The sequence below is a fragment of the Odontesthes bonariensis genome, chromosome 18 (genome assembly GCF_027942865.1).
Source record: "Odontesthes bonariensis isolate fOdoBon6 chromosome 18, fOdoBon6.hap1, whole genome shotgun sequence".
Classification (NCBI taxonomy): Eukaryota; Metazoa; Chordata; class Actinopteri; order Atheriniformes; family Atherinopsidae; genus Odontesthes; species Odontesthes bonariensis.
This window is the reverse complement of record NC_134523.1, coordinates 22,375,897-22,664,254: the sequence shown is the minus strand read 5'-3', so window position 1 is coordinate 22,664,254 and position 288,358 is coordinate 22,375,897. Positions and strand designations below refer to the sequence as shown.

General features: G+C 40.5%; 8 protein-coding genes across 15 annotated transcripts in view; 5 read left to right on the top strand and 3 right to left on the bottom strand.

Annotated features, from left to right (window-relative positions):
• Positions 1 to 1,043: 1,043 nt before the first annotated feature.
• LOC142368103 (voltage-dependent calcium channel gamma-6 subunit-like) lies at positions 1,044 to 16,452 on the bottom strand. 2 transcript variants are annotated; one of them, XM_075450163.1, is made up of 7 exons: positions 16,378 to 16,452; positions 11,583 to 12,245; positions 10,235 to 10,345; positions 8,917 to 9,025; positions 2,968 to 3,042; positions 2,378 to 2,515; positions 1,044 to 2,252 (listed from the first exon to the last, which is right to left on the bottom strand). In XM_075450163.1, exons 2-7 carry the CDS (start codon positions 11,790 to 11,792, stop codon positions 2,032 to 2,034), a joined length of 864 nt encoding a protein of 287 aa, XP_075306278.1. In that variant the 5' UTR covers positions 11,793 to 12,245; positions 16,378 to 16,452; the 3' UTR covers positions 1,044 to 2,031. The 2 variants fall into 2 exon arrangements, with proteins under 2 accessions (XP_075306278.1, XP_075306279.1); XM_075450164.1 differs by lacking the exon at positions 16,378 to 16,452 and adding an exon at positions 15,944 to 16,170.
• Positions 16,453 to 80,132: 63,680 nt separating this feature from the next.
• On the top strand, positions 80,133 to 90,380 carry LOC142367615 (cytochrome c oxidase subunit 6B1-like). The gene is made up of 4 exons (XM_075449616.1): positions 80,133 to 80,179; positions 82,020 to 82,142; positions 89,454 to 89,554; positions 90,250 to 90,380. The coding sequence occupies exons 2-4, from the start codon at positions 82,037 to 82,039 to the stop codon at positions 90,301 to 90,303; spliced, it is 261 nt and encodes an 86-aa protein (XP_075305731.1). The 5' UTR covers positions 80,133 to 80,179; positions 82,020 to 82,036; the 3' UTR covers positions 90,304 to 90,380.
• Positions 90,381 to 91,945: 1,565 nt separating this feature from the next.
• LOC142367417 (solute carrier family 2, facilitated glucose transporter member 1-like) lies at positions 91,946 to 112,102 on the top strand. The gene is made up of 11 exons (XM_075449389.1): positions 91,946 to 92,040; positions 92,303 to 92,441; positions 99,928 to 100,029; positions 100,201 to 100,361; positions 101,580 to 101,820; positions 102,145 to 102,307; positions 103,319 to 103,506; positions 103,907 to 104,011; positions 104,100 to 104,198; positions 104,685 to 104,888; positions 105,114 to 112,102. The coding sequence occupies exons 2-11, from the start codon at positions 92,430 to 92,432 to the stop codon at positions 105,435 to 105,437; spliced, it is 1,599 nt and encodes a 532-aa protein (XP_075305504.1). The 5' UTR covers positions 91,946 to 92,040; positions 92,303 to 92,429; the 3' UTR covers positions 105,438 to 112,102.
• Positions 112,103 to 112,971: 869 nt separating this feature from the next.
• Positions 112,972 to 128,485, top strand: LOC142367677 (polyhomeotic-like protein 1). 3 transcript variants are annotated; one of them, XM_075449696.1, is made up of 15 exons: positions 112,972 to 113,188; positions 114,713 to 114,837; positions 116,428 to 116,544; positions 116,936 to 117,007; positions 117,282 to 117,410; positions 117,501 to 117,665; positions 117,740 to 117,821; positions 118,003 to 118,991; positions 119,186 to 119,321; positions 119,420 to 119,592; positions 119,685 to 119,775; positions 122,478 to 122,565; positions 123,421 to 123,640; positions 124,566 to 124,776; positions 125,554 to 128,485. In XM_075449696.1, the coding sequence occupies exons 2-15, from the start codon at positions 114,715 to 114,717 to the stop codon at positions 125,703 to 125,705; spliced, it is 2,748 nt and encodes a 915-aa protein (XP_075305811.1). In that variant the 5' UTR covers positions 112,972 to 113,188; positions 114,713 to 114,714; the 3' UTR covers positions 125,706 to 128,485. The 3 variants fall into 3 exon arrangements, with proteins under 3 accessions (XP_075305811.1, XP_075305812.1, XP_075305813.1); XM_075449697.1 differs by having other exon boundaries at positions 123,439 to 123,640; positions 125,554 to 128,484; XM_075449698.1 differs by lacking the exon at positions 116,936 to 117,007.
• Positions 128,213 to 139,352, bottom strand: styk1a (serine/threonine/tyrosine kinase 1a). Its single transcript, XM_075449703.1, has 10 exons — positions 139,058 to 139,352; positions 136,980 to 137,035; positions 132,889 to 133,083; positions 132,519 to 132,755; positions 131,964 to 132,145; positions 131,325 to 131,393; positions 130,726 to 130,940; positions 129,608 to 129,648; positions 129,390 to 129,486; positions 128,213 to 128,914 (listed from the first exon to the last, which is right to left on the bottom strand). The coding sequence occupies exons 2-10, from the start codon at positions 137,032 to 137,034 to the stop codon at positions 128,719 to 128,721; spliced, it is 1,287 nt and encodes a 428-aa protein (XP_075305818.1). The 5' UTR covers position 137,035; positions 139,058 to 139,352; the 3' UTR covers positions 128,213 to 128,718.
• Positions 139,353 to 141,772: 2,420 nt separating this feature from the next.
• LOC142367676 (chloride channel protein 1-like) lies at positions 141,773 to 193,989 on the top strand. Of its 2 annotated transcripts, XM_075449694.1 has the most exons (24): positions 141,777 to 141,938; positions 155,209 to 155,503; positions 155,593 to 155,724; positions 155,882 to 156,010; positions 156,452 to 156,585; positions 156,701 to 156,778; positions 156,922 to 157,000; positions 157,200 to 157,325; positions 157,720 to 157,804; positions 158,549 to 158,650; positions 158,815 to 158,899; positions 162,694 to 162,849; positions 176,288 to 176,357; positions 177,482 to 177,592; positions 178,728 to 178,941; positions 179,178 to 179,311; positions 179,944 to 180,035; positions 180,881 to 180,973; positions 181,268 to 181,355; positions 184,083 to 184,171; positions 185,398 to 185,442; positions 187,963 to 188,067; positions 190,255 to 190,341; positions 190,824 to 193,989. In XM_075449694.1, the coding sequence occupies exons 1-24, from the start codon at positions 141,888 to 141,890 to the stop codon at positions 191,346 to 191,348; spliced, it is 3,105 nt and encodes a 1,034-aa protein (XP_075305809.1). In that variant the 5' UTR covers positions 141,777 to 141,887; the 3' UTR covers positions 191,349 to 193,989. The 2 variants fall into 2 exon arrangements, with proteins under 2 accessions (XP_075305810.1, XP_075305809.1); XM_075449695.1 differs by lacking the exons at positions 187,963 to 188,067; positions 190,255 to 190,341; positions 190,824 to 193,989 and adding an exon at positions 187,462 to 187,954 and having other exon boundaries at positions 141,773 to 141,938.
• Positions 192,535 to 261,788, bottom strand: LOC142367678 (uncharacterized). Of its 4 annotated transcripts, none has more exons than XM_075449699.1 (11): positions 261,517 to 261,787; positions 230,491 to 230,528; positions 215,045 to 215,080; positions 207,628 to 207,733; positions 203,172 to 203,390; positions 202,205 to 202,345; positions 200,112 to 200,267; positions 199,842 to 200,023; positions 198,006 to 198,140; positions 196,999 to 197,136; positions 192,537 to 196,465 (listed from the first exon to the last, which is right to left on the bottom strand). In XM_075449699.1, exons 1-11 carry the CDS (start codon positions 261,542 to 261,544, stop codon positions 196,235 to 196,237), a joined length of 1,410 nt encoding a protein of 469 aa, XP_075305814.1. In that variant the 5' UTR covers positions 261,545 to 261,787; the 3' UTR covers positions 192,537 to 196,234. The 4 variants fall into 4 exon arrangements, with proteins under 4 accessions (XP_075305817.1, XP_075305814.1, XP_075305815.1 ...); XM_075449700.1 differs by having other exon boundaries at positions 207,637 to 207,733; XM_075449702.1 differs by lacking the exon at positions 198,006 to 198,140 and having other exon boundaries at positions 192,535 to 196,465; positions 261,517 to 261,788.
• Positions 261,789 to 281,562: 19,774 nt separating this feature from the next.
• LOC142368339 (glyceraldehyde-3-phosphate dehydrogenase-like) overlaps positions 281,563 to 288,358 on the top strand; it is a 7,177-nt gene continuing 381 nt past the window's right edge. The window contains exons 1-11 of the mRNA XM_075450490.1: positions 281,563 to 281,663; positions 281,947 to 281,989; positions 285,614 to 285,713; positions 286,027 to 286,136; positions 286,205 to 286,295; positions 286,523 to 286,638; positions 286,746 to 286,827; positions 287,205 to 287,356; positions 287,564 to 287,642; positions 287,822 to 287,905; positions 288,096 to 288,193. Of these exons, the coding sequence (XP_075306605.1) occupies positions 281,967 to 281,989; positions 285,614 to 285,713; positions 286,027 to 286,136; positions 286,205 to 286,295; positions 286,523 to 286,638; positions 286,746 to 286,827; positions 287,205 to 287,356; positions 287,564 to 287,642; positions 287,822 to 287,905; positions 288,096 to 288,193 (935 nt within the window). The 5' untranslated portion in view covers positions 281,563 to 281,663; positions 281,947 to 281,966. The remainder of the gene's footprint in view (positions 281,664 to 281,946; positions 281,990 to 285,613; positions 285,714 to 286,026; positions 286,137 to 286,204; positions 286,296 to 286,522; positions 286,639 to 286,745; positions 286,828 to 287,204; positions 287,357 to 287,563; positions 287,643 to 287,821; positions 287,906 to 288,095; positions 288,194 to 288,358) is intronic.

The following is a 288,358-nucleotide window of genomic DNA, read 5'->3' as shown; positions in this document are numbered from 1 at the left end:
AACTTTTTTTTTTCTTGTCAAAAAGCCATAATATGTCTCTTTTAAATACAAATACGTTTTTTAAATGAATGAAGCTCTACAAGTGAGCCACGCTAGGGTTTGATTGAACTATATAATTTTGCACATCAAACCAAACTAAATACAATCATAAGAAGTTGAATAAAACTTCATAGAATTAAGCCATTTTTGCACAAATCTTAAAAAGTTAATACAAAATTATATAGTTGTCCAGTTGTGTTTTGGACATAAAATCAATGTAATTTAATAAAGACAAAGTTAACCGATTATTTAAGTGACATATTTCTGACAAACCGAACTGTTCATCCACAACATAAAAACTGTCTTCCTAATTTTGTGTAGGTTTCACTCATGCCACCAAGAACGTCTAAGACCCGACGTTGGGTCAACTGTGCGCTTCTTGACATTTTCATGATCAGGTTTGGAGTTGTGAGACTGTGTATTTTCTAGCTGGGGCAGGTCACTGCTGGTGGACAGTTTAGTTATTATGGGAGCACATGTTTGCCCCACAGTTTAACTGGTTGGTACATGTCAAATTACCAAGGACCTACCAAGAGAAAACTGCACTGTAAAGAGATAATCAATGTTACTAACTTCACCTGCAGCGAATGTTGTGGTTGCTCAGTGTGCACTGATAATAAAATGTTCAGTATAGACAATCAGAAGTCAGCTATGTAGAGAGAAAGACATTGGAAAACAAACCAAAAAAAAGTTTGGTTTTTTTTGTTCACACATCAGAGGAAAAAAATGTTTTCTAAATGAGGTTCTTAAAAGGAGGTCAGTTTACTTTTCTGTTTAATGGGTCAGGTTTTTGCTGTTGTTACTGACAGCAGACAAGTCAAGAGTAAAGTTAACATGAAACTTTTGTACACATTGATTATTTTGCTCGTTATTTTATGCATCTAAAAACACGTCAGCTCAGTCTCACAAGCATTGATATAGGTCTGTTTGTCCACGTATCCAAAACAAAGTAGTGTCTCAGTCAGAGATGTTGACATAATTTAACTTTTTTATATATGTGTATATATATATATATATATATATATATATATATATATATATATATACGGCAGCATTCACACAAATGTATCATATTCTGTAACAATGGCTTTATTAATATAAAAGCCAAGCCATGTCAAACGAGAGCAAAGTAGAAATGTGGTACTTTGGATCAGAGGCTGGAACTTGGTGGGGCCTTCAAACATCTGGGTGCAAGCCACTGCCCATCTCCTCCTACCTTCTTTTAAGCATTTTCCAACATGTAAAAGTGAAATGCTTTTTTTTTTTTACCTTTCTTTAAAAAAAATGTTAGTATTCAGAATAGCTGAATACCAATATTCAATCAAGGATTCAAATAAATTGGTAGCCATTCAAACCAGGGAATTAAAATCACCTTGAAAACTTTAAGCTACATCCTTTTTAACAGTGTTAAGTATTGTATAACTTTCTTTATTCTAAAGTTTCTTCTGAAATGGGTATAATTGCAAAAGACTAAGCATTATACAAAGAACGCAATTGCATTATTTGTTTTTAAGTTATTGATCAAAACTAACAGTGAATTGCCCCCAAACCCTGTTGGTTAATTAGTAAGACAAAATAGTAATGTCCCCCAGACACATCTGAGCATTAAGATCACCAAATCATATGTACAACTAAATGTGTGTTTTAATTTCGTATGGCATTGGGACTTCTGGCACGAACTTGTTTATAATGTGACAGAATACTACGGTTAAAATTCTGTAACCCCAAATATAGATAAATTTAGCAAGTCATTCAGAATGACTCATTCAGCTATAATGATATAAGATGATTATACTGTAATGAAAATGGTGACGTTCGGTCTTTTCTAAATGTCACTTATTCCCGCAAGTCTTTGCTATGCTTACAATTACTCTGGATCAACAGAGAAAGTGATCTCTTTGCTAAGTCATGCCTGGGAAGCACCTTCACCTCTCAGCCTCTTTCCACCTCAAGGGAAAGGCAGATTCAGTGCATATCGTCGTTTTCCAGCTACTAACTGCTGCTATCCTTATGTGGGAGACACCTCTGCCAAGGGCTGCAGGGCAGTGCCAGCAGCAAGAAGAGGATGCCACCAATAATGAGGACGGCGCTTGCACAGCCGATACATGAAACCGACCAGGAGAGCTCATAGTGGAGAGGAACCGTTTGGTCACTGGCCATGAATGCCAGGACAGACTGGTGGAAAATCATGAGGGACAGGAGAACCAGAACACCTGCAGAGGAGACGGCAGCAACCGTTATCAGAGGTTAGCCATGCCGTGATCTGATTTATGATATGAATAATACTTTGCTTGAGATTTCACTTTAGCTTGACCATTCTGTTTCTACCTATACTGACCTGAGAGAATAAAGCAGATCGATGCTGGCTTCAGGAAGAACAGGATCTCTTTACTGAGAGACATGGTGATGCAGATGGCCCCCATCACCATCAGGAACAGGCTGAACATGGCTAACATTGCTGCTGCCACATTGAGATCTGATCAAAGGAAAAGTAACAGTAACAAATCACCTACTCGGACTAAATACATTAAATTCAGGCCCATAAAGTAAATTTTAATGTAAATGTGGGTCTTTCTTTATTCAGAATATGACACCGTGTGATCTTAATACATTATGAAGCTGCCAGAGAAATGAGAGGTTATACGGCAGCTCAGAGACATTTGAATGCAGTGTGGGCGGAATACATTTTAAACACTCACAGAGCAGACAATAGCCAACCTGAAAGAGCGTTGTGAGGAGGTGAAAGCGGAGAAAACGAAAGGAGAGATAAAGGGAGGGATGAAAAAGTGAAGCAAGATGAAGGCAAGAAGTGCAAAGAAGGGAAAGCGGGAGGCAATGAGAGGAATATGCGGAGAAGAAGGAGAGAGTGGGTGGATAAGGTGGGACAGCAGCTGGAGCCAAGAGAGCCAAAAGAGGTGCGTGACTCACTCTTCTGTGTTGTCTTCTGAAACATCACAGCATTTTCCCCTGTGGTGAAAAATTTGAAGTAGGTGCAGTTTGATTCTGCAGGAGGAAAAGGATGGAGGGAGAGGAACAGTTACTGTAATTGAGAGAGAATAAACACTGCCAGGTAATTTGTGTTCGCTGCTCACAATCTTGATGAACATCTTATTGAAATTCAAGGAGCCACATCCCTCTCGCATCCCAACCGTGTACCATTTAGTTTTAATTGTTCTCCATCGTACATAATCAACTGTGAACGTCAATGACAAGCTCAAGGTGACAATCCATAGCTTCCTGAACAATTTGTGTGCAGCCCCTCTGATGATGTGTTACAGTGATTAGAGTTCGACCGTCAAATAGATTGTGACACCTCTATCTGTTCCCTCGCACATTAGCAAGCACGAGCAAGCAAACATGCACACACATCACTCTTAATTAGGATGATGAAAGCCTCATCTTCAGTGTTTTTTTTTTCTCTCTTTCAACACAGCATCCAGTGTTACAGCAAAGACTACTACATACAACCCCATTCTACAATCCTTTGACAAGGGCCTAATAAATAATAAAAGGCCTGTCAGACAATAATTGGACATTTCGGTGACCACACAATATGTTTATACAATTGTCTCTGAGTAAAGCCTGTCTGACTCAGAAAATCTACCATGTCATGTTTCAAGTGGGTAGTATGTGGAATTTTCCATTAAAGGTGGGGTAGGGGATCTTTTTCTGGAACATTTTTTTACATATTGCTTGAAATACTCTTCACACCCCCATTGCAACCAATTAATTAAAAGTTTTGACACAAATATGAAAAGTTTTAGTGGCCTCTAGAACGTACAATCTAGGAAAAACACTATCCAATCATACTGAACGGACCGTTAACGATGATTGGATTCTGATGCCGTCTATCAAACTGCAATCTGCTCCTCCCTCCCCCTCCTTCCCCCTGTGAACGAATTACGCATCCAGAAGCTTGGCAGGAAGCTAAACCAGAGCCAGCTTGGCTAGCACCTAGCATTATTAAACGTATAGTTAGCATAAACTAAATACTAAATACGGCAACGATCGATGCTTGCTGTCAGAACAGCGCTCGTGCACGCTCATGCGTGTTCATGTACTCTAGAGGCGTGGCTTCGGGGGGAAAGTGAAGAAAAGGGTTGGGACTTTTTACCTGTGTATTTTCAAAATGCAGATTCGCTGGACTCAAAATCCAGGATCTCCTGTAAATTTACAGTCCCGCGCCCGCCCGCAATTTCCGCATGATTTGCGTTACTTCTCACGGAAGTTCTTGTCATTGGCTTGAGGAAAGAAACATGATCTTAGATGCGCACACCACTGTCCGATCCTTCACGTGGGGCACATAGTGCAGGAGCGCATCAGATGGCACAAGCAGCTGAGGCTTAACAGCAATAAGCCTACCCAACATACCTACCAAAATCTACCGTGAATATTAAGAATAATACATTGTACATATGTTATATGCCACTCCTCACATTTCCATTCTAGGAAGTAAAAGTATATATTTTTAGTTAATATGATTTTAAACACAGAGTGATGGAGCCCCACCCCCTACTTTGAGTGGATTTGAGCATACATATCTAAGCCTACAGCTCACGTTACATTGATTTAAATGCAAACAAGTGGAATGAAAACAATATGTGTTATTAATTACCCTACCTTTTCTAAACCCAGAATGTTGAAAATGTAACATGTAATCCAATTATTATTTAAGTAGGTTGCCCTGCCCCTCGTCTTTGTGCAATGCGCATCTCCTGAATAAAAGGAGAGATGGATCGCGCTTTTGAACTTCTTTTAGTTAGGCTATATTTCTTCTCAGTTTCTCAGTTTCCTCTCATGTTTTTAGTTAGCGGGACTGCAGCTTATCACCGCTCCCGCCTGCTCCCGCCTGCTCCCGCACTAGGCACTCCCCCTCCCGCCCGCGCCCGCAATGAGCTTTCAAAATGTGTCCCGCGCTGCACTGCTTTGCGTTGGGTCCCGCGAGTCCCTCGGGACTCCCGCGGGAGTGCAGGGTTCTATCTCCTACCCTAGCTTCAAGTGGGACACTACAGAGTAATATTTTAAAATAATAGATATCACCGTGAAACTTCCTCAGTTGATTACTTATATGAGTATGAAAAAAAAAAATGTATTACAACTTTTATAAATTTGTATGTTTAATTATGCAAATAAGGCATTATCTCATTAAATATGCACACATTTGCATATATTTCCGGAAGATAGATCTGAACATATGATAAAGCCAGGTGCAAAATTCTTTTTTCATTTTGTTTACACACAAAATGAAAAGAAAATTACTGAGGGATTTCAGGATATCTGCTTTCATTTCCTAGGAAATCAAAATAGCCTAAGAAACATCAATTTCTGGCATATGTTTTTATTATAATGTCACATAAATCAGACCAGGAATTATTTATCAACAAATCCTTCTGTAATTATCTTCAGAATACTGTTAAGTGTATAACTGGAAAGTTTGGTGTTAGTAGGTGCTCCATAGTCTGAGATATTAACACTGAAAAAAAAATATATATATATATTTTGAAAAAAACGGCATTTATAGATTTAAATAGGGGAATTCATTTTGGTAAATTTGAGCGAAACGTACCGCAGCGAGTAAACAAAATTTGATGAAATAAAATTTTAATTTATGTTTTCAACGTTTTTTTTTTTTTTAATAGCAGGTTGAAAGAACACATATTGAATTGGAGTGGACTGGCCCAAAATCTCAAAATTCACCACTGCATGAAAAATCACTGTTTTTGCCTGTCGTGACTCGCCTTAATAGAATAGTTTAGCTTCAACAGTTTATTTCTTTGCACACTATCATAATAACCGTTAACGGTTATGTTGTTTCAATGCATGCAAACATGTAGATGATGCCAGTAAACACCAGTGTGCCATTACATTAAATCAGGGGCAAATAGGTCTCCATTATTCCACCTAAACACCACTCAGCAAAATTGAGGCCCATCTAGCACCTACCATGACTTTTAAATTATTATTAATTTTTTTTTTGTGGAATGTGTAGTTAATATGTGTAGTTCCTTTTGTTGAGCATGTTTTGTCTGTTGAGCCACAACGAGCTAAACTCTGCAGCCAGTAATCCAGAAAAGGGATACTTTGATGTGATTCATTATTGCACTGTGTGTTTCATACAAACAGAAATCTCATATTCCACATCTAATCTAGAAGTGAAGTTTGTCAGATAGAAATGATACATGGCTCTCTGATAGACAGCAAGGGTTTTATTTTTTTACATCAGAAACAGAATACAAGGTTTACAGCTGGTGAGGGACTAATAGTTTCTGGATCCTCACCAAAATCAACGAGGACTGAAGTGATAGCAGTAACACCTGCTGGGTCAGACTCAGATTTTCTCAGTCCTCAGAAGAGATTATGCAGTTGGGCCTCTCCTCTTTCCTCCCCCAGTCTCCCCACTCAGTTACTGATCACTACCAAGAGTTTTTGTCAACGTGTCTGACACCACCCTCTCTTTGACTATAAATGAGTCACGAGTCACTGCCTTTCAGTTGCTCTCAGCACACTGCTCTCAACAATGCAAACAGAGAAGCACTGGAAGAGGAAATAGCCGAACCCACAAGAAAGGATGAAATAATCATGGTACCACAGTCGGGGGCAGATGATTCATTTTCCAGTGTATGGTATGTTGAAACTAATTGAATGGTATAGAAGTTTAAGTTAAAACTAATTACGTTTGTGTTGTGTTTATCCTAATGTGTACTCCCTCTGTGAGAATGTCAAAATTATTTCAAAATAAGCCAAAATTAAGTAACTTCTTAAAATATCTATATTTGTCATGTTGTTATCTTAGTTGTTTTAGTTCTTATCTATAATGAGCAGTCATAGTAAATGGGGGTGTGTGCGGTTTACAACAATGTTTAGGTCGGTCGTACATGCAAAGTAATTCCTATATGATGACTATTATACAGATCTTGGTATTGGGATAACATGATGAGACTGTCTTGTCGTTGGTTTTACGTCTTTCGTGATTTAACATTGCATTGCTACTTGAAAATGAATAGAAAGGTTTTAAATACATATACACTACATATTTTTGTAACATTTCAATTTGATCTCAAGGCAGCTATGTAATGGCCACAGTGATCCGCTGCTGAAAACAGCAGTTTTAGTATAAAGACAAAAAAAACTGGACATTTTTACAATATTTTTCTTCTCTTGTTCTCTACACAGATACAGCTTAATTTATTATTCATCAGCGCATTGCTGTACTACACCTCCATACATGTTGAGACGAGAGTTATGGTCATTTCTTGGCCGTAAATGTTTCTAAGGAGATTAAAGCGTTAATCATGGACCTTTGTGGATTAGGGATCACTGAGATCGTTGGCTCGAGACGTGTCTTGCACAGTGTTTCAAAAGTCTTTGTACTTCTCTCCTTCCCTCCTACTCACAATGCTTCACTTTTCCACTGCACTTTCACCCGTGAATAGTTAGGTTCGTCAATAAAAATGCATATTTATGATTAGAAATAATGTACATGGTTAGGTCTGCATGGAACAGGTTAGACAGTTGCAAATATCTACATTTATACGTGTTGTATTGCCACGTGCTGTAATTCCCATCATATCACCTGAAAGTCTGACACCCTGACCGCAGCATGTCACGTTCATTGGGTTTTCCCCATGTTTTTGGTTTTGTGTTTTTTATCATGCTTAGTCACGTCTTAGTTTAAGTCCATGTTTAGTTAAGTTTGCCATTGCTTTTTTTCTCACTTCCCATGCCAGGTCATTAGTTCACTCACTTCACCTGTCCATCGTTCCCCAGCTGCACTCATTTGTCAATCACTCAGTTCACCATTTAGTTTCCATGCTCCCCGTTCAATTTGTGAATTTGTTCTCCGTCTTCACCTTTCATGCCACGGCTAAGGGCCTTTTTTCATGTCATGTCAAGACTTTGTTTTTGTCACAGTATATTCCTGTTTTATTTTTCCCAGTTTAGTTTTGTCATCTGGCCCAGCCGTGCCTTTTATTAGCCTTTTTTGTGAATAAACCAAGTTTTGCTTTCTACCTCAGGAGTCCAGCCACAAAACTAAACAGAAAATATCAAGTGCAGAAGTGTACTTTGAAATCTGCTGTTTGTCTGCTTCATAATCTTCAAATATGGCTTCCTCACCTCTTTCTGTCAATTTATCTTCAAACATGCTGAAATCCAGCAACCCATTAAATTCACGAAGTTTAAAAATCAGATTTTTCACACAGGTGTTGGAGAAACATTCATAGATATTTATGCGGGCCTCTCATTCCTTTTTTGCTTTTTATTGGACTCTTTCATATAAAAGGGATTGGAGTTCAAAGAGGGTCATGGTAGAGAGTGATGCAGCAAAAGGTTTGAACGGTTTTGCCCGTATCACCACAGAAATTCTACATTTGTCATTTTGAAGTCCTGTCTTGTTTCACCTGTTTCCTCCGACACCTTCACTCAACAGCTCATTTAAAGTGTATGAAAGGCCATAAAAAAACCCCAGTGAAGTATCTATTTAGTAAATCCATTCAGTTATTCTGTCAGTTTCCTGTTGTTGAAATTCAACTGTATAGACACCCTGAACAGAGGCCCAGTTATTATTCTCCATGTATGCCTTCACTTGAACCAAAATCAAAATGAGCACCATTTCATTCAGACTGTTAGAATGACTCAGCCAGTTAGTCAGACAAACTATTCAGACAGCCCGCTATCACACAATGAGCCAAGCATCATTTGTCTGACCAGAAAGTCAGGTGGACCACTCAGTCATGCTCACTCTTTTCCTCTACCTTAGCTGTCCAAGCTCAACAGTTGCCCTGTTAGCCAGTTTATCTGCCAATCATCCACTCAGACTTATCTCCCTCAAAAAGACTTCAAATTTCCACCTAACGAGTCAGTAATTCTTTGAATCACCTCCGGGCATTTCAGCAGGTCCACAGCTCTCTCGTTCTGGGTCGATATCAGCTACCCAGAGGGTCTTGGTGCAGCCCTTCCACAGACCGTAGTGAGCTGTCAGACAAGTCTGCAAAACGGAGATGAAAGAGGACAATATCAGCAGTAACCATTTTACCTTTGAGTTATCACAGTTTTGAAAAAAACAGAAATTTAACTTCTGAAAGGAGGGAAACACCCCACTTCACACCGGTGAACATCCAGGGATTGGACATTGAGATTGGTGGAGAACTACAAACTCCTGGGTGTTCACCTCAACAATAAACTGGACTGGACCGACCACACACAAGCCCTCTACAAGAAGGGCCAGAGTCGCCTCCACCTGCTGAGGATACTGAGGTCCTTCGGTGTGTGGGACTCTCCTCAGGACTTTCTACGACTCTGTGGGAGCTTCAGCAATTTTCTGTGCAGTACGGACACAGAGGGGGCAGTACGGACACAGAGGGGGCAGTATGGACAGAGAGGGGGCAGTACGAACACAGAGGGGGGGCAGTACAGACACAGAGGGGGGAGGGGGGGGCAGTACGGACACAGAGGGGGCAGTACGGACAGAGAGGGGGCAGTACAGACACAGAGGGGGGAGGGGGGGGGCAGTACGGACAGAGAGGGGGCAGTACGGACACAGAGGGGGGGCAGTACAGACACAGAGGGGGCAGTACGGACAGAGGGAGACTGAACAAACTGATCAGGAGAGCGAGCTCTGTCCTGGACTGTCCCCTGGACTCCATTGAGGATGAGGGTGAGAGGAGGATGTTAGCTGAGCTGACATCCATCATGGACAACTCCTCTCACCCCCTCCATGACACTGTGGGGTCCCTGTACAGCCCCTTCAGCTGCAGACTTTTACAAGAAGGAGCGGTTCCGCAGGGCTTTCATCTTGGCAGCTGGCAGACTTTACAACACATGCACCCACTGATCATGTTGTTGCCTTTCCATGACAATCCACCACTCACATAAAGATTTTTCTTAATCCGTATTTCTTTATTTTTTATTAATTTCAAATTCATAATGTGCAATATTATTTATACTAGGTCACTTTACTTTTTGGTCACTTTACCTTTTAGTACTTGCTTTTTTTATATTTTATTTCTTGTTCATTTCTGTTGTTGCGTTTCTTGCTGTTTTTGCTGCTGTGGTAAGTGAATTTCCCCGTTATGGGATGAATAAAGTATAATCTAATCTAATCGAAAGGAAATTCTTGTTAAGCTTTTTTTTGCCCTGATGTCTTTTTGTGCTATTGGTTCATAATAGCACCTGAAAAGAACGTTCAAGCTTTCACCTGATTGTTGTAGAAAGTCTTCAGGGGTGCCAGCTCCACCCAGAACTCTGTCCCGACTCCGAGGACAGTCAGAACCACTCCCACAATGGCCACAAAGAATGCCAATTTGATCTAGTGAAAAGACACAAAGTGTGAAAGAGTGAATTAAAAAGCTTATTAAGTTTATGTTACAGAATAACGTAGTTTTCATCCTTCATTATCCAGAGCAGAATTAGCTAATAATTTTTTGGATTAAATTCATGCTATTTGAGGCATGATCACATTATCATTGTCCTTGCATCTCTAAAAGCTTTAGCAATTATATGTAACATAATTTGGCAGGATGACGTGGATATAAACCTTGTATGAGGAACAAGTACACGTACTGTGTTCCTACCACATGGACTGCTATTTGCATTGTCAATAAAGACTGGAAACAGCAGTAGAAATAGCCCTGTCCATCACTCCTACACAAGACATAACACAGAATTACCACAGTGCTTACTGCAGCCAGAGCAGCCTCACTGAGTTCAGGTACAAGCGCTTGAGTCTGTTTACAGACAATCCTGATATCATTCCGAAATACACTTCAAAATGTGTATTTAGGAATAATAAAAAACTTGACACAAACTGACTTTCATCGTTCTAGATTTCCTATTATGGTCACTTTCCGACGCACAGGGAAGAGATGCATGTGGCCGGTTATCCTGCTGCTGGGGTAAACGTCACACCAGCCGAGCCAATAGTAATTAACCACAGAAAAAAAACCAACATACAGGGCTCACTTATAAATGAGTAACACTGAGAAGAAGGGAATAGACACCCAAATCTCAAGAAGGGACTTGAGTTCCATATCAGTATTTGGACTGTTGTGTCTCTCTTCCTTCTTTTAATGCATTTTGATTTTATTTTGATTTCCCTCTCTTATATACTTTATTCTGCATTGAATAACTCATGGTAAGGCATCAAGGTGCACAATAAAATACCAATATTTCGGAAATCTTTGAATACATTTTCCACATTGCCGTGACAAAGTATACTAAAACTGTTTCATTACCAGTCAGGAAGAGGCCACACGACCAAAAACGATGCTTCGGTGCATCTAATGTGTTGAAAACCGATGAAGTCAGTACGTAACGAGTTTTAGAATAAGAGCATGTTGATTAGTAAACTTTGTGTGTTTGTGTGTGAGAATGTTTTATTTAGTCCTCCCTTCTTCAGAGGTATGGCTTGGTTTGGAGTGGAAGAATGTGGAAGTTACAGATTAAAATGTGTATTTGTGTCAGAAAAGGATCTTGTGTGCCCTGCCTTGCAGAGCAGTCTGATTCCAATTGGACAGGCAGGGAGAACAAAATATAAAAGCAGTCACCTTTCCCTCCTGGGCTTCACTCATGGTATGACCCGTTGACGTCGTCCTACGGCGCTTGTTCCCGCCAAATGTACTGCGTCCACTCATCAAGCCGGTCAGAGCCCCTGAACCCTGAGGGGGTCCTCCAGCTGCAAGCCCCCCAGCTGTTCCTGCTACTCCAGGGGCCACAGAGCGGCCCTCCTCGTCAGTCACAGAAAAGGTAGACCACATTTTGTACAAGGTAGAAAACAACCAAAGGGGTTCTTTTTCGTCTGACTGAGTTGGAATTGATAAGATCTTTTTAAAAAGTAAAAGTGAAGAAAGTTTATGAACAAAAAGAAAAAATCAAAAGCAGCTTGAGACAAACAAATGGACTTGTTCTACAAGTATTTCTTTCGGGAGCAAGTTTAAAATGCATAAGTTAGAAAAAACAAGAAAAATACAAGGAAGGGAAAAAAACTCCCCAATTCTTATTTATTGAACCAAACATTTGATGTCTCAGAGAAATTTAACAGAGGAAATTCCTGGCGGGGCTTCTTATGAGAAAGTGCTTGATCAAAAATGGACTCTCGGAAAGTGGATTCATAACTGGCAAATAAATCATCATAACAAAAGAGCCAGACAGTATAGGAGATGGATGCTGGCTTCAGAGCAGGTAGAGGTGATGAAGTAGTGATAAAACACCTGTAAAGGAAAAGGAGGAGAAAGTAAAGCAAGTTTTATCAGATGATGTCTCAGATCCAGGTCTCTATGGAGAACTGAAACCGTAATTATCTGAAATCAATTCAAAATGATATAAATGGTTGAATAAATAAGTTTATATGATCATAAACGCTACTAAAATTTAAATTTGAATTAAAAGCAAAGTAATCAATGCAAAAATAATTGAATAGAATGTGAAATGAATACATTTTTCTGCTTCAATTCCCCAAGCCCATTTATTTCCATGTTTTCTGCACATTACAGTATGCATTTTCTCCTTCATTATGCAAATTAGGGGGGTATAGATTTGGTACTAACATTTTTGGCCCTTTCGGTTTTAGGAACCATCTTCTGGAAAATCTGTTCAGCCAGATTATCGACCAATAGGTGAAAAGCTGAGCCCATGACAGACTTTGAGAGAAAGATTAATGGTCATATAAACTTATCTATTAAGCATTTTATATATATTTGTATTTATTTCATATTATGACAGTGACCTCCATAGGTGTCATTTAAACACCAAGGCGCATGCAAAAATCTTTAGTGAGATAAGATATTTGTTATTTAAGGGGTTGGAAAGCGGTTTCCAAATAATTGTCTAATTGCCGTGTAATTAATTGTATGAGGTGACAATTAAGCCTACACTCTTTGCATGGGAAAACCTAAAAGGATAATAAGCTGGTTCCAACAAGTCTAATGAATTTGCAAAATGCTTCCTCGAAACGCAATTGTTCACTTGCAATAATGAGGCCTGAACACAAACAAATCATTTCTGGAAGTATGCAACACTTCCAGAAATAAACCTAAATATTTTCTCAATTCAACAAGAGGTGAATGAAGGCTCATGAATGTGTATTAATTTTAAAAGAAAAGCTCCAAACTGGAAATAAACTTAGGAAATACTATAAGTAGAAATAAGTAGAAATCTCAATGAATTATCTGTGTTCTGTTCTGCATTTCCAATCAAAAAGGCAGCGTAAAAAAGGTTTAGCACTGTGGTATCATGATCAGTTATCTAGTTTGAGATGTTATGTGACAGCAAGCAGATAAAGAAAACAGTGGGCTTGCTGGAATCACAACCTGCCGTCTATTCTGAGACACTTTGTGGTACCTCTGCGGTACAACAACTCATCATGTTCTAGTCATGACCAATTATCTTTTTTCGAGAATCGCCATGATAGAGAGGTTACACAGACACACTGCTGGTGAATGGAATCTTAAACGCCTTTGTGTCCGCTGGGTGAATGAAACAGCCATCCTGCCGCCTTCCGCTCGGATGCAATGACAACAGACGCGACATTCAATCCTTCCTCTCGTTAGGAAAAATCAAACACATTCCCCGAGGAGACAACACAACTTTACTTTCACGAGAGTCTGTCTTGTTGACAAGAAAGTAAGCTATAGAGCACAAATTTTGACACGTTCATAAAATGGATATTTATCCAAAACAACATAGGACAAAACAGTCTCATTTCTAGTGCACATTTATCAGAATATTCAAAATCTTGCAAGTATCAAATAAGACATTTTTGCTTCAGTAGTGCACCACACTGTCAGCAATAACCAAGAGGCTTCATGCACTGTGAGCAACTGTGTAAGGAAAATGTTGCTATTTTCATACTTTTGCCCTAATATACCAGATACCAGTAAAAGGTTTTTCAAGTGTTGCATCTGGTCCAACATTGAGCAAGAACATTATGATCAGCAACTGTGAAAAGGCTGTCTGCTTGAAAAAGTGAAAGCGATTGCTTTTACTACAGACAGGCCCAGGCTGTAGAAGTCTCTGACAGCGCAACCCCTCCCCATTTCCAGAATGTCACATACAGTATTCAGTCAAAGCTGTTGCCGTTTCTAAAATAAGCACATAGGGTCAGTTAGCATTGGTGCCCTGATGTGCAAAGCTGCCTCATAAATGAGCAGCAAAATCCACATGATTTTATCATTACCTTGGAGGACTTTGGAGACCTGGTTTTGACTCACAACAAGTGAGACTGTTGCGTTTGTTTGTCACTTTTATGAAAACTCTCCAACAACAATGTCGTTTAACTTTCACTCTGACTTGCATCAGGCACCAAAACTAAAAAAAAATAAAAAATAGCTAAAAAATGTGTTCAATAGTTTAAGGTTAGGAAAAAGCAGAATGGTTTAAAATGCACCATTTGACAACACTAACCTTTAACACTAAAATATTATGCTAACTTATCCTGTGTTGCAGTCTTACACCAAAATAAGAACACCTGTAGAACATTAACAATGTGCTTCCTGTTTGGGTCAAACAAGTTTGAGAGGTCCTGATCAAGGGAAACTTTCACTCTAAAGTCCAGCACTGATGAGTAGTTGCAGAATGACAACAGTGTAAAAGTGACAGAGGATCACGTATAGAAAATATTGTTATCTAAATGGGGCGAGTTGCGGAATACAACTAGCTATCAAACTAACAATACCTTGCTCAAAAGCTTTTTTTGCAGGTACATGCATTTTATTTAGGTGCAAACTTGCCATTTTTCTCTTGACTGAAGTTGAAACTAAAGTAATAAATTACATTCTCTTATTATTCAATTGTTATTTTAGAATTTGTCCAACTGCCCTATTATAATAGCTCCTGTAATGAAACATCAGAAAAACATAAAAAGCAAGTATGCGTTACAATGTAGCTTGAATGAACACAATTTAAAAAATACTGAAAATTAGTGCTGACAAAAAAACAAACAAAAAAAAAAAACTTTTCACCAAATTTCATTTACTATGGCAATATCGTATACCAGCTGAGCACAAGCGTACTTCAGTAGTTTCCCTGATGACATGCTTGGTTGAAAACAATGCATCCGCCTCCAGTAAATCGACCATAATGTTTCAGGTCACTGATGGTGTTGAGTGCTGCTACATCTTTAGCTTCAACTTCAGCTTCTGGTCTGTTTTAACTTAATCCTGTCACGTAGCCTCGCTGCTAACCTGATCAACAGCAGCGATGGACAGAGTGACGATGTCTGATCTTTGCATCAGTCAGGGTTCATCTTTCACCTCTGAGATACTGAACGCACTTAACAATATTTAGATAACAGTCATGGAGGAGATTGGTAAGTTTTTTTTAAACTATGCACAATAAGGTCAATAGTGAATATTTGGCTTTTGATAGCACATTTCATTGAGGTGAATTTTCAACAGGTTACAAAATAAAATGTAATCTGTCATGATTAAATTAGATTATTACTTAACAGTCCTAGTAAAAGCAGGTTGCTATAGACACATTAATGATAAAAGATCCACAGTTGAATGGTGTTTAACCAAATATAGGCTCTACAAAGCACTTTACAAGGTGTATCACTCATAAAGGTTTTCTATATATTTGCATGCTTTTTGTCTCTACAATCACACAGATGAGCATATTTCGGGTGTTGTCAGGGTTGCATGTGTTGCCCAAGGACTCTTTAACATGTGGAGTAGCTGGGGATTAACCCAACTCATTGAAAGAGGACCATTCTATGACCTGAGTCAAGGCCACCCTCAACAGCACGGGCTGTCGAGAACTGAATGGGAACCAAGAACGAGCAAGTATAACAGCAAAAGGTATTCACACCTGCCATTACAAATTAGTATGACAAGCGGTAAAGAACATCAGAAATTGTTAACAAGAATATTTCAACAAGTTTAGAACGATAGATTAAATCTGCTGGTCTTACTCAACAAAACTGACCACGGAGTTCCTTTTAAGGTATCCACTTTGAAACACTGGAAAATCAACACTGAAGCAAAAGGGAGAAACTCGTGACCGCAGCACCGTGAAGCAAACCCTTAAAAAAGTTAACTCTCTACAAATACTTCTTTCTGTTTCCAAACTGGAATCAGGTCCAGGGAGGATATTTCCATGCTATATCATACAAACAGCCAACTCCATAAGCATACCATCCAAGCAACATTTGAAGAAGAAGTCAGTGCGGCTTTACTCCCCACCAGCCCAGCCCCCCCGAACAGTTCAGCAGCCCAAAAAACATCATGCTGAAATTAGACACATTAGTTTTATTTTTTCACTCTTTAACACGTGCTGCACTCGTGCCTCGCAGCGCTCGACGTCACCTCACAAATATCACAACAATGACATTAACAAGTTGCTGACCTGGTTTTTGTGTGTGTGGGTCTGCTCGGAGTGACGGAGGGCGAGGTGAGGCGAGGGAGCAAGAAAGGGAGAGACGAACGGATGAGGGGGGGAAAAGGGGTGGAGGTCAAAGTGGCTTGGTGTTACGTCTGAGGGGAGATGGGAGGGTGGGGGTTAAGCCGTGAACCGTGTGTGTGTGTGTGTGCTGGTTTTGTACTGTGTGGGTTCACCTGTGCATGTGCACATACAGCATTGCAGATTGTATATGTGTGTGTGTCCGTGTGTGTGTTCATTTATCCGGGATATCGCATGTGCAATCCTACATATTAGCTTAAAGGCCCCTGCGTGTATATATCTTTAGCCAGATGTCTAAAATGAGTGTGTGTCTGCATGCATGTGCATGTGTGAGGTATGCGGTCACACTGGAGCTTCTGTAAGTGAATCTGTTTGTTGACACTAACTTCAATGGCGCTAAATGAGTTTCCCTTCCTTTCTTTTTTTAAATGTACTTGTTTGAAAATGCATTAGACCACACGGACTCAACCCCATCTCCTTATCTGTGTGTATGTACGTGCATGTGCCTCCCCCATCTATTTTTACCCCCCACCTGTTAATGACATTAAAGTCGGCCAAGGGGAAAGGGCTGCTGCAGGGGGCTTGTGTCAGCTCAACCCTGGCAGTGAGTCTCATGTCTGCAGCTACCACTACTATCCCGTTGATTGAAGAGGCAATAGTAGATTCAACACCTTGAAAACAAGTAGTGCTGCTGGTTGGATGTCAATGGGCTCACATGGTCAAATGTCAGAGCCGTGAGATCAATTTCACCAGACAGTGAAAACCTGATATCGTTTCGCCTGCTGACACAAGCAGTGCAGCACTTAATCTGGTGAGCTGTACGGGAGGCACGTCTTGAGGTCTGCAAATGCTGGTATATATCTGAGGATAAATATATCTAAAAGGTTTATGGTATTGTTCCCTGGATACTGCAGGGATGCTCAGATCCAGGGATGGACTTTATGCCAATTCATAAAACAGGTTAAGAGCAGATGCCAGTGCCTGATATCTAGATGTATTTTCCACTCATATGCAGACACATCAATTCTATAACATTGAATGTCCACAGAGAAACAAAGTATGGCCACTCTTATGCGGGAAATTATTTGTAGAATTAAAGGAATGCGATTTGGTTTCTCTTCGCATTGGCCTCTCATGCAGTCACTGCAAGTTTGCTATTTACAAATGCGCTATTTCAAGACGCATAATTATTATCAGCAGCCAGCCAGCATTCATTAGCATCATGAGGTATATTGATGTCTTCAGCGACCCCAAATGTCTGAGACTGCCCTCTTCCCCAAAACATGCGTCCATGTGGCGTTTACGCCTGCAGACAGATAGGACCAGTGATATGGCCAAAGTCTACATGACCTCTAATGGTCATGGTAGCAACAGAACGCAAAGGCTAAAAATTAGCATCCATGACGTTTTTAGTTTGTTTGGGATTTTTTAACTATGGTTGACCCAAATCAAGAAGTTTTTATTTCTTACCCGAAGCATGTGATGTGAGTTTCTGAAGCCGACCAGAAAGCGACGTGGTTTTGTTGTAACACATGCAACCGGTTGTGTTGTAAAAAGAATGTATTTCAGACCTAGCCATGATCTTTTTTTAATTCTCACCAAGTATTTTGTTTTTTGCCTTTATTGAAGACACAAAAATGTTTTATTAAAGAGCTATCATTTCATTTACAGAACATTGTTGGTCTCAATTTCACATCCTACGAAGGCTCATGCTTGAACATGCAGCGCTTGGCACCACCATCCACCACCACTCTGTGCTCCTTATGATGATTTTGTGGAATGCTCATATGAGTTGTAGTACTCCTCTGCTGCTTATCAGGGCAGTTTGTCTTACAAAATCAATTTTCAAGTAATTTAAAGACAACATCTGTGAAGTGACTTTGCCTATATTTAAGTATAAAGGGATATCGCATAAATATGAGGTGGAAGTGGCAGACACTTTAATTTATATTTCCTCACAGCTTGGTTCATTTTCCTCTAACATAATTTCCAGCTGCAGAAATCTTGTTGTGATTTTCGATAATAACTAAACTTGTTCTGTCCTGCTTTATTCAGTTCCAAAAGAATTTTCAAGATCCAGCCCTTCCCATCTCACAGGGGGTCCGCGGAGGTACTGCAGGGGGGGTCGCGAAATCTTTGGTGGATTAGACGATTATTTTTTATTTTATTTTTTTTTCTCACAAATTGTGTGCAAATGTGTGCCATCCACAGATGGTTTGAGGATTCATTGTTCCATCTACATGCATGTTTAAAGTTAAAATCTGTGGATTATTTGAATAGCTCAGTGTTGTATGCAAGATGTTTGTTTCTAAATGGCAGTGGCACGGCCACCCTGTACCTTGCACATTTTTAAAATAAAAACATGAATATATTAACCTGTGTATTATTTGAATAGCTTTGTATTGAATGTACAATAACAGAGTAGCTATGTTTATACACGGCACTAGGCCCCCTTAAATATAAAACACAATTGTATGCCATATAAATAGTAGGGGGGTCCCTGCTCCAACTCTCCATCAGTTTGGGGGTCCCTGGCCTGAAAAACGTTGAAGACCCCTGATTTAAGGCATGTATGGGACTGGCTGCTGCAAAATGGAGAGCATACTGCTGCCAGATGCACCTGGCATTATAATCAGCGGTGTGTGTGCATGGAAGAAGGTAGAAGGAAAACACAGACATGATGGACGACTGAATGTGAGGGAAAGAAAAGGAAAAAGTTGTGAGGACAGAGAAGCACTAAAGATTAGTGGACAGGAAGACATGTTGAGCTTAATACAGTTCCACACCTATGAGCCCTAGCAGGCAAATTAAAATGCTCAGCATGCTGAGGTGCATGATGGAAGTTTACAGACACCAGCAGAGAGCTGATTACATGAGGCTATTCTCAGCCATTATTAAAACTCAGACCTGAAGCAGTCGGAAAATACAAGTTTTGCTCGCTCGCTTTTGATTGTTTATTTTTGGGACTTGATTTCAAATTAGTTTTTTTGGCTTTTATTACTGAAAGTTTTAACATGATTAAAGTAACTTTGGGGTCTCATCCTTCCACCATCTGTTTTGTCAAAACCATGCCCATCACCATTATCTAAAAAGTATAATAGTAATGGGAATGAAAAGCTTATTTTTTTCTTATTAATATAACCTTATTTTTCACCCACTGGCGTAGCCAGGAAAAAGACATTGGGTGTGCACCAGCAAATACTGGGTGTGCCAAATGTGGAGTGTTACACCTCCACAAACATTCAAAAGAATGAATACAACATTCTTAACACAAAACATATCCACACGTTGTGCGCGTTCTCATCAGTAATAGTCAACAGTAGTTCACAGCAGGTCTAAACATTCACATGTGACGTGCGCTCAAATAAATCAGTAACAAAGTAATACAAAAAGCACACTTTGTGGTCTCAAAAATCACCACAAAAACGTATCACACACAGAGAGTAATATAACACACTCATGCACTCTTCCAGAGCCATAACGTATCCACATTATGCATAATCAACAAAGCTATTTAACCGTCTGAACACAACTATTGGGCTTAGCAGCAGAGTAACACCTCATCCTGACCTGAGCGAGCGAAACTGACGCGATACGATGGCGAAATTTCACGAGGGTGTCCTAATATGCAGTGTGACGATTCTATTGGTTCAGAAAGTACTCATGTGAAACACCGAGTTCTCTGACGATTGCCGCCCATACGGCCTCCCTTCGGTTCAGATCTTTGTGGTACGGGTGTTTGGGGTCATAAACCATTGGGTGCTGTTCCACGGTAAAGATCAGCTTCTCCTCGTCCATTATTCCCTGAGTGATGCTGACCTGTTGCTAACTAGCTTGTCAACAGGAAGCAGCGTGTTCATTTCAACCAATAAGAACGGGACGCCGCCGCAAAGTGTCGTCCCAATAGAGACAGCGCGGGCGATTTTCGAAGGGGTCGGCGTCATCGCTGGACGGAGCGACATCGCTCGCGGCATGATTGAAAAGTACCCATTCTATCACTTTTTATCAATTGCTCACTCGCTCGCTCGCGTTCAGTCAGGATGAGGTGTAAAGGACACAACGATATTGCTGCTTACCAGCTCTCAATTTAAAGCAATACTATGTAACATTTCTACCTTAAAATAACAGCTTGAAAAAAATTGTGCGGCTAGAATGAGTTTTAATATTACGATTGGCCTGTCTCCTATGCCCTTCGGGGGTCTGAGTTGGAAAAACTGCGCTATGTAACTTTGCTGGACCGGCCCGGGAGCTGAGCGGAAGTACTTCGACTTGCTTTCTGGCACACCTACCGCAAAAACAAATAGACCCCTCTCACGCTCCCAGGTACATTTGATTACTCTTACCTTCTCGGTCGACAAAGCTTGCACCTTCTGAAAGCGAAAGGGTGTTGTATTTACGACAGTGTAACCGTACATTACCTCCAAGCCTGTAGGGGGAGCTCCATAATGGGCTTTTTGAGAAGTTACATTGTATTGCTTTAAAGGGCAAGATGGCGTGGCTTGACGATTGAATGCATTTATTATTTCAGCAGAAATAACGCTACGCCAGGTTTCCAGGTGCAGGTGTCGCAACGCATCGTCTAACGGCAATTTTTTGGGTGTGCCCGTGGCTACGTCATTGGTTTCACCTGATGATTTATTGATGGTGAAATTCTTTCAAAAGTCACAGAAATGTATGAAAGGACAGATCAATAGAAAATATGTCAAATAATTTACTGACAGCAGAATGAGATGACTTTGAGTGCATGGGAAACTGGAAGTGACAAAATGTTGCAGGATGAAAAGCCCAAACACCATAGAATAATGGCAGACTTGAGGGAACCGTTCATCCTTATTGAACTTAAGCATAACAATCATTTATATTAGAAAAACTGTACCAAGTAACTTCCAATAGCCATGCAAAATCTCCAGTGGACTCATTATCTTATGATCTTAATCTCGATCTTAATTACCTTAATTACCTTATGAAACAGCTGAGTTTTTGGAGAATATTCTCCTAGAGGAGAATCATTCATTTAATTTCCAGGCACTTGCTGCAGTTTGGGGCCTCAGCAAATGATGGCGAGAACAACCTTTTGCTATTGTCCCATCTGGGACTGGCTCCTCTTTGTTGCTTGGCTTGGTTGAAGTTTCGTCATGATTAACAGTGACTGTTGAATCATGAATCATTTACTCCCTATCTTTAGAAGTAACTGTCTTTTCAAATCATCTCCCTACCCTTGTGTAAAAAACCTGCTCCACAAGCCTTTTTCAAAACTCTGACATAGTCATTTTGTTTCCCAGACTTGACTAAATACTGAGTGAAAACATTAGTATGCAAAGTAAGGTCCCAAGATGATTTCGGGTCTCCAGCATCTAATTACAAGAACTGAATTCATCTACCACCCAGCTAAATTTTTAATTGGACATTGTGGCTACTCTTGACTGTGGAAATACTCCTGTGTCATTACAGAGGCACTTCTGTAACAGTGATTACTGTTTTAAGCACAAATAACATAAATGGTCTCTTAAGTTGGCGGTAAAGAGAGAGTATGGTTCACTTTAAACTTGCGGTTCACTCAGGAAGCTGGGGGGAATTTACCAATGATCGTCATATGCTCCAATCCAATCTGTTAGATGCTCATGTGTCCTTAAGGGACCTTCCCTGTTTATCTGTCCCCTATGCAATGGTGTTTCCTAGCCATGAGATGGCACTACCTGGCAGACAGGCATGTAGGAAGGAAGGGGCCAAGGGTGTGAAACTAAGCCGTTCTGATCCCTCAGGCAAGAGTTCGCACCTGAACTTGTGTGCTGCAGTGAAGTGAAGCGAATACACAAACACAAAAACACAAAGGGGAATAAAATGAATCCAGTCAGTAAGAAAATGGAGATCAGTCAGGACATGAGTTATGAGTGCCCGTAGTTTTCAGGCAACCGTTTATGTTTTCCTGAGGGTTAGGTTTAGGTGAGCCCAGCCCAGCCCAATAGTATATAGAGTATACATACACTCGCAGTAGTGGCTGTGCAGGTCGTGAAATGTTTTGTCAGATGAAAAAGTTCTCTTTTCCAAATTTTGAACAAAATATTCAAATTTATTCATACGTTCTTTCCAGTGCATTTACATGCCCTTATAATTTCCTGAAATCACTTATGTGTGTGAGTCCAACACTTGCTAAAATGCTCTTATCACATGAAGGGCTTTGTTTCAGTCTGGCATGCTCACATTTGGGAATAAAATAATTTCCTGACATCAAGCTTTCACCAGCATGAGGAGGAGACAGAAATTGTTGCCAGCATGTAAAAATAGCTTCTTTTTTTTTCAATATTCCTGCTGCCTGTTGGAATCTTATTTATTCATTATGATTAAATTTTCTTTTTTTACAATGTTCCATATGGAGAATTTGTCATCCTCAAGACATTTTGCATAGGATCACAGAACATTGAGACGATCATAGTTCTGTCAGAACCACTCTCGTCAAAACGAGACGAGAAACAGAGATAAATTTCAGAAGCTTATTCTGAATGCATACAATTTGTGTTTGGCGGTATGGCTCTGTTCGGAGGAAGTTCCCGACTTTTCCATGAGCTCCATGGAAGCCAAGACAGGGACCAGCAGCATCCTCAGGTGGAGTGCCTTCCATTTGCTGTAAAGGCAACAAACCCCCCAACAGACCATACCGGAACGCAGACCAGCCAATTGGATTGTTGGATCAGGGTGTCCTACAACCCCCCAACGAAATATTAGGCTACCACACGTGTGTCACCATTATGATTAGTAGTAGTAGTATTACAAAAATAATTATTATTAAACCGCGACTATGCTTGACGTTAAAAGGTGGAACTTCCATAGGCCTACATGAACACAGACTGAAATGTGATGCGAGTATTTAATTAGGGCAAGCATTGAAACTCAACCACTTAGGTACACCATATAAAATATAGTCGGTCTCCACAGCAGCGACAGAGCTTTGCGGCAGGGCAAAGCAGAGCAAGATCCAAGCAAAGCAGAGCAAGATCCGATCCAAGAACAGCAAAAACGAGATCCAAGCAAGCAGAACAGGATCCAAGCAAGCAGTGGTGATTCTAGAGATTTATAAATGGGGTGGCAGGCATATATTGTAGGGTGGCAATTTTTTTTTTTTTTTTTTTTTTTTTAGGAAGCCCATCTTACTTTGTACTTTATATTAGCCCATATACAACAGTTTTTTCAACACCCAAGTGTGATGAATTCAATATTTGGTCTACATACATGAGCATTCCACTTTTTAGTACATTAAAACAGTGTTTCCCTTGGGATTATTGTTGCAGCAGAAATGTTTTCCCCCCATTAACAATAACAATAACAAAACATGTATATCAACTGATTGCTATACAGTATCAAATTACAGAAGCTGTATGCGACGATTGCTGTGCAGCAAATCTCTTAACAAACTCATCCAAATCTAAATTTTTTGCACGTTTAGACTCAATACTGAGAATTGCTAAACCTGTGAGTCTGTTCTCTGACGTAGTTGAACGCAGGTGATTTTGATGAGTTTAAGAGCTGAAAAACTCCTCTGTATGGTTCCAACACAGTTCTGCTAGCCTTAGCCACCACTAGCATACTAGCCAACGCCAACTAGCAGACTTTTTAAGAACGGTTCATAGAACAACAATGATATGAAATGCCACACTTCAATTGGTTCAGTTCAAGATGTCAAAGGCTAGCCAGTAGCTAGCTAGTTCAACGTTTTCAGTTAGGTAGCGCCAGCTATCTAGTTACCGAACTGGCTTGAAAAGCTATCTTGTGGCTACCGTTACATGAGGTAACCCATAGGCACAAAGCACTCCACACCCCGACACGACAGGTGGCGCCGCACCCATCAGACTGTAATCAGTGTTGTGCGTGAACGAGTTCAAAAGAACGCTTTCATTGAACATGCTCATTTTTTCGCGAACGTTGAACTGAACGCAACACGTTTTTTAATAAAGAACTTGAACGTGAATGAGTTCACATTATGTGTCATGAACGGCAGACATCACTGTAAATGAACGTTGGAATTTGTTTTCCATTGAAAACTGAGTGACATCTGTTTTCTCTTTTGAAACGCAACGAGAGAAATTCCTCCCTCCTGTATTCTCGCTGGTGCCGCTTAAATCATGTATCACCAGACAGAAATTGTTTTGATATTGGGTGCGCAATGCATTGCGGGCAACGTAGTGTCCGGCTGAGAATAGTTGAATAACATACTGGCTTCCGAACAACGTTACCCGTGATGAATTGCGCGCAGAGGGCTAGAGGAGCGAGAGAGAGAGAGAGAGAGAGAGAGAGAGAGCAATGACGAGAGTGAGTGAAAGCGCTGCAATTAAAAAAAAAGGCTAGTGGAAGTGATGGCACGGAGACAGACACCGATTCTCCTTATGAATATTTAAAACAATTTTACACTCTTGCAAACCAAAACCCCGACGGCAAAAATCTTACTTTTCTGTGTAAGATATGTCCACCTGCGCAGCAAAAACACGTTAGGACATCAACAACGTCCTTCTCGAATTTGAAACGGCACATTGAGTTAAAACATCCCATCCAGTGTGAATGCATATATTCACGCCCTCGAGGGTCATAAGGGAGGAAAGGGAAAAAAGACCCCCTGCCAACCCCAAACGCAAATGACACTGCCAACTGGTCTACCTTGTCTGTACTGGTGCAAGTTTCATCACCTGGTAAGAAACCCACAATTGCAGTGTCATGAGCAAATGTCTACAATGAGCAGTTTCAAAGAACGTATAGTGATTTCTAGCTCGTAGTGTGAAAAAAAGTATTTATTTGAATATCTCACGAAAAAAGTAAAATTAACTGAACTTTGAACTAGTTCAGAATTAAAATTTTGAACTTTGAACGTGAAGTGTTCACTTTGAGCATGTATGAAGTGAACTTGAACTAGTTCAGAAAAGCTGTGAACTGGCACAACACTGACTGTAATGCATACATACCAATCAGCAGCGTGTAGCACCTGTTGGGGAGGTGAGGCGCGCGCTCCACCTTAGAAGCATCACCGCGAGGATCCAAACGGACCAATTAGGAGGATGGTTTGTAATCCAAATGTGCCGGCATAAGACCCGCGCCACACAGCTACAGTCACGCAAAATCATGTGAAATCGGTGTAAAATAAGCCGCGTGTCTAACCGCGGCAGCCCTGCCACGTACAGGAGCCCGCCACGGCCTACCTCGACTCTGCCCGCGGCGCGCTGTGGACAGCCCGCCCGGTGTCCTCCATGGCGTCCATCTCAGCCGAATTTTCCGAGTCCTCCGGCAGACTTTCCGACTCCGCCGGCAGGCGGGGATCCATGCCGGACGACAGGGTAGGCAGCAGCCATAATAATACTAGCATCGGCGCGTATGCTGATCGGAGCTACGTCTTGCAAGTGTAACCCTGGTTAGAATTACAACACTCAGAAATACCAGTTTCCTCAAATGAATCATAGTTTCATTGCAATGTAGTTGTTTCTCGTCCAGTAGTAGAATTTATGAGCTTACCTGAACGCATCACCTGCGGGCCTCGTGTGTGAGAAGGTGAGAGAAAGAGAAAGAAAAGGAGAAGCCTCGTGCAGCCGCAGGAAAAGTGTCCCTGTTCGACGGCCAAAAGTGCTGATATTGTTGAAACTGTCGTTAGAGATTGAGTGTGGAGAGAAACTTACCTGTTGGAAGTGAAACCGATCCCGGGAGCGACTCGGACGAGTGTTTCCCAGACTTTTCGGAACTATTTTGGCTGGTTTTGTTAGAGGGACGAATTCCTCCGCTCAACTGTGATCCACACCACTACTGTTGCCGCATGGAGACTCATGGTTCATCGGGACCAGTGTGGGCATCGGTGTGGTAGGACAGGGCCCAGTCCTGAGGAGTCACACATTTTATTTGCACTTTCTTTTCTGAGATCTCAGTATTTTCTTTCTTTTACATTTTTTTTTCCGAAAAAAACAAATTGACAAAGGAACTTAAAGAACTGTTTTCCTTGGAGGATCCTGAAGGACAGTAAACTGAAACAAACAGTGGAAACAAGGAATAAAAAGGACAATTCAACCCATTAAAGGGGAAAGAGACATTTTTATTTTATTTTATCTTTATTATTTTCTATACCAGTACTTACCTGTTTCAGCTAATTTCATTTCATTCTGTGAATTATTATTTTGCTTTAAGAAGAACTGTATTTCATTTAATGGGTGCAAAAAACTGAACATTTCCCGTTAAAAACAAAGCTGAACGTTTCAATATAAACATTCATACCATATTTTGTGTTGTGTGTTATGTGAGGTGGAGATCAATGCTCTCATGCTTCAGTGCTACTGCCAGTCTCCTTAGTCGAACTTAGTTGATTAGATAGAACCCAAGAAGACTAAGAGAAAGGTTACATAAAAGTGGCGAGCTAGCCAGGAGATTGGTCATATAGTAGCCTTTTGATCTTCCACCCCACAATACGCACCTTTTGAGATTTGAGTTCACTGAGTCAGGTATGGATATTTGCAACCGTTTTGAGGTTAACGGTCAGAATTCCCTATATGTAACAGGTATAGGATCGGATTACACAGATGAAGAAATTGATACTGTGTTCAAAGTTAATGGAGACATTTCTAAAATAGTCAGGATCCCTGATGAATCAGGACAACCAGAGGGTAGAGCCCTGATCCAGTACGCATCTGACAGGTCTATCTGTAGAATGGACCCCCTTACCTTGGGCAACTTACAAAGTCCAAAGGACCCTGCTGTGTCGTGGTTTGCGAGAACCATTAGAGATGTTTGTCAGGAAGAGATGGGGAGGGAGATAGCTCGCAGATACCTGGATGAGCTACAGTCTGTTGCAGGTAGTGGCAGGGCAGGTTTCTTGAGTGTGCTTCAGGGGGAGCTGCAGGAAAACCAGAGCACATCACAGACTGTGCATAGTGGTGCTACGCCGCCACATGCAACTCAAAAAAAAAACACGTCTAATAATGATCGAAATGAACCTGCAGAACCCACACATGTTCATAGTGCACCTGCTAGTGTACCAGTGAGCCCAGCTCATGTCAGTGAGAATGTTTTTAATCCCCCCCAGATCCAGAAAGTGATTGTGGAGCATGTCATCCGAAGTGAGTCCACCACTTCATCATCCCCACAAATAAGGATGCGCACCTTCTCTGGACGAATGCCAAGACCCAATGGTGAGGTGGATTATGAAACGTGGCGCACCCAAGCTGATCTTCTCCTTAACGATTCTTCTTTGAATGACGCTCACAAGGTGAGAAGGATTCTTGAGAGCTTGCTGACTCCAGCAGCTAATGTTGTGAAGCCTCTTGGCATCTCTTCACCACCGAGCGTTTATGTCACTCAACTTGATTCTGCTTTTGGTGTCGTGGAGGATGGAGAGGAGTTATTCACTGCATTTCTCAGCTCTAACCAAAATAATGGAGAGAAGCCATCAGCATACTTGAACAGGCTCCATAGCCTCCTCACAAGGGCAATTTCTAGAGGGGGAGCCTCAGCTGAAAATTCCAACGACCACTTGCTCAGACAATTCTGTAGGGGTTGTTGGGATCAGAGTATCATCATAGGCCTACAGTTGGAGTGCAAAAGGAGCAATCCTCCAACATTCCCCGAGTTCCTCCTCATGTTGAGAACTGAGGAGGACCGTCGTTCAGCAAAGCTAGATAGGATGAAAAAGCATTTAGGTGCTCCAAAAGCTAATATGTATGCCCACCATGTTTTTGATATGCCCTCTTATGACTGTGAGCCTGTCCCATTGCCTAACACAAAGCAAAATGAGGCATCAAAGCTTGAAAAGAAAGTGGATGAGCTAACTAAACAGCTGGAAAAGCTAAGCAAAAAGCCACAGAGCCTCACTCATGATTGTAACCCTTCCCTAGTTTCAAAACCAAAGCAAGGTGAAACCTCTAGCATTGAGAACAAGATAGCTGAGCTGACAAAACAAGTTGAAAAACTAGCACAAAGTCAGAAAGAGAGTGAGGGCACTCAAAAGAAAGACTGCTTTGCAATCAGTAATAATAACATGAGGAGACCCTTTAAGGTGCCTGGAATGCCAAGGCCGTGGTTTTGTTTTAAGTGTGGTGAAGACAACCATATTGCCGCTCATTGCTCAAACGAACCTAACCCCACACTGGTTCGCAAACAAAATGCAGAACTTAGAGAGAGGCAAGATAAGTTTTTAGCTCAGCAGGCTGCTTCCCCTTTTGCTTTAAACTAGTAGCAGCTCCTGCTATGGGACATCCAGGAGCTGTAGTTGAGGATAACCCCTGTCCCAACAGATCAGTTAACGGTGCTGAGGCACAAAAGAGAGTTATAACACAGACAATGAGTGAAACTTACCGTAACACAGAGCGATCCATACCTTCAGGACTTGTAGGTCCTCGTTGTGCAGCTTCTGTCTTCCTTGAGGGTGTACAATGTGAGTCCATCATGGACACTGGTTCACAAGTTACAACAGTGTCTGAGTGTTTTCATAAAAAACATCTATCTCACTTACCTGTACATCCAATTCATGCCCTTCTTGAAATTGAGGGAGCTGGTGGACAGCATGTCCCCTACCTTGGCTACATAGAAGCTCGTGTCACATTTCCCCTGTCCGTTCCTGGCAGGGAAGAGGAGCTAGTTGTGTTAGCACTTGTGGTGCCAGAGTGTCAATTCAACAGCAGGACCCCACTGTTGATTGGGACTAATGTGTTATTCCGACTCTATGAACAAATACTTGAACGAGATGGTCCAGAGTTCGTTCGCCAACTCACCTCTAGAGACCTTGCAGTGATTTTCCAGCATATTGCCCGGATCCATGACCTTGACGATCATGCGCATCCTGTCAGGTTACATGGTGGAAATCCCATCACCATCCCTGCTAAGCAAAAGTGCTGCGTCACAGGCAATGTCAGGCTGAGAAAGAACAGTCAAAACACATTTGTGCTTGAACCCAATGAATGTCATGGGTTGCCAGGTGGCGTATTCCTTGAAGCTGCTTTAATAGACATTCCCTTTAAATCCAGCAGCAAGGTCCCTGTCATCCTGCGTAACCTGAGTGACCGTGACGTTACGCTGCAGCCAAAATCCATCATTGCTCAAATATGTGCAGCTCAGCGGGTCACATCGCTTGGACAAGAACAAGGTGACTCTTGTCACAACAAACCTGACAGTGACAACCTCAAGTTCGGTCTTGATGATTCACCGATACCTGAACACTGGAAAGATCGTATCATCACCAAGCTTAGATCAATTCCAGAAGTCTTTGCGGTGGATGACCTGTCATATGGTCACACCACTGCTGTGAGACATCACATCAGGCTTCATGACGAGACTCCTTTTAAGGAGAGGCCAAGGCCTATTCATCCCAGCGATAGAGAGGCAGTCAAGCAACATCTTAAAGAACTGCTTGATGCAAGAATCATTAAAGAGTCACAGAGCCCCTTTGCATCACCAGTAGTCTTGGTGCGGAAAAAGAATGGCTCAATTAGGCTATGCATCGACTACAGGAAGCTAAATTCTCGAACCATCAGAGATGCATATGCTCTTCCGAACATTGAGGAGACATTTGCAGCCCTTAGCGGTGCTAAATGGTTCTCCGTCATGGACCTTAAATCTGGATATTACCAGGTTGAGATGGCTGAAGGAGATAAGCCTAAAACCGCTTTCACTTGTCCCCTTGGCTTCTTTGAATTTAATCGCATGCCACAGGGTGTCACAAACGCGCCGAGCACCTTCCAGCGCCTTATGGAGAGGTGTGTTGGTGACTTGCATCTCAACGAGGTATTAGTTTTTCTGGACGACTTGATTGTGTTTTCAGACACATTGGAGGAACACGAAGCACGGCTCATGAAGGTGCTGAACCGTCTTAAAGATTACGGCTTAAAGCTGTCTCCAGAAAAATGTCACTTCTTTAAGACATCGGTCAAGTATCTTGGTCATCTAGTGGATGCTCAGGGAGTTCATACTGACCCTGGCAAGATATCTGCCTTGAGAGATTGGCCTCGTCCTTTGAATAGGAAAGAGCTAAAATGTTTTTTAGGCTTCGCTGGGTACTATCGGCGGTTCGTCGAGGGGTATTCCCAGATAGCCAAACCTCTTAATAGCCTGACAGCGGGCTATTGTCCACCAAAGAAGAGAGGCAAAGTGTACAAGAGAGAGCGCTCCATACCTCTTCTTAGTCCCAATGCACCCCTCGGTGAGGAGTGGACTCCCGAGTGTGAAGGTGCATTCAGAACTCTAATCGAGAAATTGACGACCGCGCCCATTCTTGCCTTTGCAAATCCACAACTGCCATATGTTGTGCATACTGATGCTTGTCGTGACGGATTGGGAGCTGCGCTCTACCAAGAGCAGGAGGGGAAGCTCAGAGTTGTCGCGTACGCCAGTCGAGGTCTTTCCAAAAGCGAGAGAAACTATCCTACTCACAAGCTCGAATTCTTGGCCTTAAAGTGGGCTGTTTGTGAGAAGTTCAATGATTACCTTTATGGATCAAGCTTCACTGTACTTACCGACAACAATCCCCTCACATACGTTTTGACATCTGCAAAGTTAGATGCTGCTGGACATCGCTGGTTAGCCGCTCTTTCTACTTACCAGTTTACCATCAAGTACAGAGCGGGGCAGGCCAATGGCGATGCAGATGGTTTATCCCGGCGGCCTCAAGGTCCGCCTCTTGAGGATGAAGCTTTCACAAAAGAAAGAGAGAGAATAGAGGACATGAAAAAACGTCTCATGGAGACGAGACATGACATGGGTCATGAAGTGTTCTCTGCATTATGTCAACGTCATCTTGTGACATTTGGAGGTGAACAGCACCATCATTCAGAGCAACCTGTCGTTGCCGAGTCTCTTGCTGTACACCCCTCTTTAGTGCCTGATGTTTTCGGTGAGGACACTTTACCATCCATGACTAAGTCTGACTGGTGTAATGCTCAAAATAATGACCCATCTATCTCACGTGTCATCACCTTTGTGAAGAGAGCTGTAAAACCCAGTTTCAGAGAGACAAACCTTGAGCTTCCAGATGTAAAACTTCTTCTCAGGGAATGGAAAAAACTCGAACTCAGGGATGATGTCCTGTACAGGAGTTGGTCTGACCGAGGTGACCTTGTCTACCAGTTGGTCTTACCTGAGCAGTTCAGAGAGAGAGCACTGCAGGGAGTGCATAATGATGTTGGCCATCTTGGTTCTGAGCGTGCACTTCATCTTGCTCGTGCCAGGTTCTACTGGCCAAGGATGGCCAGAGACATTGAGGAGAAGTGCAAAAAGTGCGAGCGCTGTTTCAGGAGGAAGGCTGTGCCGCAAAAGGCTGCGCCTTTGGTGAACATTTCTGCTACTTACCCGCTCGAGCTTGTTTGTATGGATTATCTATCCCTTGAGCCAGATAACAGAGACACAAGAAACATTTTAGTCATCACTGACCACTTTACAAAATTTGCTGTGGCAGTGCCGACTAGAGATCAGAAAGCCAAAACTGTTGCAAAGGCTTTATGGGAAAACTTTATTGTTCACTACGGGTTCCCCAGTCGTCTGCTCAGCGACCAAGGTAGAGACTTTGAATCTAAAACAATCAGAGAACTCTGCACACTGATAGGAGCAGACAAAGTCCGTACCACCCCGTACCATCCCCGGGGAAACCCGGTGGAACGGTTTAACCGGACTCTCCTAGGTATGCTAGGGACCCTGGAAGAGAGAGACAAATACCATTGGAGAGATTTTGTCAAACCTTTGGTCCACGCATACAATTGCACGAGAAACGATACAACAGGCTTTTCGCCTTATGAATTAATGTTTGGTAGGCAGCCCAGACTGCCAATTGATCTAGTCCTGGGAATCCACCGTGATATGGGGAACCACAAGACCCACTCAGAGTATGTCAAGGGCCTTCGTCAGCGCTTACAAGAGAGCTACTCTTTAGCTGCTAAAAACTTCCAGAAGATGGGAGGGAAGAACAAAGCTAGGTTTGACAAGAAGGTCAGGGCAGCTGAACTCTTCGAGGGGGATAGGGTCTTAGTGAGAAACGTGAATATCAGGGGGAAACACAAACTAGCCGACAAGTGGGAACAGAAAATCCATGTTGTTGTCAGACGGATTAGAGACAGTCCTGTTTATGTAGTCAAACCTGAAACAGGGGAGGGTCCGCACCGCACATTGCATAGAGACCTTCTTCTGCCATGCGGGTTCCTACCTGTAACAGAGATCCGAGAGCACAGTTCTCCCACTGACACGTCAAAGAAAATGAGACTGCGAGACAAAACAACAAAAGACATACAAGAGGATGTTGACTGTCAGGAGGACGAGTCGTACAGTGATGAGGATGAACTGTATCCTAGCCCATGGGTGCCAGAAATCATCACTAGGGGTCCTTTCCTACAGAGGGAAGGAGGCTTCAGTGAGCCTCAACGAGCTTCCAGGGTATTAAACCCTGACATTCCTTCTTTTGTGCCCCAAAGCCCCACACACTTACCTGAGAGATCTACTCACGAGCTTCAACCAGAAACTCCTCTTGTCAGCTCTGAGAGTAGTAGTTCAGTTACACATCCTACTTCACACTGTAGGCTCCCAGGCCATGTTGTTATTGACATTCCAGAACCTGATATGACACATATCTCACCTGTTAGAGAGGACACAGATCTCATCACCACAGACCCTGTAGTTATGGACACTGACAATGTAACATCTGAGAGTCTAGACTGTGAGAACACAAGTGTCAGGCGTTCTGCTAGGGAGAGACGTCCGCCTCGGAAACTCACTTATGATGAGCTGGGGGAGCCTTTAACCTTGGCCATCAGTTCGTTCTTTCAGGCTTTAGGAGATGCCATTAAGCATGTATCTGTACCTGTAGGGGCAGGCATGCATGCAGGGACTCATGCAGTCTAGAGGGGGAGAGTGTAACCCTGGTTAGAATTACAACACTCAGAAATACCAGTTTCCTCAAATGAATCATAGTTTCATTGCAATGTAGTTGTTTCTCGTCCAGTAGTAGAATTTATGAGCTTACCTGAACGCATCACCTGCGGGCCTCGTGTGTGAGAAGGTGAGAGAAAGAGAAAGAAAAGGAGAAGCCTCGTGCAGCCGCAGGAAAAGTGTCCCTGTTCGACGGCCAAAAGTGCTGATATTGTTGAAACTGTCGTTAGAGATTGAGTGTGGAGAGAAACTTACCTGTTGGAAGTGAAACCGATCCCGGGAGCGACTCGGACGAGTGTTTCCCAGACTTTTCGGAACTATTTTGGCTGGTTTTGTTAGAGGGACGAATTCCTCCGCTCAACTGTGATCCACACCACTACTGTTGCCGCATGGAGACTCATGGTTCATCGGGACCAGTGTGGGCATCGGTGTGGTAGGACAGGGCCCAGTCCTGAGGAGTCACACATTTTATTTGCACTTTCTTTTCTGAGATCTCAGTATTTTCTTTCTTTTACATTTTTTTTTCCGAAAAAAACAAATTGACAAAGGAACTTAAAGAACTGTTTTCCTTGGAGGATCCTGAAGGACAGTAAACTGAAACAAACAGTGGAAACAAGGAATAAAAAGGACAATTCAACCCATTAAAGGGGAAAGAGACATTTTTATTTTATTTTATCTTTATTATTTTCTATACCAGTACTTACCTGTTTCAGCTAATTTCATTTCATTCTGTGAATTATTATTTTGCTTTAAGAAGAACTGTATTTCATTTAATGGGTGCAAAAAACTGAACATTTCCCGTTAAAAACAAAGCTGAACGTTTCAATATAAACATTCATACCATATTTTGTGTTGTGTGTTATGTGAGGTGGAGATCAATGCTCTCATGCTTCAGTGCTACTGCCAGTCTCCTTAGTCGAACTTAGTTGATTAGATAGAACCCAAGAAGACTAAGAGAAAGGTTACACAAGCAGAAAGCAAAAAGAGCAGTGACAGCAAACCAAGTTTAAATGAAGCGCCCCAAATGCCAGCATCCAATTGCGAGCAGCAGCTGATTACCCATAAGCGCAGTTGGTTTGTGGACAGCCATAAGGGTTGGGTCGGCGTCAGGCAATAGGCAAAGGGCGCGTTGACCACGTGGTCTGCCAGAACTATCGCGGTGCTCCATTTAAAACTAAAAGGTTCTATGTTATTATGATAATAATAGGAAGAAGAACTGAAAGCAGCTATTTTTAACTGCACATACAGATACTCAACTTCTAGATTTTTACTCCAGAATAAATTCAATTGTCGGGAAAGGGATTTGTATTTTTCTTTGTTGTCTTGGTACAACCTGCCTGTGCGTTTGATAAAACTGTGCTGTTACTAAATGAACCACAACCATTGTGGACCGACTTTATTCAGCATGGTTACATGCACAGTTAGATCAAGCAATAACTAAAGCTCGACTGGGCCATCAAACTGGACCAATGTCCTTGTAACAGTATGCATACCATGATACTGTGGAATGTGTTATAAATGTTCAAGAAATTCTGCCCCTTCTAAATTTCGTTGTGGGTGATCATTATTACCCAGGCTCCGCCCTCGCAGTGACGCAACACCTTCGGCTCTGCTACACTTACTCAGGCAAACTGCTCATTCAGGTGGATTCGAGTTCCCGAAAAAATGGGAACTCCACCCACTTTGTCGGGAAGCAATCAACTTTGAGCAGCGCCAACGGCCCAGGGTAGAGGCGTGTTCAAGGTAGTGACGTGGTTGAACTGCCACTCAACCCATGGATTGTACACGGAAGCGCTTCATTCAATATCAACATGGAGCAGCGTCAAGCTTTTGACACTGCTGTAGATGCTGTAATGAAAGTGTTCGACGGGAGATTCTCGTTAAAAATCGAGCAAAGAACAGCCCTTGAATCATTTCTTGACAGGAAAGACGTTTTCGCCTTGCTCCCTACTGGCTTTGGTAAGAGTTTAATCTACCAGTTAGCCCCGCTGGTAGCTAAATCATACGTCAGAGGAAAGAGTGGTGTGATTGGCTTAAGCTTAGGCACAGCCTTTTCTGGCCACAACCAGTAGCAACCCGAGGGAGGCGGGTTGACCAGGCCATTTCGAATCGTATTCGTTATGGTCTTGGTCAGACCAGAATCTCGAAGAGATTTGAAAGTCTATGTTAATCAGGCTACATCATTATGCAAGTACAGGTACATACGATCTTAAAGTTACTCAGTAGGTAATTTTGTGGTTATAAAATCAGGACTTTATGAGCAACAGTCTGGGAAATGCTGTCCGGAGTGCTTTGGCTCATTTGAGTCTAGCTGGCCAATGCCAGGGGTTAAATCAGGTTACAACTGTATTATCTGGCAGTGTTAGATTTTTTTTACACTGGAAAAAATGCCCCTTCAAAAATAAGTAAGAAAAACAACAAATACAAGAAGTTTTTTGCTTGAAATAAGCAAAAAAATCTGCCAATGGAACTAGTGAAAATCGGCTTGTCAAGATTTCTTGAAATAAGATGTGATATTTGGGACTTTTGAGATAAAAGTGATCTTGAAATTAGCTTAAAAACCTCTTCAAATGTCAAAAAAAGCTTCATATGAAATCCGACTCAAAACAATTTGTTTTCAAGACTTTTTCATTTAACAAGATATTCCAGATGTATTGTCTTCCAACAAGTCCCTATATCTGGCTGAAATAGTACTTGATAGGCAGTTGTGTCTTATATTAAGTGTAATGAGATATTTTAACGAGAAATGAGACAAATATACTTGGTAAGACTTTGATTTTTTCCAGTGTAGGATTTCGGTTCGGCTAATATGTTTTGGAAAACTCCAGTTTTAGCATAACAAATACAACAATGATTTTTTTTGTAAACATGCCTATTGAAAAAAAAATTGTCATCGTTTGCTGTGTTTGCTTAGGCGTTGGCTGTTTTCTAGTTTGTGGGTTTTTATTTTGACATGTAATTCATGTTCCCTGTTTCTTCATCTTTGCATCACAGCTGGGTTTCTGTGACTGATCACTACACCTACATCTTGTAAATCATTACTCTCCTCTGTATATATACATATACTCTAAATTCTCAAAAGCAGTTTGGCTTCTTTAACGCAACCTTCCTCGGATCTTTTGTACCATTCCCTGAAGAATATTGGAGCTGCTACATGTGATTATTATCTCAACAGTCCAACTGTGAAGTTTTAAAAGACATTTCATAGAAAAGGAAAGCTTTAGTATGTATTGTTTGTTCTTCTTTGTGTCCAACAAAGGGCCTCTCGTGGATAAATACTAAGTGTTGGCATTCATGAATAATATCATCAAATTTAATTCAAACGTTCCAGTCATTTAATGACTTATTGTGTTTAAAAAAATATGAAACGTGTTATGAATGTACTCAAATCACTTTAATTTATCAGTGTTACCATTAAAACAGATGGCTTATTCTTTAAGTTTCATACATTTAACAAATAACGTAGATCAACTTAAATTAATACTGTTTGTAAAAACAGCTAAATTTAAGGTTTAAGTTTAAAAGTTTATGGTTTTTTTCAAATCAATTCTTTTTTTCAATCCATATCTAGTGTTTTGAAGGCATTTGTTTTTAATGTTTCTTTGATGTGTACCATATATTTGGATTTAAAGACAAAGTTATCGTCTCTGTTACACTCTTCATTAACCTAAAATGTATCTTGTCTGTGTGATGTACAAGAGAAGGTTTATTCACAGGTGATTATCCAACAGTGATGACATAATAGCCACCAGTCTGTTTTTACTTAACTACTCTTTCATATTTTTAGCACAATACTATGATGACCTGATTGGCAAGTTACAATAATAACAGTTAAGCGGCTGTTTGGCTGTTTGTGTTATAGCATAACCAAATTAACAGGGGTCAGAGCAGGAAAGGGCCTGGATTTAGCTTGGCACAGGGTTTTGAGGCCAGCCTATCAAGATTATGAAACACGCTTACTGTTGGCCGAGCGCAGACCTGCCTGTAAGCTGCAAAGTTTTCTGGTGGCTAATGTGTGACCTGGATGTGACTCAAAGAATCCTGATGTCAACCAAAGCCTTTACAGAATTACATGTTCATTTCCCTGAACGTTTGACTACTTTAGTATATTTTTTGCACTTTGTGTAGTGATCCCTTAGAGTATCATATATTGTGATACTATCTAAATAATTGTACAAATTTTAAAAAGTTAACTAAAAATCCCATATTGGACAAAGTTGGGACAGTATGATAAATGCTAATTGAGATAGGATTTTTAAAAAGTGATTTTTACATTTACTTTTATTCCATTGGAGGTTCTATAAACACAAGAAATTGCATGTGGGTTCTTGTCAACTTGATTTTATTGGTCAGTTTACATCCATTTTCTGCATTTCAAGCCAGCAACACTTTCCAAAACATGTTGGGACTGTAAAGCTATAACCACTTTGTAATTTTTAAAACATATTCTGACGTTGAGAGTACCAAGAAACGAAGGGTTTCATAAGTTATTTAATCTCAGAATGTACTTTTCTGCATCGATCCTACCATTGCAGAAGTGTAAGTGAGCTTTGTCATATAACCCTAACAGTCCGGAAGATCCTTTTGGTCTTTGGTTTGGAGCACACAGGGTTCATCTATCCCAAACATTTTTGAATACTGATTGGTCTGACCTCTTTATATATTTCCACTTTGTAACAATCTATCTAAGATGTGTCCATGACCAGGGAAGTCTATGTACAAGATTAATGTAAGTTCTCTTTTTTTCATTCTAAATGAGAATTTGTTTTCAGTTGACTTATCTGGTTGAATGAAGGTTTGATAATAATAACCTGTTGGCATCACCCCTTTCCTAACTTTTCTGGCTTGTATTTCTGGCCTGAAATGCAAAAATGGGTGTACATCAACTTTGGAAATCAACTTGACGAAATAACATGAAATATCTTGGGTTCATACTGTATTTTCATACTATCCATACTGTCCCAAATCTTTATGATTTAGGGTGGAAATTTGTTTTGATTGCAATCTCTAAATAACACAATACAGCATAAAAGAGCACTCACGACATAAAAGCCACGATCTCCTGTTTCTACGTATGTCTGTAAAAGTAAATGAATAACTAAATAAAAAATAAGGCAAATAAATTCAAATGTTCGAGGTAAAGGGGTCCTTCTCTTTTTTCCTCAAAGTAAAAAGTATATAAAAATCTATTTCATAGCTTAACTGAGCAAGTTTTGTTTTCAATTGAGTTTAATATTACAATATTTCAGTGCTTTCAATTACAACCAGGTGCGTGTTAGCAGCTGTCTCTCAGAACGGACATGATGCACAGTGAGCAGACAGCAACGGTGTTAAAGAGGAGTCCATCAAAGAAAAGAAAAGTTTTTCCTTCACCTACATGTGGGTTCAGAAAATAGACCAGAGTGCAATACAGTCAGAAGACCAGATTTAGTCTATTCTCACTTTTTTCTACACTCACTTAACTTTCACACTTTTGTTTTTACTACCACCACCACTCTCCACCTACACGTACACAAGCCAGCAATGTACCAGAGAGTCTCACACTGTGGTCGTACATAATCTAACTTTAACATATGAACATATTGTCCCTATGTTACTGCATTATGTTTCTTTCCAAACCTGCTTTTCATGTTTTACTCCCCAAACACCTCCTAAATAAAGTCTCATTTTGGAGAAGATTGTTTTGAAAATCCCTCTGGTGTGCAGCTTTTCTGTTTCTATTATCAAGAGATGTTTAACTTCCATCTTTTGAAATAACCCGAATCTGGATGTTTTTCTCTCTTAGACACTTGTATCTGCTTCTCTTCAACCAAAATGATCACTTTAATGATCAGCTGTCAGCCCCTCTCACCCCTGTTGTTTCTCATCTTGTGTATCATTGCAATGTTTCGGTTGCTTTGACGACTTCTCTCCAGAGCTGTTTTTCTGTACCATCTTTCCACACAATGGGAATCCATCTTGCCAACCTCCAAGCAATTTATTTGTGGTCACTGCAAAGCTGTGTTCGAAACCGCATACTACATACTATATACTTGCATTCGGCATACTCATCAATCAGACAGTATGCAGAGGGTTTGCCCACAATGCATTTCGATCCTACCGAAATCAGCCGGCCTGAAGCTGATTTCACTTAAGCTCTAAACTCTGTAAACTTTAGCAACATTTGAAACATTTTCAGGCGAGAAAGTAGTCGTTTAGATCCCCAACGTGTTGAAAACCTGCCAAAATACCGGCTATTTACAATTTTGTTCAGACGAATTCGGCGCTACTAAAGCTAGCTGTACTGAGGAATGCACTTCCGGTTATTTTCACAAAATAAAATACCTGTTGCCTTCCCTTTTATCATAGGGAAAGCCATTACGATACAATTGGTGCTTTTGTTTTGAAAACAGGGAGTGAACCTACCCTTGTTGTAGCTAGCTTAAAACTGACGTTTTGACAGGAAATGACAATCGGCCACGTCAAGTTATGTTGCATCTTGGGTAGTTTGAGTATGAGTAGTAACCTCATGATGCATACCCAACATTTCGGCAAATCTAGTATGCATCCGGGAAAAAAAGTCAGTATGAGTAGTAGGAGAAGTATGTGGTTTCGAACACAGCCTTTCTTTTAGACTAATTGGTTGTTCTGATTGGTTGGAGCTAGCCTATGATAAAGGTCGATGACTGGTATTTCATCTAATCACCTGCAAATCGTATTTTGCCTGCTATTTTTCAAACACTATGATAAGAACTTCCAAGATGGTTCTGTGTAACAACCATCTAGTACAGGGATGTCCAACGTCAGTCCTTGAGGGCCGCTGTCCTGCAGGTTTTAGATCAGGGGTGTCAAACTGATCCTTGAAAGGGCCGGTGCGGCTGCCGGTTTTTGTTCCAACTCGTTTCATTCAATCAACTGAACCGTCTGCACGGAAGGTCTTAACCAGTTCAATTGATTGAATGAAACAAGTCAGCTGTGCTGCTGAAGGGTTGGAACAAAATCCTGCAGCCACACCAGACCTTTCAAGGATCAGTTTGACACCCCTGTTTTAGATGTTTCCCTGCTTCAACACACCTGATTCAGATTAAATGGATCTCTTTAAAAGATTGTTAAGTTCTGCACAAGCCTGCTAATGATGCATTGATCTGAATCAGGTGTGCTGACGCAGGGAAACATCTAAAACCTGCAGGGCAGCGGCCCTCGAAGACTGGATGTGGACATCCTTGATCTAGTACATCAGGGTAGAAAATTTTGCATCTTTGAGAAGAGTTAAGATTCATAACAGGAGATGTAAAAGTATTTTCTGAATAAGTTTTGATGTTGAAAACAATCACCTCAGCTGCCTGATCAACTGTTTCCACATTTAAAGAGGTAGAAGTCAAGTCTGATGTGCCAACAGGAAGAAGATCTTGAAGACCACTTTCCTCTCTTATTTTAACATCTAAATTCATTAATTTTCTCTTGAAAATGTCTGCTCTTTAAATCACTGCGAGCTGCTACTTAAACTGTATTGTGTTGCAGTTGTTATTGTCTCTTCTAATGACGTCATTAGTAGGTCTGTCAGTGAGCCAACCAGGTAAGTGGGACTTTTCCACTGTGTATCTTCTGCCCAGACAGATCCTGTGACGCATTTGATGTTGCCAATGGGGGGGCCCTGGTTGAGATTTGTGGTCAATGAGCCAAGGGTGGTCACTCAACCTAATTATTGATTAGGGCCTAGTGACTGGAGTGATTTAAGATAGTTTGGGATTTCATAGCGAGTGTATGCATTTTATTTAATACAGAAATCTGTTAGAGAAGTAAGAATTAAAGTAAATAGAAATATGTAAAAAACTACTCACTCACGAGACAAGTCATTACTGTGAAACTTAATCTGAGAACATAAAACAATCCAGGTAAGCCCCAAATATATGAGGTGTGCTCATAGTGGGTCTAATTCAGTTTCTCTGTGTATATAGTTGGAGAAAAGACATACTGCCCAGGAAAGCAACTTAAAACCATGCAAAAGTTCAGATGATGCCCTGCTCATAGTACATATCACACAACACTTCTCTACCTTATTAAAGCACATGTATAAGTGAGAAGAGTACAAACACTGGCTGCATGGCATCATAAGACTTCATCAGACTAATTTCTGTTACTGTGCACAGTTTTGGAAGTAAAAGGAGATTTACTTTGACTTTCAGGAGGCATAAAGTTAAAGATGACACTTTAATAATTTCAGCCAGATTTTAGAGTGCAGTGCCAGGCAGCTGCCTGTATATGCTCACATCTGCTGATAGGATAGGAGAATGATGGAAAATTATAATGTTTTAAAATCACATCTGTCTTAAAGGGATAGTTCGCCTCTTTTGACATGAAGCTGTATGACATCCCATATTAGCAATATCATTTATGAACATTGACTCACCCCCCGCTGCGTCCTGTGAGCAGAGTTCCAGCCTCGTTTTGGTGTTGACGAAGGTAGTCCGGCTAGTTGGCTGGGGTCCCGAAAATAAAGCGTCTTGCTTCTCAAAACAATATGCGTTCAAAAGAGTAATACATTTGCATCACAAAATCGTCCATCCAGAAAAAGTCAGACCTCACAATCGCTTGGTGCTATTTTTTGCCTCTCTTCATATCAATGCATGCAGCCACCTGCCGATAGCTGCACCTGTTACGGTGTTTACTGCTCGGAAGCAGGGGAGTGCTCAGTCTGCACTTCGGTCTGCACGGTTTACACAGCCCGTAGTGATACGAAGGCAGAGAGAAATAGCGCCAAGCGATTGTGAGGTCTGACTTTTTCTGGATGGACGATTTTGTGATGCAAATGTATTACTCTTTTGAACGCATATTGTTTTGAGAAACAAAACGCTTCATTTTCGGGGCCCTAGCAAACTACCTTCGTCAACGCCAAAACGAGGCTGGAACTCGGCTCACAGGACGCAGCGGGGGGTAAGAAAATGTTCATAAATGATATTGCTAATATGGGATGTCATACAGCTTCATGTCAAAAGAGGCGAACTATCCCTTTAACAATGAATGTGAACAAGTGTTCGCTTTGACAGTGCGACTTAAGGTTTTCAATTTCCACGGCATCCTCAAACGTTCATGATGTTCTTTTAATTTTTTACTTTGAAATAGAACAAAACACATCGTGACTTATTGAAACTGAAATGTTCATCGTCGCAAAAAGGCTGATTTGCATCTTTTATAAAAATCTTTTAGTCCATACAGATTCCTTCACAGATGTGCTGTTCGTAACAGAGAGTCACAACATCACACTAGCATCAGGGAGGCGGGAGGGAGGAGAGAGAGTTAAAATTATCTACCTAAAGCCAATCCTCCTCAAGCTGATCAGTGTGCTCAATGGACTAACCAGCTCTGGGACTTCAAACTTGCAGGCAGGTAAGAAAACTAATGTTTCTTTCTTTGTAAAGTTAGTTGTTTTCTAAAATACAGACTTCTGACAAAGAGCCCTCTTGTGAGATTTTCAGTCAAGCTTGATAACAAGCATGAAGCCAAAGTTCTCAGAATGTGTGTTTACAGTCGCACAGATGGTAGGAATAACGCTCCTGAAGTCTGAATGAGTTGAAGTTATCTATTGAAATCACCTGCAATTCCTATGAAGACAAGTGTTTTATAGTTGTTGTAATGTTTCAGTCAATATAAGGAGATTGATTCATTCCTGTCATTTATTTGTTTATATCCTTATGTGACATGAGGATTTTCTAAGGTTAAAAAAGATACCATAAGCTGCAACTTATGTTCATAGTACACATATGGAATACACTGCAGCACTGATGATCTCTGTTCTGCTGAGAATATCAGTCTGACCCTATGCTACATAAAATCCTACACTGAAACAAACGAGCATGGCAAGGCTTTACCCCCCGTGTTTAACCAAAAAAGTCTTGAAATTGACTTTTTCTTGATAACTACTGTGAAAAGCCTGATACTAGAATAAATGCATTTTATATAGGTAATAAGCAGCTTGTTTACTTAAATCACACTCTGACTAAACTGAGGTGGTGATAATTAAAATGAGCCATTAAGTTGTGCTGAAACACCGAGTGATTTTAGCTGCTTTGTGTTGGACTGAGTGTGATTAGAGTATTTCCTGTTATCTATATTATTTGCTTCTTTATAACTTGTTTTTTAATGACTTATGGTGGATTTCTTTTGTTTGTTTCTTTTGTTTCCTCTAAAACTTACATTTTTTAGGGCTTATTTTGCTCTACTTGAATTGGATAATCCTGCAAGGCGTGTTTTTATCATTAAACTCCACAATTTTGCTGGTATACTCTGAGCACTCCCCTTACTTCTGTCCTCATCTCTGCATGTGCCTTCAGCCTTGTCCAATTATCGGAGCCAATTTTGCTGAGCTCTAGGTCACATGCAGCCAAAATCTTGGCGTCTTTTTCACACCGCCTCCAGAAGTCCCGTGTTTGAAACGGCTGGTATTTTTGCGCACGTGCTTGACTGCAGGCTTTTTACCTGAAGATGCTTGTCTTATTTACGGTAGTGGCTCCATTTGTGTTGTATGCTGATGAACCAGGTTTTGTTAAAGTGGATACCATGGAAATCTACCTTGGATTTGCAACAGCACTTTTCTGTATTTTATTACTATTGTAAGCTAAAGTCAAATTTACATGTTTGCATTTCAGTTAACCATGGTCGATAGGTAACTACTTTAACAATGAAACTGTATTATCTACTAAGCACAAACATTATTACTTAAAAACTTGAAAATGTGAGCAGTCTAAATACTCACAGCTCCACAAAGTGTTGTTTTATTTATGTGGTAGTTCAAAAACCATTCTGCTACTTTTTGTAAAGATACCGTAAAGTGTTGTTGGATAGTAATATCACATAAAATATACAGATATCCTCATCATTTGTGATCCAAAATACAGGCAAATGCTCACACCAATGCCCTGTTTTAACTGTTTTTATGCAGTGACTTATGCAGTGTTTTTCATGGTGTTGTAGTGTTTATGAATTGCTGTTTATGTGAGCCTTTAGAAAAGGTAAATGCATACATCTAAGACATAGAAAATGTGTGTTTGCTTCTCCCCAACCCTTATTCTTGTTTTTGTGTCCTTGACTGCATCCTGCTGAGTCCTTGGCCTGGTCAGTGCAGTGCTGAAGGGCTTTGAGGCCACGTGCAGCATTGACTCTTCCTCATCAGCTTAGAGCCCAAACTAAATGTTAGGATGATCTATCACCCTTCAGAAAAGAAGTTCACTGTATCCAAGCGTGCTCACGTTTTGACCCGGAGGAATTTACAGACTGGAAATTGGATATGCTGTTCCTCAAACAGGAACATTTTTCTTCCTCAAGTTCTTTAGAGAACCCAAATTTTGTCTAGAAGTCAATTTCTTATCACACTTTTCTGTAGGGATTCATGGAAAAACAAATCAGTACAAAGAAGTTTTTAACTTCAGTTGATGTGCCTTTTGAAATAGCGTCACTAAGACAGTCTGGACCTTTGATAAGAAACATTAAGCCCCAACTGCCTCCATGACATCTTGTACTAAGCTAGTGTATTGTCACATTAGTCAGTGAGTGTTTTCGCTCTTAACACTTGAGCCTAAGAGCTTTTCATGGCATCACAACTATTCCCGGCACACCCGGCAGGGGAGACCTCACTGAAGAAGGTCAGAGCTGTCTAACTGTAAACTCAGGTGGTGTGTTGATCTGTCAACCTCAGACAGGTCTAAAAGTGCAACTTTTAATCTAAAGCTGTGGGGAAATTGGCTCGTTATGACAAGAACAGTTTTCGGAAATTGTCTGAGTAGCATTAAAGCACTTAGTCTTTGTGCTTGCGTGTCAAAAAGCACTCTGCTTTCATCCAAAAAAAAACAAAACATGGATTGTACAAGTTAAACTTGCACCTGTTTTCTTGTCAGTTATGGTAGTTTTGTCATTTTTGTGAAAAGACACAGTGTTAGACATTAGAAGATGTGTGAATTCATTTTTAAGTTACTTTCATCATCTCTAATTTACAATTAGTACAAAGTCATATTTCCCCTATCAACTCAATATATTCACCACAGAGAGAGAGCACAAACAGGAGACGGTTCTTCGTTCATCTGATGAAGCAGTTTTCTTTGTTCAAGCGAAAAGAAAAAAAACTGCTCATTTAGAGAAAAACATCTTTTTTTCTAATTAAATTACTAATATCAACATGAAGCCACTACCACTTACCTGCCTTAGAGGGGAGTACTGTTGATCCGACTATCTCTAAACTGAGAGTTTGCGTTGCTGTGTGAATGTGACTCAGGCTTGTTCAAAAGGAGGGCATCAGTACCTCTTGTTCAGCCTTTTTCACTTGATTTTTAATTAATTTGATGTCTGTTTTGAAGTGACAGGAAGGCAGACAGCTCAAGTATACGAGTGGGCATGCTGACCCTTTGCTTCATCTTTATCTTTTTTTCCTTTGTTTGAAACAGATTAAGTTTGTAGAAGCAGTGTAACAAGTACTAGCAGTAGTCATAGAAGTAGTGTTCAGTGTGTATTTTATTATTTCTTTTTAATGCCTTCTTATGATTTTATATAGCTGTGAAGCACTTTGAATTGCATTGTGTATGAATTGTACTCTATAAATAAAATTGCCTTGCCTTGCCTTGCCTTGTATATATGGTGTAATAATCAGGTCATGTCAACATTTCACGAGAGAACATTTATTAAGATTCTTTTCTCAGTCAGATAACGGCAGGAAATTGGGTGCAAGTGTAAATATTCTGGAAATGTTGGATCTATTGTAGCATTCAGGAAGTGGATAAATGACACAAAAGTTTAGTGCATGATGTCACATGGCTGCTGATGGTGAAGAAGTATTTATTTTATTTTTATTTTATTCTATTTTTCTGTGATGATCTGTACAATAACGGGCAACCTGTCCAGGGTGCATCTTTCCTGTCCCCTGATGGCAGCTGCGGTCCAGGCTTCCATCTTTAACAGGATGAATGGAAAATGGATGGATGTGGGCCATCTCTCTGTTGCACCTATCAAAAGACACTGAATATGTACATGAGTCTTTACAGAGTCCATATTTCTGCCAGTGAAAACATGCCAATCGCCATTTCTAACAAATGCATCAGTCCTCACAGATATCACGTGGTTCTTATTTGCTGTTGCTAGTCAAGTTCAGACGGATATTACTTATCTCCACACCTACTGTGCTGCCAGAGCACCTGACAGAGAGGGTTGACCCGTGCAGGGATGAGGTCAGAGCCTGCACAGGAGGATGAAGCGGAGGCGGAGAATCTTTAAGCTACAGGAAAGGCGCAGTTACCCATGCACTGAACCTGATGAACTGAGCCCATGGTGATGGGCTTGAGGTGGCTTTAAAAGCCATGAAGGCTCAGAAAATTTTACCATAAACCATGCAGAAATTACAAACTACACAGTTAAAAGGCATTTTTACAGCCTTTATATCACCACTGTTAGATTAAACTAACAGTAAGTTCGGATAGATCTCAATATTTATCTTAAAGCATTTTGTTTATGTTACATTTTGTTGCAGTTAGGTGCACATCATATGCATATGTTTATCTATTGCAGAGACATTTCGTGACAACAATGGCTTAACTTTGTTGGTGGGGATGAGATTTTCTGCCAGACTCAGGACCCTTAGGCCAATCCCTCTAAGCAGCATTATATCAAACCAATCCAGTTAGTATGTTTGCGCCGAGGGGAGCCATCCATAGCAGTCTGCCATGCTAAACTGCATACTAAAGGGTCCTGTGAACCTGAATCACTTTGTACCTGCAACAGTTAAAAGATCAATAATGACAAAAGAGAAAAAATCTACAGGACCTTGTCTAAAAAAGTAAATTTAAAAGAAATTGGAGTGGGGAAAAATGAAGATAGCTTTTTGGAAATTTAACAAAAGCTGTCTTACTGTCTTTGTTACATTTTCTCCATACAAATATGTTTATAAATTGTTGATTACAATCAACGGTGGTGTGTTGGTTAGCACTGTTACCTCACAGGAAGACGGTTCCTGGTTCGATCTGGGGCCTTTCTATGTAGAGTTTGCTCGTTCTACCCGTGTAAGTGTGGGTTCTCTCCGGGTACTCCGTCTTCCTTAATTGGTGACTCTAAAAGTGACTCTAGGAGTGAGTGTGAACATCCAATGACAGCTGGGGTAGGCTCAAGCCCCCCCGCAACCCTGAGTTGGAATGTATAAATATTGCGTGTCAGCATGAAATATATAAAATTTCTTTGAAAGAAAGAAAAGAGGAGGATCACACAGTAACAGATTAATGCTGCACGTATGTCATGCTTCTTGGAGTCATGCGTGATGCCACGTGTCTTAACAAAGTATCATGTCCTCTAAATCTCCACTAATGTTGTCTTTAAGTACCAGAAAGCAGGGCTCGCTGTCAGAGTAAGGCCTGTGTCAAATGGCTTCATGCAAACTCTGAAGGGACACTGAAAAAGAAAACATGTTTATTACTGAGAAACGGTTGATAAATCAAACTTTGAAGCTGCTGACTTCAGGAGTTCTGTCCTTTGTTATTAAACACTTTGAGGCCCATGATCTCAAAAGTTCCTGTTTTGGCACTGAATTGATAAATGTTAATATCTGAACCTCAAACAAAGTTCTCTTTAGAAAAAGAGGAAAAAAGGTAATACAGTACAAAAGACAGTTGAGAAAGTTTTATCTTATCAAGTAGAGCCCTTTGGTGTTTGACTGGTGATGGGCTATAGATATAAGGAGCTGAGAGGGAGCAAATGCTCATGGACTCTGAAACTTTTCAAATTTTTCTAGATATCACATCTTTGGCTGCCACATCAGGCATGCTGGAGGTGCATCCCCAAATACTATCATTTTCTTTCTTTAAACAGGATATATTTAATGGATCAAACCAGACCTTGATTGAAAAAAAATGCGCTGTACATGCATACAGCTTCACTGTTGTTCACTCTGCTTGAAACACCTACATTTTGTTTCCCTGATAAATGAGACATAAAAACACTCACATCTTCCCGGACTTGCAAAGAAAATAGATTTGTTTCATCCTCAACAAGTCTTACAGATTGGTGGATTTAATTGTCTGTTGCTTCTGCTGATAGATCAACACTAGTGTATACTTTACATAGCATAACATTTTGACAGAATAGCAGAGTAATACAAGTATGATTGTGGAAAAAAAGACCTTTTGACTGTACTGGACTGGAAAGGAATACTCTAAATGTTTGATGGAGAAAGATCTGCAACTAGATACAATTGAACCCAGAAAATAATACAGTATATCCATAAGATTCTATCGCTGTAACAATTTAAAAAAAATTAGGGCAATGAAATACTATACCACTCTGTAGGTCGTTTGCTCATGCAGACTGGAATGACCTATAATTACTAAAAAATCACTACCTCTTGCGGTCATCAGAGCAACTCATGACGATGAGAGACATCCAATTAGGTGACCCGAAGTAGTTCAAAGAAGGTATTTTAGTCCAAACCATGATGGTTTTTATTATCATCCCAGGCTGTATAGGCGAGCCAATCCTCTATGAGCTCTTGGAGCTTTAACCAATCTCAACTTGGCACCTGTGCACTGTAATTTGCAGAAATTAGAACCACAAAAAAACCACAGCACTTATAACACTTACCAAGTTGCTTTGATTTCTGGCCTGAAGCAACTTACATTACTGCCTACACCAGCAAAGTATCCAGCAAAATGGCATCCATAAAAGTCATGGTCAAGTTGTAAGAATAAGTACTATATGTCCTAACCATGAGCGCTCTCTAACTCCAAACTAGTAATAATATTGCCTAAACCCTACCAAAAAGTCTTTTAGTAGTGTCGCCTTGTCATTGAAAAATTGACCGATAGAATCAATTTATTGTCCCATGGTTGAAAGCACTGTATGTAATTACAGTCCCTGCCCTTCCTCCTTAGGAGAACATTGCAACTTGTTAAAGGAAACACCTCAAAATGATGGAAACTTTGATGTTAAAGCACTCAAATAAGTTGTACTTCCCTCTCCCACACCTGAAGGGGTGGTAGTTTAGAGGAAGCTCCTCTTAAAGGGTGTCACCAAATCACCTGTTTGGTCACTTTGATCAGGGGATTTGTTGTCAAAATGCACATAGCTCCAACAACAAACTGGCTTGTCATTGCTGAGAACCCTACACTTTGACTCTGAGTCTCTCTCCTCGCTGTGCTACCTTTAAACATTCAGTCCACATGCTGGGCTCTGGATAGAGGAGCTTTAACAGCGACTCATGAGACACTGGTGGGAGAGACTGTAATCCAAAGGCATGCACACGTCTTCTGTGAATCATTGGACTTTATGGACTTTAAGTGTAGATTAATGATCTGTTATCTGATTATACTGTGGCCTTTTGTGGCCGTAAGGACCCCCCACCTGTCTGCATGTCACTGATGTTGTACTAAAGGGAATGCTAATGGCCTGCAGGAGCGAATTTGATTACTGGAGCTGAATTATTTGTGATGCAGCTCTCACTAATACATTCTCTGTCTATTTACTGTTGTTTATGTGTACATCTGTTTACCTATATATAGTACCAGTACACAGTATTAATGGAATTTTATACAGCTATTTAACATCATGTAATTGGGTTATGACCCAGATCCTCTTCTATTACAGTCAATCTTTTTATTTCCTTACCATGTCACATTTCCTTCCTCTTGACAAGATGATCAATATCTTTTTTGATATGATCTATATTTTGTTGTTATTGTTCTCACCGACTGCAAGTTAAATTGTGAATGTATCAAACTGGAAATAACACTATGTAATAGAAAAGTTATTCATCTTGATGTCCTCTCTTTTATCTTCTTTCTTTCTGTGTGCAATAGGTAATCGCTCTCTTGGATTTGATGGATGGGTAGAAGCCGAAGTTAAAAGGATTACACTCAACTGTCGAACACACAAAGTCCTTGGAGCCTAGACTGATTATTTGTCTGGCAGTGGCCCAGCACCTTATCCTCAAGACGGTGGGAGTGCCCATCAGGACACATCTGCTGAGCTCTCCCTGCCTGTTAACTTGCCATGAAGCCAAGAAACTTTGCCTGATTTCGCAAGGTTGTCTTGAAGGCAAACAGATCAAGAGTTTGGCGGCAGCCTTTGTGTGCCTTTAGAAAAGTTTCTTTAAGTTTGTCACATATCTTCTTTTATGCTTTTTTAGAGGAGATTTCAACAACAGTTTTGGTTGACATGCTTTGCCCCAATACCCCTCAATCTAAAGCAAATGACCTCCATTCATGGTTTTCTTCACAGCAAAGCTAAACCTTGGGGAAACTGTCAGTTGTCAAGGAATTGCTTGCACTCCAACCAAGTATGGTCAGAGACGACATTCCTCTGAGCCTCATGCCTTCACTTGCAAGGCATCAACAATGGGTTGGACCCTCTCTGGGGATTGTTCTCCCCCTTTTCCCCCTACGCTCACTAATTTTTTGTTATTTCCTGTCATGTGCTGCAGCAGCAGGTAGTTTACCTGGTATAGAATATGACTATGGTATTAGTCCCAAATTTGTCTGTACTCCCATTCCCCCAGAGGCAGACCCTAGTTGCTATTCACCACCCAGTGTGCCCCATGGACCAAGCAGTAACAGCAACAGTAATGACCACAGTGGCGGCAGTCGTCGAGGCACGATGTCCGACGAGGCCAAAGCCACCATCTTGCACCTTCGTGAAAGCCTTGTGAGGCAGAAGGAAACCATCCTGGACCAGCGGGAGACCATCAGAGAGCTGACCGCCAAGCTCACCTTGTGTGAGGGCTTTGGGGGTCATCATAGCACTGGTCATCAAGACGGCCACCATGACAATCATCATGACAACCATCACGACAACAGCCATAACAACCATCACGACAAGCATGACAGCCACCATGATAGCCACCATGATGACCACCATGGACGCGGTGGACATGGTAACCATAATGGGCCATCTTCATTGCATCATGGGTCTACAACACACCACAGCGGGGATCACCACTACTCCCACGGCAGCCACAGGCCGGACACCCACCACCGGAAAGGCTCATCATATAGTAAACACAGCTCCTTCTCTCCGGAACAGACTGGAAAGACACTACAGACACTGAAGGAGAGGCTGGAGAACTTGCAGGTAAGTTGACCGTAAAGAATTTGTTTTTTTTCTATGGTTACTTGTGAGGATTAAAATGATTACAGAACAATAGTTCACATTTTTCACCTTTACCTTTAGCCTAATTCCTGCTGGACACAGAAAGCCTTTTTTTGTAAAGTGACCTCAGTGAAAAGCCTTTTTTCATTATTATTTATTTGGATGTTGGCGTGCACATCAGCAGATCATCAACGGTGCTTCATATGCGTGCAACGGTGTCAAATGGGCACACAGTTCCACTGAAATTTTTTCACAGAGTTACATATTTCTAAGCAATATCTTGATTTGTTTGAGACACCATTATATATCTAAGCAAAAGCCCCAAAAGACATTTAACTCCTAAACCTTGTTTGTCAATGACTTTAAAGTGACCATTAAGGAGCATGTAAGTCTATGTTACATAGACATTGAATACTTTTAGAGAGGAGGTTAGGGAGAATGAATGGATAGAAAATGGATATCATCATAACCATAACAAAAATCCTCTAACATTATATTGCTTATTATACCTTAAACCCTACGAAACTACCAAAAACTTGCTTTTTGCTCCTTACCCGGTCACATGGACATATTATAAAAAGGATATTTATCTTTCAGTGATGATATTTAACAGTCTCTGTGGCAGTCCTATCAGTTGTATCAGAGTGTAGGAAACACTTACATAGTCAATTAATTTGTGTAGCAACAGCTTGAACAGCTGTCGACCTACTTTTACTCCAAATGACTCCAGTACTTTATTTTCTTTATAACAAAGTGTTAAGAGTGTTTCATTATCTAGCTTGTTCCCTTTGAGTCACCATCCCACCGTTGATCTAAAATGATATTCACACGATGTCTTTGTGAATCAGTTCAATCTTACTGATTTCTAAGACGAGTGTAAACTACAGTAAAAAATAAAGAGTGATTTTCTGCACATATGTTGGTGGAGAAAGTTGGACTTTTCACAGCAAACAACAAATTTTTTGTCAAAAAAATCATTACATAATTTTTTTGGCCGTTTAGAATCATAACATAGATATGTTTTGTATGATGTAAAAGTGTCATGCATGATCAAAAATTGTAATTTTCCAAAAAAGCTTTAAAATGCTGCATTTTCTCATTTTCATTCGGTCAAGGTTAGGCATAAACATATGTGAATAATGTAATTTCTTAATTAGTACCTGGATTGTAATAAAACACACATGATTAAGCTTAGATATCAATGAATTATTTTTTACAATTTGACACCACAATACCTGTACTTTCTCACAATTCGAGCACCTCTATCAACACTTTGATGTTGAGAGGTGAACAAATGGGCCTATTACACATTTTGTTGTGCGACTTGACTGTTAAGTGACATGTTGTACAATTTTAATTATTTCTGGCCACTTCAGTCCCGCGCCACTTGATTTCTAGAAAATGGTTAATTTTATAAGCAAATATACGTGACTTCAAACAATCTTAAGAATTTCTCAATTATAGCAGCTTATAAAACTCCTGCAAGAAAAATCGTTTTTCATGTCATTAGTATGTTAAATCATGTTATTCTGTTACACTAATAATATTCAAATTATCTATATTTTATATTTAAAAGATGGAATGCAGCAAGGCCAAAGCTTCAAAGCTTTGACTTGATTATGCCGAGGGTCACAATCTCAGCAGCCTGTAACGTCCTCTGCTAACAAAACCCGTGGATATTCATTCTTTGATAATTTATTTCATCATTAACCGCACATGAATATTTTGTGAAGTGATGATTTAACGCCACAAAAATTGTAACATTCAGCTGGAGTCAACATATTTCCCAGAAACTTCACAAACCACCCACTTGTCACTGTAAGACACAGGCCATCCACAAAGCTAATATCAGTGTTGTTGAACATTTCTGATGTCAGAGTTGTTCCAGCTCTAATTTTGGCTGTTTTGGCTGTCAATGCGCACAGATGAAGGTATCCAAGTTTGTCAACCTTCACCTGTACCTCAGATAACTCCTGTGTATAGCCATCATGTAAAGGAGTATGACAAGTGAAGTTTTTCTGAAGCAGAAACCATATTAACACAAATGAAAAGAACCTAATAGTGTTCTTATACAATAGTATTTTTAAATCATTTAAATCTCACTATTTACAGAGGGGTTTTTAAGATGGTATTCTGCTATTTCAAAGGTGGACAACCAAGAAACTTTGGGAGCCTCTGAATCAGTAGTTATCTTTCACATTTAAATTGAAATCTTTGTTCAGTGGGAAATTTTGTTGCTACTTTTCAGACATTTTGTCTTTTCTATTTGTAGAAATTACCCATCATCTTATTACAGAGAAGAGCATCTGAAAAGTCGTACTTCTGCCATCTCATTCTTCGTGACCCATTGTATTACATTACAAAACCTTGCTGTTTACAGGCCTGTGAAAGCCTTATAATTGGTGCAGGTGGTCTCAGACTACACTCAAGGGATGTGCTGTTAGAAATCCCTTTCGATCTCCCTTAAAGGTGCGAAACAAAACATAAGAGAAGCCAGGATTTACCCTCCGTCACTCCCTCCTCTAACAAGATGTCTACACCACCAACTTCTAGTCATGCACCGAAGGGCGCTAGCCAGCCTCACTTTCAATTAGCTTCATCCTCCCTGACGAAGCTATTAATCGTGGCGTGTGCTGGCAGGGAACAAAGCCGGATTTACTGGTGAGTAAGATAAGGATGAGTGAAGGAAAGAAGAGGAAGGAGAAAGTGAAGGGAGGGGTGAAAACTTTTCCCACTGCAACTTTAAATGTCATAGCACAATTCTTCCTGAATTAAATTTCTGCAAAGAACTGCTGGCCCTTTGGTCTGATCTAAAGAAATAGCTTCCAGCTCAGTTTGTGAAATGTGACATTGCTTCTTGAAATGGAAGTAACACAATAGACCTATCTCCTGGCCTTGTCTGCAGTAGCTATTACAAATGAAAACAAAGTACTTTCAGGTGAAAGGGAAATTGCATCTGAAATTGAACTAAATCAACTAATGTTGGCTTGAAATGAACAGGCAGAGGCTTCAGCTTGAATTTTTTTATCATTATTCTGAAATCACAACTCTTGGAGTAATTTCATTTAATTGCCGAACATTTCTTGATGAAGTCAAGATTGTCAAATGAAGTATTGTGAAAAGATAAGAAATTACTAAATATTTGACCAAAAACCCCCAGATCTCAATCCAAATAAAAAATTTATGGTGGAACTAGAATGTTGTTTTTTTATTATTAGTGAGGTCCTCAAAGAATTCAAGCTGTCAGATAAAAATGGTGCAACAATTTATGTTTTCTTTTTTTTTGTTTTGGTATTTTGATATATTTTACGAATCCAGAATAACTATCTGTTAAATAAAAAAGAATGTTTGGAATAAAGCATTGTGATTGATGACACTAATGATGGCAATGAGGATTAAAAATGATAACCGTTCATAATGATCGTAAGTATTCTTGTGGTGTAATCTGTTGAATCAATGAATTTTGCAACGTTAGGGTTTTTGAGTCTTGAAATATCTAAGTTTACTCAGTCCAGCAGATTAAGGGACTGATGTCTCCTCTGGATGCAGCTTGCTACAATAGTTTTGGGTTCATTAAGTGTTTTATGTGTCCACAGGCCAGGAATTCTTCCAGTTCCTACTCAAGTTCCTTGAGAGAACTCCTCCAGCGAAAGATCAATGCCCTTGAAGACCAGTTGCACACATACTACAGAGATCACCGTGAATATGGTCACCATAGCGACCCCCATGGAGATAATCATGATGACCATCACGACGACCACCACGGCACCAGCCATCATGATGACCACCATGATGACCATGATGACCATCATGGCACGGGTCATCATGACGACCACCATGATGACCACCACGACACTGGGCATCATGAAGACCACCATAACAGCCACCACAGCAACAATCACGGCAGCCCCAGGTACACACATCAGAGCAGTCACCACAGTCGGCATGACGATCACCATTATGATAACCACCGCGACAGGCACCACAGTCGGCATTATGGACACTATGGCAGCCATCAACGCAGCTACCATGATGACCATCACAATGACCATCACGATGCCTACCACGATGATGACCATGGCAGCAGTCCCCATGGCGATCACCATGGACCTGGACACCATGATGACCACCATGACGACCACCATGACGACCACCATGACGATCACCATGATGACCACCATGGAAACGACCACCATAGTGGCCATCATGGCAATGACCATCAGCCAAGTCGGCTGCCTCATAGCAGCAAGGAGAGCAGTCCGCGAGGCGCCGGGCACAGCAAGCTGGAAACAGTTTTCAACCAACTACACCACAGCAATGACCATGGTATAAACACGCACACAACCTTACCTTAAAATTAGTTTTCATACTTAAGTTTAATTGCTTATGTATTTGACTTTTGTCCCAGAAAAGAAGCCAGGTCCCCTTAATGTGACTTTGTTAACAGATTTTTTTATTACTATTTGTTATGAGATATCTAAAGTATAATTTGTCCTGACCCTCATATTATTGCAAACATTTGTCAAGTCAGCGAACTTTCTTATGCTACCATTAGAAATAATTACTCCATACGTCATTTTGTTGGTGAAATCAGCTTACTGTGGTCCATTGCTGTATTACCAAAGGTTCGGTATTTTAAGACTTTGGACATACATAAAGCTAGAAACACCTTTTACTTTACCATACCATACCATACCAACTTTATTTATAAAGCACTTTATACACCCACAGGACCAAAGTGCTATACACAATCATAAAATACAATACAATCATAAAATAGAAGGGTCAAATATAAAAGCAGTACTAAAGTAATTAAAATGTTAACACAATAAAACAAAGTCAAACATCTCAGATTGTGCCAAAAGCCAAAGAATAAAGATGGGTCTTAAGTTGGGATTTAAAAACAACAAGTGAAGAGGCCTGTCTTATGTCCAAAGGAAGGTCATTCCATAGCTTGGGAGCTGCCACAGAAAAAGCACGGTCCCCTCTGAGCTTGCGCTTTGTCTTCGCGACCCTGAGAAACAACTGGTCAGCTGACCTGAGGGAACGGGAGGGTGTGTAGGAATGTAGCAGCTCAGACAGGTAGGGAGGGGCAAGGCCATTAAGAGCTTTAAAAGCAAATAAAAGGATTTTAAAATGAATCCTAAAATATACTGGCAACCAGTGTAAAGAAACTAAAACAGGGGAAATATGGTCAAATTTTCGTGTACCTGTTAAAAGTCGTGCAGCAGCATTTTGAACCCTCTGAAGCTGGGAAATGCATGAATCACTGACGCCTATATATAGTGCATTACAGTAAGATACAAGGTACAACAAGGTAAAAATCCTTATCTTTTTTGCTTTGCATCATGGTAGCAGATCTGGCCATGCATGCTCTTCAGGCCCTCCTGTGCAGTTAGGAGCTTCAGTAAATATGCAAAAATGTAAAAATCAAGGTGGGGAGAGAAATCATTTAACCAATTTCCCAATTTAATTTCTTTATCTTTAAAAAGACTACATATTAACCAATGTAACAGCCTCAAGCTATTTGTTATTTGTTACACAGTGCATACAAGAGGTAAATCATCCATTGACAATGTGAAACATCTCTTGTTTAGCAGGTTTACCTACATTTAAAAAGTCAGCCTACATGTGCTTATCTTAGTGTTAAAAGGTTAAAATGCTGCTTAGTCCGACTTGAATTTGGATCATGGTATTTAATTGATAATCAGTTCTTCCATTTTGTATTGCATTGTTGTTTTACAATTCAAATGTTAAAGTTTAAATCACCATTTTGCTTGCAACAGCAAAATCCTGGCACCAGAAGAAAATCCTTAGATCTTAGTCAGCAACTAAGAACAAAGGTCAAGATTTAACCCTAACTAAGGGCCAAAGCTGTTGTCTCAGATGTGTTGTGTAGGTTAAGCAGACATAAGCTATAATGACTCATAAGGCTGGTCACAAAAACCTAAATGAACAGATTAATAATAAACAATAAATGAAAATTAGACCACCAACAGCAGTGTCAAGTACATAACAGACAAGTGATGTGCATGCTCTTTGAAATGAATGGCTTGAATCTAAACCTTTTCTCTGTCTCACCAGGAAACAACAAGAAGCTCAAGAGTCCCAGCGCTTTCCTGCTCGACTTCCCCACGAGGACTAATTACATGTACGCTAGGATGAAACGGACGGTGGTCAGCGAGATCTTCGCCATGACCATCTGTCTGTGGCTGAAGCCAGGGGAAGGTCCCGGCCTCGGCACCCCCATCTCCTACGCTGTGCCTGGGCAAGCTAATGAGCTGGTGCTTATCGAATGGGGCAGCAACCCAATGGAGCTGCTAATTAATGACAAGGTGACAGCAATGCATTGTTATCATACACAGAAACCTGCACCATCTGATTTGGGCCAGCTTGATCTCATGCCACAACCCCCTGTGACCTAAAAATTGTGAAAATCAGGAGTTTTTGTGGAAATTCAGGGACAGGACACGCCTTCTCGTTTAAGGGTTTGTGGGTTGTTTTACCCAGCCATTGAAAAATACAAATAGGATACTATTGTGAGAGAAAAATAAATAGTTTAGAAAATAAAAATCAAGTCAGAACAAAAGTATGATTAAAAAATGGGAAGATTGGTAAACGGTTAGATTACTATAATATACCATCCATCCATCCATCCATCCATTATCTGCCGCTTGTCCGGGGATCGGGTCGCGGGGGCAGCAGCTTGAGCAGAGAAACCCAGACGTCCCTGTCCCCGGCCACTTCCTCCAGCTCTTCTGGGGGGACCCCGAGGCGTTCCCAGGCCAGCTGAGAGACATAGTCTCTCCAACATGTCCTGGGTCTTCCCCGGGGCCTCCTCCCAGTGGGACGGGCCCGGAACACCTCACCAGGGAGGCGTCCAGGAGGCATCCTAACCAGATGCCCGAGCCACCTCATCTGACTCCTCTCGATGCGGAGGAGCAGCAGTTTTACTCCGAGCCCCTCCCGGATGACCGAGCTTCTCACCCTATCGCTAAGAGAGAGCCCAGACACCCTGCGGAGGAAACTCATTTCGGCCGCTTGTATTCGCGATCTCGTTCTTTCGGTCACTGCCCACAGCTCGTGAACACAGGTGAGGGTAGGAACATAGATTGACCGGTAAATCGAGCGCTTCGCCTTCTGGCTCAGCTCCTTCTTCACCACGACGGGCCGGTGCAGAGCCCGCATCACTGCAGACGCCGCACCGATCCGTCTGTCAATCTCCTGCTCCATTCGTCCCTCACTCGTGAACAAGACCCCGAGATACTTGAACTCCTCCACTTGGGGAAGGATCTCATTCCCGACCCGTAGAGAGCATTCCACCCTTTTCCGGCTGAGGACCATGGTCTCAGATTTGGAGGCGCTGATTCTCATCCCAGCCGCTTCACACTCGGCTGCGAACCGCTCCAGTGAGAGCTGAAGGTCACGGCCCGACGATGCCAACAGAAACCCGATTCTAAGGTTGCCAAAACAGACCCCCTCAACGCCCTGGCTGCACCTAGAAATTCTGTCCATAAAAATTATGAACAGAATCGGTGACAAAGGGCAGCCCTGACGGAGTCCAACCCTCACAGGAAACATGTCCGACTTACTGCCAGCAATGCGGACCAAACTCTGACACCGGTCATACAGGGACCGAACAGCCCATATCAAGGAGTCCGGCACTCCATACTCCCGGAGCACCCCCAACAAGAGTCCCCGAGGGACACGGTCGAACGCCTTCTCCAAGTCCACAAAACACATGTAGACCGGTTGGGCGAACTCCCAAGGATCCTGCCGAGGGTATAGAGCTGGTCCACTGTTCCACGGCCAGGACGAAAACCACACTGCACCTCCTGAATCCGAGATTCGACTATCCGGCGGATCATCCTCTCCAGTACCCCCGAATAGACCTTGCCAGGAAGGCTGAGGAGTGTGATCCCCCTATAGTTGGAACACATTATAATATACATGAAATATATATCTCTCATCATAAAACATATTTACAAACTGAAACGCACATCAGTGCCATAACAAGGAACCCAGTGTAACTGGTTTACACAACTAGTTTACGCACATTGTTAAGCAAGGCAGTGAGACACACAATCACACCACAATAAACAGCATTTTACAACACAAAACCAGCTAAAATAAAACCTCTTCCCCACTATCTGGAATCCAGAAAGTCAGTGAGATTAAAAGGTAAATTTACAATCTGAAAAAATGTTAATTATCTTACTAAAAGTGAATAAATTCATATGGTAAGGACACAATAAAAGTAAATTAAGTAAAATAAATGCAAACAGTTAGGAGATGCTATGACAGCATAGCCTGCCTGTGTACAAATCATTTTTTATTTGGCTTTGGATGTTAACCATCACTATTGTTGCATTTGTCCCATTTACTATAGATCCTGATGTACAAAAGCATTCACCACATCTGAGGCAGTAGGTTGTTTTTATCTGAATAGACCAAATTCACAATTATGCTTTTTCAATATCTGGATTTGTGGCTAAATTGTGAAGTTTTCAGTTATCACTAAATCGGATTGCAAAGCATATTCTGAGTTTGTCACCTATCCAATGTAATGTATAGCAACTAGCAATATTTCTCTATCAGACACACTCACACAATGAAGAGGGAACGGGGGACAGTGTAAGGTTCTTCAGCACATGTTGATCTGACCTTACAAAGCAAAGCAATGTGTTTCACTTATAAAAAAAAAAAAGATATAATTTGTCTGGATTTGATCTTTCCTTTTGTAATTCTGAAGTTATTTTTCAAAATCAGAAATTTTTTATTCATTTTCTTCATTCACAACAACTTCAGACCTATATTTTTCTTTTACAAACAATAGCCCCAATAGGCCGTTGTAACAGTTTCACTGAAGTAAATGTTACATTATTGGTATTATCACTGCAGAACTGCTTTGTAGCTGTATACCATCCAGTCACTTAGGTTTCAGTGCAGCAGCTCTGTGGTGGCGTCCATGTATTTTATGTTTTTGTAGTTGCTTATCAGAAAGTAATGATGGAACAGGAGATGTTCACTGTCTTAGATGACCCAGTTTAACTGACACTTACTATACAAATTGCAGACACACAAATAATTAAATGATTCTATTAGCCTTGTAATCTTTTTTTCTCTGAAAAGCTGAGAGGGGGACAGATGGTTGTCTTTTTCATTTCCTTTCCTTGCCCCAGTACTGTGTGCGTTGAGCTCAATAAAGAAGTCCGCAAAGCAATTAATCCTGTTACTGTCTCGCACTGATTGACCTAATTGTCTGTCGGAGACACCGGGAGGGATAAAGTGTCATGTTTGTCATGTGTGAGTCTCAAACGTGGCCGTCATCAAACTGATCAATGACACAATTAAATGATCTTGCACAGTAATCTAAGTGTTTGATTAGTTTCCGGGGTTTAAATTTGCCTTGAGTAGATATTCTCATATTGTACAAATGTACTTATTAGTGAGCATGTGCATGTAAGGCTTGTGGATACTCAAATGACCTGATCGGAGTTCTTAGAGACCCGGATGGAAGAGAACAGTAGCATCGACCTTTTCTTTCTGAATCAGTGGTAGTTTACCTCTCTTTCTCTCCCCATTTGTGTTTAGGCGGTGACGTTGCCCATAACCATAACGGATGGGAAGTGGCATCATGTTTGTATAACGTGGTCAACACGCGATGGTGTTTGGGAGGCCTACCAAGATGGAGTGAAGAAGGGCTCTGGGCAAAACCTCTCAGCCTGGCACCCAATCAAGCCAGGGGGGATCTTCATCCTGGGCCAGGAGCAGGTGAGAAATAAAGAATACTTTTGGCTCTATACAAACCAGAAAAATTAAAGAACATCTTTAATGCATTTGAATCTCTATTTAATCGTGACACATGTAAAATCTAATTATTTTTTGGGTCTTCACTCACCAAATTCATTGTATTTGGAATATATAAAAATATAGAATTTGATGGAAGATTCTTTAATCAGCAGATTAATCAGTGACAGGTGAGGGTGTCAGGTTTGGGTATATAAACAAAAACGAGTCATGGCTCACCACTTTGTGCCAAACTCCATCAAAAAAAGATTAATACAATTAATTAATCATATATTTTTCTATGCATAATTAGATTATATTATTCTTTCAACATCCATGGTTCATAATATTGTGAAAAGATTCAGAAAGTCTGGTAAAATCACAATGTGTGAGGCCATGGAATCCATCTCAGAACAGAACTGTAACCTGAACCGGTGTGACACAAGGAGGTAACTTTGTGCTCATCCCAAATAGACAGAAAAACTGTGGACATGTGGTTTGCTGTCTCCTGAGTCCACGATTCAGCTGCGTTTGAGGATAAACTGATGTTTGGTTCTGCGTGCGAAAGACATGAAAGACCATCCACAATGTTACCAGAGAAAAGTTTAAAAGTCGGCATCTGATGATGTATGATATGATCGATATGATATGTGATACGATACTATATGATGTGATATGGGGCGCATTAATGTTGATAAATGAATTACTTCATATGTGTGAAGGTGCCATTGATGCAGAAGCATATATTGGAACTTATGCAAGAGATATGCTACCATCAAGGTGATGAATTTTACCAGGTGGTCCATGGTTGTTGCAGCAGGACAATGCCAGACCTCATTCTGCATGACTTCCATCAGTGTGGCCTCATAAACACAGTGTGTGTGCTGGCCTGGCCTGCCTGCAGTCCAGATCAGCGGAAGGAGGAGGATTAGACAGTGATCCTGTCCAATGTGGATCCTTCTTTAAACTGCAACAATTAGTATATTTGGTTCCCAAATGATTTGAATAATTTTATTAAAAGAAAGGCTTATGTGACACAATGTTAAACATGTTTCTATACAAACTTTTTTCAATTTCAAAATTGTTTATACTGTATCTTCCAAATACTGTGAGGACACTGTTGATATGTCCTTTGGTTCAAATGCAATAAGAATGTACACATTGAGGGTTTTCTTAAAAGATTAAAATAATTTCATTAGATTTTTATAGAAACAGGGTTTCTTTCACAGCTGTGAGAGGCAACAGCCAGATTGAACTAAAACTATGGGTGTAATAATGTGTTATCACGAATAGGATGAAGCAGTATCCTAACCATAATGTTGACCTTGATTAGACTTAGCTATACTGAAATCAGCTTCTTGCCAACTATAATTTTAGCTTTATGTTTGTCAAGTTCTTTTTTTTTTGTTTGTTTGTCACCTATCAGCTTGAGATCAGTTTCAATCCACAATTTAAATCTCGACAACTTATTCGTCTCTTTCCACAGGACACGATGGGAGGCCGCTTCGACATCACTCAGTCCTTCACAGGAGAGATGTCAGATCTCCAGTTCTGGTCCAGAGTCCTCACGGCCAATGAGATCCATGCACAGGCGACGTGTGGAGGCCACTTAGTCGGCGATGTCATGTCATGGTCCGAAGAATGGGTGGAGCTCCACGGAGGGCTCACTGAGCTTCCCTTTGACCCCTGCCACTAAAGATAGCAGGTGTGAAAAAGAAGCTGAACTCTCAGAGGCAAAGCTGTAGGATCATGTGATTAAATGCCTGTGTCAAAAATAGATGGAGAGCTGGCATACAATTTGGTCATGCATCAAGGAAGAGGCAACAACCATTTTTTTTCTCTGCTTTTTCATTGTACCAGTCTACAGAACTTAAGTAACCCGAGCTCAGTCACGGGGGTGACCGGCAGAGCAAGGAGTTATGCTGCTTTTTCTCAGATCCTTTTTTTTTTCTTCCATTTTTTTTATTTTTATCTCTATTTTTTGCTATTCCTGTCTGATCTTTCTGCCTTCTCCACCTACACCCTAACTTTCACGCTCTACGCAGGACAGTTTTGAAGGCTCCAAAGAGCCCGGAGCTTTGGATTTTCTGCCTGTTTGGTCATGACTGCTGTTGCACAGGTGGATCCAACACATATAATAGGATTTCCCTTCACAAGAACAGCTTGTGATCTTGCTGGTTGTCATTAACTAGCTTGCTGTGATCAACAGAAACATTACAGAAGGGGAAAGAAACGAGAGAAAAAGCCACATCAGCAACTGAGTAGCTATGACATTGTTGCAGGACTATATTTATTTTTTTACAGTGCAGGTCAAGTTAGACATGGTGATAGCGCAACGTACTAATGTTGATTTGCACATTTTAATAGTATTTCATATTGAAACACTACTGCAGGCTTTTTGTAGAAAGAAATATGCTTTTGTGGCATTTAAAAGATGAAATGCATGTTTTATGTGTTCTAGAAAATGCTGCACTTTATCACTGCAGGACTGATTGTGTTTTAAACTGTAAATTTCCTCTGTCTTTAAGTGGATGGCTGTCAAAGGGTGGTTACATAACACCAAGAAGGTTTAATGTCAGATGTGACACGTTATGGCAAGAAGCCACCTAACAGCATCAAGTTAACCGGCCTTCAACGTGTCAGTGTGGTCATGCCAGAGTTTTCTCATCGACCGATGGCTTATGGTGGGATTTACTGGTGAACACCTGACCTGATCCTACCTATTTCCGACCAGCTCAAACCACATGGCAGAGGCACACCAACACATACACACACTTGCATATGCTCAAATAAGCTACAGAAGAAAAAAAGGAAAAAAGTTTTAAAAAGACCACTAATGTCGTATTAGCCGCAATTTCACGTTTTTATAATAAAACATATTTTTGTACAAGTAACTTATATCCCGTAGTCTATTTTTAATCCTAAAAGGAATGCACCATATTTACCATATTGTAAATAAGAACATAGCACCTTCTCAATCTCTACTTAACCTTGTGTTTGTTTGTAAAGCACATCTTTGGTAATAAAGGCCTATTTATTTGCTTATTTTAACCCTATTTCCAGACAACCCTGATTCTCTCTTGGTAATCAAAGGGAATACCTCAACTTCTCATTGTAATAAAGTCTCTCAATATGTGGACCACACCATTTTCATCTTTTAATGTAAATATCTGTAAAATGGTTCTTCGTAATGCCAAGGTATAGGAACAGAGGAATTTATGCTCCTGTTTCCTCTCATGATAGTGGGCCAAATGTATGTGAGATTCATTTGAAACTTTTGCTCTGCTTTTGTCACTTGGACTTTATTTTACACACTTCCTTCTACCAACAAATGGTGTCGTTTGTCAGCTTAGTCGTGACGCAAAAATGAGAAATATGGTAGTATAAATTATCAACATAAACACTTGCTTGTCCTTGCCTTTGGTGTATATTTTAACATTTCATAGTTTTTGTTATATCTATTTTTGTGTCTTTGGCTGTAAATATATTCAAGTATTACAGTGAGTTCAATCAACAGCTCATCCCCTGTGTGTAAGCCAAAAAATATCAACTAAGTTGTAAAACTTGAAAGAGAGAGTAAATATTGTAAATATGTAAGGATTTCGAATAAAATTATTCAAAATATTTCATGATTTCCAACAGAACTATAAACTCATTGCTTCATTGTGTACAGCCCAGTACAGTAACTAACTGCTTTGTTTTGTGGAAACAACAATTCATATATCTCTGACTTTTACATCACACGAGAAACTGTCACAAAAAACAAGTTTAATTGCGTAGTTCAGTCGATGTACGATTGCAGCTTAATTGGGCCATTCTACATTCGCACATGAGTCGGGACCTGATAGGGACTGATGCGCCGCGTGCAGCCGTCTGCTTCAGTGACGTGTTAGCCGTTAGCCGTTTAGCGCTACATTCAAACACAAAACAAGACGGTAAAAGTAAGGAGAGTAGAAAAAACACCACCAAGAAGCTAATATGGAGAGCGGGGAGGCCACCGTGTTTATGGTCTGCATGATGGTGATATTAATCATGGACAATCACATCAGGCGTCTAATATCGAGGCTGGAAAAGCTCACAGAGAGAGTCAGGAGATACTTTTTCATTTCATGAAGGAAGAAAGGAGAGCAGAGCGCTGCAGACAAACGAGACCAGTGTAAGTTTAACTTATTAAACACCCGCCAGTTGTGTCTGTATGAGGAAACATTTCAGCCGTGATAGCATGACATGGGGCGTAGCTACCGACCACCAAACACCTCCGTTAGATTCATTCTATAGAACCATGAAAAGACCCGACCTCGGAGAAGGAGCTAAATAGTTATAGGAACTAAGGGAGAAAGCCCCGAGTTCCTGTATGTCCGAACACGGGAGAAAACGGCCCCGCGGATTAAAAGGTTATTAGAACTGCCAAAGGTTCCTACAGTCCGAAAGCGGCATGTTGTCCGGAGTTGGTCCTCGGGGGCCACAATCCTGCAGGTTTTAGATTTTTCCCTGCTTCAACACACCTGATTCAGATGAAATGGATCTATACAAAAGATTGCTAAGTTCTGCACAAGCCTGGTTATCATGTCTTGATCCGAATCAGGTGTGCTGAAGCAAGGGCGAAATCATAGTGTAGATATTGTGGGGGTCCAAATTAGAACTGCAGACCATATTCCAGCGGGGGGTCTGGGGGTCCTCCCCCAGAAGATTTTTTATTTCTTAGATGCCATTTCCTGCATTCTAGTGCATTTTAGGGTGACCTGTACAAATCCTAAACCCATGAAATATATACTGTATAGAACAGTAGATTTCAGCCCTTGGTCCAAATGTGAGCCCTTCCGAAAATATTTATATTGAAAATGTTGAACAATTTTCATATAGGTGTATTGATAAAGATGTGCTTGTATAGAATATAGTTTTTAAGAAATGCAGTATATGACCAATTAACAAGTTAGAATTCAAAGCTCGTTTGCACAATATCACATGCTCTTCCAGGATCTGACGATACACCACAGACCACACAATTCCCAACTTGTGTTTTAAGCAGTAGCTTACTGTCTCTTCCACAGAAATACATGTAAATAAGAAAAAAAACCTTGTTATTGTTGTTGTTATTTGTAGTAGTAGTATTAGTAGTAGCAGCAGTATTTTAATTCATTATCTGTTTTGTTTGGTCCTCAAAACTGTGGTGCTTGGAGTGACAACCGTTCAAACGAATCCGCAACTTGACATTCTGGGCTAAACCAAGTTCACAACGGGGGAAGGGGCTCGCAATGTTTTTTCCCTTGATTGTTTGGTTGATTCGTTCTCGTTTCCCACATTGAAAGTAAATCTGGAACAGCAAGGGACTGATCTAGGAAAGAAGGAGGACTTTTATATGTCACATACTAGACAAAATATTGGAGGAGGGGGCGGTCTGTGGCGTACAGCAGACGCCCCATGTACAGAGGCTATAGTCCTCGCTGCACCTGGCCCCGGTTCGAATCCTGCATCGGACGGCCCTTTGCTGCGTGTTATTCCCCCTCTCTCTGCCCCCTGCTTCCTGTCTCTCTCCACTGTCCTATACAATAAAGCAGGGGTATACAACTAAAATTTAAAGAGGTCCAGTTAGAGAATTTCTTGAAGCAAAGGTCCGGAAGATCATAATGTCTAACTATTTAGTGTGATATATATTTAAGTTTAGTGTGATATATATTTAAGTAGCCAAGTAGTTGTATCAACATCTGCATGTAATCAAAACCCGACGGTTAAATCAAATGAATTCAGTACAATTCAAAAACTTTTTGACAATATTTATTGTCACGTAACATAGAACTGAACATGTATGTATGACTGCAGATAAGTATAATGTTCTCGATCATAGCAGGGGCTCCATCTGTGGTTCTTGAAACCACTTTTTTTGGCTCTATTCCTCTCTTTGTTAACATTTCCTTTATGGCCAGGTCGATGTCTTCTCCTCTTGTACTGGTCTGAAGGGGAGTGACACCTAACAGGTCTTCACAGAACGCTTTCTGGACTGGTCATATTGGGCTCTGAGACCACTTATTTTCTGTGATCTCACTTCAGATTTGAGTGGGTATGTTTGTTCAAAACCTTTATGTTTTGTCTCATAATGGCGTTTCACATTGGCACTTATAAAAAGTGCCACTCTCTGAACATATGAGACACAAAGTTTTAATGCTCCCAGTGGGAAGTATGAACAGAAATGAGTCTGTCCATTCCGGATTAAATGCTCTATTTTCGCTGTCCACTTTTCTTTTTTTGGAGAGCACCATTTGTTACTTAATTTTCTCTACCTTTCTCCGGCTCCGTCGTCCGTTTCTCTCCCTTTCTCCGTCTCACTCCTGTTTCTCTCCCTTTGTCCGTCTCACTCCTGTTTCTCTCCCTTTCTCCGTCTCATTCCTGTTTCTCAACTTTCTTCAAGTCAGTCGTCTGTATATCTCCCTTTGTTTTCTCTAACTGTATGCTATCTATCGTCTTTTCATGTGTAACTTCACTCAATCTCCTTTCTGTCTGCACTGTAGGTTCGCAATGTTTACCGCCTGTAATGCACAGACTTGATTGGCTGAGTAGTATCACGTGGGATTGGTCTGTGCGTTTCCACACCAGCTAAACTGCTACCGTAAAGACTCCAAAAGCTGCGCCAGTTAAAATGGAAGCACGCCGTCAGGTTTTATCACAGCAGCTAAACTGCTACCGTAAAGACTGCAAAAGCTGCGCCGGTTAAAATGGAAGCGCGCTGTCAGGTTTTATCACAGCAGCTAAACTGCTACCGTAAAGACTGCAAAAGCTGTGCCAGTTAAAATGGAAGCGCGCCGTCAGGTTTTATCATAACCTTCTGTTTTTGGCCGGTTAGGTCCGGGTCTGTATGGGACGGCTTTGCGGTCCGGACCCGGACCGCGGTCCGCCAGTTGGTGACCTCTGCAATAAAGGCATAAAAAGCCCAAAAAATATTTAAAAAAAAAATTAAAAAAAAAAAAATATTGGGGCGGACAGATTGGTACTTTCCCAACATTGGGGGGGGACCTATCCCCCTCAATGTCTATGGTGGTTACGCCCCTGTGCTGAAGCACGGAATCGTCTAAAACCTGCAGGCCAGCGGCCCTCGAGGACCGGATATGGACATCTCAGTACCAGACCACTGGACCATCTTTGGAACAGTTTACATGCACTGGAGTGGACACTGTGGACTGTGTAAGAAAATTTTTAAGACATTCTGCCGCTTCTAACGCTTTTTGGGGGGAATCATCGTACATGCAAGTGTAGCTGAATTCACTGTACAGATGTTGTCTTTAAGTTAATTGAATGGTGATTCTGTCAGATGAAGCTGCAGTTGTTAAATCAGGATTTCATTAGAGCAGAGTGACAGTCTGAAAATGGTCTTAAAAAGACTGATTTTTAGATATAATTTTTTTTTCATGCATTTAGCCACCTGACAAAAGAAACTAAGAAATATATGAATGCCAATAGATAGCTTAGTGTGAATTTGTCTGTATTATTCATGTTTTACTGTTTTTTTCAGAAGGGGGACCATGTGTAGAGCACCTAGTCCCATTTGAGTCTAGTTGAGCAAATACACGAAAAGTAATTTGATCCCCGATAACTTCACCTGGGTGTGTAAGTCTGGATTTAAAAAGCTCAATTTTGCAAGTTTTAAAAAGTCATGTTTTGGTCAGTGTAACAATAATTTGTTTTCTTCTGCTATCATGTAAATATGCTTACTGTTTTTACCTGTGAAAGAACACAAAAATAACTCCAAAGAGGAACCCAGTGTGATCAAGATTTGTGAAGATGTCACGAAACCTTTGTGGCATCACATTTAAGAAGCAGTAAAGTCTCCATTTACAGGTCAGTGGGTTGGGCATAATCAGCTATCCTGGTGAAAAACAGAGTTTGACTCTCATCCAACCATTGATGTTTTAAAGTAACTTTCCAAAGAAATGTCAGTTGCTTTTTTGTTGTTGTTTTACGTATTCAAAACCACTTGGTTCAGGTCAGGAAAACATTTCGGCTTGTGTTAACACAAACATTTTAATAACATATTGCATCAAAATATCCTTTTCCTAGATTACTGGCTGCAGAGTCCTACCAACTCGGCTAAACACACAAGAGAGGACAGATACACGAATCGGACCTCATACTAAAATACTTCCTTTTGAAAGTCATGCTGGGTGGCACGGAAAAAAAAATTGTTCACCAGCAGGACAGTCTTCTGTTTCGTAATTATTTTACGTTTTGCTATGAGACACATCGCATCATAATATGAGTACTAATTATTGAGTGCAAAATTATTGCTAAGTAAATGTTTAAAACTATGTTTTATTTGGTGTACAGATGGTGAAAAGGGTCCAGCTGCTGACTCTCTACAGGGTATATTTTTGTGAGCCACTCTTTAGCATCTTCTTTCTGAACATTCACTCCTGTTTACTTACATCTACAAGGTTTAATACAAAGTTGCCTTTATTACAACTTCCTTTAAGCAGCATGCAGAGTGCTATTTGCCCCTGACAATTAAAACATTTAGAATTAAAAGCAAAATTAAACGGGCTGCCCACACCCTCAAAAGGCTTATTGGTCAGCTCTAGTAGCGTGATCTGGCACCGCCTGCCCAACCCTCCAGTCTGCCAAAGTTCAAGGGTATAATTGGATGAAAAGTTAGTGTACTCCAACAAGTGCAGGATGAGTCATCAGTATTTTTAAGTTACCTCGGGGGCAGACCATGATGTACTGAATGTTTCTATCGTAGTTCAAGGCGGCATCTTGTATGAAAGCATTTCAACATCTCATTTGGTTTCTTAGGAGCTTTAAAACTGCCAGCCTTGGGTGGCTGGTCTGCGTCATTATTCTTTGTTAGACGTCAGCTTCTTTAACTTATATAAGAGTTTTACAAAGTAAATGGAAATGAGAAAACAATAAAGAAATAGATGATCCTACCAAATGCCAAAATACTTTTACTTCCTCAATAAAAATTAAAGCTATCATGCCAAATAACAACAAGGTTCGTCTGTACAGTACTGAAATGGAGCACCGCGATAGTTCTGGCAGGCCACGTAGTCAACGCGCCCTTTGCCTATTGGCTGATCTCGGCTGAGATGGACGCCGTGGAGGACACCGAACCTTCCCAAGTCCAGTGAGCCAAGACGCAACACCGGGCGGGCTGTCCACAGCGTGCCGCGGGCAGAGTCGAGGTAGGCAGCCTTGCCACATACAGGAGCCCGCCGCGGTTAGACACACGGCTTTTTTTACACCAATTTCACATGATTTTGCGTGATTGTAGCTTGTGGCTCGGGTCTTAAGCCGGCGCATTTGGATTACAAGCCATCCTCCTAATTGGTCCGTTTGGGTCCTCGCGGTGATGCTTCTAAGGTGCTTTACTTGGATTCTGTTCTGCTTTACTTGGGTCTGTTCTGTTGAACTTGGATTCTACTGCTTGGATCCTGTTCCGCTTTGCTTGGATCTTGCTCTGCTTTGCTTGGATCCTGTTCTGCTTTGCTTGGATGTTGCTCTGCTTTGCTTGGATGTTGCTCTGCTTTGCTTGGATCTTGCTTTGCTTTGCTTGGATGTTGCAAAGAGCTGTCGCTTCTGTGGAGACCGACTATATATTTTATGGTGTACCTAAGTGGTTGAGTTCAATGCAATTAAATACTTGCATCACATTTCAGTCTGTGTTAATGTAGGCCTACGGCAGTTCCACCTCTTAACGTCCAGCTTATAATACTAATACTACTAATCATAATGGTGACACACGTTTGGTAGCTAATATTTTGTCGGGGGGGTAGGATACCCTGGTTCCAACTAATCCAATTGGCTGGCTGCATTCCGGTATGGTCTGTTGGGGGGTTTGTTGCCTTTACAGCAAATGGAAGGCACTCCACCTGAGGATGCTGCTGTTCCCTGTCTTGGCTTCCATGGAGCTCATGGAAAAGTCGGGAACTTCCTCCGAACAGAGCCATACCGCCAAACGCAATTGTATGCATTCAGAATAAGCTTCTGAAATTTATCTTTGTTCTCGTCTCGTTTTGACTAGAGTGGTTCTGACAGAAATGTGGTTCTTTACCTGAGAGACATCAGACTTATGGTGGTTCTGTTTTGCACACAGCTGAAGTGGAGCCAGTAGTTTCATACTCGTAGGAGATACTGCCTATAAAATGACGTCAAACACTGGACTGTCTTTTTGTGCCTGTAGGTGGGAAGCAAAGCATTTGGGGTGACATGGAGAAATAGACAAGCACTGGACAATTCTGCATTAATACAGGGAAAAGGGAGAGAGCGCCTATGTGTGTCGATTCTTTGTTGGATCATCGTGGGAGTGAACAATGGATCAGCTCTTCTGGAAGAAGAAACGCCTGAAACATCCACAGACAAAAGTAACTCCTTTTTGTCATTCTCATAAGAAGTGTCTCAGGACAGCATGCTTGTATAATTTAGAAATGCATTATTTAACATGAATTTTAGGGTTTTAGAAGAATACTGTGAACTCATTGTTGTGTTTGTTAATAATCAAGAAATTATTCTGTTTTCAGTTTAAAGGTTTAAAGCAAAGACTATAGCATTTTTTATACTTATCTTCAGTGGTGTCATTTTTAGCTTTTGAGAAGCACTTTATCCCATTTCATTAAAGTGATTTTAATGTGGAGATCAAAACATGAAATTAGACATTTTTGTTGCAGAAACAATGTCTCAGATACTTCTGATCATCTACAAACACGCCTGCAGGAATGTGGCAGAAATGTTTTCTGCAGAATTCCCAAAAGTAAAACCATCAGCGTGGTTTGATTTCATTCGAGGTAAGTGGTAATATATTCATACTGCTGCACTGTTGGGATGATTTGGATGTGTTAATCTATTATGAAATGTGCTGCACTGTGATAATTGAACTCCTACTGACATGACAGTTTATATTTAATTAAAGCAGGCTTTTTTCTGTTGTGCTGTCTCTCAGGTTCACTCAGTCAGTACAGACAGCTGTCTCATTACTTGTCTCTGCTCTGCGTCCTGCTTCCCGTCATCACAGTGGCGGATCTAGGATATTTCTGAGTAAGGGGCCACAGTGTTCATAGAGGGGCCAAGTATTTGTCCAACACCCTTGCACACAATTCCCTGTTTTGGTAAGGTACTGTATATACATTTCACCAGTCACACCATGTTCAAACACTTAATTAAACGCGTAATTAAAAAAAAAACTCTTAACCAATTTTACATGCATTTTTACTGTACATTGACAAAATGCTCTCAAACACACACAGCATGTGAGAAAATCCAGCATTTTATTTAATTTTTTTAAACCTTTTTACTTTTTCACAAATACTGTCAGTTCAAAACATCTCTCACAAACATACACAAAGTTGCATGTGGGTGACTACTGTACATTTCACTCCTCTAAAACAGCATTATTCTTCGGTTTTTGTGACGGGAACTGAACCGGACAAAAGACAGATGAGTGACAGGACAGGGGCACGTCAGGGGGCCAATCAGATTTCAGCTGGGGTCAATGCCCCTGTGGCCCCGCCCCTAGAACCGCCCCTGCGTCATCATTCTGCTGCCGACTCAGTGCTGTAAGTTCTTCATGTTACATCCGCCACAGCGACCAGTACACCGCAACATAATCCTAAATCAGAAAAAGTTCAAACAATCTGGGAGATGTCAATCCAAGATATTTAATCTTTTTTTTTTGTAAATTTTTTGTAATTCCCAAAAAGTTTGGACGTGCCCTTTAAGGGCTTGAAAAGAGCTGAAAATAATAGTAATCATGATGTTGTTTTCAGCACGTAATGTCAACAGGTGATTGTAATCATGATTTGGTACAAAAGTAATATTCACGAAAGACTTTGACGAGTGAAGACAGACAGAGTATCCTGTATGAATCAATTAAATTTTTGAAAACAATGTTCATTATGGGAGGATTAGAGCCAAGAGGTTACTTTGGTAAGCCTTTGTCAAGCACTGCGATTTAGAATTGCATTCACATCTGCCATTTAAACCTTTTCTGTGCAAAAAGGAAGCCTTATGTCAACCTTGTCCCGACTTCTCTGGGCTCAGGCGCACCTGGAATGGCCCGTCCCACAGTGGAAACGTGTTTTTTTTTTTTTTTTTTTTTTTTTTGACCTTTGTTCAGGACCACAGATGAAATGGAGAAACCAGTCATGTTATTAGCAAAAAGTCCAAAAGCCAGGCTCTGTGATGGTATGGGGTTTTGTCAGTGTTCTTGGAAAAGGTTATTTTCCGCATTAATGCAGAAAAGAAAGCGATTTTAGAGTAGCATATGTTGCCTTCAAGACCAAATCTTTTCTGGGGATATCCATGCATTTTGCAACCTAATAACTGGAAAGCCAATATCATATTATTAACATAATTTTCATACTCATTCAACCATTCAGTGGCCCTGTGTTTAGGGAGCAAAATCCCCCCTTTGTGGCACTATAGGACCACTTTATCCCTTTCATTGTGGGGGTCAAGCAACCATACATTTATATTCTCTCGGTGTACTCATATGCACATTCACCCACAATTTTCTCCACAAACCCTGTAGATCAGTTATAATGGTTTTTGCCCTGCTGAACTCTCAAATGTGCATTCTTCTTTGTAATGATAGGTTTATACAGGTCGCTGTGTTTTTTCATTCGATTTGCATAATATTTGCTCAATTTCTGTCCAGTCTGCTCCACTTTTTCATATAGGAGGAAATGATGAGGGTAATAACCATCACTAGTTCTTATCCATATGGACAGAGGAATGACCATCACCCAATGTCTTAAGAACGGAGGAGGAGGCGTGCTTTTTTTTTTTATCACATCCCCACAATGTAATTCAAAAGAGAGCAGAAAAAGGCTTCAGCAGTCACCAAAACATAAAATCATGTTCCTATTTCTGCACAAAAAAAATGCTCTTATAATAACTTATCAACAAGATTATTTGTATAACATCTGAATGTGAGTCTGTCATAGATACCGAAGTATTTATGCTCTTTGACTCTCACACTATTTGAGTCCCTGAATTAGAAATAATTTATGTGATGATGATGATGACAATGTTGATGTGCCGTATCAGGGCTTTAAGTTATAGCCGAGGGAAAGTTAAAATAGCCTTTTTAAGAGCTTAGAGTGCAAGCCTTAAGTTTACGACCAGTTATGTTGCTGCCATTTCTGCGGTATCAGGCAGTTTTACGTATTAATTCATGTATTCATCAAAGTTCCTCAATGAGCCTTCTCTCAGGGACACACGTTACTCTTGTTTTTGAAAGCACCGTACAACAAATCTCTGTATGTGCTTTAGTCATTGTCAGTGTGATTATGTCTGAGATTTTCTTGTTTTCTGTTGGCTTGCTGTTCGATGCAAAACTCTTAGAAACAGCTGGAATGTGCTCAGATTTGCAGAAAGGCTGTTAAACAACGCAGCGACACCAAAAGTGTGGCGAACAAAACCAGTAAATCACAGAGAATGTAAAGTCAAAGTCTGAGAATGTGTAGTTGCATCTGTTTTTAATTCACTCTTCTTTACTGACAATGGAAACAAAGATGTCCGCGTCATGATTAATTCTAGGAGTATACACACTGATTATTTGCAGTTTTCTTTGAACCCAGATATACTGCCAGCATTATCAGCAATCAATAACTGAAAGGGGAAGTCAGTCAGCAGATTTAAACCTCAATGAACATCTTATCCTCTGAGAAGGGAATTTCTTATAGATTGTAACGACTCTGAAGGCAGCTGCTTTGAAGGGCCTGAAAGGGACCTTCCACAGAAGTCCCAAATCGTTCATATGAGTGGGTTCTACTATTTCTCCCATCATTGCATCAAAGAGATTTGCAACCAGATATTTGGCTTTTACATTCTCATTTCCTGTAATACAGTTCTGCACCCCAAAACATGACCATACGTTCAAAGATTGTGCGATCGCTAGTGTCCATGAGAGCAACTGCATATTAAGTGTTGGTGTCAATATCAAATGGTGTCAGTGATGCTGACAATCGGTGTATTTTAGGCCTAAGTTTGATAGTTTTCTAAATCTATTCAGGCAGTTTTGATTTTTAATCCGCATCAAATGAGGTTATGGCCTGGAGTCAAACTATTAATCCAGAAGAACTGTGACAAAGGGAGTTTCTCTTCAGTAATTTTGTTGTGAATTGTTTCTCTTTGACACATAATTTTTTATCCCGTATCCATAGATACATCCATGGATACAGTATGTAATTTTTTTTTATCGTTCTTGTGTGTATGATGCCACAGTCGTTCAGATCACCTTGATATCTCAGTCCCAGCTGACTCTGCAGAAAACCAAACTGAAAGACGTCACCAACAAGCTGGAGAAGCTCAACCAGTCACATCACCTCCTGTTCGCCCAGTATCCTGCTCTAAACCAGTACTGCCCTGTTAGCAACTCCACTACTGGTGGTGAGTGTGTAATGGTACTTCAGTGAGAACTTTACAATGATGAACATGTTGTAAAAATAAGGACATGTTTTTTCATAATCCTTAGATGGAATAAAAGGCATCACAGGTAAGACCTGTTGTTAATTTCAAGCTAAAATTCAGGTTTTTTTGGGTATCTGGATTGTGCTGAAAGGCAACAGATGCCAACAGAGGTCGCACATGGATATCAGATGAAATATATTTAATATCTTCTAATGATTACGAATATAGGAAAGCTGATCATTAAAATTTGAGTTTGATGAAGTATGAAATTGCAGTTAAAACACAAGGATTTTTTTTTTTCACAAAGCTGGTCTGATTTGCATATTTATTTGCAAAGATACACAAACCATAATCGGCTCAACCGTGACAGTTTAAGGACTGCTCTTTGGAGACAGATAAGATGTATTTTGTCCTTTCTGTCCTTATCTGTAACTGAAATGATACATGCTACATCGTGTTTTCAATCATTTACACCCAGCTGTCTAAGTTTACACAGCACAAACGAAATCTAATACAACAGTCCTTCTTAAAATTAGAAACACTTATCATGACTCAGTATAATTTTATAGATCACGAACTACATCTAAAACAGCTTCAGTGAGAAACTGAATATAAGAGCCATCATGAGGGGGAACAATTATTGCAAGACTGTATTAGTTTTAGGGAAATTGAACAATTGTGGTGGAGCTATTTTGTTTAATTTTATCACAAAAAAAATCATGTTTTCAAATGATCATTAAAAAAATGTCCCAATGTTGGTTTGAAAAAAAAGTATTTGAAATGATAATTTAGGCATCCGCGGGCTAGAAACCGCCATCTAGGGAACCTTCAAATAGCGGTTAAAAGTTTGACCCATACCCTGGCATGGCATGGCATTTTCACTGCGAAAAGGTTATTCAGAGCTTGAAGCAGATTAAAACAAGCTTTGAGGGTCAGTTATTCCATCTGAGCGTTTTCCACTCTGTGCTTGGTTTCGCTCAGAAAGAGAGTGCTGGATGCCTCAGGGGGAGATATGTTTCCTCTTCAGCCAGGACTGGATGGGCAGTCAGTACCACTGCAAGTCACTGGGTGGCGCTGTGGGTACAATCAGGACGGAGGAGGAACGGGCTCATACACACAGACACGTCTTCTCCAGCACTTACTTTAGCTTATTATTCTTTATCTTTATCTTTTAGCTTATATCTTTGTTCAAGAAACACATCTTAATTCACTCATGTTGACTACATAACACATAAAACACCAGAAACTGTCTCAGTTGTTAAATATCAAGTATTTTATTGTTATTGTATGTCTTACTTGGAACTCTGCTGATATATTCCGTATCTATGAACATATGAGATGTTGATATATTAGCTGTTAGGGCACACACCTCAATGTGCACAAGTATACACAGACTCACACATCAGAGAGAAAAAGTTAAGAATAGTTTCTCGACCTCGAAGAAACATGAAGACGTCTGAAGGAGCGGCCCCTGCCCGAGGTCATTTCAGGTTTTGTCTTTCATTGAAGTTACTGTATGCGTAACACTGCTTATGTCCTGGATTCAACACCAGAAAAGATTCAACCCTGCTTCTGAAGAAGAGGGGAGCAAAGTTACATTTGAGGACGCGTTTCTCAGGTAGTTCTATTCAACACGGCCCAGAGTTTGAGTCACGGAGACTCATACTGGCTCGGCCTGAGGACGGGGCCGGGCAATGGAGCGATGGCTCCCCGTTGGAAAAAGGACAACAGTGGGTATGAGAGGCATGAAGAGGAGGAGTAAAAGGAGGAGACGGGGGGGGTTGAACAGGGATAAACAGGGCTCCTGAGTTTATGAGCCAACAGACACTGATCTCTGCTTCTTAAGCCTGTGACAGTTTGATCACATGCTGCTGGATCACCTGTCCGGATAGACAACTATAAAAAGACAGGCCGAGGTGTTAAGTCTTATCGATTTTTAACTGTGAAGGAAGAAATCCAAACTTTCCCTGTGGTTCGATATAAAACTGCATGCTTAAAGTACATCACAGGCCTCAAAAACAAACAATAAGTTAGGAGAAAACATAACAAGAGGACAAGACTTAATGGAGCATTTAAAGGCATTTAGACATTTTATGTTGTTTTGGTTTTTTTTATCATCATGACTTTGGTTCAGTGTTTTTAATGCACAATGCACAATGAATAGCAAAACCTTAGATTTCGAGATTTAATTTCTTTCTCGTGAAAACTGCCATCACATATATATATAACGGTGTGATGAAATAAGACATTAAATCCATTTTAGGTCTTTTTTGGTCATACTTCTAAAAAAGCTACATATGAAGTAACTAATTTGTTGCTCTTAGTCTATGTCAGTTATACACTATCAATACCAGAGTGTTTTATAATCATATATGATTAATAAATACAACAAAAGTATTTTAGTCATGTATTTATAGGAGCAGAGTTAATGATGCTTAGATTTCACTCCCGGTTATCAGAGTAAAGTTGTTGTTGTTTTTTTAACAATGTTTTTTATATTTTTTTCCACAACATGGAACAATGTATAACTACTTGAATACCTTAAGATGAACAGAAATTAAAAGTGAGAGAAAGCTTATAACAGAGTCTTAGCTTCTATATTTGATCCTTTTTTGCAGTTGTAAAAAGTACATGGCACTCTTGATCCACTGTCCAGGCCTTGCAGGTGAGGGGTCCTTCCATTTATGGAGAATAAGCCGCCTTGCCAGATGTGAACACAAGGTAATAATGCAGTTTGAGCTTTGTTCAGGTTCAATTTTGAAGAGGTGATCCCAAATATTGCAGTGATAACGGAAGATTTCCCCAAAAAAGTGCCCAAAGACTGTTCACACCGCTTACATGTAGGTGTAGCATTACTGGAGATTGCAGCTGACTTCTGACTTCTGACCAGTGAAGTTTACGTACAACCTTAAACTCAATTATAATGTATTTGATGCAGATGGAGGACGAGTGAATCTTCTGAATAGCCTTCTGCCACACATCACCTAATATCTGTTCTCCAAAATCTTCTTCCCATCTCTGTTTTAAAGAGTCTAAAGTATCAGAGTGAAGTTTGCAGAAGTCTTCTTGTTAAGACATTGTTCTTGCAAGGTTCGTACTCGTGTCATCAATGGATGCCCAATTTTTCTTATTGTAGACACACTAACACCAAAGCAACGCTGGAGAATTTAGGCATTTGTTTGCTCTTTGGCTCCCCCTACTGTTGGGAAATGTAACTCCCGCGTCTGAAAAACACATCTCTGAACCCTGAAATTGTGCAGCAATACACATTAATTGTTTTTCTCGTGTTGAAGAAGTAACAAAGACGCCACCAAAAGTCCATGAAAATGTAGATGTAGCTGCGTATATGTCAGGCCCTGGACTGTGCATAACAAAAGTCAATGTTCTTCAAAACTAATCACAATCAAACAGCTTCAAGATTCACAAACTTGTTGCTTTCAGAATCAGAATTACTTTATTAATCCCTTGCGGGAAATTCCTTTTTTGCAGTGCCCTCGTTTACAAAAAAAAAAGGGGAAAAAAGATTAAGTTAGGATGAATAAAAATAAGATAAGGAAAATCTCAGTATAGGCGTCTATTAAGATTAAGAATTGAAATTTTGAAAACAGTGTCTTCCAGCTGTGGATATACTGTTATGGTGGGGAATGAAATTAAGTGGGAGACAGCTTTAATTGTATTATGTATTTTTGTATTGAGTAGGAGCAGTTGCCATGGTGACAGATTAAAGTCAGTTTTGTCACCCTTCTCTCTGCAGGTTTTGGGAACGTAAGCCAGATAAAACAAGAGAGAGCAGGGAGCTGTGTGGTCGTCTCACCCCGGGAGACAACCACAGAAGGAGCTGGTTCACCTCCAGATGTTCCAGCCAGCTGAGGGGGATCTGTGAGAGGAGACAGGACTAGCTATTAAACATTTTATTCACTAAAACCATCCCTTTGTCTGTGCGTGACTCCACTTTTTTACATTTCACGATCTTTTTCTTTTTTAACATTTCTAAAATTAAAAGCGTCTCACAGAGTGTGAAAATAACTTGCTGCAAGGTGCCATCCTCTCAGATTTCTGGTTATTCTGTTATGAATAACACATAAAATCTGTAGCTAAAAACATCTTTCAGGATCAGGTTGCATGACCAAAACTAAGCGTATGTTTCTATTTATCATCACTACTTTGTGGTACCCTTCAAATCTGCAATATATTTTGTATTTAGTCATTTTTTTATTTGAATCTTTCTTTGAATAAAACTGAATTAATCAACTGTGTCCTGAAGTTCGATATGTGTGTGCTAGCTTAATAACTAAGGTTAATAATGCATGTTAATGCTCAGTGCTTAAGCACAAGAGGTGATATGTGCATATTTATTATACTTTTGTGTTATCAATCAACTCATCATTCAACATATATCATGATTATTTAAAACATTTTAGGAGCTCTTCACTTCATTAGTCTCTTTGACGCTGTTAATAGCGTTTTCTTGCATTTCCTCATTTTGTCCAGAAGGTGGCAGTGGTGTGCTTCGATGCCAATCTGATCCGCAGCATCCCTTTCCCAGCATGCCTTGCGTGTAAGAAGCGCTCAGAACGCCTGATCTTGGGATTACAGTCAAGTGTCTCTTTGAGAGGTAATTTAAATGTTTGTATGTTTGTTTGTCATTTGCATTCTGAGTATGGTTTGATTAACGTAGCTTGAAAAGTTCATTTTAAATGCGCTTTTGTTTCTTAACCCTGTATTTATTTGTTTTAACCACGTTAAATTGATGTGGAAAGAGTTCACGGATTCATTAGCGGACTTCCAGTGATCGTGTAACAGGCTTAATTACTAAATATATCTGATTTACGTCAATGAACGGGTTAAATAGCCGGACGTTTTTTTATTATTATTTTATTCAGCATCAACGTTATTTTTCACAAATTCAGTCACAGTATCAGCTCAAAATAGTGAGTTTATTAGGGCAATTATATCAGCTTAATCGGTTTAGTAGTGGTATTAGTGAAGAGTTCCCTCTGCTGAGCAGATAACTCATATACATCAGCAAATATATATTAAGGGTGTAAATCTGTTTATGAGGTTATTTATTGTATAAGTCAAGGAAAGAAACTTGCGGTGAAATGTCCTAAAATCAAGGCTCTGGTAAAGTTTGAGATTTGGGGCTTTATCACAAGGTTTCTACTGTTGGACTAATGAGGAAAAACACACGTTTTATTTCGTTTCGACATTATTTTTTCTGATTGGGTGTGTATGCATAAACTCACTGGCCACTTTCTTAAGTACACTTGTTCAATTGCTTGTTAACACAAATAGCTGATCAGCCAATCGCATGGCCGCATCTCAATGCATTTTGTAGAGGTGGTCAAGACAACTTGCTGAAGTTCACACCGAATGAAGTTTGAGCGAAATCGTTGTTGAATTTCTGCAGTCCGCCCTTGATGCAGTGCAGATTCGTTTGGAGCAATTAAAATAAGTTTTAAATGCCGAAAAAGTCAAAATAATTTTTTCAAAGTGTTCCCTCTGAGAACATCCCCTCAATCAGAACTGCCCAAGGTAAAATTATTGAACTGGTAACCAGTTCCAAGTAGCAGGGATTAATTATTGATGGGGAGCTTTCTTTCAAAGTTCATGTAAAACATTTTTATCTCCAAATTAAGGGTGAAGCTTGGTTATGGTGATGTTGTGTTCTTCAACCAGCCGCCTGCAGTACTTGGCTCGTGCTCTGAGATTTATCACTGGTTGTAGCCGCCTCACCCACCACTGTGAACTGTATGGTAAAGCTGGCATGCCTTCCTTGAATGTAAGGCAATATACTCACTGTATAACTCTTGTTTACAAGGCTCTCATGGGCTTGGTTCCCACCTATTTATGCACTTTTCTTCAGAGAACTGAAAGCAGTTATGCCTTACGGTCAAATGGCATTTTGTATTTCTTTGCTCCTCGTGTTCGAACTGAAACAGGAAAGAAAGCTTTCAGTTTCTCTGCCCCCTCTGCATGGAATGATCTCCAGTCGGATTTGAAACTGTCAGAACTTGTTCCACTGAAAGCTTTCCGCTCTATTTAAAAAAAACGACGATGGAAATCCTTCGAACAGTGCCTGTGTTTTAAATTTTGAACTTTTAATTTGTTACCGGAAACAACAACTTCTGCACTTTATTTGTCAAACAGCTTGCACTTTATATTTTGAATGTTTGTGCATGAAATTGTTGTCTCTCCGTCTTGTCCACCATGACGTGTGCTGCTGCCTTTCTTGGCCAGGTCACCCTTGTGAAAGAGGTCTTGATCTCAACGGGTCTTTTATCTGGTTAGATAAAGGTTTAATAATGTATTCATTTCATATTTCACCTTATTCTGCTTCAGTGTCTCTCTTTAATCAGCGGTCACTGTTGTTAATGGATGATACAGATGCCCTGTCCTCTGTGCATAAAGTGCGGTTGCAGTTAAGAGCTTCTTCCATGCTGTTGATCCTGCAGATCTCCAGCAGCTGAAAATGCCTGACGTGATCGAAGAGAAGCTCAAGAACTACAGGACGGCTCCGTTTGATGCCCGATTCCCCAACACTAACCAGACCCGCAACTGTTACCAGAACTATCTGGGTAAGCAGGACAACCTGCTTCACACAAACTTGTAGAATGATTCATGTTCTTTACATCAAAGTTTAACTTGTGCATTTCCTTGTTTAATCTCTCAGAAACTATGCTTGTCCTTAGTCTCGTAACTTGATTTATAAAATCGTCATACTGTTTATTCCCCCCATGTGTTTGGTCTTCAAAATGTGTAGTTTAACTGAGACTGAGACGGTTTTTAAAAGCTCGAGACATTTTGTGTTTGGGTTTTATGTATAAACATCTGATCATTTCATTCTCATCACAGTAATATAGAATTTCTGCAACTTTCATGCAGACTGGGACATACACTAGTGTGAAGGCTTTATTTACATTATCACAGCTTAAAGTAGTGATGCTCACTATTTTTTTTTCACAAGAGCCACATTGGCAGAGCAAAATCAAGGGAAGAGCCACTTTTACGACAACATACTAAGTCCCCTTTTGCAAATATGCATTTCTACATATAAAACATCCCACAAAAAAAGAAACAACACAGCCAATACATTTTTAATTAAGACCACATTTACCTTAATACTGGGATGAGCGGAAGCTGGCATGCATGTCCTTGACTTTCTTCATGTTGTATTTGTAGTTTTTTGTTGTAATCATTATGAGACATTCAAGATGAGCATGGTTTTTGTGCTGGTTTTTGCCCTTTTTTAATTAAAAACAAATCCATTGTGCCTGCATCTGGCGCTGGCTAAAGGAGCTAGCTTGCACTGCGGTCAAGTGTGACGGTGGTTTAAGCGGGCTGCGTTGCCAGCTTTAACAGAACCCCCTTTAGGAAACACCATTAAGCCTTAATTAATACTTAATAAAAATACTTAATACTACAAAAACGCAAACTTAATCAAAAATACTTAATGCTGTGCAGTATTCGCTGTATGTTATTTGAAAAAATGCATTGTTATTGTTACCATATTGTTATAAGCTACTATGCGAGTGCGAGCCACCAATTAAAGCTTGAGGAGCCGCATGTGGCTCGCGAGCCGCGCAATGAGTATCTCTGGCTTAAAGAATGAAGAAAATATCTATGCAGAAAATTAAAGGCTGTTAATATAAGGGCCATCCATCCATCCATTATCTTCCGCTGGTCCGGGGATCGGGTCGCGGGGGCAGCAGCTTGAGCAAAGAGACCCAGACGTCCCTGTCCCCGGCCACTTCCTCCAGCTCTTCTGGGGGGACCCCGAGGCGTTCCCAGGCCAGCCGAGAGACATAGTCTCTCCAACGTGTCCTGGGTCTTCCCCGGGGCCTCCTCCCAGTGGGACGGGCCCGGAACACCTCACCGGGGAGGCGTCCAGGAGGCATTCTCACCAGATGCCCGAGCCACCTCATCTGACTCCTCTCGATGCGGAGGAGCAGCGGTTCTACTCCGAGCCCCTCCCGGATGACCGAGCTTCTCACCCTATCTCTAAGGGAGAGCCCAGACACCCTGCGGAGGAAACTCATTTCGGCCGCTTGTATTCGCGATCTCGTTCTTTCGGTCACTACCCACAGCTCGTGACCATAGGTGAGGGTAGGAACATAGATTGACCGGTAAATCGAGAGCTTCGCCTTCTGGCTCAGCTCCTTCTTCACCACGACGGGCCGGTGCAGAGCCCGCATCACTGCAGACGCCGCACCAATCCGTCTGTCAATCTCCTGTTCCATTCGTCCCTCACTCGTGAACAAGACCCCGAGATACTTGAACTCCTCCACTTGGGGAAGGATCTCATTCCCGACCCGAAGAGAGCATTCCACCCTTTTCCGGCTGAAGACCATGGTCTCAGATTTGGAGGTGCTGATGGTCATCCCAGCCGCTTCACACTCGGCTGCGAACCGCTCCAGTGAGAGCTGAAGGTCACGGCCTGACGACGCCAACAGAACCAAATCGTCCGCAAAAAGCAGAGACCCGATTCTGAGGTCGCCAAACCGGACCCCCTCAACGCCCTGGCTGCGCCTAGAAATTCTGTCCATAAAAATTATGAACAGAATCGGTGACAAAGGGCAGCCCTGACGGAGTCCAACCCTCACAGGAAACATGTCCGACTTACTGCCGGCAATGCGGACCAAACTCTGACACCGGTCATACAGAGACCGAACAGCCCATATCAAGGAGTCCGGCACTCCATACTCCCGGAGCACCCCCCACAAGAGTCCCCGAGGGACACGGTCGAACGCCTTCTCCAAGTCCACAAAACACATGTAGACCGGTTGGGCGAACTCCCATGCACCCTCCAGGATCCTGCGGAGGGTATAGAGCTGGTCCACTGTTCCACGGCCAGGACGAAAACCACACTGCACCTCCTGAATCCGAGATTCGACTATCCGGCGGATCCTCCTCTCCAGTACCCCCGAAAAGACCTTACCAGGGAGGCTGAGGAGTGTGATCCCCCTATAGTTGGAACACACCCTCCGGTCCCCCTTTTTAAAGAGGGGGACCACCACCCCGATCTGCCAGTCCAGAGGCACTGCCCCCGATGTCCACGCGATGCTGCAGAGGCGTGTCAACCAAGACAGCCCCACAACATCCAGAGCCTTGAGGAACTCAGGACGGACCTCATCCACCCCCGGGGCCTTGCCACCGAGGAGTTTTTTGACCACCTCGGCAACCTCAGCCCCAGAAATGGGAGGTCCCACGTCCGAGCTCCCCAACTCTGCTTCCTCATCGGAAGGTGTGTCGGTAGGATTGAGGAGGCCCTCGAAGTACTCCCCCCACCGACTCACGACGTCCCTAGTTGAAGTCAGCAGAGCCCCGCCCTCACCATACACGGTGTTGACGATGCACCGCTTCCCCCCCCTGAGCCGCCGGATGGTGGACCAGAATCTCCTCGAGGCCGTCCGGAAATCGTTCTCCATGGCCTCCCCGAACTCCTCCCAAGCCCGAGTTTTTGCCTCAGCAACCGCCGAGGCTGCGTTCCGCTTGGCCTGTCGGTACCCATCAGCTGCTTCCAGAGTCCCACTGGCCAAAAAGGCCCGATAGGACTCCTTCTTCAGCTTGACGGCCTCCCTCACCACTGGGGTCCACCAGCGGGTTCGGGGATTGCCGCCACGACAGGCACCGACCACCTTGTGGCCACAGCTCCGGTCGGCCGCCTCAACAATGGAGGCACGGAACATGGCCCATTCGGGCTCAATGTCCCCCACCTCCCCCGGGACATGGTTGAAGCTCTGCCGGAGGTGGGAGTTGAAACTCCTCCTTACAGGGGATTCCGCCAGCCGTTCCCAGCAGACCCTCACAATACGTTTGGGCCTGCCAGGTCTGACCGGCTTCCTCCCCCACCAGCGGAGCCAACTCACCACCAGGTGGTGATCAGTTGACAGCTCCGCCCCTCTCTTCACCCGAGTGTCCAGGACATACGGCCGCAAGTCCGATGATACGACTACAAAGTCGATCATCGAGCTGCGGCCTAGGGCGTCCTGGTGCCAAGTGCACATATGGACACCCTTATGCCTGAACATGGTGTTCGTTATGGACAATCCGTGACGAGCACAGAAGTCCAACAACAAAACACCACTCTGATTCAGATCGGGGGGGCCGTTCCTCCCAATCACGCCCCTCCAGGTCTCACTGTCATTGCCCACGTGAGCATTGAAGTCCCCCAGCAGGACGAGGGAGTCTCCCGGAGGAACACTCTCTAGTGCCTCCTCCAGGGACTCCAAAAAGGGTGGGTACTCTGAACTGCCGTTCGGTGCATAAGCACAAACAACAGTCAGGACCCGTCCCCCCACCCTAAGGCGGAGGGAGGCTACCCTCTCGTCTACCGGGGTAAACCCCAATGTACAGGCGCACAGCTGGGGGGCGATAAGTATGCCCACACCTGCTTTACGCCTCTCACCGCGGGCAACTCCAGAGTGGAAGAGAGTCCAACCCCTCTCGAGGAGGCTGGTTCCGGAGCCCAAGCCATGCGTCGAGGTGAGTCCGACTATATCTAGCCGGAACCGCTCAGCCTCGCGCACCAGCTCAGGCTCCTTCCCCAGCAGAGAGGTGACGTTCCACGTCCCAAGAGCCAGCTTCAGTAGCCGAGGATCAGACCGCCAAGGTCCCCGCCTTCGGCTGCCGCCCAGCTCACATTGCACCCGACCCCCATGGCCCCTCCCACGGGTGGTGAGCCCGTAGGAAGGGGGACCCGTGTCGTTTCTTCGGGCTGTGCCCGACCGAGCCCCACGGGCACAGACCCGGCCACCAGGCGCTCGCCGGCGGGCCCCACCCCTGGGCCTGGCTCCAGGGGGAGGCCCCGGTGACCCGCGTCCGGGCAAGGGAACACGGTGTCCATAAATATTATTCATCATAGGGGTCTTGTGAGCTGTTCTTTGTCTGGTCCCTCATCTAGGATCTGTTTGCCATGGGTGACCCTACCAGGGGCTTAAAGCCCCAGACAACATAGCTCCCAGACTCATTGGGGCACGCAAACCCCCCCACCACGATAAGGTGACAGCTCAAGGGGGAGTAATACTCCCCTATACTCCCTATACTCCCTATAAGGGCTGATAAGTAAAATATCAGTTGTTAAAGAACAGCAACAAAGATATGTTGGGGGGGGTTAAAAAAAAAACTGGAAAGGCCGCATGAATAAATAAAACGGATCATCAGTCGCTTCTTATAGAAAGGAAGAGCCATCCAACCTTATCATACAGCTCACAGTGAAGAATGTTACATAACCTTGTGTGTAACATGACCATAAATCTGCTGCAAGGTGATGAACAGCATCCAAAGCTTTACAGGTCGCTGTGGACGTATGATGTTTCCGTCATTAAATACTGATCTGATCCTTAATGAACGCCTTTAAAACATTGGTTTCTTTAGTCAGAGTGCAACTAATGGTTAAGACAAGAAAAATCATATCCTTCATGTTTTTTCCTTGCCACTATTTTATGCAACAGGTTGGTGGTTTCTTCACACTATGAGCCAAACAGACTCACAGCAGACCAGTTAAGGTTGTGACAACGTCCTCTGGTGAAGTCAGAAGTCACCATTTTCATGAACTGATAACAGGCTGCCCTTAAAAACACGAGTAAGAAGGCACGATTGTTCCCTAAACTCTGAAACATTAATAAAAACAAGCATGTTCAGTTGATCCTGTTCACTGTCAGTATGTTTTCCTCAACCACAGAGTTGGTATGGCAGCATCACATACTCCCTTTATACATTTTACCTCACTGGATAGACTCTCCCGTGCACTGTGGCTTTCTCCATCACCATGATAGATATGTCTGTGTGGAGTTGTAAAAACCATGGACCTAAATGTGACCTGTGTCTGTTTGAATGTGTGTTTTAACGGGTAGACGAAGCCATTAATGTTATATATCTCATTTACAATCTGGAGAAAAAGCATGATATATTCCTGTAAAAGATATATTTTTGTCTTAATTTGATACATAATGTCATTGATCCAAATTAAAAGACACATATAATAAAACATTCAATATGTACCGTCAGGGGAGAGATGAAAAGATATGACCTCCTTTTTTTTGGATGAAGTATTAGTGCTGTCATGAGATTTAACAAATTGAGAGATTAATTAATTATTATCTGTAATTAATTTATCTAATTAATCTCTTTTTTAATCTCATCTAAAAATTGCTGAGAAAAGCCCTCAACTTGAGATATTTTCATTTAAATTCATTACATTATTGTAGCAGATCAAAAGATTGATAAATAACAAAAAAAGTGGCTTTATAAAGTCATTTATTGTTTTTAACAGATTTGAATAGATGCAGTCCTAGCCATTTACATTCCGCTTTATTTGAGACTAGTCCAAAGTGCTGCCTGCAACCTTTAGTTTTGACCTTTTGTTGATCTCCAAATAATTAGAAAATAAAAATAAAATAAAACACCAGGTTCATATAAAGTGCTGTAAACTATCACATCAAAAAACAGTAAGAACACTTTTCTGAGCAATACAAGCATTGAACACTGAACACTTGTTGCTTTTACCTCTGCTTCAGATAATATGAAATTAAACAGACCCAGCAGTCACAGTGCTGTTAGCACATCACGTGGGGTGTTCTCCTGGAGTTTAGTTTGGCGAAGAGCTTTGCTAACGTTAGCTGTGGCTGCACTCGCGACTGGGTGCTTTGCGTTGATGTGGTAGGCTAAACTTGAGCTGCTTCGGTGGTAAGCAAACTCCTTCTTACAAAGAACGCAGATCACTTTACTTTATCATTGGTGCCTACGGGGCGTTTGTGAAATGTAAATTTTCCATTCATTGGACCGACAACTCTCACATGCTCCTCCATTTTCAAGTCTCCTCACTGCTCCTCACCTTGCCCACCCAACTACAATGGGAGCCTATCAGCTTTTGCTAAACCATCCCAAACACAATGACAGCCAATCAATGTCCACTTCAGGGTGTGACTGACCACTGTTTCCCATCCCCAACAACTCAAACACAAGAAGCCAAACGCATAAAAACAGATTTCATAAAAGAGCAATTTGCATACAAAACAGTAAAGTTAGAGATTAAAAATTAGATTGATGCAATTAAAAAACATAACGTGCTAAATATGAATATATGTATATATACTTATATGATTTGTTTGTCTTAATTATCTTTTGATATTGACACAGATCTGGATGTAGGTAAAAAAAAATGGTGATAATCATGTATATTTCCTTATTTTGAACTGACAGTAGAAATGAGTAGTGTGAACATTAGAGTAAAAGAGATTATCATCAGCATAGAGATGCAGGCCAAGCTGAGTTATAAGAGAAACAACATTCAGGCTGTTCCCAGGATAGATCTTTGTGGGACACCTTTTGTAATGATGGCATATTTAGATCAAACATTTCCAGCCACAGAGTAACCCTTGAACCAATTATAAGCAGTTGATTTCATGCTATTTTACAACGGATTTTACAACGGACTGTTTTGTGGGTACGATGATAAAGATATGTCCACTTATAGCTAAAAGGGTGGCCGTGTAACATTTGAAAACAATTGTAGAGTTCAAATGTATCAGTGGCAAAGCAGATCTACAACTAACCTGCGTTGGTCATAATAATAAAGCAGAACAGCTTACATAAAACAAGACCTTGGTATAAACCCTCATATTCATGACTTTTTATCATCAGAATTGTTTTGACAGTATAGTCCAAATTTGAGCAGTGACATGGTGAAAGTAAGAAAATTAAGAGGCTTAAATCTTGCTTAGCACCAAAACAAAAAAGCTCCTTTCAGGTGAAAAATGTTTGACTGACTATATGTTGCATACTTGTTCAACTACACCGATACTACACCTAATTGTAGAATATCCACTCTGGTTGTTTATCTTCAGGTTCTTCTTGAACGTTTCTTCCCTCTGTACTTTTTTTGACAGACTTTCACAGATGTAGGAAAGCTCTGTCAGCCAAAGACCAGGACACGGCTCCCTGTGATTGGTACCGGAGAGTATACAAGAGCCTCTGTTTGAACAGCTGGGTATGTCCCTTTCGATACAGATTTCTAACAGTAAATACAGGAATGTTTGGTTTTTCCACCCCACAATGTGTTGCTTGTCCAGTTTTTATAGTCAAGGTTCAGATTTCATCATTTACCACATGAAAGTCTCTGTATCTGCAGAAACTACTAATTATTTTGATGCCGTTATCCTAAAATCACGAGTTGATTATTTTGTGCTCTGGTTGTTAATTAGTTAATTTTATCTAAGTTCTCTCAAGAAATTGGCCTATTCTTTTCTCAAGATTGTGACATGTTATCACTAGAAAATGCGGTTTGGTATCTCTCAGTCTTTATGGTGGCCTTTATGGTGTGCTTGAAAATGAGTCGTTCCTGTGTTAATATCTCATTTCATTGTTCATCATCACGGCCATGACACTTGGGAGGGATCTAGAACATTAAGTTAAGGCAGTCGTATCTATTTCTGTATGCTGCAATGAATTTAGTAAATGTCTGTTAAATCGACTCCGCTTCTGCCAGTAGTTGCAGAAAACAAAATGATTATTTTGAGAAAATAGAAGATAAAAGTCCCTTTTATCTGTAATCTTCAGTGTCTGGTCATGTGAAATTTTGGTGTTAAAATCATAGTTTCAATATGTCGTGTTTTATGGTCCCATTTTTAGCCCCAAGAGTGATCATTTTTCATTTTTCCCCATTTCTTTTTGTATCTGTCACAGGTTCAGAAATGGGATGACCAGTTGGAGAATGGAACTTTTGCCGGGAAGATTTGAATGCACATTCCTCTTTCTTTCTTTTTTTTTCTCATCTTACCATCTTCATGTGAAACATTCCATGATTTGTGTATAGAAGCAACCAAATAAATTAATTTATGTTATTCTGAATAATGTTGTATTTGGGCTTATTTATAGACAATGTTGGGTTCTTACTTTAACTCATGAGAACTACCCTGAACTCCATGAAACTATCCATGAAAAGCCACGAAAAACAGCTTCAAATAGTTTTAGAAGCATCCTCAGGTGGGGACTCAAGTCACATGACTTTGACTCAGGTCACAAAATTTAGACCTGAAAAAAAATCAAAAATGGATCTAACTCCAACTTGACTAAAACACATGACACTTGAGATTCTAGCTGGACTTAAGCCTTTTGATTAGAAAATGCTTCATACTCTATACCAAGGCCAAAGATTAAGAAGAGGGGGATTTGAAAAGCCTACCTGGGATCATTTCATTTCTGGGGTCAATTTTATGGCCAGAATTCACATAATTGCCAAACCCAAAACACTACCCAATCAAGTGCATATATGATGTGTTTAGATTTAATCCTTAATGACTGATTAATACACAAAACTCAACTCTTTAACTCAAAACTTGACTTAGAACTTGAACACAAAATCTCAATTTTATCTTGTGACTCACAAGAGTGACTCTGTAGGATGGCACAAATGAGATTGCATAGGTTGAGAAAACCTTTAAAAATGACAAGATCCATTTGGTAAATGTGACAAATATAAGATGTTTAAACTGGGAAGCAAATAATGGGCTGCGCAGTGGTGTGGTGGATAGCAGTGCCAACAAGTAAAAATACGGTTCAAATCTCAGCTGGACCTTTTCTGTTTTCTCCAGCTTCTCCGACGTCCTCCAGCTGTCCAGAAACATGAATGTTAGGTGAACTCATGATTCTAAATTTACCTTTGAGTCAATGGAGGCAGAGCAGTTTATGCACATGTACTGTTAAGGTCTGTAATTATGTCCGTTAAGAGTCTTTTCTTTGTTTTTGTGGTTTGAAAAATGTTTTACACAAGCCTCCTTGGAGAAAAGTCAGGTGGTTTGATTATTTTCAAGCCATATAATTCCTCCTCTTTAAGCTGTTAACCAACTACATCTGTAGATAAAGACCAAGGTTTCAACAATTTCTACAACTGGAGCAACTCTGAGCTGCATCGGATGACTTCCGTTGCCCCAGTAACGGGCCGCGTTTCATCAGCATCAGCAGCATCAGTCACCCAGCCGCTGCTGTCAAGGTCGCCAGCGAGAGGCATCATGGGAGGGTGTGGAGGACGCCGGAGAGAGTGGGGGGAGCGATGGTGGGGGTTTAGAACCACCCCCTCACGACTCGAGAGCCCACCCTACCCCCACCACCTGTGCGCATGCGCCCACTCTATTGTCAGCTGAGCTGACCAACTAACCGAAAGAAGGCTGCAACAGAAATAGGACACGGAGGCCGCTTCGGTTTACTGGATGCGGGGATGATGTAGCTACAAGAGTCACGGATTTGTACTCGTAAATGCAGAGAGGCGGGACAACGTCACGGCACCCCAGCGTTTCCCTTTCCAATAGGCTGACAGGAGTGGAAATAAATAATAAAAACCAGAGCGTGGTTACGTGCAGTCTTCCTCGCAGTCCCTGTATAAGACGAATTATATGAGAAAAGGCGAAGCAGCGCTGCAAAAACTGACCACAGCATCCCACTGAGTGTTTCTTGTTTCCAGCCCGACAGTCACGACAGGTGAGTGCCTCTCACCGATCCGTTTATGCATTGATCTGGGATCTTGGCCAGTCTGAGGTGGGGAAAAAATGTATTGCTTATCCAGTTTGACCGACATAAGGATGCAGAAGTAGAGGTTAAATCATCGTTATATTGTTCCATCCAAATAGACTCAATACAGGCTAATGCATAGACTGGATTGTCAGTGACTGGTTTTAAGGAGGCAGAGTCGTCTTGGTACCACGGACAGCGACTAATAGGGTTTATTCTTTTTTTTCCGCAGCTGCCAGCGCCAGCGGGCGGGTCCAGTGAAGCTTTTACCAACAGCAGAAATTCCCTCCTCCACCCCAAATCCTGCAAATTTGAAAAGTATAGTATTTGCCAGAGATCGCCAAGCCAGAAATCATAAGATGGAGGGGCAGGCAAGTGATTTTCTCACTTTACTGTGTCCATGACTTACATTCAAAGGGAGGGTTTTGGGCAATTTGTTGTTATAGTTTTAATGAAAAACATAAAAAAAAAAATATATATATATATATATATATATATGCAGCTTTTTTTTGGTATAACTTAAGAGTTCATTGTTATTGGCATATCTGTGTGATTCGTGTGTACATGGTGAATCTAAATACATTAGTCTCCAAGGAGTGTGGGCGGTATGAGCTGTCACGGTTTGTATGCCATGTCTCTGAGTCACCCATTAGCACTGCACATGTGTGTTAGTTGCGTGTCAGAGGAATATCATGCATGTTTGTGGAGGTTTGCAGTACGCGTGCACTGTTATGTCATATACTGAACGGGATAGTTTTGAGGCAGTTTGATGCTTTTTCAGCTTAAGTAAAAAAAAAAAGGAAAAGAAAAAAAGAAGTCATTTGATTTATCAAGGCTTCTTTCCATTTCCTGTGCATGTTCGTCTGCACGTACACAAAAATGCAACAGATGGAAGTGGGCCATTCAAACCAATCCTTGGGATTGTAAAGGACCTGTGGGAAATGTAGGAAATCACATCAACCAGAGGATACAATAATGTAGCTGCAGCGAATGTGGCTATCATAAACAAGAAAAGTAAATTACTGTGTTTTCAGATAATACGTACATTTCTCACACAAACGTTAAGAAAAAAAACCTCAAAGTATTGGTGAAGCCAAGATACAAGGTGGACATTTGAAAGGAATTACCACTTATCATTTTCCAGGTTCATAAAAACACAAGCTGAGCAAGAAATTCCCTACTTTTGTCCAAGTTTGACAAAGATATGATATATGATTTTTTTCAGCAGTAAGGTCTAAGACTCTACCAGCTTGTGTATGTCTTCACAAGTTTAGTAAATCAAAAGTTTGTGCTTCTTTATGCACATGTTAAGTGTAGTATTCAGTTCGATTCAATATAATTCAATAATACTTTATTAATCACCAGATAGATTATTGTTAATTATATTATAGATAAATAACACAGGTGAACTTTCAAAAGACAACATGGACAGGAACTCACGGCGAACAGTTCAACATCTGGGTTGCAGGGACTCTCCTTCTCAGTGACATGTCCCTGTTTACACCATCTGTTGTTAACAAGCACTGTTACCCTCCTCCTTTACCATTTCATCGCTGTCTGCAGCCTCTGTCTGCTCATACTCCGAAAGCCCAGTTGAGAGGTGTAACAGTTGTTTCTGCAGCCATGTCTCAGTGAAATCCCTTTGAGTCCTTGTAAGCGCTCCAAAGGACATCCTGAAGGTCATCCACCTTCTGGTCCATCCCACTTTGATCACTCATGGCAGATATTGACCAACCAGTCTATATATATATATATATATATATATATATATATATATTTATCCCAAGCTGTGTGGGTCACGCACACATAGAACTGCAGCATGATTTGTGATTTAATTCATCACAAAAAAACAGCTCAACATGTAAACAATGCTAGCTTGTTAGCTCAAATGTTTTAGTTTATTGACACTTTTACAACAAATGGTGTCGGTCAATATGTGTGCACACGTGGACATATATTTATGAATGTGGGTGCATGTATGTGCTGTGCATCACTGTTGTGTACTCTAAAAAGAGTGTTACCTAAGTTTACTTTATGTTACCCCACTGCATGTATGCATGAGTGCTTCTCTGTGATTACTTAAAGCCTGTGTCAATAAATCTCCAGGCTGTTGCTATGGGAGTGAATGAATTGAGGGGAGGGGGTCAAAGGACAGATGTGGAGAGAAAGGAAAAGCTGTGAGCTTCAGGCAAACAAACAAAGATAATTTGTTTTAAATTGGCAAGATGAAGAAAAGATGTAGTTTGAGTGTGGAGTTTATGAAGAACAATTAGTTAAGTTGTCGTACAGCTGCTGTAAATTGAATCTTCCCGTGTGTTAAAGCTAAAAGTCTACATGCAGTAAGTTCAGATTAGTTTCCCTTTGGACAGTAAGATCAGATGCTGTGATCATGACATAGGTTACCATGGTAACACAGCATCTGTTCAGCGATTCTGTCTGTTGCATCAGGCTTCTAGTGACACGGTAGCTAACAGTGTTTTCATGAGGTTTCTGGTTTTATTTGCACCATGAAACATTCTCACCAGTTCTCTAGAGATTTGTATTGTGTTTCTGACCACCTTAAAGCAAAATGGGATCCTAAATCCTCAAGCAAAGTATGAGTAAAGAGCACAATGTTGAATCTGAGTTGGATGGAGCTGGTTAAAGACAGGATTTTTCACCAGAACGCACAACCTACTGTGAATTTATTTATTTTTTTATCAAAAAGCTACCAAAAAGCAGCCATACAGATATTTGAGCTGCACACTTCTCATTGATCTCTGTCTGAGTCATTTTGGGCACTGTCATGTGACTGATAGATTCTGATGAGTCATTGTGAAATGAAAAAACAGACAAACACAGTCTATGAGAAACATTTACAGAGGAAAAAGAAGGTGAACCTCGGAGTAGAGACAGTCAGTGGTGTGCGGCTGTGTGTGAGATATATGACTGAGTTTCCTTTCTATGTGCTCCTGATAAATAATTACAGATAAGTTAAGTGATTGTTTTAGACAGATGATGAAGGATCTGACTTTATTTGATGATGTAGCACAACATTTGGTCACCACATGTTATGTTAAAAAGAAAGAACAGTTTTATGGTTTTACATATGAGGACATTATTGGAAAATTAAGAAATGAGGAAAGAATCATCTGGTTCCTACCAGGTCTTAGAATTGTACAAATGTAACCTGAGATGAGTGCCAACACGTGGCAAATTGCATAGTGGGATTACTTATTTAACAAAGACTAAGCCAAAATGCAGAAGCAGTGTGTGGAAAAACGAAGTACACCCATTATTCAATAACTAGAACCACCTTTATCTAGACTGTTGCCTGATTTTAAATTCATTTAAATGATTTTATTTGTTTCTCTTTATATTATTTTATGTATTTTTAATGCTTCTTGCACTCCCTGCTGCAATACTTTTATTTTATGTAAAGCACTTTGAACTGTTTGTACATGAAATGTGCTATACAAATAAATTTGAATTTGAATTTGAATTTGAATTTAGCAGTAATACCTTGAAGTAACCGTTGATACAGTTCATTGAGAATTTCAGACCTCTGTTTATGCAGAGCTCTCTTAAAGTGCCCCCAAAGTATTTCAGTCTGGTTGAGATCTGAACTTTGACAAACCACTGTTTGATCACTGCAGACCACTGATGCTTTTTTTTCAGCCATTCTGTGAGTCACATGACAGCCAGTCTTTTACTGTTTGGACAGACGGTCTCACATCTGACTCTAGAACACTTTGGTATCTAGAGGAGTTCATGGTGGACTCAATGGCTGCAAGGTGCCCAGGTCCCTGTGGCTGCAGAACCAGCCCAGATCATCAGCCCTCCACCACCGTGCTTGACAGCTAGTGTGAGGTGTTTGTGCTGATATGCTGTGTTTGGTTTCCTCCAAACGTGCTGTTGTGCATTATGAGCAAACATCTCCGCTTTGGTCTGGTCTGTCCAAAGGACATTGTTCCAGAAGTCTTGTGGTTTGTTCAGATGCAGCTTTGCAAACCTAAGCTGTGCTGCCATGTTCTTTTTAGAGAGAAGAGGCTTTCTCCTGCAGCCCTTCCTTTTCTAATTGTGCTGTCATGAACTTTAACATTTAACATGCTAAATGAGGCCTTTAAAGTCTGAGATGTAGCTTTCTTTTCTTACTATTTCTATTTTTTATTTTTCTATGCATTGTGCAGTCTGACCTTCCTTGGAGGGGGGACTTGCACCCCTGAGAAGATTGACAATTGTTTTGAATGGTTTCTGTAAATAATCTTTGTCACTGTTGAATGATGGACTTAAACTTTGTTTGGAAATGGCCTTATAACCTGCCTCAGATTGCTGAGCAGCATCGCCTTACACTCTTAATTCCTATAGAAGTGTATTTAGTTTTTGACACTGTGTCTGCATTTTAGTTTAGTCTTTGTTAAAATCGTGCAAAATGCCTCGGGCTGTAGTTCATCTGAGGTTGTTTTTTTATTTTATAACCTGGTATAGATTCGATTTTTTTTTCTTATGTTCTGATAAGTGACACCTTAGAATTTAAGTGTATTTTCTTGACAACATGCAGTTTCCCACTGGCTGTCACAGTAATTATATTGAAACAAAAACAGGAAGTAGTGACTAGTGTTCCTAACATCTTTCTCCATTGAAGTACTGAGATAGCGAGAGTAAGCGCAGACAAATCCCTGTCCATCCAAATGCAGATGCACCCATTGCTTTCAGGTTGTGAGGGCTCATTGGATAATTGATCACTGGTAAATGGAACCTAATTCCTCAGGGAACAAACTAGTGTGCGGACAAAGCAAGGAGGAAAAACCATTAGAATACTGTTGGTTGGAAACTGAATTTCATTAACCCTAAGAGAAAAGGATGTCAAACATCCTGAGTGATAGTGACAGAAAAGGGGAACAGACACCTCTGCCTTGATTTTCTAGCCCTCTGTGGCATTAAAAGCTAACATAAAATAGCATTTTTTAACTTTGTTTTGGTAATAAGTTGATGATTTACAGCTGGAGGTCCCACTGATACCCTGAGAGAGTATCACCTAACATCCTCCTGAGCGGATTCTGATCACTTGTCTGAATAATTCTACTCTGACCTTTAAATCAGTCTCTCCACCTCTGATTGGTCCTGTTTCACCAACACTCACCTGACCAAAAGGAATGCAGTGTACACATTATGCTAATATTGTCTGACCCTATTCTGATACAGTTCCACCAAGGGCAGAGGATCACCTGAGGCCCAGCCACATCTTTATGCTGTCTCATATAACAGCAGCCAGTTCTGCCCCGTCAGCATTGAGTCTCTTTAATACTGACTGTGTGCAGAAAAACTAACATCCGCAGAGGCAAAGACACAGAGGCCTAATATCTGTTTGTAGCATAGCTTGACCTCAATCCCACGTGGTAGATCAATTATTCAAAGTTTAACTAAAGTTAAAGAAGAGTTTCCTTCAGTAATCAATGACTGGTAACATGACCTATGGCAACAAATAAGTCTTTAACTGCTCGAGTAATGCTTTGCTGTAGCTTTTCTTCACCAACAAATGTCATGACGTTTAGAAAATATGAACACATCTAGAATTTGAAGGCAGCAACACAGTCAGAAAAGTTGTGAAGGAGCCATGCTTACCATTGTGTTACTTCACCTTCCTTTTAATGATACTTTTTCATAGTTTTTTAACTTAGGAAACTAATTGTTGCAGTTTTTCAGAAAGTTTCTGACTACACGACTTCAGGTGCTTAACAGTTCGTGGTCTTCACTGTCGATTCTCTTCCTCATAAAAGTAGACAGTTACCACAGTTACCACAGTTACCACAGTGGTTACGCATGTCGCTCCAAAATTCCAATGTAAGCTGTTTTCTTTTTCTTTTTTTCCTTTTCAACACATGTCCACTGGCTTTCTGTCCATCTCAGACCGCAACTTTCCGGTATTTGAAGATTGAGTTGACATATACCATAATATTGATCATGGTGGTAGGACAATTCCTCAATCAGTGCTTCCTGAGGGCTCAAGGGTCATCAGAAATGGTTTTCCACCCTTGGCCTTGATGCTCCTCAGATTCCCTAAATCTTTTCACAATATTATGAAGGACCAAAGTCTTTTGTAATCATACGCTGTTTCTTTTTTAACTGATCGATGATTCTCTGACAGAGTTTTGCACAAAGCAGTGAGCTACTATGCACTAAGCCATTGGAGAGACTAAGCCATTGGTGGATGCTCCTTTTATATGCTTACCTCTCAACAATCATTCTGCTGATTGTAAAATTTTCTTTTTATTCGATTAACTTTTCCATTTTCCTTTGCCTCTCTCACAATATTTCTGAGAATGTTGCTGTCATCCAGTTTAATTTGGTTTCAATTTTTTTCTAAACACAATAGACACTGGTGATAGTTTCCATGTGCTTGTTTCTGGTAAATGATATCACAAACAAATTAAGAAGTAAGAGATTTAAGTCTCAGTTGATTTAAAAAAAAAAATTCCCAACTTTTCTTAAATTTAGGTCTGTAAAAACGAAAAAAATGAAAATGTTACATGGAGAAAAAGGAGCCCACTCTGATCCATAATAGATAAAGATTTAGATTAAAGTTCCCATTAAATTGTAGTTAATAGCTCTCACATGAGGCACATGGTGGTAACCACTTCCTGTTGTACACTTCCTCATGGTGGTAACCAGATGGTGAGATGGTGGTTACCACCAGTGGGAACATGCATGTGTCCCCATGTATGTGTGCGCTCTCTCTGGGTACTCTGGCTTCCTCACACCGCCCAAAAACATGCTCGTCAGGTTGACTGATGACTCTAAATTGTGTGAGCATGGATGGATGGTTGCTTGCCTCGTTTGCTTCTGTGTGGCCCTGTGATGGATGGCAACCTGTCCAGGGTGTACCCCGCCTCTCACCCAATGACAGCTGGGATAGTCTCCAGCCCCCTGCAAGGGTTGGGATGGGTTGAGTTGGATTCAGCGGGTGTAGAAAATGAATGGATGTTCTCACATACAATAAAGACAAAAAATGTTATTTTATTTGGCATTTTAAAGATTGCTTTCCACTCCTGTTCAGAACCTGTCTTGCATTTAGAAGTTTATTTCTATTTATACAATTAAATGCATGAATGCATTTTTTTTGCTCTGACCAGATTTCATGTTTTAGGACTGGAGCAGACTGGATCTTGTGTAAAGGGAGCATCCTCGCTAATTATTGTTCTCACAGGGAATCTGTAAACATGACAGAGGATAATAGCCCTGTGCTTCATGAGAACTTTAATGTGCTCAAGCTCATCATTATTTTTTCTCAATATTACTTCGGCTCAAACATCTGATGGAAATGACGGCTCCTTTTAGAGTACTCTGATTTCATTAAAGAGATGAATCGATGTTATTATGGGGCCTAGGCTCAGTTACAGGAGCAGGTGGATAGCTTCAGAATTCAATTTCATTTGCATTTATTCAGTTATCTTCAGGAAAGTCATCGTTACGAAACAATTGGTCAGAGAGATGCGACTGGCAAGATGAGACAGGAATTTGAATCGATTGCGAAATAATAATTAGGAAAGGTTTTCTATCAAATTTAGTCTCACGTGTGACTTGATATACGGAAAAATACCCCAAAATAGCGTCACCAGCATTAGTAGTAGAAGGTAGTCATGCATGTGGGTGCTTTTGAGTGGAGTTTGAGTTCACTGTCTGATACCTGCTCCTGTTGTTTACATGTATGCATCACTGACCTGCCTGCCATCAGCATCACGGTTTACAGCAACTGTCTGTCTCCTGCAGGGATTTCAAATCTCATTATGAGCTCAGATTTTATATTCATCATGTCTCTTTCTCACTTTGTCTCCTGCTCCTCTTTATCCTGTCCTCCCCCTTCTTTTTTTCCATCAGGAAAAGCAAGTAACAGGTTATCTCCTGTTCTCGTTGGGCACCGCTGTCATTGGCTCTCTGCAGTTTGGCTACAACACTGGAGTCATCAATGCTCCAGAACAGGTAGGTGAAATTCGTGTGATCTTATGCGATGCCACGATGTGGCAAAAATAAAATCTTAGCACCTTTATAAATACACAGGGAACAATTTTAAGGATAAATATTTCAAAAATCGATTGCATAGATCCTTCACTGGCATTGGCCAACAATAACAACACTCTCGTCCTCCTTCAGAAACTACGATCCTTCTTCAATGACACATGGGTGGAGCGTTATGGCGAGTCCATCAGCCCGGGGGTTTGTACCATTGTGTGGAGTATCGCTGTTTCCATCTTCAGTGTGGGCGGCATGGTGGGCTCCTTCAGTGTGGGTGTCATGGCCAACCGATTCGGCAGGTATGAGGTGAACGATATTGGTGAGATATTAACCTCAGACATGCAAGCTGTTGTTGCCTTTAAAATAACTGCTTTTCTTTGAATGTTTTTCTTTTCCTTGTGTTTTTCCTGTTTGGTTCATCTGAACTGTCACAAGCTATTAGAATGATTAGATTTCCTGAAGCATGTCTGTCATCAGCTCAGCTGTAATGATCCCTACAGCTGTTTCTTAATATAATCTGTTATTATATTCTGTCTTATTTTCTTTTCGTGGTGAGACAATTCTTGTTTTGATTGCTGCCAAAAAAAAATTATTTTCATTTTCACTACAATTCTGTTTGTCATACAATTAAATCTAGTTTATCTTGTGGGCACATTTCAAAACGTTCTGTAAAGCCAGCCTTTCCCCCCTTTTACGGCCTCCCTGCCATCATCATTTACTATACAGTATAGATTTCTAATCAAATAGTGTCAATGTCCCAGTTGTAAGTATGAATGTTAGTTTTGTAGTTTTTTTAAAGCTTTAATATGTGTTTGAAGACATCAAACTTTAATGCCAGCCAATGCTAAAGCTAATTAAACCCTTTAAATTAATAGGTTTCTAAAATGTTTTAAACCTCTCACACAGAACTCTGCAATATAACAAAAGTCATTCAACATTATTTTGATATGTGGTAATGCACATCATTTTCTATTGATTGTTCACTTTTTCCCTACTGCATTGCAAGGTAATGGCATTCTTTGAACAAAGATTGCAAATGTCTTATGATTTCCCATATGATTTATACACAAGATGTCTGGCTGCGACCTTCAATTGCCTGATGTTGTGAGCATGGGCCAGTTGTAAATATTCCTGTCATTATATTTCTTGCCGTAAGACATAAATACAGATATTAACACCCAGACATGAGCCTGAGGCTGGTATTTTCATCCAGCTCTCTGAAAAAGAAGGAACAAGGCCCATTTTCCAAAGTATTTAAACAGCAGAATAAAACTGCACACAAATTTGAGAGAATAGCACCTCCAACTCACATGAATCAGTCCTGAAACACTTCGAGAATAAACTTTCTATCCACAAATCCTTTAGCTGGTCTCCCCACCACCAGCTCCTTATTTTCTTATTTGCAGTAAGAGAAACAACACTGGTTTACTATCCTACACTATATAAAAACTGCAATGGCTGTGTTTAGAAGAATGGTTCATTTGTTCAGAGCTAATGCTCACCTTCCTCCTCCTCAGGCGTCGCTCCATGTTCCTGGTAAACTGTTTGGCGGTGATCGGCGGCCTCCTCATGGGTTTCTCCACCATCTGCTCCTCCTATGAGATGGTGATTGCTGGTCGCCTGGTCATCGGCTTGTTCTGCGGTCTCTTTACCGGCCTGACTCCCATGTATGTGGGTGAGGTGTCACCAACACCACTCCGCGGAGCTTTTGGCACTCTGCACCAGCTCGGTGTGGTAGTTGGCATCCTGATTGCTCAGGTTACTATCAATAATAATGCCTTTACTCTTTTCTCTTTTTTTTTTATTCAGACAAGACAAGAAGAAAATTAAAAACAATAATAAAATTAATCAGAAACAATTAATTTACTTTTAAAAAGACAAAGATTCCTGTTGCCTGATTTTCGCTAGCGGGTCACTCTGCAACTGAGGGGCCCAAATATGAAAGATCCAATTACCTATAGTTTAAAAGGCCAGAAATGACCTACCAATAGGCATCAGGTTGCATGCAGACTGGCAGGGGATTATGACTAACCCCCACCTTAAAATTGATCAAGCTCTGCTATTTTGTGCCCTTGGATTTAGATCTTTGGTTTGGAGGCTTTGCTGGGCTCTGCCAAGCTGTGGCCCCTGCTGTTGTCCCTCACCGTGGTCCCTGCTGTGCTGCAGTGCATCCTGCTGCCTTTCTGTCCCGAGAGCCCCCGCTTCTTGCTGATCAACCTTAAACAAGAGGAGCAGGCACGCAAAGGTACCGCCAAACAGTGATGTTGTATGTAGGAAGAAGTGAGAGAAGAGTCGTTGAACAGAGAGGAGTTTCTGGCATGTGTTCAAAGCACAGCCTGTTAGGGTCGGCTCAGAGGCTCACTTCTGCTTCACTCTAGTCTGACACAAACATAAACACAAATGTTAGGCCGTACAGTTGAAGTTATTCATGGTGACATTCTCAGATGATGATGTAAATCCTGAACTGAACAGAAGAGTGTCACATATCAGAGATGGGACCAAGTCACACATGTGCAAGTCTCAAGTACGTCTCAAGTCTTAGCTTTCAAGTCTCAAGTAAGTCCCAAGTCATTTTTTCTTGGGCAAGTCAAGTCAAGTCCTGTAATAGGTCCAGTCAAGTCAAAGTCAAGTTACCTTATTATTGCAATTTTACCCGCAGAATCTGATCTTAATAAAGTGAAAAGACAAGATATAACTAACTGTCAGTAAACATTAATGGCCAATGTGTCCACCGCGTATCATATCAAGCTAACGTTAGCTAACTGCCGACTAGGCTAACAGGATAATATTAGCTAATTTGACAAGCACTTACTGGTCAGAATGGATCTTCAAATGACGAACAAAGTTCGAAGTTATGCTAGATGCTTAACACTCAAGTCATTCAAGTCATCGTGTCTCAAGTCAAGTCAAGTGCCCAGTCTTTAACTTCCAAGTCCAAGTCCGAGTCGAGTCTCAAGTCTTTTGTTTTTAGTCAAGTCAAGTCACACGTCATCAAAACAGCAACTTGAGTCGACTTGAGTCCAAGTCACAGTGACTTGAGTCCCCATCTCTGTCACATATAGAGAAGAAGACTGTCGTGTAATTGTGGTTCCTCAGTGGAACACTATAATCAACGCTCTTGAACAGTCTTTGCTATGTTTTTTTCTTTCTACCACCAAAAAGGGAAAACATTCAGTGTGCTACCATCTCCGAATACACTGTACCATGATATTATTTGTAAGGACAACAGTTTATGAACATCAACTTGATTTGACAGCGCTGGTTCGTCTGCGTGGCACCGAGGATGTGAGTAAAGACATGCAGGAAATGAAGGAGGAGAGCGCCAAGATGGCCCAGGAGAAGAAGGTGACCATCCCCGAGCTGTTCCGCTCGGCGGCGTATAGACAGCCTCTGCTCATCGCAGTCATGCTGCAGCTCTCCCAGCAGCTGTCAGGGATCAACGCTGTGAGTCATCAACAGGCAGCATGCTCACATAGTCACACATGCACACACCATTCTATTGTTTATAGCTATTTTCACATGCGTTGTTACCTTGACAACAGCTCCTCCCCCTGTGGTCTGCTGTAAAATATCCACATGATAATCAACAATTGCTAGATCACAGTTCTTCAGCAAAAAATTCCTTTACAGGCATAATCTCACGTAATAATTATTTAGAAAAATGACTTAATAAAAAATGTGAAGTGGCTTGATTTATATCTGCAGCTACACAGTCTTGATCAGGATTCTGTGGAAAATTAGCTTTATGAAAGCTGCTTGTAGGCAGGAAAATAACCTTGTTTCTAAATGTTACTGTAGATTATGCTAAATTAAAGCCCCTCATTTTCTTATCTTTGTCCCGCAGGTATTTTATTACTCCACTGGGATCTTTGACTCAGCTGGTGTGAAGAAGCCCATCTACGCTACGATTGGAGCTGGCATAGTCAACACCGTCTTTACTGTTGTTTCTGTGAGTGACTCAGGGATGGTTGTCTCTCTCTGCGCATTTGTTTTGTGCACTCAGCAGCGCTTCACTCCCTCCCTCTTCCGTCCTTTAGCTCTTCCTGGTGGAAAAGGCAGGACGAAGGACTCTGCACCTCCTGGGACTGGGTGGGATGGCAATTAGCGCTGTGCTCATGACTGTCTCCCTCCTCCTGGTGAGTTCAGCTCAGAACATCGCAGCCGACCATACACAAATATTCAAATTGCTCTTGAATGACAGGGATTATGAGAAAACAATGTAATGGTGAGACTTTGATCATTTTGGAGTGCTTGATAATCAGCTGCAATGGGCTTTTGTGACACACTGCTTTTCATCTTTCTCTTTTATTGACTGGCAACCTCACACTGAAAATTAAATTGTTGGTTGAATATGGATACAAAAGTCTTTGACAGTGTTTCTTCAAAATGAAAACTTTCAATAAACATATTGCAGCTATGTTTTTTTTCTATTTTTTTCTATTTTCCTATTTTGTAGGAAAGAAGACTAAACATGATTCACAAAATAAGAAATAAAAGAGTTGTGCACTCACCTTTGGATGTCCACAGTAACAGTTACACAAGTATTACCTTTTAAACCAGTGAACATGCAGTAAATGTCCCTATCTGATGTTCTTTCCTTTTGTCCTCCTCTGTCTGAGCAGAAGGACATACCAGGTATGAGCTACGTGGCCATCCTGGCTGTCATGCTCTTTGTGGCTATGTTTGAGATGGGCCCCGGGCCAATCCCATGGTTCATTGTGGCTGAGCTGTTTTCCCAGGGACCCCGCCCTGCGGCCATGGCTGTTGCTGGCTGCTGCAATTGGACCGCCAACTTCCTTGTTGGAATGAGCTTCCCCAAACTAGTGGTAAGGGAAGGGCTGGATCATGTTGGTTTGGACTGGTTAGAACTTGGTCTGGGGTTAGTTTGGACTTATTTTCTTTCTGTTTTCTCTACCAGAACTTCTAAATATAACCTTTAGTATATTTGTTTTATCTTAAATCTGTAAACTAGCTTATATTAGAATAGATTATTTTTTATGTTCTTTGAGATGTTAATCGGTTATTCTGACTCTACTTTCTTCTCTCTTCAGGAGTTGTGCGGGCCGTGGGTCTTCCTCATCTTCACCGCCTTCCTCGGCCTCTTTTTCATCTTCACATTTATCAAAGTTCCAGAAACGAAGGGAAAGACATTCGACGAGATCGCCCGCAGCTTCGGCAGCCCTCCACCTGATGCCGCCTCGTCCGCTGAGGACCCTCCTGCCACCACCAGCACCGCTGTGACTCTTCCTGCTTCACCGGTGAAGGAGAAGGTCCCATTGGTGGAGGCGCCGGCGGCTGCTCCGCCGCGAGCAGCTGAGACCACACCCCTTGCAGATAAAACCAGCAGTACAGGAGAGAAAGTAGAGAAGATGTAGAGAGAGTTTTCTTAGGTAAGGGGTTTATAAATTAAGGAAGAAGTACAGATATTTCACACTGAAGACCACGGATATAATTTCATTTTCTTTCATTTCTTGGACATTTCTCACACTTCCTTATTCTAAATCCTCTCTTAATTTAACTTTATACTACTGTACATTCCCGCACTCATTTAAATGGTGTGTCACGTTCGGTAAAGCTGTGTGTTCCTAGTTCGGATGACAAACTCCTCCGGTTAAGTGAAAGCAAAGCAGAGGTCAGTTAAACGTCCAGCTGAAATGTTCATCAGTACGGTCTACAAGCAGGGTGTGCCGACAAGATAGAGGCTTTTATGAACAATGCGTCTCCATGAATATAATTCCTGAGTTCAGGTCCAATTAATTTGAGTGAGGTGACATGGGTAGCGATGGTCCACTTTTTGATTAACATATTCATGATTTCAAAGTTTCGACATGCGTTTTAGTCAGTATTGTAGTGCAAGACAACTTGTAACCATCACTGTAGGTTTTATTTTAGTTATTGCTTCTACACTTTTGGATGTGTTGTGTGATCACAGGTATATAGAGATATTTTCTAAAAAGTATGCTCTGCCTTCAGCTAAACAAAAAAAAAAAAAAAAAGAGAGAGAGAGAGCTTTTTAGCATTGCCAAAGTACTGAACTTAAATTGCCACCTAATGAACACATGTAACCTCAAATGTGACTCCTCTGGTAGTTAAATTCAGTCTGAGTACTTGCACTTTTCAATTTCCTGGAGGCAACAACAATTAGAATCAATGTTTTCGTCATAAACGATTAAACTCACATTTCCCGTTAAATTCATCAAAACTGGGAAAAGCAATTGCTTTAGAAATTCTCCTTTTTTTAGCGTTACATACTCAAAAGGAGTGGTAGACATAGCTCCGCAGTTTTTAATAAGATTCAGTTTTGTGACTCATAATGAGCTCTACTAAATGTTTGAGTGGAACATTAAAGGGATAAAGCTCTAATCCACAAGTTTGGAATGATAAAGTTGGACTTTAGCAGCACAGTTGGTGATTATCACTTAATGATAGCATGGACATGAAGAACCAGGTTTCTCTTGCTCCATGTAAACGCTGTTTTCTAGAGGAGATATTAGTTTATTTTTAAAATCATGTGGGTTATTGCTTTATACTGGGGGATTTTAGAAAAGCATTGCTGGGTGGGTAAAATAAAGACTGTAGCTTCTGTATTTTAGAACTAATGGCTTGCAAATAAAGCCATTTTGAACGCAAGGTTTTACACATAAAGATTACTGTAGGGTAACATGCAGCGTATTTTACTTGCAAAGAGGTAGATTCTTGAATCAAATATATAGTTAAAAAGCATAATCCAAATTTCTGTGCTTTCCAGACTTCTCCAGAGGTATGAAAAGTGAGTCTAAAGTGCGCTTTGCCTGCAGATGCGGAGCAGCACACGCAACACTTAAAATGTAGCTCAGTGATTTAGATAAACTCTCCATTATTCTGTATGCACTTTGGGAGCCAGACTAAAGGATGCATTAGATCCACTGTTACTTGTGTAGACGTGACTGATCACAGCGGCGCTTTATGTCAAACTTAACAGATTACTAAACTCTATTTACATGAGCAAATGCGTATATATCTAGAAATGCCGTTAGTAGAACAGATAAGAGTTGTATAAAATGTGCAATCATTGTAGAATCTTCAGCCATAATGGGTCGAGGCAACTAAAGGGAAAGTGCTAATACTGTACAGACAATGGTTGAATGGTGTTCAGTGGAAGACACAACTGCCTTTAATGGGTTATCAATAGAAAATTATGTTTTGCATGATGTGTTTTGTTTTCACAAAGGGAGAAACCGCTACCTGAAGCCAGATAAAAGCATTTTAAAATCTATGTACTGTGAATTTTACGTGTTAACCAAACAACAGTGTCCTTCCAAAATGAAACGTCCGGTATTTTTTAATACCCGAGCGCTCTGCTTTCATTCTCAAGTGAAACAGTCGCGAGTTTTGTAAGGAGAGACGGTTACTTTGGCTGTTTGGATAAAACAATTTTAAAAGGAACGACCCAAGATTTAATTCTACCAATTATGTGTGAAATCAGCTATAACAGAGGCAGAACTACTCTGATTGGTTGGTTGATTGGTGGGCAGTTCTTAAGTACTTTGCTGTCTGTTTCTAATTAGCTGTTTCCTTTTGTTTCTGATAGTCAGCGGAAACTTTTTATTCTTTTGATGTTCCAAAGACTGTGGTTCCCTTCAAGTGTTCTTTCTATTGTCTCACCGTGGGAACGCTCAGAGAATTTGGTTGGCAAAGCCCTAACCTCATGCTTTAGTTCCCCGTCCTGGTCTTTGCATTCATTGAAGAGTTGAAATCTGCCTTCAAGTCAAAATGAACATTTTTCATTCTCATACATGGATTTGCTCATTTGTCCCATGATTGTTTCTGGTTTGTAACTAACATGCTGTTGTGATCCAACATGAAGAATGTCCTAAAATACTTTTTGAAAATCTCTCCAATGACCAAGAATGGCCCTGTCTGTAGTTATTTATTTATAGATCATGATCAGATTATTTTGTTACCATTAGAAAAATAATAGTAATCAGTTTATCTCATGGGCCGGAGCCTTTCTGTATGGAGTTGCATATTCTCCTCGTGCATGGATGGGTTTGTTGGGCTTAGTTGGTGATTCTAATCACTAACAATGAATCTAACTAACAATCTAATCTATTCTGATTGAGATAATAATCTCAAGCATGGTTGTTCTCTGCTTTATTATAGAAACCCAAATTTACTGAACACAAAAGTATTTTAGGAATCTGATTTTTTCATTGATAACCTTCCAAACAGGCAGCTGTGAATTGATCCAATTAGTCAAACAAGACATGAATAATTCTAAATAACAGTATGAAATTGTGTTGTTTTGGTTGACAGCAGCTTTCAACAAACAATATGTTCCAACATGAATTTTAGTGCTGAAAAAAAGTCATTTGCAGGCACTCAGACCTCTTTTTGGCTTTATGCTGCAAACGCTGTGACACTTTGTCTGCAGAGTTCGTCTTGACAGATTTATGTATTTCGAACATGGTGCAGTGTACGTGGTGTATATGAGTGGGACACAAAGTATATTTTCTATATTCTGTGGTGACTATGTGAATCACTGTAGCTTCTTAAAAAGATGTTTGCTGCCCATCGAGAACATATTTATTTATGTATTTGCTGTATTATTTATTTTTGGCTACACTGGAAGAATATTTACCTTGAAGAATTATTTATAGGGAGGTATATAATTTCAATCAAATGCCACCTGGCTGATATTAAGATGCAGAATTATTTCAAACTGAAATTGACTTTGTTAAAAATATATGAATTGATGTGATCGTGTTTGTTGAAATGGATGATTCTTACAGGAGGATATTGATTATAGAGTTGTGTCTTTGATGTGAATTCCTGCATTTGTGGATGATATTGATGTTCTGTGTTTGCACTAAGGGAAGTGTGTCTTACACTCCTTTCTGATTGTGTTCAGTGTTGTGTTCAGTCTCTCCTGTAGAGCTCCAGCTTCTGTCATTGGCTACATGTGCACAGCTCCTTCATTGTGGCACTAACACTGAATTTCACCAAACCCGGGTCTCCTATGAATCTAAAGAGCTTTCTCTTGCACATCTTTCCCTTTCAGGTTCACCTTTTGTCATATCACTATCTCAAATACCTCCCAGATTGGTGCTCATTGCATCTTTTTTTCAGAGAGTAATGAAGCAAATTTTGATTTCCAGAGGAAATATTGAGGAATATGTTCCATCTGGTTTAAGAAAGCTTAAATGCTGCTTTGATGAGGACAGATTTGACTCTTGTGTACTACGTCCAAAACAAAGCTATTAAGTTTGGTGCAATCACCTTTCGAATGTGCTTCAATGTGTTTAAACTGTTATGGGAAGAATTCTATTCTTTCTTAAAGATAGTAAAACTGCCTATTTACAAGTGAATCAGGGATTGAAAAAAAAGAAAAAAATGCCAGTAGTCTTGTTGCTCGATTGAGATTAAAAGTATTGCAGTCTGAACAAATTAAAACAACATCTGATTAATTCAGAGTTTAGGCAAAAGGTTTTGTGCTTGCACCCTAAAAATATCAGTGTGTCCAACATAGCACCAAAGTATGTGAATGATTTCAAACAAATAAATGGACCAAGGTTAACACTGCTCCTAACCAGCTACTCTAATCAGTTACTTCCTTTGCGTACATGTGTGAACTCCAAACCTCCGCTCACTACACAAAGAAGAGTGTGAACAGTCGTTTGGAAATATGCATTTTCTAAAAGTTTTATAAGTTAACTTGCATGGTCATATGTATGTCTTACATTGCTGTTTCTGCTCTTTGATTTTCACCCTGTGTCTGCATTCGCAGCCGTGCCTGGTCAGATTACACGCAGAGCTGTTTATGTTATGCTTGTTTTTTGGCAGCTACATCGTCATAATCCACAAATCTAAAACATCGTGGTCATAGGAATTAGTGCTGGCATCCTTGGAAAAAGCCGGTTGCTGCACTGCAGAGTCATATTTCAGTCAAGGAGTAAATTTCAATCTGTTATAACTCAGATTCTCATTTTCTTTGCAGAAAAATGTACATGCTGTAGTGTGTTAATTAACCAGTTCAGGATTTAATCGCACAGGGTTATAGATCTGTACGCAACTCCAAGAAAAATACCTCAACAACACACTTTGGCTGCTGCGATGTTTGTGTGTGTGTGTTTGGTCCTGTCTTGTGTGATGCTGCTGTGTAAATGTTCATGTCCTGCAAGCTTTTTGTGCCCCTGTACCTTACACATGTTTCAACTATTATTAAGTGTGTGTGCCTGTGAGGAAGTTCCCCTTTTGCTTCTGTTTGTGAAATGTGTCTGGAATTCCTCCTTTGTTCACTCAGTCACTTAATGCTACAGACTTAACGGGTGATTAAGAATGAAAGATCTGGATTTGCATCTAAAAGTAATAAAAAACAGTCAACATGAGGAGTTGGAGGGCTAAATAGTGCATTTATTTAGCATCTGCAGTTTGTAAGCTAATATGAAAATGAATTATTGTGAATACTGTGCAGTGACTGGAGTGATTTTAGACACATAACAGCCATTGTCTGTTTGCTTTGTGTTTTACTGGTGGCCAAAAACTAAAATATGTCCCACTTAAGTAACATATAGGAAATGTTTTAGAGTTTGAATGCTCAGTTGGTCAGTATAGCAAAGTCAGTGATTCTGTGTGAATATCAAAGCTTTTCAACATTTCTCTGTGCCACACCTGTGATGCACTCCAGCTGTTTCTGTTTGTACTGTACAAACCAGAGAACGTTGTTAAATAAAATCATCATCACATAACTAGAAACAATATAAATGTACGTTTTTCTTCCCCAATCTATAGTCAGGTGAAAAAGAAAACACACATGCATATCAGGACCTATTACAAAAGACATCTGATCTTTACCAGATTTTAAAATCAGCTACATCAGATGAACAAAAACACATGACGTGTCATTTTTCAACAAAAACTAAGACAAAATGCAGAAGCATTGTGTGAAAAACTAAGTACATCCTAACTGCTTCCAGAGGAATTGAGAGGAGAAGTAGCAGCCAGGCACTGCTGATTTAAATTCTATGTTGGGACCTTAAGAGACCCAATGCTGCAAACCTCAATGAACCCAAGAGTCCAGAATTCCCCCACAAAGACGTGAGAGATCGATACCATCACATGGAAAATTATTACTTCAAGATTTTATCATTTTATGAAAAAATATTTGCTAACGTCTTTTGTTTTGGGTCAAACACTAAAGATGCTCTGTGCACTTTGCTTATATGTCAGATAACAGATTTGTTTTGGTCTTTAAATATATTTATCTATAAACAAAATATAACAAACAGGTGTATGACAGCATCATATAGAAAAAAAAAACATACTACTACTACTATTACTACAACTAATAATAATAATACTACTTTTTAAAAAATGCATTGTGTTTGGGGATATTGTGACAGCTGACTTTCGCACCTTGTCTTCAAAGCTTAGTTCAACCGTCAGAAATCTGGGAGTGACCTTTGACCTTTGACAGTCATCTGAGGTTGGACAAACAAATTAACGATGTCGTCAGGACTAGTTTTTTTCCAGTTGCGTCTCCTGGCCAAAGTTAAAATGTTTTTTAAGTTGTCATGACCTTGAGAAAGCCGTCCATGCCCTAATAAGTTCAAGGTTAGACTATTGCAATGCGCTTTATGTTGGCGTCTCCCAGTCCTCTCTCAGTCGCCTTCAACTTTGAAATTGATTTTAAACTTTTAATGTTTGTTTTTAACCTTGTAGCACCCAAGCATATGAATAATCATTGAAAAAAATCATTTAGGCTCTTCTTGCATCTTTTTGGGTGGGAATAAACCAATATTTTTGGAATTTTTGGAATTTATGCTATTTTTGATCGTTTTAGGCAATGTTGCATATTTGCAACTGTGGGCTTTCCTGATTAATTTTGTAATAATACAATTTGGAGACCTGACCTCCCATTACCACTGTGAAAGGCGGACAAAGCAGACCACACCAAACGAGACCAGAACGAACTAGAACAGACCACCGCAAAGTAGAGTGTAATTCACTGACCCAAGAAAATGATTGCTGTGACAACTGTCGGCACATAAAATGTAATGTAAAAAAAATAATACACATGAATGTAAATAATGTATGTAAATTTTAAAAATCAAATAATGTAATGTAAATAAAAATATAAATAAAAATGCAATAATGTAAATAAATAAAAAGCTTGTTGCATATCTGCAACTGTGGGTGCTACAAGGTTAAAGCTCTTAACAGCCTCACCCCATCATATTTATCTGAGCTTTTAACAGTCCTGGTAGAGCTCTGAGGTCAACGGATCACTTTTTACTGGAAGTGCCCAGGTCAGAATACAAACCCTGGGGTGAGCGAGCCTTTTCCGTCGCTGGAATAAGCTCCCCGTCGAGCTGCGTCTTATTTCTGACCTGGGCCTCTTCAAATCTAGGCTAAAAACCTACTTATTTAGGATTGCTTTTAATACCCAGTAGTATGATGACACTTTTATCTTATTTTATCTTAATCGATTTTGTTATATTTTATTGCTTTCACTGTTCTTTTATTATGTTTTTATTTGTTTTTACTTATTCTTCTCTTTATTTATTACCTGCTGTAAAGCACTTTGGTACAACGTAAGGATTGTCTGTAAAGGGCTGAATAAATAAAACACATTTACATTTACATTTACTACTAAAAGTAATACTGATAATAATAAAGTGTGACAAAAAGGATGACCACCATTTCCACTTAAAAGTGATTAGATCATTGGTTCATTTTCTCCCTTGGATTTGATGTGTTTCCTTCTGACAAAAATAAATGTGGTAAAAGTGAACTCCCGCTCCGGACCCCAGTATCTGTTCATCATGTGACCCTAACCACGCAGGGGGTCCACTCGGAGGAAGGTGTCCCCCTCGCCCCGTCCTACTCCGTCATCCTCTGGCGCCGGAAAGGGCAGAGCAGCGGAAAAAAGGAGGCGTTGCCCTCCAAACAACACATCAGCTGCAAATTTATGCAGAGCAGTGAAATCTCTGCTGGTGCTGCTGCCTGTGCGGCCGTCCTGCAGAGAAGAACAACGAGAGAGGCAGCATCAGGCGACGCGTTGACCAACAGCCCGCAGAGTCGGTGCGCGTCGCTCTGCCGCGGCCACCCGGTGCAGGCGGAGCCCGAGGAGCCCGGAGCGGTGACGGTAAGCACGGACACAGAGCCCCCCCTAACGAGCCAGACAGCAGCAGCGGCTAGCGGGATGCTAGGAGGAGTAGCCTCCGGTGGATCCAGTGTCAACTGGTCTGAAACATGGAGGGCAGCTAGCTAACGTTAGCTGTGTGGTTGCTTCTCAGGTGATTGTTGCAGCTAAAAGAGGATTTATCAAGTTGTGAAGGCAGAGCGGTGCTGCTGGGGCAGGATGGTGTGAGGGTGGTGGAGGAGGAGGAGGAGAAGGAGGGTGATGGTGATGAGGAGGAGGAGGAGGAGGAGTAATAAAGATGCTGCATTAATAAAATGCATTGTGAGCACCTGATTTAAACAGCTCTCAGAGAATATCCAGATCACTTGTTTTGGTGATGCTTTTGTAAATGTGATGAATATGTTCCTGCGGCACAAAGCCACGCAGCAGACCCTCATCGGGTTTGTTCGTTATTTACATTGATTAATTGGTTAATTATGGTCGTTATTTATTTTTCTTTGCACCTTTTCTGCCACAAACAAACAAAAAAAAAAAACGTGGTTATCAAAAACACATTTTTTTTTTTTTCAGTCTGAGCATTTTTTTCCCCCTCTTGATCAATCTGACTAACATTGAAGAGTTTTTCTGCTCCGATGTTTATTTTAGTACTGGTGGGAACCACATCGGTTCATCTTAAAAGTGTCAAGTCAAGCTATAAAACTGCAGCAAAGAAACCCCAAAGTTGCAACCACAGTTTGGGATCGAGTGCAGCCCACCATGAATAAATGCAAAGTAACTTAGACTCTTGGATCTAATATTTGTGTTCTTGCAAATCTGCATACACTCGACGTGCAGTTTTTCTGAAACTGATGTGTTGGAGGTTGAAGTTATGTTCTCGGCTTACATTCCAGTCTGCGGCTTTTTTATTCCAGTCTCTAGAACCTGAATATATGGTGATAGATGATAGTAAACTGAATATATTTGGATCCTGTCTGTTGGTTTAATGAAACAACAAATGTGAAGACAACCTCCGGGTTTTGGATGTGGACAGTTTTCACTGTTTTACGACTTTTCTTCTTTTTTTTTCTATCATGTTGTGAGTAAAGGAAAGGAAATGACAAATATATTATTATATATTATTATATAAAGATATATTGGCTGTTTTTAAACTACGTATCGCACTGCTCTGCGCTCCCCTGTGCAGCTCAACATCCATCTCAATAGTTTGTTTAAACGTTGAGATGTTGTGATGCTCTGCTGAAAAATGATCAGAATGAAAGATGTTGTAAACTTACTATGAGGCGACTTAAAGCTTTCAGTCATATTCTTGTGACAAGAACCGTATCAGTCAGTGTTAACATCATCCGCTCAGTAAATTATAGACTCAGGAATGCACAAGGTCTCGAGTCTGTGAGGAATGTTTTTTTGTCACACACACACACACACACACACACTGGTGTTTCTCTTCATCAGTCAGGCTCACGCAGAGAGAAAGTGATGTTTCACTCAATGCTTGACTGACTGATGGTTCGTCTGCCTCGGCTGCAGCTATGGAGACAGATGGAGAGCAGAACCAGCAGGGAGCCTCAACCAATGGGAGCGCCGCATCTGGGACGAGCTCCCGCCCCTCGCCGATGAACTCGATGTCTCCGTATGAAAGGCAAGCGGTGCAGGTAGGTGTAAGAGTATGCCTGTATGCCTGTTGGGAGGCCCACTTTAAGTCTAAATCTTAGACTTTCTAAACGAGGCAGCTTTGTTTGGCTCATTTTCTGACACACCCTCAAAGGGTTGTTTGAGGTTTGAGGCTTGGCTTTAGGGTTCAGGTTGAGGTTGAGGTTTAGAGTAAGGTCAGGGTTGGGGTTAGACATGTATTGTTGACTTTAGGGTTAGGGGCAGGTGGTTACATGATGCCAGTAAATCTCTTCACAAGGACGAGTCGAGCTACAGTTTGGAGATGTGTCAGTAATGAAAAGGGGAAAGTACTTTCATTTACCCCTTATGAAAACTCCAATAACTTAATTTATTCATTTTTATCCCCAATAGCTCTCATATTTTGGGCTTCACAGTAAGAGGCACAATTCATTATTGTGAGCTGTTTTGCCCAAATTGTTCCAACAGAAAAGGCTTAGGCTCTGACTTTACGCCATCTCCAGACGAGGTGTAAGTTTTATGTCTGGTCATAACAAAAATAGGAGTCGAGACTTGTATGTGCATTAAGTCGGACCAGGAGTATCCACTGCTGGTTTAACTGGCACCTGATGTGGTTTTAGCTGTTTCATTTAATTGTTTCCAGTTATGTCGCTGTCTGCAAAAGTGTTTTTTTTTTTTTTTTCTTCTTCTTTTTTTAAAACTTTCCATTCATGCACTGGCTTTAAACGACCATGTGATACGTCATGTTTCACTTTCTTTATTCCTGCTGGAAGCAGTTTATCTTTTCACCGAGATGACAACGGTTCAGCTTGCACGTTGTTATTATTGGACAAAAAGTAGGCTGCATGCCTGGGGATAAGAAGGCACATATACAGGTCTAGACACTAAAATGAGACTCCAGGGAGCATTTGGTCATTCTCCCATTTAAAATATATGCAGTTAAAGTTCATAAATGGCCTACAGTGAGTGTCCAAGAGAGCAGCTATTAACAAGACCTGTATTAACATCAGCTGCATCTTATTGTTCCGAATGGCCAAACTGTTTTTAATTAACTGTTACTAAACAAAATTTATGTTAATTTCCAAACTGTGCCATTGTTTTCAGTGTAAATGCATGTCAGGGAAGAAAAGGTGTGGTTTTTTTTTTGTGTGTGTGTTTATAGTTTAGGATTTATGAATAGGCTGCAGGACAGAAAGCGATGAAGACCGACCGAATCAACCAGGTGCAGAAAGAGATTGAGCCTTGCTGGCCTGACAGAGGCTCTGTGTTATTTTTCCAGGCCTTTGTCACCCTCCACGGCCATCTGTCTTTGTCACCCTGCACATACTAATCCAACCCGCCGCGCTCGCTTTCATCCCTCAACTTATTACTGTATGAGCCTCTGCCCATACATCAGGCAGCTGCCAGGACGCTGCTACAGCATCGCTCTCTCCCTGCTTTCTCTGCCCTTGTTTTTCTCTTCTCTTCTGAGGTATTTCCTTGTCTCCCATCATCTTTTAGTATGTCCTTCTTGCTTCTCTGCTTCCCTTTTTATCCATCTGTCTCTGATCTCACCCGCCGACCGCTTTACAGACCATTCAGTTGCCTTTTTCCTCCTCTGCTCATCCCTCCAGGCCCTGCAGGCACTGCAGAGACAACCAAATGCAGCTCAGTACTTCCAGCAGCTGATGCTTCAACAGCAGATCAACAGTGCCCAGCTGCAGAATCTGGCCGCTGTGCAACAAGTTAAGGTGTGTTAAGTCCTTTCGGATTCATTGATGCGCAAGTTTATGTAAAGATATTGGTTTTGAGACAAAGTTAAAAGAAAAAAACTAAGACACAAGGGGAGTTACAGAGTGAAATAAGATGACTACAGCCTTCACCACCAGCCAGAACGTACAATAAACTCCAATGAGAACCGCAGGAAAAAAACACAGGGACGCTATGGTTGTAGTGGACAGCTGTGCTGGATCGGCCGAAATGTCAAAAAGGGTGGTTCAGTGACCAAAAACAAAGAGCCACGTCTTGCTTCAACCACATGACATCCTCTGTAAACACTTTGCTTGGATTTGACTGTAGCCTGAAACGTTTCCTCTGCTCTTTCTCTCTTCCTCCTCCTGCTCCTCTTCTTCTTTCTTCCAGGCTACTCTGGCTGCCAGTCGTCAGTCAAGTTCTTCCAGCAGCAGCTCCTCTCAGACCACCAGCACTACAGCTGTATGCTCTGTTATTTAGCCAAAACAAGATGATAATCTATTATTTACAAGCCCATAAAAGCGTATTCAGAAACTGGAACGGTGTTCAGAAAATGCTTTATTTCGTAGTTTTTGAAGAAAGTGAAGCAGTTTTTGCATTAATTCAGGAAATTCAGCTGACTTTGCTCACAAAAAGAAGAACGACATAGAAAATAGCCCCCCCCCCAGTACACCCTCTTTTCAAGCAAACTAAAATATAAATTGTAAATAACAGTTCCCCAATTGTTCCTCTTCAGGCTAGTGTCACATCTGGACCAGCTTCTACAACCAGCAGCCGTCCTCTGGGCGCCTCGGCGACATCCACGATCAGCCAGTCAGTGCTGCTGAGTGGGACGGCAGGAGGGCAGGGACAAATGTACCTCAGGGTGAGTTTTATCAGACAGCTGTCTTCAAGCCTGTTTGTAACATCAGTCGGCAGTTTCCGTGTGTTTGGTGACCTCCTGTCCATCCTGCAGGTCAACCGCTCCCTGAGGGCCCCCATCCCCTCCCAGCTTATCTTCATGCCTGGTAGCACGGCAACTGCTGCTGTGGCGACTGTCGCCCAGCAACCACAAACTCAGCAACAGAAACAGGAAGTGACTCCAACTTCCTCTTCCAGCAGCCAATCTGATAATGACCAGGTTTGTGTAGTGAATGGGCTGATCTTGGTGGGTTGCTGTTTTCATCTAAATGTCCGCTCGGCTCTTATCTCCAGGTGCAGAATCTAGCCATGCGAGGTGTGTCCGCTTCCAAAGGTGTGGGTGTAAAAACTGAGGCCCCAGAGAGGAACGACTCGGGTAGGGAAGAAAGAAAAGAGATCCTGCTCTCAGCTTTTTGTTTTGTTCTTTTTTTTTTTCCCCCTTGCAGTGTTTTCATCAAATAACAAAGCCACTTATGTCATAATTGAGTTTGTAGTTTTTTTTTCCAAGTTTAATGTGAACCAGCCATAAAACAAACTTTTTCTTTTTCTTTGTCCAGCTGCCTACTCCCTGGTCCACCCCTCCCACCACTCAAACTCCCAGTCCCCCTCTAAACCCAGCCCCCAGCCAACTCACATCAAAATCCCCACTTACCCTCAGCCTACGAACCTTAAAGCCCACCCCTCCTCTTCTGGTGTTTCATCTTCGTCCTCATCCTCCACCTCCTCCATCCCTCTTTCCCAACTGTTGCTTCACGGAACTCGAACCCTGACCACAGGGACCGCTTCTCCCACAGCAGCACACACCCTGGTCCTAACCTCCAGTGCCACTTCTCAGCCCCACGGATACCCGGTTGGCACGGCGACCATCAAACCGGCGGTCAACGCTCAGACTCTGGTCGTGCAGCCTTTGCAGAAGACCTCGCTCAGTGCTGAGAAATCAGGCCACGGGAACGGACCCATCCCCATCCAACCGAAAACTTTGCAAGGACTCCGCCTGCCTCTCCAGCTGCCTTCGAGGAACCCTCCTCCCATCCTCCCTGCCCCACCACCTGTCAGCAGCTCCGCTCAGCCTTCCCAGCCGCCGCACATCCCGGTTCAGATAGTGGGGGCCCGACAGAGCACCCTGGGTAACGCCCAGGCTCTGGCCCTCGCTCGAGGCAGCTGCAGTCAGGAGGGAGCAGCCGTCCTCAGCAGCTCGTCCAGTCTGCTCACCATGGTGGCGTCCATCGCCTCCAGGGAGGGTGGGGTTGTGGGCCGAGGGATGGGGCTGAAGACACTTCAATCGCCCCAAGAGGCTCCCCCTTTGGCTCCGGTGTCTCAAGTGCATCCACAAGCCAACCAAAGCTCTGGACAGAGTCAGAATGGACCTCTGGTTCAGAGTCCTGCCTCCACTCAGTCGGCCTCCACTCAGTCCCCCACCGTGTCATCTCCTTCCCCCTCGCTGTCTCGCTCCTCCCTATCCCTCCCCCTGGTGACTGAAGAGCAAAGAGGAGCACCATCCGGTGTCACCACCAATGGAGACTCAAAAGCAGGTCAAACACCACAGGTCAGCTGATATGTATTGAGTAATCCCACCATCATATCATATTTAAACATCTTTGCCTTCTTATGGTACTACACGTATCTTTTGGCTTTAGAAACACAAATTACCTGGTCCCTACTGCTCCTGATTGGTGAAATAGCCGGATATGTTCCTCACTGCTCTGTTCTCTTTTCATCTCTCAAAACTCTGCTTTTAAGGGAAAGCAGATGAACGTCTCTCTAAAAAGGAAATCAGACTCCAATTCAGCAAATGACGAAGATGGACCATCTCCCCCACGGCTCCAGCCAGTCAGGGACCAAGCTTCGGCCTCTCCAGCCAATCCCACCGGAGCAGGTAACGACACAGAAAAATGTCTCTTTGAATTGTATATATATATATGATATTAACGTCTTTCCTGCTCTTCTCCTTCCTTCTTCTAACCATCTTTCAAGGCTCCGGTTCGCCTCCTCCGGCGTCCTCCTCTCCTGCCCCAGTGCTGTCTGTGTCTCGTGGGGTCTGCGGTCAGGGGGAGAGAGCTCTGCCGCCTCAAGCTGTGGTTAAACCACAAGTTCTCACACACCTCATAGAGGGCTTCGTCATCCAGGAAGGGGCGGAGCCTTTCCCTGTGTGTACACGGAGTTTGTTTGTCTTATATCTCACTTATGTGCATGATCCTGGGTGCTGAAGTCTTTGCCTGTTTCTGTATTTGACTGACAGGTATGTGGTCCTGTAAAGGAATCGGCCGGTGAGGATTTGACCAATGACAGCCCAGACACTAACCAGTCGGAAACTGTTACCACAGCAACAGGTATCAGTCAAACTTACATGAATGCACAGCTGCCTTCTAGACGTGTTTGAAGGGTAAAGAAAAACAGAATTCTATGTGAGAAATAAGTTTTATGTTTATACAGATACTTAGCGATGAAGTAAATGATCTAAAGAACAGTGTTTAACTACACTGTATGGACACAACAAATATAGTTCTTTCCACTTTTTGCATATTGATAGCACATTGTTAAAGAGCCCATATTGTGCTAATTTATTAGTTAATATTTCAAATGTGTTCATTTATCTACTTATTTTATAGAGCAGATTAAAATGTCTCACTGTTTAAAAAAAACAAGCTTCTCTTTCCCTCCTTGTCTGAAAGGCTTTCTTTTGGCTCCCGTCTCTGTAAGGCCTTAAAGACCAGTCTGCTCTTGTTGGTCAGCTGATAAAGGGCACTGCTCTGGCTTTGTTTGAGGCATGCTAAATCAGCCACTCAACAGGTATAATGTAAATGATTTACAAATGAGGGAAGAAGACCCTTGGTCACAACTGAGTCGTTGAATCTGCGGGAGAAGCTCCCTTTTGATAGGATGTGGGTTCTGTAGCTTTGCAAACCTTTGAGATGCACAAGGGTCTTTTTCTACCAAAGCGGTTTCAGTGCTGGTTTGGAGCCAGTGTTTAACTTCCAAGCAGTTCTTTCTGTTTCAACTGCCTAAGCACTGTCTCCAGCCCCCAAAACTGATGCCACATTAGTACCAACTCTTTGCTGGGCCAGAGGAAAGAGCTTCTTATGTTAGGGGCCGGGTAAATAAGAAGTTTTAAAACCATGTTTAATAACTCCAGAGCTAGCCTTCTTAATTCAAAAGAGAACAACAACAGCTGAGCTTGGACATGGATGTGAAGTAAAAGTGTCAGAGGAAGAACATGAGTTCAGTGTGCTCCTCTTTCAATATCAACCGTTTGGATTGTGAACGCTGTCCGATGCGCCACATAGAGCGGCATTCACCACACCGCTGTTTTCCACCGGATTTAAAAATTCACAAAACATCGTCTTGTGTTTTAATATCACCAGTTGGTACTTACAGATCCCGCTTGAAACGGCATGTAAAAAGTCCCATTTGCAGTTTTTCTGCGTTCACACACGCAGACTGTTGTTTAAAACTACGCTAATAAAGTAGAACGGTGAGATCAGTGTGCAGTAAAAGAGGCAAACACGGGAGCTAAGCTAACACTTACTGAGATGGGGCCACAGTAGAGTAAATATTTACAATTTAAAGTGACTTGCACCTCAGAAATAGACCATTCTTTTGGTCTAATCGCAGAATACCATTTATGTGACAATAAAGATGAGTAAAAAGCCTAGAAAAGCACAGGCATTTACCATCTTTTAAAATCTGACAAAGTATACAGCTGTCTGATACAAAAGTGATGTGGTGTACAAAACATTGTATAAAGTATTTACCGTGAAATGTTTGAAGTTTTGAGTTGTTTGCTCTCCTGTAGCCTCCTTGTGAGTAGCTCCTGGCTTGGCTCCCCTATTAAAATTCCATCCTGTTTCTTTAATTTCAGAGTGTTGTGACTGCTGTTTACTGCCAGCACGACACTAACTGCTCATTAGTATTTAACACAACCGTACTTACAAAAAATAAAAGAAAAAATTATTAAAATTTACCACAAAAAATGTATGCGCTGTGGCTTGAGGGTGAAATGCTGGACTTTTGTGCTAACTCTGCGTATGTAACTTTAACTTTAATGAGCACTGTGTCTAATGGACGTGCAGTAACAAGTTGTTATAGACATGTAAAACGTAGCTTTGATGTATTTCTTTTCCTTAAATTTCTCAATATCAACCAGAAATTGATTTTTAGCTGCATGCTACGAAAAACTCTTAAAAGATGAGGACATTCTCGTAGGTTGAAATTTGAACTTCTTGCTACATGTGGGATTTTTTTCTTGTTAAAGCTGCGGTCGGCAACTTTTTTTTTTTAGTCATATTAGCTTGAACTGTCATGGGATTCTGGAAGTAGAATATTAAATGGGCTGTTTAGGAAAAATAACGAAATCTGTAGCTCCCTCTGAAGCCTGTAATCATGCTTGCAAAAACCGAGCGCTCCCGGCTGTTTTTACCCAATCACGTTAGGGTGGAGGAATCCTACCTGTCAATCACAGCTTGTGCACACGCTGCTGAGCGTGAGTCTGCCCGCAGCTTGTGTGCGCTCACACTGGTGTGAACTCACGTGCACAACCTCGTCCACAGAGGGGGAGGGGTTTGGGGGGCGATTCGGAGCTTGTTAGAGGTTGGGGGAGGGATCTGAAAGTTGTATCAGTTCGAATTTTCCGACTTTAGACTCGCAATTTTGAAAACCTGCCGACTGCAGCTTTAACCTTCCAGTGATGATTGCTGCAGCATGGACATGAACTGGAGCATTTCAGTTGTGCAACAACCTGACCCGTGTTTGACCTTTGTCTGTTTGAGTCGGGTCAAAGGGGCACAGAGAAGTTTTAATTATATCCTTCAAGCTGGGAATTTCCCACCCGTGAGTTTAACTGAGAGGCAGGATAATAAGTTAATAAAATATCATACTAACCTTGTTTTCTTCAAGTGGTCGGATAAGATTCTGTAGAACAAAACCTTGAAGGCATCCCGGTGTGTTAACAGTTTATATTATGTTGCCGTACTGGAATGCGAAATGGAAAACTGTGCAATGTATTTACCATCTGCTTTCTTCTTGCTCCTCTCAGTACTGAAGTGTGAGTACTGCAAAAACTTTGCTCCTGCCAACCAGTTCAGAGGCACCAAAAGGTTCTGCTCCATGTCTTGTGCCAAGAGGTACTTCAAATGCATGATATATATCACATACAATCGAGGCCACCTGAGAATCTTATCACTGTTCTCCACCACTGCATATTTCACAAAGCTGTTCAAAGTCATTATTAGTATTTCCAGTCCAGTGTCTGTGAAGCAGTTTTAGTGTTTACACATTCAGTCATGGATAAGAAAAACAAGGCAAAATGTACTCAATGGCGGGTTTTTTCATATTTATGTTCCTACATTACACTCAAAATATTTTATTGCTGTTCTTAACTGATTAATTTAAGATATTTAAACTTAAAAAACAAATCAGAATCAACCTTAGAATTGCTTGTGTGTAATTAAATTACGTAAGATTTGACTCCTGATGTCAGCGTCCTAGCTAACTGTCACTGTGGTTTGCTGCTGGGAGACAGTTGGGAGAATTCTTGGGTGGCTTCAGCGCTATACTTCACAGCATGTATGTTTTCTGTTCTTTATGATTTGTTCACGTATTTTCTTTTTTTTTTTTACTCCCCTCTTCATCCTCTCTGCTGTACAGACATTGCATGTGAATTTCAGTTTGTTCAATTGGCAGCACATTCCAGGAAGTTTGAATTAATTTTTTTTTCTTTAGAATCTGCTCCATAAATGGAATCTGCATTGACTTTGTTACTTCATATGTTTCACTATATAAACAATGCATTGTTTGCATTGTTTGAAACAGTATGTTGTCAGCAGATGATTTTTACATTATTTGCTTCTGCTTTGCATTTGTCCCTTTGCCCACTGCATGTGTATAGCTTCTATACCATGTATGGTGCAAAGAGACAAAAACTGTGTTGCTCATCCTGGCTTCAGTACCGTATATGTCACTCTTTGTCTACGATACAGTATGTATTGGTTCCCCAGGTACAACGTCAGCTTCAGGCAGCATTTCTCCGTGAGACAGAGCCACAGCCAGCGTCAAAATCAAGATCACGCTCCGGATCAGGGCGAGGCTCACGTGTCCAACTCTGATGAGGAGGGAGGAATCGCCAGGAGGAGGGTACCCCGCAGGACCAGCTCAGAAATAGCCAGTGCAAAGATAGCCGGAAGACCCATACCTGTGAAGGTAAGACGGGGCTCTTACAGAGGATTTTGATTGCTCCCAATAAAGGTTAAAATTAGTCTTTTAGCACATTTGTTGTAGAATTTTTGCTTTGATTTGAAAAGGAAATTCCTTCATTATTGCACCTAATCTACCTATCCGTTCTGTGTTCACCCTCACCTCATACTCATTTCTGAAAAATAAATATTTTGATATAATTGATCATGGGCGTAAATATGCCTGTCACGTGTGCCACATTAAACTGGATAAATAATTACTTTAGAGGTTTGATTTTGTGCCCAGAGGTTATCTTCATGTTGAAACGGAACAGAAAAGGGACAAAGGGACATTGTTTGGGATATGGATTTTTTTTTTTTAGCAGCCACAGACCAGAAATACACATGTGGCTACATGTCTGCAAACACCTCATTTATCTCATTTAGACTTTAAACACACACACACACACACACACACACACACACACACACACACACACACACATACATGTTGTACATACAGGAAAAATCAATGTCTGAATCCCAATATTTTCACTGAAGATGAGTTGTGGTGCCATCTAGTGGCTGCGGTGAACCCTTTTTATTTATTTATTGCAACATGGAGCATTTATTGCACTGTGATGGCAGATCAACTATTTTTGGGACTTTATATTATATCTCCAATGACAGTGGTTTTCTTTATAATCTAAAGCAAGATCACATCTCATCTTAACTGGTGCAGCTTTAATCTGTGTATATGTTTTCAGGATTTTACTCTAATGGCTTCTGCTAACAAGCACAGTCTTTTTTTTTTCATTTTTATTCAGAACAATTTAGTTTTTCACATAAACAATACAGAAATTCATCTCGGTGTCGTATATACGGAGGGAAACAAAAAGCAACAGTTCCCATTTCATTTAATGCCCAGTCTCTTTTGCTTCTTTTATCCGCAGTGCCGTTCAGAATCCAGCCATTCGGACGAGGAATCCACCGGAGAGGAGGATGAGGACGACCCCATGTCTCTCTCGCCTGCTTCCTCGGCTTCCTTCCACCAGCCGCCGCCTCCTCCACTCCAAACGGAGAACTCGGCTCCCAGCTGCCTGTCGGGTAATCCCGCCCAGTGGAGTGTGGAGGAGGTGTCGCAGTTCATTTCCTCACTACAAGGTTGGAAGCTCTGACTCTGCTTTCATCTTTTCACATTTGAATTTTATCATTTGACCTTCTTAAAATGATATTTGTTGCACATTGACTCCTGTCAGATCAAACATTTCAGTTGAGTGTTAGAGTAGGAAGTTTGTTTTGTTTATTCTTTCTCTGTCGGTATCCTCAGAAAAGCACAGAACTCAGATGGATTATGTACTTGTGTTTATGTCTGCGCCACCAGTTACTTTCACAGTTTAATCTTTGGCTTTAAACGGCCTGGTTACACTTTTGTGCAATCGGACCTTTAAATTGTAACAATTTATTGTAAAAGAATGGGACTGCAACCTAATTAGCTCCTCCCTGCTCCAACCCATCAACCTATTTAATGGATGTCAATATTGTCTGTCCTTCATTGCGCTGATTTCACGTTTGAATGGAATTTTAGGTGCTTTATCTCTTTTACTTCTTTGCTAAAGATGTGCATTTAAACTTGCAAGATTGTTTTTAACTGGAGGGCTGAAATAATCAGTTTCAACTCAAGGAATCTGGAGAAATCTTTACAGTAATTTTTGTCATTTGTGAAATGGCTTCTTTTTGTTGGTCATCTGTATGTTTTTGGAACAAAACACACAAATTAATGGATTTATCAAATGGCTCAAAGCATTTTCTGACTAAATCTAGGATGTAGACTAAACAATTTATCTTTCTTCTTTCTGCCCCATTCCTTTTTTCCCCCCATTTCCTTCCTCAATCCTTTCATCGTTTATCTTCCTCTACTTATGTTCCTCTTCTTCTCAGGCTGCGAGGAGCTCGCCTCCCAGTTCCTGTCGCAGGAAATTGACGGACAAGCTTTGCTCTTGCTGAAGGAGGAGCATCTTATGTCTACTATGAACATCAAGTTAGGTCCTGCCCTCAAGATCTGCGCTCACATTAACAATCTGAGAGACTGATGTTTCCATAAATCATCATGGCTCAAAGTTGGACGCTGGAGTTTAACCAAAAGCTCACGATGGTGAGAGACGTGCGGGTGAACGTATGGAGAACAGTTCATTTTCTCAACAAAGCCAGGACTCTCGAGGCCTATATGGAGCTCCAGAACTCAAGTCTGTTGTTGGTTTGTTCACTCCTGACTGCATTCTTTAAGGTCACACTTGCACAGGACTGTTGTTGTAATTCCTTGTATTGTGTTCCATCTATGTGTTAAAAGTTTATTTAATTGACAGATATATATTTCTGGTCATGGTACACATCCCCCAAAAGCTACCTAAATTTGGTTCTTTCTGTCTTAAAACATGCATAAATCAAAGCTTTGAATGTGTTCTCAATTTAGACATTGCCTCTTGAAATCTGGATTTTTATTTTTATTCATTATTATGATTATCATCTATGAAAAGGGCTCATCTTATCGTAGACGGCTGTGATATTCTGACCCGGAGTAATTTGTAAAATCTTGTATTTCAGAGTCAAACAGAAGGGAAAAACTTTTAGAGACGTGCAGAAGAAGACTAAAGTGTTTCGTTCTTTGTATATTGTACAGGAATTTGGAAGGAAGTTTTATGGAAAGATTGTCCAAATCATTCCAAAAAAGGCTTTTTTTGTTTTTCCAAACGACACTGAATTAGAACAGTAGTTCAGTCAGGAAACAGAAAGGTCATTTCAAAGATTAGATTTTATTTTTTACTAAAATCCTGTGGGGAAGATACTTTGGTATTGATCACACGTGTTATGTATGGAAAAAGAATCACTTCCTGAATGATGTAATTTATTAAGAATAGACATCATTGTGTGTAAATGGTGGCCCCTTTGCTTTTAAGAAGCGGCTTCTCTACAACCGACAGGGTACAGTGAGAGTACAGGGTATTGTCCACTGAAATGCCAGACGAGAGTCCAAATGAAACCCAAACCCCTCAAGTCTCTGAGAACATTTCATATTCCGAGTGAGGTGTGTACAGAGCACACGAACACCAGACAAACTGCTTTTTCCAAAACTGTTTCTCCGTTACAACAGATCCGTTTAAGCTTTACTCCAGAAGACGTACTGTTGACCACTCTGTGTTCATTTGTCAGCCATTTTCAAGATTGTTTGAATGGTACAACCAGCTGCTTCTGGTAGTAGTGCCATTGCGCACACACACACACACACAACTGTACTGTCACAAGCTTGATTTTGTGTAAAAATGAGGAATGAAAACGAGCAGCAAATGTGATGATGACCTGTTTGAAGTGACTTTAAGGTGAATTTCTTGAGTCTGCTACGAAAAAAAAAAAAAACACGTGTGGACCTACGTTTATGATGGATCAAAAATAATCATGACTGACTGAATGACTGTGTGAATAAGAAAACCTTAAACTATACTGTAGTAAGTGTAAAATTTGCCTTTATATTTAATTGCACATTTGTTTGCTGGACTGCCTTGTTTAAGCTTTTTACTGTAGGATTTTTCTCATGTTCTCTCTCTGTGAACCTCGTGGCCTTTCTCACTAGTCTCTACACTTAGATGAGGATTGTCTGTTTTTTAACTGCTTTTCATATCATTCCTTCTTTTATATTAGTGCTTACTTTTTTAATATTGTTATTTCAAGCAATGGCATCCGTTGCCTTTCCCAAAGCGTGACTGAAAAGTAGCTACCTTGATCAAGGAAATTTGCTGTCTTCCTCTTAGCTTTGTCACTTAGTGTGTTACTACAAACAGTATTTATCTTTCTAGCTAGCTCCGTTTGGCTTTATTGTTAGTGACTGTGGCTATTACAGTATTTTCTTTAAAAGGATAATCCTTGATAGCTGTGTGTTTTTAAAATTTCAGTCTCCCCAGGATTTTGGAGTCTTTAAATTAGCAGCTCCTTCCACGTATTGCAAAACTGAAAAAGAGATGCGAGTTTCAGTTTCTGTGAATACCAATGCAACATTTCCTTATTGGCGGATCGTTTCAACTCTGTTGGTTTGATCTTTACCCAAAAAGTAGCACCTTTCCCCCCAAAATAAGGATTTTTTATATAAAGAAGTTACTTCAGATTAAAATCTGTTTGCTTGCAATAATCAGAAAAACTACAAAATCTTGGAGGAGGTAGAGTTGAGAAGGAGAAGTTAATACTATAAGGCAAATAAATAATCAAGGAACTGTTTTAAAATTGGGATGCCTGCGTCTTTTTTTTATGATGAAAATGAACTGAAGGATAATTAAGGCAGATTATTTCTTAGTATTCAAATCTTGACAGCTTGAACTGATGCCTGGAATTAATGACCAAGTTGAAATGAATTGTGTGACCTGAACTCAAAATCCCCTGAGGTAACATGTGAAAATAGTGATTACAAAAACAAAATACCAGTTTCAAACTGCAGAAGCCCATAGGACCAGATTTACTCACCCAGCAAGTAAGCATAGGGTCATAAATAATAAATAGCACAGATTAGAGGGTCCAGTATTATTAGTTATTAATTTCAATAATGACCAAAGCAGTTATTAAACTGTTTTTATTCCAGACAAATGAAGGAATATGAATAAAATCCTGCCAGTCACAACCTCTTCAACGTAGAGAATCTCCTCCTTCAGACACTTAAGCTGGTATTGCATAACAATAAATTACTCCTCATGACTCAGGTAAATGCATCATTTTATGGAACATCTCGAAATTGAAAGCTGCGCTGACTTTAAAGTTAAGATAAAACATGTACACTTTGTCTCTTTATTTTCATAATCATTGGGTAACTGTAGTAATATTTTGCTGAAAGAAAATACATATTTACAAAAAATAATAAATTACTCTTTAAGCATAAAAAAATATTGTGCTGTTCAATCAGTATAAACAAATACAAAATAACATTTTTTTTTTTTAATTTGTTCTTTGTTCTTTTCTTTTAACTCTTTATTGTTCATACCTGTAGCTATGTTCTGTTGTCTTTTCATTTCCAGGCGCTGGAGCAACGGCAACGACGAACTCCTGATTGATAATTGTTCAAGCCAATCAGAGCACAGCATAATTGTACGCTTCTCCATATCCCGCCTCTCTTAAGTATTTCTCGAAGTTTAGTGGTTCAGGCACTCTCAGAACTGTCCTCCCATTGGCTGAGTTCTCTCCCGCCTTAAGTTTCCTAAGCAGCTCCGGTATGGTGATCCGTTGTTGCGGGGACCAGTGGCAGCAAGACCGGATGATAGAATACCTTCAAACCAGAAAATAAACCAGTGAAACTCAACAAGAACATAGTCGTGTACAATTCCGACCTAAGTTACAAAACAGTTTGCAGATTTATACGATAGGTACATCATGTAATCCTTCAAGCGTCACTTGCCTTGTTGAAGGATGATAATTAAACTAGCTTAAAGTTAGCACGAAAACTTACAGCATGAAATGTTAGTTTAAGAATTTGTCGTATCACCATTTATTTAATAAATTATTTATTTCGTCTAGCGTTTTCTGTTGGTAGTAGGGTTTAATGAAATATGTTGGTACTGTATATCTCTAAGCTAAAAATGTAGTTTTAAGTGAAGCTATTTTAGCCTGTTCGCTAGCTAAAGTTTTTCAGTAAACAGCTAACAGTTGTCAATTGAACAAATACCAGATAAGATCAACCACATAAGAAACCCTTTAGGATACTGGATAAAAACAGTTAAAGTGGTTTCTGCTGATGTTCTTACAGTGAATTGGAGCACGTTGCTGGTCGTTTGAGGTACTTTCCTCTTTGGAAATACTGCAGAAGTTCAGTCGCCATGATGTGAGCAAAAGGTGGGTCACCTGAACACATCAGAGTAATATGCATTAAACTGTAATCCTATTACAGGAACTAGCCCAGTCTCTTGTTAACTAAGTAAACAACTTCTTTGGAAGTATGTTTTCTTTTTTAAATGATACTCACCCAATGTGGCCATTTCATAAAGGAGGATACCGAAAGACCATCTGTCAGAAAGTTAGAGATAGGCGTTATGTCAATACACTTTTTAATGTTGGTGACTGGTTAAACTATATGCAGGATGAAGGCATAGTGTTTAAAAAGTAAAGAATATAATTTATCTCTGTGTGATCCAGTCTGTTATATTTCTCACAACACGTGTTACAGTTAAATGTGTAATTTAGTTTTCAAATTAATTCATATTCAGCATCCTGAGATCTTGCTACTACATCTAGATCAGTGGCGGCTGCTGACTTTTAAAACAGGGGAAGCCCATATTACGCCATTGTGACAAAACTACTAGCTAACAGGACAAACAAATGCACAGCAGGAATATGATTGACAAAACTTCTAAACAACAAGGATGTGTTTCTTATTTACAGTGTAATATTTACAAAAGTGTATGTGTGTGAGGATGGAAATGATGGGAAATGAGTGAAACTCCGACAGCACTTTCACAGACAACCAGTCTCTTTCGTATCCGCTTTGGGACTGAAGTTCCAGCGTGCTTCTCCCCGCTTAAAAATTCGGCTGCCACAAGATGATGGACAAACACTAACTCCAATTATCACGACACAGCCCCTCATATTGACACGCCCACGTCTAATCTACCCCCAGAGACACTGAGCAGCCTCGGAAGTGATGAGCTTTTGTCGATTTAGCCAATGATGACCTAGAATTGTAGAAAAAAACTTGACTCTCCCGCCCCCTCCTGAAGCCGGGCAGCCCTCGGCTCGGAAGCCTGGCTGTTAGTGGCGGCTTCATAACATGATTTCCTCAGTGAACGGCGGCGATTTCAGAACAAATCACTTCATTAAGCTACAGGACAACATGTTGTAGTTATGAAAGTAAATGCAGTATTGGGCATATCTTGTGTTTTGTGAATAACTGTTTTATCGTCAATTTAACATTGAAGATGTAGCAATTTCGCCAAAGAATGGGAGAGTCTATCCGGCTTCCCGTGTTGTCTCTGAATAGCCGCGGCTGATCTAGATGCCTCTTTAATAGCGCTGTCTTGATGTCATTAACTAGTTTTTTATTGAGTGGGATTATTTGATCTCTGTACAGATGACTTGAGCACTCACACATCACTGATCTGACTGACGGGTCTACCAGCCAGCACTTCTGGTGCTTGCCATTTCCTCTGCTCCATATCATCCACTGCTCCTGGGGAACTAGCCTGTGTTCTTCTACGGTACGCTGAGCCCAGTCCCCACAGCTTAGCTGTCAGATCTTCTCCAACCAGAACACTGCGAGCTCCCACATTACCGTGAATGCAACGCTGACTGTGCAGGTACTCCTAGAGAACAATCAGCACAAAAAGTGAGAGGAATGCAATAAATGTGGGCCATTACGAGCTTGCTGTGGAGTACAGAAATTCAATTACACAGGAAGCAGATGTTACAGTATCATATGAAATGACTTTCAACCTATAGCACTAACCTTTACCTGAATAACAAACATATTACTCGTTTTGCTAAACATTTGAGACATCAGAAAAAAACATAGATGGACAGAAATTAACATGAAACACTTGCTAGCCACTAAGGTATAAATATTTTTCATTCATGAAGACCAGCAGATAAGCAGGGAGACAGTGCCTCTCTCCAATAGGAATTACAACAAATAGTATTTTGATTCATGAAGCATACTGTTAAAAGGACCGGAAGCAGTTTTAACTTACCAGAGCAGAGCCCACTTGTCCTGCCATGGTGAAGATCCTCTTCTCTGTCATGTCAGAGCTCGAGTTGTCCTTAAGTGAAAGAAAGGGACACATTTTACATGCTTTTTCCCAGATATGATATCATATCTCAGATATTCCCAGAGATTAAAGTAATTATTATTGTTGATGTCTACTGCAGTTGTGTTGCTTTTTCCCTCCTCAAGGCTTTTTTTTTTTTTTTTTTTTAAGTTAGAACAGCTGCTGCTTTTACTAAATAACAACTACTACACTGCCACCCTCTGGAGACACTACACAGCCGAGTTTATTTATTTAAAACATGTGAGCTTAAAGGAGTCCATCCATTTTCTACACCTGCTTAATCCAACTCAGGGTCGTGGGGGTCGCTAGTCCATCGCAGGGCCACACAGACAAACAACCGTGCATGCTCACAATCACTCCTAGGGACAATTTAGAGTCACCAATTAACCTAACATGCATGTTTTTGGGTGAGCTTAAAGGAGTCCGATTCACATTTTTTTTTAGTGCATCTTTTCAGAAGATCACCTCATATATGCGTTGCTGTTGAATAGAAACTTGCCCAGTGTGATCCGGCTTCTGATCGTGCAAATCATCTTTATTATTAACAAAAGAGCACTGTACCTGTCTGCATTTCCACAGGAACCCCAGCAGGTCTCGATGCTTTAGCTCCTCTACCACAACGATTAGAGGCGACTGCACTGAAACGACACCGAGCAGCACAGGAATGAAGGGGTGTGGCCCCAGTTGGGACATGAAGGAAGCGAACCCCAAAAAGTGCTGCTTTTCTCTGCTGTTTGCTGTATCTGAGGGGGAAATGTTTGAGAGGAGAGCAAATTAGAAAAATTATTCAACCAGGAAAGTTTCAGTAAGCAGCAGTTATCTTTTTGAAGAGCCCCTTGTTTCACAGTTAGAATTTCTTAATGTTTAGATTTTTTTTTTTTCTTTTTAATTACATCAGGTGCATATTATCTGAAATTGGAAAGTTGCTGAAAAGCTCCTTACACGTAAAAAGTACAAATCTATGGCTAATGTAAACAAGTTAAATGGATCCTCATTATCTCCCAGTTGCTTATTAAGAAGAGAGAAAACTAGATATTTATTTAACTTCTTTTTAAGACATGCTGTAGGTATCTGAGGCTTTTTATTCTGTGTTTGGCTGAGAACAGCTCGGTTTACCTTTCAGCATTCTCAGGATGGCGTTCCTGTTGTCCAAGCGAGCTCTGTACAGGCTTACTGTGTCATTAGGCTTGATGGTAAACGACATTGGCAATGCAGTGACTTCACCGAAGGCTCCATGATGCATCTCTGTGGACATCTGTGGTACTGCGGCCAGGGTTGGCTTGATATTCCCTCGTGCCTGTTGAACTGTCATTGGCAGCTCTTCATGCTCCAGTGGGTTAATCCCAGGTGGGGCTTGTAAGAGAGAAAGAGACATAAAACTGTTAGAAAAGTGCAGAATAACATCTGTATGAGTGGTTTGAAAACTGAGACAGAAATCTAGAGCAAAGTATTGAAAATGAGGACAATCTTTTGCATTGGAGCTTACCATCTGTCCCTTGTCTGTGGTTGTGCGTCTTTGCGTGTCTGTGTGTGGAGCTGTGGTAGCGTTGTGGGACTGTGACTCGAGTGCGCTCCCTCCTGTAGCAAAACCTCAGTATAAACAGGGGCAGCAGGGTAACCAGGGTGCCCAGGAGCAGCAGTGTGGGAACAATAATCACTTCCAGCTGATACTCCCGTGTTACTTTGAAAGAAAAAGGGAAGTCGGTATGTAAATGTCAGGTCCAAGAGGAAGCCATGCATTTCAAACAGATGAAAACGGTTGCAAGGTGCTAACACATTGTTTTATGTGACGCTTCTTAGCTTGTTTCACATATACACAGTACGTTTAAAGGTTGAGCAGGTTTGGTTTCAGTGTTCTGCTCATGGGACTTTAACAGGATGACTGTGTTGGCTGTTGAAAAGGTTGCACCCTCCCCGATGAAAGGATGTTCTGTCTCGACATTACTTCATCATACCTTTTCACCAGTGTTGATATTTGTTACTGTATATAGCCGGACCAAAGCTGGTCCACATATGAATCTAACTTGGTAAGAATCAGCCATTTTAGAAAAAGTTCAAACCAAAGATGGGAAAATGAAATGTTCTTTATCTTTTCTTTTACACATAGCTTTGTCATTTAAACAGTAGCTTATTTTTTTTAATCTATTCCCTGTTCCACTCTTTTTATCTTTATGAAACTGAAACTATATCATTTCAAGGCATGTTGACATTTATGAGAATTAGGTGATAATGTCCACAGTGGTGTCCGTTATCAGGAATTAATGGATTAGCTGCAGGTCACAACGTCCGACTCGCAGTGCACGACAGTGGCCTCTGTGATTGGACACCTTCAAGGGCATTAGACTACTAATGGTGTGTTCACTTGCCAAAGAAATAATAGTTAAAACTATTAGTTTGTATTTTAAAGCACTTTTCCACCAAAATCTGTTTTTTTTTTTTTTTTTTTTTGCAAGAGGGTCACATTCTGATGCCGTGGAAACCTAGTTCATTATTCCTGTGAAAAGGAGGATGCTGAGAAATGACTGGACAACAGGAGATTTTTCTCTTCTCAGTTCAGAGAATCCAGAAAGCTAACGTTATACCAGCGAGTTTCAAAGCCAGTAACAGTACATGGCTTACAAGCGCTAATTTGATAGTTCGGATAAGAATAAAATTATTATTGTTCCCAATATCAGTATGACGAGTTAGATAAACAAATGATGAACGGTATGCTGTCAGCTGCAGCCTGAAGTTGGGAGTTGGATAGTGAACCAGATGTGGTAGTCAGAGGGTGAGCTACTGTTGTTGTAAAGAAGTCTTTTTCCCCCCCAAAGTCCTTCAATCAGATTTACCAAGTAGGTCATTTGTTAATACCCAAAATATACGAGCCATTGGGGAATCCTCTAAGCTACTACCGCTACGAGCGGCAGGAGGGAAATATGGCTGATGTCAGTGTTTTCACATCAGAATGAATGAGATTCTGAAGTGTTGCCTTAACTCATCCACAAAATCCTCTTGAGGAAAGAATGGGGTTGGATGACACAGAGCTTTTAACCATGGGATGCTGTCTCGAAACCCGGAGATGACGGCTGCTTTTTAACTTCTGGATACGTTCAGCCGATAACTGACATCACCGAAATACTTCAACACGTTTTTCACTTCTTAAATTTGTGTTTATGCAATAACATCACATTTTTCGAGTTTGTTTTAGAGTCTCAAGGACACATGAAGTCCAATATTCTTTGATGTAATTATAGGTTGTTATTGCATGCATGAAGAAATGTTTAACAAAAATAGTTGTACATCGGTTATTATTTGAATTTTGTGGCTTAAACCCCGTCTCTGGGTTTACTCCTAATGTTGCTGCAATTTTATTACTGACTTGTGGAGTCTGTCCTCCCGTTTTTCTCCTCTACCTTTCTAACTGTCAGTGTTGTGCCTATGACTTGTTGACTTTAGCATTGCACGACACGTCAAATCAAATCATTGTACACACATTTTAATTCATGTTTTGTTAGAGGAGGCTGGAATGTAAAGCTCATTGTTCAACGTGATGCCAGCTTTGTGGAATGACATAGATCACTCCCTGGAATGTTCATTAAAGGCTAGGCTTGAACTTACAGGATCACTGTTCCACAAAGACTGGCCATTTGACAAGTTTGTTAACCAAGAACGGTTAACAGCTTAACAATATTTGAGTGTAAAGGCTGAAAATGTTTGTAGAAAGCCAGCTGATGGAATGAATGGGGAGCTTTCTCAGAATATCCCATTTATATCCTTAAAGAATCGATCACTTTAAATGGGAATAATCAGCTCTAAGTGGGATGTGGAATTCTTATGGCTGTTTTATGATAATATGCTAATAATCGTGACTGTAAATAGTTTTATTTTTGATTGCTTGTTGCTATTTTTATTTGTCCCTCAGAGTTTATGAGAGCTCATCACAGTTTGGTTCTCGTGCCGTCAGATTTCATGTGACGCAAATCTTTTCATCTTGGTTGATGATTCTATTATAGTGTGCTCCAGAAAACATTAAGCGACTAATGTAAAGTTAAAGCCTGTAAGGTGCAGTAATAGTTGTTCAGAGGCTTATCTAGAAAACACAACGACTAACTAAAATACTTTGCTGTGGTATCTGTGAGTCATCTGGTGTTACTTCACCTAATTCTGTACTTGCACAATCTCGGTACGTGACGGTTTCTGAAGCCTTTAACTAACAGCTCTAAAGTTAGATTCACATAAAAGACTGATTTATTAGAGAAAAGTAGTGTTTAGATATTTGTTATCAAATAGGTGCTTTGTCCACATGGCCAAAATGTACTTGTGACACGGTCCAAGCTGGAAACTTTAAGATGGCCGAGACCACAGCTCTTGTTTCAGTCAGGGACGATTAAGTAGTTTAAGTACTTTAGATTAAGTCGTTCTAACTATCTAATTGAGCATTTTGTGACATGTGGACCGCAACATGAGCGTTTAACTTCAAATCCTAAGAAGTTGTGAGTGAGAGGGTAATAAAACATAAAAGTACAGACACTATATATATTTCTTCCTTTTTGGTCAAATGAAGACAAGCGAGGCATAAAAAGTGGACATCATTATGTAGAAATTTGTATGAAGAAGTAGCATGTTGACCAGGTGACTTAAGCTATTTTTGTTGTTCAACAAGGGGCAGGAAAACATGGTGACTGCATCATTTATTAAACTTAATTGTGAAACTGCAACACATTGAACTGCAGGTCAATATTTCACTTTTTTTCATGAGAAAAGGTTGGAAGCTGTGGCACTTTTTCTAAATTAGTACTATATTCACAGTCCAAACGTAATGTTTTATCCTGCTGCATATGACACGGTGAAAATCTCAAAGCAACTCAACCATAACTGCAACCCAAAAAAATCAAATGACAAAACGAGGAGAGAAATAAAACCGAAAGACTCGAGACATTAAAACATTATCATAGAAGCAATATACAAAAGCAGTTTGATTAAAAACAAATATGAAACTAGAACTATAAAGGTTAAAAACAAACTAAAGACAAAGAAGGATATTTAAGCATGTAGCAATCAGAGAGATGAGTGGATAAAGTTTTATGAGAAAGGTGAGTTTTAAGCTCATTCTTAAAGGCAGAGACAGTTTTTGGGTCCTGTCTCCAAACTGGGAGTTTATTCTACCAGAGAGTAACCTGAAAACTAAAGGCTGAAAACTCTGCCACCCATGCTAGTCCTAGAAATGAATTCCCTAGAAAGGGAACTACAGTCGGCCAGCAATCTATTATTTACATATATTACATTATATTCTAGGTCTTCGTATTTAATAAGAAATATTTGTGCCGATGTAATGAGACTGAAGGAAGGTGATCTCTCTCGGTGTTAACAGTTAGTAACAGGACACCCAGATAAAATGGCTTTGCAGATCTGACATGAGCTAGTGGAAAAACTGACCTTGTTTGTGGTTTAAAAGGAAAGCACAGGACATTTGCTGAGAAGCAATGAATGAGAACGACGAGTAAAACAGAAAGCAAGATGGGAGACATGAGGGCAGACGGTTCGATGAGAGCGAACGGGAAAGGAAATCATTAATGATTGCATTTGTGTCCTTACTGCAAAGATTGTCGTCCGGCTCACACAGATTATCGGCCGTGGAGTTTGATGACATACTGGGGAGGAAGAGAGGAGCATATTTACCTTAACATTTCTTAAATGTCGTTAAATGTATTTCAGTGATGAACCTTTTTGATTGTGTCTCAATGCATGAAAATCCTTTGAAATTAGTTATCGAATGTTTCAGCCTCAAAGTGAAAGTAGTGTCTGTAAAAAGGAAGTGAAGCACATTAAAATACTGATGGAAAACTTTAGGGGTGGGTATTGGCAAAGAAGCCACGATGCAATTCTACCACGATGCATCACGATACTTGAATTATTGCGATGCTTCGCGATGCATTGCAATATTTTCACTGAACATACTTAAAAAAAAAATACAGCCATTACCAGTGGCTGACTGGCTGTGTATGATCTGGATAGTGTCTTCAATTGATACATAACTCAAAGCAAATCAATTCATAACTGTATTTATTGAAACAACTTTTGGAGGTATTGCCATTAAAACAAATATTACTGGACACAAATATTACTATTACTGGACACACTCATCACAAAAAGTGCATAGGATTTATAAAACTTAAAATAACAAAATAGGGATGATCAGTACAGACAGAAAAAAGTGCATAGGCTTTATAAAACTATAAAAAATATATACATATATTGCAAACATCCCTTGCAGCGAAATGCATCAATTGCATGTGTCCTATCATTAAAGGCATTAAAAAAAATAAAATTTCTTTTTTTTTTTTTTTTTTAAATAATCGATACTTGGCGTCCAGAATCGATGCAGTAGATCGCGAAAATTAGAATCGCGATGCATCGTCATGACGATTATTTTGCACACCCCTAGAAAACGGGAAGTTTTGGGGGAAGTGAGACGACTCTTTTTTTTTTTTGTGTCCTTATAGATATTATCCAGACACATTTGCCTCACTATGTTTGTAGTTTTGACAGATGTTTCTTTTAGATGAACCTTCCAAGTGTTCAGATCAAGAGATTAAAAGAAGGAACACTCTCGTGGGAATGAGGGTGTTCCACACTTGCTGCTTCCAAGTTGCCTCACAGTATTTTCTACAGGTAGAAGCATGTATATGTTTGGCCACCTGTTCGTCTGATTTGTTAAGCAAATGCAGCCGCGAGTGATGTGGCCGTCTCCACCTGTGCTTCAGTCTGTAACTAGAGTTGTGGGAAATGTGGACAGGTTTGCATTCAAATTAGTTTGCTCCTCGTTATTGGTTGCGTTAAATGAATTCATTCAGATCTTTCATGTCGGGACTGGTTCCCTTAAATTGTCTGACCTTTCCGTTGGAGTATTGGTTTATTTAGCTTCGATGACATCACTTTAAATGGGGGATTCTTCGAGTTTTCCTATACTCTCGCATCTATTCTTATCAAAATATTTGTGCTTGCTTAACTTTTCTTTCTCATCTTCTAGTTAAATTCGCGTAATCTTTGACAAGGGTTGTCACATCGATGTGATGGCGTTATTCGTGCTAAAGTAAGAAAAGGGTATGTTTGTTTCAGGCGGTGCTAATAATGCCATCATTATTGCCGTCATCCGCATCCATCAAAACTTATTGAGTATACAGATGCTGTGATGCATAAAAACACACCCTTACAAAGTCACTCTGGTATGTGACATCGCATTCGGTCACATGCAAACACTATTGTTTTCCCCTTAGGTTAAATCTATGTTACCAAACCAGTTTGTCTGCATTGCTCTCTCTCACAGTCACGTCCTCCAAAAAGAAAATGAACATCAACACAGACTGTACTTGCATGCAAAACACACAAGATTGCGCAAAACTCACAGCAAGAGCCGACACTCTGCTTAAAGAAAAATATGTGGTTAAAGACACACAGACATATCTGGAAATGCACAAAACAAACGGGTTCAGCATAATGCAGTCATCCTTAAGTAGTTAGAGTTAAGAGGGTAAAGTTGTACATTAATCCCAGCTGCTCACAGGTACAGCATATTTTTCTAAAGGCACAGATTACTGCTGTTGTTAAGATTTGAAAAAAGACATGTTTGTCTCCCGAGTTTCAGTCATTTGGCCACAGGATTTCCATCTTACCTGGCCAGCTCTCTGGGACTGTTCAGGTGTCAAATTCTGTGTGTTCCACGTATTCCAAACATACAGTTTGTTGTCCAGTTTTCCATAGAAGTGTAAGAAAAGTTGCAGTCCAACCTATCAGTTGTCATCTTGTCTTAGTCGGTCCAAAGTATTCAGTGAAAGTGACGATCGGACACATTTCCGCTGGACATACTGGTGATTTCAGAACGATTTCTGTTCCGCTGTCAGCAGCCTGGTGTATCCCCTCTCACTCGTGTCTTTCCTCTTGTCTATCTCTCAGGTTTGCCACACCCACGCCCGGCCCAACACTTTTTCCTCGTCACCCTTATCTCCTGCAAAAGTCTGCAGTCGGCATTGTTTTTGCTGTATGAATCATTCATGCATTAGTGCGTGAGTTCGAGTTTCCAAACAGCTGGCTGCATTTGTCAGTTTGACAGATGAAGTTGGAGAGGTTTTTTCTTTCCGTTACCCAACATGCCTTTCATGTGGAAGAAACTACAGAGCCTCTGAATTCCTTCTTTTTCTGCTTGTGAATATTTTCAGACATTTTACATCGTAGTTTATGCAGGAATTATTAAAGTGTGTCACAAAAAGCCTCTTTAATCATAGATTAAAGCTCATTTCTACAACAAACACTTTTTATGATTCACCAAAAAAAACCAAAAAAAAAATGGAGCAAAATGTCTTTAAATGCTTTTATATCAAAGTAGGAGTTTAATGGAGTTGAACAATTAAATTTACAAATACCGGTAAAGCTCAGTCATCCTTTATCACCACCCTCAGATCCTAAAGAAAGATATGAAGAGCAGCTAAATGTGTACTGAAAAACACGGTAAAGGAACAGCTTCTCACATGATTTTTGTAGACTGAAAGGTGTGACCACAGGTGCGTCTGGTCAGTATTGTTGCTGAGTAATTATGACTTTTCAGTCACCTGCAGAGCCACCTTTGCCGCCTTCTTTTTTAAGAGTTGAATAGGCACGTTGACACACCCATAGCCACTGAGAGTTCTTTGCCTGTGTTTCACCACAGCTGATCAGTATCAGTCATGACCTAAAAAGCTTTTTTCTTTCATTGCTGCTTTATTGGGAAACATCATTGTAGTTCATTGAATTCTCACAGCAGCCGCCGTGTTAGTTTGTTGTCCTGGTAAATTTTACATTCCTACATTCCTTGAAGCGATATATCGGCAATGATCCCTCTCACTCTTTTGCCACGTCGGCTCCTCTTGTTTGTGGTTTTGGTTTCCATAGATTTATCAGGGCAGAGTTGGGATAAGAATCCTTTTTAATTTTCATGTTTGCTTTTTAAGACAGTTATACCCTTTTTGAGATATTTTTCAGACACTCCTTTATTTTATTTTTTTACCTCCTATTGAACCATTAAAAGTCTCACTGAGATGTTAGTTTTTTTAATCTCCTTTCACTATGATAGTGCGTCTTTCTCATCTGTTTCTTCTCCCATTGGATTGATGCGTTTTAATGTGTAAATATTAGGGCTGGGCAACAATTAAAACTTTTAATCTAATTAATTACATGATTTCCTTGATTAATCACGATTAATCGCATTTGTACGCAAAATCCAAAAATGAATTCAAAAGTAGTGTATAGCTTTTAGCATTTAGTTTTATTTTAATTTGCTGCCATATGAATGAAAGTGCCATAACATTTGTTGTCCAAACACACTTTTAACATGAGCGTTTTTATGTAGTTTTTATGTAGAAGCCTCGCTCCACTGTCTGTTTCCTTGAATGACTTGCTGGTATCAGTTGTGTGTTTTGCCTTTAAGTGATATTTTAGACTGGAACTACTACGGTGCAAAGACAATTCAACTTGGCAGTGTTTACAGATGACTTTGGTTCTGTCGACTCCGCCGTCTGGAAGAACTTTAAAATGAAAATGGCAGAGTAAAAGTTCTGTACCCTTCTCCATGTTTGGTGGATCCGCCAATTACTTTCTTTTCCGGTTCCGCAGCAGACAGCAACAGACTTTTACAAAATAAAAGCCTGTGAGCAGTAGACTTTTACAATAATAAAATAAATGATAAAACTGGGGTGGTTTGTTGCGTAGTGGGTTGAGCAGGCGCCCCATGTACAAGAGGCTAATAGTCCTCGCTACAGCTGGCCCCGGTTCGAGTCCCGCATCGGACGGCCCTGTGCTGCGTGTCGTTCCCCCTCTCGCCCCCCTGCTTCCTTATTTAAAAAAATATATATATATTTTAAAAAAGTTTTAAATTTAAATTTTGTTTTTTTTTTTAAAAAAAAAAAACAAAACATGTTATTGCGCGATAAAATATTTATCAGCGTTAAATAATTAATGCGTTAACGCAATAATAACGAGTTAACTTGCCTAGCCCTAGTAAATATGAATGTTATGATACAGATGTATGTGTTGTAGTGCGGGAGAAAAGTCAGCAGATTCTGTGCTATGATGGAAAACTTGTGTTCATACTTTATCCTGCAAAGACACGACCATTTAATCTGTTTAAATGTTCTGTGCTTTGGTTGACACACTTTAAACCAGGGACAATTTCATGGCCTATTCCAACCAGGGAAGGGCCTTCGGAAATGGGCACCTTTCCAGAAAACAGAGACATCTGATCGCAGTGTTGTAGGAATCCCCGCTTACAATAACTGCAGCTGGAGCTAGTTCACACATGTCAGAATGTGTGTGTGCAAGATTGCGTGCGCACATGCTGGTATGAGGATCCATGCCTTTTTGTGTGTGTATGTGTGCGACAGGGTCCAGAGCGGAGTGTCCAGAGCGGACCGGGTAATACTGAGACACCCGGTGAGCGGCTAGGTTTATTTTTGGGTCAGAGACAGTGTGTCAATGGCCGCAGATGCGTCGGAAAGGAAGGCTCTGAGATACAAGCAGACCCTGGTCAGTGTCCCTTTCTGTTTCTCTTTCCTTTCTCTTATCTTCCCTCCATCTTTCTCCACCCATATCTGTCTGTTAACCTCCATCTATCACCTTTATGTCTCTTTATTAACTTCTCTCTCATGACGCACCTGCACTGACAGTGCAAACTGCAGTTGCACGGATGGTGCCTGTCTAAATTTGAGTGTGTGCGCCTGCCTGTGAAAGAACATTTTTATTGTATCGTGTGTGAGTTCTTCTGGCGGTGAAGACCAATTAGCTAATGGATAACAACAGGGTCATACACATGGGCAAGTGACAGGTGCTGAGGCGTTGTGCACCTCCTTCACCCCTGATCTTTTGCATGCACATATACACATGCACGCGCACATCACGCAGTTTGACACTGACTTGCTGTTTCCTACTTTTGTGGCCGCCACCTGTTTGCTAGCCGCTCTGTGCCTCGTTTCTTAAGCCCCGATTGGACTTAACACATGCAGGAATGACTTCTGTGACATGTCGAAGTGTGCGTGAAAGAGCATTTACAGTGTCCTAACATGTCTATCTTTGTACATCACAGTGTGTGTGTTTTCATGTTATCACATAGCTGATTTGCAGTGTTTAAACTCAAGAGTGTGAAAATGTGTGTGCTCCGGGTGTTCCCACAATTGCGTTTCAAAGAAAAGAAACCTGATCACGCATCTACAGGGGAGCCCATTCTTAAAATTTATGAAGATGTAGACTTATGAAGGAGTTGAACATCTGAATGAGTTCCACTGTTGCTTTAAGATGTTCTAAATGCTGTTTTTGTTCTCTTTCGCGAGCTGTTTTGGAATGTTCATCCAGAGACTAAAACATTAAAAAGACTTGTAAATTCTTACTGAATGTGGCTCAAACTCGAACATAATTGCTTGATTTTTGAGTACACAGTTAACATCAAACAGGGGCCTCTATCTATTTCCAGTAACAAGAACTGTAAAGAAATAGCCAAAAACATGGATGGAATTATCACACTTTTTTATGCTTTTCTTAATTTAGTTGGAAATGAATGTTTTGCTTGGGTAGATTATTTGGCTGTCTCTGCATCTCGTTTTAATCTGTATCAACCGATGTTGTAGCTAAGAGTCATGGGATTCTAGAAACGGTATTAAATTGTTGTGAAAGATGTTTTTCCCTCCTTAATCCTTAAAGGCTGACGTATTCAACTGCACAGGTCTTGCGTGTTGATTTGCTGGAATGTAAAGGCTGGTGATCATGAGGACCTGTAGAATGTAATGGCTGTTGAAATCCTATGCCCATGGGTAATGCAGAGTGTCAAGTCATCCAACCTGAGTGTGCTTTGGGAAGCTCTGCAGGCAGTGGTAAACCCCTTTGTTTACACTGTGACTCATGGGAGCAGGACTACAAACAGACGTTTGCCTTACTTTTTTCACCTTTCTTTCTTTCTTTCTTTCTTTGCTTTTCTTTCTTTTCTGTACTGATAACAAACATCACACCCCAGCTGCAATCTGTTACAAAGACTAGACATGTGGCTGGAGTCTTTGCAGTCATGTGGAGAATGTATTGAGATAAACCCTTCTCTATTTTAGAAGACCTTCATATGCATACGTTTCACTTCAAATGACGGCTAATAATGGCACACACTCGCATTCATTTGTACACATGCAGCTCTGTACAGTGGCATGTGGAGATCAGAGGGCCTTTCAATGACATTGTTCCATAAATGAGTTATGATTCAGTTTGGAAGAAATACATTGGCTTTCAAAAGTAGTGTCCCCCCCCTGCCCCCCTCCATACTTTAAAAAGATTGTATGTAATAGAGTGAAATGAGAGAAAACTAAAAAGTAAATAGAAATAAAAAAAACAAAAAGTTGTTCGTGGATATGTATCCACCGCCTTTGCTATGGAGCTCCTAAATAGGATCTGGTGCTTCGGATTACCTCAGAAGTCAAATAATTTAAAGACATAATAAAATAATGCACATCTTTGTGCAGTCGTAAATGTCACATGATTTCTATACACGTTTTAAAACCCTCAGAGCAGCGCCGGCGCCACGGGGGGGCACTCGCGGGCATTGCCCCCCCATCCACGCCTGTGTGCCCCCCCTGGGTTCACGTTGACGTTTCACCGGAGATTGCCTCAAACACTGCAGTGCATGAGGGGACACAATAGCCGCTTTCGGACTGTAGGAACCTTTGGCAGTTCTAATAACCTTTTAATCCGCGGGGCCGTTTTCTCCCGTGTTCGGACATACAGGAACTCGGGGCTTTCTCCCTTAGTTCCTATAACTATTTAGCTCCTTCTCCGAGGTCGGGTCTTTTCATGGTTCTTATAGAACGAATCTGACGGAGGTGTGTGGTGGTCGGTAGCTACGCCCCATGTAATTCTATCACGGCTGAAATGTTTCCTCATAAGACACAGACACAACCAGCGGGTGTTTAATAAGTTAAACACTGGTCTCCTTTGTCTGCAGCGCTCTGCTCTCCTTTCTTCCTTCATGAAATAAAAAAGTATCGTCTCCTGACTCTCTCTGTGAGCTCTTCCAGCCTCGATATTAGACGCCTGATGTGATTGTCCATGATTAATATCACCATCATGCAGACCATAAACACAGTGGCCTCCCCGCTCTCCATATTAGCTTCTTTGGTGGTGTTTTTTCTACTCTCCTTACTTTTACCGTTTTGTTTTGTGTTTGAATGTAGCGCTAAACGGCTAACGGCTAACACGTCACTGAAGCAGACGGCTGCGCGCGGCGCATCAGTCCCTATCAGGTCCCGACTCATGTGCGAATGCAGACTGAAACAGTTCCGCTGGGGAAGGATAGTTATCAGAACGAAATTCGAGGAGGGTAGTTCTGATAACTACTTTCTTAGAACGGTCTGTCCGAAAGCGGCTAATCTAAAAGTCTTAAATAAAAAATAAGTTTTTTAAGGTCTTAAAATGTCTTAAATTTCTCTGATTTTCGAAGAGTGGCATTAAATATCATCTGGGCGGAATGAAAGAAAGGTATGTCTGGAGAGAGCTTTTGTGTGTGCGCCAGTACTTCCGCTGAAAACCTCCGGTGATTTGACAGCTAGCGCGTCAGGTTAGTGTCACACGGTGAGGTCAGGTTGGGGTTTTTGTCTTGTCTCCATGTTTTGTCATTTCCTGTTTTATTTTGAAAAGTAACTCTCCTCTTGTTTCAGGTCACTTGCCCTTCCTCATGTGTCACCTGTTGGAGTGTCTTCCCTGATTCCTGATTGTGTCCACCTGTTTCCCATTACCCTCATGTGTCTTATAGTCTGCGTCTCCCTTTGTCTTGTGCCTGAGTGTTTCGTCTTTTCGTTCACCCAAGCCTTCCATAATCACAGAGATTCCTGCCTTGTTCGTGCGTTCCTAGCCTCGATTTCTAACCTCCTTGCGAGTGATTTTTTGTTCATAAGTTTGATAATCTAGTTTAAGTTTTTCATAGCCTTTTGATAGCCTCCTTGCGAGTGATTTTTTTTGTTCATAAGTTGATAATCTAGTTTTAGTTTTTTATAGCCTATTGATAGCCTCCTATAGGAGTGAATTTTTGTTATAGATTACATTTCTCGATTTTGTAGAGCCTCCGGTTTAGTAGGAGTGCATTTAGTTGTTTTTGTTTTCCTCTTTTATTTTATAAGTTATATATATATATATATATAGAAGTGTATTTTCATAGCTTTTGTTTTCACGTCGTAGTGGTGGTTAGAACATCTGAAATAAACCCTGCCTATTCGGATTTTCTGCATCTGAGTCCTCCTTTCCAGCCCCGTTCTGACAGTTAGGGCCAGTGGCCGTAAACAAAGGTTATAGCTGAGAAGAAAGAAAATAATATAATGTAACTAAAAAGACTAGCTTTCTTCAGTAGCCTAATGCTTACCGATTTAGCAAGCCTAGCAGCCTCGTTGCTAATGCTAGCCGCCGTAACGTTACCAACCATACCCGACGTCAAGGAGTTGGCTGAGCAGGGGCAAGAGTATGGAGGGGCTGGCAGAGTTAACTTCATAATGGGTGAGTGCAGGTTTCATTCACTTGTTTTCATTGTTTCACAGGATTGATTCACTTCATTGGTTTATCCGATTGCTGGCCGCCGAGCCATTATGTGTCTGGGTTTGTGTAGGTTACTGATCATGGTTGTTAGCAGCCGATAGTCAGGTTGTGTGATGTGTGTGTATTTTTTCTATGGGTACATGCCATTGACTGAGCGGTCTGTGCTCGTTTTTTATTTTTATTTAATTAGATTGGAGGTACTAATTAATACTGAGGAGGGGGGGGGCTGGTCCCGGGGAAAATTGCCAGGGCCGTTTTTTTTTTTTTTTTTTTTTTTCCCTGTCCGACCCTGAACTACATGTTCAAATTCAATTCAAAAATACTTTATTTATCCCAGAGGGAAATTAAATGTTGATGTAGCTCAATTAAATCAAGGAGTTATTATAGATGCTGATGGCTGTGGGCAGGAATGATATCCTGTAGCGGTCTGTTTTGCATCCAAACTGAAGAAGCCTTTGACTGAAGAGACTCTGTTTTCTGATAAGTCTCATGGAGAGGATGTTCAGGGTTGTCCATAATTCTCTTGATTTTATGCAAAATCCTTCTTTGCATTATTGTCTCCAGAGGTTCCACAGTCGTCCCCAGAACAGAACCAGCCTTCCTTATCAGGTTGTTGAGTCTTTTTAGGTCCCTGGTTCTGATGCTGCTGCCCCAACAGATGACGCAAGAGGAAATGACGCTCTCAAGAACAGACTTATAGAAGATCTGCAACATCTTGTTGCAAACCTTGAAGGACCTTAGCTTCCTCAAGAAGTACAGTCTGCTCTGTCCTTTCTTGTAGATTGCTTCACTGTTGTGTCTCCAGTCCAGTCTGTTGTCCACATGAACACCAAGGTATTTATATTCCTCAACCACCTCCACTTCTTCTCCCATGATGGAAACAAGGTTTGATCTGACCCTGTTTCTCCTGAAATCTACAATCATCTCCTTTTGTTAACATTCAAGATGAGATGATTGTTCCCACACCATGCCACAAAGCGGTCCACCAGCTCTCTGTACTCAGCTTCTTGTCCATCTCTGATACACCCGACAAGTGCAGAGTCATCTGAATATTTCTGTAGATGACAGGAGTCTGACTTGTACTGGAAGTCTGAAGTGTACAGAGTGAAAAGGAATGGTGAGAGTACAGTCCCCTGGTGTGCTGCTGATCACCTGGTTAGACACACAATTCTTCAGTCTGACAAACTGTGGTCTGTTTGTCAGGTAGTCATTAATCCAGGTGATTGTTGAGGCCTCCACCTGAGTCTTCTGGAGTTTCAGACGAAGCAGATCAGGCTGGATTGTGTTAAATGCACTGGAGAAATCAAAGAACATGATCCTCACAGTGCTGCCTGCTTTTTCCAGATGACAGTGGGTTTGTTGAAGCAGGTGTATGATAGTGTCTTCAACTCCAACTCCATGGCGATAAGCAAACTGCAGGGGGTCCTAATATGTGCTGGTTTGCTTACACAGGTGGGTCAACAGGAGTCTCTCCAGGATCTTCATGATGTGGGATGTCAGGGCAACAGGTCTGTAGTCATTGATGTCTGAAGGGTGAGTTTTCTTTGGTACCGGAACCAGACAGGATGTCTTCCACAACAGTGGTACCTTCTCTTGGGTCAAGCTAAGGTTGAAAAGGTGTTGCAGAATCCCACAGAGCTGCTCTGCACAGGCCTTCAGGACTCGGGGGGCTGACACCATCTGGACCTGCAGCCTTGTTCCGGTTCAGTCTCTCCAACTGCCTCTTCACCTGACTTCTAGAAACAGAAAAGTGAGAGGGGGAGGCAAAGGGGACAGCAGCATCTCCTGATTGGGTTGAAGACAAACTAGTGGAAGCAGAAGAATCCATGTCTGAGGTGGAGGTGGAGATGTTACAGGAAAGCTGTGGGTCAGAGGAGGGTGGGATGTCTCTTTGGCTGGGAACAGGAGGGGAGGATGGTGAGCTTGTTCCTGAACTGAACCTGTTGAAGAATGTGTTCAGCTCATTTGCTCTGTCCAGACTTCCATCCATCCGATCCTCCCTCTGCTTGAGGCCTGTGATCTTCTTCATTCCTGACCACACATCTCTGATATTGTTCCTCTGCAGTTTACTCTCAAGCTTCTTTCTATACACCTCCTTGCTCTCTCTGATCTTGACTTTGAGCTGCTTCTGTATACTCCTCAGTAACTCCCTGTCTTGCTCCCTAAAGGCTCTTTTTTTCTTGTTCAGTAGCTCCTTTAGCTCACTGGTGATCCAGGGTTTGTTATTAGGAAAGCATCTCACTGTTCTGGTGGGGATGGTGTTGTCCACACAGAAGTTTATATAGTCAGTCACACACTCAGTCATGGCATTAATGTCCTCTCCATGTGGCTTACAAAGAGAAATCCAATCGGTTGCATCAAAACAACCCTGTAAGGCTTCTTCAGCTTCATGCGACCACTTTCTAACAGTCTTTTTTGTGACAGGTAGTCTCTGGACAAGGGGTTTATATGCTGAACCGAGAAAAACAAGGTTGTGATCTGATTTACCCAGGGGAGGTCTTGATTTGGAAATGTATGAATCCTTGACATTTGTGTAAAAAATTCCAATGTCTTGTTTTCTCTGGTAGAGCAGCTGACAAACTGTTGAAAAGTTGGCAGTGTAGCAGAGAGTGAGGCATGATTAAAATCACCAGATATTGCCACAAAAGAATTGGGGTGTTGTGTCTGTATCTTAGCAACAACGGAACTGATGACATCACATGCAGTGTCGGCAACAGCTGAGGGTGGAATGTAAACAGCCACCAAAATTCAATTCAATTCAAAATACTTTATTTATCCCAGAGGGAAATTAAATGTTGATGTAGCTCAATTAAATCAAAGAGTTATTATAGATGCTGATGGCTGTGGGCAGGAAAAAACAACACTGGTGAACTCTCTTGGAAAATAATATGGACGAAAACTTACTGCCAATAGTTCAATGTCAGGACTGCAGAGACTACTCTTCACAGTAACATGTCCTGGGTGACACCATCTGTTGTTGACAAGCACTGCCAAGCCACCCCCTTTCCTTTTCCTGCTACTCTTTAAATCTCGATCTGCTCGTACAGTCAGGAAGCCCGGCAGAGAGACGCTGGAGTCGGGGAAATGATCCTGCAGCCATGTCTCAGTAAAACACATAATGCTACATTCCCGATATTCTTGCTGAGTCCTTGTCAAGGCTAGAAGTTCATCCAACTTGTTAGCTAATGATCTTACATTGCCCATGATGACGAATGGCAGAGATGGTTTGAACTTCTTCTTTCTTTCTCTCCTCTTTGCTCCTGCTCTGCATCCACGACGCCTCCTTTTCAATTCCAGTGGGATTTCTGGCTTCAGTTGTCGAATTATTTCTGCTTTTCCAATGTTAATCAGCTGCTCCCTGTTGTAAACCACCTTGTTGCTGTGGTTATGCATCATAACAAAAGAGTAAAATATACAAAAGTATTGGGAAAAATTAATCCAGCTGCACAGCATCCAAGGCAGGAAGGAACAGTTGTCCAAAAAATGCAATTTCTTCCAATAAATAACAGGAATGAAATATAGAAAAAAGAAAAATCTCAATGTGAGGTACAGAGCTACTCCAACGTGCTGCCACCCTCAGCAGCGCATTCTAGAAGGAGATGCGTTCTGATGTCGGCTCAACGCCAGTCTGAATTCACTGTGGGCGTTGCTGTTGTTGTTGCGCTCCTGTTTGCTCGTTGTGTGTATTAGTATTAATGGCGACTAGAAAGGGGCAAACGTGATCTGGGCTTTGCGTTCAATTTATGCACCGATGATTATACAGAATGGATTAAACTGTGCAGGCTATTCGAGATGTCTCCGAATGCCTACTTTAAAGGAAGCGTGATGTGTTTGCCAGGGCTGCCTAAACGAGTTGCCAACCGTCCCTTGAAATAATGGAATCGTCACGTATTTAGTAACAAAAGGACAGTTCCTTATTGGGCTGAAACGGGGCCCACAATTCGGTTAAAATGCAGAAAATTGCATCTAAGAAATACCAAATTTTCTGGGGGAGGACCCCCAGACCCCCCTATAGCGGGCCCCCCCTACTCATTTAAATGCCCGTCCAATAGCTTGTCTCTGCCGCCGGGTCTGAGAGTCTGCAACATCTCTTATTAAATGCACTACCAAGCATATCCGAAAGTCCAAAGCACCATTAAATTTCATAAAATAGAAGGATGTAAGAGTGGCCAGAAAAAAGTAAGAGTGCATTTGAAATTCAAAAAAATAGGTGAAAAAAACTTCCCAAACATATGAAACATGGTCATTTTGTTAAATGAGCCGAAAATAGAACTTTTTGGCCATCAAGGAAAACACCATGTCTTGCACAAACCCAATACTTCTCATCACCCCAAGAAACACCATCCCTGGAGTGAAGCATGGTGGTGTCAACATCGTGCTGTGGGGATGTTTGTTACTGACAGAGACTGACAAACTAGTCAGAACGGAGAGAATGGTAAATGGTGCTAAATACACGCTAATTCTTGAGGAAAACCTATTTCAGATAGAGACTGGGAGGAGGCTCCCCTTCCAACAGGTCAATGACATAAACATACTGCTAAAGCAACACTTGAGTGGTTAAAGGGGAAAATGTATAAGAATGGCCAAGTCAAATCCCAGACCTCAATCCAATTAAGAAGCTGTGGCATGACGTAAAAATTGCTGTATACGAGCAGAAACTATCAAACTTGAAGGAACCGCAGCTCTTTTACTTGGGCAAGATTGGGCAAAAAGCCCAGTGGCTAGATGTGGTAAGCTCACAGAGACGAACCCTGAGAGACGTGCAGCTGCGAAAGATGTTCTACAAACTACTGACTTTGGGTACGGGGTTGGACACTCAAGTTTTCTTGGTTGCTCCACACTAGAAAATATTTAGCATCTTCAAGGTTGTTGGCATGTCTTGTAAATCAAGTCATATCCCCACCCCCAAACATTCATTTTAATTCCCAGATGTAAGGCAACAAAATGGGGAAAATGTAGTAAATGAGTTACAAAGATAGCCGGCGTGGCAGAGGGAGTCCAGCTGCTTCAAGGCTGTTGACATTTTGGCATTATTCAGACAAAACACTTTAAAGGATTCCTTCTTTCAGGTATTAAGACTGAATTCCTTTGTAGCTACTGCCATTAAACCAGTGCAGATAAAAAAGGCCACAAGAAAGACGATTGATTTTTCTTTTTTGTTCGTCTGAGTGGATTGTCTGATCATATGCGTTCATATTTGGCCTCAAGGGCTCTCATTTTTACCTTTGACTTTCTAAGTTTACCGTTGTCTTGCATTTATTCATTCAGTGCTTCACTTTATTAAAGAAGAACTTATAAGAGGTGGACCCCTCTTTGGCTCGTCGACCAGTCTTGAGTCAGTTTTGTGCCTCAGATAAGGAACATATACATCTGCCATAAGTCTGTGGCTCCCAGTGTCATGCTTTATACTAGGCCCCATGCACAGAGGGTTGGGGGACCCTTGTTTTTCCGGAGGAAAACCTAAAAATGAAGCTCTGAAATGGGGATTTCTTGTGAATTTTGGCGTGAGAAGTGCCACGTGTAAGGGTCCTTGATGTCACAAACCCCCAAAGAAGGAGGCTTATAGTAGAAAGATGTATTCAGGCAGGATTTTACAGATTTATAAACATGACTGGTCATTGAAGGTGTAAATGTGAAGTCTCCCAGTGTCCCTGATAAACTTTTACTGAAAATAACTAGATGCACTCACCTAGAATATGTGAAAATTCAGTAGTTTGGAAAAGTTTTATCAGTTTATACTTTCTGTCCATATGTCCTTCAGGGACCAGGAGACATAGGTATTGTAAGAAAGATAGATACAACATAGATATTGTATTATTTTTGTATTATATTGTAAGAAAATAAGACCTAGGACAAACTGAGGAGTATGATGAAGCTTAAAAGGTACACTAATGGAGAGGGAGAGACTAGTTTTGGGAAGTGTAAAGAGTGTAATGAATATTGAATCTCTCTGGTGCTAAATTTAGCTCAGAGTAGTGTTTCACCGGCACTCTGAGAGCAAGGGAAAGAACTGAATAAGAGTAGGCAGCAGTACTGGGAGGGGGTTAAGATGTACAAGCGATTAGTGCAGAGTTGAGTTTCACCAGTCGGGAGGGAAACAGGAAAGATGTAATGGAAAGACGGCGTGGAAGCATTTGATGTCTCGCAGCATAAACTGTGGTAGCGACATTTGAGGATCCTCACAGCTGATTGCATGTCCAAACACTAAAGTGACTCGAATCGCACCCATCACGGGTGATTGACTTTTTGAGGTTTTAACAGAATAATCAAACCATATCTATGGCTCTAATATGTTTGTTTTTATGCATTTAGCAGGCGCTTTTATCCAAAGCAACTTGCAATTAAAAAAAATATATAACGGCTAATATCAAAGCTAACAATAAGCTACATTGAAGGAAATCACGAGTCGGACTCTGTCAGAGGTGACAGGGGGGACAGTGTAGCGATAGAGTGCAGGCATAGAGGTAAGTAGAAGGGTTGGGAAGTACAGGGTAAGTGATTGGATAGAAGAGGCTCTCTGAATAGCTGGGTCTTCAAGAGTGTCTTACAGATATTCAGGATCGCCCCTGTTCTGGTAGCGCTCGGTAGGTCATTCCACCATCGTGGAACGACACATGAAAAGAGTCTGGATTGTCTTAAGCGTGGTGTAGGCACTGCTAGACAACAATCCTGTGACAATCCTAGACTGCTTTCTTGATCATGAAGTATTGAAAACAACTGATATTACATAAAGGCTGCACATATACATGTTTTGCCATAGTTTGTTAATATATGTTGTTCTTAGACATGTTAAGCATCCCAGGAAAGCTTTAGCAGAAGTGTAAATGAGGGGAAAGATCAATAAAAGAGAAAAATTGATACAAACATCCTTTTGTTTTTCCCATCAGCATGACGTAGAGCATACAATTAATGCCCATGTTTTTTTAAGAGTGTTATCTGACAACTTGAGCTAAATTTGTTCAGTGTGGCTACTTAAAGGGATAGTTCGCCTCTTTTGACATGAAGCTGTATGACATCCCATACTAGCAATATCGTGCATGAACATTGACTTACCCCCTGCTGCGTCCTGTGAGCCGAGTTCCAGCCTCGTTTTGGTGTTGACGAAGGTAGTCCGGATAGTTGGCTGGGGCCACAAAAATAAAGCGTTTTGCTTCTCAAAACAATATGCGTTCAAAAGAGTAATACATTTGCATCACAAATTCGTTCTCCTGGAAAAAGTCAGACCTCACAATGGCTTGGCGCTATTTTCTCTCGTAAGCAGGGGACTGCTCGGTCTGCAGGGTCTACACGTGAAACAGGCGTGGCAGCGTGCAGTGATACGAAGGGAGAGAAAATAGCACCAAGCGATTGTGAGGTCTGACTTTTTCCTGGACAACGATTTTGTGATGCAAATGTATTACTCTTTTGAAAGCATATTGTTTTGAGAAGCAAAACGCTTTATTTTTTAAACCCCAGCCAACTAGCCGGACTACCTTCGTCAACGCCAAAACGAGGCTGGAACTCGGCTCACAGGACGCAGTAGGGGGGTAAGTCAATGTTCATGCACGATATTGCTAATATGGGATGTCATACAGCTTCATGTCAAAAGAGGCGAACTATCCCTTTAAGCCTGATGATGCACCCTGTTTCTGTCTTGCACTATATCCTGGTGAGGTGGTTGTTGTCTCCTTTCCAGAGCAGTTCAGTTTGCACTTTGCCCCTGTTTAAAACATTTTTGGCTGATTTCCCCCTCAAACTTCCCATATCTACATGTATTTCTCACTTATAAGTTACTTTTGATCAAAGCGTGTATTTAATAAATCGAGTACAGTGTCTTCTTACAGTCTGTTGTCACACCTGTTCAACCGTTTAGTTCAGCAGAACAATGGATTATGTGATACATTAAACTTTAAACACACAAGCACCTCCGAACAAGTCGGGACCACATTGCCTTCTGTTGTTTGAGTATTTGTTGGGTGCTGGCATTCAGTTAGAGTACGGTTGTTATGCTCATTAAGTTTCACTGCGCATTAACTGGCATCCCTGCACACATGCATGACATCTCCAGTGCCTTATGTACATTTGTGTGTGTCTGTCTAAATCCATCCATCTTTTTACCGACCTGCCCATGAACCTGCTAAATTAGAAGCTGTTGAAAGGATACTGCGTGGGTGTCATTAGTGTCAGCGCCACACACAACTTACCAGCTTGTCACTTATATTTCTGGAGTGCTATTGTCTGCATATGTTACAGAGCCAAGAACACACATGAGCCCCGGTCTAATATTTGTGGTTTAGTATTGGAATATTGCACAGTGTGGTGTGTGTCACTATATTATCTTCTAATTATTTGCAGTTCTAGCAAGTGTAAATGAATCAATTATTTGATGTGTTGTGCTGTTAGCTTTGTATAGCTGTTTTGTATGAATGAAACTGGTCAGCATGAAGTTTAAAGAAGACTTGGTCTTTTACTTTTTTCAAATCTCAACGTTGGAGACCTCTAGTGTCGCAACATAGAAGTGCTTCAGTGATCAAGGTGGACTTTTTTATTTAGTCATAAACGTACGAAGGGATAGAAATGTTTCAAAGTCAGACAGAAATGTGTAAGTATCTGGATAAGTATTCTACAGCAAGTTTGAGATGTTTTTCTTTCAAAGCACATTGGGTTAAAAATAGATGAGCAATAAATACACCTCACATTCAATGGGGAAATGTTATTTTATTCAGGTTTCCTTAAGTAAACCAACAAATTCTCTTATGCTCCAAACAGTAAAACTCCTTAGCTGTCCTCACATTGAAATGCAGAACTTGTTATTAAAATTGGGTGCAGTAGAACACTAAGAATATGCTTTAGAGGGTTTATGTGTGGGATGTTTTGTTTAAAAAGAAAAGAACAAAACTATAGCCGCTCTGAGTAAGAGCAAAGACATGTTTACTAGTGACGCAAGGATCGAGAGAGGCAGAGATGAAAATGAATCTCTTCCCCAGATGTCCCGGGTAGTTTTCATGGAGCCTGTCCAGAGGTGATAAATCTAGTGGCAGAGCCCATATTTCCGCTTCCATTAGAGCTGTGTGGGTCAACACATGGTCCCATCTATTTTTAAAATGGATGCTTCTCTGCCAAAGTACTATCGGACTCTGCATTCTTACTTGCTCAGTAACTACCGGTGCATGTTGATGTCCATGAATGAATGATGTTAGGTTGTGGTTTGCCTTCTTGTGCACTGATTGTTTAATGGATCGGTTTACTCATTGGCTTACAGCTCTATGGGGAGTACCAAGAACACCAGGGAGGCTCGGGCAGACGGGAGGCCACACGCCTGCTGACAGAGAGACAGATCAAGAAACATGGAAATCATCACCACAGCCACGGGAGGACACGGCACGGCCACGGCCGCCATGCCCATCAGCATGGATCACATCAGCATGGATCACATCACCATCACAGCAGGACTAAGCATCAGTCCAACATGGAAAGTGAGGCTGCTGATGAGCAAACACCCGAACGAGACTTTACCTCCTCTTTGAAGAAGAAGGGCTCCTACTTCAAGTGCAGAGGTGAGGAAACGTATGTAAGTAAGGACATGGATGGTCAGGTTCTGTACAAGTCATTTTTTGTGGTTCTCTGTGGTGTTTGGGTTTCACAGACTGCATCGCACGGGTGCAGCGATTCCTTGTGACAAGACTGGGAGAGGACTGGATCTTCTTGATTCTGCTGGGCATCACAATGGCGCTGGTCAGCTGGACAATGGACTATGCCAGTGCAAAGAGCTTGCAAGGTATACAGAGAGGATGACATTTTGAGGAAACGAGGTCTGAGGAGGTGAACACGTGGTCAGATGTTTGCACAGAAAAAAAGCTTGTGCTTCTTTATGTGTTCTTTTTTCTTTTCCCCCTTTTCCCTTGTCTCTTTTTCTAATCCATCCTGCTCTCCAGCCTATAAATGGATCCACGGGGAGCTGAGGGGGAACATCCCATTGCAGTTCTTGGCTTGGGTTTCCTATCCCCTGATATTCATCCTGTTCTCCTCCCTTTTCTGTCACCTGGTAGCTCCTCAAGCTATTGGTCAGTACCACCTACTTCATCTTGCCGTTGTCTTCATGTTTCTCTGTGTGCAGCTGTCTGGTAGAATTGTTCAGAATTCAGTGTTTACCTAAGACGTTGTTGGTTTAATATGACAGGACTTTATAACTGAGCTCCAATGAGGCACACCAGTAAGCACAGTTACTCAATAGTCTTTAGTTTTACTTGTGCACTTAGTTAGTGTGCAGAATTAATGTACATTATCAGTCATTATTAAGCATGAAATTTTAAAAATCATCATGGAGCTGTAAGAGTGATCTGAAGAGAGTGATCTGAATTGTGTCATACTTTAGTTTTTGTGCGTGACATGGTTATTTTTGAGAAATTTCTTTGAAATTATGCCGGAAGCTTAAAGATGAAAGTGTTGAAGTGCTTTGGATTCTTCAAGCTGGAAAGAAGCTTTTATTTTCCCTTCTGTCAAAGGTTCTGGTATCCCAGAGCTGAAGACCATCCTGAGAGGGGTGGTGCTGAAGGAGTATATGACCATCAAGGCATTTATTGCCAAAGTCATCGGTCTGACGGCTGCACTGGGTAGTGGCATGCCTGTAGGAAAAGAGGTACGTGAAAAAAAGATCAAATATTACTCAGCCATTTTTGCATGCCTTTTTTCAGTTTCACTTTATTTCCTGCTTGATTTTCTCTAGTTTTCTTGATGTGCTCTCCTTTCCTCAGGGCCCTTTTGTTCACATTGCAAGCATCTGTGCAGCCGTTCTCAGCCGCTTCATGTCCTTCTTTTCAGGAGCTTATCAGGTAAGCTGATGTCAGAAAACACTTGAATTACCATGGGATATATAAATGTGATGATAAAGAGTGTGTACAGCATGAGATATGCCTCATCAGTGTGTTACTTCTACACTGTTTCGATGCTGTCTCCCTCCTCTCTGGATCAGTAGAATCCATACTGTTATACAGACATCCTGACAGTGGGCTGTGCAGTTGGGGTGGGCTGCTGCTTCGGTACTCCACTTGGAGGTACATGGCCTCACTTTCTTTGTTTTTAAGTCACACAACAAGCTATGATTGTGACTTTGAATCTTAGAAATATATTGGACTGTTTATGCACGATTTCAAGTATCCTCTCAAATCAGGCATTTTATGATGAAAACTACATCGTTTGAAGTTCCTGTCTCATGCATTTCAGGTCTTTCATGCCTTTTTTCCCCTCCACCAGGTGTGCTCTTCAGTATAGAGGTGACATCCACATACTTTGCGGTGCGAAACTACTGGAGAGGATACTTTGCTGCTACTTTTAGTGCCTTCATCTTTAGGGTGCTGTCTGTGTTTAACAAAGATGCAGGTATGGAAGGGAGGGAAAGTATTAGGTTTGTCTCCACAGTATTATTATGTTAATTTCTTTTTCTTAGCCTCAAGCCAGAGGGCGCCCTTACTCCAATTTCCACCATCAAGCAAGCTGTTATGTCTTCATCGATGACACACAATATGTATGGCTCCAACATTGAGCAGCGGGGTGTTATCATTATTATTTTTATGTTATTGCTCCAAATGAAAAAGGGGAAAAAAGAAAATACTGCAGCTGCTACCACAGCATAAAGCAAACTGTTTGTTATGAGGCTAAAGCTGACTTTTCCCTGCTAATATGACCGCTCACGATCCATTCAGTTGTTCGATAAATCAGATTCATAACTGGTGGGATGAAGTTGACCTTTTCTTTTCTTTTCTTTGATTCCTAGTAACCATCACAGCTCTATTCAGGACAAACTTTCGTATGGATTTCCCTTTTGACCTGCAGGAGCTGCCAGCTTTTGCCATCATTGGGTGGGTGATTAGAAACAAACATATACGGCAGCGCCAGCAACAGTGTGTCACAATACTGAAATTGAGTGGTTAAGTTGGGTTAGTTGGGTTATGCAGCAGTGTTAATCCTTTTTTTGCTCAATCTATTTATGTTTTTTGCTCCTTTGACGAAGTTGATTCACTGATTATTTATTCTAAACTGTAAATATTAATGAAGAATATCCAAGTTCCAAGAATATTAATAAATCATACCTCTCAGGTACAAAGGATCCGATGTGTCAGTTCATAGTTTACCTGAAGGAGAAGACAAATGCACAAAACTTTGATGGAACTGTCATCACATCCACTTTCTTACGTTCATGGGGCTTCCTCAGTGCACACATACTGGTGTGGAGCTCTTAAGTATTTCAAATCTCTTGGTGTCATTTGCACCACATGTGCTGTGTTGAGCCACCCGGCCATCCTCTTGGTCACTTGGGTCATTAGCCACCATGTGAGAGGTTGGGGTCATGTGAATCAAGATATGAAGGGTAGTAAACCCACCTGGGGAATTGCTGCATGATATTAGATGATATGATGCCAAAGGCCACCATCTCTTATTAGGGATGTTTTATTTCCAGTTTAACATGGATGATTTTTTTGGAAGCCTTTTAAAGATTTCCTTTTTTTTTTTTTTTTTTTGTAATTTCAGAGATTCAGGTTGTCTTTTAAAACCACCTTTTTCACTAACATGACTTAATTTGGCTCTTTAACTTGTTCTTGCAGGATCTCCTGTGGATTTCTGGGTGCGTTCTTTGTCTATCTCAACAGACAAGTGGTGCTGTTCATGAGACGGCCGAATGCAATGACCCGCTTCCTGATGAAACAGTGAGTCTCTATGTGCTACAGTATGAAGCTTTTTCTCACTGCAAATGCATTGAAATCCAAACTAAATTAAGTCAAAATGACATGTTTTTGTGTTTTATTTCATAAACACCAGAATTTAAATGGTTATTAAATGCTTGTTTTTATCTTTCTTTTGTTTGTCCCAGCCGGCTGATCTTCCCTGCTGTGGTAACTCTGGTCATTGCCACCTTGACCTTCCCACCTGGGTTTGGACAGTTCATGGCAGGAGAGGTCAGAGTTCAAACCTTGTCAGTCCAGCTTGTCTCTTAGGCTACGGCTACACGAAAACGTTTTTCACTGTAAACGATACTTTTTCTTATCGTTTGGCTGTCGCGGCCACACGGAGCCGGCGTTCCCACTACCCCAAAACGATAGTTTTTGAGAACGGGTTCCAGAGTGGGAAGATTTGGAAACGGTGTCGTTTCGTTTCCATTGTTACAGCGAAAACGTTTCTGCGTCAGTCACATGGCTAACGCAGTGACGTATACACATACGTCAGTGACCAGAACAAAAAGCGGCTTCCATTCAAAATCCGGAAGAAGAAGACAACACAACAAGGACAGACAGCGATCATCATGGACCCCACAACATTGATAGCAGCACTGCTGCAGACACTGCTAACTACAGCGGCGTTGTTGAAGGAACATGAGCTTCGCGCTGGTGGAAGTAGGGGCGTACACGCATGCGCATTGCTTCTTCTATTGTTCTGGTGTAACCGGTGGGGGTGGCTACAGCGCACCTAGAGGTGTTTCGTGTGTACTGCATCGTTTCATCGTTTTCGTCTGGACCTGTCTTTACAGCAGCGTTGCCGTATGGTCGCAATAATTTTCGTACCCGTTTTCAAAAAAACCCTTGTTTCGTTTTCGTGTAGCCGTAGCCTTAAGCAAACACAGGAGAATACATGTAAATCTACTCACCCCCCTGTGCAGTGATGAATGGGAGTCAGTCCTGTTCCCTTCAGTCAGGCATGAATATGAGTATGATTGAATGAATTCAGTTAATTGTGCAAAAAGATGAAAAAAAAATCCATTTTTATAGAGGAGTGAAAATTTCTCGATGGCAAAATACACTTAAAGCAGATGTGCAAAGTTCTACAGCGTTGTTTTACTTAGTTTTTCTTAGTTATACAGATGAGAGCCACAACATTAAAACCATCTTCCATATAATTTACAGGACCCCTTTAAAAGGGGAACATGGACTTTGAATGAGTTTAGCTATGTGTACATGCACAGCAATATTCCCACTGTTGAACCTAATCTAAATAAGACGATATCCAGATGATGGTATTCATTATCATTTACATGTTGTAGAGCACAGTCTGATTAATGACTCACACCCACACTAGGGCTGATATATATATATGTATATATATATATATATATATATATATATATTTTGTTTCCCGATAAAGTATCGATCTTTCAGCTGCGAGTGTCGATTTAAAAAATATATATATTTTTTAATTAAATGTTTTTGTTTTTTTAAAGCAAATTTAATTGAAAAGTCAGACGTTACAATTAGTGAAAACACAGAACATTAAGGTAATACAATACAATGCCAGGGGGTCACATTATACAAAACAGTGATAAATTAGTTCATAAAAATGTTGTATAAAGTGCACAGCTCTCACGTTTGTGACATGTTCGTTTGTTTCTGTTTGTCTGGCGGTGTCGTCCTTCCGGTTCAAAGGTTGGACAACCAGTCCAATCAGCGACGATTCATGTCAAATCACACTGTCCCTTTTTTTTCCCCACAGAAAATTATGTAAGTGTATCGAATCGTATCGTTGGCTGAATATCGTATAGTGAGATTAGTGTATCACTACAGCCCTAACCCACACTACGTCCCTCTACACAGTTGTAATGTTTGCACCCATCCAAAACCTTAGTTATATCCATATCCATCAAAACGTGGAAGTGAAGTGAAATTTATTTATATAGCACTTTTCAGCAACAAGGCGATCCAAAGTGGTTTGGAGCATTACTCGGGTTTCTCCCACTCCAGAAGAGTAATTTATGTTTGCTGCAGCCTTCCTCAGTTGAAGCTGGCGTCGCCAGAACATGTGAGAGAAACAAAGGAGCGGATCTGTTGAAAGCAAGCCCAAAACAATGGACACTGTTTTAAAAGAACAAACCCAACGTCACACATAAGTGGACACATAAGTGACTACTCTGTGCTGAAAAAGCTGCGTGTGGTTCACTTGATGTTGTAAAAACTCATCTAAGATGGAGTCGTGCATTATAGGTGTGTACATATCTCCATAATGCCACTAATTTGTATTCTCCACATATCTTAATTCAGTTTTATACTGTTGAAATAGCAGCGTCTCATTCAGAATAAGGTCTTAATTAATTGGCTAAATATCAGAATATTGCTGTTCTTTTAAGCTTAGCCAATGAGATCTAGAGAAATTGTGCGCCAGGTTAAGGGTTTGCAGTCTTTGTTAGGTTTTGGAGTTCCTGAGCAGCTTTTTGCGACTGTTTGACATGTGCTTGGTCTGCATAAATGTTCATGTTGGTGGTCTGTGTAACATACCAGGACCCACGGTCTCCCAGAAGAACGTTGCAGTATTCCAACCTGATCAGTATTACTCACTCACTGTTAGTAGTTTTAATGTTTTGGCTAATTTGCGTATATAAAATCTACAAAACAGCATCGCCGTATTAATGTGCATCGGTGACGTCCGCGTCCTTGTTCCTACATGAATGGAGTCGGCGTGCTTGTAGCTTTTACTGCTGTACAGAAGTAGTGTCAAGGTGAAATCTCAGATAGCCATGTATCAACAGCTCACCAGTTAAGAATTAAAGGCTCATCATGTGTTTCGCAGATGCTCAGAATAGACCACTTAGCGAGAATCAGGTGTGTGCACGTGCATCTGTGTGTGTGCATATGTCAGACAGTAACACTTTAACATGCTTCACACCCTCATTGTAGAGATGTCTCACTTTTTTTAACATTATTTGAATACATCAGTGGAGTGAGATGATATCTTAATTTAGATCATTTCACTTCAGAGTCACGCTGAGTAATGGATCCTTTATGTTTTGACAGATATCCCTCTCTCTTGCCCTCTCTGAGTGCATTTACAGCTTTTAGAGAATGAAATCCATCCAGTCCGACTTGATAGACAGAACAGGCAGCAAAACAAGAGGAGATGAAATGCATCAAAGTTTTCCAACTTTAAAAATGAACAGGATAAGCTAGTGGATCCAGCTCTTCCAAGGAGCCTTTCACAGAGCCGATCATCAGAGCTGATTTCCACTCACACGCTAAAAGATGCATTTCAAAGCCTCAGTTCAACTCTGACTTAGGAAAAATCTAAATGATGTTGGTCTCGTGTTTTTTTTCCTCCTCAGAAGCTTTAATGCAGATATGGGAAGCACTGTGATTTATGCAAATGTTGAGCTAAATATTTTAAGTGAATGAATCATTTGTGAGTCATCAACACACAATGAGTCATTGGACATGGCCATCCATACCCACCTGCTTCCAGCTTTCTGGAAACTTCCTGCCTGTATATCCTGCTTCAAATTCTATCCATTTTCACTTTTCTAGTTTCTATCTAAATAGTTTTTTTTTCTTATCCGTTTCTTGTCCTCTTACCCTCCCTTTATTAAACTTCCTTTTCCCGTCTTCTCTCTGATATTTAACCCTACTTTTCTTTACCCCAATCACCTCTTATATCCCTCTCCCCCTTAATTTTTTCATTCTCTCTCCCCCACTATCTCCCCCTATCTTTCTCCTCTTTAAGCCATCCCTATTTCTTTGAAGCCCCACTTGACCTCACATCATCTTCTTCCTCTCTCTTTTATTGCTACCTGTCTGTCTTTTTCCTCTCCACCAACATAAATTTCTCCCGCTCTGCCCACCTTTCTTGGATTTTTAACCACTCTTATAAACTTTTCCTTCTTGCTGACGCTTTTCTGCCCTTATCCCTTCCCTCCCTCTGCTTCTGCTATTTTTCTCCCCCTCCTCTCCTCACCTCACCTCACCTCACCTCACCTCCTCTCCTAACTTCTCTCCAGTTGATGCCCAGAGAGTGCATCAACTCTTTGTTTGATAACTTCACCTGGACAAAGATTTCAGGATCTCCTCTTCCAGTCGGTCTGGGCCGCTCGTCTGCCTGGCTGCACCCTGATGTTAGTGTCTTTGTCATCCTGCTGCTCTTCTTCCTCATGAAGGTATGGGGCTTCTGGGGAATTTGCCTGGTAGGAAAGATGTTTTTGTGCATTTTAAGAGTGTGTCATTGTTTGTGTGTATTTGTGTTTTTTTGTGCAAGTGCGTGCTTGTCTTGTATCTGCCAGATTATATTGGTGTGAGCTAGAGAGTTTGTGTGTGACGCTGGCTTCTCTTGACGTCAGCATTTTCGTCATCCTCCTCTTCATAAGGGACATTTGTTGCAGGTCACTCATGTTGTGTGTTGGTGACAAAGACATCTGTGTGTGTTTCTTCTTCCCTTTCTTGTCCAAGGTCAACAAAGCTGGCAAACTGCCCATACTTCTACCTTTCTTATGTTTTCTTTAAAGCAGACACACACACACACACACACACACACACTATCTTTTCCTCGGGGCTTACGAGTCTTGATGTATTATGAGCATAGACATGCAGTGTATATAAATCTGGAGTAGGTGCTTGGGTGCTGTGAATCAGCAAAAAGTTCATAAAACTCTGCAACACTAATAGAATTCCTGAGAGTACACAATACGGGGGAGGTGATAACTAACACACTATGAACCACCCGAATAAGAGATGATGAATAAATCACAACAACGAAACAGCAAAATAGGCTAAGATGGATGCTGATCAGTGGTATTTATCAATAGAACTGGGTATGCTTCTGTGGTGATTCGATCCCAAGTGGAAAGCCTCAAGAAAAAAGCCAAAATGTACCCCAGATGTATTTAGGACACAATGAGATCTGATTACCAAGTTTTAGAGGTCGTTTGGGCCACATATGCCTGTATTATTTTAGCACCTTGATAGTGAAGGGTCCTAAACCTCACTAAAGGGCTGCCTTCTTGCTAGTTTGGAACGCATCAACACATTAGCTCTTGTGTTGGATAACCACAGCTGTTATCATCCATTTGTTTTGCATGATGGTTTAGGGGAATATTTGGGGTGTCTGCTCTGTTACATAATACATGCCTGTTACTTTCTTTGGGGCTGTCCAGGTTTGAAAATGTCTTATTCGGAAAGCTGTGCAGATTTTCAGTGTAATCTCGTGTCACAGTCCCAACTTGGAGTTGATGGGTCCATCTTCCCGATCTTTATCTCCACCCACAACTTGAAATCATGCTGCATTTGCTGTACCACTGAAGTGAGAAGTCCAGTTATATACAATAGACCCCTTAAGACATAAATTAGCTAATAATTCTTTACCATTACTTTGCTTGAAGTCCCCACTGCTATAATTCCAGTTTTTAACATTTGTTAACATGTCCTTAAAATTTGTTTTATGTGTTACAATGGCTGTTGCTTAGGTTTTCCGCCTCAAATCTGCACAGCGCCAATCCACACTGCTTACAGCTAATTTTCATGTGATAAATTTCACAGCGTTAGGACTGGCTTGGTAGAGAACGCAGAAGAAGCAGGGCTGAGAGAGGAGTTGTAGCACTCAGTGATTTGTGAAAGAGCTAACTGCAACTGTGGAAACCACTGGCTAGGGAACCGCTTGGCTACCTTAAACTAACAGCTTCCATGGTGAGCGAGCTTCCTATCAGCTCGCATGGCTCACTGGAGGCCACAGCTCCTCATATGGCCTTTCTTCTGCTGTGTATTGCAAATCCAAACTACCTCTGGGAGCCTTGGGCTAGCTAGCTCTTATTTAGTCGAGCTCACTCTTTAAACAAAGTAATGATGCCCAGTGTTTATAGAGCGGATATGTGATGGAAGAATTATGAGACTTGTCTGTCTACCCTTGTGGCTGTTGCATTAGTTTAGTGCTCCTCAGCCTAGGCCAGTTCAGTGTATCACAAAATTATGCCTGAAAAAGAGATCAGTCAGGAAAAATGTATGCTGTTGAGAATAAAAATAACCATCAAGTAATTTTTTTTACTAGTTCTCCTCTTTCCATCAGTTTGTTGTGTGGTAGTGTGAGCACTGTTTATTGTGTGTGGTAGTGTGAGCACTGTCTATTGTGTGTGGTAGTGTGAGCACTGTCTATTGTGTGTGGTAGTGTGAGCACTGTCTATTGTGTGTGGTAGTGTGAGCACTGTTTATTGTGTGTGTGGTAGTGTGAGCACTGTTTATTGTGTGTGTGGTAGTGTGAGTACTGTTTATTGTGTGTGTGGTAGTGTGAGTACTGTTTATTGTGTGTGGGGTAGTGTGAGTACTGTTTATTGTGTGTGTGGTAGTGTGAGTACTGTTTATTGTGTGTGGTATTGTGATTACTGTTTGTGTGTGTGGTAGTATGAGTACTGTTTATTGTGTGTGGTAGTGTGAGTACTGTTTATTGTGTGTGTGTTAGTATGAGTACTGTTTATTGTGTGTGGTAGTGTGAGCACTGTCTATCGTGTGTGGTAGTTTGAGCACTGTTTATTGTGTGTGGTAGTGTGAGCACTGTTTATTGTGTGTGGTAGTGTGAGCACTGTTTATTGTGTGTGGTAGTGTGAGCACTGTTTATTGTGTGGTAGTGTTAGCACTGTTTATTGTGTGTGGTAGTGTGAGTACTGTTTATTGTGTGTGGTAGTCTGAGCACCGTTTATTGTGTGGTAGTGTTAGCACTGTTTATTGTGTATGGTGGTGTGAGTACTGTTTATTGTGTGTGGTGGTGTGAGTACTGTTTATTGTGTGTGGTAGTGTGAGTACTGTTTATTGTGTGTGGTAGTTTGAGCACTGTTTATTGTGTGTGGTAGTGTGAGTTAGTGCTGGGCGGTATACCGGTTCACAATTTCGTAATGATATGAATTTTTAATATACCGCCATACCGGTGTATTTGATTACCAACGGGTGGAACGCTGCGTCGCGCGACATTGTTTGAGACGGGACCCTTTTCAGTGTTGCGCTTCTAAACACGCATGTTTACTGTCTATGGGTGCGAGGTGGTAATAAGCACTTGCGTTACGCGAAGGTAAAGGTGGAGCAGTGTTTCCCACACATAGACTAATTCGTGGCGGTGCACCATAGATTCAACACCGGCCGCCACATATTGCGTTTCGTTATTATTATTATTTTTAACACTATTTAAAAAATACTCGTATTCGTTAAGCTGCATTTCTCCTGTCTCCTATTACATTACTCCTGTCATCTACAGAAATATTCAGATGACTCTGCAGTTGTCGGGTGTATCAGAGATGGACAAGAAGCTGAGTACAGAGAGCTGGTGGACCGCTTTGTGGCATGGTGTGGGAACAATCATCTCGTCTTGAATGTTAACAAAACAAAGGAGATGATTGTAGATTTCAGGAGAAACAGGGTCAGATCAAACCCTGTTTCCATCATGGGAGAAGAAGTGGAGGTGGTTGAGGAATATAAATACCTTGGTGTTCATCTGGACAACAGACTGGACTGGAGACACAACAGTGAAGCCATCTACAAGAAAGGACAGAACAGACTGTACTTCTTAAGGAAGCTAAGGTCCTTCAAGGTTTGCAACAAGATGTTGCAGATATTCTACAAGTCTGTTGTTGAGAGCGTCATTTCCTCTTGCGTCATCTGTTGGGGCAGCAGCATCAGAACCAGGGACCTAAAAAGACTCAACAACCTGATAAGGAAGGCTGGCTCTGTTCTGGGGACGACTGTGGAACCTCTGGAGACAATAATGCAAAGAAGGATTTTGCATAAAATCAAGAGAATTATGGACAACCCTGAACATCCTCTCCATGAGACTGTTATTGGAAAACTCTCTTCAGTCTCTTCAGTCAAAGGCTTCTTCAGTTTGGATGCAAAACGGACCGCTACAGGAAATCATTCCTGCCCACAGCCATCAGCATCTATAATAACTCCTTGATTTAATTGAGTTACATCAACATTTAATTTCCCTCTGGGATAAATAAAGTATTTTTGAATTGAATTTTGAATTTCCTTTCCCTGCTCTCCCTCCGTCTCTCTGTCAGCCTACACACACACACAGCCCCTCCCCTCCGTGCACACCGCGTGTGTCTCCATCAGCGAGATCATCCCTTGAAGCGTGGAAGCTTGCTAGCTTCAGCGTCGCGTTAGATTAGCTCCCATTAAAAAGTCCTATAAAAATATTTTATATTTTTAATACAATGTTGTCCCGACCCGACCAATAGCAAACAAGCGATTACGCCTTCTTTATAAAGTTAACTAGTCGCAAGTTTGCCGTAAAAAAATAAATAAATAAATGTAGTTGGGTTGTCGAGGTCAAAACACTAGCAGCTGTGAATCAAATAAAGTAGGTTTTTAAACTCTTACACTGAATGTTTGCTGCTTCAATCCAGATGAGTATTGAAAAATATTTTCCGCGATTGAAAAAGAGACGTGCGTGTTGAGGATGAGGACCAGCCTGAACCGGAGGTATCAGTCTGAAACAGCTGAACAGTCCGACCAGTGTAATTAGCTATGTTATTAATTTGTTTACAATGAAGATGTGAATATTAATACAATAAAGTTATGTGTGACCAATTATTAACGAAGGAATTATTTTGAAGAATTTTTATGTTTATTTTTAATTCTGTTCTCAATCTGTAGAAAATGCTGTGAACACCTAATTATGCATGAAAAAAAAATACCGTGATATACCGTGAAACCGTAATACCGTGAAAAAATACCGTGATATGTATTTTTGGTCACACCGCCCAGCACTAGTGTGAGTACTGTTTATTGTGTGTGGTAGTGTGAGCACTATCTATTGTGTGTTGTAGTGTGAGTACTGTTTATTGTGTGTGGTAGTGTGATTACTGTTTATTGTGTGTGTGGTAGTGTGAGCACTTTCTATTTTGTGTGGTAGTTTGAGCACTGTTTATTGTGTGTGGTAGTGTGAGTACTGTTTATTGTGTGTGGTAGTGTGAGTACTGTTTATTGTGTGTGGTAGTGTAAGTACTGTTTATTTTGTGTTCGGTAGTGTGAGCACTGTTTATTGTGTGGTAGTGTGAGCACAGTTTATTGTGTGTGGTAGTTTGAGCACTGTTTATTGTGTGTGGTAGTGTGAGTACTGTTTATTGTGTGTGGTAGTGTGAGTACTCCTTATTTTGTGTTCGGTAGTGTGAGCACTGTTTATTGTGTGTGGTAGTGTGAGCACTGTTTATTGTGTGTGGTAGTGTGAGCACTGTTTATTGTGTGTGGTAGTGTGAGCACTGTTTATTGTGTGTGTGGTAGTGTGAGTACTGTTTATTGTGTGTGTGGTAGTGTGAGTACTGTTTATTGTGTGTGGGGTAGTGTGAGTACTGTTTATTGTGTGTGTGGTAGTGTGAGTACTGTTTATTGTGTGTGGTATTGTGATTACTGTTTGTGTGTGTGGTAGTATGAGTACTGTTTATTGTGTGTGGTAGTGTGAGTACTGTTTATTGTGTGTGTGTTAGTATGAGTACTGTTTATTGTGTGTGGTAGTGTGAGCACTGTCTATCGTGTGTGGTAGTTTGAGCACTGTTTATTGTGTGTGGTAGTGTGAGCACTGTTTATTGTGTGTGGTAGTGTGAGCACTGTTTATTGTGTGTGGTAGTGTGAGCACTGTTTATTGTGTGTGGTAGTGTGAGCACTGTTTATTGTGTGTGGTAGTGTGAGCACTGTTTATTGTGTGTGTGGTAGTGTGAGTACTGTTTATTGTGTGTGTGGTAGTGTGAGTACTGTTTATTGTGTGTGGGGTAGTGTGAGTACTGTTTATTGTGTGTGTGGTAGTGTGAGTACTGTTTATTGTGTGTGGTATTGTGATTACTGTTTGTGTGTGTGGTAGTATGAGTACTGTTTATTGTGTGTGGTAGTGTGAGTACTGTTTATTGTGTGTGTGTTAGTATGAGTACTGTTTATTGTGTGTGGTAGTGTGAGCACTGTCTATCGTGTGTGGTAGTTTGAGCACTGTTTATTGTGTGTGGTAGTGTGAGCACTGTTTATTGTGTGTGGTAGTGTGAGCACTGTTTATTGTGTGTGGTAGTGTGAGCACTGTTTATTGTGTGGTAGTGTTAGCACTGTTTATTGTGTGTGGTAGTGTGAGTACTGTTTATTGTGTGTGGTAGTCTGAGCACCGTTTATTGTGTGGTAGTGTTAGCACTGTTTATTGTGTATGGTGGTGTGAGTACTGTTTATTGTGTGTGGTGGTGTGAGTACTGTTTATTGTGTGTGGTAGTGTGAGTACTGTTTATTGTGTGTGGTAGTTTGAGCACTGTTTATTGTGTGTGGTAGTGTGAGTTAGTGCTGGGCGGTATACCGGTTCACAATTTCGTAATGATATGAATTTTTAATATACCGCCATACCGGTGTATTTGATTACCAACGGGTGGAACGCTGCGTCGCGCGACATTGTTTGAGACGGGACCCTTTTCAGTGTTGCGCTTCTAAACACGCATGTTTACTGTCTATGGGTGCGAGGTGGTAATAAGCACTTGCGTTACGCGAAGGTAAAGGTGGAGCAGTGTTTCCCACACATAGACTAATTCGTGGCGGTGCACCATAGATTCAACACCGGCCGCCACATATTGCGTTTCGTTATTATTATTATTTTTAACACTATTTAAAAAATACTCGTATTCGTTAAGCTGCATTTCTCCTGTCTCCTATTACATTACTCCTGTCATCTACAGAAATATTCAGATGACTCTGCAGTTGTCGGGTGTATCAGAGATGGACAAGAAGCTGAGTACAGAGAGCTGGTGGACCGCTTTGTGGCATGGTGTGGGAACAATCATCTCGTCTTGAATGTTAACAAAACAAAGGAGATGATTGTAGATTTCAGGAGAAACAGGGTCAGATCAAACCCTGTTTCCATCATGGGAGAAGAAGTGGAGGTGGTTGAGGAATATAAATACCTTGGTGTTCATCTGGACAACAGACTGGACTGGAGACACAACAGTGAAGCCATCTACAAGAAAGGACAGAACAGACTGTACTTCTTAAGGAAGCTAAGGTCCTTCAAGGTTTGCAACAAGATGTTGCAGATATTCTACAAGTCTGTTGTTGAGAGCGTCATTTCCTCTTGCGTCATCTGTTGGGGCAGCAGCATCAGAACCAGGGACCTAAAAAGACTCAACAACCTGATAAGGAAGGCTGGCTCTGTTCTGGGGACGACTGTGGAACCTCTGGAGACAATAATGCAAAGAAGGATTTTGCATAAAATCAAGAGAATTATGGACAACCCTGAACATCCTCTCCATGAGACTGTTATTGGAAAACTCTCTTCAGTCTCTTCAGTCAAAGGCTTCTTCAGTTTGGATGCAAAACGGACCGCTACAGGAAATCATTCCTGCCCACAGCCATCAGCATCTATAATAACTCCTTGATTTAATTGAGTTACATCAACATTTAATTTCCCTCTGGGATAAATAAAGTATTTTTGAATTGAATTTTGAATTTCCTTTCCCTGCTCTCCCTCCGTCTCTCTGTCAGCCTACACACACACACAGCCCCTCCCCTCCGTGCACACCGCGTGTGTCTCCATCAGCGAGATCATCCCTTGAAGCGTGGAAGCTTGCTAGCTTCAGCGTCGCGTTAGATTAGCTCCCATTAAAAAGTCCTATAAAAATATTTTATATTTTTAATACAATGTTGTCCCGACCCGACCAATAGCAAACAAGCGATTACGCCTTCTTTATAAAGTTAACTAGTCGCAAGTTTGCCGTAAAAAAATAAATAAATAAATGTAGTTGGGTTGTCGAGGTCAAAACACTAGCAGCTGTGAATCAAATAAAGTAGGTTTTTAAACTCTTACACTGAATGTTTGCTGCTTCAATCCAGATGAGTATTGAAAAATATTTTCCGCGATTGAAAAAGAGACGTGCGTGTTGAGGATGAGGACCAGCCTGAACCGGAGGTATCAGTCTGAAACAGCTGAACAGTCCGACCAGTGTAATTAGCTATGTTATTAATTTGTTTACAATGAAGATGTGAATATTAATACAATAAAGTTATGTGTGACCAATTATTAACGAAGGAATTATTTTGAAGAATTTTTATGTTTATTTTTAATTCTGTTCTCAATCTGTAGAAAATGCTGTGAACACCTAATTATGCATGAAAAAAAAATACCGTGATATACCGTGAAACCGTAATACCGTGAAAAAATACCGTGATATGTATTTTTGGTCACACCGCCCAGCACTAGTGTGAGTACTGTTTATTGTGTGTGGTAGTGTGAGCACTATCTATTGTGTGTTGTAGTGTGAGTACTGTTTATTGTGTGTGGTAGTGTGATTACTGTTTATTGTGTGTGTGGTAGTGTGAGCACTTTCTATTTTGTGTGGTAGTTTGAGCACTGTTTATTGTGTGTGGTAGTGTGAGTACTGTTTATTGTGTGTGGTAGTGTGAGTACTGTTTATTGTGTGTGGTAGTGTAAGTACTGTTTATTTTGTGTTCGGTAGTGTGAGCACTGTTTATTGTGTGGTAGTGTGAGCACAGTTTATTGTGTGTGGTAGTTTGAGCACTGTTTATTGTGTGTGGTAGTGTGAGTACTGTTTATTGTGTGTGGTAGTGTGAGTACTCCTTATTTTGTGTTCGGTAGTGTGAGCACTGTTTATTGTGTGTGGTAGTGTGAGCACTGTTTATTGTGTGTGGTAGTGTGAGCACTGTTTATTGTGTGTGGTAGTGTGAGCACTGTTTATTGTGTGTGGTAGTGTGAGTACTGTTTATTGTGTGTGGTAGTGTGAGTACTCCTTATTTTGTGTTCGGTAGTGTGAGCACTGTTTATTGTGTGTGGTAGTGTGAGCACTGTTTATTGTGTGTATGCTAGTGTGATTACTGTTTATTGTGTGTGTGTTAGTATGAGTACTGTTTATTGTGTGTGGTAGTTTGAGCACTGTTTATCGTGTGTGGTAGTGTGAGCACTGTTTATTGGGTGTGGTAGTGTGAGTACTGTTTATTGGGTGTGGTAGTGTGAGCAATGTTTACTGCGTGTGGTAGTGTGAGCAATGTTTATTGCGTGTGGTAGTGTGAGCACTGTTTATCGTGTGGTAGTGTGAGCAATGTTTATTGCGTGTGGTAGTGTGAGTACTGTTTATTGCGTGTGGTAGTGTGAGTACTGTTTATTGGGTGTGGTAGTGTGAGCAATGTTTATTGCGTGTGGTAGTGTGAGTACTGTTTATTGTGTGTGGTAGTGTGAGTACTGTTTATTGTGTGTGGTAGTGTAAGTACTGTTTATTTTGTGTTCGGTAGTGTGAGCACTGTTTATTGTGTGGTAGTGTGAGCACAGTTTATTGTGTGTGGTAGTTTGAGCACTGTTTATTGTGTGTGGTAGTGTGAGTACTGTTTATTGTGTGTGGTAGTGTGAGTACTCCTTATTTTGTGTTCGGTAGTGTGAGCACTGTTTATTGTGTGTGGTAGTGTGAGCACTGTTTATTGTGTGTGGTAGTGTGAGCACTGTTTATTGTGTGTGGTAGTGTGAGTACTGTTTATTGTGTGTGGTAGTGTGAGTACTCCTTATTTTGTGTTCGGTAGTGTGAGCACTGTTTATTGTGTGTGGTAGTGTGAGCACTGTTTATTGTGTGTATGCTAGTGTGATTACTGTTTATTGTGTGTGTGTTAGTATGAGTACTGTTTATTGTGTGTGGTAGTTTGAGCACTGTTTATCGTGTGTGGTAGTGTGAGCACTGTTTATTGGGTGTGGTAGTGTGAGTACTGTTTATTGGGTGTGGTAGTGTGAGCAATGTTTACTGCGTGTGGTAGTGTGAGCAATGTTTATTGCGTGTGGTAGTGTGAGCACTGTTTATCGTGTGTGGTAGTGTGAGCAATGTTTATTGCGTGTGGTAGTGTGAGTACTGTTTATTGCGTGTGGTAGTGTGAGTACTGTTTATTGGGTGTGGTAGTGTGAGCAATGTTTATTGCGTGTGGTAGTTTGAGCACTGTTTATTGTGTGTGGTATTTTGAGCACTGTTTATTGTGTGTGGTAGTGTGAGCACTGTTTATTGTGTGTGGTAGTGTGAGCACTGTTTATTGTGTGTGGTAGTGTGAGCACAGTTTATTGTGTGTGGTAGTGTTCTCTCAAAGGCTTGGTTCTGTATGTTCTTTTTTATGTGGTAATAAAGTGCCTCAAAGATTTTTTTTTTTTAAATTTGTGTGCATCTTTACATTACATTAAAAATATAGCATCAAGTTTAAGTAAGTTGAGGAAACACATTGAAGACATACATGTATTTGAATGCCAGGTGCTATTTGATGGGCTTATGGCTGTCCACAAGTAGCATCATCCAAGTCACAGGTCAGTGCCAGGTCAGGGCCGTGTGTTTTTTCAAATCTGTGTGAGACTCTTAATAGAGGCTCAAAGACATCCCATTAAACAGTCCTGATAGTGTCAGTTCAGATTCTGCAAAGGCATAGTTCTGAAAGTCAGACAGTGAGACAAATGCAAACTCCTGCAAATCAAAGCTCAGTGACATGGGCTGGTTAAAAAAAATGGTGAAAAATGACCAAAGAAATGCATAACTTTAAACCTCTTTTTGATTTGTATACAAATCTCAGTCTAGTGAGAGATTTTATGCATCCACAGCAATTAATGGCTAAGGTCGATTTTTAAGACCCTTCCCAAGTGCAGCAACTGCTCTCACACATACAAATTAATGAGTGGCATCATTAAAATCCTGACAATGTCAGAGTAGAGGACAGAGTGAAGGAACGTGATGAAAGTCAGACAGGATCTGAATAGAGCTCAGAATAATTAGATGTTTACTCTGGATTCAACAGGATCCACATCTGAACAGACTCAAACAGAGAAAAAGCACTTTCAGGACAACCATGCACCATCAGTTTGTTTGTTGAGGTTCTCTCAGACGTTGGACGTATTGAGAACAGATGCAATATCCCAGTGATAAATTACTGCCCCACTGCTTGTATATTTGATTTTAGACAGTGTTAACTGTGCCTGCCCTGAAAATACATACAGCTTTATTCAGTAGATCTGACTGCAGAACATTTCCATGTGTAATGTGTCACTGCAAAGAGTTTGGGATGCTGTTTACAGAAGAAGAATGGAGTTGGGGCAGAATGGAGAGTACTTGACCTTGTCGAGAGCTTGATACTTTGTTAATTTTTAATAAATAAGACATGAGGTCATTTGAAGATTAAAGTTGCTGTTTTTGTGTTTAGCCTCTTGTTGTTTCTACTTTTTTTTAGAAATACTGGTCCCCAAATATTCTGACCCCTGATTCCCCTTCAGTTCAAATATTTCAGCTGGACACAAACCTGCATATTAAATATCCAAAACTGGTGTCTTAATTAAATCTCAATTGAAGAATAGATGCATTTTTTAAATGGCAATGCATTATGTTTGGATTAAAATCTATCTTTACATTTAAGCATTAATAGATTTCATAACATAACTTGAGGAAAATGTTATAATTTTCCCCTTAAAGTCCACAAAATCTTATTGCCCTTTGAGGGTTAGTCTTAGTCTGTTTATGTGTGCTGTCTAGGCTCAGATTAGGCAAAAATACCACACAGATAATCCTATCAACATGACTTTAAAGCCTGTCACTTGGTATCTTAGACTGTGCTGGTGCTCCTCAGTTTGAGCAGAGCGGCTCCCTGTTGTGAAATTTTAATTCAACCAAAGCAAAGAGCAGCTGGATGTTAAAGCTCCTCTCACAACATGCACCCACTGTGTCTTTGTGCTTTTCTGCCATCATCTGCTGCTGTCACTTTTTCTCTAACACTCTAAGAAACACAGTTGGCCTCTCTTTGGGTATTCTTGATTTCTTCTTCCTCTGTATTCCTCTCTGCACCTCAGTCCATCATCCCACAGACTACCTTAGCCAAATGCCACTGATGTGCTTAAAGTGACTGAAAAGAATCATGCAAAATCATTTGGGGACTAATAATATCAGTAGTTTTGGCAACTTTTAGACCTTCTGGAGTGGACAGGATAGAAGTGTGGCCAGAAATGTTAACATAATAATAGAATCCTACCCCAAAGACTTAAAATGCAGTCAAGAGAATTAATTGCACCTACATCAGTCAAAAAAAGGTAACAAGGTAACCCCTGTAGGGCAACATGCCGTGGAGCGGGTGTTGGGGGTTTTAATAGTAAACTATAGGGGCAGCTGTTAAACTGCATGTTGTTTTGTGCCGGTGTGATCTGACCTTATGGCTTCACATTTAATGCAGATCTTGATCTTTTTATTTAATCTTCTTAGATAGGACTCTTAACGTATAAGAAAACCCATGTAGAGCTGTTTGTTAGGCAGATTTTGTATTTAGCATTGAGGTTTCCATGTTAGATTATGATTACGACACTTATTACTTCCATCTTTCTCCATCTTTAGTTCTTGTCCTTATTTACCTCTACTTTGAAACAGTGAAACTGCTGTGCTAATCTGTCTCAGGAATTACGACACTGATGAAAGAGTGTGTGCTGACTGACACAGTGTTTATGCGTGAGACCGGTTTTGTGAGTTTTGTGTGTATTTGCCTGATTGATTTTGACTGTCATGATTAGAGAGGAGAAAACCGAGCGCGGTCCTCTCTGTCATCAGGATAGCGGCCGCCACCCTGTGAGAGACGTGCTAATGAGTTTTTATCTTGTTCCACACCAATTAAGTTTTCAAATGATGATGACAGATGATGGGTAGAATAGTAATCTGGACTGGTAAAATGGTTACGTTGTAATTCTTTTGAAATCAGAATGACAAAGCACATTGTGTGCCGGTGAAACACAGATGCTTTCACCCACACACACCAAAGATCCGCAGCTTGTCTGAAGGTAGTGATTATCTCTGATGAGCTCCTTGGGGGCAAATAACAAACCACATTATTAGAAAAGCTATTTCGAAGCCGCATTCAGATGAAAATAGAAAGTTTCTGGGCACAAACATTTGAAAGATGAGTTCAGCTCTTGTTCATCTGGCAGACGAATTTGCACTGAGGATCTTTTCAAACAAATTTTGTGTCTTCTACTAAAATTCAGCTGGCAGCCACACGGTGTATCTGCAGCATCGTCCTCTGCAGCTGGGGCAGCTGTTGACTAAGTACCTTACTCAAATACACCCAAGTGTGATTGAGTCTCCTCCCAGACCACGCACGAACACACACACACACACACACACACACACGCTCTCCACCTCTGTACCTCATCAAACTCTGGCCAAATAGGATGATATGTTCCCCCCGCCTGAAATAAAACAAATTGAGAAACGACCATAAAAGGGTGCAATGACTGCATCCCTTTTTTGTTGCATAGCAATAAATCATCTTGGTCGCAATCTAATTAGCACTGGGTGATCGTTAGTCCCCTTTTTTAAGTTTTTCTATCTGTATTACTTGTGTGCTTATGAAAGGGAAGCTTCTGTTCTTACACTGTGGATGAAACTCACACTGATTACACATTTGATTAAAACACCGTCTTCAAATTCAACATGGCGGGATTTTAGGACACAAAGCATCACAAGAATGAATCGCAAGGAAATAGTTTAATGCTCTCGACAGAGAATTGTCAACACTCGTTAGAGGCCGTGCTGTAATGAAAAAGCGGTCGGTTTCTTTTTATTGGTTTATCAGCTGCTTCTTTCTTCTTTCATGTAGTTCTGGATGTCTGCAGTGGCCACCACCATGCCTATTCCATCTGGGGCTTTCATGCCAGTCTTCATACTTGGTGAGCAGAAACACATCTGTTGTTACCACAGAATGAGAACTAAAATTCTGCATGTTGCTATGAGGAATTGATATTTACCATGTATCAGCTGTAGACGGATAAATAGGAGGCTATTTCAACCATAATCCTCTATTAGAAAATGTTGTTTATCGTTTCATTTGATCCCATTTTCCTATTATTCACTTAAATAATTAAGAAATCTGTTTGTGTTGCAGCCTGCTGCTCATTTTGTGAAGCGTTTGTAGTTTGACCTTTAATAGCTTTTCTGTTCAGCCTCAAACAATCTCCCATGAATAGTGGCTGGAAATGTATTATGTATGCGTCTCTTTATGAATTTGTTTTGTCACACGGGAACAATTCAGTAACATTTTCACGTATTTTAAAATCAGACCAAATTCACCGGGGATTGATGAAAGATGAAGACTCCCTGCTGCAGTTGCATGTTTCTTTCTGTAAAATTATTTGTCACATTGATGAATTTGAAGGAGTGTAGGGTGTTCACCGTGTTGTTCAGTGATATATGAGGGAGAACTGGATGCATCGTTCAATGATGGTGGCCCATTTAGCTCCATGAAAGTTGCTCACCAGACACACGGGCTAAAAAAAGCCAGACTCTGTGGGTGTCTGTGTGCTTTTGCATTTGTACATCCTTGTAACTTTTCCAGGGCACGCTGGCCAAGAGCGTGACGATCTGATTGGATAGAATATTTCAGTCAGATCAAAAACAGGGTTGAAATGCATTTTTGGTCACTTCGCTTCAATTTCCCAGTGTTGCCTCATGACTGAAATCACATCACTTCTTATCCACATTCCTGAGACCTGCATGGATGGGAATTGGCTTGTCCTCTCTCCTCTTTCCCTGCCAACTGTTTGATGAAGACAGACAAATACTCATTAACTGTTAGTAACTAATCAGTAAAAGGTCTTCACTGTCTAAAGGCATCTACTCTGGAATCTTTTTGTGTTCATGACGATGACCATGTAGGAAATGCGCTGTCACACACAGATATTTCCTAATGATTCGACATGAGGATTGATACGCATGCAGGAAAATATACCGTGGATATTTTGCATGGCCTTGTTATGGAATGGTTATCACTTCTAGGTTTTCCTTTGTCCTGTAGGAGCTGCATTTGGCAGGCTGGTCGGGGAGGTGATGGCCACCCTGTTTCCTCACGGGATTGTGTTCGATGGCATTCTGTACCGGATCATCCCCGGAGGGTACGCAGTCATTGGTTAGTCTCTCGTTTCTTGTCACAGCTATCCTTCCATTCTTTGGTTTTATCACTTTTTTCCATTAGTAATTCTACAATTGCAACTTTTTTTCCAATGTTCATCCTTATGTTTAACAGTTAATAGATAGATATAGACATCAACATGCAAATAAACTGTAGTAATGTATTATCTGTATAAAGCATCAGCAATTGGTGTTAGTGGCACACTGAAAAACCCATATTATCTGTTTCTTATTAACAAGCTGTCCCATCTATCCTCTTCATATTCCTTATCTTCCTTCCTGTCCTCATCTGTCTCCTCCCAAACTGTTAACTTCCTGCACCCTCAGATTGTCAGGAGTTCTCAAGTGTCTTCTTCCTTGTCAACTGTCACTTGATTCTTCATCTCTTTCCTCCAACTTCTCCGAACCTCTTGTCAAACTCTCCAGCCCTCGAGTCCATACTCATGTCAAGTTGTCTTCCTCCAGACCTAGTCTTCCTTGGCCCCCACTCTTGCTCCCCCCATTTGTCACCCTCTCCCTCCTGGTCCTCCTCCTCCTCCTCCTCTTTTCCGTCAGCACACGTGGTGGCTTTGCTTTGACAGTTAAATGTCACCGTTGGTTTGCTCTGCTGTCCTCACCTCAGCCACTGACCCAGAAACGTGGCCATCCCTCAGTCTCTCTCCTGCTGCCCTACAAAGGCCACCACTCCTCTTTCTCCCTTGATCTTTTTACCCTTTCTTCTGTTTTTTATTAATATTTTATATCGTCTTCCACTCAAATTCCCCTCTGTATTTTAATGTTGACTCTCACATGTTACTAGTTCCTACATATCTTCTCATTTGTCTGTTTACTCTGACTTTTGTCTCCCTTTTTCACTCAGTGATTTTCTTCCGCCATTATATTTATCATGATTGAATCTCTTTGGAAAAAATGTTTCTAAGTATTTTTTTCTCCCCGTTTCTTAGCTCCTCTGCTTGTAACTACTTTCCCCCTCCCTCTCTTGTCTTGTAACCTTTTTCTATCTCTTCTTTTACTTTCCATTTGCTCCTTAGTCTACCTTTTACTGTTCCTGTCCTTACTTCCTCATCAGTTCCTTTCACCATCTTTCCTTTGCCCTCTCTCCCCTTGTCCTTCCTGTCCCATGTCTCCGGCAGGAGCGGCAGCACTGACTGGCGCTGTGACTCACACGGTGTCCACGGCGGTTATCTGCTTTGAGCTGACAGGCCAGATCTCACACATCCTGCCCATGATGGTGGCTGTAATCCTGGCCAACATGGTGGCCCAGGGCCTGCAACCTTCTCTGTATGACTCAATCATCCAGGTCAAAAAGCTCCCGTACCTGCCAGAGCTTGGCTTCGGGCATATGAGGTTTGTGTCAAGTTTGTGCTTTAATTATTGGAAACGCATCATAAACTGATGTCCTGCATGAATGCAAACAAGCAAACAAACATGAAACTGTCACATTTTTTTAATAATGAGTAAGAAGCTTGAAATTTTGCAAATCCTTTTTTTTAATGATGAAGGGTCACACAGTGCTTTCTGAGGGTTTGTGCATGTTTTACAATTAGTTTTGGTCCACTGTAATATCTGTATTCTTTCCACAGCCAATATAACATCTTTGTGGAGGACATTATGGTGAGAAAGGTGAAGTTTGTTTCCTCCCAATCCACATACAGAGAAGTCAAACACCTGCTGGACTCCTCTTCGCTCAATAGCATCCCATTGGTGGACTCAAAAGGTAATCAGGAATTGAATCTGAACGGCTTGCATTGAACACAGTAGAGTTCAATGTCAGATATTCATATCTCGTATCTTACTGATCAAACTGATGGGAAAAACCAGTTGCAACGAAGAGCAACTTGCTGCGTCTTATTTCGCCAGCTTCTGAGCAAAAAACACACCACAAAGATACCCTCTATCCACCAATTAGGACGTGTGATCAAGGCCTTCACGAGGTCATGTAACTTTGCAGGAAGCAGCTGTAGTGGATGTTACACAGCGAGGCAAAAATGTAAACAAATCAAAGTTTGTACCAAGTCAGGTCATTATTCGTGCAGGTTTTAGTATGCAACATAGTTCTTGCTCAGTTTACTGTGTTTAGACAACAAGACACCTCTTATCAACCATCAAATCATTTAATTTTTTTAAATACATTTATGCTTTTTATATGCATTTAAACAATATGTAATAAAAAACCCACAGCTAATATATACTGAACAGCCAACCAGTTATCTTTCATTAACAGACAGACAAATAATGTGTTTAAATAAATTTAAGGAGTTTGAGGATCCAAAGAGAGAACCAGCATGGTAGATTAGTGACATTGTCCTCTGTGTGTTACTCCATCTGATTCCTCTTCCCTTTTTTCAGATTCTATGATCCTGCTGGGCAGCATTGACCGGCTGGAGCTTCTGGCTCTCTGCGACTGGTGGTTGTCACCAGACAGAAGGCTCCTGATGCAGGTGAGAACAAAGACAACTCAGTATTTCTATTTCGTGTTTAGCATCTAAATCAAGGACTTGTTGACATGTAGGAATTATTTTAAGTAAGGATTAGTAACCTCTTTGTCTTTGGTTGAAGAGATAGAGATGAGTTGCAGTGATTTAGCCTGATTTGTTTTCTTTCATGAGATAGTAGAAAACATTATTGCTTCATGCATACCACATATTGTTTTGATTGAGTTTTGCATCCAGATATTCTTCTCTCGTGCTCACAATGATCCCACAGGAAGCCTATTATACTTTCTATACAAAGTTAAGTGCCCTCCAGTGGGTTGTTTGATAAATTGTTTGCTTCATAAAGCCGATGTGTTCTATCAAGACACGTGTGTGAACCTAATTCTAAATGCAATAATTGGTTTAGTGTTTGACCTGAATTGCAAAAGAGGTTAGGTTTAATTTAGATCTTGATTGTGTCTGCAAATGAGGCTCATTTATTTAGTTGAAACTGATTTTGCCTTCGGTAGTCATGGAGTTACAGAAAAAAATAATAGGAAATGCAAGCGAAGTCTGGTGGTAAAAGTTCGCAGAGATAATTGTGACATGGGGAGGAAGGCAACATCCACACTGGAACGGCTAAAAAGAGAAATGTAAAATCTCTGAGCAAACAAAACAAATGCTGCAATTTGGCTTTTTTTCAGCATTGCCTCCAGTATCAAGACTATCGAGAAAAGTTCACCTAAAATGCCACGAAGGAGGAACATTTGTCATGAATGTTTGCTCATTGCTCTTAGGATGAGAGAGGTTAGACATCTGCATTTTAATCCGTTTAGCTCTGTACTAATGTTTCTCCCTGGTTGGGAGTTCAGGGTCGCAGCCTGCAGGAGCAGAACCAGATTAATAAGCAAAGCTGGGAGTCTTTCGCCTTCGTAGACGAGGAAGAAGAGGAGGACAGAGAGAAGGTAGGCCTCTGATTAGCTACATTGTTTTTTTCTTTTTGATAGTCATCTTTTTGCACATCTTGTTTTGTAAAGATCTTATCTGAATATATTTCACTGTAGCATCTGTCTGTTTTAATGCTACAACTTACTTTCAGTGAGTTAAAAACCCCATCCGATTGGATCAGATGTGATCTTCAAGTAAAAACATTGTTTTATGTTCAGAACCCTTTAACATTGTTTTTTTTGTTTTGTTTTTTTTTACCATACAGACTGAAATGATTGAAGGATTGAGTCATATTTTGATATTGTCTGTAGGGAAGTCCTGTTCAGGAGGAGATGAATGGTCCCCTGCCACCTCCAAAACCTCAGGAACCTTCATCCAACCACACTGGCCCTGCTCCTGGTGAGTTTAAAAGACGAGATGTTTTTTAATGGTGTCTGAAGTACCTCCAAAGTATCCTCATTTTGCCCCATCTGCTTCATGGATAGAGGGTACTTATGCTGGAACGCATTACCCTTCTCTGAACATGAAGAAGAATGCATAGCTGTCTTCTGCTCAGCTTTTTGCTATCTGTAAACACAAAGAAATTAATCAAGTTGAGTTTAATGAACATTTTAATTAACACATCAAACTGCAGATGATCTTTACAACTTCTGCTCTCTCTTCCTTATCTCCGTTACATTTGGTGGGTTATGTGACGTGGTGGTGAGGCTAGGGAATAAAAGCCTTGTGGGGCCTTTAAGACCGATATTGATTCATCCGGACATGTTCTGCTCTCCAGGGTGATGTAATATGATTTATACTTTTCTATGTCCCTTTACGTCTCCTCAAAAAGTGGAGATGACTAAACCTTTAGTCAGATCCCAGATGGTGTATGAGGCTCATAAGGTTATCATATGTGCCCAGTGGACACGAACACCGCTTAATGGTCCTTGTGAAATCTGAAAGGAGCACACGTTGGTGATCTAACATGACGTGTAAAACAGCAAAAGTGGAATTAATGCTGGCACAAACATGCAGAGATTTAGAATAACTCTGTTCCAAAGACCTTTAGCACTTCAGGTGGGTTTTATTTTTTACAACTGGTATGTTTCCTGTGAGGTTTTAACAGTAAAGAGAGTTATTGCAGTTAAAAGCCATGAGAACATGTGTTTCTGAAATGTATCAGTGCATGGAGCACATTTGATTGACAGCTTTGGAGCAACCACTGCAAAGGTACGATCCCCCTTACTGACTTATATTGATCAAGGAATAAAGGACAGGAAGAAGTTCTTCATTATAATACCATTTATGGTGTGAAATCCAAAATCCTCCTGATTCCCATTTGTGTTCACATGGCGGCTTTGCATGCTTGTGTCTTCTATTTTTGTTGCAGTGTAGCAAACATCAGCTTATTTTCCTAAGTGGTCCTAGGGTATGAGTCTAGTATAGTTATAACACACCCCCCCCTCTCTTGGGCCACGATGCCGACTACTTTGAACACTCTGATGGATCCGTCTGTATAGCCTATGCTTGGAAGCACCAATGGATGGTGTTCTTTAAAGTTCAAAGTTCCCCAACATTTGAATGAATGCTCTACCTTCAAAGAAGAAATGACAGCACGACAAAACCTTGTTTATTTGCTTCAAACCAGGCAATGATGCACATTTTCTGTTTGGGGCCATTTCAGAAAATTGGCTTCCACTTTTCTCTGCAGTGGATGGAAATGCAGCTAATGCCTCATTCACACATTAAGAGTCGAGATTAAAAGGGTCTCTTGGGCCTGTACGTAGTCGTCCCTAAGCAATGCACTTCCAAAGTCGAAGCTGGGTTGGGTTAAGTGGGTATAGAAAATGGATGGATGGATGAATCTGTATCTGACTGGCACTGGAATCACCCCTCATGAAGAATGTTCATTCATCTGTTCTACTGAGAAGCAGTCATGAACTGTGGATGATTGAACGCCAGTGTTGAATCACCAGGTTTGGCACCGGTCCAATCAAAAAGTTATTAATGATACGGGGTGGACGTCAGATAAAGAACCAGGGGAGATGGCGGTCATTACCTCTACAATAAATGTACAGGTGGACATTGAACTTTTTGACACATTTCTCATTCCTTGAATCGAATCTATGTTTCGTATGATTTAGTCATTTTTCAGGATGATAATACATCTGGCAACAGAGCAAAGGGGGTTAGCTTTTCTTCAGGAAGGACAAATGAATTCAATGACGAGCAAACTGTCCGGATCTCAGTCTGAGCAAAAATTTAAGCTGAAAATTAGGGGAAAAAAATGGTTGATGATGATGTTCTTCCTTTCTGCAAAGCTGATGTATACAAAACAGCTAAATGAACATCCTCTAACAGTGGTGATTCCATATTTATTTCCAGTGGTTGCAGTATGTTTTTGTTTAAGTATTATTTTTTATTATTGTTATTTATTTATTTTTATTATTTTATTATTTTTCAGTACTATTATTATTAGTATTATTATTATTATTATTATTATTTAGTAATTTTATTATCATTAGTTAGTAGTAGTATTTTTATTAGAATTGGTGTTATTATTGTTGTTGTTAATATACAATCATTGTAAATATTAATAATATTTTGAGCTACTTGACTAATTTGAATTTCCCCCATTGGGGGATGAATAAAGTATTTTTTATTCTATTCTATGTTTATCTGTGTTTCTCATTGCTGTAAAAGCCTTCTGTGTGCTGGAACTATTCAGATGCTCTTCAGACCGTTAGATAAAAGCTTTAGACCATCTAATTTATTAATTTGTCAGCCTTTCACACACGTTACCAAATGAATGCAAACATGTTTGTTTCACTGTCTAGCAGATGCCAGATGATCAAAGTGAATAACTTCATGACCCTAACAGCAGTGACTGAACGTTTGACAGTAGATTCGCTGCAAGTAACCAGATGGAGTGTGTTTCTGTGGTGGCATAGTAGACTTGTCAGAAGCCTGTCAGACTCGGCAACAAGCAGTCTCCCATTGAAATGGTATCCAGGCAACAGCAATAATGGGCTTCTTTGGTTTAGTAGACTCTTGATATGTCATCTGCGGTTAAGTTATTTTCTCCAGAGCTGCGTTTGTATAATTCATTGACTTTCATCCACAGCACCTCTTTCTTCATTGCAGTTTCAGAAAAAGCTCCTCTGCAGTCGGTGAGGAAAACACTCAGGAGTCTCTTCACCCCCAAGAACAGAAAATCAGAGAGAGAGTCCCAGGTGTGTCTATGTGTGCACTTCTTATTGCTCGTCTTTACATTTTACTGCCTATTTGTACATTCGAAGATGTTGGCCTTGACGTCTCTGTGAGTTTCTACATGTCTCTGTATTTAGTATCTCCTTTCACTCATCTGCTTTTTAAAAAATAAATTGGTGTACATGAAATTTTCTCATGTTATGACCAATTGAAATCTAAATGGTCCCATGTCCCTTTGGGCCAAGCCGTACCAAAACCCCACCCTCATGGGGCAGCTTCAGGGATTCCACTCTGACAAAATGCTCACTTCTGTCTCTTCTGGTAGATACACCACATAGTTATATGATTGACAGATGCTCATGAATACGCAACTGCTTCCCTGTCCTCGTACAAACTCCCCCAAGTCAGGCATATTTCTTTCAAGCTTCTCTCAAATGGAAATGGGGAATCCATATATTAGAGGTAAATTTAATTCATTTAGCCCAGCAGTGAGTCTGACTCACGGAAAACAAAACCCATCACCTGCGGGAGTAAAACCTGCACTGTACATAGAGTGTGTGCTTGTAATCTGCATGCCCAGAGTATTATTTCTCTTCGGCGCTCTGTTGCGGCTTGTGAATTGCCCGTCTGATTATCTATTATGTTTTTGGATTCAATCCTATTCTTCCTTCCGGAGTGTTTTTATACTAACCTGAATATCTAACAGATGTGTGATGAAATATTGCCACCAGCAAGCCAAACCTTGACTGAATTTTTGTCTTTGAATCGGGTATTTTTACACTCAACAAGCTACTGCTTGTCTGTAAGCAGACATTAACATTCATGATATTATCTGGATGGTAGTTTGTCAGCATGCTGTAAACAGAAACTTATTTGTCTTTGCTTTAAAAAGGCATTTTGTGCCTAAAACCCTCACCTTTTGATGACTAAATGTTCGTTCATTCAAGGACAAAAACAGTCAAATTATCGAGTGAATGAATGTGAGAACCACCTCTAATTAATTCAGTTTAGAAATACAGCTCACAGAAGGTGTTGGCCTGAATTTCACCTGCTGAATCCAGTGAACCCACAGCCCTGTGGGAGGGGAACACAACAATCATTACACGTGTTTAACTCTTAAACTCTTCCCTGATGTTAGATGGGTATAAGGTTCCCCGGGTTTAGGGGGGACATCTTTCTGCAGAGGACACTTTTTTTATTAAATCCCTCACAAACTTACATTCAGTTTTTTTTTCTTTTCGATCTCCAGGAACCCCGCCCTCCTCCTCTGTCGGACACCATGACTCCAGATGAGGTATGGCAATGATGGAAGGGTGACGTATATTCACGATTTTGTAAAATGTTCGAATATTCGCTGTAAATACTCAAATATGTGTGCAAGTTCAAGATTTCACGGTGAAAAGAAATGAACTTCTATTTACTTCTGTTGTTTTGGAATGGTGACGTAAATCTATGTGATTGTATCGAGGAATTTAGTTATCTATTTATTATTTGGATAGGCATAAGTTACTGTGATAAGAGGATGGGAAAAGGTTAAGAATTAGGTTTATATGTTCAGGAACAATAAGATTCTGTTGATAATCATAAAATAAAATAAGAAATCCTGAAAAATGTCTTGAGACTGCACGTATCTGCTAACACAGGTGCAACCAGCATATTTCTAAGTTATGTACCAGGACCAGCACCAATCAGTGCAGAATCATAAAAATGATCTGCAGATCTGTTGATAATCAGGAGCCCAACAACACAGGCGCAGCTCATTTCTTGTTAAAAAAAAAAAAAGGGTCAAACAAACGGGAAACTGATTCTGAATCTGACACTGATACACTCTTTGTTCAAAAAAGACTTTGTCGGGTCTTCTTTGATGGAAAAAACTCATTCAGGAGTGTCATAAGACTTAACTCTTCAGTTTAACATAATTGAAACCTGTTTTAATGTATCAGGATCAGGCAACAAAGTCATTGACCTCTTAAAAGCTGGTTTGATCTGATTTATCCAAAGCATGTTACAAAACAGTGAGCACAGTTGGCGTTTTTAATGTCAAATAATGTAATAAAAAAAAATTACAATATTAGTAAAAGTCATCGAAACCTTCCTGGTTATTTATTGTATTTTATTCTTGGACTAGAGTCCAGTTGAGTAAAACTTGAACTCCAGAAATCTAAAGATGGTAAATAGTCATTCAGAAAATGAGGATATGATGTTGCATGTGTAACTCGGAATAGGACACAAGGAAAGCCCGTTCATTAGAAGCATAAACTGCACTCTGCACACATTACAGTTTCTGTGGTTGAAATCTGGAAAAACAATCCATAAAAAAAACCTTCCCCTGAAGATTCAGTGGAGACATGCAGTTGTCTTGACAGTGAAAAGTCTCAGAAGGAAAGAGCCGACTAACCGAGATCTCTGTGGACCATGTGGAGCTGTTTTCAGAGAGTGCTTGGGGGTACCTTTAGAAAAAGCTTTGCCAATTATTAATTTTTTTGTGCTTCTGTCATCAAATTTTGACTAAGACTCAGTAAGGCATCATATTTTTTTTTTGAGTTCCTGCTTTATCCGGTCACAAATATGAGTAAATACAATATCAGTCAAACAACAGCACATGATATATTACACCCTGTTATTATTGATTTAACAAAAATTGAGCCAAAATGTATGTGTGAAAACTAAGCAACTCAGTAGCTTTTAGAACCGCCTCTAGCATCAATCATGTGAAATAATCATTTTCTGTATGAAGTCCCACATGGTTGTGGAGGAACTTTTGCCCACTTTTATTCACACCTTTGCTGATGTTTATTGAGATTTGATGGCATCATTCGTCAAGACAGACTCATTATAGTCCGTTACAGGCATCAGAACCACGGTTTCCTTCTTTATAGGTTCACAAATCCAACAAGCACACAGTCTGACATGGTTTTTGGAAGTTCTGAGAAGCTGTCCAGTCACTCTGTTGGTTTGATCAAAGCACTGTCCATGTGAATAACAAACTAGAGTAGGACCAAATGTAAGAGGGACTTTATTAGGAGCTGGAAACCTAAACTAGAACTTGGAACATACTACTTTAATGTGTCTGACCCAACATTTATCAAGCTGCTTGTGACTTCTTACCAGTTAAACTAACGTAGTTAAATGTAAATATTAGCATTAAATCAACATCATACCTAAGTTGCTGACACATTTGAAAGGAGGATTAAGAACTGGGGCAGTTTTTAAACAAGACATTTTTTTTATTCATTTATTTATTTATTTGCTAAGTGAGTCCAAAACATTGTTGTTCCCTCTGGTCCTTTTCTGTCTGCCACTCTGCCTTCAGTCTTCCTGGCGCCCTCCCAAAGTGCCCCGTAACGTCGTTCTGTAATTCCACGGGACTTCTGTCCCTGTCACAGCAGGCTCATGCTCATAGGTAAAATCCATGAAGGCCAAAAGGTGTCAGACATCCTAAATCTCAGGGGAGGAGAGCGCGACATGCAAGGACACTACACAGGTTTCAAGGTTTTTCACATCTGAAACCTCTCCTCATCAGTAAAAGCTAATTACCTTCCTGCTTGTACAGCCACACACACACTGCACACACACACACACAGCTTGACTTTACCCACACATGCAGCTCAATGATTATAATTTATGTAACACTTGTTATTGTTGCCTGGTATATTTAATCATATGCTTCATGACTCATGAAAACAAACCCTAATGTTCCCCTCTGGCTGAACTCGTACATTTGAATCGAATGTTTTTCCTTGTCAGGAACATGACTTCGAGGCGCTGCCAGACAATTCATCTCCGTGACCTTGCTATTTATTTGCTGCTGCAGATCAAAGCGTGGGAAGAGGCAGAGATGGACAAGCCGATGGAAATAGATGAGATACGAGTTGACCCTTCCCCTTTCCAGCTCGTGGAGAGAACATCATTACACAAGGTTGGTGGAGACGAATCCGTGTCTGTAAATCCGTCTTTATCAACTGTTTCCTTGCTGTAATTTAATTTCTGTGAAAAACTGAATGTTGGGTCACAACACTGTGAGTTCTTCATTGCAACTGCTCTTTAAAAAAAGAAAAAGGAAAACATTTAATGAAGATGTATTTCTTTCAGTATTCATCAAGTCTTATTGATGTCCCCACGTTCAGCACCTTGAATTATTTCCTGCTTAAACATCTCCTTCAGGTGTGGATGCGGATAACCCTGACAGGGGAGCCAGCGCATGAGAAATACTGAGCGACGACTAACTTTTATTCTAGGGATGCACCGATACTCCAAAAGGTGTAAAGCAGAATCTGAGTTTATTCACAAAACAAAACGAGGTTAACAAAAGGCGCGGCTGAGCCGGATATCAAAACGAGACTGTGGGAACAAAACCATGAATATAACTGTGACTAGAAAACAAAACAAAACAAAACAAAAGACTTGACATGAGGGGTGAAAATCAGGGAAAAAGATCTCACCAAAAGACAGGGGAGCCTGGAAACTAAATAGGGAACTGGGTGATTGTGAATGAGTGCAGCTGGGGACAATGAACAGGTGATGTGAGTGAGCTAATGAGCAAACAAAAACTGTGGGAAAGACAATGGCAAACTAAATACAAGACATGACAACCTAAAACATAATAAAACATAAAACTAAAAACAGTGGGAAAACCCCATGGGCGTGACACCGATACCATGAACCGATGCCAATTTATTGCATGAAGCCCGCGATCAGAGGGTGGCCTGTCATTTTTGTTGTATTTTTTTTAGATTGGCGGCTAGGGGAGATTTCCGAGCTAATCAGGAACACTGTGGTTGTGTCTTCCAATTCATTGCATTTTGTTTGTGGTAGAAGTATCGGCATCGGTACTCGGTATCGGCAAGTACTCAGATCCAAGTATCGGTATCGTATCGGTTTGAAAAAAAGTGGTATCGGTGCATCCCTAATTTATTCACATAATGTCGTCTGACTAAATAGAGGAAGACTTTTCATGACCTACCGGGGATCTTTTTAACACTTAATAGACTGAAAGGTTGTTTCATAAATGCATCGTAATGTCGTATGTTCTACATAACCGATCTAAACTTCAGATGGGAGCAGAGAGTAGAGGATTTTCTAGCTTGTTCATATTTGAATTGATTCTCATTGAGTCATATGCAGATGCAGGGATGTCACAAGAAAAAAAACTTTGTTTAAATCCAAGTGATGAGCAGGTGTGTGTGCCTATTTGTTTAAGTACTGAATCAGACTGAAGACACACGATGCGTGTGTGATTGCCACCATTCAAACCACTTTAATGTGAGGTTGTGTGATCTGTGCTGACAGTTCTTCATGTATTAATCAGCTCTGCCTGTCCAATCCACACAGTTATATGATGTATTATAGGCCATCTCAGGATAAAAACAAGATTTCAGAGCCTCACACATCAAAATCCCAAGAGCGCCGTCACTTCCGCCTGAATCGAAAGAAATCTAAGAAATGGCAAAAAAAAAACTTTTTCTAAGGTTTACTTTCACACTTTCTGAATCACAGGTTTAAACAATAAGTTGTGTTTAGCTGCATTGTTACATTTTCCAATGAATCAAATTCTGATCATCACTTTTAAAAGGCACACTGCTTGTGTCGACACGTCCACACGATGTGCCGTCCATTTAGTTTCCCAGATGCAGGCTTTCAGAGCTTTATCATCATTTGGTTTTGATGAAACTTTTCTGCTCTCTTGTTTGAGTCCTTTTCCTTTGATTTGCATCTTAATAAGTGACCATTTTTATTGTTCATCTAACTTTTTTTTTCATTAGCGTTATTTCATTTTCATGGTAATACTTAGAATATTGCGCTTATTCATGTGCAAAAGAGGCCTTGTGATGGAGATGTGCTGATGCATACAAAGAGCTCATCCACAGTGTGACCTCAGCTGGGTTATGAACACAATGTGCATTCAAACGCACTCAAGGACTTTCTCTTTCTGGTTTTCACCTGGAGCCTCGCGCTAGTTTGCTTTCATCTCTGTCTTTGTGTCTAGACAGAGCTGACAGAGAAGCACGGGGGTTTGTAAATCATCTGCAGTCACAGGCAGCTGTACAAAGCCCGGCCTGTTGTGAGAGAAGTTTTGAGTTTGCTTAATTACCTTTTCTCTCCACAGACCCACACATTATTTTCCCTGCTCGGACTTAGTCATGCTTATGTGACCAGTATTGGAAAACTTGTGGGGGTGGTGGCATTGAAGGAGGTAAGCATATTAACTTCAGCCTGTGTTTATTGTCTTCCTTTCTAAACACGAACCACAATAAGAAGCTCTTTTTGCCTGCAGCTTTTGTCAGATTACTGTGGCTATGTTTGCTCAAACTTCCACATCTTCTGTAATTAGGAACTGTTGGTAAGTAGAAGACTTTGTTATTCTCCTGATTGCAGCCGACCTGGGGAAACTTTTCCAACTAACTCAGAAGGAATTTTCTTTTTGCTGCCTTGTCTTTGCGTTTAATCATTTTGCTCAATTTTATTGGCTTTTTCCCCACAAACGTAACGTGGTCAGTTTATTTGCTCCAGGTAAGTGGGCAGCCGGCCAAAGTTTGTTTGAATTTTCATCTTTCCTCTTTTCAAGTCTTTCTTTCTCATTCTTTTACCCGGAACTTGCTTTCTTGTTCTTTATCTTTCTTTTTTTTTTTTCCCTTTCATGATTTTCTTTCCATCAACCTTTTCTTCCACATTCAGCTCCAGAAGGCCATTGAGGGCTCCACACGATCAGGTGTCCGGCTCCGCCCCCCTCTGGCCAGCTTTCGGGACATCATTAACCACAAGTCTGTTCCTAAACCTCCGCCTCCTGCCTCTGCTGCTCCTTCCTCTCCTTCCTCTCCATACTCCACCTCCCCTCATTCACCTCAAATTGTCGCAGAGGTTCCCCCAACCTCATCCCCAGACAACAGCCACCACCGCCACCACCACCACCATCATCAGCACGAGCATGAAACAGAGGTATGGATTGAGGGTCTGGCAAGGGAGGTGGAGGTTAGCACCAGCTGCACTTCAGGCAGCAGCATCCCAACGGATAAAAGTTGCAGCTCCAGCAGCATCCTCACGCTACCTCCCTCTTCCACTCCTCCCCCTGTTCCTCCTCCTTCCACTTCTCCTCCTACTCCTCCTCCTCCTCCTTCCTCTGCCATCCCTCTCTCCACCCTTCGGCCTGCACAGGGACTCCTTGAGGTGAATGAAGACAGCGACGATGAACCAATGGTCTAGCTTACCCAAGATACCTTGGTTCTGTTTTTTATAATGGAAGACTTTTTTAAAAGTGTGAGTTTTTTTCTTGTGTTCTTAAATTGTTGCTCGTGCCTGTGGACGTCCATGGACCTTCTTTTTATTATGCTGTTACAGATTCTTCAAGAAGCTAAACGCCAACCAAGCACCAAACAGCTTGGTTGGTGTTTAAAAACCCACTCTCATCTCCACTCTGCCCGACCCAACCTCTGTCCCGTTGAAGGTTTTTTTTTATATACTTGTTCTGTTTCACTTTGCATTTAGTTTTTCTCATTTACAGTCTGAAGCGTTTAACCTGTGCCTGAAACCCAACACTGAGGCCGCTGCTGTTTTAAAGCCCAACACAGCATTAGCAGAATTTTGGAATCCCAAAACCTATTTGTGTGTACATCTCCATGTAAGTGAGAAGCTCCTGAAGGCCTGATAACCTTCCTTATTAGCAGCTGAGCTTAACAAAAAAATTGAACAAAAATGTAACAAAAAAACAAGAAGCCATGGAAGAAATCCATTATGAAATACTCTTGTTTTCTTTATTTATCCTTCGCAGCTGTGTTGAAAAGTAAGCAAACCTTTTGCTGCTTTACCTGATTGTTTGTATCTTTAAAAAAAGGTTTTATCAAATGAGAGCAAGAGCTGTAGATTTCTTTCCTCTCGACATGGCAAAAGATCATCTGTGCAGCAGTGAAGTAATGTAGCTGCTCCGCTCCCTGTGGAAGATTGTCCAAAGCCCCACAGCAACCTTCAAACTGTGTGCTGACCTTGTGGGTGCAGCCTCAGAGCTCATCTCATCATGCTTGAGTTGATAAATGAGGCAGCTAAAGGCGGCCGACAAAACAAAGCCTGTCTACGCAGACCCTATATTTCCTGGAAGGATGCCTTCCAGATTCACTCGTAATCATTCATCACGACGACTTCAAATAATGCTTTGAATAAGAATCATGACGATCATGTCACGTAGACAGAATCCCACATCTGCAGCAGCTTTAACATGCTGATGGCTAACGTTTCTAACAGTGAACGACGGCTGACATTTTGTCACGTAACGTCTGTATTTATGTTTGTGTCTGTGTGTCGGATCTGTCACTGAATGCTTTAAATGAACTCATTTCATCAGCACATCTGTTTAACAGGGACCTTGTATTTACACACAACAATTAGTTTCAGTAGACTTAACCCCCGAAACATCCGACTGACACAGTAAGGTAAAAGTAGATCCTGGAGATTCAATGTGTTTTGCTCACACGATTGTTAAAGAGATCTGATCTCGCTCCACTCTGTCATGTTGTTGCACGCTCAGTGTCAGTTTTCTTCAACACCATGCTCTCTGTCATGTTTGTTTCTTTTCCTTTACTAGCTTTCCCCCCTGACATGAGGTCCCCTGACCCCATCTCTTTTGCTGTAGCTTTTCACTAACCAACTGCTCCACATTGATTGCATGAGAATATAAAGCGTGCTTGATGCTCGGTTCAGACTTGGACTTGTCAGCAATTGTCTAAAATCGCGTCTTTGAAGTGTGCACAATTAGCAATCGTTAACATCGTCGCCATAAAACTAATATTTGCCTCAGATTTGGGACATTTGTCTGCAATGTTAAAATCAGGCTGAAAATCTTGTAGAATGAACTTTGGCTTCAGTTGACTTTTATTGTAGGTGCACAACTTAAGCGCGACCACGGAGCTGCGGTGACTGTTTGAGTAGCGGGGCACGTTGGAAACGTGACGAGACTTCTTTTTTCCTCCGTTGCTATGACACAAAATTAAATTAGCTTCAAAAGTGAGATTTTATCACAGAGCTGGATAAGGTGAGCGTCATCTGGCGTCTCCTCTCAGATCATGATGTGGAACAGAGGTTCCTCTTATTACAACATCAGTCAAAGTAAAACTGGGGGGCAAGGAAGCAGAAAACGTCCAAAATGAAGAATAACTGCAGACAGACATTTACATATTTATACATACATGGCAATCAACTATGACTGTACTAGGTCATGAACATGGACTAAAGTGAAATAGTCGTGTTTAAAACCTTAAAAGATATGTGGAGAGTTGGAGTTTGGTGTTATTTCTTACTGAGTTCAGCACAATAAGCAAAACCTTAACATTTCACAGGCAGCCTTAATGTAAAACATGTCAAGTTAATGGAACTTACTCCTCACCAAACCAAATATTTGATTGAAACATTTCTTACCCGTAAAATCTATCATATTTTTGGTAATGAGTGGAAGATGCTGACTTGAAACGTTATTAGATATGCGAGCCAGCTCCATGACTGATTTGATTGCATTTCTTACATTTATTTTGTCCTTCTGATGCATCTTTTCCTTTCCACTGATCGTCCATCTCCTCCTACAATGTTCTTATGTCTTCATTTGTGTCCTGGAGTCAGTTTCTCAGGTGCTGCCTTATAAGTCTTTAAACCTGTCAATTTAACAAGAAGCTTTTGTATGTTTGAATTAAATTTTTTTCTGTTTCTTAAGGAGGGGGGTGGTGGTCTTTTCAGGTCTTTTGTCTGTCTATATATTCATTTGTTTATATCCTTATTTATTTATTCATGTTTTAATAGTCAAATGCCATCTCTAAATGTATAAAACTGTGAACAAAGTAGCTGAATAAAGGTTTGTGCTAAATGTTTGAATGTGACTTGTATTTGTCCGGTTCAGGCTTGTTTTAAAAGCAGATCATGACGATGGAGGGACCCAGAGAAAGATCTTCCCTCTTTGCTCAGTCACATGGTCCAGCAGCTGATCTCAGTCGAGGTACGGCAGAAAATACAGATTGATCACATGACACTTCAGCTGTATTAGGTTCAAATCTGTCCATGCTATGAGTTTTATTTGCTTTACTGTTTTCTTGTTACAATCGAAGCAACCTCTCATTCTGGAGCTCGCCCGACCGCCGCAGTCCCCCGCTGCATGCCGTGTCTTCTCAGCTGTCTCCCACTCCATGGTGGAAACACGAGGAAGTGTTGTCGGGGGGTTTTTAATGTTGCCACAGACCATAACTGCTGTGAAACAATCAGATTGTTTGCTCTCATTTAACTTGCTTTTCTTGCCACAATCTGAGCTCCTGAAATGAATGTTGTGTTAAGAGTAACAGCAATATTCCTGTAGTAACACTTAAAGTTAATTGAGTTAATGAGCTATTGTTGATATTAAATCGGAGATGGCTGAGGTGTAAATTAACGCTGGGAATACTCCACCAGTTCTAAATGTTAAGCTCTGGAGGCCCCAGACCAAAGGTTCTGGGTAGTCCTAAAAGAACTACCTCCCTACCAGGGCTTTTTAAGAGGTTGAAATTTCTCTTTATAGGTTCATGACCCCGGTTCTTGGGAGAGGTTCCTGCGGTGGAAATGCTGCTTTAGTTTTGTGTCCTGTCGATCATCCAAGCTTGGCTTGTGTTCTCGACCTTTAGAACTACTTACAGAATCAGATCTGAAGAAGAGGACAAACAAAGGACAAATGATTATCGTAGAAATGAGGGGCAACTGGGTCTTGATCACTAAAGTGTAAGAGAGAATCGTCCTCTCCAGCAGCTGTCGCTGGACGCGTCTCTTAATTCCCCTTTTCCAGACTGACAGAGTTGTAAAATACACATTACCTCTCTTACACATCTGCCTATTTAAATATATATATATATATATATATATATATATTTTAGATGACAGTTTGTTTGACTGTTTTATTATAAAGGCTTTGTTAGAAACAGGAATTTAACAAGGTAAGATGAAGCAGGAAGAGCTGGCTCGAGCATTATCTCAGCAAACACACGCGTGCACTCATAGATTTACTCCAAAGTGGTCAATGTGTGCCCTTGAGAATGTTCCTGTTCCTCGCTGCTTTAAAAAGGTGGTTTTCCAGTCGATACTTGAGGCTTAGAATTGGTTGTGGTTAAGTCTAGTGGTTAAGAAAATGTGCTATCTTAGTGAAGATAAGATAAGAAAAGCACCAAGAGGAATTCATTTCCCAGAATATATATATATTTCACACACAAACAAAGCTTTTACATTCATACAAACATACATACAGTCTTACATTCATACAAATACATTTCACTTTTTTGGATTTTTCCCTTTTTATTATAAAAGGCAATTTGTTATGTTATTACTTGGTATACTGCGTTATACTGTTAGGGCTAGGTCACTGTTAAAAAGCATGCGCTTTCTTTTGGTTGTGGTCAGATCCTGTGTTTGTAAATAACTCAAAGAGCCAGCCTCAGGTCCCTCTGAGCTGTGCGTCTGTCACATGAGGATACTGTGGATCTCAGCCTTGTGTCAGTCTAACCAAAACACCTTTATTAGCAAATCAGCTCCCAAACCAGGTACGTCTGGCCCTGCATATTTCTGAGGCTCCACGCAGTATGAAGCATGCACTCTGAATTATTTACCGACCCACTTTGTCTCCATATCTGTTGTATTGCACAGAGTTTTATGATGGGCCTTTCATCATCCTTGCGTCCTACCTTTTTTTATTCCTGTGTTTGTTTTTGAGAAAATTCACATCCATCCCTTTGACCCATTTGGCTTACAGTTCTGGGCTGTCGGGTCCACTTGGTCCAAACATTTGTCAGTCCATTTACACATTGCTTGTTTCAGCAGTCACTGAACTCAAATCCTTCATCTTCTTTAAATTCAGTTTGTTCATCGTCTTGTCGTGTTCCACATTTCTCATAATAAATTGAAAAGACGGGAGGGGGGTTGTTGGCACCTAGTTTGTGTACTTTACATATCCCACGATTCCAGCTTAAAAGTTGTCTCACATTTCTTGGACTCAAAGGGGGTAAATATTTGAGAGGAGGAGGGGGTGGGATAATAGCTTGATTGATTATTGAAGTATTTATATCCAGCCTTTGTCAGTCTTGTTGTGGCTATATGACTCAGTTGGTCGCAACTATGACAATAGAACCCTCCTCCCCCTCCTCGTCTTTCTCTTCCAACGATTGGACGACGCACGGCGTGACGTCAAACGGTTTCCTCCCTGCAATCGATTCGGCGGTCTGTGCCGGGAGCCCTGGGCTTGAACCTCTGGTTGAGGGGCCCTCCTCCCTCAGCGGGGACGGTGTCAGAGAGTACGGCTCTGGCTCCAAGGTTAATGTTACGTCCTCGACCTGTAAAAATAGGAAATTGAGTTTTTAAACGATCATTTGTGATGCTAAAGTTGTGACATTTACAGGTGAGTGAGGCTTTATTCTCATCTTAATAAAAGAAGCGTTTTTATGACGCTTGCAGGACCCAATACAACAAAAGGTTGAGATGCTGTGTTAAATTTAGATTAAAAACAGAATGCAATTATTTACAAACCTCTTGAACCAATATTTTATTCATAATAGAACATGGAAAACATACCAAATGTCATCAGTGAATTTTTGAGACAAGCTGCTGCCAGCAACTTTCACATTAGCAAATATTTTTCATGAAACAGTAAAATGTCCCACTTTCAACATTTATTGCTAAATATTGGTTTAGATATTTAATATATTGGTTTAAGGTTTGCAAATCATTGCATTCTGGTTTTATTTCCATTTTCCATGGCGCCTCAACTTTTTTATGATTGTAATTGTAACAGAAACCAACAATAAAACGGCTCCTGTTGAGATAAAAACTCTAGCTTTCAGGAAAATGTTTCGGGTTTCTGACTCGCCCTCGTCAGCTCCGCCTCGTCAGCTCCATGTTGCTCAGGGACCCCTTCAGACTCGAGTTCTGGCTCTTCTCCAACAGTCTCCACCAGCCCTCCAGTCATGTCAGCCATCTGTGCACTCAGCTGCCCAGCTACGTCCACCTGGAAGCATTAAAGGTTACTGATTGAATGTCTTTTGTTTTTCTGCTGCACTGAATGAAATTCAACAGGTCGCTATCATTTTTTACATGTTTATATTAATCCTAAATAGACATCAGACCCCGATTTTAAAAAAAAAACAACAGGAAAAAGAATAACCCAACAGTTGAGAAAGAAAGCAGTTTATGAGCTTTCCTGTCCGGACCTAGCTTGTGTTTTTTTCCTGTGCAGGACATCAACACTTCAGAGGGTGCAACAGTGACAGATACTGAATCCCAATGCCAGGAGTTGAAAACTTGCAAACTTAGTGACATGCCGCTGTGGCAACCAGGCTTATTTACCCATGACTTTTTTCAAAATTCATCAAATCCACTTCAGGCTGTCATGCAGACTTTTGGGAGTACGCCATGCAGACCTTTAGCCTGTCTCCTACCTTGAAGACTCCCCTGGCAGTTCATCATTCACTGCACTACAGATGTGTGTTAAATAGGCCTGCTGAACATAAACAAAGCCAAATCCATAAGACAAAAGATTAGTAGATACCAATGTCAACTTGAATGAATAACACAGAAACAGGTTGATCCTGTGTAAAGAATGCTCATGCATTCTATTAACCTTTGATATGTTGGATCAAACAATGTAAACCTCAGCTTCACATTATAGAAAACATGCTGTTGTGGGTGAGAGGATTGTGTTGTCTCAGTCACTGTGTGACGGGGACTAAAGACAGATCCTATCCTTGTGACTCCATATGCAGTCACGCATCCCTGTGTCCTTGTATACTGTCATAGCTGTTCTGTTAGAACAGATTAAACCATCGTGTGCGCAAGGACTGTAATCTGATCATTTGGATTCAGCAGGCGAATGTCTACCTGATGTGCCTCAACCTGTGCAGACCCCCACAGGTCAGCTAGCCGAGGGTGAGTGGGAGGACCGAGGCTGTGGATGGTGCTGTTGGGAGTGGCTTGGAGGGAATGGGACGCACTGTGTAGCTTGTGCTCCATGGACTGTAGACAAAGAGAGAAGATTGATGCTTGAGAATTTTGGTTGTTGATGTAACTCACTGAGTTCAGGAGGTGGCCACATTTTATTCCGTAATAAAAAAAAAAACAGTTTTTTGTTCTGAAACAAAACGATTTCCAACCAGCTGTAAATGTAAGACACCAACAACACTCAGCCCCTATTATTTTTAGCTGAGTACGCTACTTGTCCCAGCATGCCCCAGAGGCTAAAGCAGGAGGAGTATCGTCATCTATTTTTTTGTTTTTTGTTTTTTTCAATCCTTTCAAGTTTTGTTTCTACTTTAAAGTCCTCTTTAGACCATAAATCAGCGATAACTCTGCAGGGAACGGCTCAGGAGTGCCTCAGGCTCATATGCATTGGGGGATGCAAAGAAAACTGACTGACTTGGAGGTTTCGTTATAAATCTGATGCCATACTCCTAATAATGTATAATGTCATACATTCAGTTCTTCTCAAGTGAAGCCATATAATGCACAGAATGAAGCTAACAAGCTCATTTCCATTGTGGTTTCGGATCAGCACACCTCTTCTGAGGAACAGTCCCTGACCTTTTTAAAGTTAATATTTCATAGCTCACGGTTATTTAATGAGCTCTGAGAGTGCACCAAGGCAGAAGCCAAAAAAGTCTGCGGGTCTCATGCTCCATCGTGACTCACTTCATTTGCAGAGAATCCTCAAGCAGTCTGAGAGCTGACAGTCCGCAGCTGATTAACAGCAACAAAATGCACAGGAACTCGAAAACAGAGCATCAAAAACCTTAAAAAATGTTTTTTGTTAGCAGATCCTGATGTGTTAGAAGCAGGGACATGACGTGTCTGTGTTCAGAGAAACACAGCACACCCCATGAAGAACTGTGTAACCTGTTGTGTTGTTATACCCAGGGTTAAAGCGAGCCTTGAGTGAGGGTTGCTCCCCAGCAGTGTCCGTTTGCTGTTTTGAATCGGTGTCTGCAGCAGATGTGGGCTGCCTGGATTCACACACCACAAGCTGCTGCTGGCCTTGTAGTCAATTTCATCACACAGGCAAACACTGGATTATAACTAAACTTGGCAGAATAGATAGCAGTAGGACACAATTAGTACAGCAAATGTTGGAGATGCGAATCATAAGTAGGGCTGTAGCGATACACCAATCTCACGATACGATATTCAGCCAACGATACGATTCGATACACTTACATAATTTTCTGGGGGAAAAAAGGGACCGTGTGATTTGACATGAATCATCGCTGATTGGACTGGTGGTCCAACCTTTGAACCGGAAGGACAACACAGCCGGACAAATAGAAACAAACGAACATGTCACAAACGTGAGAGCTGTGCACTTTATACAACTTTTTTATGAACTAATTTATCACTGTTTTGTATAATGTGACCCCCTGGCATTGTATTGTATTATATTAATGTTCTGTGTTTTCACTAATTGTAACATCTGACTTTTCAATAAAGTTTGCTTTAAAAAAAAAAAATTTGAAATTGAAAAAAAAAAAAGAAGAGCGGTTGAAAAATCGATACTTTATCGGGAACGAAATATCGATATAAATCGCAGTATCGATAAAATTGCTCAGCCCTAATCATAAGCACTGTTTGTTGCCATCAGGTGCATCTGATGCCGCATTTTATTTGTAAACTACGGAGACGGCAGTAACCGCTCCGTATCTACAACGACTGTAATGCACCACAGACCTGTTGTTGTTGTTGGTACTGCAGAAGCTGTTGCTGCTGGTAATGGTGAAGGTGAAGGTGTTGGAGCTGATGAATTTGACTCTGCTGCTGAAAGGCGAGCTGAGCCTGGTGCTGCTGGATGTAACTGCCTACCGACCCCTCGTACCCATCACCGGGTGTACCCCCTGCTCCGCTGCTGCCACCTGCAACATCCATAAAGCGCTTCGAACAGGTGCTCACAGATGCTCAGAGAAATCTACAACGGACTATAAAAGAGTAATAAATCATCACCGGCAGCCATGATGTAGGAGCCTGCAGCAGGTGAGGCCACGCCTGAGGGCTGGCTGGTGATTGGGTCCCAGGCGTCAGAGGATGACAGGCAGTACAGGCCCTGTGAGACGTAGGTGTGAGGCCAGACATCTGCAGAGGAGTGATGGAGCACCTGGTCTGTTCAGGGACACACATATACAGGCATAAGAGACAGTTGAAATGGATGGTAAAAACAAACAAACAGTTTATTTAAAGGCTTGGCTTCTGGTGTACAAAAAATGGACATATGAATGAGTTAGAAACAGACTTTTCAACGCACAGTTAAATTAAGCCTGAATTGGGCCATTTATGTAGACTTCCCTTCTTATCCCAGTAAACAACCAAACAAGTTTAGCTGGTTTTACGTTTGGTTGAGCAGCTTTTCAGCTCTGTACAGTTTGGTTGTGCCATATGCTTTTATTGGTTCTTTGATTTCACAGAAAAAAAGGAATTATGCCATCCTGTATGGTTATCCTGCAGCAGGAAATATGGAGCACATGCATAGTGTTAATGCCACTTTGAGTCCAACTGAACAAATAAATGCAGGAATAATTCGAATTTTCAGTCGCACCTGGCTCTGTTCATCCAATTTTTAAAAAACTTTTCACTGATTTCAGTTGGATTGATAATTTAACAAAGGTGGGTCTCTTTTAATCTGGCTGAAATACATGGTGGATCATACTGTACACATAGCTCCCAAACTGTTGGCCATGAGCAGCACTAGTGTTGTTGCTGTAATAATTGTTAGAACCGTCTCTCCTGTTCATTTAAACAGCTTCTGGATATAGTGAGATGGGATTCTGTGTAGCCTACCTGAAACCTGTACTGATGAGTCAAACTTTTCTCAGGCTTTGTGTGTCTGCATAGTTATCATTGATTTTCTTGTGGAATGCTGTTTTTCACCTCTCGACTACCACAGTTGAAGCTATAAGTAGCACAGTTGAAATGCTGTTATAAAGCCATACGTTGGGATAAACCTGACCTCACGCAAACTCAACGCACCCTAATCTATTTAATAGCTGTGTGGTTAGTTTGTCTGCTGCACTGTTGTTGTGATAAAGCGGAACCATGGACCATCCAACCGTGTGGAGGAGAAACATCCCCTCAGTCCTGAGTAGTACCTTTTTTAATCGCTGTTGTATTTGTGTGTATGCATGCATGTGTCTGTTGGTGTTAACGCTAAATAAAGCACTGAGCAGAACCCATATGGTGGTGTTAATGAGAGCAGGGCTCTGTCCTTGTGCTAACCTATCGGGTCCCTCAGGGGTTCAGCAGAATCCTGCGTAGCTAAACACCAGTGAAAACTGAAGATTAAACCGTTTACTGTATTACTCTGTGGATAAGTCAACCAGTACATCAGTCAAAGTTTTTGAATAGACGCAGAATAGCCACAGAATTGTTTAGATTTTTTATAAGGTTGCGTGGCTATTTCTGTGAGGTCAGATGGGTTTCTCTAATCTGGCCTGAGTAAACTGCTCTCATCCCTTCTTATCTTACTGTTTTATCCTCAGATGCGCCACTAAACTACTGAGACATCTTAGCACCTGAGGCTCAAAACAACAAATCAGGATGTGTTTGTTTCGCCTTTTGCAAAAGTATGAAAGGTAAATCCTTTTAGCTTCTCTTTTCATGCTGCGTTTCATTGAGATCTTTGGGGCGAATTATTGGAAACGAGCACACGTGAAACCCATCTAATGTTTCAGCAATGACAGGCTGTCATCTGGATTTCGTCGTTGGGAGTTAACTCCCTGTAGGAGTAAGAGGCAGAAACATGCAGCTGTGTTTTTGCCCTCTAAAAGTCCTTCACTGCTGGCAGTTTTTAGTTTGCATCAGTACAGGAACAGAAAACATACGATTACATCTTGCACCACAATAAGAATGCTGTATCCATTATTCCTTAACTGTATTGGGGATTTTATACATGTAGGCCTTAGTTTATTCACACTGAAAAAATACTAACCCCACTCACTTATATTCAACCTGTAGGTGTTTGATATTTAGGTTTATTGCTAGAACCACTCCGAGCTCGGCTTTTGAAGGCAAGTCCAGTCATGCGGAGGATTAAACTGCCATACCTCTGCTGGTGATGCTCTCCTGGTTGACCTCACTCAGGTGAGCAACGCTGCCCTGGTTGGAGCCAGCTCCCATACTCTCACCGTCCATTGAGTTCCAGCCAAACAAAGTCGCCTCAGAGATTGCAAACTGCTGCATTATGCCTGAGGGTGGAGGATGAAAGAGAAGCAGCAGCGCTCATATTAGACAATGCAGCATCTAACAATAACACAAAGATCCCTAATTAGACGTAGTATGTGTAATACAAATCCCAGTCTCCGCTTATCTAACACATACAAATGTAAATTAGTAATAATAACAAAGTGGGTAGAAATAGGAGGTTTTGAGAGCTGCAAAGGAGAGTGTTTATTCCTAGTGGGAGATCAGTTATCCATTGTTGGCACATGGATATATGCTTAGTTCTGCTCAACATTATACAACCTAAAAACAGTATGCTTTTCCACTCTATGATGGACCATCCTAGATGCCTCCAAGCCTAAAGAAGTCCAAGCTGTCGCTGGACAAAGCCTCCTTTTTGATTTATTTATTTTTTGTTGATTTATAGGTGGCATACCCTAATGCTTGACAAATGTTTCCCTGGGTAATTTCTTGCATATGTGATAATATACTATATACTGATTAATGTCAGTTCGAGCCATAAAGATGGTTTGGACTTGTGTCCTTTAGGCAAGACGAAATGCGAAATATCTTCAGGTTATACTGTCTGCAATGAAATAAAAGTAAATGTATGAACATTTTTCCATGGTGTCCACTCTTTTTCTAATTTAGGGTTGCAGATCAGTCAGATCCAGTAAGATTTTGTCACCTTGAGTTAAGAAAATGAGTGCACGAGAGGGTAGAAAATGAATGTTCATTAAAAAAAAAAGTTTGTACCTCCACAGACTTTTTGTAATTTTACAGTGTTACTTATAAACTTGTTGATGTGAGCTGCTGGTTTTATATGTTGTATATTTAAAACCCATGTATTACCTGCAGCAAAGCGAGCCTCCTTCTCGCCGTCACTTAGGTCGCTGTAAAGGTCGTTCTCCAGCCTCCTCTCCTTTTCCCTCTGCAGGTTGGTATGTCCAGCGCCCCCCATTGGCCCTGCAGATGGTTTGCCCCAACTCTGCCACTCAATCATGTGTGCAACACGACCCTGGGCCATGGCAGTGGGCTTGGTCACCTTGTCTTTCATGGAGCGACTTACACCTATAACAAGTATGAGGGCAGCAGACCAGCAATACACACATCCGCACAGACACACCAGACACACACACACAAAAACATTGTCAAAACTACTTCTGGACTATGCTGATTGCACCGCCAACTGAGGCTCGCGGGGGAAGTAGAATGATGATGAGAAACGGTGTAATGCAGGGGATCTTTGAAATACCCGAGATGATAATAGAAGATGTCAGTGGGGTAATAAATCTACTGCCATGTATGAATCCAGGTAGTTATGTGACGAGATACGAAATGATTAGCACAACCTGACACCTATTTTTCTATGAATAAAAACACATTCAGCAGGTAATGATTGTCGGAATGAGTCTGCAAGCACAAACTCCATTTGTCATGCTGAAAATGTAGTCTCTGTTAAAAATGTGTCTCTCCAAAGCAGGTTTTGTGAACAATATTGTTCCTATTTTACTAACTATCTGTTCCACGCATTTAAAGTTTGAAAATACGTTGTAATATTCCCACAGTAGAGCACTGCTGTTGCTGCATTCAAACGTCTCCCAGTGGAGCTAAAAATAACCACGGTGACCATCTACAATAACCTCTTTAATTCCTTTAACATTTCTCACATCTTATTGCTTGCATGCTACCCTAACCTGAGCCATCCAGTGCAAGACGCTCTGTTCAGTATGAGGCTTCCTTGGTTTGGTATGATGTTCATCCCAAGCAGTTCCTGTCAGAATAGTCTAATTAAAGCTGGATAGACACTGTTTTATTCATTTTCATCATGATTCAATCTGCCCTCCTTCATGGTCAGAACCTCCAACTTCTCTGACAACAAAAAGGAGCACATTTTCTACTTGATTTTTATGGTTACGGTTTGTGTAAAGTTTATTTAAACAAGCTTTGTTTCTAATTGCTTTTTTTTTTTAAAAGATCTGAGTTAAAAGAAAATATGATTGATTAATTGAATAATCGGATACATTTATTGTTGAATCTGCTTTATATGCAATGGTGCATGTGACCAACTTACTAATTGACAAGTAATGGGGAGGAGTGATCATGTCAGAGGTGAGGTATGAAATTAGGCACAGCTGCCCGCTAGAATTTGCTGATTTGCACAAAAATATAGCTGACAAATCCATCTGTAAAAATGAAAACAACTCCTCATCTTCTGGTTAATGAGCTTCATTAGATTTTATGAAGTTAAAAACAAATAATCCTTAGGTGGAAACATAGCACTCGGATAGGTTCACAGGCAAATCTCTACCCAATTAAGATGCAGATATGCAATTCAAACCAGGGCCATATACCTTGAGTCAAATGTGAGAAGGGGGAGATCAATTAAGATATTAAATTAAAAATCAAGCAGGCATGAATAAACGCAGACAGAGCTTTGGAAATTGCTCCCCTGTCCACGGGGCAAGTTACAGGCTGAGTTATAAATAGACACAGATCTCTCCTTAGACAAAGAGAGACAATCTCATTTGAAAATCAAACACTCGCTGCTGAGCCTAATTGGGGATGGAAATAGGAATGGAAAATATGGGGATGGTGGATGAGGGAGGGTGTTGGGGTCCTGGCTACTCAAAGGCTAAAATAAATGATAGTGTATTATACACTGTTAAATGACACCAGCACTTGTTTTTAAGTGCACCGGACACAACAGAAACAACAGATTTAACACAAACACTCTAAGGTGCTACATAATACTGAACACAGAGTACTGCTGTTTGAAGCACAAAACACGAGAGCACAAGAGCACCACCGAACACTTGTTGCCACGACACTGCACATAGAGTCAGTACTTCACCACCCAGCAGCACCGCCACATTACAAAAACACGACATTCCCCAACACACCTGTGGAAATGCTTCTGTAGGCAATTAAAGTAAGTAATCTCACTTACTTTAGTTTCTTTGAAATCAAAGATCTGATTGAATTTCCATCAATGACTCTGAAATGTGTCATTGACGTCAACTGTTGAAATCAATGGAAGAAAGGGTTAAGTAGGGAGTGATATAGGAAGGGGCACCCACAGGGGTGGTCATGTTGGTTCCAAGCTCCTCTTCCTCCTGCTGCTCGAGAGCGAAGTTGTCTGCTGAGGCAAGGTTTAGCTTACAAAATCTGGCCATTTCTGGCCAAGTTTAAAAGATAACTTTTGTTTTTTTTCTTCATGTGTGTCACATGATTCTTTAGCCCACAAAGAGTGCAGAAACCAAGTGAAAGTAAAGGTAGAGTGGAGATTTTATAGTATAAAGAGAGGCTGTTGTGGGTGACAAAAGTTTTCAGTTTGTTGACTTAACCGAACTGGAGCATCTATATAGTCTGCTTGTGTTATATTTGAAGTAATTTAGCTAATTGTGTAATTGTTGAACAGGGTTTTGTGGCTTTTTATAGGCTTAGACTACAATGACTAAATGAGGCTGGATATTAAGCTAACTCTGCTGACTGCATCTAAAATGTTCTCTGTTTATTAAGGCATTTGGATTTGGGTTACAAGAAAGAGTGAGACATTTCTGTGGTGGAAAATGCTAAATCAGGTCTGGGTATTGTCCAATGGGCTCAATTGCAGAACAGGAGATTGTCCACAAGAGATGTATTCTAAACACTCCCAAGCGTTGCCCAGTGTCCTCACCACTGTTGCTAGATTCAGATTGAGTTCACTTATTTGTATTTGGGAGTCACAGAACTGTGCGTTTGTTACGTTTGACATTAATTGTCACTTGTTGGGTGGGTTTTATTGCACTTAAATTGACATTAATCCTAAACTATGCCATTAGCCCCTTTGCTGTGCAACATTACATAAGCAGTGCAACAGAATAAAGGAGAGAAATGACTGTAAATGACAGCAATACTTATTAGAAAGGCTCACAGTGAATGCAAACAAAAAAAGTTTGATATTTTTGCCTGTTGTTTCGGAGCACAGCTGCATGGGTGGTTCTAAATAAAAAGAATTATGCTTGATAACTTCAGATTAGCATTGTTTTTCCACCTGATAGGCCTCTTTTGGTCTGGCAGCCTTGTATTGATATCAGTACTACATGTAAGTGGATATATCTGCTGTATTGATTAAAAAAGGGAAAGCTGAGCAGAAAAAAACATCAAGTAACAAGCATTATAAGCCTGCACGGTTGGTGTGAATTCTCCAGATTATTACCTGCTGTGTGTATTGGCACAGGAAACATCGCCCATTACCTGCATGCCGTACTAATCCTGCTGCTCATGTTGCAGCATGTTGCTGCCACTTGAGGGCATTCTTAAAAATATGTGGCTAGCCATTCCTACTTTTGTTGGTCTTTTAGCTGTACAGAAGAAATGCTTTTTGGAGGAAAATTTAAACTACTTGTTAAAATGATCAAGACATTCCAGTCCATTTATAGTTCTCAGTTTTTGTGATGAAACCTGTTGTTTTCATCTTTTTCATTGGTTGAAATTTGACTTAATGCGTAACATTATCTCCAAATGCAACATGTCAGATATTTGGTTAAATATCTTTAATCCTTCATTGAGCGTGGGGTTCGAGCGATGCAGACAGATAAGTTTGTCCAATAATCAAGCCCACTTAATCCTCCAGACATGTGCACTTTCATGTGGTTTTAAAGGCCAACACGGAGCTTTTATTGTTGAGATATTGTTGCCTGATCCAAACTGGTTTGTGGTTTATTGTTGCAGGCAGCTTTACCTTTTTACACCTAGCTAAAGCAGTGAAACTGCATTTGTTCTCCTCTTACAAAATTTTGCAAAAGAAAAAAGAATACTCCATTTGGTGAAGTGGAATGAATTGTTTGGTTGCCTGGCAACCCCAGTGAATAGTAACACATAGCAGATCTCGGTCTGCTTTGTGTTCATCCTTTAATCAAGTTAAACAAATGGTCAAAAAAACATTAGTTTAATGCTCCTAATTATATGATTCCATAAAAAATTAATACTAGTTATTAGAGAAACTTATGTGAGCTATTTTCTCTTATTTATTGTTGTATAAACTATTAATTTTTCGTATAGCAGCTCTTTCTATATTCGGGGTCTGTGTGATGATTATTGTTCAATTAAACCACACGGTGATCATTTAGCTACTGCGCCAAAATGGAGCCAAATAATCATCTGAATAGCACCCAAAAAGAAACCAAAAATAATCTTTTACACGAGAGGTGTAAAGAGGTTGCACCTCTGCCATTGCTCAACAGCAACTTCACCCTCTACTCACTGCGGAGCATGTGGAGGCAACATGGGGGCTGTTTTACCATCTAGCAGTACAGACACACACCTGACACACCTGTCAGAGAGGACTTAGCCAGGGCACCGATCCCGTAGGTGTTGGCAGGCTTCCTCTTGAGACGAGGCAGAATGGAAGTAGTGTCCTCCATGGACAACTGAAGAGAGAGGCGGAGGAGGAGATTTATGGTTGAAGTAAAGAGGGTGAACATAGGAATAAAGATGGGGGGGGGGGAGAGGATATGGTGGCGGGGTGGGGGACAGAAGAGGTTGCAGATAAGAAAAGAGACAGAAAATCAATGTGACAGAGAAAATGACAAAATAGGATGAGAGAGATAAATGTAAGAAAGAGAAAGTGTAATAAAAGAAATTGAGGTGCAGAGAGCAGGAGATTGAAAATGTATAAAATAGTTTGAGGAAGAGAAGAGGAAGGTTTTAATAGTCATTATAAGAACAGGGGGTTAATTATTGCACTTTGCAAATGACTTACAAGGAACATTGATTAAAGAGAATCATAGATATACTGTGGCTAAAAGGAAGCAATAGGAATAAACAACAGAATCTTCTGTGAGCATTGTAGTTTGTATTTGGCACAAAAAAGGTGGAATTGTCACTCATCGATGGATTAACTGTCTGAGGATAAATCACATGAAAAATTGCAGGTACACACACGAGTTCATCGGTTGTTGCATGGAAAAGGGACTGTGTGCTTTATGCAGGAAAAATGAAAGAATTCTTGAAAGAGCATATCACAAACTATAAAAAAAAATCAACTGATATTTTTTTATATATATATTTCTATATTTTTAATAAAACAATAAAAGTAGCAGATGGGCGCAGGACAAATTCAGCCAGAAGAGACTCTGTGTGCGCAAAGCGGAGAACGGAGATGGAAAAATGTCAGGAGCTATTACCACTGCTGATAAAATAGCCCATTCACACTGTACATGCATTTATAAGCCCTGATTTATTTGACACAGGAGCAATTTGTCTTGTTTTACTGACGTTGATGCAAAGGAGAAAAATTGGAAAGAGGAAATAAAATGAGGAATTAATGAACAAATAAAAGATAATCAAAAAGTGGAAATTTAAAAAGAAATGAATGAATAAATGAAATCACAATAAATGAGAAATAAATGCATTTCAATTGGATTGAATTGGACAATCTTAACTTGTTTATTTTCTCTGTGAAGTGTGTTGTTAATAGACTTAACTGAATTCAATTTAAAAGAATAAATAAAAGCATGAATGTATTTTTATTTATTTATATATTTTACATATGTAATTTATTCAGGTGATTTTACCTGAATTTTTTCCACATTGCTTTTTTTTATTTTCTTTCTTGAAGCAAAACTACAGTAGTTTGTGAACCCTAAAATCAAAGTGCTGCTGACCTTTGTTACTCCCAGGCTTGAAACTGCCCAGAGGCTGAGGTACCACGGTTTCCAGCCCTGCACCGCACTGTTTTGGTTGAAGATAGCTTGACATCTCTGTGACCTCTTCAACACGACAAACTCGTGTGTGTGACGGCGCATGTGCAGGGCTCACACAGAGATTTGTTTTTGTAACAGTGGTGTTATATCCCACAATGAGCCACTTTTTTTTTATTTCTCAATTTCCTTTTAGCTCCCGTGTCGTATTTGCTTTTGCAATTTCCCTACTATATGTGCAGCTCTTGAAAATTAAAGAGCAGTTGCTAGATCCTCGTCTCAAATCTGCATCCTTCAACTTCCAAGTCAGTGAAGCTAATCACTAGACTATGCTTCCCACTAAACCTTTTGACCCAGGATAAGTGTTAAATCAATATATACATGGCTCCTTCCTTGAGGCCTCGGAATACCTCGGCTGTGAGGGCTGATTTAGTGTCAGTGTTTAGTTTCAGCTTATTCTTCCATTTATTGTCATGTAAACTGTCAGAAACAGCCTTCAGCAACCTCAGAGATTTATTTTGGAGTCATTGCAAAATAGTAGAACAACATTTTTGCAGCAGTCCAAAATGGTGAGTTTAATAAATAAATGAAGAAGACTTAAAACAATAGCTAGAATAGAAGAGACTTGAAATGATTAAGAAATAAGAGAAAACTGTTTGCTACTAAAGTGCATTGAGAACATAAGAAGTTAAAGTGGCTGTAGTTCTTGCAGTGCATCGAGTAGCAGTGTTCAATACACGTACGGCACTGAGGTGAAAGCTGTTCTTTAGTCTCTTTGTTTGATGTGGGATGGACCTGTAGCGTCTGCCGGAGGGCAACAGCTCGAACAGATGATGTCCAGCGTGGGAAGAATCTTTTAATGCGTTTGCTGCTCTCCTGAGGGGCCAAGAGCAGAAGAGGTCCTCCGTGGAGGGCAGTGAGCAGCCAGGGATTGTCTGACCCTCTGAAGGGGTTTCCTGAGCTGCCGGGGGGGGCCCTGCGGAAACGCAGCACACCAGCACACTCTCGATGGAACACCTAAAGAAGGACACCGGCAGCTTTCGAGGTCGATTGTTTCTCTTAAAGATCCTCAAGAAGTAGAGTCACTGCTGTGCCTTCTTTATCAGTGCAGTGGAATTTCTTTTCCGGGTAGGGTTATCCTTCAGGTGTAGACCCAGAAACCTGAAGGTGGAGATCCTGCCCACGCAGTCACCGTCGATATATACTGGCTGTGGATCTGGCTGTTCTTCTTTTTTTTTTTTTTTCGATGCACCCCAGAGATGAGCCCATGACAGTCGTGTCATCTGCAAACTTAATGACGGTGTGTAGCACAGTTATGAGTGTAGTATGCATTAGTGGACTCGGCACACAACCCTGTGGGGAGCCAGTGTTGTGGTTGAATGCTGTGAAAAGATGGGGGCGTACTTGACTGTCTGTGAGAGGTCTGTTAGAAAGTCCTTTACTCAGAGGCAGATGGAGTGTGAAAGGCTGAGGTTGTGCAATTTAGTTACCAGTCTGTTTGGGATGATTGTATTAAACGCAGAGCTGAAGTCAATGGAGAGAAGCCTGGCATAGCTTCCCCTCTGCTCAGGATGGGTCAGGGTTATATGTGGGGCTACGGCGACGGCGCCCTTTTGTCGACCTTTATTCGTACTGGTGCAGATCAAACATGGGTGAGAGACTTTTGATGTCACGGCTCCTGACGAGCTTCTCAAAACACTTCATAATGACTAGAGCCACTGGTTGGAAGCCATCACGGTGTACCTTGTAAATTTTGATAAATCCTTTTAACAATAAAAAGAAAACAAATAAAAGGCTGTCGCATACACCACACCTGCAAGAAGCATGCAAGCTCAAAGGGATGGTTGGTTTTTTTATGACTAAGTGTTCTGCGAAGGGGTGCCGATAAAGTTTTGGAGATTATTTATTTGGTCCGTGGGTTTGCTTGCATGTGTGCTGGCTTGTCTGTCACTGTGACTTTTACCCAACTCCAATGTAAGTCGAACTGAGAACGCCTGGTGAATGATAGCCTGGAAAACCAGCGCTAACTGCTGGACGGCAAAATGTTTTGCCTGCGGTTGGGTCTGGCTTCGAACCACTTTTCATTTTGAAAATACTGCCCTGAATCTGGCAGATGGCAACTAAACCAATCACAACGCAGAGATGTGTTTTGAATCAACGCGGGCGGGGCAGAGGGTTCTGGGGCAGGGTTTTGAGGGGGTGACGACAGAGCAGTGCGACGTTGGGCAGTGGAAGCGAAAGCACAACAAGAAAGATGGCGGCGGCAATGGAACAGCGCTCGTTTGATTCAGCCTTGCTGAAGTTGCTTCACTTGTTTACATACAGTCCCCTCCCACCAAAGCTTTCTGTCGCGCTTACTACGTACGTCACAGTCAGTTGCGCTGATTGGTCAGAGCGTTGGCCTATAGGCACAGACATGGTTTGAAAGACAACGGGTTGTGCTCATCAACAATGTTCCGTTGTGTCCATTCATCGGAGCCAGACTAAATTAGACATCCAATCCATTTAGGCTGGTTTATCAGGCTAGGTGAATGAAGCATTTCTGACGTATTTACAATCGGGAAAAAACACACACATTCATGTTCATGCGATATACGTATTATGATTGTCAAATTCTGGGTATCAGTAACTAAGCTGACTCATTGAACATACATATTGTTGCCACCCTCTGGTTGCTTGAAATACTAAAAGCCAGAAACTGGAGAAACTGATGGTGTTCAAGAGACTTTTCAAAAGACTTGCTCTGCATCTTTCTGATACTTCTCTTGTACTTCCTGGCACCAGTCCACATGTCAAACAAGCCTGAAAGCTAATGAACACAGAGACAGAGTCTGGCTCTTAATGAGGCCCTCCCGACTGTTAATTACAGCTGGGAATACAGTGTAAATGTGTGTTGTAAGAGTGTGAAGGGCCTGCCTATAGTACGAATGTAAGATTGAGAGCTAAAGTGCAACAGGAAACTGATACTGTTTGGTCTCTCAGTGGTGCTGAAGTACCATCTGTGTGCGATCCACTCTACTGTACACCCTCTGCATGACATGACAACATAATTTGATGGAATACAGCAGCCAATGAGCCAGCGGGCATACAGATGTAACTTTCATACTCTAGTGTCCATAATAATAAACCAGAGGTGAGGTGGTGTTTGTAACAAAAAATTTGCTTTGTGCCGTATGCTGTATGAAACAAGATTTCAGCAGAAATGTAATCAGTCGCAAATGAATATGAGTTCCAACAGCTGAGCACGGAGCTGGTGCTCTGCTTCCGTATGCAGGAAAATGGCTCGTTATGTTTCTCTTCATCCATAAAAACAACACTTCTCAGAGGGACACACATAGGAACATACATGCTGTGCAGATACTGTTAACAGGTAGTTTGGATGTTCTTTTTGTGCCCTAATTATTGTTCATTTTCACAGCTCGTATCCACCACATTCCCAGCAACTGCCTTCAGCTGCTCTCTGCTGCTCTGATTAACCCATCATGACCCATCATGATATCCATATCACAGAATAACAAACAGACAAAAATGGTGGCCAGTTCAACACAGAAATGGGCATATAAGGGAACCAAATCAATGTGAAAAGGACCCACAGATGAAACACTCACTTTGCTTTATGCCTGTTGGATGGGACTAAATTGACAACTGTTTGCTAACACGCCAGCCAGAGCAATTTTAGAGAGCAGGATTAAGTACAGGGCTGTGTCCTTACCCCCCAGTCTCTTACATAAAACATCTAATCTCAATGTTTCTGAGACAAAAAGAGCCCAGATTCACCCCCCCGCTCATTACTCTTTGGCATGAATGTGCAGTGTTGCGAAAGGCTGCACTTTAAGTCAATCAAAGAGGAAACAAACTGCTTATTCATGACAGGGCTCCAATCTTTTAATTTCTCCAAACTACATGATCTGCTCTCCCTGCTTTTTGGTGTAGATGTGCGTGTGTCTGTACATTTAGTATTTGAAGCAGGATCTTTTCCTGACCCCATGGTTTGGGATCTTGCTGATTGGTTTGGCTTAAGAGAAATAAACATAAGAAAGAAAAATATATATTTCTTACACGGGACTCACAAGAGACTCAATCTGTGATGTACAAGGTGAATCTTTGTATGTGTGTTTTTTTTGAGCAATGCTCTCAAACCAAGTTCCACAGAGCGAAGTTCCTCTGAGACTCACTAATTTCAACTTTCATGCTGCTGAATGCTCTCACCAGAGCATTTGCTAGTTGATTCACAGCACCAATGCCAAGAAACAGCTTGTGCCTCAGATACACATTTTGAGTATTTGAGAGGCTCATAAAACACACAATATGTTTGCATGCACAGTCAGGTTGAGCTACAACCAAAGCTCCACTAGACTGTATAACTGAATTATTTTCCCAGTAAAAAATCTGCTGTTTCCGGGTCAAAGCCAGGACAGAAACTGTGAAACATGTGCAGGATGCCTTTACCAATTTTAAATGTTAATGTTAATTCTAGGGCTTGGCAACGATTAAAATTTTTAATCGAATTAATCACATGATTTCCCTGATTAATCGCATTTGTACGCAAAATCCAAAAATGAATTCAAAAGTAGTGTATAGCTTTTAGCATTTAGTTTTATTTAAATGTGCTGCCATATGAATGAAAGTGCCATAACATTTGTTGTGCAAACACACTTTTAACATCAGCATCTTTCTGTAGTTTTTATGTAGAAGCCTCGCTCCACTGTCTGTTTCCTTGAATGACTTGCTGCTATCAGTTGTGTGTTTTGCCTTTAAGTGATATTTTAGACTGGAACTACTACGCTGAGAAGACAATTCAACTTGGCAGTGTTTACAGATGACTTTGGTTCTGTCGACTTCGCCGTCTGGAAGAACTTTTAAAATCAAAATGGCCAAATAAAAGTTCTGTACCCTTCTCCATGTTTGGTGGATCCGCCGATTACTTTCTTTTCCGGTTCCGCAGCAGACAGCAACAGACTTTTACATAATAAAATAAATAATAAAATCTGCATGTTAATACGCAATAAATATTAATTGGCATTAAATAATTAACGATAACGCATTAACTCACCCAACCCTAGTTTATTTATTTGTAGATTTTAAAGAGTTATCTGATGCACATTCAAACAGTGATCTGGACAACTTTCTTGATGCCACTGGACATTACTACTGCTGCCACCCATCATTATTCATATACCTCAGAGAAATATACGCCCTGAAACTATCATCACTATCAGATCGTCACTATAAGACATTCGGGTTGGTATGATTTCAAGCAGACTAACATGTTCATTTTAAAATTCTGTTTCTAGTCAAACACACTAATTAAGTATATTTCAAATGTCATGTTTATAAACTGACTCGGACTGTATTTATCTGTGGTTTGCAGTGGTTTTTAATTGTTGGTTCACTGTGCTAGCATGCAAAGTTTATGACTTTTGAATAACAGGAGGGTAAAATGATCATTTTTATCATTTTGATGGAAGAATTCCATCGTCATTGTTTCCTTGTCAGAAAATTCTGTTTATCAGAAAATATATCCAGGTCTCTGTTGAGTTAACCCAGAATTGTGTTTCTTTGAGATTATTTGCTTCCAGATAGCTTTTAGACAAAGAAAATATACCTGTGCAAATAAGTTCTGCTGGAGATACACAAACACTAGAGCAGTGTTGCACTTCATCACGATCTGCTTTCAGTAAAAACTGGGACTTGTACTAGGCCTCAGCTGTGGATAAGATAAGCTTATTACAGCCTGTTATCTGTCACTCTGTGTATATATGTAGCTTGCAGAACAGTAGATTAGCAGAGGACTAAGAGAGGAGACGGACTGGAGAGAGTTTACGGGTAGAAAAAGAAAAACTGGGGATAGGAGACAGCAGTGGCAGAGAAAGATAAGCAAGAGAGAAAGAGTGGCAGGAAGGGGTGGATGGATAAAGAGTGGGATGCCAACTTATGCACTCAAAGCTGAAAACTCAGGTAGTTGCAGAGTGATGGAGGGGAAAGGGACAGAAAAGGGAATTTAATAAGAAATGAGGAGATTTAAACAAGGAGACTTACATTGATTCCTTCCCAGGAAAACTCGACAAGGCCATGCTGGGGAAGAGGGGAGGAAGGAGAGGGAAGAGGTACAGGAAGGGAAGGAAGAGAACAAGGAGATTTAAAAAAAGAAAAGTGAGGACTGGTACACTGGAGGTGAAGTAATGTGAACATTTAAGTCTTGGATATGTTGGCTTCTCTGATTTCCTGACTATATTAAATGACTTTTTTTAAACATATATTACAAACTAAAGACTTGCATTGTTTTGTTTTGTTTTTAAAAAAAATAGTATTTGCTTTTACTTTCTTTACAATTTTCTTTAATATTGCACCACTAAAATATCTTAAAATATCTGATCTAAGCCTTAGGCACCCTGCATATACTAAATTTGTGGTTAACTTAACTTCAGACTTTTAATTTTTGAGGATAGTGGAATAAGATAAGTTATTTTTTGTACTTATTATGTCCTCAAGATAAGAGAAAATGAGGTAGAAATCAACCAAATTTCAGGATGTGTCTCGTCAGTTCAAATAATCAGAATTATTCTACAACAGAGTTGTAGAAATATGGCTTCTTATGACAGTGTCTTCAATGGATCAATGGTTCAGTGGCTCAATTTGCTCCAGGCTGGGGGTAAGTTGATCCGGGTCAGTGGGCAAGCTGCACTGTCTGGGGGGTAAACTGGCTCACAGTTTGGAATAAACTATGCAGCTTACCAATTCAGACAGTTATGTAGCTAAATGATTTGCAAGGTTTTATATGTTGACAAATGACCAAATATTTGTATTTCTACAAAAACTGGCATTGATGTAGCAGGTATTACATCTGATATGGCAAAATCTACAATTTTAAAGAAAATTGGTGCCCATCACTTCTCAGTTGTACTTTTTATGTTTACAGTATGGCAAAAATGATGGAACGCTTCCAAAATTTTTGCTGACTTGACAATAAAGGTGCATGATTGCTAAAATACAGAGGGTGGCCCATCTCGCCCCACTCTCCTCTGCATTAATATGAAATATTCAGCGCCATTCTCCCAGTTTATATTATTTTATGTAAAATCTGCAACAAGATTTAGCTTTGGAATCATACTTTTGTGATTTGAGACACGTGTACTATTTAACTGCACCGTGTGGCTCTTTATGTGAGCTTTGCAGCATATTGAAAAGTTTAATCTCGAAATGATGAATGTCCTTATTTTAATCTGCTTAGAGTTGAGACAGAGAGACATGAGAAGCAGTGAGTGGAACAGGTGAAGTGATACAGGATTTATGTGATGGTGTGAGGTTTTGTGTTTGCATGTTATTAGCTCCACAATGGCCACCATGTTTAGGTAACCAATGGATACCACTCAGTGATAACCCTGTTGCCAGGGGCAACAGTGCATTTGGTGGGTACCCAAACATGGATACCATTTATTATGTGTCCTCACATGCATGCACATACATATACAGGATATAGAGACAAGCATACATGCACATTTAACACACTGTGCAATGGGCACAAAGACAGAAGAGCAGCATCTTTGTCTGTGGGTGCAACAGTCTAGAGAATTGGAGCAGACAGCTGTCAAAGAGATTTTTTTTACATTAGGCCCTTTTGTCACTATGCCCTAAAGAGTTCCTCCACTGGCAGTGTAAGCTTGTTATCATAGTTGTACCATTCAAAGCCACAGATCACAGACTGCATAAGAGGTGAAATGCCCTTTACTTTATGTCAATGCAAATGCCAAACTTTAAACTCCAAGCTTTTGGAGCCTTGCACAGCGGTTGCTTTTACTAACAGACCATAAGATTCATTCAGTGCTTCTCAGATGTTTCATACGGGGTCTTATGTGATGTAAAAACTATGGTTTTTGATTTGTAAAGCAATGTGTCTACCATCAGTGTGTGAAATCTATTAAGGATGAAATTAAGAACAGTTTATATGAATTTACTCAGTGTTAAGAGTTAGCTAAAATCTGAACATTTGATGGTTAATTAATGATATATTTAACTAATTAATTTATATTAATTGTAGCTGTATTTTATTCAGGTTTATTGACATTTTGATGGATCTTAACAGTACAAGGTGTCAGTTATTGTAAGTCCTATTTTTGGTGTTCATCAAACTACACACTACAATTTTTGCTTGTGCCAGATAAAAGATCACCAGCGGAAATAATTGTGGATCCCTGCCAAAGATAATCAGGGACAGATTTCTGACAGTGTTTCGAAATGTAGGGGGATCATCTTCGAGTGTGGCTGAGACCCTTTTCTCTGAACCAACCGATAAGAAAACAGCATGGTGTGACTCTTTGATCAAATCGACAAAACGAAAACAAAGCTGAACAGTGTAGATGGAAGCCAAATGACAGGAATGTAGCTTGTGGAATTCAGAGAAACGGTGGTAAAATTGTGGCAGCGGGAGAGCTTTCTCTGTGATTGCACCAAGAGAGTCACTCATGGAAAGAAATTGCAGAGAAATTGCCACTTAGATAAGCACATAAAACAAACTTTAGGAATGCGTGTTTCTCTCCTCACTGTCACAGCCTGCTATGATTCATCATACAGTCTCCACACATCAAACATGATATCACACCCATGTTCATTAGATCCATATTGCACAGTGTTGCTTGCAGTAAACTTATAAGATGGCTCACGCAGTGTTTAGCTGCCTTAAGAAGTCCAACATTAAGATTATTAATTGTATTAATCAGCAAAGACATTTAAATGTTAAAATGGAGAAAAATAATAGTTACTGTGTAACTTCAGCTCAATAGGTATGTTTGACGCCCTCAGTGGACTAATCTTAACCAAGAGTCAGCCAAGGAACATATTCATTTCTGCAATATAATATCTTAAGTAACATTTACTGTTTTAGCCATTTGTTTTAGTCCTTGCTTTAAAGGAATAAAAGTCCTATAGCTCAGACAAGTGCAAAGCACCAGAACAGAAAAAGGTATCCTGGTTTGTTTTAAGTGTCATGACTGTAACTGTGGCCCCAGTTGTGTGACTGTAGTTGAATAAGAATTGGATTTGTACATGAAAATCTCATCTTGTGCACCTGCAGCTGTTTGTTACCAAGACAAATAACTTATGAAATGATAGTAAAGGACAAAAGTAACACTAGTATCTGGTAAAGTTGGCTACTGTTAAATGTGTGGACACGGGGTAATTGGATGAAACAAAGCAAACAGTAAAAAAATAAAGCAATCCATTAATAACATGGACAACTAGACTTTCATTTTCCAGTAGAAGTAAGAGTAAAAGCAGTTAGAGATGTGGTAAATGTGTTAAAACATTAAGGAAGAGCTCAGCCTTTGTGTCTGTACAGACACTTATTCATGCTTTATTCAACAGCTGCTGGGCATAGAGACTCTATGGCCTGAATATCTAAATAAATGAATGTGAATTTGAGTCTGAGTTGGTTTAAGGCCTTGCTTCTGCCGCCCTGATTAGCATTTTTCATCAGGTGTCAAAGTCAGGGGGCATTTGACAAATTGAAACCAAGGGTGGGCAGAAACTGAAAGTCAGAATTAATTTAATCTCACTGCAGGCCCCTTTCACTTTCTTGGAAGCGTGAATGCAATATTCATGTCAGAAATGTTTAGTTTCATGGCAAGTGAATAAGGAATTGGAATAATCCTTCGCTAACAAAGCAGCCCCTGATATGGCAGAGGGATTCAACAAAGCCCTGCAGACGCCTCAGTTGGTTTTTGTTTCACTTCCACATTAACAGGAGCAGAGGGGGGGGGGGGGGGGGGGGGGGGATAATTAACAATGACAGTGACAAAATAGCAAACCTTTGTCAGTATCTGACCTAAGCAAAACATATGCTGTTATTCTGCAGTGGTAATCATTAAAACTTTTTTATATAAAACCAACACAACTCACCAAACTTATTAAATATCCTATATTAAGTTAGTGGACATACTCAGCAGTGATGATGCTGTTTAGAGTGAATTAAATTCATCTTTTACTTCCAGCAACTGGCGTAAAGAGTTCAAAGATTCAGGAAAACCACGGTGCTCAGAATATAATGCATTTACTTATTATGGAATTATTTATTTAGCCTTGTGTGGCATAAGATACAGAGTCATCATGGCCTCTAAATAATGAACTGAAGTACTGTTGGACCCTCCTTTTAAAACACTGTCTTAAATGCTTTATTAGTTATAACTAATGTCTTTAGATAATAAATAGATTATTAAAAAGAACATTTTTGGGGATTGGTGGTTGGAAATGATGATTTCTTTTCATATTTTAGCTGGTTTCTACCTGGCCAGAAAGTTCCAGTGTTTTCTTACCAGCTCTCAAACCCATCAGCAAGACCTAGAACAGATGGACTATCAGACCATTGACTATCTGGAAAATATTGAAAACTATATCCTTTAATGTCCTCTTATGCTAACTTTACTCATGAACACCTGAAACTGCAGATGTTAAAGTGGGAAATACAAATATTACACACTGGAGCTGTAAACTTTGGTTCAGTTCAGCTTGATCTCTTTTGTTGAAATCAAACTTTAAAGAAAAAGCTAAATCAGGATGTGTTATCCTGAAAGAGGACAAATTATATACTGATTTAACAGAATCACAATATTTTTCTCCATTATTATTGAAGTCATTAATTAAAACTAATTTATAATTCATTAAAACTGACAAAAGAGCTGCCAAAATATTGTTACAAGACTAATGAGCTTCACTGTTGGGAAGCAGTGATTTTCCAGCAGCTCGGATGCCGAATGAATTATGTACTCTATGATGCAACAATTGAAAATAACCAACAAACTATGTTATTATTACGGTTTGTAGCTTTAATTTCCCCTGATGAGTTCAGAACATATTTTCTCTCTATTTTTTTGCATACTCATGCTAACGAATAGACAAAAAGACCAAATAAAACAATGCCAGCCTCAAACATTTAGCACCGTTTTGCATCAGGCTGAATTCATGGGCCATCTGTATTCATTGTGTTGGTAATTTATGTGTTTACAGCAATAATCTGTAACGATTTAAAGGAAAAGTTCTAGAAGTTTGCGTGTCTCTCTTCTGTTTTGTTTTCCTTTTTGTTTCCCAGTGTTTGTTATTGGCTTTGTGAGGTTGTACAGGCGTTAGGTTCACCGTCATCCCTAATTTTGTTTTTGTGATGCAGCAATAATACTAAATAAAAAATGTTTCTCCTGAGGGGGAATGAATATATTTGACAAACCTGGTGGAAATCCTTTCAGTACGCATCCTTATATTTCACTAAAACTGAAAACTGTCAGTACAGTTCATTGTCTGGGTATCGTGAATGATTTAACCACATTTCTTGGCAATCCATCCCATAGTTTCTGTCCTGACTGGAGTCATCAAATTTCTAAAGCCATCCATCCATCCATCCATTATCTTCCGCTGGTCCGGGGATCGGGTCGCGGGGGCAGCAGCTTGAGCAAAGAGACCCAGACGTCCCTGTCCCCGGCCACTTCCTCCAGCTCTTCTGGGGGGACCCCGAGGCGTTCCCAGGCCAGCCGAGAGACATAGTCTCTCCAACGTGTCCTGGGTCTTCCCCGGGGCCTCCTCCCAGTGGGACGGGCCCGGAACACCTCACCGGGGAGGCATTCTCACCAGATGCCCGAGCCACCTCATCTGACTCCTCTCGATGCGGAGGAGCAGCGGTTCTACTCCGAGCCCCTCCCGGATGACCGAGCTTCTCACCCTATCTCTAAGGGAGAGCCCAGACACCCTGCGGAGGAAACTCATTTCGGCCGCTTGTATTCGCGATCTCGTTCTTTCGGTCACTACCCACAGCTCGTGACCATAGGTGAGGGTAGGAACATAGATTGACCGGTAAATCGAGAGCTTCGCCTTCTGGCTCAGCTCCTTCTTCACCACGACGGGCCGGTGCAGAGCCCGCATCACTGCAGACGCCGCACCGATCCGCCTGTCAATCTCCTGCTCCATTCGTCCCTCACTCGTGAACAAGACCCCGAGATACTTGAACTCCTCCACTTGGGGAAGGATCTCATTCCCGACCCGAAGAGAGCATTCCACCCTTTTCCGGCTAAAGCCATGTCACTAAGTATTACATTTTCACCTATTGTGCATGTTTTATTTACACTTATTGTCTCACATGCAGCAGAAGGAGCCTTGAAATCTCTGCTGCTCACCTAGTAATCCATGAGGCTTTGATATTGATCAATGACCCTGTTCAATTCTGCTGATAAATTGTCATTTTGTGCCATGGAGCAGAAAACTGCTAGTATTAACCTTTAAATAATTCAGACCATGCAAACATAACATGGTTCAAGGTCAGTCTGTTGTTCACATAGATGAAGAAATTAAAAAGCGTGTGTGCAGGAGATTTCAACCAAGATTTATGATGGTCAGACATGTAAGGAGACACAAGTGGTTGTGGTGGCGTTAACACAGTCCAAGGACATCAGAGCAGAGCCCCTCAGTGTGCAGCCCCTCAGTGTACGAGTGTGAAAAATTAGGTGTCATTTCACCTTTGTTGTATCTCCGTACATGCTCATATTCAGCATTAACATAGACTTCAGAAAGTATAAGAAAGCCAAGCTCTATTCTTTTTTTTGGGAGCTGGAACTCCCATTCATGTATACACAGTAACATTGATGGTCTTAGTGTAACATGTAACTACAGGATGGATCTGCTTTTCATGCTGCAGTCACATTTTAAAGCATTTTCCCTTTAAGCCAGCCAATAATTTACAACATGCTTTTATCCTGAACGAGGTGACGGGGTTTTTAAACCTAGTGTGCGCTGGGCTAAAGGCTGAATGGATAATAACTTATTTTATAGTTATTTTCTTTTCTGTATTATAATCATAGAAAGGCGTGCCACCAATGATTTCATTACAAATTGTAGAAGTTGTCCTCCACGTAAAAATGATGCCATGGGAAATTTCTTCTTGCAGGGAATAAGAAACTGTGAATAACAAAAACCTAATTATGTTTGAAGGATTTGTGGCCTCCAGTAGAGTGAGAGCAACAGCGTGCGACGTGTCAAAATGGCATACATCAAGGTGATGGTAATAAAAAGAAAATCATTTTATTCTTAGCCGGTAAAGTTATTGCTTGATTCAACCAAGATGTGACAAAAGGGTTTTAATAAAGTGGCATCCTGTTCTGGCCTGAAGGTAACCCAGAAGTGAAAAACAGTTGTCATATCCTGGTATCGAACTGGAGTCCCAAGGTTTAAAATGCTGCAGGCAATGGCAGCATCAGCAGACCTTCTACCACCTTTGGCTGAGAACATACTTGCTACATATCTGCATGTTTATGATGGTTACCTCATGGTTACCTGCATGTCTTCAGAGGAACGGTTGTGTTCAAGCTACACGTATAAATATTAAATTTAAATAACAGCTGTTGCTTTTTCTGCCATGATCTTAAAGTCACCCTACCCTAAAAGTTTTTAACTTTTCTAACATGTCCATAAGATGTTTTTTGTTTGCTACAAGACTTACAGTATCATGAGCAAAGTCAGAAACCAGGGCTTTGGATGAGGATTTCTGTTGAATCTGCAGTCGCAGAAAGGCAAAGTCCTATATATGAAGTACATATATATATATATATATATATATATATATATATAAAATATATCATCCCATAATATAAATATGATCCCACTGCTCTAAAATCAATATAGTATCCATGTAAATATATATATGAAGTGCCCTGAGATGACATTTGCTGTGATTTGGCAGGATATAAATAAACTGAAATGAATTGAATTGAAAGGCTTTTTCACATTTCGAATGTTAAAATCTGAGAGACATGTTATACATTTTATTTAAGAAAAAAAACATTAAAGACATCAACCAGTGGTTGAAAAAAAAAAAAAAAAACTCAATTGAAGTCTAAAACTATGATCAAAGGAAAAACGCGGATGTTTTGGACTGAAGTTAAATCTCAGTCTGATCTGTCTTTGCTCTCCATCCTTTGAGTCAGACTGTTGTGATTTTGAAGGGCGTATATCCTCAGAGGACATCTGGCTGAATCGCTCAGTATCGATCGGACTTTTAGCGGAACCACAAACAGGCTGATGTTTCAGCTAATGCGCTTTGCACTGAGCCTTATGCTACAGGGATGTTTTCCTCACTTTAGCTGGCAGTGTTTAATGTGCGATGTGAGTCTAGCAGGATGATCTCATACCTTTGATTTGTCTGTGCATAGGTAAAGACTCACTGTGCAGGACTGTTACAGTCAAGCTTTTGCCAGCTGAGTTGCCAATGCTGGTACCAGGTAAATCTCAGGTAAATATCTGATCTGAAGACATTCATGTACTGGTGCACCATTTGTGATGTATTTTTGTCAAGAAGCAAAGACTGGTTTCAATGAGTTGAAGAGGAGCGAAATCAAAGAAACAAAGACGATGCAACTAATAAGATCCCAAAGCCTCTACTTGGAAAAACCTCAGAACTCTCCAAAAATTTTATCTGAGGCTGTAGATAATCAGAAACTCTAAAATCTAACAAAGTATGCCACAGTTTCAATAGGAGAGGTGAGCTCAAACCTCTAAAACAACAGTCAGCAGTTTGTGTTATTACTCTCACTACCAATAGGAAAGACAACACTGCCAATATTTCAGGGAAGTATTAATAGTTGGTCAGTTTGTGGAAAATTAATAATAAATAATTACCTGTAGAGTAATCAAAGCTGGAATTCCTAAATCATCCTAAAATGTCTGATCTTCTTTGGATCAAACATCAGAAACCCTGATCATTTAGATTTCCACCCTATAATGGCAAACCTCCAACTCTAAAGTAGTTGTCCAATTGCTTTGGTGAAGTATATCAATTTTGATTGATATGTTGTGTCTTTGTATGGACCACAATTTTCCCATCATTGAAATACTATTTTTGGAGAAATACAATCACTTACCAAAATGTGTCCCTTTGAAATTAGAACATTAAAAATGACCTAAATGAATAAACAAGTTTGTGTTTTTGACATTTTGTTATAACCGTGTTCAATTACAAGCCTGATGACTGAGCCTTTATCTCGTTTCCCAGGTTACACACACTCGAAGTACACACACAGACACATGCATTTTTTCCTTCCTCCATCCATATAAACATAAAGCAACAACCAGAACAACATAAATTACACAACTTTTGTCCCGAGGCGAGCAGAGGAGGTGAGGTTTGTTGTAACCTATTACGTCATTTCATTATTTCTGTGAGATGAGCATTAAATCTGTTTGTGACAACGTAAATATTTACTTTTAATTCTAAGTGTAGGATTAACATGTCATGCCCCCTTCAAGCATTGTGGGTATCACAAAACACTTCCGCCAAGCAGGGGCGGTCCTAGAGGCGGGCCGACCGGGCAGGCGCCCGGGCCGGCATCGCGGGGGTGAAAAAAATTTAATAAAATGATCCAAAAAAAAACTAAAAACGAGGGTGAGGGCCAGCACCGGGTTACGCCCGGGGCGTGAATCAGTGTCGGACCGCCACTGCTACCAAGGAGACACTGCTGTATCAGTTCCTCCAGCAAGCATCCTCTGTTCTTCATATTTTCTACTTGTGGTATCTTTTGAATATTTGGCCTGCTTCACTTGAATTATTACTGTACTTCAGTTAAAAGGTTTGTCATGAGTTTAGGGGTCCCAATCACCAGTTTTTAGTCTTGTTCAACACAGCATTATGTTCATTTAGTCAATTACAGTACTATCTAGAACAAAACAGACTATAAAGCAGGTTATCTTTTAGGGCTGGGCTACCTTTTGGTTGACAAGCCGCTACAAATGGCCATGCTTACTCAGTTTATTTTCTTTCAATTCTATGCATAAATCCACCTTTTGCTGGTAACTGTGACACAATGACAGCTCTATTCTTTTTTTAAATGCAATCTGTGATGCTTCATTATATTAAAATGCTGAACATTAAAAAGTACAATAAGGCAGATTCATCATCGATGTGTTAGAATTGTTACCGTGTCGGGTCTTCCTCCCACCGTCCAAAAACCTGCATGTTAGGTTAATTGGTGTCTCTAGATTGTCCCTAGGAGTGAGTGTGAGCGTGTGTGTGGTCGTTTGTCTCTGTATGGCCCTGTGATGGACTGACGACCTGTCCAGGGGGGACCCCGCCTCTCGCCTAATGACGCCTGGGACAGGCTTCAGCCCCCCCCCACGACCCCGTTACTGTGAGCATGTTCAGGTTTTAACTTTAGAATTGAGTTGGTGCTATTCTGATAACCCTGAGTTGTCTAATGATCACAGCCTGTATTGTTTTCTCTTTTCTTTTTTTTTTCAAAAAAATGTTTGCCTTTGGATCCAGTTGTATTTGATTTATTTTGTCTAGCAGCCTGTAGTTTTTTTTGTTTTTGTTTGTCACACTTGGACCTGAGCCCCCTGTCTCAGAATCTGAATCGTGTCTCTGATCTTTTGTGTTTTATTGTGTCAAATCCCCTTCCACCTGCTGGCCTCTTTCTCTCTGCAGGCCCATAAATTAGACAGAGGAGACATGTTTGTGGGAGTAAACAACTTGAAGGCTGCCGTGGGATCAGTGCTCGACACACAAACAGCACTTCATCAGAAATTAATCTTAATTATCTACTTAAGCCACCGAATGCCAAAAGTGAACCAAAAATTTAAATGTGTCTCATAATTCTTTTGATGGCAGGAAGGTAGAAATCATTTCCAATGCGTGATTTCTCCACAGGGAGGAGGCAGAAAGCAGTCCTAGTTCACTTTCACTCAGTTTTAATTAATGTAGCAGTTATGCGGTTATGTCAGCGAGAGGATATTTAAAATAATATGTCAGCCTTCAAGGCCTTACGCTGGAGACAAAAGCAAACCAGTACAGCAAAGAAAACAGCAGTCAGTCATGAAAAACAATAAGTTGAATGTCTCTGTTTATGCCCCCTGCTGTCTTGTTTTTTTCTACAGCACTGTCTCTCTCCAGATTCCACAGCTGAGAAGTGATACATGGCCCAGTAATAGTCTAAGCCCTGGGGGGAGCAGCTCTGTGGCCTTGGTAAGAGGCTATCAACACAGACACACCTTCACACCAAGTCACGCGCAGCCAGTCACGAGAGTGCAGTGATACACACAGGAGAGCATTCTGGTTTGATTAATACGAGCTTCTGCAGGGTGATACTACTGTTATCAGCCCCTCACGCTCTTTGTTTTTTTTTTTTTTTTTTACATTGTCTCTGTAGATTTTGAGACACATTCATGACTGTGAGACTATAAAAATCAAACACAATGCTGTTCTTTAAGGTTATTCGATATTTAGGGAGGGAAGTATACATTTAGAAAGTGTCTTTTTAATGAAGGAATAATTCTTGTACATCTATTCTGTAGTTAAAAAATGATGAATTAAGTACTTTTCTGTACTGCGGAACAGTGGATTTCACATAAAGCATCTAATATATGAGAAAGATACTACCCCTCAGCTTTAATTTAATCATTTCATGCATAACTCCCAGTGCATCCATCAATCTTTCACTATCTACTACATACTCCTGGTTACCATGCAAGGTGGGAAGAGAGAAAACACATCAAGGACAAGCTACAGTTCACACGTGGAGACAGTTGACATTCACACCTTCACCAATTAATTGTCATTAATTAATCTGGACTCTACACTTTTGAAAGAAAGTGGAGCACCCTTAAACTCTAACCAAAAATGCCTCCCAGACCCAATTAACATAACATTTCTGGGGCAAATTAACATAAAACCTATATATTTCTAATTATAATTTCTGTTTTCATGCTCTTGGAATTATCTTTACTGTTGATTCTGTATTTTAGAGACATGCGAGACAGAAAGGACAATATCATGCAACCCAAGTGGAGCCAATGTGGTTATTTTGCATGAGCTTTTACTCCTTGGTCATGAGGACACTCCACCATATTTAATATTTCAATGAGTGTCTGAAGTCTGTGCAGCACAGAAATCCCTTGTGACACTGCCAGACACACACAGCAGACAGCCTTCCAGGGCGTTTTGCCTTCAGCCTATTCATCAGCAGTTATATGAATAATCATTTGAATCGAGGTCAGGTAACTGGCTCAGCCTGTTGAGAACATCTCACTGTCTTGGCTGCCTCGTCTGTAAGTTGGACAGATTTATGTTTGGGTGCGCTGACCTAAAACTGGGGGACTGTGTATTAGACTATCGAGACAAAGTGGAAAATAATCACTTCTAACCTCTGAACCCTGTCCATTTTAGAGGCACCTGCAGCCAGATGAAGTAGTATCTGTAATGAAATATGAAAAAAGAAAAGGCTGCTTAGCCCTGTAGTTACTATAGTTACCGAAATTTATGTCAAATTGGGCTGAACTGCATCTGTGAATATCTAAATAGCATCAGTGTCACTGACTCACATTTAAAAGGGAGTTATTAGATTTTTTTGATTAGATGAAAGTGAATGTGAAGGTGAGCATTTTTGCTATAGTTGTTGATATAATCACAGTCTATGGCTGTTCACTTAGGCCTTAGAGAGTCCTGTTTCTCTTTTTAGTCTCACAATGAATACTTTAAAAAGAATTATAATCAATACACCAAAACCAGTCCATACATACAATTTTCAACTGAAGCATTTTATGTACAGCATAGTGCACTATTTTCCGCGTAGTACACCATAAGAAGTGTACAGTAGCTGTACATCACTTAAGTAGAAAGTTTCCGTGGCACCATGCCGGGAGCTGATTGGGAGAGCTAATGGCAGCTACCATCAACGTCAATATTTGCAGGTCGGTAATGTGATTTTCTGACCTTATTAAAATTTCTGGTGAACTTATTATACTTCTCAAACATCTACAAAACAGCGAAGTTGTTGATGTATTTTTCTGTTTGAGACACACAGCACTTGAGAAATTATGGGTAATATATAAGAACTATAGTTGAAATTTAAGTTGTTAAGTCTAAACATGTAAAGAAGCTTTTTGTAATGCATATATGTTGTAATACAGCTCTTTTTTTATATATATATATATATTTGAATGGAAACTACAATGATGGGGTTAAAAAAATACTTTTTTTTGTCACCAACTGTTGTTAAGATTTGAAATATTTAATTACTTTTTGTGGGTACTATCAATTCCGTATTATTATATCAAAGATTATTATATAAATCCAGCTTCAGTCAGTGAGTTTTTAGGTGGATACATCACAGTTAAAGAGGACATTTTATGGAAAAATACTTTTTATATTTGGGTGTCTGAAGTCAAAACCAACCAACCAAAGCAAAAAAAAAAAAAAAACTGGCATTTTGTTTTGGGTCCCATATGGAAATGTGCCTTGAAGTGAGTTGTTCAGATGTGCAGGGCCACTTTATAAGGTTATCCAGTCTCCTCTTGTTTATTTCTACATAACTACATTCTTTTTTTATACTTGATTTTGCTAAAATACATCAAATCTCAACATCGTTCACTTAACAAGAGAAATAAATGAGCTAAAAAAGCTCTGCCAGTACTTTGTTCGATGTTGATGACATTGTTATTTGACTGGTAATTTCTTTTATTAGATGGAAGTTTTCTGATTTCTCCTTTGTCATTGAACCCACTGTAAGTACAGCACTGTTAACAAACAGTGGAACAAACAGTGGAACAGAGGAATCAACACATGACTCACTACGAGATTAGGCCTAAAAGAGGTATCAGTAGCCTTCAAGCTGTCTATGGTCCAACTACAGACAAAGGAAATATTTGATAAAAGTACTTGAGAATAAAATGGCCATGCTGTTTCAGTTTGTTGTGTGGTCTGAGCTGTCAGACTGTTTACTGTATGCTCTCCGTAATATTGTGCCTCAAGGGTTATTAAATACTACAGATCTCAAAAGAAGTAGACTTAAAGGAAGAGAGGGACTGAGTGAAGTCTAAAATGATCTGCTTGAGTAGAGGTGTAAAACAATGAAAGAAAAATGAGTTGCTGTGGTGTCTCTGTGTGTTGTCAAAAACATTTCATGAAGACCTGAAGATGTTGGGTCAGCTTATGAAAAAAAGGGCGAAATATGTCTCCTTAAAAAGAAAAACATTACAAGCGCACACAGATTTTGTGTCATTCAGCTTTATATCGTTGTGGAGAGTATGTTAATTACAACAACCAAAAACAGCAAACTGGAATTCCCCTTTACCTCAGATTAGGCGAGTATGTATCCTGCCAGATGTACGGCTCATCATTATGAAACATCGCTGCAGTCGATCTGTGGCCCAAATGCCTCAGCAGCTGTCTACTCTGACTCACTAGTGAGCCCTCTATACGATGAACATCATATAGTAAGGGAGCGAACAAGTGGACAGTTCAAACATAGTCTTTGATGTGTGAAATAAGCAGTTTCCCTTTTTGGTTTAGTGTCCGTATCCCATTTATCTTTGAGCTCCGGCTGCATTCGGCCATCTGAGATACGTGCTGCACGAAGCTTTCTTTTTCAAAGTGCTCTTTCATTCATGTGGTGCTGCTTCAAGCACCTTTACCTAAAAAGAGGGGCATTTGACGTGATGCGGTGCAGCACAGCACTGACTTGACATAAATCATGTTAGATAAAATAATGAATGCTTGCTTTGTCTGACTTTTGCCATTACCCAACATCACATGGCACAAAAAACGTTTTGAAGTGAAGTTGTAGTAGCCGATTCTAGGTCAGTTTATCTCCTCCAGCTACATCTATTGGGAGCCTCCTATGTCAAAATCCCAGCTTAGCATTGATTGGCTCAAGTTTTATTGATCCACATTATGTGTGATTTGTTTTGACCACTTTACATCCTTTTCATATTTAATTAAAGGCACCAAACACTATAGATATCGTTTTCCAGTAAAGCTGTAAGAGCCGTTTTAGCTCGAGAGTTAATGAGGCGCTTGAAAGATCGATAAGGGTTTACTTTAAGATTTATTTTCTTCTCACCCATCTGGAATTATGAGCTGGTAGTATTCTTTAATCCTTAATAAACCAGAAAGGATAAAAGGAAGCACATCCCTCATAAAGTGTCACTAACCTGACCTTACTGCAGTCTTTTTACAGTCCACCACTAAAGTCAAGCAACAGTTCATAGAGCAGAACTCTTCACTCTGGTTGCCAAGAAAATGGAGGAGAAGAAGCTCAAGGCGTGGACGTGGGTACGGAACAGATGGAAAGTGAATATTTCAAGGTAAGTGTAAATGCTTTCAACACTGGAACCTTGTTGTTTGCTTTGCCCTCAACCCTCATGTGCACGAAGAGTTCAGAAGACAAGAACAAAAAGAAAAACAGACTCCTAACTCTGTGAAACTTTTTTCTTTCTTTTCCAAAACTTGGATATGGGCAGCCTTGGCAAAGTCGAGACCTTATGCCTCACATCAGGAAGCAGATCTGGATGAGTCCAAATGCTTTTCTCACACCTCTAAACGATTTTAGAGTACGTTAATGGACTTTCACACACTGCCATTTCAGATGAGATCACTCAGTGTGTATCCTTTCATAGCAGCTTTTACAAATATCGGAACACTGATTAACGTGTTCAGAAATCGTCAAAAGAAGATAGCAGCACATTACCTGATCCCCATCTTTCCGCACCGGCACCGCATCCGCCGCTGGAGAGGCAAAAAGAGGAAAAATTAGATGAATTTCACAATAATTCATTATCAGGTGTATGTCTTGCAACAGGTGTCAAGCCAAGAGCTGAAAACATGGACACAAGAAAACAGACATGATAAGCCTAGAAAGGATTTTATCCCAAATGTCCATGATAGCAGAGGGTGGGGGTGGGGGGTGGGGGCGGGAACACTGACATGGAGGGAGATAGCAGCGTGTCAAACTGATGCAGCCTTCAGCGTCCTCACTGAGAGAAAATGACAACACTGTCCAGTATTTCTTTTTCACACATACACACACTCACACCAAGCTAAAATTAGACTAATTATCTACGCCGAGCATTAACACACAGAGGGCACAAACAGTGTGAGTCATAAAGGTTAGAAATAATCCGTAAATATTTGAGGATGAGGAGCCATTCTCACACATACTATCATAAATGGTGTAGTACTACTTTAACAATTGAATTCTACTAATAAAACATTTGTTTTAATGAAGCACAAAGACAGCCGTGAAAAGCGGATGATACCAGACTCCACACTCTGCTTACATTACAGAATGACCTTGAGTCTCACAGAGTGAAAGCTGCAGAATGAAAATCATCCATAAATCTCTGGCAAATTGACTGTAGTGTTAATCATAACACTGTGCAGGAGCAGTTTTGCACTCTGATAACCAGATTGAGCATCCCGATTATCTTGTTTATCTTTGTCCACACCAGTGCCTTTTTCAAACACCAGTTGTTGCTCAATGTCACTGAACGTGTCACAGTAACGTAGCTGCGCCTTTCCTTTTGAAACTGTGGGCACAGCCAGTGGACTGGGGCACCTCTCAAGTAGCTAAGAACACCAACTGTTTCAGTTAGCAGCAACTCTTTTATTCATATAGGGAAAATACGTTGTGTACATTATCAAACACTAAATGTCATGTTAATGCTCTCTAAATACAGCCACAGCAGCAGAGTACTGCTTTGGTATTGCACTTCTGCATCAATGTCCTATCTTCCCCCTGTGTGAAAGATTGTGAGTTTTCTTAGTTTGCTCAATAGTAAACTACCCAGCTGCTGTAGCTCAGAGATTACTGAAAGTTAGTGACAGCTATGATGTGGGGTGCCACCACTGATGTAGATTACTGACAATTATGAGCTTTCTGAGCTTGTGTGGTTGCACACTTGCCTGCTAAAGAGTCACACCATAGACTGTATATAACTGCAAACTTTAAAAACAGTCTGCGAGCTAAACTTGCACATGCACTGCAGTTGAAAACAGGTGATAAAGAGGAATGGCAATGAAAACTACATAGTTGTGCACACAATATCTCAGTTTTTGGATTCTAGGCTCAGGATGAAATAGCTTATGCATAAAAATAAATGCTTCTATTAACAGGTCGAACAAAGTCAGGAAGAATTTCTGTCACACTTTCGTCTTGTATCCCATATTCTTTCCTCCTTTTATATTCTTTGATATACACATCACGTCTCGTGCATGTATGAATTCAGGGCTACAAGTGGTAGCTGTTTGTAGTATTGATTAATCTGTCATTTTTTCAGTTGGATTTGTTAATCTCTTTTTAGGTGGAAATCATTTAAAATGATGATCAATCAGCTGTTAAAATGGTAACTGAATGATTTTGTCAGTTTCATACCTTTGAGAGTGCTTTTTTTGTGAGTCAGTATGTCACAGTGTGTCTCCTGTAAGCATCAAATCCTCCATGTAAACAAAAACAGGATATGACTCATTCACAGGACACTGAAGTACATGTTAATTTACTCTCTGCTCCCAAGTGCATCATAATGAGTCAGAACTTTGATTGCAGCATTAAGATGAGTGAAAATGAAATCTCTGTCCAGTATAGCACTCAGACCTAGCACTAAAATTAGATTAATTATCCATCCCATAACTTGGCACAGAGGGCCATGACCTGCATGAGTCAGCGGTGCCCGTGATGTTGAAGGATATTAGATTTAAGTGGCAATGAAAGGAGAAGCCTCCCCCTTGTTAACTCAAATTATAACCTACATCTATAATATTTAATGGTAAGAAGAACTGGGAAGAAATTACTTCCTCGCCTCATCACAACTACAAAATAACTAAAATACTTGAAATAACTCAAATTCCTTCACGTAATGGAGGTCAATAATGCTTAAGATGTTGAATATGACTCTAAAAGTAATGCTGAGCTCTGCACGCTCATCATTAGAATATTTCATAATCAAAAACTTAACAATCCTCGTTTAACCCATTACCCCTAGTTCAACTCCTCCTTGATGAAAGATTGATTGAAGTAGATTTACCAGCTGAAATCAATACTGTAGAATGGACTCACTCGTCAGTCTACCTTGCACTAAGAGCGAATATATCATATGTATTGTATTCTCAACAAAAGGCCCAACATCTACATCAATGCTGTCTGCATTGATTTGATGCTCTCTGCCAGGTCCCACCCCCGCTGAAGGGAGCACCGCCAATCGAAAGTGCCTAAAAATACCTCCGGCTTCATTCTGTCTGCAGCGGAGGCCGAAGCTTTTCTATGCAAATAGGTGCCAACAAACCATTCAGGGCACAGGCTGCAGGTGGTGGGAGGAGGGGCGTTTTTTTTTTACCTTAGTGCAGTGATGGTAGAAACAGTTTGTAAATGCTGTTCTAACTTTCAATGGACTTGAAATTGAAGCTCTGTATCAAAAATGCTCCCATCAATCAGTTTATTAAAACTCACAAAAATTTAGAGTTAGCTTTTGTTTGAAGTGTTTAAATTGTTTCTAAAAGCTTAGAATACCCCTAACTTTATTAACAATGTTCTTAAAAACGGGATGTCTTCTAAATTTGAACATTTTAAAATTTCGACTTAATATGACAAAACGATGGAAGAAAATACTAAATTTTAACAAGTTCCAAGATGATCCTTTGCTGCACCTCTGCCCCTTCTCCTGTTCACCTACTATGAAAAATACAATATGTGGCCTCTATGCCAAAAAAAACTTTAAAACAGGTGGACAGATTTTGCAGGGAATCAGCATCTTATTCATTGATAGATCTTACACACTGCAGCACCTTCCTTATACCTGTAACTTCTAAACTTGCATAAAGTACATTAGGTAAGTGCAGAAATGTTGTTTATAATGTCCAGGGCTCTGATTGGAGGTAGTTCATCAGAGTCAGTAATCCAGTCCAGCTTCTGGATCTTTATCGTGTGCCTCTGCAGCTTCATTCAGTTTCTCACTATAAGTTCCATTGTCTCTTTCTTTTCCCTTCTCCACCAGATTTTGACTATTTTGACCAACATTTTAGCCATTTTTAACCAAAGCTAAGCAGTCAACAACAATTGACGTGAATAACAGGACAACCTTATTCGCAAATTGGCACCATGGCTTACCTTAACATCCGCTACAGAAATTACACACAGTTCGAGTTTAGGGCAGGACCCAAATACGGCTCTGTAAGGTTTTGCATTATAGACTGTACACTGTTGGTGGGATCAGGTGACAAATACAACTTTGCTGTGTGTGCTTTTATAACATTACGCTGATTTAGCAAAAACTTCAATCAAAACGACTAACAGCGTGATCATAGCAATGACTGAATTTGCACGAGACTTTTAGTTCATAAGGGTTTGGATATATTTTGGAAGTGATCATAACAACTGAGCGCTACGGAGCACAACTCCAGTTAGAAAAGACAAAAGGTTGATCTATAAATGTACACTTGCTTTAATAAATATGCTCACGTATTCATTAGTCATGGACACAAAAAGCAGTCTGTGCACAAATGAGATATCAGTAATTTATGTGGTTTCTGTCGGACTTTTAAACCACTTCATAGAACAAAGAGGAGTGCACAGCTGCAGAGAGTTTTTTATGCCCACAGGTGATGATCCTCTCTGACCAATCACCGATCGGCAGAGGTTCGAAGTCACCCCATAGTATCGGCTCAGCCACAGAAGTATCAGTTGAAATCTGTTATGTGGAACTACCTACGATGGAAAACAAGCAACGAAAAAAGCCCCAAACAAGAACTTTAATTTCTCATCATGGTTCACCAAACAAAGATTGATGAAGCTGATGAAAACAGAGCAGAGAACAGAATAACTACAGAGCAAAAAAAAAAGAAACTGGGTAGTACATACACAGAGGTGAATCACCACTGCAAATAACAACTAAACAGATGTGCGGAGCAAACAAGTCAGGAAACAAAACTAACTGGGATGCTCACGAGAACAAGCTGTTGAAAATAAACAGGAAGTAAAGATAAGCTAAGGCACAGAACGCAAAAAGCAAAGTCCAGCCTAAAAGAAAGAAGAATCTGAATGTTATTACACCTGCTAACAGTTATTTTATTCCTGTTCTCTGTGCATGTGGACAATATTCACACCTTATCAACAAAACAACATTTCAGTACCATCCCCAGTGTCCATCATGCCTGTTGCTTGCCTGAATGAGGACAAAGCACTTACAAACCTCTGCCGGTCCACTTGATGGATGGTTTATTTCGAGGAGTTCTCTGACCTGCTTTTGACTTCATGTTGCTCTCAGAAATTGGTGGGCATGGACTACAAAACACGGGGCACGGATATGCCATCTTTGCACACATTTTTAAACATACTGTATATTTGCACAGATCCTTTTTTTTTCTAATCTTAGGTGAATGCTGCGGCGCATTGTTTTTATGCTCACTCTCAAAGGCAATTGCACAGTCTAACAATGTCTCTCTTTCTTAGCTAAGCAGCTGACCCCATCAACATTGAGGGAATGCTACATGCAGTGAAGAGTGAAGTAGAGAAGAGTGGAATTGAGTTTAATCAAGTTCAGCTGATGCACAACCCAGAGTCCCCCAACAAAGTGCTGCGTCTGCCAATTTAAAGCATGCAGAAAAATCCAAGCATTGGAGAATACAAAGGAGTTACATCCAAACGTATTATGATGTGTTTTGCCAGGCAGGCAAACCTTCTTTGGGATTTTTCTGCACAGCTGTTGGAATGGATTTGAGTGCATTACCATTAGAGATAGAATGGCTTACAGGGAGTTGTTTCAATGTCTTAGAGTCTAGATCTGAAAGTGAGATGGGCTCTTACTGTTTGTAACGATGTGCTCAAATTTTTATCATAGCATTTCTATTATGAAGTTGCTCACCAACGAGCACACTAAAACTCACTGAAATGATGCTTAATGGAGTCTAAAGGCATTAGTGATAAATTACATGGGACTGAAAAGCAATGAAAAAGCAGGATATAAACAGTTTCAACTCCCTGTGGATGAAATGATCCAGTAGCTCAGTGTGTATTTAGATAATTGGAGTATCTTCTCTATACAGATTCAGGGTAACATAGGGAAGCAGATGATGTACAAATAAGTAGTTTATTTAACAGGAAAGAAATCCCAAATGACTGCAGGATATGATCAAATCGAATTCTCCTACATTTTGGGCAGAAAATCAAACTCGTCATTGCTGATACTTATTTATACAGAAATATGGACATTTTCCGAAACACGTTTTTAGTTCTGAGAAAGAACTTCAGGTGGAGAACAACATTTCGTCATTACGTCAGCAAGGAGTTGAGCTGACTTATTCAACTTTGTTAGCCTTGCTCTCCGTGTCTCTTCCTCTCTCTCAGTGTTAATGAAAGGCATGCAGTGTTAGTCATGACTGCTCTCTGTGAGCACATTTGAGACGCAACCCAGGGGATCCTGGAAGCCATTTACTTCACACAACACACCCACACGCTTGAAGGTGCATATAAACACACACATTGCATTGGTGAGTCATCCAGGCATACACCCTTGGACCTCTGGAGTTGATGGAGCTCCCTGCTGGAGCCACAGGAGGGAAAGGATCAGGTGAGACGGGCAAAAAGGGAAGCTCTCCAAAAAACAGAGGAAGTATTTAAGTGCTAACGCAGGAAAGGCCTGAAACTGAGTCACTGATGGAAAATCTGAGTTGTTTAGGGCAGAATTTATGCGGAGGAGGAACCAATAAGGACTGCTGGGATAAATCCAAAACCCGGTTAGATATGACAAGCAGGTAGAGGGGAAGAGGAGAAAAAAGTGGCCACAGTAAGAGCAACGGTCCAACGTAGTTTTACACCTCTGCCTCTGCCTGTGCCTTCTGCAGCCTCGCTCCTGAGATCATTTTCTCCCATTGCATTTTGATCTGTGCCAGTGGTGCTCATGTAACCACTACCTCCTGTTTTTCTGTAATCGTATGTTTATTTACAGTGGGATTGTTTTCTGAATCTCTCGCTACCATCAGGCACATTGTTGCAATGCATATGCACACATTAAGCCTGGTTCAAACGAGGTGAGACTTTTAAGTCCTTACGGTGACCTTATTCATACAGGTTTGTTCAGAATATTACTGAATGCCAGGCATGTTAAGTCCACGTTTTTTCAGTCCTGTTTTAGTTCAGGCTGTCTGTTCGGACTTTAAACTAAAACATAAGTATTGTTTAGGCCAGTCAAGGGGACGGATAAGGTTCTGTTAGGTTAAGTTCCAGGATCATAAATCTAAATCTAAATCTGTGGTTAGCACCGTCGCATCACAGCAACAGGGTTCCAGGTTCAACTCCCAGCTGGGCCTTTTCTGTGTGGAGTTTACATGTTCTCCCCGTGTATGTGTGGGTTCTCTCCGGGTACTGTGGCTTCCTCCCACTGTCCAAAAACATGCATGTTAGGTTAATTGGTGTCTCTAAAATTGTCCCTAGGAGTGAGTCTCTGTGTGGCCCTGTGATGGACTGGCGGCCTTTCCAGGGTGTACCTCGCCTCTCGCCCAATGACAGCTGGGATAGTGTCCAGCCCACCCGCAACCCGACCGACGGATTAAGCGGGTATAGAAAATGGATGGATGCACATTCAGATTTTAGCAAATGTGGTGATCGAGTCAAATATACCCAACAGACACCACGAGAAAGTCAGACCATCACTAACCCAGGAACAGAAGCTGCAAATTTGTTAGGAAATACAAAACTCTGAATCCCTTTATCGTGGAACATGTTATTCTGGGGTCTGAGTCCAAACTCCGATTTTAAAGGACATTTCCCCAGTATTTGCTGCTGTACCTGGAGAATATGCAGCCTGTGTCAGCCATTAGTGTCAGTTAATTAGTTTCAGATAACCTTTTAACCTTCAACACTCAACCTGTGCATTGTTTTCTAGCATCTCTAAAGTTCTCAAACAAAAAAAAAAGCTTTCTTCATTATACTCCCTAAAGGCATTCAGTCAAAAAAATCAGCTTTACTGTTAACGACACTTTATTATCTATAGTCGGTGTTATTTAGATCACTCATACAACTATGGATGCTAATGATGTGGAAATTAGTATCAGCCTCTATCGGTATAGGGCAAAATGAGCAATTTATGTAATTAATCACTGAAAACATATTCCTGTAAAAGTAATTAATACAGTTTATTATAAAACAGCATAACTATTAATGTAGATTGTAAGCCTTAACTGGCTCACCAGGATTGATCAAATATCTTGCATGGCAGCAAATAGTTATTAATATTGCAGCCAAAGCACATAAAAGCTCTAAAGTTTAGTAATTCACCACAAAAATATAGTAAGGTCTAGAACCACAATACCCACTCAAATTGTCTTCAGTGTTGCCAGTTTTTGACAGCCATCTGGTGACCCACAATGATGACGTTAAGCAGTGAACTGAAGGGAAGAAGCTGTCAACAGTCTGGCAACACTCACCCACATTTGTATTTAGTTCAGCTGTTCCCGATGCTATGATATATTTATGTTTTATAAGTCTCCCTCACTGTGATGTAGCTTTTCCACACCAAATGGTCAGAAGATGATGTAACACTTGTATGATACATTTGCATAATATTTGCCTTGCTAATAGTTTAAAATATCCCAAAAAAAAGAACGATCAGTTGCTTTTTACTCTGTTTTAAACAGAGAAGAATGGGCTTTTAGGGTCCTTAAAGAGACAAAAGGAGGTTTTTCTTTTTCTTTTGTTTAATCAAAGCATGTAAATCTATTCTTATAGACATCCAAAATAAATAGATAAATAAAAATATCTATAAACTAGCCTTCAGCGAATAAGAAAATATCGTCTCTTTAAAGGGACACTATGTAATTTCTTCCCCCATCTAGTGGTGCAATTTTATTTTGCAAAGTTGAATGAATTTGCTCTCTAGCGCCTCACGTTTTCAAATGTGCGCTGCAACTTCTTGAACTACGGCAAGCGGAATGTGTCAAGATTCAAGAAGCTATAGCTTCAGACTCAAGGTCCATACAAACAAAAAGAAATCAAGACACACAGTACAAAGGATTACATAACACACATACAACAACACTATGAATACAGATGACAGATAACATGTCAGATAACATAACATCTCCTTTGGTGTGCAAGCAATGCAATTAGTCCTATTCCGGGAGTTACCGGAAGTGACGTCGACGCAGCCTTAGCATTAGCCTTAGCAATAGGAGCATTAGCAGAGGTAAATAAACTCCCGGTAAACTTACTAACTTTCTAATGCCTCGTTTTGTGAGTTAAGAGCCTATGTGTACTACGGCAGAAGTTTGGTAACAATCAGTGCATTATTAGTGGGATAATTTACGAGATAAAATCTATTTAGCATTTTTTTTTTTTTAACTTTATTAGTAAATCAACAAAATAACAGTTTACAAATGTGAGCATAACGCCAAAAAGAAGATATCCAGGGGGAGCATAGGAATAATAATAAAAAGAAGAAGATGATGCACTTACAAAAAGAAAGCTAATGAACACAAAGACATATGTGCCAAGGAATAAAATCTATTTAGCATTAGCGGCTGTAATAAGCCATTTGGCGGAAATGACGTCACAATGACGTCATTTCTGCTTGTAGGCCTGGTGGGGAAATCGCGATTCGAAGTGCTTTATGTCCCTCTCGGCACTTCGTCATTTTTCATAGACCGGAAGGACATGGCAGCCTCCATAGAGCTTACCTGCTCTATGTAGATACAGACAAGTTATTCTTCACTCAGGAGGATAAGTGAGATTTTTGACAGAGATCATTTTACACCAATGAGGACTAACTTATGAATGATTATGTTGATTTGAGCTAATAAATGACTTAATTTATTACATAGTGTCCCTTTAACATGCAGCTAAACTCTCTAATGAAGTACTGTGGTGGCATTTCATCACCAGGCAGCAGCAATATTTACCAATCAGCAAAAGTCTAACGATGATTTCTGCTATTGATTCGCTGTTTGTATACTAAATGTATAATTGTATCTATAAAAAGCTCAGAAAACCACTTTTTATGTTGTATGTAACATATTACACATAGCTAAAACATCACAATTATCACTGATCATCAAAAGATTTTGATATAAATTTTCTGTTGATTTATTTATAATCACACTATGCCGATTTAATAAAAGCAAAATGGATAGTTAAAGTAAAGTGCAGTGGTGGATTCTTCTCTAAAATAAGTGTTGGATCAGTTTCTGTAATTGTTTAACTGCTGCTAATTTTTGCTGATGCATTGTACAAGAGCTTGTTAATTAATCTGAGTCAGAGTGTGATGATGAATTACAGGCTGCAGTGTAATGTTCGCTTGTTAGACTGCGAAACATGCAGCTCGGAGCTTGTGATGTTTTGTACAGTGTGTGTGAGCCTGTTAACCTTTGAGGAAAAGGTCATTCGTGTTTGTGCAAAATTCCAAACACTGCAGTGGAGTTGCACAAAAACAAAAGACCGGCAGATATAAACGGGAGGGCTGCCTCCTCTGTGACCTAAGATGTTGTTTCAGGGCATAAGTTGTTCCACTGAAAGATCCACAAAGCTGTTGTTTTTGTTGTCTTAAAAAGACCATAGTTGTTTTTAACTGTCTTTTTTTTTGTGAGGGTTTAGACAATTTTGTTATAAGTATCAATAATAATCAGCTAAATCGCGCATTTAAATTGACACGAATAAAAAAACGAAGGAAAATCAAATTGTAAATAGAAGAGTCAAAGACCAAAGAAAACTAAACTTTATAGTTCAAAACAGACCTGTGGCCAAACTTCACTTCAAAGACACCTTAAAAACAGGTCTTTTACATGTTAGTTATATTTCTAAACATATAAAACATCTTTTAGGTCAAAATGCTATTTTTCTTACAAAACCGTTGCTGCTTTAGTTTCCTCTGCCTGTTCTTCTGAAGTCTTAGGATTATCAGTGGTGCAGGTGTCACTGCCGCTTTGGCAACAAATCTGAAGTTTTCCTAAATTAATAAAACTTTTTGTTTTCCACTCTGGACGGCAGGACTTGTTGATTAACTTGGGTCTTAATTACTGTGACAGTCAGACTCCGAGATCAGAAGAAAAACATCCATCCCGAGTTCTAAGATGAAATCTTTACATTTTGAATTTTTTTTGATGGAGTCCAAAAAAAACCCAAAAGTAACTGATGTGAAACACAAAGCGGCGAATCTTAACATTTCAGAAACAGCAACACGAATAAATCTGAACTATTTTTATTGATATGTTCTAATCAGCTAAGTGGTCACAGTTGTCCGACTTCATTCGCTTTTCTGTGGAAGCAATCACCAACTCATCCTAAGAGCCCAGATAAGGACTGCTGGTTCCTTTATACATAATTGTTCTGCTTCTGCCTCTGAAATATTGTTATTCCTTATCGCAGATTTCCACTGGCCATGATGAAGTCCACCACTGGCAGCTGTTTTTGAGTCCCTCGGCTAAGACTATCTGATAAGTTTCCCCCAGTGGCTCTGAATGTCCATGTGTGTCATATCTTTGTGTTGTTGTCTGATAGATTGAGATGTTCTCAGAGAAGCCTTAGCTCTCAGCTTTGGAGTTTAGAGTTTCTGCTTTTGGCATTCCTTACTCTTCTTTCTTACTCAGTTTCTGACAGGCCAGATCCATCTTGTGAATAATTGCATCAATAGTAAAATGGACCTGTCTTTTATTGTTTTTATTTGTTTTCACTTATTCTTCTCTTTATTACCTGCTGTAAAGCACTTTGGTACACAGTAAGGATTGTCTGTAAAGGGCTGTATAAATAAAGTATATTTAAATCTACATTTATTATTTTGCTATTAGTCTCTTTGTGACCTTTTATAATAGAGCTGAGCTGTAAACTGTTAGGGATGACTCTATGTTGTCTGCATCTTAAACTAAAACTAGAATTAAAAAAAAAAGTCTAGTTGCCCTTGCTCAAGCTTTTAGGAATCTACACCAACAATTACCAACTTGCCATTTGGACAGTGTGTGCAACAGACTAAATTAGAGGGTGCATCTTTAAATCTTTCAAGAGAAGGAAAAAAACATGAATGAGTAAAAATGATTATGAGAGAAGGGGTAAAAGTCTGAAAACTGGTTCTGTGCTGCAAATTGTGAAACATTTGAAGTGCCATCTTACGTCAACTGTTCCCTGAGGACTACTAAAGCATCACCACAAGAACACAGGTGGGAGTGGGAGGGGAAAGGTAAGGAAACGCTGTAATGAACAGGGAATTAATGAGAGGACATTGGGAAAAGAGGGCTAACTGACAGCTTAGGAAATATTTGAAAGAGTGTGGGTGTTGAGTATGCAGAGGGGGGGCTGGGCAGAGAGAGAAGAAAAAGTTATAACATGCTACACGTGAACACAAACACATGCACCTGCACACACACCCTGATGCACGCACATACACACCAGAGAGAGTCTGATGAACGGCAGGACTGCAGGACACAGCAACAATAGGTGCTGACAGCTCTCTCTGACAGACCCTCGCCTGTCAGCTGCCATCGCTCTGGGAACTTAGTGTGTATTCCCGTGTATGTGTTTCATTGTATGTGAAGTGACACAAAGCCTGTGACATTGATCCGAAGGGAAGTCTTGAGTCTGACTCACCTCTGCTTCAGTAGCGGACGCTCTGAGCCGACACCAAATCCTAAGGGAGACCTTCTCACTACAGCTTGTTGGGATAATATCTTCATCCATCCATACATCCATTTCTCTGTCTGAGTGTGTGTGTGTGTGTTTAATATTCCTAAACAACATCCTAGGACACACCAAATTCCCTCGAAACCCAGCAGGTTTCTGTTTAGGCAGCAATGGATCCTAATTTTTTAAACTCAAACTTTTTGACAATGTTTTTGTTATTTCTGACTGAACTGCAACATGGTCAGACTCAGAGTGGACTCCTGCATCCTGTATAGATTTGTAAAATGGATTCATCCCATCTCGGGTTGGTGCTCCTGTCACTTTCCCAGTCTTTGTGTGGATCACTTTGGTCAGTGTGCGTGTTAATAAAAGAAAAAGAAAGCTGTTCCCATTCTTGCAACCCAAAGCGCAGCACACTGAGCAGAAGCCCGTCCACCCAGTCAGTAAGTTACTTGACTGCTAATTGGAGTTGGTGCTAAAACTGCCAGCACCTACGCAGGACTGTATGCAGATTGTACACAAGACTGTTTGTAGAAGAGGTGATTAAGTATGCTCCTGTCCCAACATGTCTGAAATATGTTACAGTATTAAATTCAAAATATGACGATTTTTTTCTGAAAATAGAATAGAATAGAATTCCTCAGCTTTATTTTTTATATTTTTTCTTTGTCTGAAGGTGCATGACTTGCTGATACGAAAACAACACACCGAGCACACCAGGGACCAGTTGCACAAAACTGTGTGTAAAACCAAGAAATGTGCATATGCATATAAAAACAGAGACTCTCATCAGTGAGGCAGCAAAAAAAGAAAAACAGCTTTGTTTGACACCAGCTCAGCAGAGGAGCAACAGTTCCTGCTGATCATGAACTCATCGCCTGTACAGTATCCAGTCTGGGTAGAGATGATCAGGAGGGAGACGCAGATGTCCAAATGGATCATTGTATGTTTTCTTAAACAGCTCTGTGGAAGGCTGGGAGACAATCTTGTAGCAGGAAATTAAGAATGATCTCTAAATACTCGTTTCCTTTTAAAGGCCCATTACAGAGGTTTTCCAGAGCCATTACGCATGGCTGCAGTTATTTATAGCACCCGCAATTACTGTAAATGAGACTATGTTTCAGACTCTAAAAAACTAATGATGAGAAATAAAACCAGAAGAAAAATCAGACTGAGAAACCTCTGTGATATTGTCTGTTTTGTTTTATGGTAAAGTATGAGGCCTCCTATGCAGTTTTCACCTCATATCGGGGTTACCTTGCTGTAAAAAACACGTGTATGCATCTCATTCTTCCTTCACTTCTGTTCACTCTATACATGCTGCCTCTGGGTCAAATTCTGAAGAACTCTGAAGTCAACTACCACAGCTATGCAGATGACACACAGATATATCTCGCACTGTCTCCAGATGACTGCAGTCCTATAGAGTCATTGTGCGACTGCTTAGAGCAAGTCAAAAAGTGGATGAACCAAAATTTCCTTCCGTTAAATCAAGAAAAAACTGAGGTCATTGTGTTTGGCAACAAAGAGAAGACGTTTGCTGTCAGTAAACATCTTGAGTCACTGTCTCTAGAAACTAAAGACCAAGTCCGGAACCTCGGCGTGCTGATAGACTCAGACCTGACCTTCAACTATCATATCAAATCAGTCACCAAATCAGCCTTTTATCAACTTAAGAACATATCCAGAATTAAGGGTTTCATGTCCCAAACAGATCAGGAGAAGCTGATTCATGCTTTCATCTCCAACAGACTTGAATACTGTAACGGTCTTTTTTAACCAGTTTTAACCTGAACAAAGAGATCACATCACCCCAGTTCTCAAGTCTTTACATTGGCTCCCGGTCAGATACAGAATAGATTTTAAAGTTCTGCTACTCGTCTACAAATCACGGAATGGTTTAGGTCCAGAATACATGAATGCCATGCTAGCAGATCATAAACCCAGTAGAGCTTTGAGATCTGCTGACTCAGGTCAGATAGTGGAGCCCAGAGTTCAAACTTGACACGGTGAAGCAGCTTTTAGCTGTTATGCTGCACACAACTGGAACAAACTACCAGCAGAACTGAAATCAACCCCAACTGTAAGCACTTTTAAATCCAGGTTAAAAACATTTCTCATTCGGTGTGCTTATGGTTGAGTTTATATCTTTCTTTTTCCCCTCTTCTTTGATTGCTTTTAACTGTGTTTTAATTTTTATTCTATTTTCTTTTCCTCTTTAAATTGCTGCTTTATGCTATTCTTTTAAATGCCTTGTCTTTATGTAAAGCACATTGAGTTGCCTGTGGTATGAAATGCGCTATATAAATAAAGATGCCTTGCCTTGCCTTCATAAATACCAGTTTGTTTGAAGGAAAACACCTACAAATGGTTTTTGTGTGTAAGCATCGTTGATGCATCTGGTCCCAGCTATAGGAACATCAATTTTGGCATGCACTGCTGTTTGCGAGGTTGAAAATGGCGACCATAATAGAGATGCGCGGTTGGCGGTTGAATCCACGGAGCCCGCGGATCGGGCGGATGACACGTCGAAAAATCGTATTTTAATTCAATTCGGGCGGGTTGCGGTTGAAGCACTGAAAAAAAACAAAAAGAAAACACATAATTTTCCAAAGGTAACGAACGAAAACATACATTACAAACAGTATGACAAAGATCAAAGATGGCAGCGGCAGCAAAGTTAGTGCGAGAGAGGCTTAAGACGGGTGATCTTAAAACGAAACCTAAAGAAGGTGCTAAAAGTGCCGTTTGGGAAAAATTCCACGAGGTGATCAATTCGGATGACACCAGTATGTGATTTGCAAAACTTGTGAATGCGTATATGTTATCCACTACATAGTAGTAGGCGGACTTATTGGCAAGATATAATGAACTACGCTGTTTGAAAAAGCCGATACAAACAGCCAAGGCACCTTCAATAGACACCTATCGGCGGATGGCGCGCGGGTTCGGTTTTGAAAATCGGTGAAAAAATGTTTGTGCAAATGGATAGCGGGCGGATATATATTTTTTGCAGCAGTTGCGGATGGGAAAATACGTCATCCGTGCATCTCTAGACCATAAACTTAGCTTTATGCCAGCGTGGTAATGGTGAGAACCAACAGATATCACTTGCTGTGCTTCTCTAATGAAATAATTAAATCAAAGTGCTTTCTTTTGTGTTTTTTTCAGATATTTCATATAGGTGTGGGTAAAAAAAGAAAAACTTAAGATATTGGTACATGGAAAAAAGAAATGTCCATTTTGTATAAACACATTAAAGTAATCAAATCAAAGGGGTGGTAGCTGTACTTGAAGATTGTTGTGCAACACCCGGCACTTTTAATGCTCATATCTGCATAATATTCTTTTTTTTTTCCACATCCCACCAGTATTAATGTCTTAAATGGTATTAAGGAAGGATTTTGACATTCATTTTAAATGTCAGCATTTCAGGTATTAAGATTTGTGCTTCTACTTTGTGGTTCTTGAATTAAAGTACAGCACAGCTGCTCCGGGCTGGTGTGATAGCACTAGAAAACGCCTTACTTTAAACTGAACTATGTGTGGGAGTGTCAGTTGCAGAGCTCCATTTATTCATGCATATATTTTTTTGCACAAAATGTTTGTTTAAGAGAATCTGAATTCCTGTCACCAAATTAATGTTTTTACCTTGGGATGTGACTTTATCATTTACAGTTGTCTTAGTGTGAGTTCCTACACAGACAATTCCATAAAGTCCTGAGTTGATGTTTCAACCATCTGTTCTTTGAGGCAAACCATAATTCTGCTTCTTAAACTCCCCAAAAACAGTAAAGCTTTATCCAGGCGAGCAGCTTAAGACAACTCAGATGGCTGCACAATGTGTACTGGGGCGAAGTCATTGCCTAGTTCAGTCTCAAGATTGTCCTTAAGCTAAATATCAGCCACAATTTGCTTTATTTTTGTGAATAAAATAAGTATAAGCAGGCGTAATTGTTGGAACTTTATCAGCAGTTTGGTGAAGTCTTCTCTATTTTCAATTCCTTGAATTCAAAACCAGGTCTATAATGATCATTTCCAAGTTTGATGTGGAAAAAAACTAGCCAGGACAAAGCTGGCTCATTCATACCTTTAGGATGACCTGAAACTGAAACAGCTCTTATCACACATTATCAGTGCTGATTAGAGCAAATCCCATCCGGCAGGATTCAACATGTGATGAAGAGGCTGAAACCAGAAGAGTGCAGGCTATTTTAAACACAGATATCTTCACATTGCAGCTTTTTAATAAACTGGATTCATGGCAATTTGGTTAACGAGTGTTTTCAGGATTTTTGTAGAAAAATGGTGCGATTAGTTCATGGTAGAATTGTGAAACGTCAAAAACACTGTGTGTCCTTCAAGTTCTTCGAGCCAGAGATGCTTGTGGCCACCTTTCAATCAAATTATTGACAACTCGCCTCACCACAGATATCCATCACCCTCTGGCTTGATAGGCAGATAACACAATCCATCTCCAAATATGTGCGTTCATGTGTGCGTTTGTGTTTGTTCACAAACGCATCCTTCAGTTTGTCATTCAGCAGAGGAAGTTCAGTCAATATTTTAGTGGGAGGGGGGGGTGGAGGAGAGTGAGGGCTTTCCTGTGAAAGCTTATACCATACCTGAAGGATTGGGACAGAAACGGCTGCTTCTGCTTCGGCTATGAGCAGAGAGTATTGAAGTTTGGTGCAACCGATATGCAAATTTTCACCTATGCCAAAATTCTAACCAGTTAATCATCATATTGTAGTGTCACCTATGTGCAGAATACCAACAGGACACTCAGGAATTAAATGAAAAATGTTATCTTAAAGCATTGGTGCACGTCAAACTCTCTGGTCTACTTGACAGTCAGTGAACTTTCAGTTCTTGTATTCCCCATTTTAGTTGTGGGAGAAATGGATAGATTAAAAGACATGGGTGACTTTGACGTTCAATGGCAGCATGGTTCAGAAACAGAAACACTTCCAGGGAAAAGTAATCAGATTTTAAAAAAAAAAAGAAAAGCAGGGCCAATCGATCACGGGGGTAACACGCATGTCTTACGGTTTTGGGAGGGAACCGGAGCACCTTTACATCTTCCTTATAGTTCCTCATTTAGTATTTCACACTTTACTGTAGCTTCACTGATCATCCACCCATTTTCTAAACCCACACATACACGGGGAGAACATGCAAACTCCACACAGAAAGGCCCCAGCTGGGAACTGAACCTGGTATCCTCTTGCTGTGAGGTGATGGTGCTACTCACCACACCACCATGCAGCCCCTTCACTAATCATGTTTTATTTACAAAGTATATACTTAAAGGATAAGACCGGTTTTTTGACATTGGGCCCTTGATTTCACATTATAACATGATGTTCTACTCACCCCTGCTTGTTGTTGGTCATTTGGAGCTGTTCCGAAGATATTCGCGAGGCGTCTGGCTGCTCTCTTGAGATATTCGGCCATGAAACGGTTTCCTATGGGCAAGCTTATAGAGGCACAAACTATGCTGTTTATAATTTATTAATTACTGTACACTAGCACTGATAACGTGGAGGTGCGTCGCTTACTTAAAAAAATCCGGGTTACTAATTTTGAATTTTAGCCGAATGAATAACTAGGCAGCAGGTCTGTGGGCTGTCTGTGGCAGTAGCACGACGAGGACGTCAGTAACACCCACTTTACGACAAAAAAATCAAAATTACAGTAACCCGGATTTTTTTAAGTAAGCGACACACCTCCACGTTATCAGTGCTAATGTACAGTAATTAATAAATTATAAACAGCATAGTTTGTGACTGTATAAGCTTGCCCATAGGAAACCGTTTCATGGCCGAATATCTCAAGAGAGCAGCCAGACGCCTCTCGAATATCTTCGGAACAGCTCCAAATGACCAACAACAAGCAGGGGTGAGTAGAACATCATGTTATAATGTGAAATCAAGGGCCCAATGTCAAAAAACCGGTCTTATCCTTTAATATTTTAAGGAACTGTGTTTAAAAATGTACAAATCATCATTTTTATGAGATATGAGTGCTGAAATTCGCAAGAAAATGTTGATGTTAGGGGCAATTTGGGCTTCTTTCTGTTCTAATGACCAGAAATTTTTTCCATTTCGTATTATTTATCTAGCAAAACACATTACCTAGCATGCCACGCATGATCTGCAGAAACAGAGAGGGAGGATGGATGGATGGATGGATGGATGGATGGATGGATGGATGGATGGATGGATGGATGGATGGATGGATGGATGGATGGATGGATGGATGGATGGATGGATGGAGGTGAGTCAGACTCAGACTCAAGACTTCAATTTGGATCATTATCACAAGCTGTGTGTCGCTTCACACACAAGCAGGGGGGGAATTCAGCTTTGATGTAGTTTATCTTTTCATTGATTGTGTGAAAATGTGTAAACTGTGCAACTAAATGTTCTATTACATCACAAGTTAGCATATCTTTACTACTCAAAGCTACAAGTGTTTTACAAGCCAAACAAGTAGTTCGCAGACAAGGCTCTGCTGCCCATTCTTTAGAAAATATTATTTATATTATTACCTTGGCTTGCTACTTTTATTGTTACTGCTATTGTTATTTTATTGCATTTTATTTTCATCTGTGATGAAGTTATTGGTATTGCTATTTTATTGATGACTCTCTTAATATATGATGCAGTTGCTATTGTGAAGCACTTTGGTCAGCTGAGGTTGTTTTAATGTGCTATATAAATAAATTTTGAATTGAATTGAAATTCTCTTTACTATCTGTGTTTACACACAGTTAAAACAAGGACATCTGGTCAGCCCCCTGTGGGCTGCTCAGAGTAAGCAGCTATAAGTACCTGACAGTGATCTCACGGGAGAAACCATGAAGCCCCCCCCACTCTCCCAAAGTATTGTAGCCGCAAAACACAAAAGGTCCTTGTAGAGCCAGACCTGCATTTGTTGTTTCTGGGTTACTGTGGTAACGTGGTGCAACATGGCAGAGAGGCAAAAATAAAAATAATAAGTTCATGATCCACTGTAATAATAATCACAGCCATTCTTAGTTATGAGAGACTGCACACTGATTAAAACATATGAATATTAAATATAATTTAAGACAATAGATTTCCCTAAATGTTACAGACTAGATTATTAAAGCCAATGTGGTGTCAGGCACTAGAGAACACCTTCTGAGATCTTACAGAGTCCATGCTTCAGCAGGTCAGAGCAGTTTTGATACCGCTTGATGGACCAACATCATAAACAATGATGGTGGTCGGAATTTTTTTCCTCATCCATCATGTTGATGAGCATGTTGCAAGCAGTTACATTTATTCAAAAGATAAGGCTGGGAAAATTGTAAATTTTTTCATTCACAATTTGTCAGTCAAAGACAAACAAGACTAAATGTCCTTGTCAGAGTTAATAAGTGATAAACAGACCAGACGGTATGACCACAGGAGGCAGTTTGTGCTATCAAACTATGTGGAGAGCCAATAGATAAGCTTTAAAGCTTGCCTTGATGGTTGCTTTTATGATAGGACAATGCGTGCTGGGACAGACTCCAGCCCCTCTGTGACCTTGGAGAGGGTAAGTGGGTTGACACAATTAATTAAGAAATGTCCAAGGACAATTTTGGTTGCTGAAGTCTGCAAAAGAGCTCAAAGTGAGACCTTTTTTCCACGTGTGACATCTCTGTCTGTTTGTATCGACTCTTTATTGCACATTTCTGCTGTGAGTTACAAGTGCTAACATAATTAAATCGCTCTCTTTTTTTATCAGTAAGACACACAGATGAGAGGAAACACATGTAGTGTGCAGTTTACTGACACAACCCTATGGTTCACACCAAGCTATTACCTTGGTTGTCATTTATAAAAATGATTGTAAAATTGCTCAGGGCAGCTTTTCTTAACTGTCCATGTCACATCAGGCTTCCAAGTGGAGAATCTGAAGCTGTAGCTACAGCGCCACTGCAACAAAAAATTTAGAGGAGAAAGCGGGAAACGGGAGACTCAGAAAAAGACAAGCCGAAGAAGGCGTCACCTTCGTTTTCCATTACTGGCCTGAATCAATATGGCTAAAAATAAAACCAGCAGGATTCTGATCCTGTTGAATTCGCAGATCACCGCACAGTCCGAGTGTCACATCAGATGCGACTAGAATCATCCAACCTGCCTTTATTTATGTGGAAATCAAGCTGCTGTCTGCCAAACTGTGAGTGTATTTTTTACTCACAGTCAGAGCGTCTCACTCTGTCGCTGTCTGCTGCCAACTGAAACCCAAAAGCCAAAACAACACTGCACTTACAGACTGATGGATCACATTACATCTCAAATAGCAAAAAACAAAGTCTCTATAATGCACAGACATCGATATCTATATTCCAGAAATACTGCTGAAGGCATTAGAATAGTGAATATTAATACAGCAGTTCTTATATTTACGTGTCCTGTCCATGTTTGGCTGCTAAACTCAGCAACACTGGCTGCTCATGAAGCCATTTGATGCTGCATTATGATCCAGTCTTATTAGTGGAAAAGCTTTAGGCCTGAAACGTGAACAAAATAATAAGTGACTAAAACTGGGTTTTTTGTTTTTTTTCCAAAGCTCTCCTTGAATTAAAAAAGTAAGTAAAAAGTAGGATCATCTAAATAAAAAACATCCTCAACTCAAGTAATGGAAACTAATTAATATTTTAGAATTAAAAGGTCTGGCTGACTCAGAGCGCAATCATGAGTCCTTACACACAAAACACCAGAGATTTCATCTGGACATTCTCACATCGGGCAGTTCACTGCCGGTGCACACCAGCAATACTCGGGAGTGGCACAAAGGATGGAAATGATGCAAAAAGCATGTTGAGGAAATCACTGTTTTGTTTGCTGAATGTAGAGAACGGTAGTTGAGGCTTCCTTTCTTTTTGTAGCGAGATGTAATACAAGGTGTTTTTGGACGGATCCACAATCATTTTTCCTCTGTCTTGGACAGTTAATGTGAGGAAGTGAAAAATACCACCTTAATGAAAAATTGATGAGTCATATTGATCTTCTCCAAGCATGTGGCAGCTGTTGAAAATCTTTGGATGCTTACCATTAACGCTTCTGGGTCTCACTTTCCTTTATGATTTCACCCCCATTTCCCATTATTCAAGCCTTCCTTGACAGATATGACATCTATTTCAGTCCAACTGGCTCTCATGGCAAAATATAAAATAGTGTTCTACCACATTTTCTATATTTTGCTGAGGGGGACAAACTCATCTATTATTAAGCCAGAAAAAGGACACTTTTCTTTGTTACATTATAAGCATAAAAGGAAATAAATAAGCATCTAAGTATGTTTAAATGCAAGCTATATTCATTTTGTTTTCTAACATTAACCAAGTAGTTTTTAATGGATAAGCATGTACTTTGTCATTTTCAAACCTTAAAAAAACTGCATCTGAAAGCAGAATGAGAGAATTATTTAAAACAAAAAATGTAGTTTTATGAAGTAAGTCTTCATAATACTGTGTTGGAAACCAGATAAACTGGAATTTGCTGCTTGACAGCAGTCAGGTTTCCGTGTCCATGCAGAGCAAATCTGAAGCAATCTTTTGAAAAGCTGTAAAATAGAATGTGAATCAGACACGTTTCAGTTAACTGGTTTGAATGGAATGAATTAAGCTGCATAGTGGCATAGGTTGTAAGTATAGGCTATGTGACTGTAATTCAGTAAGAAGTAGTTGTCCTAGTTTAAAGAAAACTTCAAGGAGGAAAAATAACAAAAACGGTGGTGGGCAGACACAAACAGGCAAATGGAGAGAACCCTTCTTCAGGAATTACTTTAATCTTTAGAAATATCAGGGGTCTTATATTATATGTGGGAAAATCAGTCATGTGAGATTACTGTTTGCTAGCTCAGACCAGAAATAGGATTGAGTTAAGTCAAACAAGATGAGCTGTTGTTTCCATATGTGCATCAAATATTCTTCGAAACAGGCAAATTTCATCTCAAAGGAGGGTGTAAATTTTTTTTGTTTGTTAACTAAACTTTGTTTTTCATTTTCTTAACTTGAAAAAAGTACACAATTCCTCAGCTGCTAAATGCTCCGGAGTTCACCAGCTGGCAGCTAGCTTTCAGGTGGTTTTATAGAACTTTTTTTTAGAGAAAACTGATAACTGCTGTATTTTTGCTGGAATGCTGTGAGTACTTATGCTGCGTGTACACCAAGAGCGACCTACGCTACCTGAGGGCAGGGACACGAATAAACGTGTTGTTATTTACAATTTGTTTTACAAGATATACATCACGTTACAAATTATGTAAAACTACATTAGGTACACCTGAGAAGAGCAGGAATAGCAGCTGTGAAAAAGAAACTAAATTCGAAATTAAATCCGAAATAAATCCGAAATAAAACAATTTAATTCAATCTAATTTAAAATAAAAATTGCAGTGAGAAAGGTATGCGTGGGGTTACTACACTATTGTATTGAAGCACTCGATACGGCAATTGCAACAGTCTCAGGATTAAACGACTATTGTTTGGATAGGAACCAAAGTTTACACGTCTGTTTCCGCGAACCCCGCGGATTGTCGGACCCCTACAATCTGTGGATTGTCATTGGTTTTCGCCGAACCGCGTCATATTACCATAATGTTAGCTTGAGATTAATCGCTGGAATCCGCTCTGGTAGCGCAGTTCTCTTCGCCACTGGCGAATCCGCTCTGGTCGCCCAGTTAGCTCACCCTCCATAGAGAAATAATGATTTCCGGCGCTCAGGTAGCGTAGGTCGCTCTTGGTGTTCACGCAGCATAATAACATTATGGTAATGAGCTATGACGCGGTTTGGCGAAAACCAATGACAATCCACAGATTGTAGGGGTCCGACAATCCGCGGAGTTTGCGGAAACAGACGTGTAAACTTTGGTTCCTATCCAAACAATAGTCGTTTAATCCTGAGACTGTTGCAATTGCCGTATCGAGTGCTTCAATACAATAGTGTAGTAACCCCACGCATAATTTTCTCATTGCAATTAAGTTTTATTTCTGATTTATTTCGGATTTTATTTCGAATTTAGTTTATTTTTCACAGCTGCCTCTGCTATTCCTGCTCTTCTAAGGTGTAAATAATGTAGTTTTACATAATTTGTAACGTGATGTATATCTTGTATAACAAATTGTAAATAACAACACGTTTATTCGTGTCCCTGCCCTCTCTTTCCTCATGTTTTTTTTCGCGGGGGTGCTGCCCTTGGTGTACACGCTCCAAGGGCGACCTACGCTGCCTGGTAGCGGAGGTAGATGGAGAAGCTTCGCTTGAGAAATTCACTTTGGTAGCTTTGTTCGCTCGTGACGTCACATTTAGAATGTTCAATTTTTAAAGGCCCCGCGGCTGTGCAGCACCCCCGCTCTTTTGAGAGGAACACAATCTTGCTTCAAACAAAAGACTATAACAACTGGCTCTTCACTTCGGAAGACGAGCATAGTGTCAAGACCGGATAGTTTGTCTCGGGAAAAGCAAGAGTCTAATATGAAGTATTACTACCACTTGGTGGAGGCACTTAACACGTAAAAAATACACCATCAGCATTAACCAAACGCTGTTCTTTACTCATCGTACATACACATACTATATCATTTTCAGCAAGCATGCCAGGCTGTACTCGGATTTTTGAGATCTATAGCAAATTCACATCAGTAACATTAAACAACATACACGTGCATGTTCTACATTAAAATTAATTAAATAAATACGTAGGAACTAGGAACCACAGAGGACGTGCATCCTCAAACAACCTCCATGCTGCTCTGCCCATTGTCAGCCATTGGCTTGGATGTGAAGGAAGATCTGCTGGAAGCTGTTCTTGTCAAAAAGGCTCATCTGCAGGAATTTCTGAGGACAGCATGTGTTGGATAGAGTATAAAACAGAAAGAAAATAACATCTTCAGAGTCTTCTGGAAGAATGGTGACAAAGGCAACCATGATGAAAATTACGCTAAGATATTATTGATCATTTGACAGTGCTAAAAAGACGACTTTTTGCAAACATTTAACTCTAAAGAAAACACAAACAACAAGACAAAGCATTGGCTTCCACAGACTCATTTAAAACTCAGAACACAAACTGTGCATCTATTTTGCCTCACAGATGTTGTGTAAAGCATTTGTGCACCTTGTTTCTCACTGGTTTTAGTTCTTCACCTTATGGATGTAAGACTTGTGGACTAATTATTTTACAGGAGTACGTTAAATGGGCCCTTGCCAACGTAACAGGACCATTTCTGTTGGAGTTGTGTCTATTCTTGGAATGCTGTGAGGCTTCATAGGTGAGTTGCATCATTTTTTGTAGTTGCGACTGGTTTGTTTACTGTGTCTACTGTGTCTGCAGCTATGATCGTATCCTGAAATCTTATCTCAAGAACTTTAGCTTTCCGACGGGGTATAACATATGTAGGTACATAGAAAGGGGGACAGAGGAAAACCCCAGATTTGTTGTGAAATATGCAATGTCCCGCCGGTGGAACGTTGGAACATTAAGGGGTTAAAAATAAGTGATTTACTCATGGTGCAAGAGTTTCTGTCTGGATGTTTCTGATATATGTGCATGTATCATGTTTAAACTTTACAGTTTTTGCTACCAAACTGCCCAGGATTCCTTTAATTCTTCCAAATTTGGAGTTTTCAATCAAGTGAAGCAGTATTACAGTTATCTGTATATTTTCACAAATACGTCAAACGGATCAATTTAGATCGTTAGACACACCTACGCACTTCAGATTTTGTCTTAAATCTGCCAGAAGGATCTCTCGCGCAGTGGATGTGACAGGTGACAGCTTAGAGAGGTTCAGTGCATCAGACAGACGATGCCTCGATCCTCCTCACTTTGATCTTTTCTATTAGTGCCTGTAACTGCAGAAGGCGTCGCCTTTCTAACCCCGATTGCAAAGTGTGGAGACAGAGTTGCGACTCCGCCTGACAGCCTTTCTGTGTTAAAGTCCTGCTGCCTGAGTGATGACTGCTAGACATTAGCCCTACTGTAACTGGAGGATAATCGGGTGCAATAACAGGCGGTGATGCTTTGATTAAATGGCACTCTGTGGGAAATACAGCTCAAGGAAACAATAGAGTACTGAAATACCATACCACCATGATACAGCAGCAAGGCTGAGGTAACGGTAAGAACCAGAATAGGAAAGACTATAATGGAACACAGTTATTTGTGCTTCTCTAACACATTTTGTTCTTTTTCTGCAGATCGCCAGACAGAGGACACCTCTGGAAAATCAAAATTGAGAGAAGCACAAAGAGAATCAGCTGTTGATCAATATTTATTGTAACATTTCCCTCCCTCTGTCTCGCATTGACCTCCCTCTTTTACCCCAGATTTATTTTTAGCAGCAGCCTCTCTCACTCAGGCCTAATATAAGAATAGATGTTCCTCACAAGAAACACAGCAGGAAGCATTCTGCAAGCAATGAGTTGGAGGGAGGGAGGGGGGGGGGGGGGGGGGGGGGGGGGGGGGGGTGTCCTGTCACTGACCAATTTAAAGAGCTCTGTCATGCAGTTTGCCTCTGATACTCGCCGCACGTTTGCTCAACCCTTCAGTCTGATTCATTGAGGTATTTTGCTTGTTCTGATTCAGTTGTTGGGATTTGCATTTCTTTTTAAAGTTTGCAGCACACCCTTCACATTCAAGGAACTTGTGAATTTTATGAATATTTGTAAAAATAATAAAGCAAAAAATTTGAAATAATTCATGTGTGCATTGAAAAATCGATCTGATGTTTATATCTTGTAAGTGGCCACGTGGATTCCTACCCAATTCTGCTAATATGATCAATGATCACAACTTTGTCCATCCAAAAAAGTTAGAAATGATAGATTTTAAGTGTGTGAGGCTATTTCAATTTCCAGACTTTTCACCTTCCAAACGTAAAAAGCATCAGAAAAAGCATCAGCTGAAGTATCCTCATTAGCATATATTTAATGAGTTCCTAAAAAGGTTGTAAAAAGAATTACATGTGCTTTAAAAAAAGTGTGTAGATAACGTGACGTGATTATTATTTCAGTGTTAACACCCTCAAATTGGACAGGACTGTTGGTCTGGATAGCAGTGCTATCTAAATCACAGTATTTAGGCTTTGTTTGTTTGTTGAAACAACTTAAAACCAGCCTTGGTTTATGACCAACATCCGAATCACTTTCCTACAGTCAGAAGCTTTTCTGTATCCATGATTCCTTCGCCTAACCAGGAGGAATCACCTCACATTTAATCATGATGCATCTAGATATTCTTTCTGTTAATGAAAGCTGTTATTGCATGCAGGATCCATATTTTACCAGATAAGATCACATACGAAGGCTGTCAGTCTCTCGTTGTGATCATTTATCAGCTGGTATTAAAGCAACCTGTAACAGATGACCACACTGTGTAAAAAAAAAGAAATAGGGTTCCATACACTGAAAGGTCTGCAAGTCGAGCTCTTCACAAGGGATACATCATATTTGTTGACAGCTTTTCCAGTCTTGTGTTGTTATGTGAACTTAACTGCAGCAGTTTCTCCGCTCGGGATTTTAGACATGCATGCATGAAGCTCCCTGATTACCAATTTTGTCTTAATATCATTTCAACCTATAGTGCTATATTTAGATATATCCACAGTATCAAACGCAACACAAGTCAGCAGAAGTGTGCAAATCTGCAGGTCGTACGTGCAGGGACTCGTGAATTTCTTACAAAGTCAAAAGAAGTGAATGTTTTGTACATTTGTAGCCCCTCCACAACATGTCTGGACATTTTCAGAACAGCAGTGCATGTGTGAGAGCGGCTTAGTGAGTTATGTTGCACAAAAAAGCGGGCAGATATCCTCAAAATCAGGGAGAGACCATGACTTAGTCGTCTTCTGTAGGTGATCCCTTTGCCATTTGCTCAGTCACCATTGCTTCCTGTGCCAACCACCAATGTCCTATTTTGTTTTTCTGCAATGCAAGAAAGGATCTGTTATCTGCAGAGTCAAGCTTCTGACTGTAGAGAGTCCGAACCAGATCACTACGTCACAGATACAGTAGAAGCAAGTATTTGCATGAAATGTCCTGGACTTTCACTTCAGCTCTGACAACATGATGCAACAGTCAACAGTTTTCCTCTGTAAACACGTTCTTGGTCTCCTCTGAGTGTAGTCAGCGACCGGTTTGGCTGTGAAGCCACACCTTCCAATATGAAAAACTGAGTGTGTCCAGCACATAGCTCATATGATGTGCTTTGATGTACCTCTGACACAGGAAATAACAAGGAGGGGGATGGAAGGGGCTGAAGGACACCCTAAGGGGATGAAATTAAAACAAAAACAACAAAGGGGACACACCCACTTATGAGGCAAAAAATAAAAATACATGATTTTTTTTAATCTTCACACCTCAAGCTTCTGAGAGACAAATATCCCGTCCATCCCCCAGACTCATCGCTGTCCTTCCGCCGGCACAGCTCAATGACAACCAAAGGTCACAGCTCCCCTCCTTTTTTTATTGAAATCTTCCAGCAGCCTCTATTTGTTTTCATAAAGCAGCTGATGATGCTTTTATTGTGCATTAACAAAGGGAGTGAGGGGTGATTGTCCTCTGCTACGATGTGTGGGTCTGCATTTATGAGCATGTGAAAGCAGGACACACCAGCTGCATGCTACACTTAATGGGAGCTGACTGATACACAATTTCACAGGGGTGGCCATACTTTCTTGGAACAGCAGTTTGAAAGGAGTCTCTTAGATCTTCATTGTTGTGAGGAGGCCTTTGTGGGACAATTAAACCCTCCACAGAAGCTTTAAATCTTTTACTTCTGTCTTTGTGGGCATCACTTTCAGACCTTGGGAGTGAATAAATGTTGTGTTCTTCTTAAAAGGTTTTTAAGAGGTTCAAGGTTTGATTTTTGAGCTGAAGTTCCACTCGTGACTTTATATGTATATAACTGACAGGTAAATCAGTTTAATATTTGTGAATAGAGCATCTCAACGGGGCCTTTTGCAAGTCATCAAAAGAAAACACAATCAGCTTTGAGGCTACCTTTACACGGAAACAAATGAAACCAAAACGCAAAAGTGGCGTTTCGTTTTCACTTTTAAATTTGCATATAGACGAGCGTTTTAGGGTGAAAATCTGCGTGCCTACGGAAACGCAAAAGTGTGTGACGTTTCATATTTATCGATGCAGTAAACACGCCAGATGGCTCCCACCACTGAGAAGTCCCCCCAGGTCTCACCCACAGCTGGCTAGGTCGCCTGCTTTCTTTATGAACTTCAAGAATTTCGAGAACGTAGTTCATAATTTTTGGTCTGTTCTTTACTACTCTCGCTCATCATTGCTGTTATCTGATGACTCTTGAACGTCAATTACCGCGAGTTTGAAACTCCGCAGGGATGGACATGTTGATAGCCTACTGATGTGTTTCCCACGGTTTTCTGGCGCTTTATTATGCTTGTCACGTCATTTCTATGTGACGAGAAACGCAGTTTTGCGTTTTCATCCTTTACACGGTGGCGCGACAGTGGAGCGTTTTCAAGAATTCCACTCTGGAGGGCGGTTTCACTTTTTTGCGTTTTCATGCCCCCAAAACGCCGTTTCCATCTAAACGATATAGTGCATCCGCAAAAAGGTTTTGCGTTTTTAACCCGTTTTCGTTTCCATGTAAAGTGCCGCTGAATGTTTAGACTTCAAAATATTGAAACAAGATAACACGGTTGTGTCTGGTTTGTAATTTCTAACTTTACCACCAATAAACTTATAGAGTGAATATTTATTAACAAACCTTACAAAAGCACCTTTTCCTGCTGGGCACAACAGCTAACCTAACTATCAAGTTCAATGATTTCATGTCAGAGAGGGGAACTGCGGCTTGAACCGAAATCCCAACGACACAATGCCCCGGTAACCTTTGTGATCTATGAATTAGTCTGCGATATAACCAAAGTATGGAGTCACTGCCGAACCCTTTTGTGTTCTTATCAGGCTCATTTAAGTGTTATTCTGGAATTAATGAAACCTTATTTTCTAGCTCTGGACTCCTTGCTGAGATTGGCAAACATCTGAAAGTTCCCAGCTGAAGTACATGGGAAAAGGAGAGTATGGTTGTATTCAGGAGAACTGTTTAAATAAAGCCCCTCCTCTATAATTGGTAAAGTTTCTCACAGGCAGATGTATTTGGAAAAATGTCCACCATGCCTTAGCTTTTGGGCCGAGAGGGCATGGACGTCGGAAACTCTGAATTCCAGTTTTCTCCCTGCACACGTGAATGGAACAAAATAATTACACAATTATTCTAGACTTTGTAAATAAGCAAAATCTAAAACCGCTAATCCTTTTGGGTTGGCTACTACTCTGATGACAAAAAAGCACTTTCCCTGAAGACCACCAATTCAGTGGCAGACCGTTTGTTACGCAGAACCATTAGTGCAGTTAGTCTTACTGCATATCATGGCCTAGCTTCAAACAGATCAATAGTCAGCAGAGCAAATTGGTAAAAAAATCTTAACAAATCCAGTCAAGAGACAAAGGAAAACGTATTTTTCAACCACAAAGTCACCAGCGCTGTTCTTCTCTCTTCTTTGATGCTATGATATATCACTCTACACTAACCTCATCAGGAGGTGCCATTGTTTACTGTCATCCCAAAACGCACCTTTGGCAGCCCATATGAAAAGCTGATGTTTCCCAAACATCTGGGCTTCACGTGCAAAGGACTTCTCTCAAAGATCTCAAAGACATCTGTGAAACGGCAGATCGGATGCAATTCCTAATCACTGAAGGTTCATGTTTGCTAAACCTCTCCAGAGCCTTCAAAAGTGATGTGTTTTTGCATAAGACAAGCCTTTTTTTTTTTTTGCTAGTTAGTGAGTGGACCATTTTTTCGCCCACTTTTTAGTTCACCTTCAAACGTTCATGAGTTTGGCCACTAGAGAGACAATCACAAAAGGATTGCACTACTTCCAGCACGGATACCGGACTGAAATGCCAGGCAGACTTAAGATCTTAGCTGCCATTGCTCTGTTTAAAGACTTTCAACAAGTCATAAGCAGCAGTGAGCCAAGTCTGCTCCCATCCTGGTCTTCTGTGAGGAATTGAAGACAAATGATATTAGAGCCCGCCTTCACATATACTGCATCAGTTAAATCACCAGAAAGAAGCCAATAACTCACTCCCTCTAGAGAAACTAATGTAGGAGGCTCTGTCACTGCAGGGGAAGCTATGATTTCCATGCTTTCTCAACAAAAATGAAATGGGCTGTGAGGTAACACCTAAACCTGAGGTAAAATAGGGTTAATGCATGAGGTCAATGGTCCAAACGAGTACAACCTGGACGTGAATTGTCTTTCCTGGTGTAGATTGACTTTGCAGAATTGACCTACATGTGCAGAGCGTTCAGCCTCACACCTGAGTTTACTGAGCCAGGTTCTGAGTCATACTGCACGAGTCAATCTCCGAGCCCCCTGTTCATAACCCTGTGTATCAACTGTGTGTGTGTGTGTGTGTGTGTGTGTGTGTGTGTGTGTGTGTGTGTGAGAGAGAAGCCCAGTGTGCACAGCCTGCATCCTCAATATATTACGTCGCCGTATGACGCACAGTAGAGACAAGAGGAGAAAAGGACTGGGAGAAAGAATGGGGTGAGAGGGGGCGGAAGAAGAGAAGAGAAGAAGGAGATGGGGAAAGGGAGGCGGAGGGGACATTTTCTCAGACGCCCAGCATGCAATGACCTTAGTTTCGTGTCAAAGCGGGGGTCTCTCTCCTTACTGTCTCCTTGACTCACACGTACCCATTGCCCGCGTGCCCGGTGTCATCCAAGTGGAGACGAAAACGTCAAGCCAAATCTTATTCCGCTCACATCCCTGCTGCCCAGTCTGTCCCGCCTCTCCCCTCAAACCCTCACACATTCAGGTGTTACAGTAATCCCTACAGTAAACTATAAAGGCGAGGCACCCCCCCCCCCCCCCCAAAAAAAAGGCATCTCACATGCCCGAAAAGAGCCTCCTTTAAAGCGCTGCAACTCCTCTCAAAAGTATTCGAGAAATATTCTAATTTTCTCACAACACATTGCCCTTTGTTTTCACTCTCTCCATCCATCCATCCATCCTTCCACATGGCAGAATATAAAGCGGTGTGTCCTTACTGATTGTCCGGGATCCTATGCAGCCCATGTTGTCTTACAGAGGCTCGTACAGCTCGGGGGAAATAAAATCCATTCATCCAGCGGGCATTTCTCCCCGGATCTCTTTCTCAGCGCTTTCCCCTCTCCTCCTCTTCTTCTCCTCCACTCTGTCTCCCTCACTGTCCTCCTCTACTCCGTATGTGAGACACAGAGAGCGCGCGTGTGCGTGTCAACCGTGTCGCTTCCTCTCTCTCTCTCTGCCTCCGTGCCGTCGTCACACACTCCTGTTTCCCCATCTCTCCGTGGCACGGACACGTTTGTACAAACATATGGGCTGCGCGCGAGCGCATTGTGTGACAAGATAACACAGCCACTGTAATGCAAAAAAAACATAAATGCTGAAATGTTCGGATTTTCATAAAAGTCCAGTTTAGATTTTCAACTCCAAAACTAGTGCAACAGCTCCACTGTGAGCTGAGAAAGACCCCCAGTGACCCCGACCCTGCAGGAGGGGTCCCAGAGAGCATTTTTCTCTTTAATTAACGACCATGGCCCCAAGTAAACAGGTCCTCAAAATAGGATAAAAGGTGAGTATTTTACACCAGTTACAGTTCAAATAACACGAAATGAAAATAAGAGTATAAAATGCAAAAATAGAGTTTGATTCTGATGAGCTTGAATACGGTAGAGGTCCTAGGGAGATTTCATCACTTCATAAGACCTATTGCCACTGATTTTCAGTCCAGATCTTGCGTCATTTAGCCTTTTCTCCCCGTTTCCCGAATGGCTTGTTGACAGCCATCCTTAAGACATGGTCCACTGAAAGTCCAGATGCATTCCTCTGGTTCTGTGTCAGGTCTTTGGATATTTTTTCTTAAGAACACCACTGCCTCTTTTCCTTTTGTCCTTGACTTGTTCAATCACACCTAGCTGTGATATGCCATGTTTTCAGCTTATAGCTATTTGGGAGTCACCTTGTTGGTGCAAACATGCTGTCTATCAAACTCTGTTATCATTGGTATTTTCTGTAGATGCGACAAAAGAAATATGAATTCATAATACACTGCTAGTAACAAAGTATCTAATACCTAATCAGTGAGTTAGATGCCTTTTTAAATTCTTGAATTATTCATCAGTTGGTGTTCAGAGGCTAAAAAAAAGCTAATTCTCTAAAGGTATGGACTGAAAATGAATGAAAAAGCAGCCAATGGTCAAAGAAAAACCTTGAAAAACCTCAATTCTGGAGAACTTACTCAAGAAAAAATTAACAGAAAAGCCTAGGTTTGGCTTGGTTTTTAGGAGCAAGGAAAGTATCACAATGGGAAGCCCATGATCCTTTTGTTAGCAAATTCACATATCTATCCTACTGAAATCCCAAGCAAGGGTTCAAGAGAGTTCACAGGGAAAACATTTTTTTCAGATTTTCTATTGTTCTGAACCTGACAACATGTGGAAATATTGGACTTGCAGTATTGTGTGTTTCACAGAGACATGGCTGCCGGAACATATTCTACACTCCAAAGCATCTCTACTTGGCTTTACAGGCTGTGCAGGCTGACACAGACTGCAGACACTGAAACCCAAGGTCCTGCTTCATTTTGCAGTATTCTCCCGGTCTTTTCATCTGGAAGTTGCTTGGTATGATGCATTGCCCTGCTAAAGGGCATTCCACTGATGGTAAGGAGGGAGAGGAAATCACAGCTTCCCCAACACAGATGGAACATTTTGGTTTAGGGGCTGAATGAATGTTATGCACCAAGTCTGTCAAATTCTGATATTATCATTGCAGTGTGTTTTTAGCCTTATTTATGCTTTCAGGCTGTGAGTGGGTTAATGTGAACAGGATGAAGGCTGCGGTGTCATAAACGGCAGGTATTTTGACATGTCAAAGCAGAAATGACATGAAAAATAATGGCTTCGTTCCATTAAATAAAGTAAGTCTGAGATTTGTTATTAATGGAACATCCTTTTAGCAGTTCGACCTGTGTTTTTGATGCTGCAAGTAAAAATGTATGCGGTCAGAAGGTCTATAAGAGCTGGCCTCATATTGTGCACTACTGTCCAGCAACCTTGACTGTTTGTTGTCAAGGCAACCTGCATGGGCGTCGAGCTGAATAGCCTTCTGTCTGAGCCCGGGATAGACAACAAAGGCATGTATAAACTGGTCCAAACAGACCTTAGTTGCAGACCTTCTCAGTAAAAGTGATCAGTCTAGTTTAATCTAGTCATAGCTTCTCATTTGCCCCCACATCCAGGAATATTACTGAATGTTCATCCAGGAGTCTTACTTTAATTGGTGACTGAATTACTGTTCGAAGTATTCTGTCTTCGAATTTACTGAAATATGTGCAAACATAAAAGGAAATACAGCATATGAGGCAAAAAACAGTTTGTACAATTCTAACAAGCTGGAAAGTCACTATTTATTATGAGCAACTTTATTCTTCAACACAGCCTGAACCCTCTTCGACAAGCTTTCTTGTTATTTCTCCAGGCATCTTGAAGGATTTTCCAAAGTTCTTTGGATGTTGGCTGCCTTTTGTTCCCTTCTCCATTTAGATGATCTCTCACTTCTTCAATAATGTTGAGGTCCAGGCTCTGCGGAGGATTCATCCCTCCATAGTAAGACCTGTTGCCACTGATTTTCAGGCCATCTCTTGTGTCATTTGGCCTTTTCTCCCTGTTTCTATTCCTTAAGAATGGCTTTTTTGACAGCTGTGCTGCCATGGAGACCATTTCTGATGAGGCTTGGGCAAACAGTAGATGGATCAACTGAAGGTCCAGATGCATCTCTCAGGTCCCGTGTCAGGTCTGTGCTGGATTCTTTTTAAGGACATTACTTTCAGATACTGTTAATCTACTGGAGATAGTTTTTTTGTCCTCCACTTGTCCAGTTTTCTCAATCTTCTGATTGCAGAAGGACTGCACACTATGCTAAGACAAGTTTTCAGCTCATAGGTCTCTCCTTGTTGGAGCAAAAATACTGTTTTATATTTGTCAAACCATGATCTCTATTTCAAATTTCATAGATGCAACTAAAAAAAATGAGAACAAATGTTGTGTCTTTGTAACACGCTGCTAGTAACAAAACATCCAAAGATACAATTTATTCTTTGCTATGTTGTATGTTATGTGTAGACAAAAAATGTATTTATCCTTTGTCTTAAATGTGTTTTACTGCTTCTATGATTTATAGCTTAGTGTTAAGTTTACATACACATTCTTGTGAAAATGCTCAGCGACAGGGACTGGACTGAAAATTGGTAAAAAAAAAAAAAAAGAAAAGAAAAAGAAAGCAGCCAATGTCCTTATAATAACTTTGAAAAACCTTAAGCAAGCCTGGAAAACTATTTTTGAAGACATACTTAACATATTACAAAGAAGACTAGCTGCTTAGATGCAAAATATAAAGTAATTAGGGTTGGCTCGAGAGATATGCACAATAGTATAGATGGATTTCTTTACACTTGGACATAATTATCAGACAATTATTTGACTGAAATCAGTTCTATCACTTGAAGTTTGTCTAAAAGTGAGATCAGGCTTTCACTAAACTGTTTTTTCTACCCAAGATTTAATACCAAGGCTTTTTTTAGCTTAATATTCTCCACCGTGGCTCATAATCTCTCTAAGCTAACACATGCATTAACTACTCTCTGTGTTATTCTGTCTTCCCTCTTTGTCTCTGGCAGCCGTAGACACATGATCGTAGAAGACTTTCCCAGTCAGATAAATGTACACTCAATTGTGGTAAAGTCCTGAGCTGGAGGTTTTTTTTTTTTTTTTAAATAGATTCATCTGCTGCCTTTAAATGTAAATCCACTCATATCAAACTTGTCAGCTCAGCTCTGACAGCTACATGTTAAGCCTCCAATTTATTTTTGTCATCACTGACGGATGTGAAAGTTTTATTCCACTTGAGTAAAGGTGAGCAAGTGTTGACTCACCAATATCTGACGCATATAATATGTATTACACTGCAGTCAGCAGCTGGGCTTTCCACCCACTCCTTTCTCTCTCTGACAAAGCTGCACAGCTGTTTTCCTCCTTCAGACATCTCTGCCCTCACCTCCGTGCACCTCCCCGGCTTCTCCTCTTCATCTCACACTAAATATTAACATGGAGATACGGCTACAGAGAGCAGACAAAGAAGGAGATGGCTGCTACTTATTCTATTAACTCAGATCTCTATTTTAGAGAGTAAGATCACAGCCCTGGACTTACCTCCGCATTCTGCACTCAGTAGACATACACAGACAAGCTGCAGAATTGCATTCACACTTTGCACAAGTTCTCAGGATGTTTTTTCTCTTTAACACTGAAAAAAATGTTTTTGAGACTGACATTGTTTTTCCTTTTTTTCCTCAAACCATTAGTCTGCCTTATGTCAGCGCTCCTAAAGCATGCAAACCTGGAAAATCACACATATTCTTACTTAGAAAATAGCTTTGCTTCAACTTATTTTTCCAGTGGGTGTAAACTTGTTTAGGGTTGTTAGATTATTTGATTTGAAAATTGTTAAATAGTCTTAATCATTTCCGAGATACAAATTCAACAATCCTCAGTAGTAGTTCATTTCAGCTGTCAGCGTTGATAAAATATGTTGTGCATGTGGCATGTTTCTCTGTAACTGAACTAAACGAAAGTTACTCATTTCAACCTTTGATTCAAGCTGCTCGATGAGACATGGAAGTATGATTCTCACCACTGTCACAATGTGTCATCCTTTTATTATCGTCATAGTAGTACCAGCACTGAGGGGTTTGACAGATTTTTCCGTTCTCATGGTAATCCTAATGGGTTAGGTTGAATGGAGACAAAAACAGTAGTCACCACCTGCTAATTACATTACTGACCTCAACAGACCGACAGGTCAGCGATCAGACTGTAACCACCAAGCTGCGGATCATATAGCATTAGTTTTGCTTCAGCTGTTACCAGAAATCAACTTTATCTAATTGACAGCAAACACTTTTTTGTATGTGTCCCCTTTGTTGCTGTCTTGTTGTATTTGGATCTTGAATAAAGATGTCCAGCAAGAACAGCTGAGGGAGGCTGGTTGTATTCTTGGCCCTGAGATGCCTCGACTTTTCAGCTCATTCTGAGGACTGAGATGCTGACAGCCTGGAACCAGTATAAATACATCCAAGTGCAGCTTTGTTGTTTTTAGTATTGTTTCCTTAAACAATTGATGTTTATTACGAAAGGACATGTGATGCCCTGAGTATACAGGCAGCTGTGATGCAGTAGTTAGATGGTTAATCAACTGATTGCACATCCAAAAGCATTAACTTCACATCAACCTTGACAAATAACAAAGTGCTTCAACCATGTGATGGATTGTGAATTACCTTTGTGCAGACATTTGTGAGTCTGACTTTTCATTTAGTCTCCATTCAATTCAGTTTTTTTAAAGCACCAATTCACAACAAATGTCCTTTAAGGGCACTTTACAGAAAAGTACAATTAATAAAAACTGTTGCAGTCACAAAAGAACAACAATATCATGATATCAACAGAAAACCTGAATAAAAAGGCTCTTAGACAAATTCACTTTTGCCTTTTGTTTGGCATTTTCACTCAAAGTAAAGAGGTAAGGAACTTTAAAGTATGTACAAAAATATGTCAACAATGATGTTTTTTGACTTTGTCAGATCAAATCATGACATCATCATATGTTTATTATCAACACTATATAAATATATAATTCTTTCAATATCACGTATCTAATCAATATCCTTATTTTGTGATACTCTCACTACTAATTGACTTATCAGTCAAGGTCAATCATTGCTCAGTCAAAATTTTAGTTTGTCTAATAGTTTCAAAACTAAATATATCCACATTAAATCAACTTGTCTAGTTTCACTTTAACATGCTAAACATGACCTGTAGAGCATCAGCGTAGGCTCACACTTACATTACAGTGTTTATCACAAACTGGCAAAATGTGTGCAGTCACATTCTATTTGCAAAGGCGTTGGAAACGAACTGCATCCTGCTTTTACACGATACATCACAGGTGTCTTTGTGAAAAGGTTCCTTCTTTTCTGTCTTCAGATGTTTGAGACTGTCCTCCTCCTCAAAATACGTCCGTGTGGTGTTTGCACATGCAGGCGGATAAGGCCTTTACTTTACAGGATGCCATTATGAAAGCAGCCATTGAAAGAAGTATGTAGGGGTGCAAATGCACAACAAAAAAAAATAATGTGTGTTTTTTATGAATAACCTTTGGACACAGAGATATAAGGCAATTTAACCTTCTTTGGATGCTGTATAAATATAGAATGAATGCAACGGTTTCATCTCTATATTCAATTGAAATTGCACAAAAGCGTTACATATTTTTTGTTGTTTTGTTTTGTTTTGTTTTGAGTGGTTTGGTTTTTACAAATGCTCGCACTGGATTTGTTGAACCCCGAGCAACAGAAAGCTGTTTGAGTCTGCTAAAAAGTGTTTTATACAATTAATGCGTTTCCCTGACTCATTTGTTTACTGGGATGCAGCTTTCATGACACTGAGGGGTTTGACTGATGGCATTAATTCGTAGACTTTCATGTGAGAGGATGTTATTTGGACTCTAACTGTTAGTTGGTTTGGGTTAGGAATTAAAGTACATGATCTAGAACTTATGTACAGATTAGGTTTAAATGTTCAAAATACATGGGGAGGGTTTGAAAAGCGCACATTTTTCAGACTAATCTGTAGTCTGAAGAAGGGCCTGGTGTTTATATCACATACGACAGTTTGTTAAATCTTTTCAGGGAGCTCTTTGGTGTTGGGATCGACCTATTTTTTTTCCTTTGATGGTCTTCAGGTTTTCAGCTGCATCTCAACGTCATTGATGGAATCTAAGGGAAAAAACACTGAACACTTTTTTTACATGTGATGTTTCTGAGCGTAGGTGTCGATTCTCTTACTGTCATTAAAACCCAGAGTTACTAAAGACCAGCAAGTGTTCCCTTAAGGCTCTTCAAAGCAGCTATTTGTTCTGTGAAGCCCTTGCCTTCACAAACGTCTCACATAACCTTTAAATTATGTGAAGAAACTAAAATACCTAAACTCCAGTATTTTAAGTGACTACCCACTTAAGATTGACAGTTAAAGCCAGACATCACCGTGGCGACGTAGCGCCCTGCTCACAGCAGAAGTGTTGACTCAGATTTACAAATTCAGAGTTATCTATTGAAAGAAGGAGAAGAGCATGTGGGAGATTTTGGTGAATAAGTTGGAAAAAAAGGGAGATGGGATGTGTAAAGAAGAAATAGAGTGAAAGGAAGACACAGAAAGAGTGAGAGGGAGGTAAAATCCAAGCAACCACCAGGGAGAGTGGAGGGATCAGGGAGAGGAGGACAGATGAGGGCGGTAAAGTCTATGAGTCATGCTGGAAATGAGGAGAAAGAAGTCAAGCAGAGAAAATTTATGGGGAATGCGTAAGAATAAAAAAAATTTGAGATGGATAGAAAGAGAGGAAAGGTAGGAGGGATGAGGAGGAGAGAGTTATTAGTATTCTGTCTGAGAGACGGAAAGGAGAGACGAGGTGTTGGGGGAATGAGGAGAAGGAAATAAATGCTTGAAGTAAAGTGAGAAAGAAGCTGAAAAATAAGATGAACTTATTAGAGGTAGATATGAAGACAAACATAGTATCTATGGCAACAAGTCTATTACTGTGTGCGTTAATGAATCATTTTACAACTGGTTGTGCGTGTATGCTGATGAGACGTTAGATGGCAAAAGTGGACAGAAGTCATTAAACCCTTTTTTAATTGCTAAAGAAAAAATACTTTCACATCTTTACTGAAGCCGTGTTCATTTCTGTTTTGTTTTTTACCTGCTTTACTGTTTTTACAGTTGTGCATATGTGGAGGACCTGGACCTATTTGAGTTTAGTGTATACATGCAAGTGGGATTTGACCCCCTACTTCATCATCTGGATGCATTAGTCCTAATTTGAGAAGCTCGATTTCATAGACAATAATACAATAATTAGAATTTCCCCATTTAATGCTTGGTTTACTTTAGCCACTGGAATTGCACGACAGACCCATTTTGGTGTTGCAGGTTTTTATCTATTGTCATGTGTGGCGTGTATCAGGCCCCAGTATACGGTCCTTACCTGCCATACTGGCATGTTTGTATACACAAATATCAATGTCTGTGTTTAGTAGAAAAGAGGGTGACACTGAATGATGACAATAGGCAGTCTGTAAATGCAGAGACCAGATCTGGATCCCATTTAAGGCAGAATACGAAGGAAAAACAACAAAACATTTAAGTAATGTAGGTAAAGAAGGGGAATTTTCTTATTGCATAGAAGTGATCTGACTAGAATCCAACCTGATTTGGAGTTGTTTCTTTTGTTGTCTCCTTGGTTTCTTCACTGATGATCATAGAGTGACTTGCTGTCATCAGAATTCAGTCCCTGTTTTTCCACTAAGTGGAGGCTTTACGTTTAGCTCTAGGATTTAGTGATGGGTCAGAGTTGGTAAAAGAAAGCTGGGGAGACTCTTCTTTAAAAGGCGAGTGTGTGGGCGAGGGGGCGGGTCAGGGCGAGGTGAAGGCAGTAGTGTGACTGCCTGGTGGGTAATCCTGTCCCTGGCAGCCGGAGAGGAGAACTCACTACTTAACTCCTCATCCTGGCTGCTCAAAGATGCTTTGGAATTCAGGTTTTCCTCTGTGGGAACGGAATGGACAGAAGCAGACATAATGAGTTAGATATCGTGTGAAGTCCACGTCACATCATGTCATGACTGTGTGTCACATTAATCATGCAAATAAAGCAGGTTCTCTTTAGAGTACAACGTAAAAAAGGCTAGATCTGTTTTTGCAAACTTGTTTCAGAAAGGACGAAATTTACTCCAGTTTGTGGTCAGTGCACTGAACTCACTGTAAAGTATATATATTTTACTTTTTATCATAGTAATTTTAACTGTTTGAGGAAGTATCCCATCTTTTTGCATTCACACAACAGGAGCTGAGGCAGACGGAGGTTCTTGAGACTCTCTTCAGGGTCTTTCATCTCTGTTTCAAGAGATCATCCTGCAACTGCTGCTGAATGTCAATGAGGCAGTTCGTCTACTATCAGAAGTCTGCATGTCATCAGAAGGATTTTGAATAGCTTTAGGGATAAACTTACATTTAATTTACATCATGCAGAAAAACATGACAGCAGGAGTCAGTTATATACATGAGCATTCAAAAGTTTGGACACACCCACTCATTCAAAATGTGAAGAAAAGTGTATCCAAACTTTTGACTGGTCCTGTATGTATTAGAAACTGTGCTGCCTACACATCCAGTAGGAAAAGCAAAGCTCAGCTCCATAATATAATAAATTGAACTAATTTTAATATAAAAGTTGTTAGTCAGATGATGCATTTACATGAATGTTAATTACATGCTCATGCATCCTGAGTCATGTGTCCAACCACTAAATGACAGCCTGATGGTGGATCTTTTTTAGCTCCGTCTTTGTAGTCTCCACCTGCTCCTGAGAAAATATGTCTGTTTCTTTTGCTGCTAAATGCTCCACTCTGGTTTCCAGCTGGTCTTTGGTGCTGGGCAGGCAGAGTGCAGTGGCAATTTGGAACGTTTTCAGTTAAAACAGCTGCCAGCTGTCGCCAAAACCAGCCTCATTGTCATTTCATATGCTGTAATCATAAAAATTCAGTCTGTATTAGCAGTTGTAGACCATTTTTAGTTCACTTTATCTACGACATAAATGGTGCTGCTTCAGTTGAACGCATGACACATCACCACTGTTTTCTCACCACGAGTCACTGCAGCAAAATGACATGAATAATGTCACATACCAACACCCACACAGAATACACAGATCCAAAGTCCAGCAGCAGCCTGTTAGGCTTACAGAGCTCACCGTAAATGTCATAACGATTGATCCCAAAACTGAGTCCAGCCCAATCAATACTGTTTGTTTTCCACTCACAACGTTGTCCCGCTGTACGGCTCCTCGCAGGCCTCTGAAGCCGCATTTAGGCCACCTGTCAGGCTTCTGAAACAAAAACAAAATTACTCCTGAGGGTTGACTTTACTGGAAGTATGTGGCGCGACACTGAAACAGAAACTCTGCCAGCATCCAGCTGATGGCCAAAGGATTTGTATTACATAGTTTTAAACAGAGGGTATTTCTCTGCTGTGTCGTCCAAGGATACACAGGTATATGGACTATGCCCAAATATATTCAGTCATCACAGAGTATACCCACCACTAAGTCTTGCCAATCTCAGTGTGCTGCAAGCAAATATTCTTCCTGGGAAGGCAAACACATCTCCTACCAATCTCCTCCTCCTTCTGACTAATACTAGTTGCTTTCACTAAATGGGATGGTTATTGGTTAAGACATCAGACTTAGGGCACTTACTTTACACAGATGCTTACTCACTGATGTCAAATCAACAGAAGATAGGCAACAATGTTCTAATACCCACTTCTGAGAAAACTAATATAGCTGAGTAGTCATATGTCACTGCATATTACTGAGGGTATTTATCATTTATATTTTGCTGAACAGTATACCAACTTCTCTTGGCTCCCCTGTTCCACTGATCCTGTATCTTTTTTTAGTTGCTGCATTCAAAGATGACAGTTCTGCAGCTACAGAGTAAAATGCAGAAAAGTAATAAAAAAACTTACATATTTTAAGATTTCTGACAGGAAGACATATTAGTTGAGGCTTGGTTTCTTTCTGAGAAGAGCAAATATCCTAGGAACCGATTTCCGCATGTGCTAAGTGGGAAACCATTCAGCTTTGTCCTCTCAAAAGCCAAAGCAGCAGACCTCAGACCAGCTGCAGAGGCAATGAGATTCTGGAAATCTCTGTCTCAATCCTGCAAGTCTTTTATTTGATTTATCTGCTTGTTTCTTGGCTCCTGCTCCAACAAACACGCCCAACCGTCACACTGACATGAGCGTTTAATGGTGCTCGCAATGGTAGTTGTGGAAATTCAGCTATTGAGTTTCCAGAAAGTCAGCCTCACACTGTAAATAAACCAGTGGATGTGAATGAAAATCCAAGGTGATGAGGTCATGGTGACTTGCTCAGAATGGAGACTCAGAAACTGGTAGTTTCATTTCTGTATTAACTTTTAGTCAGCTTAAAATCAAACTCTTTAAACTAATTATGTGGAAATATATTTTCCACGCCCTAGAATCGAAACTTTCATGTGAAACACACTTGAACACAATTTATCCGCTTGCACATGCAAATCAAAAGCTGTGCAAAACTGAATTCAAAAGGGGATTTTATTATATACACCTCAGTTTGGAAGATAGCATAGTGTACTGCAATGGTAAATTCTCCTATTTATTTCAAGAAGATTCTGGAAAATAAAATGAGATAAAAAAAAATTAATTAAATCACGATATATGTGTAGTCCAAAGGGTCAGAGTCATGAAATTAAACAAAAGACAATAGCCGCTTTCGGACTGTAGGAACCTTTGGCAGTTCTAATAACCTTTTAATCCGCGGGGCCGTTTTCTCCCGTGTTCGGACATACAGCAACTCGGGGCTTTCTCCCTTAGTTCCTATAACTATTTAGCTCCTTCTCCGAGGTCGGGTCTTTTCATAGTTCTATAGAACTAATCTAAGGGAGGTGTGTGGTGGTCGGTAGCTACGCCCCATGTAATTCTATCACGGCTGAAATGTCTCCTCATATGACACAGACACAACCGGCGGGTGTTTAATAAGTTAACTTACACTGGTCTCATTTGTCTGCAGCGCTCTGCTCTCCTTTCTTCCATCATGAAATAAAAAAGTATCTCCTGAATCTCTCTGTGAGCTTTTCCAGCTTCGATATTAGACGCCTGATGTGATTGTCCATGATTAATATCACCATCATGCAGACCATAAACACAGGGGCCTCCCCGCTCTCCATATTAGCTTCTTGGTGGTGTTTTTTCTACTCTCCTTACTTTTACCGTTTTGTTTTGTGTTTGAATGTAGCGCTAAACGGCTAACGGCTAACACGTCACTGAAGCAGACGGCTGCGCGCGGCGCATCAGTCCCTATCAGGTCCCGACTCATGTGCGAATGCAGACTGAAACAGTTCCGCTGGGGAAGGATAGTTATCAGAACGAAATTCGAGGAGGGTAGTTCTGATAACTACTTTCTTAGAACTGTCTGTCCGAAAGCGGCTAATATTTGCTGTTTAGAAATGATTTATGAGTGAAACTGGGCTGAAGCCTGAAATAAAGGACAAAATTGGGCTTATAAACAATTAAACTACAGGTAAAATGATGTGATTCAAATTCCGGAAAAAAAAAACTCCAAGAGGCACAAAGGTGTTCTATTATTCTATACAGTTCCTAAAAGTCGATCAAAAATCATAATTATCAGTTGCATCATGTTTTGGGCAATTTTCTCTCCTGTTTTTGCAGTGTTTAATAATAATGTTTCAGCTGTTTAGACAGACAGAATGAGGGAATAAATCACTGGATGAACCACCAGAGAGACAAATGAAAGAAAGGAAGGTGAGTGAATGAATGCATAAAGAATACTAAATTAACCTACAATATGTTTTTGGGTGTCAATTTTCCGCATCTGTTTAATGATTGTTCTCAGCTATAATTATAAGAATAATCTTTTGCATTCCATGCATTCAACCATCATTCTGTAACTTTTTACATGACTCATACATTATATCTGCAGCATATACTATTAAACAACTGTGTTGTGAATGAAAAATCCCGCATGGTCCACCTCAGCCTTCCTCCACAACATCTCATTTACCTCTCCTCACCTGGTTTCCTGCCAGTTATCCCCGCATCCTCTCTGCAGAGCTGATTAGAGGCCCCTTCCTGTAACAGAGGACGAGGCAAGGTCGACACTGTCCCCCGTCTGCCAGGAGAGCTCTTAGATTTAGTCGGTCCTGGCGAGGCAGAGGCTGCAGCAGGATGAAGATGGATGGGCTGGGGAAAGGTGGGTTAAAATGGCAGTTTGTAGGCTGGGTGTCACACAGGACTTCATTTGATGAAATAATCCAAAGCTGCTCCAGTCTCATTTAATGATCTGCAAGCCTAATTCATTTTATTAATGTTTTTGCAGAGTGTGTTTGGACCTGAAAGTCCTTGTGAAATAAGGGCGAAGTGCAACCTAGAAATCGATGTCCTGGTCTTTGTCCCACAATAAATCAGTGTACAGTTTATCATGAGTAGTAAAATGATCTAAAGCTACCTCCGAATGTCTATCACAGAGCATTAAATGATAGCTGTTTGTGTTTGGAAATCATCAGCTCCTTGTTTTTTCAATTTTCCCCAAAGCTTCTATAATCCATATTTTCATGTTATACTTGTATCGGAAAGCGGTTGCTGTATTGAAGCATTCCTTTTTGTCTTTAGCGCTTTGAAGTGTTTTTCATTTCAGTTTTTCTTTTCTGGTTATAAGTGTTAAAATGCTGGTCCCCCCTTCAGTGCTCTAATAGCATTGATTGCTGCAAATAAACTCTTAAAAGCCTCTGGATATACCACCTGCTCAGCTCCAAGCAACAGACGGACTGAGTTGGATACGAGGCGGTGGAGCATTTAGCAGCTGAACAACCAGATATTGGAGGGCTGAAGCTAAATTGTGTCAGCTGTGTTAATATTATATAGTAATAGACCCAACCACAACCTCCAGTTGCTGCAGACAGTCCCTCTTGCCTCGTCTCAATCAACAATGCAATCTAGCCTGAACTTTATTTGAGCCAGATCTCACTACCCACTTGTCACAAACGCTTGGCGTCACATTGGAATGCATATTGTATTCATATTATATTTAGTGTGCAGTGTTCACATTGTGAAAGGTTATGTTTCAGGGCAAACCATTATCTGTTTATAATCCTAACCAATTCATTTTGCCTCCGGACCCAAACTAAAAACCTGAACAAGATGCAAAAATAATAGCATTATAGTAGACATTAACATAGCTCAGGGGAACAAAATGCCCATAAATCATGACACGTCGTGCATTTTCACAAAAGAAAACAAAAAACGAGTGCATATTGCAGAAACACTGGTGGCTTTGATTAAAAAGGCATCTTTGAGGACCAGGAAGTTTTTCCTGGTTAAACGTTTTAGCTGTGGAGAGCAAAAACATAGCTAAAGTGGGCCCCGAATGAATCATGCATCCCCATAGATGTGTCGACAGGCTGCTTCACCGTTTCAACTAACAAGTGTGAAAATGATTTACATTTGTTTTCAGCTCAATTTCTTGCTGCCACCAAGAAGCCAAAAAATGACTTATTCTATACTTTTACAGAAATGTGAAGCTCAACTTGAAGGACACAGACTGAGGCCACTGAGTTGGTATTATGATTTAAAACATTTAGTGGACATTTCGTTTTGTTCTGTGGTTATCAAACTGCATCTATCCCACTCTGTAATTAACTTCAGACTCAGTTAGTGTTGTTAACTATTTGTGCCACTTTCATCCGGACAGTAGTATATATCCATCCATCCACTCTCTTTACCCAATCCAGGGTCACAGGAATAGAATATGTGACATTTGCACTTTTTGTTGAGAAAGCATAAAAGGGAACATATATATTTCTATCTTTTCCTATAATAATTTTCAAACGGCTGTTGTTCTTTAGGTTTAATTCTTCAACTGTAAGTAGGTATTTCTAGTGTCGAATTAGTATATAAATGAGCAATACAAGAATTACAATGATTTCTATGAGAATTGATTGACAAGAAAAAAATAATGAACATGATATCCCAAAATTTGCCAAGCCACATTTTGACATAAAACACACTGTTAAAAGATGACAGTGTGGACTGCTCTGCCAGCTCAGGTCAGATCTATATGCGCTAACATTTCCTCAGTTTCATTATATGGTGCTTTAGAGCTGGCATAGGATGGGGTGATACAGGGAAGGATGTATTGCTTTTAAGACTTTTTTTTTTTTATTGTTTGGACATTTGCATTTTGTAAAGCACTTTGCACTACATTCGGTTTGTGTGAACAGTGCTATAGTGATAAAGTCTGATTGACTGATTGATGTTTTTCACATTTTTGTTTAAAGGATAAGACCGTTTTTTTTTACATTGGGCCCTTGATTTCACATTATAACATGATGTTCTACTCACCCCTGCTTGTTGTTGGTCATTTGGAGCTGTTCCGAAGATATTCGCGAGGCGTCTGGCTGCTCTCTTGAGATATTCGGCCATGAAACGGTTTCCTATGGGCAAGCTTATACAGGCACAAACTATGCTGTTTATAATTTATTAATTACTGTACATTAGCACTGATAACGTGGAGGTGCGTCGCTTACTTAAAAAAATCCGGGTTACTAATTTTGAATTCTAGCCGAATGAATAAATAGGCAGCAGGTCTGTGGGCTGTCTGTGGCAGTAGCACGATGAGGACGTCAGTAACACCCACTTTACGACAAAAAAAAATCAAAATTACAGTAACCCGGATTTTTTTAAGTAAGCGACGCACCTCCACGTTATCAGTGCTAGTGTACAGTAATTAATAAATTATAAACAGCATAGTTTGTGCCTGTATAAACTTGCCCATAGGAAACCGTTTCATGGCCGAATATCTCAAGAGAGCAGCCAGACGCCTCGCGAATATCTTCGGAACAGCTCCAAATGTTCAACAACAAGCAGGGGTGAGTAGAACATCATGTTATAATGTGAAATCAAGGGCCCAATGTCAAAAAAACGGTCTTATCCTTTAAAGGGCTGCTGCATGTTGTTCATATTCTCACTAGAGGGTGCCACAGACAGTAGTAGTGAAACAGCATGCTCCACCGATGCTTAAACTTGACTTTATATCGTTGTTAGTGTAAATGTCTGCTGAGTCTTTTTCACCTCTGTCTTCATCTGATTTTACATTGATCAGTCATGTCCATTTCCTCGTCCTTCTCCCACATCTGACACTAAATCTCCTCTCCACTCTTTTCCTCTCTTAATCCTCCGGGTATGAAGAAAAAAAAAACACTTCATTCTTGTGGCTCAGTTTCTCTGACAACCTTGTAGGATGTCTTGTATGGAGGCTCAAACTTGACATTTCTCGTCTCTCATTTTTCTGTTCTAAATATCCAGACACCAATATCTTTAAGTGATGCGATCAGATTTATTTTAATATCTATAAAGGAAGAATAGATGTGTGATCAATGATCTGATGGTGTCTGAATACCTTCTATCAACTGAGTGAAGAAGAAATATTTCCTAACTTAGAACATTATATATTCATGTTTTCAGTTTTATTTTTAGATCTAGCTGGTTTAACTTATTCTATCTTTATCATATTATAAAGTATAAATTTTGAGGCTCCAGACTGTTGACATGAAAACTATATTCAAAAGTACTGGATGAAACTTAACTTATCCTTTAAAGGTGTGATTTACAGTTTTGGTGATAAAGTCCATAGAATGGATTTAGTCTCTTTTTTAGAGAGGGATTAGAAATAGCACATTAAACACTGAACATCCCTGTTAAGCAGATTGTAAAACACATTTTAAAATAAGATTACACAGCAGCCAATTCATAATGCTGGTAATTATCATTGAAATTTACATACATTTATTTACCGTGCTCATAATTCTTGTTCTTCATCTATTGAAAATGAACACTTATTTGATAATTAGTCATTACCGGCCAGTGTGTTGAAGTCGCTCAGTCTCAGAAATAAATGGTAAATGCCGGTTTATATAATGTGCTGTTAATCTTCTTGATCAGCCAAAGGGCTTCACAGGATAAGTCCAATCTATCGATCCACACAGCACTTCTGCTTCTACCCACCGAACACATTTATCTGTCACGCACACAGATACATCGGGTAAAATGTGGCATTGATTATGTTGGCTTCCAGAGTCACAGCGGCCCCTTAAACTCAAATTAGGGAACAAGCATAAAGCCGTATTCAAAGGAGATTCATCACTGCGGCATTTTAACAGTTGCATAATATTATAGTAGTGTGATAAGCTACCAGAGTAGCTACCAGACACTGTGATTAGTTAAAAGATGTTCATCAAGGATAAAGCCTCCAAAATGGTTTTCTTTTCAAGATTTGGATGAGAGAGGCCAGTAAGACAATAGTCCTGGTGGCTCGGTGAGTTTAATCGCCCAGTCCTGTCATCAAGGTTTCAATCTGCTCCTTGACCTTTACGAGATGTCTTTCACTTTCTTCCCTCCTACAGCCCAATGTCACATTCATTCTTTTAAGACAAAAAGGAAAAAGAAATTCAATAAATGTCACCAGCTTAGAAATTAATTAGAAAAGGTCACCCTCGTGGAAAGTTTGAGCCCTCTGAGGCTGATTGAATGGTTTCATGGTAAATGATGAAGAAGCAGTCGAATGAGAAGCTGGTTTCTTTTTACTTCTTAGTGGTTGCTTTTTGTCTCCGGTTAACTGCTCGACACAACTTAAGGATTGAAAAGGCAAACAGTGCAAACCAGACTGCATAATGACTCCACAGAGGGGCCTGAGTACTTTTGTTAATGATACATCTTATGTTTTGTGTATTACTGCACATAGTAGAAATACACTGTGATAAAACAAATTAAAATGTTTAATCTACAACACAGTAATATGTGCAAAATGTGAGAGAAATATATTACCAAAAACCGAGAGGCATCAACGTATTATTTATTGACTGTGGTTCTGAAATGCATCACATTCGGACTTAACTACAAGTCCCTCAGTTTATTTATAAACCCCATTCATTGCCCAGTGTGGCTGATTTATGTAGACATATTTGGATTTAGGCGACCTTTATCACATCATTTCATATCAATAGACTGCTATAGCAGTGCCTGAAACATGACTGCTTCAATCTAAATTTAGAAAAACAGTGGATTTCACTCAAAATTAGTTTTGAAAATGAATAAAATGAGATTTTCAGGCCAGGACAAGTCAGGAAATATGTCTGGTGCTCTGTGAATATTTGAAAGTTTTTAATGAACAGGTGACTTTCTGTGAAAACAGAGCCCCCGCAGTGTGACACAATATATGTTTATAATAAAGTCCAAGGAAAGGGTTTCATCTTGACTCCATTGTCAATGCTGTAAGAGGAAGAGGAGCCTCGGGCCAGGAGAAGCTCTGACTTCCTCAGGAAACTCTGAGAAACAGTTGCTGAATTTTATATCATGTTCATACAGTCTGAGCAGCACAAAGACAAATATCAGACAGGAGCAAGCAGGACTTGAATTATTTACCAGCTGTCTAACCACTGGGGTTGTCATAGCAACCATATACCACTTTTTTTGGATAAGGCATGGCTGTGCTGATTCATGGGACTTATCACTGCAGCTGGAATGCACTCCTGACCAAAGACAATGCATTTATCAAGCTAAATCTTATACAAACTGCAGGTAAGCACACTGTTACAACACAACATGCCTGTGCTCACACAAAGGAAGCACAATATTATATTTGTGCTGCTTTTGTGGCCTGTAAATAGTTTTTTTTTCAAGCACTCAAGACCAATTTCAGTCACAGTTTGTATCAAGACATTTATTCTTCCTTCTGACTCACCTCACGGGTATCTTTGACCCCCGACCGGCGATGTCCAGCCAACCAAGTTGTCCTAACTAATGTTGGACCCTTTGACATAATGAAACTATATGAAGAGAACAATATGCAAGACCAGATATTTATAGACTGACCTTTACGCCTCTCCTCAGAGGCTGACTTGAAGATAACTGACTGTGTTCATTTGCCCTCTCGGTTAAAAGATTCTGGTGCATTGTGAGTCTTAAGATATCCATTTTACATCCAGTATTAATATGTGATCTGTAGCTGAATTTGATATCTGGATTAAAACATCTTATCTTTCTTTAGTCAAAATAAAATCCAGCTGTATGGATAGCACCTGTTTACACCTGTTGAGAATAGACCACAATATAAATTTTCACCTGACGATGGCACATTCTGTTTAAAATACCACGTGTCAACAGGGTCAGATCTACAAAAATATTGATGACTGACTGGTGATATGTCATTAAAAATTATATTTTGTCATGCCAAAAGGTTTCACTGGCATGTATATTCCTCCAGTTTGAGCAATATTTGAGCCGTACTAAACAGCCGTTTCTGGACATTATTGTCTTGGGGCAAAGAATTACAAGAGATTTTTTTATTTAGTAGCAGTGTGTTAAACATAATAGCAACCATGTGTTATTCCTGAATTAACAAGAAATAAATATGTAAGCAGACAGCACTTAAATTGTAGCACAGCTTTAAAATGTCATGTTACTTTCATGAAATATATTTTTGAGCTCCTCGGGTTCTTTAGTTTGAATAAACTGCCCTGTCCACAACATTAATGCTTCATTGGTGTTTGACCGGTATGTCATCAGGACCTAATAAAGGCTTGTCATGCTGTGTGGAACTTTGGCCTGTTGACTGATTATGCAGGAACACAACAGATTAGCAGCATTGTCAGTCGACACAAACAGTACAACAGACTTCATTTGATTTTCCCGAGGCCGCTAAAAACTATTATTAGTTTGCTTTTTCCCAAAGTTACGTGTTTAAATGATATTTATGAATGATTTTGCTGCTTATTTGGTAACTGTATCTGTATGCAACCAGAAGACACACGTCTTAGATTGGAATGGTATCCAATAAGATGCCTTCATTAATGATGATTGGATCCCCACATTCATTGAACACTCGCTGGGGAAAAGGTTCTGTCATATTGTCAGTGTTGCAAAACAGGGTTGTTGTGCTGTTTTTATTGTGCAGTACGGTCACTACTGCAGGATTTTATTTTATTTTTTTTGCTCATAGTCAGGGCCATATTTGAGGAAGATTAAAAATCTAAATGACCGTGGTAGTTAAAGCCTGCGTGAACCTGCAGACATCCTATCTTTCCTTTGTCTTCTCCTCTGTGTGCTGGGCTTCACGTAGCAGCTTCACATGACCTGCACAGTCAGCGTGAACGTGAGAGTGGACAGGAGGGCGGTAAGGGGGGCTTCAGGGGACTGCTATTCCACTGAGGACCAGTTCAGCATCATATCTTGATGGCTTATTTCTTAAGCATGCTTTCTGTCTTTTTTTTCTTGTTGACTTTACGCGACCTTGACGCGCGGCTGGAGGGGGCGTGGCCCCTACGGTGCGCGGGCTGGGATAAAATGCCTCTCCACGGTTTGGCCTTGCTTACACTTCTTCTCCAGTACGGGAGCGTGTTGTTACCTCAGAGGTTCTTCAGACTACCCAGGTGAGTTCATCCATCTCTTTTCTTTCTTGCTAAAGTTGTCACAGCTGTGCAGTGAGCTATGGCTGTTGGCTCTTTGGCGCGGCTCTGAGCGACAGGTGAAAGACTTAAAAAAGCGACTTTTTGTGTTTCATGTTAGGCCTTCTGCAGATTAATTTGTGGACAACTTAAAAAAAAATTTGAAAATGAATGTCTTGCTGTGATCACTTTAAGTCACATAAACATGAAGAGGCATGTGGTGTTTTGGTTTGAACTAAAATTAAAGATCTACTTTTCTTCCTTTCAGGGACTTGACCACATCACAAAATGGTGAAGATCGGGATCAACGGGTGAGCGCGTCTTTTTTTCTCGCTTTGGCATTAAGAAAAGCTTTGTCTCCAGAGCTTTTGCCAGTCTATGTTGTAGCGTTCTGACTGATTGATTGATTTTTAATTTGAGCGCCCATATGACTCATTGATCCCCATTTCTCAAGTGTTCACCATCTGTTCCTGGGAAATGCTTTTGAAATTCTTGGAACGTCTCTTAGTGGAATTTATTGTTTCTCTTTAAAAATGATCCCAGAAAGTCTGTAGGAGAAAATTTTGGAGGATGATGTGGTTTAGTGAGAATATTTCTATTTGGTGGATTAATGCAAAAAAAAAAAAAAAAAAAAGATTTAGAATATTTTGACTTAGTTTTTGGGCTCTTGAGCGAAAAAGTAAAGTTGTCTGTGTCCATTAGATTTAGATTTTGAGTTTAAGTTTGGGCTGTAGTTACTTGGCAGTTTTAAGTAAAGGTTTTTGCTGTGTGATGGCAAACTAAGAATTTCTTTTACACAATAATTGGAGCTAAACCATAGCTTGATTTGTCCTGTGACGAGTGTATGTGGCATGACAGAAAAGGCATACGTAATCTAACAGAAAGAGGTGGGGGGTTCTTGAGCTGAATCCCCAAACATTAAAATCTCAAACTTGAGTGTTTTTGGGAGGACATGCCGCCCCGCTCCAGCTGCCACTTTGTACTGGGTCTGTCTATTCTCCGGTTATTTATAGTCCAGTGGTGTTGTGGTGTCATAGTTGGTGCCCCCTTTTCTTTCACACCCTTCATCCCTCTCCAGTGCCTCTGTCTGTATCTATGTTCTCCCCAGCTGTCGCATTCCTTTTATTCTCCCCTTGTCTAAATTTAACTCCCTAACCTTTCTGCTAAAGTCCAGAGATGATTTTTTTTTTTTTTTTTTTTTTTGCCAGTAGTATAGGGATGCTGCTCAGACTTGGAGATTGTTGAAACATTCTCTTCTCTGTGAAGCGGCTGCTGTGAGATCTAGCTTGTTAATCTTGGGCAGATGCCAACGCCAACAGCGAGCCTCAGAAACAGAGGATGGGCTGCAGTCCATTTTGGCCTTCTGGCTATCTGGTGGCTTCCCAAAACTAAGGGAAACTGCATAGCTACTGGCATTATCCCCTCAAATCCGATATAGGCAGGCCTTTTTGACACCCTTTCCAAAGCATTTAGTTTCATTCCTGTACAGTTTAAATGTTGTTTTCAAGCAGTTTTATAACTTCTTGGCAATCCGTGGTTCACACATTGCTTGCATTAGGGTGACCTGTTGTATGATGATGTAACGGGGGTCTAAATTACAGTGAGTTGGTACAAATTTTACGTATGTCACATTGCTTTCGGATGCAATAATTCTCTTCATCACTGGCTTTAAAGTGTATGCCACTAACATTTAAGGCTTTTTTTTTTTTTTGTGTGTGATCTTCTGGTCTTCTCAGGAATAACTAACCAAACCACAAGTTGCAGCATGGCTCTGAATGTTTTGTTGCCAACCTGTCTCCTATAGAACAACCTTAATGGGTTGGAGATAAGTTGAGCAAGTTCAGTTCCTGGGAGGACCCTCTTTTAAGCACTGCCTTTCAATTCTAGCAATACTCTAAATTTTAATCAAATTTATTTGTATAGCACATTTCATGTACAAAACAATTCAAAGGGCTTTACATAAAATAAATGCATTGCAGCAGGGACTGGAAGAAGCATTAAGAATATAAAGAGAAATAAATAAAATTTAAATGAATGAAACAAGCAATCTGAGGGAACATGTGATGCATGCTGAGCTTTATAAAAATGCTGTTAAAGTTAAGTTATTTAGAAAATGCATCATGCTTTTCCCTGATTTAGTCACCCACTTTACATTGCTTTAATGGTTGACAGATCTAGTGCTGTGATCTTAGTGTCCCTATGCAGTTCTTATTCATGGCTTTTAAATTAAAACTACTTTGACTAGGGTCACGTTGAGACATCCTGCCATTTACAGATGTGTCAAAGATTCTGTTGCTCTGGGAAAATGACCAGCGTAGTGTCAAAAATGCATTATTTGATCATGATGTGCCCATTATATCCTCCTTCACAAAACTCCTTAATCAGTGAGTTAGTGAGTGATTTCAAACACTTTGTTACGTATACTACCTTAACTTCCTGGTGTCTAAAATGTAAAGTATAGATTGCATGCCTCTCTGGCTTCATTTCATCATTCTGTCCTAAAGTCGTTTGTGTACCTTAGGCATGCAATTACTATCTTTACATCTATTTTCCTTTTGTACAAGGCATTTAACCCCTCCACTGCTATACACCTGCAGTCCCTGATTCATCCTGGATGCTGAATGGGAGAAATTTTACTTTTTCAATGTGACAAAATGACACGGCTGCTCTTGGAATGATGTAAAAGGTCATTTTCAAAGGAGTTAATGGAACATCTGGATAGGCACATCTTTCACCAGACTTCAGCTGCCTGGTCTATGTTCTGAAAGTTTAAACACGTTTAAAATGGACAGTATTTATTTTGTGGGCAAAGGATGCAAACCTAGATTTATTTAGCTGAACTTTATTTTAGCAACTGGAACATAACATTTATTTGATTTTTGTTTTCAAGAAAATTTTCACATTTAAGTTCCTCATGCTTGTAAAAGTTGCAATTTTAACCCTTTCTAGCAGTTCTATGCAGGATACTATACTGATAAATGAGTGCAAGTTAAATTCTTTCCCACCACCTTTGAAATTCTTCATCTTTCTGTAATCTACCGACAGCAGGGTCTGAAATCCAACTTGGTCTTTTCTCGAAAATTGGTCAAGACTCCATCCGTGGCCTTGGATATTTCAGTAATATTTGGAGCTTGGATACATTTTTATTTTAGTTTGCACCCTTGTTGACCCATCTGCTTCCTCAACTTCTAACCTCCTGTAAGATAAAGAGAAATGTGAAGGTTTTTTTTTTTTTTTTTTTTTTTTTTTTTTGGTTCCTGCTGCCTTGAGATAATTTGTTTTCTTACTTCATTGCATTGGGTTTTTTTTTTTTTTTTTTTCTCCTGCTAGAAGTCAGTGATGTAGGTTACTTAGTCCTGATATCTCTTCCCTCTGTTGACTAGCCACCCTGATTTCAGGCCCCAAACTGTCTGACCCACAGTGATGGTGACCATATTGGGTGTATACAATGCATTTGTTTGCCAATGCCAACCATTGTTATCTTCAGCCAGGATTAGCAGGCCCTGTACAGACAGGCTCTTGTCTGCAATGAGCCTGCCTGTACAGGCACCAAATAGGTTGGTATTTGGTGCCACCTGCTGGTTAGAAATCTGTAACGTGAATCCAGCCGTCTTGGTTTTGGACTTGAAGCTGTTTCTAAGAAGTGTGAAGGGCTCAAATTTAGTCTGAGTTGAGGCTTGAAGTTTGAAGGCTTGAAGCTTGAAGAAAGTTCAATTTGGCTTTTAATCTTATTTGTGTCATTATGCAGCTTGGTATTCAGGGCTTTTAAATTCAGACCTGTAATGGGCTCACATTGTTGTGTTAAACATTTTTGTTAGTATTCTATGGCTGAAAATGTTAAATTTGTCTGGTTTATTCCCTTAAAACATCTTTATATGCTGACTATAGTGTGATTCTTCAGTTGTTCTGGTCATTGATGGACTTCTGCATTTCAGATTTGGACGCATTGGCCGTCTGGTGACCCGTGCTGCCGCCGCAGGTGGCAAGGTTGAGGTTGTGGCCATCAATGACCCCTTCATCGACCTAGACTACATGGTGAGAGGCCTGGCTGCCTTTCTGAAAATCTGCTGTACTCTAAATTGTTAATTTTAGTCCTGACACATTGCCTTCCAAAATATTTCTAACTGTTCAAAACGTCAATTTTGTTGACTTCTAAGACTTTGCAGTGAAATATGGGAAGGCGTGTCACTTGTATTTTAAAACCTTGCCGTCAATGTAGCCAATCCCATTATTAGATTGACAAAAAGGAGGGGCAGTGAGGTTTTTAAAAACCTTGAGATTTTTGTTGCCGTTTATGACGGCTACATATTTGAACAGTAAAATGCTCCTTTTTTTTTTTATTTTTAAGGTCTACATGTTTAAGTTCGACTCTACTCATGGTACTTGGAAGCATGGAGAGGTGAAAGCAGAGGGTGGCAAACTGGTTATTGGCAAGATGCACATCGCGGTCTTCCACGAGTACGTACCGTTTTTCTTTTTTGTGTCGCTATGTAGTCGGATTCTGTTTAACTTGTGTCTCTCAACAGGAGGGACCCCACCAACATCAAATGGGGCGATGCTGGTGTAGACTATGTTGTGGAGTCCACTGGTGTGTTCACAACCATCGAGAAGGCTTCTGTATGTTGACCAAATGCTCTCAAACTGATTTGTCAATGGAAGATGATTACGGGGTAGTTTCATGCAAAAAGTCAAGTGAAGATTTATGCATCATTTAAACTTTGGGGACTGATATATTAAAGAAGTCACTAAAGGGAACAACATAGTTCAGTTAATATACATCTTTTTCATTTTACAGTGCATAAATGCATTTCCTCTGTATAAAGTCTTTGTCCTTTAACCCCCAGGCTCACCTGAAGGGTGGAGCTAAGAGGGTGGTCATCTCTGCCCCCAGTGCTGATGCTCCCATGTTTGTCATGGGGGTCAACCACAACAAATACGACAACTCCATGAAGGTTGTCAGGTGAGCCTCTGCGGGTCCTGTGTTTGCAGGAGTAGTGTTGACTGTAGTTAGTAGTGAGTCTGGTATAAGTTAGATTTTTATTTATTTATTTTTTTTCATCCCCATAGCAACGCTTCCTGCACAACCAACTGCCTGGCTCCGCTTGCCAAGGTCATCAATGACAATTTTGGCATCGTTGAGGGTCTCATGGTAAAGAACTTGCACACTTCACTGATTTTGAAATGACATCCTGCATGACCATGGTGCTTCCTATTTTCATCGTAAATCAGTTATAAACCTGATCAGTTTGCTCATTTGTCAGTCAAATAAGTCAAGTCAAGTTCATTTATATAGCACATTTCAGACACAAGTGCAATTCAATGTGCTTCACATTAAAAAAGGAAAAAGAATAAGAAGAATAAACGTAACAAAAGAGAATTAAAAACTTAAAACACCAAGGTAAAAACATTAAATAATTAGAATAAGAAAAAAAAATTATTCAATTGCTTGTAATTTTCATTTTTGGTCCAACAAATGTGGGAAATGCCACAATATAACGTTCAAGAATGCATGTCTTGCTCTTCCAGAGCACAGTCCATTCTGTCACTGCCACGCAGAAGACCGTTGATGGTCCTTCAGGAAAGCTGTGGAGAGATGGACGTGGTGCCTCCCAGAACATCATTCCAGCCTCCACAGGTGCTGCCAAGGCTGTCGGGAAGGTTGTCCCTGAGCTGAATGGGTAAGATTTTCCTTTATCCAATTTCCTCATCATTACGAAAGAAATGTATTTATTTTTTTAAAACTGACAGAACTGCAGCCCTTAAATCATGCCTTTAAGCTGTGACTCTGCAGCTGGGCTTCCTCTTTTGCCAAAATTAAGAAAGGTAGATAAATAATTTGCCTGTAAAATGCGCTTTGTGCTTTCAATCTGAACATCTCATAACAGAAAGCTGACTGGTATGGCTTTCCGTGTCCCCACCCCCAATGTGTCTGTGGTTGACCTGACTGTCCGTTTGGAGAAGCCTGTAAGTGTTTTTAGTCCCACATATAGTGAGTTACTTAAAAACATGTACATTTTATGGTTTAATTGTCCTTTCTTCTATTGCATTGTTTTTGAGTCCTTTGAACTTTGATAAATGTGTAACTGAGCTAAATTATCAACCCAGAACCATTTGAAACCCATCTTTTTGCTCCTCCCCTTCAGGCCAAATATGATGACATCAAGAAAGTCATCAAGGCCGCTGCCGAGGGACCTATGAAAGGAATTCTGGGATACACGGAGGATCAGGTATGAAACTGAGTCATTTGTTAACATGACAGAACACTTTAGATGTTTTGTAAATGATTGTTGATGCTCATGGCTGTTTCGGAGCCATCAGATGGCAGCACATCTCTAAAGTTTTATTCATTCATTTTTATTTTTTTCCATAATTTAATTTCAGAGATCATGTCTCATAAACATACATATTTTTGCTCAGGTTGTGTCCACTGACTTCAACAGTGACCCTCACTCGTCCATCTTTGATGCCGGAGCTGGTATTGCTCTCAATGAGCACTTCGTCAAGCTGATTTCTTGGTGAGTTGGTGATGTACAGTTTAGCCGGCTCTGTCAGGTTTCTGAACCTGGAGGGCTTCGGTGTGAACATAAATGCATATTTGGCAGTTTATGATGATTTAGTATTCTGGAGATCTGCTGAAGTATCCACTTTGCATCTAGAGATTAGAAAATTTAAGTGATTCT

Coding starts and splice junctions, on each gene's coding strand:
- LOC142368103 (XM_075450163.1), bottom strand. CDS start 11,792: ATGTGGTCTACCTTTTCTGTGACTGACGAGGAGGGCCGCTCTGTGGCC. Junction 3,043..8,916: donor ACCTGCTGAAATGCCCGGAG/GTGATTCAAAGA, acceptor TTCCTCCTGCAG/AATCAAACTGCACCTACTTC. Junction 2,253..2,377: donor GATCTGCTTTATTCTCTCAG/GTCAGTATAGGT, acceptor TCTCCTCTGCAG/GTGTTCTGGTTCTCCTGTCC.
- LOC142367615 (XM_075449616.1), top strand. CDS start 82,037: ATGCCTGACGTGATCGAAGAGAAGCTCAAGAACTACAGGACGGCTCCG. Junction 82,143..89,453: donor CTGTTACCAGAACTATCTGG/GTAAGCAGGACA, acceptor TTTTTTTGACAG/ACTTTCACAGATGTAGGAAA. Junction 89,555..90,249: donor GCCTCTGTTTGAACAGCTGG/GTATGTCCCTTT, acceptor TATCTGTCACAG/GTTCAGAAATGGGATGACCA.
- LOC142367417 (XM_075449389.1), top strand. Junction 100,362..101,579: donor ATGGCCAACCGATTCGGCAG/GTATGAGGTGAA, acceptor CCTCCTCCTCAG/GCGTCGCTCCATGTTCCTGG. Junction 104,012..104,099: donor CCGTCTTTACTGTTGTTTCT/GTGAGTGACTCA, acceptor TCCGTCCTTTAG/CTCTTCCTGGTGGAAAAGGC.
- LOC142367677 (XM_075449696.1), top strand. CDS start 114,715: ATGGAGACAGATGGAGAGCAGAACCAGCAGGGAGCCTCAACCAATGGG. Junction 117,008..117,281: donor AGACCACCAGCACTACAGCT/GTATGCTCTGTT, acceptor GTTCCTCTTCAG/GCTAGTGTCACATCTGGACC. Junction 118,992..119,185: donor AAGCAGGTCAAACACCACAG/GTCAGCTGATAT, acceptor TCTGCTTTTAAG/GGAAAGCAGATGAACGTCTC.
- styk1a (XM_075449703.1), bottom strand. CDS start 137,034: ATGTCATCAAACTCCACGGCCGATAATCTGTGTGAGCCGGACGACAAT. Junction 132,756..132,888: donor CCACAGACAAGGGACAGATG/GTAAGCTCCAAT, acceptor CTCTCTTACAAG/CCCCACCTGGGATTAACCCA. Junction 128,915..129,389: donor GCAACGTGCTCCAATTCACT/GTAAGAACATCA, acceptor TCTGGTTTGAAG/GTATTCTATCATCCGGTCTT.
- LOC142367676 (XM_075449694.1), top strand. CDS start 141,888: ATGGCCGCAGATGCGTCGGAAAGGAAGGCTCTGAGATACAAGCAGACC. Junction 158,651..158,814: donor ACCCGCTTCCTGATGAAACA/GTGAGTCTCTAT, acceptor TGTTTGTCCCAG/CCGGCTGATCTTCCCTGCTG. Junction 162,850..176,287: donor TGCTCTTCTTCCTCATGAAG/GTATGGGGCTTC, acceptor TCTTTCATGTAG/TTCTGGATGTCTGCAGTGGC.
- LOC142367678 (XM_075449699.1), bottom strand. CDS start 261,544: ATGGGCTGCATAGGATCCCGGACAATCA. Junction 230,529..261,516: donor CATAGGATCCCGGACAATCA/GTAAGGACACAC, acceptor TTGCCTCTCCAG/CGGCGGATGCGGTGCCGGTG. Junction 202,346..203,171: donor GGAGGCTCGCTTTGCTGCAG/GTAATACATGGG, acceptor CTCCACCCTCAG/GCATAATGCAGCAGTTTGCA.